Genomic DNA, 207,783 nt, shown 5'->3' with positions numbered 1-207,783 from the left:
ATAATAGAGAAATTAATCTATTAAAAATCTAAGGAAGCACTTAATATAATCTCTAATATAAGGAGAAAGGTATTATTATAGAATAAGGGCCCGTAGATATTAAAAAGCCGATAGGTAATTAAGAGCGAGTAAGATAAAAAGTAGTAAACGTCGCTTTTAAAATAAGAGTAAGCGTTAACCTATTAAAGAGTTTATAGCCCGAAGCTATTTAAATAGCTACTAAGCTACTAAATATATATCCTGCTTAATTTTAATAATAGCGGAGCCCTAATAAAGTATTAAATTTATAGTTTACAAGCTATTTTAAATAATATAATCCTGCGTAAATTAAAGCCTTTTAAATAGATTTAAAGCTTAATTAAAGCGGCGTATAAACGTTTAAATATAGAGCTTATATATTTAATCGTAATAAAGTTAAAAGTTAACTACGTAAAAAATTTAAAGTATCTTTAAAGGGTTATATAAGATATTTAATAAACTATAAAATTATTAATATTTATTATATATAAATTCCTAAACTAACGAGAATTATTATTTCGCGTAATATTAAGTTTAATAAAGACCTCTTTTATCGAAAAAGGGAAAAAAGGGAGCCGAACCGGAATAGGGAGCTCGTTAAAAAAGTCGAGGAAATTACGCTCTCTCCGAGCTTTAAACTATTACCGTATATTACTTTTACTCTTTAAACCTTAGTATTATAAAAAGAATTAAATAACTTTACCGATCTTATCTCTCCTCTCGGAAAGCTTAAAAGGCTAATCCCTTTAAACTTAAAGGGTACGGCAGCTTTTAATACGCTTATTAACGAGGCTTTAAAAGTAAGCTTAATACTTAAATTACGTTCGGAAAATTATAAAGCCGAGTATAATAATATAAATAGCACGGGATTCTTATCGTTAAGCTGTATATTTAAACTAGAAAAAAAGTTTAAAGCGAAAGAGTTAATTAAAAACTCGGAGAAAAAAACCGAGGTAAATAAATTACCGCTAACGTAGTTTACCACTACGCGACGCATATTACTTAGCGACGCACTTTAATTTAATTCTAATATAATTAAAGTTTAACGCGTAATACTTTTATAACTATAATACTTAATTAATTTTAAAAAGATCGAATAGTTTTAATAATTTAAGCGACACGAAATAAACCGAATTAAATAAATTAAAAAGTAGTAATAAAAACTTATAATATACCCGAATTAACTTTACGTTATCGAATTTACGGCTAAACTTTAAAACGCGAAATCCGACCGAAACAACGTAAAATAAATCTAATTAAAAAAAAGTACTTCGTAAATATATAATTAATCTAAATATTTAAAAAATACCTCCCGATTTCGCTAATATAAAAAATATAGCTAATTTCTTTACCGCGTCGCGCGGCGGCGACCACGTCGATAAACACTAAGTTAAACGCTTTATTAACCGTAACCCGGACTTAAAAACTAAAATAAATCGTCGATATAATTATTAAAAAGCTTTTTACGAGGATTTTAAAGTTATTTCTACTTAGTTTACGCTAATCGCGAATATAAAAACGAAATACGAAATTATTAACGAAAATATTTAAAATTTTAACGAGACCGGCTTTATAATAAATATAATCGGGTTAATATTTATTATAATACGCGCCGAGCGGCGTAAAAAGGCGAAATCGGTTTAGTTTAATAATTAAAAATAAGCAACGGCGATTAAATATATTAATTCGTAGGGTTAATATATTCCGCCGTTTTTAATCGTTTAAAGTTAATATTACCTCGCGAACTAATTCCGCGAAACTAATTTACCAGGTAATTAAGTAATTAGGCCGATTTTTAATAGTTAAATTAATAACGAAATAAGCTTAAACTAAATTAAATACTTCGATAAATATATTAAATCGTAAACGAAAACTCGCTACCGCCTCTTAATTCTTAACGGCCACGAAAGCTATATTTCGGCCGAATTCGAGGTATACTATTAAAATAATAATATTATTATTATTAATATACCTCCTTATTTATCGCACTTGCTTTAACTTTTCGATATAACACTTTATTCGCCTTTAAAACATGCTTATTCGAAAAAAATCGAGTTATTTATTAAAGCTTTTATAAATTATATTACTAAGCTTAAATTCTTTATCGCTTTTAAAGCCGCGTATTTTACTGTTTTTATAGAAGTTAACATTAAATTTAAATTTAATACATTTAGTTTAATACCTTATAACCTTAACGAAATAATTAATAAACTAAAAATACGTCTTTAAACGCTTATACTTAACTTATCCCGTTTAAGAACGGTTAATACTTATAACCCTTAAACGCCGTTTAACCCTTAATAAATAACTAAGCACTCTATTTATATTAAAAAGAGGGTGTTTATTTATTAAGGAAGCTCTCCGACACTAATTTTAAATACGATAAACTAAATAGCGAAAAATATAACTAAAATAGCCTATAAATTAACCTTTATACGTAATAAAATATATATATTAAAAAAAACTAATTTAATACTTTTTAAACGCCGAAAAACTAAAAAGTCGCGAGTTTAGTTTAAAAGAGCCCTTACTATTAAAAAATCTCAGTAGCTATAGAATAAAAAAACAAAAAGGAAGCGTTCAACGCCTAATAAAAGTAAAAATAGGGGTTCGTCGAAACGGAGGGCAACCGGTAGAAGGCGTTATGGTGTCTACGGCGAAATAGGTTATAATACGCGAACATGTAAAAAAAGATATAAAATTAAATAAGGAATCGGATAACGAATAGTTTTAATTAATTTTAAGCGTTGTAATTAAATTAATTTATATAAAAAGGTCGAGAAATAAAAAAGGTGCGTCGCTAAGTAATATACGTCACGTAGTAGTAAACCACGTTACCTATCTTTAAAAAACATTAAACGAGCGAGCTTATTAATATAAAAAGCCTTAGAAATCCAGAAGCTTTTAAAGGACGAGAAACAGTGTAATCCGGTGAAGAAAAAGAGTCATAAGTTTTTAAAAATATTTTTTTTACGATAAAAAAGATTTAAAATAAAATTATTATAATTATATTATTAAAAGTAATAGAAACGTTTATACTTAAACGTAAACCGTATACGCGTTATTAAAGGCGTATAAAAAAATTATAGGAGCTTAATTAAAAACGATTATATTTATTATAATTAAAGAAATAAAAGGGTAATAATACCGAAAGCACGTTTTTTATATTAAATAACGAAATAAAACCGAATAACCTATAAAAGTTAAAAAATTATAATAAATTAACTCTCCGTATAGTTCTTATAGTAGCCTCGTATACGTTTTTTATTATTTACTTTCCTAATATTAATAAGGCGCTACTATTAAGAGATAGAGAGCACCGTACTACTTATACTACCGTTATAAAAGTATATTTACTAAAAAAAGTAGTTAAAAAGGTAGCATTTAAGCCTTATTTAAAACCACCTCCACGCTTTTAAAATAAAGTAATTACTTATCTTAAAAAGGAGTAATTTATAATTATTACTAAACGAAAAATTAATAACCTAATAAAAATAGGGGCTTAGGAAATTATTAAGCGCCCTTACGATAATACCCTATTACCGTTAAAATAAATATTTATCGATAAATTCGATAAAAACAACGTTTATATATTATATAAAACTTAGATTTATATACGAGGTAATAAGTAAAATATAAATTAACTCGCGAATATATATATTATAATATTAACCGTATAATCCTTTCGAATTATAATAGCTTTAATTACGAAATTTAATTTAAAAACGAAATAATTTAATATAATTAATGCATTCCTTAATATAACTTTCACTAAGGAATCCCTACCGATATACTTGTAACGAACGGCTATCGGGGTCCAAAAGAAACCTCGTAGACGTGCTGGGTTTATGTTGGCTAAGACGAGAGAGTACTTGAACGTGCAGACGAGTGCGTCCGTTTAATATAATGAACAATATCCCGAACTGATCGTAGAACTTGGCTAAAGGTATAATAGGTTCGTTAAGGTAATGTGCCTCACCAATGTGTTAGATTGATGCTTAGATTGATCGCTAAAGTAGAGAGTGTCTATATGAAATACATAGGAAAGGTTCATCGTTATATATTCAATCTCTCCTTCACCGATTGCCTTGGATCACTTCTGTAGTCGTGATCCCGCAGCTCCAAGATCACTGGGAGCGTCGTGATCCTGTAGATCCAAGATCACTGGGAGCGTCGTGATCCCGTAGCTCCCTTATCTTATCTCCACGTGACCTTGATGACTGTCTTGTCCTGGATGTCCATTTCATCCCAGCCATTCTGTTCCAGCCAGCCGGTGCTGTCATCGAGGTTCTGTCCTGGTCGTGCTGGTTGATGACTGACCTGTTTCGGTGGGCCTGTCATCGTGATGGGCCGTAAGCGCTGACCGATGGGTCCCTGGCTGGTACTGAGGCTTGGTGCATTCGGGGCTTTGTAGGGCCGTGCCGGGAGTGGGGTCTGGTCGCGTAGTTGGGCCAGGTTGTAACAATACTATAAACTCCCTCTAAAGTATAAACAGGCCGGGATATATATTAAGCTTTATAAAGCCCTTTATAAATTAAAAAAATCTCCGCTATTATAATATAATAACTTCTTTAATACTCTTTATAAACTAGGCTTTATCGGCTTAAAAAAACCCTACTTATTTTATAATAAAAAGCGTATAATATTTATAGTTTTTTATATAAATAACTTCCTAATTTATTACTAAAAATTAAAGTAAAATAGAATTAATAAACTAATAATTAATATTAAATAAGTATACGAAGTAAAAAGAATAAAGTAATATAACCTATTACTTTAACGTACGCATAATTAAAAATAAAGTTAATAAATATCTCTAATTATTCTATAATACTTACTTAAAGAAAATAATAACTAAATATAATCTAAAAATATCACGGGCTACGGCAATACCTTTATTAACCGAGGAACTATTAAAATATATTAACGAAGCATTAAAATTATAGATTAAAACCTATTAAAAGCGAGTTAAATTATTGCTTTACAGCTTTATTATAATTTACCTTAATATTTATAGTTATTAAAATTCTTAATAAACCTTAACGAAAAACACTTTAAAACCGTTAACTAATATATTCGGTACGTTTATAATATTAAATTCGTAATAATCTCTTTTAAAGAATAGGAAAACGGCGTTTAAACGTTAATTATAATAAGTAACACCTTTTTCATAATAACTTAAAAACGCGTAAATCGCTTCACGGGTATATTATTATACTATTTAATAATTTAATCGTATAAAAAGCAACTCGGTAAAACACGGTTATTATATCGATTATAAAGGTAAAGTTACTAGCTTTATAGTAAGTAATAAAAGAATTAATTACACTTAAGCGTTTATTTAAAAATTTAAAGCTAATATTTAATACCTCGTTCTCGATATATTACGATAATTAATAAATTATTAAACTAATTATAAGTTAAAAAAAAGGATCTCTACGAAACTAAAGGACGTAAATATTTAAAACCTTTAACTATAATAAGAGTATTAAAAACGAGCTTTTTAAATAACTATTATAGTTATAGTAATTCGAGAGGCAAGGCTATAAATTATTACTTTATTATAGAAAACCGAAAAAGATAGGGAAAAAAAAAAAGGTCTAGCTTTACCGGGACGATTTCCTTATTTAAATAAGTGGGGAAAAGTTAGGTAGCGCTCAGGCTATTTCTCGTATACTCTTGCCCTATTCTAGTTAGCAAAATTATTAAAGGCTTATTTTAAGGTGCGCCGTAGCATTACCCCCTGTTTACTAATAAGAAGGACTTTAAAGTCAAGTTCGACTACTAGTTTATAACCTTAAAAGGTAAGTTAAAAACGAATATTAACTATTACTTTACCGATAAGAATAAATATACTTATATTATTAGCCGGGTTAACGGTAAAACCGCTAAAAACTTACACCCCTTCGTTATTAACGAGTGAAATAACCCCTTAATTAAAACTTTTAAAAACCTCTTAAATTACTTATACGAATAATATTATAACCTTAACGCTTACGAAAAAGCTTATAAAGCCTTTCGAAACTTAATTATAAAGCTTAATAATAGCTTTTAAACTTTTCGACTCGAGTTTATTAAATTAACCGGACACGCCCGCGTTAAAAAAAACGACTATAAACGAAAACTTAATAATAAATTACCCGCTCGATTAAACAAAAAAGTAGTTATTAATTATTATAATAACGATATTTCGTTTAATAAATTCTATTCTATTATCTTTCGATAAAATTATTAATAAAATCGTAATTACGTTTAACGTAATAGCGTAAAAAAAAGGATAACGTTAAACCTATTAAAAAAATACTAAATAAAGTATTACTTTTAAAACTAGTTCCGCCGGTAGCTCCGCTATCGGATCGTTTAAATAGACCGACATTTCCCGTCGCATCCCTACCGTTGAAATAAAAAAGCTTTTAACTAAAAAAGTATACTTTAATTATAAAAAAACCGGATATTTCTCCCGGAACTATCTTAATAAAAAAACCTTCGACTAGTAGCGTATTAAGCGAGTTAACGGATTAATAGCTTTAATAAGATATAATTTTATTAATTTTAAATTAACCGTTTTATTTAGCTCTACTCGTTTAAAAAAGACTCCGATAACTCGGAAAACTAAGTACCTTAAAGAATTTTAACTTTTTTCTAAGGATATTATCCGAGTTAAGTATATAAAATATACTTTTTAATTTCTTATAAACTTACCTTAAAGGGGACCCTTTTACCCTTACTTATACTATAATAAACAATAAATTATTTATTACCACCACTAATATACTCGCGAACACGGGAGTTAACGAAAAACTATTTATAAGCGTAAAATTAGCCCGTAAAGTAATAAAACGATTAAACCCTCGATAATTAATTAAGTTTTAACTTAAAATTATCGGAGAATATAACGGTAAATCCCTTTAATTAATTAATATCGCCCTTTTTTTAAACTTTAAGATATAAAGATATAAAACATTTCTTATACCTTTCTTTATAATTAATATAAAGTACGACCTTATTATTAAACGAAAATAGTTTAAAGAATACGACGTTATAATAAACTATCGAAGGAAACGGCTAATTTTTTTAAAGGACTAATAAAAAGCCTAAACTCGAAACATCGATATTATAAAGGTAAAACAGTTTTTAAAAAAACCCGAGTATAATTAAAACGTTACTTAGAAATAAAAAAAATATCTATTAAAAATAAACGAAGGCGGAATAAAACTTTTTTTCCGAAGCCTTAATTTAATTACCGATAGCTTATTATAATAAATAAACCGGAAACCCTAAACGATAGCCCGTCCCTAGGTTAACTTAAAAAACCGGAGGTAATTCTTTAGGCTACTATAAAAGCAGTCCGACAGCATATCGAACAGTTTACTAAAAAATAAAAAATAAACAGCTAAAACTAAATAATAAAAGGACCGATACTACCCCGCTACGTTATATTAAAACCGCTTTCGAAAAACCGGTTTAAAAATCCCGAAATCTTTAAAATAAACCGTTAACTTAATAAATTACTACCCCCGCGCTTAATTAAAAAACCTTTACTTAAAAGGGGTCGTTCCCCGAAAAACCCCCTTACGGGTTAAAACGAAACGGCGTAGGATAGTATAAATTAAGGCCCGTTAAAGTATAAACCTTAAACGTAAACGGATTTTTTAGCGATATCGGTTCCGACGTTACAAAAATCGTATACTTAAGTAATATTAACCGAGTTATTAACCTTAAAAGCGATTTTTTACTAAATAACGAAAAAACCTTAAAATAAAAAGTTAAAAAAGTTATGCCCTTTAATTATTATAAATACCACGATATTTTTAATAAAACCTAATTTAATATTATCGCGCCGTACCGAGGAAACGTAAATAATTACCGAATAAACTTAAAAAAAAAAAAGCCCCGAGGACTTAAAATTTAGCTTACTTTATAAAATATTCCTCGAGGAACTTAAAACTTATAAAAAATACGTTACCGCCGCCTTAAAAAAAGTTTTATCGTTAATAATATTATTCCGTAAATAGCGCCTATTTTATTTACACGAAAGGTTAATAGAGGACTCTATTTTTACGTTAATTATTATAAATTAAATATATTTATTAAGAAGGACCGGTATTCGCTATTATTAATTAACGAGACCCTTAATAAGATAACTAAAGTTAAAATATATATTAAGATCGATATTCGCTAAGTATTTTATAAAATTCGTATAAAACTCTAGGATTAAAATTTAACGATATTTCGAACTAAGTATAAATCCTTTAAATATTAAGTTTTTCTTTTTAGATTTACTAATAGCCTCGCAACGTTCTAGCGGTTTATTAACGAAATCTTAATAAAGTATTTAAATTTATTTTATAGCGCTTACCTCGATAATATTTTAATTTACTCGGAAAGCGAGGAAGAGTATATAGAATATATTAAAAAAGTATTATAAAAATTAAAGGAAGTAGGTCTCTAAGTTAATATAAAGAAATACGAATTTCACGTTACTAAGATTAAATATTTCGGCTTTATAGTAAATATAAACGGCGTAAAAGTCGACCCTGAAAAAATTAAAGCCGTTAAGGATTAGAACGCTTTTATTAATATTAAAGCCGTTTAGTTTTTTCTTAAATTTTATAATTACTATCGACGCTTCGTATATAAATATAGCCGCATCGCTAAGCCTTTAATAAACCTAATTAAAAAAGTTTTACTTTTACGTGGACCGACGAATATTAAAAAGTATTTAAAAAGCTAAAAAAATTACTCTTAAAAGCGCCCGTGTTAATATACTTTTTTTACGATAAAAAAACCCGAGTCGAAACCGATATATCGAATAATATCTTAATTAGCGTCCTGCTCTAAAAAAAAAACCCAACGATAAATAGCATCCCGTATATTTTTACTCCGAAACGATATAAGGAGCCGAGTATAACTATCCTATTTAAAATAAAGAAATATTAATAGTAATAAAAACGCTTAAATACTAAAAAGCGGAATTAATAGGATTATAACGATTTTAACTATTTTTCGTAATTATTAATTACGAAATACTTTAATATTTCGGCACTAAACGATTATTTAACGTAAAATAAACGGTTTAGGCCGACACGTTATTATAATATAATTTTATAATTACTTATAGGCCGAGGAAAAAAAACATCCTTACTAATACACTTTTTAAAAAAACGGGTAATCTTAAAACTCAAAAAGATAAAAAGGACGCCTAATAAACTATAGCCCTATTTAAACTAGCCTTTTTAAACGTTATTTAAGCTTTAAAAGAAACGCGTTGCTTAATTAAAAAAAAAGCGAGCTCTTAATTATACCTAGTCGAGAAGCTACCTAAATATTTTAAATATAAACTTATCGATACCCTCTTATACGAGAATATTATATATTCGGGGTTAAAAATATATAAATAAAGAGCCCGAGAAAATAAAATATAAAAATAGACTATTAATAAACAGTTTATTTTATTTTAAAGCCGCCTTATTATGCCCGATAAAAGTAATTTTCGGACCCGTATAATCGATAAAGTTTACTCTCGGACCTTTATAGTATACCTAGGAAAAAATAAAACTAGGCGGCTGGTATAAATAAAATATTAGTGGCTAGGATTAAGTAAAGATTACGATATGTTTATAATTAACTGTATAAAATATAAGCCGAGTAAAGTTCCCCGCGATAAAACACTAAGCTTTTTATACTCATTATTAATTCTATTATAACCTTAGGACACTATCGCGGTAAACTTTAAAATAATACCTAAAAACAAAAAAAGGAACGATAATATTATACTAATAATCGATAAATTAAAGAAATAAATATAAAGTATTACTTACCGGATAATTGTCACCGTAACCGAAATAGCCCGATTATATTACGAAGGATTATACCGGATATATAGTTACCTTTTAATAATAACCTTAAACCGAAAACCGTAATTTATTTCCGCTTTTATAAATAAAGTATTAAAAATCCTAAAAATTAAGTAAAAGCTATCCTTAGCAGGTTACTCTTAAACGGTAAAATAAGCTAAGGTAGCGATTTAATACCTCGAATAAAAACTACGAGTATTTATTAATTATTTTTAAAACGATTAAAACGAAACCTTACCGGTTATAAATATCGCCTAGGCTGCGTTACCCTAAAATTTAATAAGGTACTCCCTTTACGAAATCGAAATAGGGTTCTTTATAAAATTTATTTAGGATTAAAAAGCTAGGATTAAAAATATAACGAACTTAGAAAAACGCGAAAAGCTTAGCCGAATAACCGTATAAAATTAGATAAAGCGAATCGTTAACTATTATAAAGTAGTTAAAAGAAATATAATTAAAGCTTAATAAAGAATGTGTAATTAAAAAAATAAGTACCGATAGTAACTAGATTTCGATGTCGAGGATCGGGTATTTATTATTAAAAAAACCTAGTCTTTTATAAAGCCTATTAATAAGCTCTATTATCCTTTAACTTAATAGCACTATAAAATCGAACGAAAAATCGGTTACTTATATTTACTAAAAGTTTTAGAAAAATAAATAGGTTCTAAGGTTTTCTATATAAATCGATTTAAGAAATACTTAAATAACCTTTTAATTAAATAAACGGTACGAAACTTTAACGGCGAAATAATTAAATTAAGCGAAGAAGAAGAATAAGAGGTATACCGTATTACTAGCTTAAAGATTTATTATCGGAAGTTATAATATTAAGTTAAATAAAAAGGATAGGATCTCGATTTAACTTAGTATCCCGTAAAAAACTTTAAAAATACGGCTAAATAATTATAAACTTACTACGAATAAAATCCCGAAGCCTTTAATCCCTTAATACGTTTATAATACTAGTTATAAACGATTAAAAACGACACGTTTAACGAGCTATACGAAAATAATAATAAACCGGCCGCCCTCGAAAAAAAAACGGTATAACGAAAGGGTTAAAAAAGATAATAATTTAAATAAAAGAATAAGTTTAAGTAGTTATAATACTAATTTTTTATTTAATATATCTCGAAACGAGCTATTTTAAAGGGGGGTAATATTACGGCGTACTTTAAAATAAGCCTTTAGTAGTTTTACTAACTAGAGTAGGGTAAGGGTATACGAGAAATAGCCCGAGCGCTACTTAACTTTTTCCCCACTTATTTAAATAAGGAAATCGTCCCGGTAAGGCTGAACTTTTTCCTTTTTTCCCTATTTTTTCGGTAATATTACAGTTGTAGTAATTCGAGAGGCAAAGCTATAAATTATTACTTTATTATAGAAAACCGAAAAAATAAGGAAAGAAGGAAAATATTTAGCCTTACCGGAACGATTTCTTTATTTAAATAAGTAGGGAAAAATTAAATAGCGCTCGGGCTATCTCTCGTATACCCTTGCCCCACTCTAGTTAATAAGGCTATTAAAGGCTTATTTTAAAGTGCGCCGTAGTAATAACTTACCTTATTATAAAAAATATACTAATAAATAAATTAATAAAGAACCTTTTACGTATTAAGTTCGAATATTAAAAAGGATTCTTAAACTTATAAAATATTTAATAGTTTAATTATATATTATAAAGAGGTAAACACGAAGCGATAACGAAATAATTATTATAACCACCGAATTTCTATTAAATTAAGAAATCGAACCTTAAGAGGATAAAACTATTAAGGTATAAAGGCCCGCGAGAGGTTTTAATAAACACGCCGGCTTAATTAATTTACGTATTTTAAACATAAAAAAATAAAGAACGCTATAAAATACTTATTACTATTAACGATAACACGTTAACGATAATAATATAAGGGTTAACTATTTAATTTAACTCGAAGTTAATACTAGTAAAAGGATCTTTAAAGTTAAATTTTACCGGAGTAAGCGAAAAGCTCTTAGGGGTAAAACGCTTTTTAACTAAGCGATTACGTATATTAAAATTAATATTATATAAGGGCGTATATAAAGGGCTTAAAATAGGTAAGGCGCTTAGCGGGTTATTAATTTTACGCTAAATATTAACGATAATAAGCTCGTTAATATTATTATAAAAATAGTGAGCTTAACTTATAACTTTAACGTTTATAAACGTACGAAAAGTATAACGATATTTCTTAAACTACTTTTATAAACGTTATTAATAAACGAGATTAAATTATTAAGTATTTTAATAAACTTATATTAATCTTACTTTTATTTTAAATAGCGTAGTTAATAGCCTCCTTAATAAAATAACGAGCGATACGATATATAATTATAAGGGTAAAGTTCTCGTAATTAAATTACATTAATATATTAAAAGCACGTTAAATAGTTTATAAGGATATGTATATATAATTATATTTATAATAATTAAAGTATTTAATAATATTAAAACTAAAGGTTTTACGGTAATAAAAAGCTTTTATAATATTAAAAAGCACCGAGCGTAAATAATTTATATACGTATCGCGGTGTACTTTATTGGGTTAAATAAATTTCTAGCTCTTACTCGAGGAACCGCGAGGGGCTCGACGGTTAAAAGAAATCGAGGTACTTAACTATATTAATAAACTAACGCTAGTAAGCAGCTTATTACGCGAAACGATATTATTTAAAAAGGTTATAATAACTTAGCGCTAATCCTTAATTATAACTATAAACTCGGCACGCGTCTTAAAGGGTTTAACGGGCTTAATAATAAGCTTAGCGGGCTTAATAACGGGTTTAATAATAGGCTTAATAAGTATAATAACGGGTTTTTTAATAATAATAATAAGTAAAACGATAAGCTACTTAATATATTTAATATACTTAACGGAGAATTAATTAAACTACGAAGCACGCTTAATACGCTTAGCTTTATACCGAACCTTCTTTTTAATATCCTTTTTACGCTAAGCGCGATTTATAATAATAGTTTATTTAAAATCCTTTAAAGGCGGAAATATCTTATTATTATCCTTATACTTATAAAGTAGCTTAACTAAGCCGCGAGGAGGTTTATTACCGCCTTCTCTTTCGTTAACACTAATAGTATATAAATTAAGGGTAAAATCTATAACTTTATATACTAAAATTAATATTATAAAGCTATCTAAGCGTATAATATTAACTTACCGGCGAATATAATATATTAAGCGTTATAAAAATACTTATAAAATAAATTTAAAGTAATAATTATAAACTATCTCGTAATTAATAAACGTTCGTAAGCGAGGCGTAATATAAAGATTTATATATATAATAATAAAAATATAAAAAAAAAAAAAAGCTAAGCTAGCTAGTTATACTTAAAAATACTTTATAGTACGCTACGAGGCAATTAATTATTTACTTAAAACTACATTTATTATTTATATTAATAATTATTATAAGCGAATTACATTATATTTACTTTAATAAACTAAGGCTTTTATTTTTTAAGCAATAATTACTAAGGTACCTTTACCTTATAATTATTAACTTATAATAGCTTTAATTTTACTTATATAAATAATTAACCTACTTAGTAAGTTAAATAAGGGGTATATCGTAAGAGGATAAAAATAAAAGGTCGCCCCTTAACGCGCCTAACGCGCTACGCTAAATATTTCATTTATATATTTATTAGCACGGTAGCACCTTTCTCTTTTATCCTTTTCTTCCTTTTCTTTAGATAGCACTTTAGCACTTAATATACCATCGGAACGCTCTCTGCCGTGCGATAGAAACTAATATCAAAAATATCTCCAATTCTAAGTCCGTCAAAAGAGGTATAATACAAAATAATTTTTGGGTGAAGTCCACACAATGGGTGCCTATATCCCTTTTCACACCTCGGTCTTGCGCTTCGGACCTATGCCGCTGCTGGAGCTATTCGAGCCCTGGATCGGCCTCAGTCCTGGCGACCGGCCCTCAATGTCCACCACGGTGGCCTGGAAGTACGTGTGCCGGCCCTTGAGGAACCAGAAGCTCAGGGCGACGCACATCATGATGCCGAACACGGCGATGGCGTAGTTCATGTCGCTCGGGGCCGGGTGGGGCAGGCTCGGGAAGAAGAAGAAGACGGTGGTGATGCAGCAGTAGACGATGGAGACCCAGTTGGCCGCGGGCCCGATGACGCGGCCGAGCCGGAAGGGCCCCGCGGGCAGCTGGTCGCGGCCCACGCACAGGAGCGTCAGGATGGGCATGGCGTACGAGATGGTGAGGGCGATGGTGCTGACGCTCAGGATGGCCTCGAGCACCGTGTTGGCGAAGATGTAGAGCACGCCGATCAGGCCGATGACGATGCCCTGCGCCCAGGTCGCGCGCGCCGGCACCTTCCACGTCTCGTCGACGCGGGACAGGTAGCGGCTCCAGGGCAGCCCGCCGTCGCGGGCGAAGCTCCACGTAAGCCGCGAGGCCGAGGTCACGATGCTGGTGCCCTGGCCGAACCCGTTGAAGATGAAGAGGGCGAGCAGCACGCAGGCGGCGTCGAGGCCCGTCGACTTCCAGAGCAGGTCGATGAAGGGCAGGCTGCTCATGGGGCTCAGGATGTCGTCGAGGGACTGGACGGAGAAGAGGCAGACGACGATGAAGAGGAAGCCCGTGACGGCGCCGCTGACCACGGACAGCCACATGACCTTGGGCACGTTGACGCGCGGGTTCGGGATCTCCTCGATCATGTGGATGGCCGAGTCGTAGGCCGTGAGACCGTACGCGGCCTGGACGAGGCCGATGAACCAGACGATGCCGTCGCTCCAGCCCGTCTCATTGACCCACGCCCCGAAGACGAAGGAGGGCGACTGGAAGTGCAGGTCTGGCTTTATGCCGACCGAGATGAGCAAGGCGAGCGACACGACGAAGAAGAGGCCAGCGAACGTGATGCCGACCACGTTATTGAAGAGCGGTAATACCTTGTCGTGCCGGCACGAAACCAGGTTGATGACGGTCATGGCCAAGGTGAGGCCGAGGTAGACGACGAACTGGACCCAGCCGATGCTGCCGCCCTCCCAGTCCGGGTCGAAGAGGAGCTTCATGCTCAGCATGAAGTTGGTCATGAAGGCGATCTGGGAGGCGGACAGGGCCCACCAGCCGAAGGTGTTGATCCAGGCGCACATGTAGCTCAGGAAGCGGCCGGCCGGCGCGGGCCAGAGGCGGGAGATCCAGTAGGCCTGGCCGAGGGTGGTGGGCATGGCGCTGCAGAGCTCGCCGAGGGAGACGGCGACGGCGACGTTGCAGGCGAGGACCAGGACCATGCCCCAGAGGATGGAGACGGGCCCGCCGTTGGACAGGCCGCTGGCGAGGTTCTGGGCCATGGTGGCCCACGTGCCGAGCACGCTGAAGGTCAGGGCCAGCATGCTCCACAGGCTGAACTTCCGGGTCAGGGCCTGCTCGTGGCCCAGGTCGGCGAGATCCTGGCCATCTTGGTCGAAGGATGCTGTGTCGGCTGGCCGGGTGCGGTGGTGGGTCTTGGCGTGGTCGTGGGGGATGTCGGTGTCCATGACGGGAAGCTCGTTTCTGGAGTCGGCAGATCCACAGCCAGGAGTAATGCGTCTTTCCTTCCGGGCAAGGTTGTGGTGACGAAGAAACAAGAAACCCTTCGGCGAGGACCTATGGCAGGAAACGTGACGCTTTTAACGTGGTCGCGTGCCACTGATCCGAAAGCAGCCTTTCTAGTGAACAGCGGGGGGCCCCGATAAGGTGTCTACGGGACACACCGAAAAGGCAGGACGACTATCCATTTAGCCAAGGAATATCTCATCTGCTGCAATTCCCCGTCTCGATGCTGGCGGTTCAGGAGTGGCGTGACACTGTGACTTCGGTCAGCAAGCGCCGCCAAATATTTCCCCGGACTGTGATTTTTCATCTAAACTCGTTCTAGGGCGGAAGAGGGGGCTCAACCCGGCGGATCAGATAAGAAAAATGCGACAGCGACGTGGGAGGTGGAACCTCGGTTTCGGGCTCTGACTGGGCTCTGCTGGGCCCTGACTGGGGCTCTTATCACGGCAATTCGGCTCCATAGTACTGTGCAAGACTGCAGAGGAGTTGCATAGAAGTGCATAGAGGTGCATGGGAGCTGCAAACCACTGCATACCACTGCACGCGTTGCATGCGCCGCATGCGTTATCTGAAGCATGTTGGTCATACAGGGGACTAATATGCGCCGCATGAGTATAAATATATTGCTCCGAGTTGCTTAGCATTCCGTCTGATCTTATCTTGGAGTATACCCGCCGGTACAGTATATATTGCCGGACTATACACACTGTATTTTGGCCGTATCCAATGACGCACACAGATTTAAGTGGGCGGCTGCGGGAGAGCATCCCTGACTCGAGACCCGCAACTAGCTACTAAGGTTAAGATGTGTTTACTCCGTATTAGTGCCCCGTCTTGGATATATCCCTGGCTCCGGGCGCCGGATGCTCTGGGCACCGACGCGGCCAGAACCCAGCCACCACCCAGCGTTGGGCTGCAGACTTGACTTTGTAGCAGCCCGGCAGGAGATCGACTGCTGACCCGGCCTAGACCTGGGCACTTCCGGCGGCACGGCACGGTTCTTCGGTAAATCCAAGCGACTTGCCTTAACCCCGACACTCTGGTCGTATCGTGGAACCAACCGAGCTTAGCGCCGTACGGGACGACTAACAGCTGTTCCACTATAAATCCGATTCCAGCTATCGCTTTCTCCTTACCCTGAGAACCTATTCAGCTCCTTACAGCTTCCTGCAAACGAGACTACACCTACTCTACCCACCAACGCTTCACCAGAAGCCACTGGCTAGCAGCCCCGAGGACTGAACGGTCCAAGAATCGCAACCCCGTGCTCCGCACTCAACACGTATGGCACATTCATGCCGCCAAAATGACGCCCGACACCTCAACCATTCCCGGTTACATAATCTATCGGGACGATGCCAATGGTTCCTCTCAAAGCGAAATCGTAATCCCAGAGCCACCTCCTCACCCATTGGGTATGTAGTGATCCCCTCCCAATGACTAACGGAGGTAAAGAGCGATACTAACAGGTCTATAGACCAGCTCACGGTTGAGGAGATCACGGTGGCAGCAAAGCTGATCCGCAAGCATGCTCATCCCCAGACCGTCAAGTTCAACTGCATCACTCTCCGAGAGCCGCGCAAGGATGAGTACCAAGCCTTCCAGGCCGGCAGCGGCCCGCGCCCGAAACGCCGGGCCTTCGCCATCGTCATCGAGCGCGGCAGCGGGCAGGTGTCCGAGGTCCTGGTCGACCTGGCCCGGGGCGCGGTCGAGGCCCGGAAGAGCGTGACCGACGTGGGCCCGATGCTGACGCTCGAGGACCTCGACATCTGCGAGCGCGTGGCCCGGGCCGACCCGCAGGTGGCGCGGGCGTGCCGCGAGATCGGCATCGCCGACATGTCGCGCGTCTTCTTCGACGGCTGGGCCATCGGCCACGACGACCGCTGGGGCTTCGAGCGCCGCCTGCAGCAGGGGCTGGCCTACTACCGCACCGCCGCCCTCGACAACCAGTACGCCCACCCGCTCGACTTCACCGTCATCATCGACACCGAGCGCGAGGAGGTCCTGGCCGTCGACGTCCGGCGCGTCAACGGCGAGCGCGTCCCGCCCCCGCTCGAGGAGCACAACTACCTGCCCCAGTACGTCGGCGACCAGTACGACCAGCACCGCCTCAAGCCCATCGACATCGTCCAGCCCCAGGGCGTCTCCTTCCAGATGCGCGGCAACGAGCTGTCCTGGGCCGGGTACAAGATGCACGTCGGCTTCAACTACCGCGAGGGAATCGTGCTCTCCGACGTGCGCATGCACGACATGCACGAGCAGAAGGAGCGTTCGCTCTTCAACCGCATCAGCATCGTGGAGATGGTGGTGCCGTACGGCAACCCCACTGCTCCCCACCAGAAGAAGCACGCCTTCGACGTGGGTGAGTACGGCACCGGCCTGATGACCAACAGTCTCAAGCTCGGCTGCGACTGCAAGGGCGCCATCCACTACCTGGATGCCGTCATGTCGATCTCGGACGGCTCCCCGGCCGTCCTGAAGAACGCCGTGTGCATCCACGAGGAGGACAACGGCCTGCTGTACAAGCACACCGACTACCGAGACGGCACCGTGATTTCGGCCCGGGACCGCCGCCTCATCGTCTCGCAGATCATCACGGCGGCCAACTACGAGTACGGCTTCTACCACAGCTTCAGCCTCGACGGCACCTACAAGCTCGAGGTCAAGCTGACGGGCATGCTCAACACCTACTGCCTGCACCCGTCGGAGGCGGCGGCGCCGTACGGCACCGAGGTGGCGCGCGGCCTCGACGCCCACAACCACCAGCACATCTTCTCGCTGCGCGTGGACCCGGCCCTCGACGGCCCGCGCAACAGCGTCCTCGAGTGCGACGCCGTGCCCTCCGAGCACCCCGTCGGGTCCGCCGAGAACCCGTTCGGCAACGGCTTCTACAGCCGGGCGACCCTGCTGCGGGACGCGCGCGAGGGCATGCGCGACTACAAGCACGAGACGAGCCGGTCCTGGACCATCGTGAACCCCCACCGGCTGAACCCGTCCTCGCACAAGCCCGTGGGGTACAAGGTCCTCAACAACAACAGCCCGCCCTTGCTGGCGCAGCCGGGCGGCGTCGTCCACGCCCGCGCCGCCTTCGCCCGCCACGCGCTCTGGGTCCTGCCCTACCGCGACGACGAGCTGTTCCCGGCGGGCGACTACGTCTGCCAGAGCACCGGCGTGCCGGGCCACGTCGACAACCCGACCATCGAGGACTGGGCCGCGCGCGGCGGGTCCATTGCGGACGCGGACATTGTGTGCTACGTCCAGTTCGGCCTCACGCATTTCCCGCGCACCGAGGATTTCCCCGTCATGCCGGCCGAGCCCGTCAGCGTGATGCTGCGGGCGTCCAACTTCTTTGTCAAGAATCCGGCGCTGTGGGTTCCGCCTACGACCGTCTTCAAGGACACGACGTCTCGGGACGCCTTTCCGGCTTCGGGTGTGGCTGCGAAGAGCGGCGGGGATTCTTGCTGCAGCAGTGGTCCTATCTCCAGCAAGCTCTGAGCGTAACATCAGAAAGAGCCATTGTTGGAACATGTTGAAATACACAAGTAAGTAGGAAGACCCGACTTTGCAATTCTCCTTTTTGGACTAATGGTGGATGCTGTGTTTAAAGACTTGACAGCGACGTCAGTCTTTGCGACTAGATTCACTCCTTATTAGCTATAGAATCATGAAAACTTGAATCAACATCATTGATTTGCATACTGTCTCAACACTGTCCTACGTTGTCACATCTGAACCCAAGTCTTAAATTGGTATTATGTTGTCACCTCTTCAGTTCGTATCCTATCATTAGGCCTAGACTAAATCAAAGCCAAGATCGTGCGAGAAACTACCCGATACCTCCTCCTATTTCATGCTGCCGATCCAAGCCTCTAGCGACGGAGCCTGCGCATCATCATGGCCTCGCCGCGGGCCCAGAGGTTGGCCGACTTGCCCTCGGCGCACTTGGTGCCGCCGGGCATCTGCTCGAGCGCGGTCCACTTGCCCCGAGGCGCAGCGCTGGTACGCGCTGCCGCCGATGCAGTTGAAGATGCCCTCTTCGGTGCAGGCGCCGGTCTCGTCGCCGGACGGAGGAGGCGGAGAAGAGCTGCCACTACCACCAGAGGAGCCGGTGGCGGCGGCAGAAGGAGTCTCGGCGGCTGGTGGTGCGGAAGAAGAGGCTGCGGAGGCGATGCTGGTCATGAAGCCGGAGGGGGTCACGCCGGCGGGGGGCGCTTGGCTGGACGCGGCGGCGGGGGAGCTGGCGGGCGCAGACGCGGAACCTCCAGAGCCAGAACCAGAACCTGAGCCGGAGCCAGAGCCGCCACTGCTACCTTCACCATGATATTGGCCATCATTTCCACCACTGCCAGGGCTACCACCACCACCGCCACCGCCACCAGAAGAGGAACCGCCGCCGGAAGAACCTCCCGCGGCGCCGCCCCAAGATCCACCCGAAGAAGAGCCGCCCCCCTTCGGCCGGGCCTCCCCCTTACCGCCGGGCGAGCAATCGCCACTGATCTGAGCGTAGTTGGGATTCGCGCCCGGGCGGATGACGTTGGGGCCCGGGTCCGGGAACTTGGGGTCGGTGCTGGTCTGGGTGCGACAGTTGTTGATGCCCGCGAGGTTGGCGACGAAGAGGTCCGGCAACGTGTCGGCGCGGGCGAAGAGCTCCGTGCCCGCGAGCGTCTCGTTGCTGTGGCGTTCGTGTTCGTGGTCGTATCCGTCGTCTTCGTCGTCGTCTCGCTTCTTCTTGCCGCCCGTGACCGTCAGCGCGGCGCAGTTCATGTAGAACTCGGGCTGCCCCGCCTGCTTGGAGATCCAGCTCCACTGGAAGACGTAGTCGCCCGGCGCGACGGCGTCGGGGACCGACCACTCGTACGTGCTGGCCCCGACGCCGGACTTGGACGGGCAGCCGCCCTCGATGGACAGGATGACCTGCCAGTGGGAGCTCGCCGTGGGCACGAGGTCCTTGGTGACGGCGAGCTGGCAGGAGCCGCCGCCGTGGACGGCCTCGCCCGTGAACGAGAGCTCCTGCTTCTCGCCCACCGCGACCGTCGTCACCTTGTCGCGCTTGAAGAAGGCCGCCGGGTCGCCCTTGACTTTGCACGGGTAGTCCTTGGGCCCCAAGGGACTGTTGTCGAGGCCGGAGCCGCCGAAGGGCGGGGGTTCTTCATGATCATGTGGGCGAGGGTGGCGTGGGGGGGCGCCGAGCAGCGCCAGCGCGGCTGCGACGAGGGTTTTGGATGTTGCTGTGTACATGGTTGCGTGTTTTGTCGCCGTTGTATATGCCGAAGACAAGTTTGGGTTTGGTAAGTGTTGATATGTGGTGTTACGAAAGGGAGGGAAGATCCAGCAACCTAATGCCAAGGAGCAAGGGGGCCCATTTATAGACGACTTCGAGTCAATGAGGTCATTCCGGTTTCTTTAAGGCAGTCATAGATACTGAATGGCATTGTTCTTGAGTCTTCCATTGTCTAGAGAGAAAGGCAAACACCATCCTTAGTCTGCGTTATGAGGCTGCCTATCCTGTCAGACAAACAGAAACAAAAAGAAAGGGGCCACATTAACTGATCTACCCTTGTCTATAATGATTATCAAAGCGCGGGTTGGTCAACAAAGAGCGGGCGGTATACTATTCCATATTCGCTAGAAACCACCGTGGGGATCGTTGATGTTACAAAGACCAGCAGCACCCATGACTCTTTATCTAGCCGTCCATGGAACAAGTAAATGGCCTTTCAAAGGCAGACAGGTTCGAAAATGCCTGTTCACTCCAAACAAAGTCAATGCAAGTACAAGTGACTCGGATTACCAAAGCTGTCTCTTGGCTTTGCCGGCGCATTTCGAGATTACCTAGGTAGTCATGCCAGTAGTAAATTGGAACAGCCGAGATCCTGCCTATCGTAAATATTAGATACTCACTCTTGAATATCATGCTCTATTGTTTGCCATGCCGGGAGATGTTGGTTATCTTCGTATCATGAATTATACGTCACATATACCCATTCACTATGTCCAAAGCTTCTTCTGGAAGTACTCAAACTGCTCCTTCCGGAAATCATCCCCCTGAACATAAGCCAGCGCCGTAACATTCGCATCAAACGCCAAATTCTGCGCCTTCTCCAGCCCGTACGCGGGCCACGCCACCTCATCATGCCCCGGCGTCTCGTGCCGGTTCGGATCGAGCGTCGTGACGAAGCTCACCCACATCCGCGACATGAGGTCGGCCAGCTCGAAGTAGGCCTCGGGCTTGCCCCCGAACGGGTTCACGGCGACGGCGGTGTCGTACCCGAGTCCCGCCGTGTTGTCGAAGACGTACGCGACCTCCTGGAAGTGCGTCGAGCCCACGACCGGCTCGATGCCGGTCGACAGCACGTTGAATGCGTACGTGTACGTCGGCAGGCCCGCGGCGGCCCAGGCCTGCGCCCAGACGCGCCGGGGTGCTTGGTACCCCCGGTCGCCCGCGAAGGCCGCGACGCGCTTCCACATGGCGCCGTAGCTGGCCAGCTCGCCCTCGGGCCGGCCCTCGAAGGTCGCGGGGATGCCGACCGCGGGGTCATCCGGGTACAGGGCGGACAGCTCCGCGATGGTCGCGTTGTTCGCGCTGGCGGAGGAGCGCAGGTAGGCCTCCCACTGCGCCGTCGTGTTGATGCCCTTCTGGCCAAAGGAGGTGCCCTCGTCGAAGTTGGTGCCGATGATGAGGGGCACGTGGACGAATTTGCCGTCGCGGACCAGCTGCCAGCGAGGGGCCTGGATGAAGTCGCCGTCGATGGTGGGGCTCGAAAACGTCGGGGAGGCGGTGCTGTTGAGGATGTTGCTCAAGTCCCAGGTGGGGACATTTCGAAGACACTGCAGGGTGTCGGCGGCGCCGGCGCAGTTCGTTTTGTTGACGAGGGTGTTGTAGTAGTCTTGCCAGGTGAGTGCGCCCGTGTCTACCTCCCCGAAGTCGGTCTCGTAGCCGGTGCCGCTCTGCATGATGGCTGCGCGGTAGAGTCCCTCGTCGCGTCCGCCAAATGCGACCAGCTGGGCGGCGACACTGCGTGCTCCGGCGCTCTCGCCCCAGATAGTGACCTGCTTGGGGTCGCCTCCGAAAGCAGCAATGTTGTCATGCACCCACTGTATGGCGAGGTGCTGGTCGCGGAAGCCCAGGTTGCCGGCGCCGGCCGCCTTGATCTCGTCGCTGAAGAGGAAGCCCCAGGCGTGCAGACGGTAGTTCATGCTGACCGCAACCATCGGCTTGCCCATCTTGACGGACTGGTCGACGATGCGGGAGAGATTGTAGCGCGGGTCACTGGAGCCGCCATTCGTGAGGCCGCCGCCGTGGATCCAGAGCGCAACGGGCAGTTTGGTATCGTCGTTCCCGACGCCATGAGGGCGGACCACGTTGATGGTCAAGCAGTCCTCCGAGACGTAGTTGCCCAGAACCCAGGTGTCGCTACCGTAACCAAAGCATTGCGGCGAGTACTCCGTCGCGTTGCGCACCCCGTCCCAACTTTCATTGAGTGGCTGAGGGGCGCGAAACCGGAGATCCCCAGTAGGCGACTGGGCATACGGCATCCCTAGGAAGTTGTCCTGGCTGTAAGTTGGACTGAGGACGCCAAAGTACGATCCATTCTGAACTGTCGCGACGGGTGTTGAGTCATATGCTGGGAGAGCCCATGCTAAGCCCGCCAAGACGGAAATACGGATCAAGCTGAGCCCCGGCATGTTTCGATATTGACTGGCGGTGACGTGACGGAGAGCGAGTCCTTGGTCGGCGAGTCCAGTTGTCCTCGGACTGTTTGCCGACGGGAGATGAGGCCTTTATATTGAGACACCGCTCGGACGAGGCGTATCCATCACCATCGTACCAGCAGGCACCGGCATCGTGTGCCTTGCCCTCTCCCCCACAAAACTCCTCATGGTCATATGGTCATTGCCGAACTGCCATGGGGTCGTATCGGCCCTTTTCGCAAAAACAAAACCTGGCAGTCCGGCGGACGAGCCCGGAGCGCGAACGTGTTTGCGGGGAAGTTCAATGCCTGGGGGGCTTGGGGGGGCTGTTGGGGCCCCAGAGAATCCCCACCAAACTTCCCGGCAGGGTGGTTAAGAAATTGGTAGCGCCCAGGCCTTGTGCCGTAGGGGGCTTAGCGAGGTTACAGTGAGCTCGGGTGCCATGACTCAAGAGAATCCACCGGCAATTACAGTGCCTGAATTTCAGCGGCATTGATTGCTAATAGCGTCGGGAATTCCCCGACACGTGGCTCGTGGGATCTTGGAAGGAAGCTGGATTACAACTTGGATCCATTCTAGAAAAGAGCGAGCCACCATGCGACATACAGGTCAGTATTGGGTGGTATCGTGCAATACATACTTAGCCTCAGGGCTTGGAGAAGCACAGAAAAATATGTACCTAGGTATCCAGTGGAGGTCACGCGAGTTAGTTTTTGCAGTGCCTCGGCATATTTCAAGCCTGCAACGGTTCTGTCATGGTACATCCGGAATACATCCGCGTACATGTAGATAGAATTGGCGATGGTTTTGCAGGAAAGACCGAGGTCTTCGGCTCTTTATTTTTTGTCCTTGTCCAGTGTCTTAGAGCGAGGCACAGTTGCTGTAGTGTTTGCTGCAACCTCGCCGCATCTTTGAACTGCTGGCCAACAAGCAACGGCGGACTAACAATGATCAGAGCCAACTGCCTACGGTGACATTGCGATTATCCTACAGATGCCTGCTACATAATCATATAGCTCATAAACAATATAATCGTCTGATCGTTGCGGTCGGAAATGATTGATACAATGCTACCGCTACTCTACGTCGGATGTCTCTTTGTTTCTTTGTTGGTTTTTTCCTTGCGGGGTTTGCTGAAAACGATAACGTCCAAAACCCGCTCTGTACCGGGTCCCCGGATCGCTCGGTTCACCAGACTCTGGTACTTCAAGAGGGTCTGGCACGGCTCTTGGCACCGCGACAACATCGCGCTGCACCAGAGTTATGGCCCCATCGTCCGCGTCGCACCGGGCTGGTTCTCGCTATCAGCGCCGGATAAGGAGGTGTACGGCATCGCGTCGCGCTTCCCCAAGAGCGACTGGTACCAGGACTGGAAGCACCCGGACCCTGAGCGCTGGGCCATGTTCCCGGACCAAGATATTCGGCGCCATGCCGAGACGCGCCGGCGCTTCCAGTCGCTCTACAGCATGAGCGCGCTGCTCTCGTACGAGCCTTACGTCGATAACTGCATCGACATTTTCCTGGAGCGCATGGCCGAGTTTGCCCGCTCGGGTGAGACTGTCGACATGGTGCACTGGTTCCAGTGCTTCGCGTTTGACGTCCTGGGGGACATGACTTACTCCCAGCGCTTCGGCTTCCTGGACCGGGGCGAGGATATCGCCGGCACCCTACGGGCACTGCACAGCTCCATGTCGTACTCGACACTGGTCGGCATCTACCCTTGGCTGCATCCTTACTTGTATCCATTATTGGAGAAGGTCCCCAGCAGCGGCGCAGCGGGTAGGACCTATCTCACGGGGTTTGTTGGGAAGAGGATTGCGGCTCGGAATGAGGCAAGAGCCAACCTTTCTAAGAGCGGTGTCAAACCGCCTACCAGCGAAGATAGCAATGCACCGCGAGACTTCCTGGATAAGCTGATGGATACTCACGACGAACACCCAGGGAGAGTTACGCCCCACCACATTTTCATGATGGGCTTGAGCAACATCATTGCCGGGTCCGACACCACCGCCATCTCGCTCTCCAGTATCCTCTGGCACCTAACCACGACGCCAGAAGCCATGACGAAGCTGAGAACAGAGGTTGAATTGCAGCCAAGAACACAAGGCAGGACCACGTTCAAGACGGCCAACGCCAGCATGCCGTACCTGCAAGCGGTTATCAAGGAGGCGTTACGACTACACCCAGCCCCGGGCCTGCCGCTGTGGAGAGTCGTTCCCGAAGGTGGCGCCACCATATCCAACCAGTATTTCGAGGCTGGATCCGTGGTCGGTATTAACCTGTGGGTGGCTCACTATGACAGGAGCGTATACGGAGATGACGCAGACATGTTCCGCCCTGAGCGGTGGATCGAGGCGGAAAAGGGGAACCCGAATCACTTACAGCAAATGGAGGCTAATTACATGCCTGTTAGTTGAAAATAAACGAAATAACAGCCATCAGAAGTGGCACACAAACACTTTATGGGAAAGTTGCTAACCCTTTGTATCGCAGTTTGGGTTAGGATCGAGAACCTGCATTGGCCGTCACATCTCGACCTTGGAGATGTACAAACTCATCCCCGAGCTCGTTTCCAGATATGACTTCGAGCTGGCTATGCCTCGCTCAGATTGGAAGTCAAAGGACTATTGGTTTGTCCAGCCCGAGAAGCTCTCGATAAGGGTGTCCCCTAGAACATGAGTTCACAGCAGTCTAACGTCTAATATTATATCACATCCTTTCTACGCATGACTTATAAGCCCGATCTCTCCACATGATGTAGCGCCTCTGAACCCATTTCAAGCCTTTTCTTGTGACCCTTTATCCTGGTTGACAATGTCGCTCGCCGACCCAGCATGGGCCGGCGCCCGCCCCATGACCGTCTGGGGGTGCATACCTAATCCCTGCGCCTGATGAAAAAGTCCCCAGTCGCCTATTTGCTCATCGAAGAATTGATCCATATCGAGACCGCCCTCTTCCGCCTCCTCCGATATGCGTAGGCGCAAGCCGGGGATGTACTTCATGATGAGTAATAGCGCGCACGACACCACAAAGGAGTACGCGGAGATGGCGGTGATCTCGGCGAACTGGCGCCCGACCTGGATCCCCTCGCCGTTGATGGCACCCTTTGCCACAGTAACTCCATCCAGGGACGAAACTGCGCGGCTTATATTAGCACTGATGACATTTGGCCCTATGCATGTACTTGGAGGCGAGGAAGGAAACCAACTTACTGGATTGGTCCGCAAAGATACCCGTCAAGAACGCGCCCACCATGCCACCAACACCGTGCAGCTTGAAGACGTCCATGCCCTCGTCGATGTGCAGCCACTCGTTGATGTCCTCGATAAGGCAGCAGACCACACCGGTGATGAGGCCGATGACGGCGGCGAGCCAGAGGCTCACGTAGCCAGCGGCGGGGGTGATGCCGACGAGGCCCGCGATGGCGCCCTCGCACGCGCCCACGACGCTGAAGCGGCGCTTGTGCTTGAAGTAGTCTACGAGGACCTATTGAACCACAATTTGATGTTAGCTTCGACCCCTTGCATATCTAAAGCTTAGATGGACACTGAGAATGTGCAGGTTCACACGTACCCAGCCGAGCACCCCCGTACACGCAGCGGTGTTGGTATTGAAGACAGCAACCATGGAGCGAATAGATGCATTGAGCGCGGATCCGCCGTTGAACCCGAACCACCCGAACCAGATCAGGACCGTGCCCAGGAAGACGAGGGTCGTGTTGTGCGGCTTGCCGTGGCTGTGGTCCTCCGGGTTCCTCCTGCGCTTGCCGAGGACGAGGGCGTAGGCTAGCGCCGACCAGCCCGAGGCGATGTGGACGGGACCGCCGCCGGCGAAGTCGAGGGAAGGCAGCTAGATCGTCATCGTCAGCTGCGTGCTTTCTATGGCGTCCGTCTGGCAACTGTTGGCTGGGATGTGGTTTCGTTGACTCACGTTGTACAGCCATCCCTTCGAGTTCCAGGTCCAGCAGGCGATGGGGCAGTAGACGACAGTAGCCCACCAAAACCCGAACACGAGCGAGGGGATAATGCGACCGCGCTCGAACGCGCCACCGACCACGATCTGGACCGTGCAAGCGCAGAACAGGAGCTGGTAAAAGCAAAACACGATCTCGGGGATGGCCGGGTTCCCCGGCGACGGGGCCGCCATGACGTTGCGCAGCCCGAAGTTGGCCAAGTCGCCGATGAAGGGCCCCGCGGTGCGGCTGTAGGTCAGCGAGTAGCCCCAGAACATCCACTGGAAGGCGACGACGGCGCCGACCATGAAGGACTGGAAGAGCAGCGAGAGCGCCGAGTGGCGCCGCGCGAGGCCGCCGTAGAGCAGGCCGATGCCGGGCAGGATGGGCCAGACGACGAAGGCGCAGACGACGAGGTAGGTGTAGTTCCACTCGAGGCCGGCGTACTGGGCGTTGACGTCGACCTCGAGCGGGTTTCCGCCCGTGGGCATGGACTCGTTGAAACTGGGCTTTCGGGGGTGACGTCGCGTGTCAGTTTCTCATCCCACGCATTCATCAGATGATGGGTTCAACTTACAGGGCTAGCCATGGTGTTGGATATCACTCGGAAGGTATTCGGGGGACTGCTCCGAGGGGTTGCAAAAGGAATGGAAGAAGAACCGGTTAACCTATCCACCACCCACCACGGTGAATCGGCGAGTGATCAACAGTTTAAGTCACCTTCTATGTGAATGCGCGGTGAAGGTCTTGAATGATGCATGTTGGGTATTGACGCGAGCTGGTGACGACAGCTTAGCCAGCATGTCCGAGGTTCTTGGTACAGCAATTGCTGGATCCTTATCAGTGCCAAAAAACTGTGTCCAAGGTCCTAAAACATATCCTTATACCCGATATCAAACAGCATTGTTGATATTGGCAGAGGTTAATTATGCGGTCTGATACGGCCGAGAGATAACCAAAAGGGCGCTAAACGTTAAGGGGCAAAATTACCCGCCAGACCCCCGAAGCGATCTTCAGCCCCAGCATTTCTTATCTCTTGGCACTGCGGGAGATAGAGCTGATTCTCAAGTGCGAGGCTTTGAGTTATCGCACTGCGTCATTACTGCGAGGCTGCATCATCCTGCATTTTTGTGAAGCCACTCAGGTAGGATACCATTATGTCGGGTTTCATGGCATGCTCGGAAATTGTCTGCACGACTTCGACAGGCACCCTTCCCACCTCAGAGCGTTTCAATCACTGGGCTATAGTAGGTATGTCATGTCTTGAACCAAACTTGGAGTGGCACAAGAAATAACATACATCATCCAATATCAACTCATGCTTACTCATGCGTGGACCGTAGCTGAAAACCCCCGCAACCGGTGAAAGAGACTAGACAAGGGCCAAGTCAACGACGTTTGGTGTTTGAAGCCGAGGTTCGACAGCCGCGTGCTACCAATGGCGTCGACCCTGTCGATCTGATACCAGGTTGGGATGGATGGTAAGATCAAAGAGACTGTCATAGGTCCTGCGAACAGCATTTGCAGTCTGAACATATCTTCGCGAGCCTTTGGGAGGTTTACCATCCTGAGTCGCGCAGACCAAGTGAACAGTGGCTCAAGTGGGAGCGAGGTGAATTCAACCTCTACATCGTGACATCAAGGGTGCAATTTGGGCTGCTGGCACTTTCGATGGCGCTCAAATGAGGTCAAGTTGAGATAATCAGGAATGCGACTTTGCCAAAACACCCATTTGATATGTAGGTATCCCCAGTGAGCCAGCTAGCTAGGGAGGGTTTCCCGCGCGCATCACCCAAATAGGGGCACTGGGCGGTGTTCTGGCTGGAGCACAGGATCTTCATGATTGGTGGAACGAGACACCTCTGTTCCGATGCACACTGCCAAGGTAAACCCCCTTACCTGCTACTCCACCAGTGTTGGTAAGAAACCCGCCAGTCTGTCCCGTCTGGCCTTTTCCCACCCATTCGCACAAGCCGATTTCCCGCGCGCCACGACCAACGCCGCCTAGATACCTCATAGCCCGATCCGACTCCGGCGTGAGCCAGCGCGATGGCACCTGGCAGGAAGCAAGGGGCCGGGTGCTGGACATGCCGCCTGCGCCGCAAGCGCTGCGACTCGGTCCGCCCCGGGCGCGGGAGCTGCCACAGCCTTGACATCCCCTGCCACACGGGTGAGTCGAGACCACTGTGCCTGGAAGCGTGACGCCAAGCAGAGCGGCAAGCTTTCCGTATTCGATTTCGTGAGCCTCGCAAGGCCCATCTCACAAGCTCTCGACAGTGGTCTCGCTAGCTTGGATGCCAGCTCGCCGGATCAACGCCTGACAGTCGGCAGCCGGCGGAAGGACTACTATAGGCGTCACGATCGAGCCGCCAATGGGACATCTCTGGAGACTGTCACTCGAATCAGGGCGCACGCAGCAAAGGTGTACCTCTCAGTCACCCTTTCAGGGTGGCAGCCAAACAGTACCGAGATACAATATAGCGTTGCTGAGGTCCTGAGCCTATTGAAGTCCATCGAGTCTCCAGCACAGTTACAAAGCCTTACATGGCCGGTGTGTATAGCAGGTTGCCTCGCAATCCCACACCAAAGACAAGACGTCCGTACAATTGCCAAGGATCTATGTGAGTTGGCCGAATTTGGCACTATCCTTAGCGCCATGCGCACCATGGGGGCCGTCTGGAGATCCAGGGGCAACATTGATAGAGATGCTTGGGATGTCGCTTCGTCCTTGAACATACTTGGGTCCCCACCACTCCTTGTATAAAGGCAGGAAAGAAGCGTGTCCCTGAGCGGAGTCAGGAATCCGCATTGGTGTATGAAATCGTCCATCCATGTTCAGTGAAGTAGTCTGCACGGCCGGGAAAATGTTGTTCTTACATATCATACAGCTATAATTTTGCTACTTAGGCATTAACCTGCTATGATTCTGCAAGTCTGCCTGAAATCCTAAGGCACAAAAAGATCTCTACATTGTTACACAGGGGCTTTGCGAAGATCGTCCGATTGGTGTTGCGCCACCAAGCACCCAGGACCAATCCAAGGCAACTCGTCCCCCGTCTGACATCTACCCCTCATTCATGATTTGAACATTGCGTGTTCTTGTGCTTGGAAGTTCTCGAACTTCCCACCCTTCGCAGAACTCCGTCGCCAACCAGAAATGGATCCAGTCAGTGCCATCGGAGTCGTCTCCGCGGCCGTGACGTTTGTTGACACCACGGCAAAGGTTCTGAAAACAGCATGGAAGATCTACAACTCGATCGAGGGTTCCACGGAAGAGACGGAGCTGCGGTTGAAGTTGTCGCAGTACGTGAGCGATGCGACGCAGCGATTGATCCCAGCGCCTAGTCAAGCCGCAGTGACCGGCGAAGATAAGACTCTAGTCCATCTGGCTCAAGACTGCGACAGACTGTCCAAGAATATCGCGACGGAGCTGAGCAAGCTTAAGCCCAAGCGGCGTAGGTCCAAGATCTAAAGCGGATTCGCAGCTTTGAAAACACTATCATCGAAGTCCAAGATAGAGGATTTGGAAAAGCAACTTTCGCTGTGTCGCGATCAGCTTCATTTACAGATTTCGTGTTTGATAGGGTCAGTAGGCATTTCCAAACTTTTAGATGTTCTAGGGACTAACTGATTGATACAGCCAAAATCTGAAACTCTTGGTTTCTAAGTCAGAAGAAGATAGGACCAGATTAATACAACTTAATATCTCCATCACCCAGCTCTAACAAACGTTGCAAGGTATGGACAGTACGAAAGTTCATTCAATAGGCGATCAAGCCTTAGAGCAGCTTAAAGAGCTCCTCATAACCGGACAGGACGCGCTGGGTAGCGTTATCCATAATAGACTCTTACGCGGAGTTAAGGCGGGGTTTAACGATATACACTACCGGTATCAAACCATAGACAAGCCCTATCGAGATATATTCGAATAGGTCTTTAATCTCAATAACCGGTCCCCGGAAGCAACCAAACTCACTTATTAGCTATCATCCGGGGATGGAATCTTTTACATTTATGGCAAGCTAGGCTCAGGGAAGTCTACACTAATGAAAAGACTATATAACCATCGACAAACCAGAGTTAAGCTGGAAAAATAGGCCCGTAAGCTTTTTATATCGTGTTATGTAAGCCTAGCTGACGTGATTGACAAGGGCCAAAGGAAATAAAAGACTTATCATGGCCAGCTTCTTCTTCTACGCTCTTAGTTCGGATCCACGCCAAACGTCTCTAATTAGACTACTGCGGACATTGCTTTACTATATGTTGTCGGAGAGTGCAGCCCTCGCGAAGATCCTTTTCCTAAGCCAGTGGACCAAAGCCCTCTCACAGCCGAAGGTAAACTCGACATACGAGATTCTCGATGATAATGTTAGGACAGCTTATAAGCTTCTTGCCAATCATCATTCGAGTGATGTCGCTAACGAGTACTGTTTCTGTTTCTTCATCGATGGTCTAGATGAATATCAGGTCACCATATCAGTCGACCATCGCGAGTTGGTACGCTACCTTATAGGCTTGTCTAATAGCACCTCATGCAACTTCAAGATATATGCCTCGAGTCGCATTGAAAATCCGTTCATGGACATATTCTCCGAGGACACTAGGCTCTATCTCCACCTGCTCACACAGACCGATATGAATAAATATATTGAGGGAAATCTAGATTTCGCCGGGTCTGCCAAGGAGCGCCAGCGCCTAGCTTCCGCGATCACTGAGAAGGCACAAGGTGTTTTCTTATAGGTCGTTCTGGTTACCCAGGAAATTCGCAAACAGTCAGACAATGGAGCCAGGTTTTCCAGGCTGCTTCGCGAGATAGAGTCGCTTCCAAGTGAGATAAATAAACTGTTCCAGAGAACCCTAGGCACCCTGACGCCAAGTGATCGGGTGCAGTTCAACCATCTGGTATTTATACTTTGTTTCCTGGAATCCTTGCCCTCGGAAGCTAAGAAATGTCTTTGGATTGAGCTTCGTGACTTCTACTTCCTTGGTGATTACGAAGCCGACCAAACATTCGCCGAGGACGGCAGATTCTTTGAAAGGCAACCCGAGCCCGCGCACCAAAGAAGAATCCGTGCCCAAAAGCAACTTCGGGCAATCAGCAAGGGCTTGATCGAAATAATTGGCCTGGAACCTCATGGGCTCCATTACGCCTGGGACCGCCTAAGCTTTATCCACCGTTCAGTGAGGGATTATCTCAAGCAGATAGATGTGTGGACGGCGATGTATGACAACCAGTGCAACGAGGTGGAACTAATCTCCCAACTCAAGTTGGCGGGGTTGAAACAATACTGGTGGGACGCAACTGGAGTTGAGATGCACAAGACCTCTGAGCGGATGATTGAAGAGTTGAATATTCAACATCAATCGGAGATGATCGCTTGCTTGCTCCACCAACGTCGCATGAAAAACCTCGACGTTCCCCCATATGGTTTCCTTCACAGCCTCGACTCGATTCCTGGCCTATCTGTTGGGAACTCAATCAAACGAGCTGGCCCCTATTCTACTTTTCATGTCAGCGTTTGGGAGGGTCGCGTTATCGACTATGAAGTTTCTCACCTCTCGCGCGTTCAAGAGAAAGAATACCCCCCTATATCCAGTCCTTCACTGGTTTTGGTGGATATCGACGAAGAATCAGACCCAGGCTTTCAATATTCAGCCCATTCTGAGGCTCTTATCTCACCCCTGTTATCCGAGGTCTACCTCGGAAGGCTTGAGTACCCTCTTTGGAGGGTCAATGGCAATTGCGGCACACCACTAGAAACAGACAAGCTTGCCACGCTTGTGTACTGTGCCATAGGACAAATTTTGGGTCGGACCGCCGCAATTTCCAACGTTAAGGATGGACGCAGAACAGAAGAGGATACGGAACTGTTATCCTCCACTGCTGTCCTTTTCCTACATGAACTGTTCCAACACCAAGCCATACCCACATCTCTACACGTGCAGATGGCGTTTGGTGCTGAACATGGTTTCATACGTATCGCCGCTGAGGAACAGTTATTGTCAATATGGCAACACTTTCTATGTTGGTGGATCACTGCGGCAGCAGCTTGTGGCGACTTCCACGGGCTGCAAGGCGGGAGTCACGGTTGCAGGGAGCCTCATTGCAAGTATAGTCACTGGTCTTTGCGTAACTCCCGAGCTTCGCGTCTCAGATTAGGTTCTGTACTGCAAGCCTTCATATGTGGCGGCGCGGATCTCCTGCAGTTCGTGAAGATTGAATGGCTCCATGCGTCTCTCTCACTCTCCGAGGATTGGTGGCATGCTTATGGGTTGGAGATTATCACGAATGACGGAAAGGTCCTGAGGGCTAAAGTCAACATAAAGATAATGACCCATCTCGGGCGACAGGGAAAGTATAGCTGGCAATATCCCGCCACTGCAAACCCGAAAGAGTGGGAATCCATCGGTGGCTACCCATATTTGCAGCCAGATCAATGGTGGTCTCACCTTTACGAACATTCGCCCACAGGTCAGAGGGCTGGCGCCAAACCCAAAGAAGATGAGGACCCATCTGAGCTCTTCAAATTCCCGGAAACGCATATGTCGATAAGGGACTGGATAGCAAGCTCTCACCAACCGGATAAGGAGGACCTACTGAGACTGATAGATGAGAAGTTGCAAGATTCTGCAGAGGTCAGCACATGACCCAGGGACAATGGGGGGTGTTGTAGGGCTTCTATTAAACTATCGCTTTGAGTCTTCACCCAGACATCATATTATTTAGGGAACGAGGTGTGGATGTAGATATGGATATATCTGGCAAAGAATCCGTGGATGGCGTCTTAGTTGCCACTGTTTCCATGATGAAGGGGGCCGTATCATCCGGGGTAGGGGGTTTGGCTGAGTACGTTGCACATCCCGTGTGATGGGCGCCGTATCAACCGACCGCTGGCCGAACATGTACCGCAATTGCAGGAAAGACACCAATCGAGCCCCTTCAGTTTAAGAATGACTGAGGGGAACATGGAAGGAGTATACCAAACTTTTGAATGTTCTGGCGAGACAAATCGTGCTCCTGAGTGTGTAAAAAGAGAATCCGGGGCGTGTATGTAGGTGAGGCGATCATGAATTACTACTCCAGTGCCCGCAGAAGCTGTCGACCCCATTCAGTGGGCCACCGCCCCTGTCCCTGTCGGACAATCCGTACTCGCAGACCGAGAGTCTCGATGCGGCGCAGTTCACCCCTCACCTCCTACACCTTGCCGCTAATTGCCGCGAGGCACAGTCGCCATCACCAGTTCCATGGGAATCATACTATACCGACAATTCACTTTCCCATGGCTTCGTTTAATGCGTTCGTGCCTGTCTTCGCAGACGAGGAGTTAGTTCGTATCCCCACGGGCGCCTCGATTTTTGAGCCCGAGTCCGTAGTGGGGGAATCAGGAAGATCCTATCACGGCTACAAAGAGGGCAGGTACTTACTGCCCAACGATGCGGTACAGGAAGCCAAAGCTCTCCGTGGTAACCAGATTGAAAACTGATGAGGAACTCAATCTAGGCAGAGCAGGACCGGCTGGACTTCCAGCACGCCATGGTCACTCTCTTACTGGGCGGGAAGTTGGTACTGGCCCCACTGGCCCATGTCCCCCGACGCGTGATAGATGTCGCGACAGGGACAGGTATATGGGCCCTGGAATTCGGTATACTCTCCACAGGATCCTAGCTAGGCTTATGGCCTCATTGATTTCTTTACCTGGCTAACATTCTTAGCTCGCTCAAACCCGACCTCCCAGGTCATAGGTACGGACCTCAGCAAGATCCAGCCGAACCCCGACGTCCCCAACTGCCTCTTCGAGAAGGTGGACTGCGAGGATCCCTGGCTGTACACGGACAAGTTCGACTACATCCACATGCGATTCCTCACCACCGGAATCCAAGACCCCCAATGCTAATCCGCGAGGCGTATAAGAACCTCGAGCCCGGAGGTTGGCTGGAGATGCAGGACTGCCACATGCAGTACGTCAGCGACGACCCAGACTCGCAAGGATCAGCACTCGAACGGTTCTCAGACCATATCGCCCGCGGAGCTGCGGCACGCGGGTATGACTTGCGCAAGGCGCAATACTACAAGCAGTGGCTTATAGACGCAGGCTGTATGTCTCACAAACTGGAACTTTGGTATCTTGTCTCGACAGAGCGATGCTAACTCGTGTGACTAGTTACGGAGGTCCGAGAGATCTTCTACAAGATCCCCTGCAGCCAATGGCCGACGGACCCGAAAGACCACCGCATCGGGGAGTACCAGCAGCGCAACGGCCTCGACGGCTTGCGTGGAAGCAGCTACTTGATGCTGCGAAACGCCGGGCTATCTCCCGAGGAAGTGGAGGCCTTGATTTCGGATGCAAAGCACGAGCTGAGAGCACAGACTGTGAAAGCCTACTCACCTTTGTAAGTAGCATCCCACCCACACACGGGATGGAGCCATTGCTGATCACCGTTTCCCGTCGTTGTAAAGCTACGTGGTCTTTGGTAAGAAACCGCTCTAGACTGATTGCTGTGATTTGTGTAGCCAGAGGGTAGCGGTACGGAGGTCAAGAATAATCGTTTCAGAGGTTCGGTTACTGCGAACATGCATTTTAAGGCAGCGCTAGACATACCTACGTGAAAGAAGGGGCATAGAAGTAGGCGAATCAGATCACATGCAGTAAAAACGAGTCAATATCTTAATAACTCTACGTGTCCGAATCAAATCAGTCGCCGGCTGGTTAAGGCTAGGGGCTATCTCCTGGCGTCCTGAATGCCGTAATTCTTGTGCTTCATTCCGCCTTTTCCTATCCTTGCTTTCTCATGATTGCGACATCAGCAACCATGCGGATCTTGTGCACACCATCCTCCACTTTGTGCCAAGCGCCCTGGCCCAGCTCCTCGACAATCGAGTCGACGGCCTCGTCCCATCGGTCTTCGTCCCGCTGCTGCCAGCCACCGGCTGGCTTGGCCAAGAAGCTCCAGGCGATGGTAGCCCATCGCTTCAGGTCGGGTCCGAGGTTCAGCCACTCGGCCTTCTCTACGAACTCCAACTCGTCCGGGCGCCAACCCCCGGCTTCGGCGTCCTTTGCGACCTCGTTCTTCTTGTACCAGGTCATGCTGAGGAACGGCGCCATCGGATCGTCCGCGCCCCGTATCTTGTAGTGTGCCTTCTCGAGAGCCGCGTGCCACGGCATATCCTTCCACACGGCAATGACGCCAGTTCGGCCGGGCTTCAGGGTCCGGCGTACATGAGACGCGGCCGCGACGTCGTCGGCTAAACCGGCAAACACGAAGGTCGCGACCGAGAGGTCAAAGGTGTTGTCCGGAAACGTGAGGGCGCAGGCGTCCATGGTTTCGACTTTGACCGGCCACGTAGGGTTCTTAGCTAGAGTGGCTTTGAGCTCGGCTAGGTACATCTCGTTGATGTCGGTGGCGTGGATCTGGACACCAGCGGGCGGCTCGGCCGCCATGACGGCCATGGTGACGGCGCCGTAGCCGCATCCGTTGTCATGGATTACGGATGACGGTGGCATGCGCGATAACCCCAGTTCCTTGAGGAGCGTCAGGGCGATCTTGTCGCTGACATCGCCTTGGAGCTCTTTGAGGAGTGCTGCCATCGAACTCAATAGCTTGCTTGGGGGTGAAGGAGCTGGCCATGGTAGCGAGATTCAGTGTAGAGACCCAGACTGGGAAGAAGCTGTCGATGATTGATATTCTGATAACGAGCAGGTTGGCGCAACGAGAATAGATTTGATCCTAGCTGAAGCCCAAGAAAGCTTGATCATTAATCTAGAGAGTGAAATAGTGAAGAAAGGTTCTAGCCCGGGTCCCGAATTAAAAGGCCGGAAGTTGAAATACGAGCAAGTGTTACACCGGAGTCCTTCAGTGGTGCCTCCCTGGCTGCCCTGAGGAGGCACTGCGCCGGAACAACTTACTTACCCGGACAGTACAGGTGCAGGGAAGGGACGTGAGGGGTACCTAGCACTGGGCTGCTGCATTTAAGTGATACCTATTGATGGCATCGTCGCCGTGAAAGCTGGCCTTGAAGGTGATCAGCATACGATGGTACGATGCTAAGATTCGAGGATCCGCTTACCAGACGACAGTCGCACCGGGAAGTCCAGGGACGCATGCATCTTGAGGATTCACTTCTACCTCTCCGAAGTAGGCACCCAGCTCCAGCTGCTTCTGGGGGCTCAGGTCTTGGTCCCGGAAGAAGACCACGCCTCGCTCCGCAATCAGGAGGCAGAGCTCATCCTATTTTCATTAACAGCTATCTTTTGGGTGTATCAAAGCTGGAGCAGTCAAACATACCCACCCGAAGATCTAATGGCCCCGCCGGGCCTCGAGGATCTGCCTAGTCTCGCTAAGAACGTGGTCGACATATACTGCTTTCATAGGCCCTGATTTGGGGCATATCGGGACCTTACTTACGTCAGGGGCTAGCGACGCATAGACGAACCCGAGTGGGATGGTCTTGGTTTACACGATGTCGGCCAGACCCGAGCATCCAAAGGGGCTGCGTTTCAAAGTCGAGTGTAAAGACATAAGAAGGCACTGGCCAATTTGCTGTATTTCAAGTGTGGAAGGTCAGTATAGATTCAATTATATCATCTTGTTCGATTCTGCCATTTGCTGTTGGGTTCGGGCCAAAGACATCAACGACATTTTCACGTCAACATGGCCACCACCAAGACCTTCGAGGAACTTGCCGCGTCCATTTCCAAAAATGCAGCCATAGCCGGAGGCTACCTGCGCCAACATGACATCCCAACGCCTTCGCTCACAGGTGGCTCAGCTCTCGACACCAGTGCCCTCCCCGCACATATCCAAGCTGCATGCCTTTCGCTGCAAGATGTCTCACTGGAGCTACACGAGTTAGTCCAAGGCCCGCGAGCCATTCTCATGGACTTCTCCACCAACGCCAAAGCCGACGCCGCAACAGTCTTCCAGTTCGGACTTCCGCAGAAGATCCTGTTGGATGATGCCGAGGACATCACGTACGCCGAGCTGGCGCAGCAGACGGGCCTCGCGCAGTCCGCCCTGGGGACGATCCTGCGCGCCGCGATAGTGTACCGAGTCTTCCGCGACCCAATCCAGGGACGCATTGCGCACTCGGCGGCGAGCCGTCTGTGGGCGACGGACCCGGCCATCCACGACCTGATGGGTCTTAATATCCTGGACAATGGCATACACGTCGGTTTTATTTCACAGGCGCTGGAACGCCACCCAAAGGCTGACGAGCCGACGGACTCGGCGGCAGCCGTGTTGCACGCCGCGCTCAATGGCAAGCAGCCACATGAGCAGAGGTCGACGTGTTTTGAGATCCTGGAACGCGAGTCCGCGAGGTCCGGACGGGCGCGGACAGCTATGAATATGATGGATAAGCGCGATGGCGTGTCTCTCAGGCACTTGGTGAACGGGTACGACTGGGCCTCGCTCCCCAAGGATAGCCTAGTGGTCGATCTGGGCGGCGGTCATGGCGATGCGGTGGTGGCGGTCGCGAGCAAGTTCCCGCATCTGAAATTCATGGCGCAGGACCTCCCGCAGACCATTTCCACGGCACCGAAAATCACCCATCTCCCCGTCGAGTTTCTTGCGCACTCGTTCCTGGATCCTCAGCCTATCAAGGGCGCCAAGGTGTACTTCTTCCGCTGGGTATTCCACAACTGGCCAGACAAGTACTGCATACGCATCCTGCAGACGCTGATTCCGGCCCTTGAGAAGGGCTCTCGGGTTTTGCTCATGGATAGTGTGATGCCCTCTGTGGGAGGGGTGCCATTGGCTCGGGAGAGGGAAAAGAGGTATATGGATTTGGTCATGCTGGCCAATTTCGATGCTAGAGATCGGCCAGCCGAGGCATACGAAGGTATTTTCGCCAAGGCGGATAACCGCTTTCAGGTCTTGGGCATCAAGAGCATAGAATGCAGCGAGTTGTGCCTGATGGAGGCCGAGTGGGCGGGCTAATGAAAAAGCCGTGTCGGACGCCCTGATGGTTGAGAACGCATATATAGTACGATTTATTGGCTCCATGATCTCACTTGCACATAAGTATAACATGGTAAAACCTATAAAAACAACATTTGTGTATACTCTTATAATTTGACCAAGCCTTTAATACTACCATCGCAGACTACTCTAGGAAGCTTATAAGCCGTTATACTTCATTCCTGTTGTACTTCGACTGTGGAAACTGTACGATGAGACCCGCCTTTGCGCTGCGAGAGCACGTCGTCACCGCAGTGGACATGACTCCCTGGAAAATTGCAGACTGTAGAGACATAACCTAACACCGGCTCTGACACTAATAAGAAGAGGCTGATGGGCATGAGCTATGCATCATTCAACTCCTTTATTGAGTTCTAGACCTGGCTGCCACCATGGAGTCGTTACTGGCGCTCGAGCGCACCCATGCCATTCTCATCACTATTGCTATCGTAGTATCTGCATATTTCTTCTTCTGCCCAGGCCCCGACCTCTTGCTGACATACCATGGGTGGGCAAATCGTCGAGACTGCCCGGCGCCGACACGTGGGCGACACTTGCAAGTTTCATCAGCAGGCACAAATGGTTTGCCGAAGGCTATGAGAAGGTGAGTTCAGTCTGGCGGTGACAAGACAAGTTTCTACATGGATCTCGCCAGGGTAGAGAATGCTCATACTATATCTACATCATGTCTATGGACAACATCAATGTTACCGAGGCATCTATCCTTGCTTGATCGTCGCCATCTTCCCCCTTTGAAACGGTGAGCTCTTCGGAAGCTGATATGATGATAGATTGAAGACAGTCATTCATATGTTGGGAGAAAGGAATGAATATGCCAGAGGCACGACTGAAGCAGATGAAGGAGATACTAAAGGCGGACGGATACAGTGTCCTTTGCGATAAAGAAACCCCGGACTTCCCAAGGAAACTGGGAAAAGTCTCAATAGTTGTGGCAGGTCAACGCCAAAAATGTGATTTTGTTTTGTTGAGAAAGAAGTTTTTCACATAGCATGAATAACTCTACCAGGTTCGTATCTACAGGTTCAGCGCTCATGCCTGCATGAATTTATACAGTCTCAGCATGTCGCATGTAAACCGAGGTAGTAATTCGATCCCTGGTGACAACTCAGAGAAAGCACCGAAGGCAATCATCTACCCACTTCTTGGGACATTCTTTTCTAGATGTCAGGCGCAACACTTGCCCGAATTTGCTGTATGCATATGATGAGCCGGCTTGAATAGGAAGTCGACTACTAGCTGGTAAAAGCCAGCTATTTTTAGGATATAATATCATTTGATGGCATCCATCCGCCTAGACTCGAAGCTGTGAGGGTGGATGCTGGCTGTGGCCTAGATGGCTGGAAGAAATCTTGTCTCTCCAGTTATGGACCCACAATCTCACGATCTCCAGGGGTCGTCAAGGAATAGCCTGCTAACCACATCGGGTTGAGCTGATGGAAAAACAACTTGTAGCATACCTCGAGCCCACGAGGATGTCGTAGTAAGCATTCGGGTAAGCCGGAAATAACAAATAAGGAGGAAACAATTGCGGCTCGCGGGAAGCACCGAATGGCGCCGCAGAGTCTCGACCCGGACGAACAGACCATATCCGGCAACCTGTAAGCGCATTGGAGGGTGCATAGGATCCAGAAGAGATCAGGTCCTGATGATATAAGCCTGACTATACCGCATCCAGGAACTTTGATCATAAATGGGTTTTCAGCTCCGACCATTCAGCATACTGAGGTCCACGTCGCCATCATTCGCCAGGGGTAAGTAGACCTCAGACTGGCAAGGCATCTTATCACGCTGGAAACGGCTTGGGCGGCAGTACACCCGACTGCTCCAACAGCATCTGCTAGATCGGTGGTCAATATTTGCAAGGGGAATGGACATGTAAGCTGGAAGACATCCCAGTATCCAGAGCGGATGATGCGGAGGAACATGGATTGTATCACCGAGGACAAGACAGTCGTTCGTGAAGGCACCACCGTAGATGCAATCCAGCATAGCATGACGCTCTAGACCGTACGATATTGGTTTCTCGGCAGGATTTCAAAGAAGGAAATGGGCCTCAGGGATTATACGATGGCTGACAAGGCCCAGAACCTCACGATGCACGACGGGACCGGCGCGCCAGCCTTTCAATGATGTATAAATAGTGACGAGCTGCCTCGAGACAACTGGTATTTTTTTCCTTTCACAGATCATCGAGTGTCCAGAGTATTCTATTTTGACTTCCATCCTTCACAGGACAAGCATCCGCACCCAACACAATTCAGCCATCGTTGTTGATCCCGAACCATCATCCAGCTCAATATGCTCTACCGGTTCTCTTCTCTGGCCTTGCTGGCACTGGGGGTATCGGCACTGCCCAACCCTCAGGTCGAAGGCCCTCCGGCAAACCCTCACCCACCACCCTCTGCCCCCCATCCCAACATTGATGCCATCAAGGCCGTGGACCCAAACTCCTTCCCCTCGTACCACACCGGCAACCTGAGCCGCGACAACGTGACCTCCCCTACCCCCACGGGCCCCCAGAAGCGCTGGACCTGCAGCCAGAGCCCCATCCTGACCTGGGGCGACAGCGACAACGGCGGCAAGGGCGTGACCATCACCAACGCCGACAACGGCGGCTGGCGCGGCTTCTACATCTACCACAACAGCTGCGACTCGGTCCCGTGGAAGTACATCTGGATCGACGCGGGCGCGACGCAGTTCGTCAGTCTGCCCGACGGCTTCGAGGGCCGCATCCAGCGCGGCGTCGACTCGACCATGCTGTCCGGCTCGCCGCAGAACCTGGGCACCTGGTTCGAGATCAGCTTCGACGGCGCGGGCGTCGGCTGGGGCGACACGAGCCTGATCCGCGGCTGCGACGGTGCCGCGCTGCTCTGGAGCCTTGACGGCTCGGGCGCCTGGAAGGGGTTCACGCAGTACGTGCTCGAGGGCGCGCCCGAGGGGGCCTACGACATGAAGAACAACGGGCAGTGGGTCATCAAGTACACCGAGAACGGCGACGGCAGCGTCAACACCATCCCGCGCGACTGGCTCATCTCCCAGATCGGCACCGACCTCGCCTACGTCGACGACTACCATGGCAACCCCGTCATCGCCTCGGGCAACGGTCGCTTCGGTACCTACTGGCCTGCTGGCCGCCCTTAGTTGGAGAGTTTTGAGGGTATTGGCTACGATTCCTCTTTTTTTCGAGTACATATGTTTGTTGGTTATTTGCTCCCTTTTGAATCTTGTTCTTCTTCTTATTTGCCGGTATGAGTCGAATATGTTAAAAAAGAGAAAAGGTGGTGGACTTCGTGTCCGAAAGGCATTTTATCCATGCTCTTTGGATTTGTTGAAATTTCAGTTCATGTACATAGTTGCATTCTATTTAGTCATATACTGCTTGTGAGGTGAGGATGTCACATCTTCATGTGCCATTGTTATATAACGCAGTTTCAATATAACAATACAGCTTTAGTCAAATTCTTAGCCCATATCTGAATCATTGATACAAACACCCATCCAAACACAAACCCCTAAACATCCAACCTCCTCAAAGCTTTCACAGGCTCAAATAGCACTGCCTTGGGACGCGGGCTACCGCCTCGACCCCAGCATAGGACGACAGGCCCGGCGGACACCTCTGCAGCTCAGACTCCCACGCCAGCATAGCGATGATGACCCTCATCATGATCACAGCCATCCTCTTGTTCAAACAGGGGCGTGGATTTGCAGTTCCATCAAACTTGAAATCCTCGTCCAGCAGCCCTTCGCCGTCTCTCTTGCGCACCAGCCACCGACTCGGCTCGGAGGGCGCGAGGTCCGGTGGGGTCCCTTCGCAGTCCTTGTTGCTTCTATGCCTTACGGCACTGCCTTGACCTCATCCAGAATGGCCGGCGTGTCCCCCAGAAGTCGACAAGTCACCTCGGGGTTGATGGAAACGCCGGGGATAGACTTAGGCAGAATCAAGAGATACACGGCACACATGAAGAGGAAAAGAGGCAAGATAATTCCCGTCGTAACCTCCAACCCGTGTGCGGCGGGATAATTCAGAGGTAGGTGCATGGATACAGTGTGGCTACACATATTGACAGAGTGATATTGGGATCGTTTCCTTGAGAAGACCGTCTGGTGGATGTCGGCGGGAATTCCATCCTCTTATGGTACGGAACATGGCTTACGGCAAAGCCCGTACGACGATACGAGGTCCCAGTTGAACAACCCCCCATTCCCCCCAAAGACGAATCATGAAGCGACCGTCTCCATGAACTTCAGGAGTCCTCAATATATAAAGTTGATGAAAACCCATCATAATATTTCTGAAGTTGTCTAGTAGTTTTTGGCTCATGCGGCATAACTTGCGGTCGGGGTAGGTTCGAGCTCTGGATATTGGGGACCAAGCCTCCCAACGTAGCGGTTCTGGCTGTGTAGATTCTGGCGACTGGAAATAAAGGCAAACGATTACTGTCTCACCTTTTCTCGTAACACAGATGTGGACCCACTCGTAACTTGTGTAGAGAGAACAAAGAAAAGCTGAGTTGTGGCTGTCTAGCTGGCACGTTGCGTGGACAAAGAAAGAGGTAACATAAAGAAATGGCTGAAAGGTGCTGCTTATCGTATTGAAAGCTTCATCCAGTCTGATTTCCACCGATGACCAAAACCTTTTGTCACAGCTTCATTCATCCCATACCAGATCAAAATGGATCAAGGGCTTCCAGCAGTTCCGGGCCCGAAGTTGTATCCTTTCAAGGATGGTGGTGGCCCGCTGGAAATCAAGTTCGTCCAGTACATCGGGGAAGGGTTGCACGCGTATACTTGGACAGTGTTGATCAATGGAAAATTATATGCGCTCAAGGTCGTATGTATCAAATGCTTCATCATGCACTTGCCCGATATCTATTCCATATCTCTTGTTGCTGACCATAATGGTTAGTTTAATTTCTACGAGCGATATACCATCCGGAAGAGGTGGAAGGTCAAAGTGAGCAAGGAAGAGGAGGTTGCCTACTTCGATCCCTTCAACTGCGAGTGCCGGGCGTATGGCCGGATCCGGGAGAAACGGCTAGAGCAGTACATTGCGAAATGCTATGGCTACATCATGCTAGCTCGCAACGACTTTGAACCTCTGTGGAAGAATCCAAAGTTATGGGAGGAATACTTAGGATACCGGGAGGAACACAAGGGCAGACCGTTTCCCGCTCTGGTCAAGGAATATATCGAGACCGACCCGGACAGATACCCCGTTTTACCTGGCCGTTTCATCTACAACGTGCGTCCCACCAACAGGTTCTTTCGGGACGCGAAGGATGCCAAACACCTGATCCGAGGCTTAAAACAGATCCAGAAGTCCGGGATACTGATTCGAGACATTAACGATGGCAACGTCTGTAAGTGCTAACTCATGGCCGCCTCTTGACTGAAAATATTGAATCTGTGGTACTGACAGTCCCAGTGAATGGACATCTGATCGATTTCAGTCAGGCGTGGACAGTCCCTCACCCTGTTCTAGTCAAAGAGAAGATGGAGAATGACAAGATAGTTGATGTTTTTGACGGTGGATACCTGGATGCGCACCCTGTGGATAGGCTGATTGACAAATGGAATCACGAGCACGATCCTCGCCTCAGGATATGGGACCGATGCCTCCCTAATCATGACTACTGCGACGAGATCAGACATCGTAACGACCGAATGAATGGGAAGCTCGGTGCAAAGTGGAAGTTCAGCCGAAAGACATGCGGGTGGTATATCCGCCCAGAGCTTTATAGATGGAAAGATGATGATGAGCTATGAGGTTGGCAGCGGAGGGTACAATGTCATTAATATATAAGATCCTGTTTGAATCAGATGTTACAAGTAATCAAGAATGTGCGGTTACGAGCTACTATCCTTACCATCACTACTTAGATTCCTCGTCAGTTTTATCAATATAAACCCTTCGCCATATTTCCTATAGCATTAACAATATGAGCTTGAAATCTGGGAATCATGTATGTATTATTAAGTTGCACATCGTCTTCTTTAATCCCGCCCTTTAAACACTGCTCATTTTCGAATGCTTCTACCTGTCTGCAGATAAATAAACAGTATCTCTCGCTATTCTTCCTAGACTAAACACCCCCAACAACCTTTCTAGGGGCACGCCGACGGATAGCTCGTTTAATGAGCGAGGGTGCAGTTTGCTTCTTGTTGAACTGATCTAGTTCTTCGGCGAATCGTTTCCTACTAGCCTTCGCATTTTTTATATTCGTGGCCCAAGGGCCATCTCTCAGTACAATCTTAGATAAATGATTTACCCAGAGGGTCTCATTGTTTTCGGTGAACCTTGACCAAGTACTGAGGTCGGCAATATCGCCTTTCAAGGGGATTTTCCTATGTTCATCATGTAAACTCAGCATAGCCAAGGCCCATAATCCTTTCCACGCTGACATCTTCCCATGTTCTCTCTTCCATGGGAGTATGGCGTAGTGTACCCCATATTGGTCATCATCTGACTTTAGCCGATAAAAGCGGAAGAAGGTTACCTCCTCGCTCGTAAAAACAAACGCATAGCGTGTGTTTGACCAGCGGCAATACATCATCACTTGGCCAAGTGTAGTTCGAACGTCATCAAACCTGTGCGTTTGTGCCAAGTAGGCAGGATTGAACACATGCTTCCGCTTGGCCTCACCGACAACAGATATGCCACACCCTTCCAATTCAAACTGGGCTATGACCTCTGGGAGAGTAGGTCCTTCCCGGTCAGGGCTTGCCAGGCCAATCCCAGCTGACAGCTTAAGTAAAGTTTTGAGTAAGCTGCGCCGTAACTGAGTCACTTGCTGTTTGGTTACTGAATCCGGCACGAAGAAAAAGGCCAGTCTGGCCTTTTTTGTGTCGGGGTATCAGGACACTTGTCGCCAGAAACAAGGATCGTCATTCCCTCACATTTAGTGCGTAGTCTTACTGGCGCACGTGAGTTGACTCTTTCTTGAAATGTTTTCGCAGTTATTGCAAGAGCATCCTCGACGACGTCTACAATACATTTGCCGAACATAATATCAAGATGGTGTTCAATCTCAATGACATACTCGGACCTCTTATCTGCTGCGATATCTTTTCTTGCGCTATTGCCATAAATAGCGCATAGATTCCCCATAGGAATATTGGGGTCTTTCTTGAGAAAGTCTCCAAACATGATGTCAATGTTCTTCTCATCCTCGAAGTCTTTCCATGCACCGATATGGTCCTTCGAGACCTCCACGAAGTCTGGATGCCAAGTTGTGCTATCTCCAGTGGATTCTTTGTTGATGATAATAGGATCGGGGAGACTAAGGAGATCATTGACGGTCAACTTAGGTTCTACCTCGCCTTTAGCAAGCTGTTTGAGTATAGCAGCCCAGACAGGATTGGTAGCAGTATATATAGCTTGGGCGCTTTTGGGTTGGGATTTGCGGTTGCTTTTTTTGGCTTCAACACGAGAGTACCCTATGATTCGACCGTGTGGTTATCCTGTAATCCTCGACTATAGTAGATTTGGAAATGTTACGAGTGGTTAGAAACCTGGTGGCTTTGACTTTTTTTTTGCTTTTATTGTCTATTCTTCTTCAACCAGAATCTACGCAGGGGTTGGGCGACCTTATATGCCGTAGTCCTCGAGTCTAGAGCCCTTGACTGTTATGCTAACATAAAATATCGTCTGGAGACATACAATGAGACAAGGACATTATATATGTGTATTTTCTTTGTATTAGTTAGCTAGATGCTCTACAAATAAAGCACTTGCATTTTCACAAAGGAAACATAGCTATGGTCTTCAAGATAAAGGATACCTCCCTTGACTACAATACGACTCAGCATCGGCCCTTTGAGATCTGCTATTATTTTGTGTGGAACTCGATGGATTTACTCCCTCGGCTGAATTGATGGATTTCGTTTTGTTTACGGTTGCTGGAATTTATTATCAATGAAAGAAAGCTCCCTGGTTGACTCTCTCTTTCCCTTTCTCTAAATACAACCGCCAAACTTATGTCAACTTGAATCGAGCAGATGGAAAATATAAACCTGAGAGGGGAAGACTCGCCGTTGGTTGGTCGAAATGGTGACAGGTTCAAGTCAGGTGTCCAGCCGGAGCCCACCGGCAACGTCACATAAAAGACAAGGTTGACTAGCAATAGAGCTATTGACCAAATTATCATCGAGTTGACACTTAACATTTTCAGGAAGTCAGGGTAGATCAGATATTGGTAACTTATACAGCAAGGGTCGTATACAATTCTCTACACTCTGCGCAAAGCGTTGTTCAACTAGGGAATATGCAAATCAAGCTTTCTATTGGTATCTGAACAAACAAAAATCCCCCAAAACGTCCAAACCCAACATTACCAACTGGAAGATATAACTGTCAGCATAAAAGAGTCTTCGTCAGATACTGGAAGGATGTGGGCAATACTCACGAAAAGTGCTCAGTGTGCAAGTAAACCTCCCGCGCACCCTCATTCCCCGACCCCAATATCCTAAGCTGCGCCTCCGCCGCCGCCGCCTGGACCTCCTCCACGACGCCGCCGGGCCCGCAGGCCACAAGTGCCAGAGACACATTCGGCCGCCGCGTGGCCTGGCGCACCGTAGCCCCGATGTCCGGCCGCCCCGACCGGATCTCGAGTTGTAAGGACTTGTTGCTGCTGTTGGCGCTGTGGTTACTGGACGACGATACCTTGGTGTCGGACACAGCCGACTTCTCCCTGTTCTCGGCATCGTTATCCGGCGCGGTCGAGGTCGTAAACAAAGCTGTGGGATTTCTGCTAGTACTGCTGCCGCCCGTCTGGAAGACGGAGATGCGGATCCCTTGCAGGTCGATCGGCAGCCCGTTGAACACCATGAAGTCAGTAAGGGCCTCGCAGTACCACTGCACGAACTGCGGGTCCCGCGTCGCGATGAGGACCTCGACACGAGGCAACGTAACCACCCCAGCCTCGGCCTTCGCCGCGAAGGCCCGCCGTAACAGCAACGCATCCATGACCAAGCCAAGCGAGAACGGCGCGCCGGCGCCGCAGGCGACGACGAGGTTGTCATCGTACGAGCTCAGGGGCTTCCCCTTGATCCCGCCGTAGGGCCCGTCGATCAGGACCGGGACCGTGCACCCGCCGCGGGCCGCCGCCATCGTGGCGAGGCGGCCCGTGACGCCCTGGCGGGCCTGGACGTAGAAGACGAGGTTCGACTTCTCGTCGGTGAGCGGCGACGTCGCGGCCGGGACGCTGCAGATGGTGAAGGGGTGCGACGTCAGGGCGTGCGCCTGCAGCGCCACGAAGCGGAGGAACATGTGCTGCGTCGGCTGCCACGTCGTCCGCGCCGGCACGGTGATGCGCATCGTCGTGTCCGAGACCATGTCCAAGGTCGCGCGCAGGCCGAAGCCGAACTCGCTGTAGGTTCGGATCTGGGAGTACAGGAAGGACAGGGTGTAGAGGACGCCGGCGGCGATGAAGTAGTGCCTATGGGGAAGGTTTGTTTAGTACCTAGGATCCACCCCGAAAGGCTTGGCAGTAGTCGACTCAGGGGTAAACTTACCAGGACGTAAGTGTGTAGTCGCAGTGGAAGAACAGGAACAGCACGAATATCAGGGCAGCCAGCATATGCGTCGCTTTGAAGAATTCGTAGAAGCGGTTGCTAGGGATATGTCAGCGAGAGCAGCGATGTCTTTAGGGGATAAGACCCACCGAATAAAGGAGAGAGACATGAACTGTAGATAAGCCTGGGCTACCAGAGCCACGACCCCCGACCAATAGAAGATGGACATGTTCCATTGCATCACCATGTCACCCTGCTGGATGTGGACAACGATGAAGGGGAAGGTGTGTACTAGTGACAGGACGAACATGGCCCATCCTGTCCAGTTATGGAAGATGATGAGTTTTTCGTGGGAGACTCCTGTCAGCGTGGCGATCATGTTGGCTTTCGTAGAGAGGATACTGGGGGTTCATCCATGTCAGTGTCGGCCTCTTGTTGTTAACATCGGATTTATACTTACAGAATGAATGGCAAGCATGCCAGAGCCATCCAGCCCGCTCGGGTGGCGATGGGCGGAGAGCTTCCGTACATAATGTCGGGCCAGTAGTAAGGCCCCGGTCCCAAGGTCATGGCTGCGCCCCGTTAGTTAGTCTTCTGTTTCTCGCTTCTCGGGGGCTTGGTTGGTAGTGTGGCATACCCAAGAAGAACAGCGCACCGCTCGCCAGGAGAAGCACGACTCCGACAGATGGAGTCAGGTATCCGGCCACATTGTATCTTCGATATGCCAGATATCGGAAGGCGCCCAGGAGTTTTCGCCATGACGACCGCTTGCTCGACGATCCGACGACCAGCCGGGAGGCCCAGAAGCTGATCATGCATGCCGCAATGACACCAATGAAGAAGTAAAGAGCCCCGAGACCATATACGAGATCGGCAATGTACCTGCAGAGAAGCGACCCAACTGTTAGCTGTCTGCAAGTCGTTTGACTATCAGTCTATAGGGGGTGATCAATCGTACCAGTTCCGGAACCGCGATCTACTCCATGTGCACTGCTCGGGGGTCAGCTCGCACATGTCCATGCGGGACGACTCCAGCATGATGGGCTGGTCCAGCCATGGCAACGGCATCTTGTCTGTCGCTGTCGGTCCCCTGTAGATCGATTTGGGGGTTGAGGTTGCACGACGATCAAGTGAGAAAGATCAATCAGCGAAGCGCGAGTAAGTTGGCATCAGTCGAGTGATTGCTTTCGGTCAGCTCGGGGTGATGTAAGTGTAAATAGAGCAGCAAGCCGGACCGCGCCCTCCAGCATCTAGGAGTTAAGGTAGGAAAGATGTGTAACAAGAATGAGGCCTTTTCGATTGGTGCACTTTTACCAGATTTCGCCAACGCCAACGCCAACGCCAACACCTAAACACCAAGACCTCTCTTACACAGTGCATCTATGACAGGGCCGCCGATAAATCATCATCACTAATGTGTGCATGCAACGTGTATCAATTGATGTATCTGTTAGGGCGTGTAGGTTGCGATTAGGTGTTACGGTAGCTGCAAAAAGGGGGGCCCGTGTGGAGGGTGGGGTCAGCAGCTGGCGCTGGCTGGCCACTGATTGGGCGAATAACTTGCTCAAACCATCTCAACTTACAGGGCCCCCCGGCTCCAATCAGGGGGGCTTCTTTCTCACCACCACCACTACTCCAAACTTCATGGCCCAGACAACGTTATCTTCGGAATTAATCAATCTGCGCACACTGAGCCGGGTCCGTGGGATCAATTCATATGAACTGCGGGTGATGGAATCGAGTCTGCAGTGAAGGAAACCATCTCGCATCAACTGGCTGGTTTTGTCCTGCTGCATGTTGTTAGTCAGTCGGCGTGGCATCAGTGAGACACGACTCGCCTCCAAACCAGGCAGTCCCCATCAGCCGTTGCAGAAGCTTCTTAGTCGGAACCCTAAGCAACTGCGGGAGCTTAGGAAACGGCGGCTGGACCACTGGAACTAACAAACTGGAGCTCGGAAACGAAAATGTCGATCCGACGGGAAACCTGGCGTCCCAACGACATGGATCTGGGTTGCTGGCGCATGCAATGCACCCGTTGCTGGCTGCCCTCCACCGCCACCGCTGCGAGGTCAGCATGGCTTGCGCGGGATTGAGCACGTTTTTTATCGGGTTTGGTCTCTGCATCCAACCTACAGAAGACCTTCTGGATTTGGCACACAGTATGCGCGCTAGGCTCACCGGCTGGCCGTCATCCTCTGCCTCCCAGCCAGGGCCTCCCCTACTACAAGACCCAAGACTTCTGCGCTTGCGCTCGGAACACATGGCGACCGGCCGGAAACTCGTCCCTTTTCGCAGCTGACGGGGAAACGCCTTCTTTCTTTTTTGTTTTCGTACCCCATGTCCGAGAGCATTGCTTGGCTTTGAAACGTGCTCGGGTTGACCTGCCACCGCCTTGATCAGATATCCGGCGCAAACTTGCTCACTTTCCGGCATACAAATCTCGGCCCAACTACGCTTTTCTGACACCGAGCCTTGACCTAGAAAGCAATTTCGGGTGGAAAGCTGCTCATTCCAAAGCATATAATTCTGACGAAAGCGGACGAGACGAAACGAGCCGACACCTTGCCACACTCAACAAAGCAACAAGACAAGATGGATATGTCCATGACTATGCCCACGGCCACGGCCACGGCCACGGCCACGGGCGCGACTCCCTCCTCGACCATGGACATGAGCGGCATGTCCGGCATGTCCGGCCACGATCCCGCGATGCCTATGACCATGGACATGAGCCAGATGGCCATGGTCTTCTTCCAGTCCGTCACCTCACCGCTCTTCGCCAAGGCCTGGACGCCCGCCGGCCCGGGCGCCTACGCGGGCACCTGCATCTTCCTCATCGTCCTGGCCACGCTGCATCGCGTCCTCATCGCGGTCCGCAACCTCGTCTTCGAGACCGGCCCGCACGGGCACCGGAAGCTCGACCCGGATGAGGAGGAGGCCGCGTACATGCGGCGCTACGGCCGCAGCGCCGGCGTGCTGGCACGCATCCGTCGCGCGCTGCACGATAATCCCTTCCGGATCGCCACGGAGACGGCGCGGGCGTTTTCGGAGGTTGTTGTCGGTGGCATAGGATACCTACTGTAAGTCGCATCATCATCTGTTCATGTTCGAGCACCTTCCTTCTCTTGATGGGGCAAGCGAATAGCAATCATCTTCCTCTCTTTCTCTCTCTCTCTCTCTCTCTCTCTCTCTCTCTCTCTCTGGAACCACGAAGCTGATTAGGCACACGTGAACAGGATGCTTGCGGTTATGACAATGAATGTTGGATACTTCCTCTCGGTACTGGGTGGCATTTTCCTTGGCGCGTTCTTGGCAGGGAGGTTCGGGACTTCCGACCACTAATGAGGCGCCAGCGACTTTATGTTTTGATTCTTCGGAGACGATTGTCTTGAGTTTTGTTCACAGCTCGAATTGATACCAGCTTAGAATGAACCGTTACGAATGACGAATTTACTTTCTCAACCCCTCCAGTCTACACGCGTATCGTTGAAATGTTATTTACTCCAACAGCCAGCCCCGTGAATGCAACCTTCTCCCTGTCTCACTGCAGCCCGGACGGGCTGCATGATGGCTATTCCTCTTTCGGCTGCGCCGTGCATGAGGGAATCTCCATGGGCCACAAGGCGGAGGAGAAGCTCTTTGATCAGTAAGCTGAGTGTTTTCGCAAAATACCGCATGCTCCAACTAAAGTTTATCACCTTTACGACCCCGTCGGCTTACAGCAACGTCATGGATGTCGATACTGAAGACAGCATTCGCACCGCCGGGATGGGCCGTATCACACTAAAGGGGAGAGAACGCAATTTCAGGGGCCAGGAATTCGACCGATACTTCTTCAACAGGAAGTTTGAAGAGATGCAGGTCGTCAAGGAAGCGACCACATACCTGGAGATTCTGAATTACACCGTTCGCAATATTTGTTTCTGTTCGCTTCCGTGTACCCTATGGAGCCGTCCATGCTAATGTATCTGCTCTACTGTTAGGATGGGCGCAGCCTGGTTGAGTCACAGGCCCTGGCACTAGGTGATGACTTCTACAACTTTCTGACCCAAGAGGTGTGTTTGGGCATCAATGTCAAATACCCAGTGAACACAATCTAAAACCCACCGGCTAAGTACTCTAGGGGGTATTCGCAGCTCCTCAAGTCACAACAGATGTTGAGCTTATCGATGGGATCCGGCTCATGTATGTATCCATCTTCTCTTTCCCTTTCTCTATATTGCTGCAGGTACTTAACCCAAACCATCTAGTATACAGCAAGACGCAAAGGACGAAAAGACGTTCTCGCCGGACCACATTTCACTGCCAAAGGACAGCTACAAGACCATGATGGAGACGTTTCGGTTGCCGCTTCAAGCTCTGGAGACAAGTACAGTGGTCGGACCGTTCTTCTGGTGGGCTCAACACGAGGATTCCGAAGGGAAACACTTACGTAACTTGCTACCTTCTTTACGTAACATTTCGTGTCGAGTACTAGCTGATTTGATGGTCCAGAAATCGTGTTTCGCAAGTCCGACGTACAGTGGGTAGGCAACCCACGCGGCTGGCAGATGATCCTGTCGTACTCGTTCAAGACCAGGATCACGTCGGGATTCGTCAAGGGCACAGCGAACGCCGAGCTGGGCGAGATCATGTCCCAGCTGCAAGGCTGCGGTAGCCCCGTGCACCACCCCTTGCTCCTGCCCATCATCATGCTCTGCCAGGACCTGGGGGCCAGCAACGACGAGCAGCAGAAGGACATCCGCAGGGGAATCCGGGACCTTGACAGGGTGCTCACTGGCAACTACCGCAACGTCACGGCGGCCGCGAGCCACATCAGCCCTGGCGATCTCACCCTGGAAAAGATCAGCCAGAAGATCGCGGGCTACCAGTCCAAGGTGAACTGGAAGCGACCTCAAGCGTGGAAGAGTGTGCTCGGAAAGATACGCGACACGGCTGAATGGTGGTGGGATAACGCCGAGAACCCACTGCCTGCACTCGACAGACTGCACCGGTCACTTTTGGACCGTCTGCTTTTCTACAACGTCAAACTAGATGGGCTGGAGAACTACGCCCATGTATCTCTGGCAAGACTTGATAACTTGCGTCAGGTGGTTCGTATAGCCGATATCGGAAAGGAGTGCCTACGAAGTGTGCTGACCTAAATACCTCTTCTCACGTCAAGACGAATGTCTTGATATCCCAGGTCGAGTCCCGTCTAAACGCCGAAGTATCGATCCAGCAACACCTCCTCGCGAACGCGAGCAAACGCGACAGCGCTTCGATGAAAACCTTGACCATCCTGGGTGCCGTGTTCTTACCCGGGACATTCCTCTCGTCCATGTTCAGCATGCCCTTTTTCGATTTCCAAGGTGAGTCACCCACAACCCCTTCTTACAAAATTCGTAACCGGGAAGCAAATCTGACCCAGGCAAAAAACCAGATATGAACGGCCCCGTCTCGAAAAGCCTCTGGATCTACTTCGCGCTGCTGGTCCCCCTGACCGTCCTCGTCGTCTGGATATGGTGGGGGGGTGGACCAGCGCATGGTCCTGCACGCCGGGACCCGCATGGGCGCCGACGAGGACTACGAGGGCGCCGAGGCGCACCTGAACCGGCTGGAAGGGCAGATCCTGGAGAAGATCCGGGACCGGACGGGGGCGAACCTCACGTGGACGGTCGCGCCTTCGCGGAGACTGCAGTCCAGGTTGACGAGGTCCACGGGAGGGGAGGCAGACGGTACGGTAGCTTCTGGTGCTGCTGCTGCTGCGAACACGCCTCCGCGATGGACGAGCTCGAGGATTTTGACGGACATCTCGCGTATTGTGCCAGGGAGTCGTCACGTGCGATCGGCTCAAGACGTCGAACTTCGACAATCATCTGCTATTTAGGGTAGTCACAACGGAGGACCACTCCCGGCGAAATCAATAAGATATTGGTAGAAAACTTCCTATTCGATGTCGTTATGGAAAGTACATGAAAAGGACGCTATAATAGAACACGTATCAGTGGAGATCCTTCCATCCCGTAATCAACGGTGTAGACGCGTCGTTTGATTACAACTGATATGAATGCCACTTTACCTTACAACCACCTGGGCCTGTGTTAACCAATACATAAGGAGAGCGATGGTGTTTCCTTATGCCGGCGCTTGTGTACGATAGATAAACGCCCACAATATTTGGCTGCAGATAAGAGAGAACATACGAGGACAAGAACACAGCTGATTTGTAGATCCCCGCCTCCACGGCCACAACATTCCAGACCGCCAACATGGCCCGAAGTATGAGATACACAAGAACAAACGATGTGTACGGTGCCGCGCCGTCCTTGGCCCAGGAGATCGTCGGATTCCATCGCCAGTGTTTCTCGTGTAGTAGTGTTGGGCCTCTATGGGGTTCAGTCAACGCAGGGTGACGTTGGGCCTCACGTAGTCGGTCATGATGTAGAATTGTCTGTATAGCAAGATGGCTATAAGGGAAAAAATGATACCCATCAAAGTTGGTTATATGAGATATATATTCAGAGATCCCAAAACCTCGCGAGCCAGGTGTGGTTATTATACCAGTCGTAGCAATGGCCCCTGTGTATGCGATAGGCCCTTTCTGGCCCCGGATGTGGTATACGGTATCCAGTGATGCAGGCTGGCAAACATAAGAACATCTCCAATCAACGTATGGCGAGCTGGTCCGTAACATGGCTCGTGGCCGGAAGCGAATGTCTGAAAGACGAGAGACTTGCCCCAGATTGTATACTCGTCCCGCACCCGCATTCCGTGGACAGGATCACTATCTGAAACGAGTGGGTATGTATTGAGAACAATATAAGAACCATTCTCATCCAGGCTTAGTGGCTTGCTGTCAAGGGCCACAATGTCGTTGGCCATCATGCCGAGTGGACCAACTCCCACGCCGAACAGAGACGTGGGCGGCTTGTCGTTCAAGTCGGGCTGGAGAGAAGAGCTGACCGGATCTTGTGACTGCAGGCAAGTACTTGTGTAAGCAAAAAGCGTGCGGTTCTTCATAGAGCTGGTGTCTGCAAAGGGCGCTTCCGAAACATCATCCAAGATTCCGTACCGTGATCCATCGGGTGCTGTTAGTGTATGCCCAATCCACCGCCTAAGCTTACTGAATTTACTACGGTCACGGATGTCAAGAACTGTAGCCAGTGCGGACGCCAACATTTCTGCAACCCACAACGCCCTAAAATCATAATGGTCGAGATCCGGCCTTCCAAAACCCCTTGAGGGCAGTTTCAGCTCGGTTACGAATCTGAGAACTAGGTATCTTATCCAAATTGCGATCGATCGTTGTGTTGGAGCTTTGGGGAATGGATCCCCTACCCACCGAAGCCTCGCCAGTTCTACGCTCCCTCGAAGGACGACCGAAACGGCAGCCCCCGCGCGACCTTCGCAAGCGCAGCGTGGCGTGCTGCGGTATTTGTTGTTCTCGGATGGAGATGAGCCCAGGTACGTCAAGTATTGTATCACCCGAAGTTCGCCGCTTTTGACAAACGGCGTTCGGAGTGGCGGAAGTCGCCAGTCTGGTGCCCACGAGGGAAAGGGGTGAGATGACGATTATCCTCTGGATCGGATGCTTGCATAAACGAGCAACATGCGTTGGCTCTCCGAACGCATCATCATCGCCTTCCTTGTGAGCTCCAGGTAAAGTTGGGTCGCGCCCATACTGTAATCGACCTTCAAACACGGCTTTTGGCTCTCGTCAGTTATGTCCCCCTCTGGTTTTCCAATCACGAGATCCGTTGCTATTGCCAACATGGCCCATACTCGATCCCGATCATCGGAGCACCTGGCAAAGGATAGGTCTTGCAGGAGTCTGACGGTATCAAGCCTAAGGGTCATGTTTCCACCAAAGACCCGGAGCATCCAGAGTTCGCAGACGGTCGAGGTGAGTAATGACCACGATGGTTGATTCTTGATCAAACGCACGGCCTGGACAAACCGCGTCCACGAGAGCATGGCACTCCCGCAGTACAGCGTGACATCGGGGTTCAGCACGACCTCCTGTATGACCCAGAGCCTGCTGAACCAAGGCAGCTCGACCACACGTTGGAGCCAGCGAGTAGCCCTCTCCTCCAACCCCAATGGAGCTTGCACCGCGGCCCCCTGCCTCTTGTTCGCGTGCCTCTGAGAACGTCTTGCCAACTGATCCAGCTCCCACATCGAGTCTGCCGCCCTGGGATAGTCGCCCAACCAGACCAGAACGCGCGTCGCGCCATTGTAGATCATCGACATGAACGGAATCTGGCGGCCCTTCTCTTTTTCGTCTTTCTGGTTGATGCAAACAGCATCCACCCAAAGCCGCCGGATTCGGTCGGGCAGTCGGAACCGCAGAAGCGCGTCGCGGAAGTTGGGCGTGGTCATCAGGTAGTAGTCGTCGTCGACGACGAGCGGCTCCGTGAAGCGCGGCTCGCCCCACGCGTACGAGACGGCTTAGTATTCGGTGTCGCCGTAGACGTCAAAGTTCAGCAGGCGGCAGCAGAGCTGGGCAGCCGCGCCGCCGGTCGAGGCCTGCAGCTCCATGATGCGCGTTTGCGCATCGTCGGGGAGGGGTTGGTATTCGTAGGACAGGAGAGGAGCTGATGCCATGGTCGCCGAAGCTGGTCAATCAGGCTTGATAACAGGCACTGCCTGCAAGTGTTCTTTGAATATAAGATGTTGTTTTGTGCCGTCAGTAGGGTTAGAAATGATCAAGTGTAAGGCAATGAACCGTCAAGAACACAGGCGTAAGCTTGACCGACTGTCATCGCTTTATGCCAAGGTATGCATGCATCCCATATCCGGCAGATGAGGGGTATCCAATGATGTATATAGCGTAGCATAGGCCCTGGCGGTATAGACACACATAAGCTGAGCGAAGCAGAACACTCTTGATACGAAAGGATTGGTGGGGATGTGCCCCCGGAGAGTAACTGAAACCGCTAAGGGGTAATGATAAACGAATCTACAGCATGACTATATGTACAAATTCGCTGTCCTGTCGTAACCAAGCACCGTAAGCTCCAGTACTCCAGGCTCCATGAAGATGCTGATGGTAACCCAAAACAAAGAAACACCTCCCAAACCCGCCAAGGAACAGTATACCCGTTGTAATGTTCTATGCAAAAATTCATGGCTGCCGCTGTTCCCCCACGAAAGCCTCAGTACGTGATAGGCAATAATGATATTTCAGATCGCTCAGTGAGCCACACTGACGAACATGTTGAGAACTAAGCAGGTTCCCATGACGATGAAACCATAGATGGCCAGCGCCAAAGCTGCTCTCCGCAGATGGACAGGGTTGATATGCTCCATGTCCCAACGGAACTTCTTGCGCCACTGCCACAGCATCTGCGATGCTTTGTTTCCAGTCGGGGCGCCATGCAGGCTGCCCATGCTCTGGCTCAGCACGTTCTCCTCGTCATCCGAATCGTCATCCAGGACTGGCGTGTCAGCATCGTCGTCTTCCTTAGCCAGGCGCTGATGGTGGATCGACTCGGGATCAGAGATCTTGTAGTAGAAGAGTCCGGGCAGGATGAATGATATGCTCGTACTTCCGGTACTGCCAACATATGCAAGCACCCGTTCCAAACTCATGTGGGTAAGCGCCACGCAATAACTGAGAACCAGAATAGCCGTCGTAAGCAGTGCGAAGCGAAGATCAGACATAGGCGCGCTAGGTCCATGGTCCGATCGCTGAATTGTAGGTAATAAGGGTCGTCCACCAGGGGAAGCTGCGCGATTGGATTTCGAGACCGAGTTGGGTCGCCACTTCAGCACAGCATCCACAGACGCACGGCAAGGGTGAACTTGGAGAGGGATGGAAAACGTGACAAGAACCACGATGGCAGCCTTGGCAATAGTCGAGGCGACAGATGGAGCATCTAGAAGCTGTTAGTATCTGAATATTCTGGCGGATGGAAAAGGATGACCTACACATGGATACGATGTTGCCCTTGATGTTGTCTCCAAAGGTGAAATAACCAGTTACAGCAACTAGTACGTAGATGCTGGCTGCTGAGCCAATGCTGGAGGAAATTACGCCCATAATACTTTTGCCTACGTCAGCTCCTGCGAGATGAGATTGATATCAGCGTACTTACCTTCTCGGCGAGTTATCCTTTAGCTCGTTCAGGATGGAGAACATGTTCTGGTGGCAGGTATACGCAAAAATGACAACCGGGAGGCTGCTCAAGGCGGTAATGGGCCCTCCCCATGTAATGATCCGAACAGGGCCGCGGTCAGTCACGGTATCGGACGCAAAATGGTAAACTACCAAGATGATCAGGTAACCGATAGACACCAACGCCACCACACTCGTGTATTTTAGACTGTCCAGCCTACGCAAGAAGGCAAGCGGAATGATCACCAGCATGAATGCAGTGATCCAGAAGTTTCTATCCACGAGAAAAGATACGCTGTCGGCCCTGGAATCCAACCCCCGCACCACTCCTGGCATCAAGTCGCCGATGATGATTATGTATGATATACCGACGCCAAAGCACTTAATGGCAATGGCGGCATCGAATATGACGGCGGCGTTCGGGTATGTTAATTGCGACAGCGCAAAGAAGGAGGCGCTGCCGCGTTCGAGGTAGCGAGCGCATCGCGATTGGAGGTAGAGGCCGAAGGCAGATGTAAAGCCCGACCACACGATGACTATCACACCCAGCACGATGCCGAAATGCGAAAGGGCCGAGGGCATTGCCAGAGTGCCTGCGCCGACAACTGCGAAGGAGAGGAGGTTAGCTTCGTTCTCGAGACGGCGCATCGTGTTGGACGGGGTGCACGCGTACTGGTGTTGAGCAGGTTGATGACACTGCTGACGGTGGTGGCCTGCCCGTTGTGACCGGCATCTTTCTGGTTGCCTCGACGGCTGCGTGTCCTGGACATCGTCATGTCGCCCGAAATCGAACTTGCTGTCGTAGAGGAAGCGGCGGCGCGGCCATCAGAAATGGACGAGTAATTCGGCATAGGGCGTGGCTAGGCCAGAGTCTGGCGAGAGAGGGATCCCGGGTGGTCGTTCTATTAAGAAGGTCTGTCGCTGCTAGCAAATGCAGGGTAAGGCGGTCTGTTCGTCAGGGTGGACCGCAGACTCGCACGATTTTCCGGACGATGAAAGATGGAGGGACCGTTTTTGCGCTGCTGGGCCCTTGGATCTCGAATCAATGGTCGTCCCTTTGGCCGGTTTTCCGATCTCGTTGGCTATCAAGTCGTATTTCGTTGCAGGTCGGGCCAGGGCGGTTATGTAAACTGGAGAAGAGCAGGAAGGGAGGCATGAAAGCTCCACAAGTGATCTGCGCGACAAAAGCGCTGGCAGATACTACTACTTATTAGCCGGCACGACTCAAGACGAGGCGAGGCGAAAGAGCAGAAACGAGAGAATAACTAATGCTGCACGATGTATCCGAAGCCGGTCGCAAAGGACAAACATACACACGACGTAGGCCAGGCCCGGCGATGCAGCGCGGCGAGCGGAATGATCTCTAATGATCTGATCGTGACAGTAACTTCCAACCAGGCAACTCTAATTGCGAGCACAAGATGACAGGTGTGTCTCGTCAGTTGTCCTTCTGCCATGTGGAACATGCCTGAGATGACGGCTTTACAGTGGGGGCTGGGCCTAGGGTGTCGCTACTGTAATTGAAAGCAGCTTTCGCAGCTGGAGCTGGTTACGGGCCTACGGCCAGAGGCTAGAGGCTAGGTGATGCCCCTAAAAAGAAAGCCAATCGCGGCTTTTAGCGCCCCCGTACTCCAGCGCGCTGCTGCCCCTGGAAATTCGCAGCTAACCTTAGTGGCTCCCGAGGTTGCAATCGTCCTTCAGCCTTATCCCTGGCAATCCGTCCGCAGCTTGGCCCGTTTGTTGACATTTCTTCCAATCTTCCTACCAGATTGTCAATTTGCGAGCAATATCATGATTTTTATGCCTATTGTAATGTAACAGCGACACAACTCCTCCTCGCAGCGCCTTGACCACGAACGATCATCTACCCCGCCACCCAAGATGTCGCTCGACGATACCACCCTCGAGACGCTCTCCTACCTCGAGGCCCGCCTCCTGCGGATAGAGTACGTCCTCTACGGCCACACAACGCCTCAAGCCAAGGCACCTGCCATCACGAGCCTACATCAACTCGAGCACCGCTTCGCAACCCTGCTGCAACGCGTCAGCACCTACAAGGATCTGCTGAAAATCTGTTCGTCACCCCGATTGTGGCCTCTTTCCGGGCTTGGCCAAACGTAACACTTAGCTAACCCGCTTATGCACGCGCGCGCCGATAGATCACGCCCACCCGGACCTCTTCGACCCACCGCGCTCCTCGTCCGGCCAGGCCCCGTCCGAGTCGCTGCTCCCGCCCGACGCCCTCGAGCAGATCGTCCTGGCCGCGGCCCCGTCCTACCCGGCCACGGCCTCGGCCCTGACCTCGATCGCCGACACGCCCCTGCCCGAGCCGGCGCTGAGCGCGTCGCTGGCCGCGCTGCTGCCCCGCATGAAGGGCATCGAGGCCACGCAGGCGGCGCAGCGGGCCGAGATGGCGGAGCTTCGGGCGCGCAGCGAGGTCTGCGTCCGCCAGTGGTACGAGCAGAGCGTCGTGGGCTACGCGGACTTCGTCGCCAACGCCGAGGGGCGCGTCGAGCGGGTCGAGCGCGGCGTCCGGAGGGTGGAGAAGGCGCGGGAGGAGGTATGATTTTATGATAAGCAGAGAGGAAAAACTTATCTGGTTCCGAGCCAAGGTCCGCGAAACGACGTCTACGAAAGAGAAATACTTGGAGTGAACAGGGGCTAGGGTCCGCGCAACGACGCACTTCTGTCTACTCGACACCGATTGTCTGGATAGATGGCACGGTCCTAATGGAGGCCAGGAAGGCCAGGCTTATACTACCCCCGGCTGTTGGTTCCCTCAAGGGTATGCCGCAAATTCTGCAGAGGTGCGGTTCGCATATGCTGCCCAAGCATTGGGAGGTCGCGTCATCTTGTATGCAAATGACCACAGCTCGCCAGGCTGAACGCTGTTCACTATGGCGCATGCAGAGAGTCTGTGACGAGAATTTCCTCGGAAGCTGTAGTTAAGAGCTGACTGAGGGGCCAGCATCACGTCATGCGTCTGCGAATTCTCTTGATGAAGGTGTTCTTCTAGTCATGGGAACTGCGACCAAGGAATATACTGCAACTCAGGAATTTCCTGACGCGACAGGAGTGTGATCACATCGATTCAGCTAGGAATTGGGTTACAGGAAACACTGACTGCCAACAATTCCACAACAGGCACCCCACAGATAGCTCATAAGTTCTCATCAAGTCTTGGTAATCGGGCCATGGAAAGCAAATATAGCATGTCTGTCATCATAGTGCATCCCCTGGATTCTTTACGTCCCGTGTTTCATGCCATGTGTTCTTAGGGATCCGCCGTGATCTGACGATGCAGTTCTTTCAAACTGGCAGACGGACGTACCGATTGCGGACGGGTGTTTCAGGTATAAAAAGTCTCGGTAACTTGCATCTTCCAATGCCTGTTCTATGTCCAGGAGCCAATCGCCGAGATATGTTGAATCATTATATCAAGCGGCTTATCATATACCTAAGAAAACAGAAACGACCTCGTTTCAAACCCACCAATGCAGTAGTATAGATGGGCGATTCGTATACTTGTACGAAGGATTCCAAGATGCGAACATGAATAGCTCAATCCAATTTGGAGGTGTGAACGCCACATCAGGTATTTCGACACCGCCACAAGTGGCTGTAGCAAATTGATTGACAAATGGGGAATGCTCCGGCATTGCAAGACCGTACCGGGTCACGCCTGCAGCAGGTGATCGGTGATCGCCGTTGAACCTCCCTGCCTCCCCTTGTCGCCGCGTTGAAGAAAGTTGGCAGCTGTGCTGGTTGAGCCAGCCTACCTCTACAGGGTGATGGGCAGATGGGCAGATGGCGATGTACAGTAAGGAAAGCAGGTGAACTATAATTAATGCAGACCATGATGATGTGTACGTTTTAGATTTTACGTGCTCTTTGTAAAGGAAATACCAAGCCGATCAGATGGGCGGGTGGATAAGGATAACCGGTGTCCTCCGTCTTCTGCTCATCCGTTGATGGCGAAGGGAGGGAAGGACGCGACATCGTTCGTTTCCCGTTTGTTAGATCCTGAAGGTGTCATAGCTTGGTATGTAGGTCAGTCGGTTATGTAATCTGACCAGACCGAGAGGCCACCTAGCTGAGCCTAGAGAGAGGTGTGGTAAAGTGATGAAACGTTATTCCAGATTCCAGAGCGAATATGATATCCACCAATTCCTTCCATCGTGGGTTTTCAGCTCCATACGAAACCTTACTAGCCACGCCCTCTGGCTGAGCGAGATTGTAACATTATCCATAAGGCAAAAAGGCCGGAGATTGTGCCACGGTTCGAAAATGCTTGAAAGAAAACGTTTCGTTTTAGCGCGTCGACTTATCACAAAATGCCAGAAAGCATTATTGTGTGGCCTTGGAGCCATCCAAGGCCGCTCATGGCACACTAGCCAGGGGTCCACGGTGCTGGTGTTGGGACGTTTCAGCAGTGCCGGACAAGCGTCATTCGAGCCCGGCACCTGGCTCCGAGGATGGACCTCGAAATGCTGAACAAATCAAAAGCCCGAACGTTTGGGAATGTGGAAGAGACAAGTCACAAAAAGAGAACACGCCTGAAACACAGCAAACGTGGTGGAATCCGATCGCATTGGATCTGATGATGATGATGATGATGAGGGAGGGCCCACGAGCACCCAGGTGAGTGCGACAGCACACCTCTTTTCGCATCCTTCCTTCCGGGCTGCTGGGGACGTCTGTTGTGACACAGTTCTGGATTCAGTATGCAGGCTGATAATGCTCATCGCGATTCTAGGCCTACAACTTTATTTCGAGCTGACAGATGAAAGCGAGACACTCAAGCTCAATCGGTTTGGGTGATGGGCCGGAGGAAGTCTGCTGCCACTGTTCCTCGGGAACCGTGACGTGAGCATTCCCAAACACCAATCGCTGTCATGACTTTCTCTGTATGCCCCCCCTGCATGATATCGAAAACGGATTGCGGCGTGGCATATGTAAGTAGGTATTGTGTGTGAACGTTTCGGCGAGACACAAGTCAGTCAGTCAGCGTTTGGATTTCCCCTCCATTCAAGCCGACAAGTCGGTATGGAGACGCACGAGATGGTGGGCAAGTGTGACAGCGGCGAGGTTAATGTCGATGTATTGGCGTGCAGTGGCTCACACACCCGAAAACCCAGCCTCGAGCCAAACCCCGCCCCTCGCAGCCTATCACAGCATCGGTAGCAATCTCACGCAACGCCCCCTTTCCCCTCTCTCCCTCACCTTCGCCGCGTGCTTTGCAGGTTTCTAAATGTTGGTATGTATTGTATCCTGGTTGAACATCAAACAAGCCCACGGACTGGACCAAACAAACTTGCCAGAAAATCAGCCACCTGCTACAGCTTGAGCGTGCGAAAAGCAGCCACCCGACCCTGTGCTGCCGATACAGACAAAAACAAAACAAAAAAGAATAATATAGCCTCCAACAATTGCTATTAATTGCCGGGCCAATTTTCGTCGGATCGGTTAGACTCGAGCGGACGCGACGGATTAGACGGAGATACGACCCATTCTTTTGCCCTGAAAGGATTCTTGTTCCTGCCTTAGCGTTTGTGCTGATTGGAAGCCGTCTCGAGCCGTCTGGCCGTGTCGTTCCACTCAACTCACCCGCTAAGTGTGTAGCTTACCTAATCACACACATGAACATGGGGTGTGAGGTCTCATCAAGTGGCATCGGATCGAGACTGTTCGTTGGCTGCTTGATAGGGGATAGACAGGTTGCAACAGACACAGACAGGAGCACGGGGAGCTCGGGGCAGCAGCTCGGGGAAGATGCAGGAGACTGACCGACAAAAAGACGGGCAGACAAGGGCCCGCGTTGCATTTACACTTTGAACGCATGGTTAAACAATCAAACGACTCATTTTGCTCTGCTCGCTTGACAGCGGGAGCCCGGGGTCGAGGAGGGCAGGGCACTGCCTCGTCGGTTGGCTGAGATTTGTGCCTTCTTCTTTTTTCGCTGACAATGCTGCTGCTCTTTGGTACTTGGTGCTTGGGGAGCACTGCATTAGCACAGGGAACATGGACCACCATCCACTCGCCATGCAAGGTATAGCGTTTATTATCTAGCAGCTCATTTCAGCCACTCAGCGCTATTCATTACCCATCTCCCTGTCTTTGATCAATCAACCGATGGGAGAGCCCCTTGCTCTAAGTCGTGTGCCGCGTTTGCGTACTGTGTTTTGCGCGCCAATTTGGTAGGAAACGGCATGTGTTTTGCTGCATAAACACACTGTCTGTGACTTGTACCATGGGATCTTTTTTCTTTTTTTCGTTCGCTCATCTCTTCCGTAGGTGTGCTGGTGCTGGTGCTGGTGCTGGCTGGTGCTGGCTGCTCAGTGCTGAATGGATTTCATTCAGGTCCTCGCTTTTTCCTCGTCTCCCCCCTACCCAGCCTAATGCCCCCTCCCCTTGTACCCTTCCGTGTTGCAAATCTCCACCCTGTCTCCAGTGCTCCAGTTGTGTCCCCATCTCGTCCTATCCCTTCATCAATCCCATCCATCTCGGCCCTCTGTCCACCTTTTCCTAAATATACCATCAATCTTCCCGCTCGCGACCGTTAATCGCTTGTGCCGAGTAGAGAAGTCTCGACTTCACGTTAGGTCATTTGTTCCTCACGGCCAACTCCTACACACGGCGCGACAGTCGGCACTCGCTCATTATAATTCTCTTCTCTTCTCTCCCGATACCTACTTTACTGCAAAAGACGACGACGACGACGACGACGACGACGACGAACGACCACCCGACCCCGGCGTGACTTGCTTGGTACAATCGGCGCGCTGCCCAATTCTCCAGATCTCACGACCAAGAATAAAAAGTGTGCTAGATTGGAGACTCAATCAACTAGAGGCGGAAAGAGTAGCAAGCAGCCTCCACCAACGACGGCAGCTCGTAAACAAAGGGAATACATCCGACCCGGCCATCTATCTATTTCGACCTCCAATCGCCCAAGCGCGCAAAACCCGATCCGAGAATCTCCCTCTAGTATCCGCTTACGAGGCCCCCAGGATACTCCAGCAAACATTCGACCGTGACAAACCACAATTCCAGTACCAAGGAGACTCGCTTTCTGGGTTCGTCTGGTCCTTTATTCATTCGTCTCAACACCACCACAGCACGCCCACCTGTATCAACAGAGTTCAACAAAAGGCTGTTTTTCTCCCTCCCTAAATTCCTCCACTACTGCTAGTAGTCTGCCCTTCACCTGAAGCTTGTGATAGTTCAGTAGGGATCTGACGAGCCGACCACTTCTTCCCTTCTCATCCTGGACCGAGACTGTAATTTTTTCTTCGTTGCCCGATTCACACCGGTGCCTTTCTTATTCCATTCTGTCTCCGGTCTTGATTTCCACCGCATCGAGTTATGCGCAATCAGACCACCTTGTTTGCAACACAACAGCACACCATCGATTGATCCACCTCCCCGCGGCCTATCTTGCTGCTGCCATCACATCATTGTGAAAGCTCCTAAACTCGATCCTGCAGTCTAACTTCGCATCTACTCAGCCGCAACCTTTGGCCGACTCCATCCCGAGGACATCGCGACTCGTACCTCCGACCCATCATCAAGCTCTGGACCAGCTTCCCAGTCACTCCTTTGAATCCTTCGCTAGCCGCCTTCTGTTAATTGCAACTCTCTTCACTCACCAACACCCCAACCATTCTTCCCTTGCGACGGAAGAATAGCCGGGAACCTCCCATTGCCTACAGTCTTTTTATTGAGGCTGCCGGACCTATCGCACTTCTTCTTCTCACACCCCTCTCCGCACGTCCAATTCTCGGCAAATCTACCACGCCTACAATCACCAGGGTACCGGGTCCTTTGTCCTGTTCAACTGGACACCGCCACACTTGATCGCTGCACCTTTGCCAGCCGATTCTACATCGAGACCAACGGGAATCGGCATCTTGAATTGCAGTTGGCCATCCTCGCTAGTGAACTGCCATCCAAGTGATCGGCGCACTCAGCCCTACCTTCTTATCGACGACACTGGCTGGTGTTGTCCGGTTGGAAGCTTTCCGACGCAACCTACTAGTTAGTGACGTGCGTGTTCGCGTCGCCACCTTCTTCTTCTTCTTCTTCTTCTTCACGAGCCTTGAAACCGACCAGGCTTGATCAGCCCGTCCTTTCAACTTAAAACCAGCAAGCGGCCACCTTATCTTGGATTTCTCTATGCCCGGATACGGATCTCTACACTCGCCATCACTGCGGAAAATGGAACATACAAGGGCTTCGTACGGCGGTCGCCGCGGTCTCAGCATGGGTAACATCGTCGGTGACCCTTTCGCGCTGGCCACCACCTCAATTGCCATGCTTGCATGGTTCATTGGCTTCGTTGGCTGTGTCATCGGACAAATCCAACAAAACTCCCAAGTCGGATCCTTCCCACCATTCCCTTGGTGGGCCATCGTCTACTCACTGTTCATTGTGCTGGGCGTCTTCTTTGTAATCGCCGCTGATTCGATTCAGACATACCATGTTGCTGTTGTGGGTTATTTGGGTGCCGGCCTTGTCTTGACGTCTTCCTCGGTCAACGCTCTGGTGTACTCGGCAAGCGGCGCCCGTCAGGCTGCCGCCGCCGGTTTCATCCTGCTATCCATGGTCCAAGTATGCTCCCTGTTGCGCAAGAGATAACCATGGTTTCGCGACTAACAAACCTCTCCAGATCGTGTGGATCTTCTACTTTGGATCCGCCCCGTCAGCCACCCCGCGTGCCTACCTCGACTCGTTCGCCTTGACCAAGGAGTCAACTATGCACCGCCAGACTATGATGAACGGTGGCTATGGCGGCCGTCCCGAGACGTCGGTATCCCACCAGCCGCAGATGTATACTTCTGCCCAATTGAACGGCTTCGAGAACCCGTCGCCTGCGCCTGGCTTCTCGCAACAGGGCGCTCGCAACTCCGGCCCGATTGCCGGGCCTTCTTCCCTGTCAACAAACCCCCGGCTCCTCAACAGGACGAGAGCGAGATTGCGCAGCCCACCGAGTACCCCTATCGCGCGAAGGCCATCTATAGTTACGAGGCCAACCCCGAAGACCAAAACGAGATCTCCTTCTCGAAGCATGAGATTCTGGAAGTCTCGGATGTCAGCGGACGATGGTGGCAAGCGCGGAAAGAAAATGGCGATACTGGTATTGCGCCCAGCAACTATCTGATTCTATTATGAGCACGGAAATACCTGCTATTTGATTTTCTTGCATTGCGCCGCGACTACCCTTCCTCACGGCCATTGGTATTTCTCCCGCAAATGCGGCTATGAACTGGTCGCCTACTTTGCTTGGCACGGCATCTTGAGTGTTGCTACATGGACACCGGAAATTGGTGTTAAGGTCGGATCCGAGGCGGGGCTTCTCTTGATGAACTTCAGGAATCTTCGCGCACACATACCCATACCCATGGTCGGAGGCTCCTCTAGACATTTCCTTTCCTGGAGGCTTTATACTGAACCTAGCGAGCAGCTAGTGAGGAAGTCCGATGCCCTTATTTTGACACATATTCTTCAACCACTCACGGACTTCTTCTGGTCCCAACCTCTTCTTTTCTTGACATCTACTCCTCAAAACAAAAACCTCCTCCACCCCTTCTACCACTACGATGCCGCGTTTACTTGTCTTTTTGTATTTTCTCCCCGTTGCGAAGCAAAAGGCCCCTGTCCTGTATTGTCTATATATGAGATTCTGCGTCCTGGGTACGTATCTCTTGTGGCCCACGGGCACAGGGCGATCCAGTAAGCAAGTCTCCACGATGAGTGTTGTTGTTAGTTCATAAAAGCCATGGGGCCATATGGTGATGGTTGCGAGTCAGAATGTGGGAGGTTCGGTGTGGTGGGAAACCTCATTGGCCACAGCATGGAAAGGGCGGAAAAGGGAAGTGTGGGTGCCAATCTTCGCAACGAGGGATTTCACGATGTCACGCTATTGGGCGAGCCGGCGATCAGAGCAGACTCCATTGGGACTTGTATAAACGGTTTAAGTCAATGAAAAATACCTTGAACAAAGACCTAAGCTACAGCATATTCACCGTGCCTTACCTTGTGATCTGTTCTGTGCTACTCAGAGTGCAGTCGACACCCGAGCCCTCAAAGATTGTCATCCGATGCGAAACAGGAACGGAAGTCCCACTAATAGGAAGTCCGGCTCGAGTGCGTGACATCTACACATGTTCGAGGTGTTTACTTGGATGGCAATGAACCGAAATCGAGGTGTGACCAGTTCGGAATATCCGTATCCTCTGCCCAACAAATTTAACATGTTCCCTTGACTAGAAGATATCTGCCTGCCTTTCTATGTGGTGACACGTTCACCCCTTTTAACAAGAATCAACTACATGCATCTCTCAGCTTTCGTCGCTATTACCAGGCAGGATGTACAACCACGACAGAGCGTCAAGACCCCGGCCATGCTTCATACAGTGGTATGTCAATGTTCAAATCAGTGGAAGAAGCCTCGTCACATTGCGCACGATGATGAGTGTCAGGGATACGCCTCTATGGAAGCCATGATGCTGTCGTCATCTGACAACGAGGACTCTCCCAGAGGGGGCAAGGTTTCATAGGCATGATCATCCTCTAACAACTGCACGGAAAGAGAATCAAATCCTGCAACCTCTTTCCGTTCGCAAGTCGAAGAGGATGAGGATGTTGCTGGCTCATTCGTGTGTAGCGCACCCACTTGCGCAGCTGGACTGCCCGCCGCCATAGGGGTATCTAGTCCGGCAATCCCTTTCACTTTGGGCTTGGGAGAGAACGGTCCTGTTTTATTCGCTCCTTGCTTCATCGTGGGGGTTTCCGGAGCAGCACTTGGCACCCGACGCCGAACACCGCATGCTCAGAACATGGTGGTTCCGTGCTGGTTCTTCAGAACCGGCGTCGCTGGCGTGGTTGGTCGCGGAATCATCGTCGCCCGTCAGAACATCACCCTTAAGCCAACGGAGGGGGTCACGTGCAGCCGCCTCGATACACTCCTGTTCGGCCGCTTGCAAGTACTCCGCGGTCTCCTCCTTGTCGGAATACTTGGTCACAACGGCAAAGGTGCGCTGCACATTTTTTCGAATGCCGTCCTTGGTAGGCGGGGACAAGACCCGCCAGACGCGGTGGAAGACGGCGGTCTGGGTCTTTTCTCAGCGCGGATCTTCCGTTCGGGGCCGAGATCTGGATCGTTGGGGCCGTCCGATGATCGCCGGCGTTTCATCGCGCTATTGCAAATTAGTATTTCACATAAGATACACATGTTAACAATTTAAAGGGAATACACTTTAATTTAGTTTAAAGGATTATTTTTTATTTATTTAATTTTAATTAAACTTTATTTTTTAAGTTATAATTATCTTTTTTAATTATTACGAGTATATTTTTAATTAATATTTTTTATCGCTTTTAATTTATATAATAATTATTAAAGTTATATATTATATTATTATATAAGTATAACGTAGTTTATTATTAAATTGATTATATTACTTCGCCGGTTATTTTTTTTTATTTTTCGATTTTTTTTATATAAATTAATTTAATTATAACGTTTAAAATTAATTAAAATTATTCGCTATTCGATTTTTCGTTTAATTTTATATTTGTTTTATATATTCGCGTATTATAACTTATTTCGCCGTAAATTTTATAGCGCTTATCGCTCGTCGCGCGTCTTTTTAACGAACCCTTATTTTCGCTTTTATTAAGCGTTAAACGCCTCCCTTTTATTTTTTCGTTTTATAGTTATTAAGATTTTTTAATAGTAAAGGCTTTTTTAAATTAAACTTACGACTTTTTAGTTTTTCGGCGCTTAAAAAATATTAAATTAGCTTTTTTTAATATATATATTTTATTACCTATAAGGGTTATTTTATAAGCTATTTTAATTAGTTATACTTTTTATTATTTAGTTTATCGTATTTAAAATAACGTCGGAGAGTTTCTTTTTAATAAGTAAACACTTTTTTTAATATAAATAAAGTCTTTAATTATTTATTAACAGTTAAACGGCGTTTAAGGGTTATAAATATTAGCCGTTCTTAAACGGGATAAATTAAGTATAAACATCCGAAAACGTATATTTAATCTATTAATTACCTCGTCGAAATTATAAAAAATTAAACTAAAAACGTTAAATCCGGATTTAATATTATTTTTTATAAATATAGCGAAATACGCGGTTTTAAAGGTAGTAAAGAATTCGAGCTTTATAATATAATTTATTAAGGCCTTTATAAACAGCTCGATTTTTTTTGGAATATATACATTTTAATGGCGAATAAAGTATTATATTTAAAAATTAAAATAAATAAAAAAAAAGTAGAGAGGTATATTAAACGTAATAATATTATTGTTTTTATAATATTTTTCGAATTCGGTTAAAATATAGCTTTTATAATTATTTAAAATTAAAAAGCGATACGTATTTTTTATTCGTTTTTTTATATATTTATCGAAATACTGAATTTAGTTTAAGCCCGTTTCGTTATCGGTTTAATCGTTAAGAGTTAATTTAATTATTTAATTACCCGGTAAATCGTATTCGCGAAATTAATTTACGAAGTAATATTAATTTTAAACGATTAAAAACGGCGGAATATATTAATTTTACGAATTAATATATTTAATTATCGTCGCTTATTCCCGATTATTTAATTAAACCGATTTTGCTTTTTTATATTAATCGGCGTGTTGTTACGACCTGGCCCAACCATGCGGCCCAGGACCCACCTTACGGCACGGCCCTACGATACCCCGAACCTCTGCACAAGAAACCCAGCATAACTCCAAGCCACACCCGTTAGCGGAACTCCACCAGTCAGCAAAGCCCCACTAGTTATCACAACCCCACTAGTCAGCAAGACCTACGACGACCAAGCTACGACGATGACCAGCACTACGACGACAGGCAGCACCCGATACAGCCACTCCAGGACAGGCAGGAATGGACAGGCAGGAATGGACAGACAGGAATGGGCAGACAGGAATGAACAGACAAGAGGATCACGTAGTAGTGGCTCAGGAGGAATCACTGAGCAACACTAAGCATGATCAGCAGTGATCACTGAGTAACACCAAGCGTAATCAATGGTAATCGCTGACCAGGCGCGATCAGTAAAGGAGGGATTGGATATATAACGATGGACGTTCCCTATGTATTTCATATAGACACTCTCTACTTCAATAATCAATCTAAGCATCAATCTAACTCATTAGTAAGGCAAACAGCCTTAACGACTCTATTGTAAATACCCTCAAGTCTACGCACCTCAGTCATCTTTATTCCTACGGCTATTGCACATTGTATCGATAGAAGTGGACTTCTATCGCACGTTCAGATACTCTCTCGTATTGCCAAGCATAAACCCCAAGTACGTCTTACTAGGTTTCCTTTGGAACCCAGATAGCGTTCGTTACACGTGTATTACGACGAATATTAACCCGATTATATTTATTATAAAGCCGGTTTCGTTAAAATTTTATATATTTTCGTTTATAATGCCGTATTTAATTTTAATATTCGCGATTAACGCGAATTAGTCGAAAATAATACTTAAATTTTTATAAAAAGCTTTTTAATAATCGTATTAACGGTTTATTCGGGTTTTAAAGTCCGGGTTATAATTAATAAAGCGGCTAATTTAATATTTATTAACGCGCTTATTATTACGTAATACAAAAAAATTAGCTATATTTTTTATATTAATTATATAATTTCGAAGGATTTTTTTTAATTAACGTTAATTTTCGTTATAAATATCGAATTTCGCGTTTTAAAATTCGGCCGTTTAATCGGTTATTAATCGTTAATTATAAAACGCCGAAAGCTTTTATAATAGCTTTTTAATTAATAAGTCTTATAAGGTTTTGCGTTACTTAAATTATTAGTTCGAACTTATTCACTAATAAAAAATTAAGTATTATAATTATAAAAATAAAACGTATTAAAGTTTAATAAGGAATATTAATTAAATTAATAACCGGCGAAGTAATATAACTAATATAGTGGTAAATTACGTTATATAAATTATTTAAGTAATAAAATATATAGATAAATTTATAATTTAAAATTAATTATAATTTTTTTTCAAAAAACTAATATAAATTAATAAAATTAAATTAATATAATAAGAATTTCAAGGAAAAAACATATAACGTGGTTTACTATTACGCGACGTATATCACTTAGCGACGCACCTTAATTTAATTCTAATATAATTAAACTTTAACGCGTAATACCTCTATAATTATAATGCTTAATTAATCCTAAAAAGATCGGATAGTTTTAATAATTTAAGCGATACGAAACGGATTAAATTAAATAAACTAAAGAGTAGTAGTAAAATCTTATAATATACCCGAATTAACTTTACGCCATCGAATTTACGGCCGAACTTTAAAACGCGGAATCCGATCGAAACGACGTAAAATAAATCTAATTAAAAAGAGGTATTTCGTAAATATATAATTAATTTAAATATCCGAGGAATACCTCTCGATTTTATTAATATAAAAAATATAACTAATCTTTTTACCGCGTTACGCGGCGGTAACCGCGTCGGTAAATACTAGGTTAAGCGTTTTATCGATCGTAACCTGAATTTAAAAATTAAAATAAATCGTCGGTACGATTATTAAAAGGCTTTTTACGAGGATTTTAAAGTTATTTCTGCTTAGTTTACGCTGATCGCGAATATAAAGGCGAAATACGGGATCGTTAATAAAAATATTTAGAATTTCGACGAAATCGGCTTTATAATAAATATAATCGGGTTAATACTCGTTATAATACGCGCCGAGCGGCGTAAAAAGGCGAAATCGGTTTAGTTTAATAATTAAAAATAAGTAACTGCGATTAAATATATTAATTCGTAAAGCTAATATATTTCGCCGTTTTTAATCGTTTAAAGTTAATATTACCTCGTAAATTAGTCCCGCGAAACCGATTTACCGGGTAATTAAATAATTAAGCCGATTTTTAATAGTTGGATTAATAACGAAATAAGCTTAAATTAAATTAAACACTTCGATAAACATACTAAATCGTAAACGAAAAGTCGTTACCGCCTCTTAATTCTCGACGGCTACGAGAGCTATATTTCGGCCGAATTCGAGGTATATTATTAAAATAACGATATTATTATTATTAATATACCTCCCTATTTATCGTATTTACTTTAACCTTTCGATATAATACTTTATTCGTTTTTAAAACGTGCTTATTCGAAAGAAATCGAGCTATTTATTAAGGTTTTTATAAACTATATTACTAAACTCGAGTTTTTTATCGCTTTTAAAGCCGCGTATTTTACTGTTATTACGAAAGCTAATATTAAATCTAGATTTAACGTATTTAGTTTAATACCTTATAACCTTAACGAAGTAATTAATAAGCTGAATATGCGTCTCTAAACGCTTATACTTAACCTATCCCGTCTAAGGACGGCTAGTACCTACGACCTTTAAACGTTATTTAACCCCTAATAAATAACTAAGCACTCTATTTATATTAAAAAAGGGTGTTTACCTATTAAAAAGCTCTTTAACGCCGATTTTAAATACGATAAACTAAATAGCGAAGGGTATAATTAAAATAGCCTATAAAATAACTTTTATGCGCGATAAGATATATATATTAAAAAGGCTAATTTAATACTTTCTAAGCGCCGGAAAACTAAAAAATCGCGAGTTTAGCTTAAAAAAAGCCTTTATTATTAAAGAATCTTAGTAACTATAAAACGAAAAAGTAAAAAAGAAACGTTTAGCGCCCGATAAAAATAAAAATAAGGGTTCGTCGAAATAGAGGGCGACCGGTAAAAGGCGTTATAATATTTACGGCGAAATAGGTCACAATACGCGAACATATAAAAAAATATAAAATTAAGCGAGGAATTAAATAGCGAGTAATTTTAATTAATTTTAAGCGTTATAGTTAAATTAATTTATATAAAAAAGTCGAGAAGTGAAAAAAGTGCGTCGCTAAGTGATATACGTCGCGTAGTGGTAAACCACGTTACTAATTTTAATAAATAACTTATTAAATAATAAATCATTAAATATAATACCATAAAGTGTTATATTTATCTATATCTCTTTACACTATTTCTCGTTTCCTATAGTGGTCCGAGCTCTATAGATTCTAAATGGTCACTACGCTCGTGTGGCTAATCCACTCAGCTACCGCACCAGCCACTTCTACCTTCTGACACAGCCCGCCCCCTTTACTGTGATGGATTCGAGAAATACCTCCCAAAACCAACACCACCACCTCCTCGTCTCTTCATTGCTTATCGTTCAGGCGCAGACTCCCGAAACCTCGGGAGCCCGACCCAAGGTTTGGCGGTTCCGAATCGGCCGGGGGTTTAGGCGACACCACGGCGGGCGACGCCAGTCATGGGCTTGGAAGACTCCTCCTTGGTCGTACCGGTGCAGGCCAGCAGGTCGTTGTCGTCGCTGGTGGTGGTTTGGCACTGACCGATGCACTGGGCGCGGTCGTTATAGCACTCCTGGTTGCGCTCGGTATCGAAACCGGCCTGGGCCATGCAGACGGAGAAAGTCTTAGTGCACGAGTCGTCACGGCGGGCGACAGCGCTCTGGGGGGCCTTGGACTCCTCCTTAGTCGTGCCGGTGCAGGCCAGCAGGTCGTTGTCGTCGCTGGTGGTGGTTTGGCACTGGCCGATGCACTGGGCGCGGTCGTTATAGCACTCCTGGTTGCGCTCGGTATCGAAACCGGCCTGGGCCATGCAGACGGAGAAAGTCTTAGTGCACGAGTCGTCGCGGCGGGCGACAGCGCTCTGGGGGGCCTTGGACTCCTCCTTGGTCGTGCCGGTGCAGGCCAGCAGGTCGTTGTCGTCGCTGGTGGTGGTTTGGCACTGGCCGATGCACTGGGCGCGGTCGTTATAGCACTCCTGGTTGCGCTCGGTATCGAAACCGGCCTGGGCCATGCAGACGGAGAAAGTCTTAGTGCACGAGTCGTCGCGGCGGGCGACAGCGCTCTGGGGGGCCTTGGACGTCTCGAGGTCGGTGCCGGTGCAGGCCAGCAGGTCGTTGTCGTTGCTGGTGGTGGTCTGGCACTGGCCGATGCACTGGGCGCGCTTGACGTCGCAGGCGGCGTTGCGCTCGGCGTCGAAGCCGGACTGGGCCTTGCAGACCGAGAAGCTCTTGGTGCACGAGTCTGCGGCCGGGGCGGCCTGGGCGACGTAGGCCAGGATGGCAGTAGCGATAGCCAGGTTGAACTGCATTTTGTCGGTAGGTGTTGGACGGTTGTGGAGATTCAAAAGAATGGCTCGGGTCGATTGATTAGGAAGTTTATTATTAATGTGTAGAAGTGGTAGTGAACGGTGATGGTGGTGATGATGGTGAGGAGCCAAAGAAACAAAAGAGCTCTATTCGGAGGAACGACGTCTCTCTTATATAACCTGGACCTCTCTCCACGTCGTGGGCTGAACCGTTATAGCGTGGTTGCAGGTGTTGAGGCATTGCGAGTCTCGCGCCTGACACTTCGCGATCGACACGTCACGGTCCCTGATAGCTGGTCGAGCGGTCAAAAAGCAGGGGCGTCTTGCTCGTATCGCGAGAGTACGTAGGTAAATTGATGGGACTCGATTGTTCACATACCCCACAGAGTCAATACGGGAAGCTGTGGGTACTGCGGGAACCGGATCGTCGGTAGTCCAATGCCAGCGGCACTTGGCGGGCGGCTCTCGCTGGCAGGGCTGGTGGCTGGGGCGATAGTCCTCAGTCTCGGGGCAAGGCGGGCGGTGTGCTGTGTATACGAGGCACAAGGGGTGAAGAGGGTTGAGGTTTGGTACTGGAGCCCTACGGGGTTAATTGAAGATTAAGATCGGCAGACCGCTAAGCCCGCTGATGCCGGGGCCCGCGTTACATAAGTATAAAATCGTATACGAGCTTGGTGGTGGGTAGTGTCAGAAGGTAGAGGTGGCTGGTGCGGTGGCTGAGTGGATCAGCCACATGGGTGCATTGACTACCTAGAACCGATGACTATCAGAGGAAATGAGATGTAGGTTAGTGGCAGAACCGAACCTAGCCGAAGGAAGGGAAGGAAGAGGAATATTTAAATTAATTTAAATTATAACTTAATAATTATTAGTAACTTTTTATAAATCTCTTTATTTAATAATTTAATAAAATCGTTTAGTTAACTTTTTTAATTATTAAAAAAATATCGGTTTTAAAATATAACTTTATTTTAAATTAATTAATAATAAAACTAAATTCTTTATAATTTTTGAAACTTCTTTTACTTATTTTTATATTACTTTAAAAATTTAATACTAATTTATTTAAGTTTAATAATTCTTATAAATATTTTATTTTCGATTTTTATTTATATTCGCTTCGTTTCGCTTTTTATAGTAAAACGCGTTATTTTTTTTAAAAAAAACATTAACGGTTTAAATAAACTTAACGTAGTTTATTACTACGCGACGTATATTACTTAGCGACGCACTTTTTTTATTTCTCGACTTTTTTATATAAATTAATTTAATTATAACGTTTAAAATTAATTAAAACTATTCGTTATTTAATTCCTCGTTTAATTTTATATTTCTTTTATATATTTACGTATTATAGCTTATTTCGCCGTAGATTTTATAACCCTTGCCGCCCGTTGCGCGCCTTTTCGACGAACCTTTATTTTCGCCTTTATTAAGTATTAAACGCTTTCTTTTTTACCTTTTTATTTTATAGTTATTAAAATTCTTTAATAGTAAAGGTTTTTAAGCTAGACTCGTTTTTTTAACTCTTCGGCGCTTTAAAAGGGTTATATTAATTACTTTTAATATATATACTTTTTTATATAAAATAATAGTATTATACGTTAATTTTTTATATACTTAATTAGTTTATTTATAATATCATAAATTAACGTTAAAAAGCTTTTTTAATAGCTAGAGATTTTACTTTTAATAAAAATAAAGTGTTTTTTATATATATTAAAGGTTAAAAGGCCTTTTAAGGTTATAGTTATCGAAAAAACTTAAATATAATAAAAAAGGTGTAAGCGTACGAAAATATATATTTAGCTTATTAATTACCTCGTTAAAATTATAAAGAATTAATTTAAAAGCGTTAAATCCGGATTTGATATTATTTCCTGTAAGAATAGCGAAATACGCGGCCTTAAAAACGATAAAAAACTCGAGTTTCGTAATATAATTTATTAAAGCTTTAATAAATAACTCGGTTTTTTTTTTAAATAAACACGCTTTAAAACCGAATAAAGTGCTATATTAAGTAATTAAAATAAGTAAAATAAATAGGAAAGTATATAGAATATAATAATATTATTATTTTAATAATATACCTCGAATTTAGCCGAAATATAGCTTTCGTAACTATTAATAATTAAGAGGCGGTAGGAACTTTTCGTTTATACTTTAATATATTTATTAAAGTATTTAATTTAATTTAACTATATCTCGTTATTAGTTTAATTATTAAAAATTAGTTTAATTACTTAATCGCTTAGTAAATCGGTTTTATAGGATTAATTTGTAAAGTAATATTAACCTTAAATAATTAAAACGGCGAAATATATTAACCTTATAAATTAATATATTTATTCGCCGTTACTTATACCTAATTTTTAAATTAAACCGATTTCGTTTTTTTACGCCGCTTAACGCGTATTACGACGAGTATTAACCCGATTATATTTATTATAAAACTAGTTTCGTCGAAATTTTAAATATTTTTATTAACGATCTTATATTTCGCTTTTATATTCGTAATTAACGTAAACTAGCCGGAAATAACTTTAAAATCTTTGTAAAAGCTTTTTAATAATCGTACTAACGATTTATTTTAATCTTTAAATTTAAATTATAGTTAATAAAACGTTTAACTTAATATTTATCGATACGGTCGCCGCTATATAACGCGATAAAAGAATTAGTTATATTTTCTATATTAATAAAATCGGGAAGTATCCTTTAAATATTTAAATTAATTATATATTTATAAAGTACATCTTTTTTAATTAAATTTAATTTATATCGTTTTGGTCGAATTTCGCGTTTTAAAATTCGGCCGTAAATTTAATAATATAAAATTAACTCGAGTATATTATAAACTTTTATTACTGCTTTTTAATTTATTTAATTCGGTCTATTTCGTATCACTTAAATTATTAAAACTATCCGATCTTTTTAAAAATAATTAAATATTATAGTTATAAAGGTATTATACGTTAAAATTTAATTATATTAAGATTAAATTTAAATACATTATTAAATAATATACCTCGCGTAGTAGTAAACTACGTTAATTAATAAAAAAGTATTTCTAGCTTTAATATTATCGAAAAAAATATTTTCGAAAAAGTTATATAGCGCCATCGGTAGTGTATACGAAATGAACTAATTAAGTGAAATTAGAATATATTAAGCTAGAGAAAAAAGGAAGGAAGAAAGAAACATAAAACTGGCAATACTTCCGTCTCATCCTGACCGACGGGTGACTGGTAGCCCCGGGCCTCAACCCCTGGACAGTAAGTGCAATCGATCAAGAATAATGTCCCAGACATTTAACTCGCGGAGAGGGTTTTGCTGACATGTAGTTCAGGTCGTCTTTCTACTCGAAGAGCCTGGGGTCCCGTACGAGGTCAAATCTATCAGATTTCGCCGACGTCAAGAAACGTCCCATGATCGATGTCAACCCCAACGGCCGCATCCCGGCGATAGAAGACCCGAACACCAATCTAACCCTTTGGGAGTCGGGTGCTATCATCACATATCTCATCGAGCAGTACGACACGAAACATACTTTGACCTACACATCCCTCGCAGAAAGACACCATCTGAACCAGTGGCTGCATTTTCAGATGAGTGGACAGGGTCCTCCTTGTTATGGGATATCGGGCTGGTGAGGCAAAACCTATCTTCTTTCCCCCTCGAGCAGCACAGATAGGCTCCTTGTCTCATTGCTGGCTGACATACCCCTTTCGATCTTCGACGCTAGGTTCATCCACCTCCACCCCGAAAGCCTCCCCTCCGCGGTCGATCGCTACACGAAGCAAGTCACGCGCGTGCTCGGCGTCCTCGAGGGCTGGCTGGCGGAAGAAGGCAGGGAGTGGCTGGTGGGCGACAAGATGACGTATGCGGACCTGGCCTGGGTCCCCTGGAACGACCGGGTGGATACCGTGCTCGTCGGGGTCCCGGAGCCGGAGAAGCTCGACGCCTTCCCGAACGCCAAGGCCTGGCACGAGCGCATGACTTCGAGGGTTTCGTGGCGGCGCTGCATGGAGCTGCGCGCGAAACTCATGGATGAGCAGGGGCTGATGCCGAACGGCATGCTTAAGGGGACCATGCCCGAAGGTGTTACGTCCTACAGTGATTATGTGGCCAAAGTCGATGCTGGGGAAGATCCGGTCTTTTGAGCAGTAGTCAATGACACATGTCACTAACCGCATCAGTACCGCTGGTTGCGAAGAGGCAATTCAGCCAGCCGCTCAGAGTTACCCTGAAGTCCTCTCTAAACGGAGGTTGACGATAGAATAAGAAGTTCTCAACGGACAATTCCGGCTTTGATATTCGGAGCTAGGCACCTTTTTCCGTGGGTAGGTTCGAAGATTTGACATAAAGTGCGGGCGGAAATCTACGACGACACACTAGTCAACAAGTTCGTCTGAACTGGACAACCTTGCGGCAATCTGACCCGGCGCCTTGGGATGCGACGAAGCTATCATCCCGCCTAGCGGGCGGGGATGTCAAAACGACAACATGGCAGACACGCGACACTGCTTGGTAACAGGTGATGGCCGCAAACAAGGCAGGTCTCAAGGAATGTTTCATAATAGCTATCTAATCTCCGTCGCCTACTTGACCACAAATAAACTGTTTGCGGCCTCGATGATGCCATTTGCCAGATTCCTGTAGATAATGACAGCATAGTATTTCAATGTACCAGCCAGATCAGGGGACTGGCTCCAGTATGCATGGGTTGGTAAAGATGAAAAAAAAGAAACCGAAGCCGAGACAAGGAAGCGTATCTTCAGGTAACGAAAATAGAAAGAAGAAAAATACGAAAAGGACATAAGAGGTATAATAACTCGTGAACCATGAGCGCGTATTCAACCCAGAACAAGGCACCATCCACCATATCGATTACATCATGGCCACAACAAGACCAGCTGCCACGAGTCCGCCAACGCCGACAGCCGTGGCGCGCGGGGCGCCTGCTGGTGAAGTGGTTGTCGTAGCAGATGCCATATCGGTCGTGGTGGTCAGGGCAGGGCCGCCGCTCGAGGACACGATGATGACGGTAGCGGTCGCCGTCGGGGTGCCGCCGCTGGTGGGGATGGCGGCGTAGTCCCAGCCGCAGTCCTTCATGAGTTTGGCAGCATCTGTAGATGTAGTAATCATGTCAGTCAATAGTACGCGGTCACCTATTTCTATACGGAGTCTGAAGAAATGTGGGCAGCGTACCGTTGTCGTCATCACCCTGTCTCGTGTTGCTCTTGACGCAGCTTGCGCACTTGTTCATGGGCTGCTGGGCGCCATTGGCGAGACAGTAGCATTTCCGATAGTCGCTGTCATTGTCCGTTTGTTGGTCACAGCGCTGGGAAAGGTCGACGGTAGACTGGCAGGGGGCCACACAAACGCCGGGAATATCGTCGAAATCGACAGTATTCTCAGCCAAGGCGACAGGGGCCAGGGCGAGGATATTCAAGACAGTGTGGTACTGCATGTTGGCGGTTGGAGTTTGATGTATCCGTGGAACTTTCGTTCTTTGCTACGAGTAACGGAGGTTAAAGTGTTTGTACCGAATATTTTCTGGGCGAGGATCGGAGCGAAAGTGTTTGCCTAAAAGCAGTGGTCTTAATAATATAGTCAGGCAAGTAGTCCGATGATGCAGCAATGCTAGAGATCAGATTGCAATGGTGATGGGCATCGCCATATTAAATACTTAATCAGAATTTCTTCCATCTTGGCGCATGATGGCGATGCGGTCATCGGCGGAGCGAGGAACAGCCCGTCTGTTCATCCCATGTACATGACTAGCAAGGTTTTCTACTACAATACGAATGAGATTATACTTACGCTCAAGGTTGTTCATTTTCGCCACATGTGGTAAAGTCCATCGGGAATGCCACACTTGATACAGCCTCTCCAGAGCCAGTAATAATAGTGCTCGATCCTGCATTGGCGCGTTGTCGACTATTTTGTACCTGCGGTCTGACGAGCCATGGCAACAGTGGATCAGACAGCACACTTGTGAAAGGTGTATGCAGCCAAGAATGGCTGCGACAGAGACATAAGGAAACATAGCCATGTTGGACCAGCTGAATCCCATATGTCGACGACCTTGTCCGCCAAGGGCACTTTGCATAGTCCCCATCGTGGCCTATTGGCTCCGGGGCTGTTGTGGTGGGGGCCCTCCAACATCTAAGCCTCGACTCCACGCAACTTGATCCACCAAGCCGAATTCTGTTGTCAAAATAAGGAAAGAGGGTAATTAAGCGTACGTTTCATGGTGATGTGGTCTTGAATTCCAAGGTTTGTGACTGGTTGTTGGGATGTCTTGGGGGGGGGGCATCGCCCCCTGAGCAGACCGCACCGCCAACACTTCCTACATGCACGTGCGTCCAAGTATGTGCGCCTTAAGCGTTGTTTTTAAGATGATTGGATAATACCTCACGCAATGATTTCTTAAGATCCGGTTTTGGAATCATATTCACACACTGACGACGACGTATCGTCAGAGCCAAGGTGCGGTGACGTGTCAAACAGCTGGCACGATAAAGAGAGCCTTGCCTAGCATGTATATTCGCAGGGCTATTATATCCATCAGGTACTTGAGAAATGTGTGAAATGATTGACGTTACGAACATTTGCTTCTAGGGTAACGACGTCAAATCACTCCCTGGCGTGAGGGTTACAGGCAACGACTTTCTACCACGCAGCAGACAAATAGCCCACGTCATATACTAACATACCCAAGTCCACTGTACGCGCCACTACGAGGGGGAAAGTCCCCTTGAAGCCTTTGAGAGTCGGGGACTCAGAACTCTGGCGTTTCATGTACTTAGCATACATATACACATAATCACACACCCATATTAGGGACTGAATACTAGGGACTGATGTGGGCATTATGTGACGGTAGGAGAGTTGTGTTAACGACTTACCTTGATATACCTAATTAAAACGTACGACAGCTACTATTTGGGGTTGTGCTTCTCCCTACCAGGAACATGGAAAAAGACCGAGTCGGTTCCCGCTACTTGCAGCGACGTTGCGGCTTAATTCCATGAGCATTTAACCCTCCAACCGTCGAAGATATGCAGACGTGTTCCAGTTGAGAAACTCCTCTAAGCACGAGATGTCATCAGAAACCCGGGGGTGCACCTTTTTGCCCTCCAGCACGGCCCCTGGCTCGAGCCGCTCCGCCTCCTCAAAGTCGATGATGACGGCCCATCCGTCGCTGCGGAGGAGGAAGTTCCCGGGATGGACGTCGTTGTGGACGAAGCCGGCCCGATGGAGACGCCGGAGCGCGTAGCGGAAGGCCTCGCCCTCCGCCTCGCTGGGCGCCCATTTCATGTCCTTCCGCGCGGCGGCCGCTTTGAACAGGTCGTCGAAGCTCTTCGAGCCCGCGATGAATTCGGACAGGAACCCGGCGACGCCGCGGCCCAGCTCCGTCACGACACCGTGGAACTTGGGGACGAGCCCCGTCTCGCTGAGGGCCGCGGCCACTTCGTGATGCATCTTGATCTCGTGCCCGATGATTCTCTCGATGTGTGCGGGGTCTCGGTCCGACTCGATGGAGAGCAGCTGGGCTTTCATCTTTTTCCACCGGGCCTTGGCCCGGGCCACCAGGTCGTCGGGGATGGGGATCGGCCACGTGTCTATTGCGGGGAACTCAGCAAGCTTCATGAGCAACGGCCCTCCGCCGCTGGGTGCGGACGTCTTCGGCTGCACACGGCACAGACGATCCGTAGTGAGGCGATTCTCGAAGCCAGGGGACGGGACCTTTTGCAACTGGATCAAACTGTCGTAGTCGAATTCCGGCAAGCCCTTGGGATTGCCAATACCCGTCAGTTTATGGCCCATCAGGGGTTCGGCTATGGGGTAATCAGTTTCATCCTCCGGGTTAATGTTATCTCGGTGGTCCGGTCGCCTGAGGTGAATACATTTCAGATCGGGCGGGTAGGCACTGACCGGTATCAGGGGGCCGCTGCCGCCATTCTTATTCCAGCCCGCTGGGAACTTTGAGGCCGCCTCAAAAGTTACGGAGAAGTACCTGATGAGACCATCAACCCTGGCTCGGACGATATATCCGTCGAGAGCTCCAGCTTCTTGTATGGCCAGAACTTTCATGTTACCTCCGGTAGCCATTATGAAGAATGGTATCAATGCCAAGCCGTGTGTCTTTCTTAAGACATTAGGGGATGCCAGCCGACCTCGTGCCTTTTCTTATATGGCGGAGCCCTGGGCTGTTTCGCAACACACAAAATTCATATCCTTATAATTAGTGTTGCGCATATTACACTAAGCAGCCGCCTCTGTTCGTAACATAGCCATTGTTTTTAGTCGGCGTTAATATATCATCCAAGTACTGATCGCTCCATTGTCACCCAGTCCTTTGATACCCCTGAGCAGTCTTCTTTGATGCATCCTGTTACACATCGGAAGTTGACCCCAAATCCATTCTACGATCAATAATCGCTTCTTTCATGAAAGGGCTGCGAGCTCTGATCTCTTTGCCCCATTTGATAACGACAAAGGGCGTCGCGACAAGCACCAAAGAGACCAACCCCAGCAGTGTGCTGGCCCACTGAAACCCAAGACCCGTGTACAGCGCCGACGAAGCCAGAGGGAGGAACGCGATCGACAAGTTCTCGGCCAGGCCGACGGCAGCAAGCGCGCTCGCCGCGTACTTGCTGTACGCATCGATGAGATAGTTGGCGATGCTGATCACCACAGCGGTCGTGCCGAGGCCTACCATCGTCAGGCCCAGGGTGATCACCATCCAGTGCACAGTGGCATACGCTGCCCATGCGTAGACCATCATGCCGCCGGTAGCTCCAACGAAACCGCCGATGATGGCGGCGTACAGCCTCGCTTCGGGAATTGGGGTGCCCGGTACCTCGGTGTTCCGGACCGCGGAGGCCTCGTACCAGTGGTTTGTTGATAGGGAGAGGATAGTCCCCAAGACCTCGCCGAAGACGATGGCGCTTTGGACGTAGCCTGCCTGTATAGGGGTCCAGCCGTAGAGCTCCCCGTACACCTGATCCACCGAATGCGTGAATAGGTAGATGGTTCCGAGACTGAATGCAGCCCAGAGGGCGGCGACGAAGACCACCCCCTCCGTGAAAAACATATACAAGGGCCGCGTCAAGCTTTTGATCATGAGTTGGCGTAATGGCGTGGGGTCAACCTCCTCGGCTGTAAAAGCGACTTTTCCCTCACCTCGCAATCGCTTGGCCTTTGCTCGCAAGATCGCCGCGCCCCGGCTTTCAGGGAGGCCTATGAACAAGACGGGGAACAGGGCGCCCGTCACGATCAACTCGATATGCCCAATCCAGCGCCAAGAAAGGTGCTGAAGCACGGCGGCGCCGACCACTGGACCCAGGCTCGTGGCGCCGAGGTACACCAACACGTACAGAGCTATGGGTATGCTCCGTGCCCGCTCGCCGTGAAAGACGTTCGAAGCGATGCTCGCGACGGCATCGCTCATGAGCGGGACGCAGCCGCCACTAAAAACCCGCACCGCGACGAGCGCGGCGAAGCTGCGGGCGAAGCCGACGGGGACCAGGAGACAGACGAAGATGAAGTAGGTGCCGAGGAGGACGGACCGGATGCCCCAGTCCTCCAGGGCGGGGAAGAGGAGCAGCGGGAACAGGGCGGCGCCGACGCCCCACGACGTCGTGGTCCAGTAGGAGGCGTGCGGGAAGGAGGACGACGGCGCGTCGGGGAGGCCGAACTCGTCGGAGAGGGCGGCGTGGGCGGGGGGCGAGGATGCTGCCGTTCATGGAGCAGACGAAGCTGGCGAGGAGGCCGAGGGCGACGGCGCACCACTTCTTCCGGAGGGGCCAGTTAAAGGGGTCTTGCGGATCGTCCGGGCCATCCCATGTGACGACTAGGGCATCGTCTGGGCTCGCATCTGTTGCATGAATGGTCAGGAGGAACCTTCCATCCTGGAGGACGGTGATGGACTAACCTTTTGGGTCGGCCGACGACGTTTCATGTCCATCGGGCTTCAGTTCACGCAGTGGGAACGATGCATTGACATGATCATTGACTGAGGCGTCCGTTCTAGGTGCCTCCGAAGATTGTGGGCTTGGAGCAGTGGCCGTCGCGGATATAGAGTTGCCCATAATACAGTCGAAGCTCGGCAGAGATTGGTCGCGGGCAAAGGGGAACAGAAGTAACAAATCCTGGCTGATTCCAGATGTAGGTCACCTGCTGGGTAACCGATGGTAATACCGTAGGACATTTCCTGATGTCAATAGATGATAGTTATTAGACATATTTCTATTGAAAGATCCTACAAGCAAAGCCTTTGGTCTGCACGTGTAATCATTGAGTTTGTACAAATACCGCCACTATTGTCCTTGGCTATGTTGGTGCAAGCTACCAAAAGAGGTAACTGTCCTGATTAGGTAGGAGGCCGAAGATAGTAAGACCACTCTAAGGCCTAGATGTATAGATCCACCGGAGATCTTCAGGTACTTCCTCGAACAAGAGCAGGGGTCTGATCACAGAATCTGTCGCCATCCGCCTGAACAGTAGCCACATAGTCTGCATGACTCAAGACTACGACCGAACACGTACTTCGAAGTCCATTTCCTTAAAAATCATGTCTATATTAACCAAAGCATAGTCGCACTTGCAATACACCACCGTGGGACTCCTCCGCCGCATACATCCTATCCACAACTTCACCCCACCACACGTTATCAAACCCCCTTTCTTCCTGCTCAGCCCAGACCTCTTTCAGCAGGGGCACAGTACTGTTGATCATGTGGTATCTAGTCACTTCATCCCAGAGCGAGCAAAGCCGGAGTATCTTCCGTCGCGTCGACTCGTCCATCAGTTCGCAGCCCGCGAAGAACAGGGGCAGCAGGGCCTGCTTGGCCACCAGACTGTTGTCTTCGCGACACGCGAAGACGTGGTCGGCCGTCGCCCGGGCGAGCCGCGTCACTCTCACCGGGATGTTGTGTCCGGGTTCCCACCGGAACGCCCTGTATACGTACAGGAGCAGCCCGTTCCTCCACGCCTCGGAGCAGTGCTTGCTGTCCATGTCCTGATGCATGGAGCTTTCTTCCTGGTCGGCCGTCGGCGGTGACACATGTTGCCAGGACTCGAGTGACTTCTCGATATCTGAGATGACGTGGTCATCAAACTTGACATACTGCATCGACGACGACTTCCTCTTCTCCGCGCTGAGCCTTGCCAGGCGCATGACTGTCTCCACCAGAGGCAGCGGGCATCCGCATAGGCGAAAGTAATCCCACTCTTGTTCGCCGTGGTTCGATGAGACGGCGGCTTCAAAGTAAGAGTATGGGAACACGCAGTCCTCTCTAGCTACCAAGCTCGTAATGGCGTCCCACCTGTGGAGGTCAGCCTGGTGCCGGAGACGAACAGCAAGCAGAGGAAGGCTTCACATACCACACCATCAAGCCCACCTGGACAACAGCTCGGGGCGATTTGGTCCAGACTTGTATCCCGCCGCATGCTTCAAGGAGGGCGAAGGCGCCCGCGAGATGGATGCACCAGTTTCCCCAAGCTGACTGCGTTTCCTGGTATCCGACATGAGTGAGCTAGGGGTCGTTTGGGATCGTTTGCGGAATCCGGTATGGTGAACTGACATCTAGCGAAAATAGGATTACGATTGTATCCAGCATATAATACACTTGTGCGAAATTGCTTGGTATACCAAGACTACCACGTAGTAATTGAAGTGCTGTACCCCGGTGATGCTCGGTTGCGGAACTTCTGACATGGTGGCCAGCCAAAGCCATGGCAGCATGAACCAAAAAGAGGGGCTCAGGGTCGACGTCCCTACAGTACTTGAACGGGTTGAGCTGCAAGTCCAATGTCAACGGGATCTTGCAAAACTCTTGATTATCTACAACTGTCAGCTGACATGACCCTTGAGAAGGGAAAAAGGGATTTGGTAGCCATACATTGGCGGAGGATAGACTCAAAGCGATGCGCGATGCTGTTGTACAGTATGCTAGATGGTGCCCACGTGGACTCATAGACCTGGGCATCGTCTATGTTGGGCGTGATAGGTTGCCCGGCCTTTGGCGAAACGCCCATTCGTGCACCGTTTCCTCCATCCCAGATGAGCGCATGCTCATTGCTGCTCCCGGGCAGTGAGGTGCCAGTCGAAACCCCGGACGACCGATCCGGCCCATCAACATATGGGCTCAGCTGGCTGTCGGAACTCGTCCGACCGTCTGCGACGGAATCAATTGGCGCTTCTGGAGCGGTGGTGATGGCGATGCTGCCTCCTCTGGACCGCCTAGACTCGTGGCTGGGTGGTTCCACGAGGTGCTCGCAGACGAACTCGTACTGCACTGGCGCGTCTGCACTTTGTTTTCGCCTTCTTCTCCGCGCTATCGACTTCTTAGCAGGCTTTCGAGACAGAGAAAACCCCGGCTGCCAATGCAGTAACTGTTGCTTCGTAGGCATATCTCCCTGATGGGGACCCAAATCGGAAGATTGCTGAATTGGTCAACTACTAGAAGAAGATTGCTAGTAATTGAGGACATCACATCACACATCTCCGACTTACAAAAAGACGAAGTGCTGAAGGGATCGACCCACTGCATGCGACAGTGGGCTACTTACGCTTACTTCTTAGCTGCACCCACTGCATCTTGCCCTATTGGGACAGTTACCGCATTGGGACAGTTGCCTTTTCGGGCTTGGGACGCCCACCAAACGACCAAGGCTTGATACCTCTCAAAACGGCGCAATATGCCTACGAAATAAGGACAACAAGCGCACACCGATAACTGTGATAGAAACTTTTAAGCGACGGCTCGCCTACACGTGGTGCACGGGCGCTTTCACTGGAGGCGTGCAGCAGCTGAGGCGTCAAGGCGTACGGTCCACTGACTGAACGGTGGCCAGCGAGGCACGTATGCGGGCATCGTAGTCGCTGGAATAGGGGTAGCTCGTACATTCCGGAGTTGAGGCGCAGTCATCCAGATTCACATTGTCGTTTAGAAGCCGAATGTTCGACAAGGCATAGCCAAAGTCTCAATCAAGGTGTGTATTGTTTCAGAACCTATCTTTTGAGATCATCAAAATTCAATCCTTCCCGCTCACCGGGACCGATATATGAGTATATATAATACGCCTTACTCCTCTCGTGGGTATCCTAGAAGTACGTCGCTGTTTACACCGTTTCAATGTAGCGCTTGATCTCCCATTCCGTAACCGCCTCATCCCACACCTATGATAATCGTGTTAGTACTCTGCCTGCAGCCAAGTTTGATGATAGAGTTAAGACTTACCCGAATCTCGTGGCGTCGTGTACCACCGAAGTGCTCCACAAAGTCATCTCCGAAGACTTCGCGAGCAATGCTGTCTTTGGACATGAACATGTCCGTCGCCTCCTTCAAGCTCTTCGCAAGTCTGATGCCTTGATCGCTGCCACCGCCGACGTCCTCGCCCTTGCCCAGCGGAGGAGTCGTCAGCTCCAGCTTCTTCTCGATACCCCGCCATCCGAGACCCATAAGCGCGGCCATGACGAAGTGAGGGTTGGCGTCAGCTCCAGGAACGCGCAGCTCAAACCGTGTTGCGCCTGGCTTCGCGGTGGGGGGCGAAATCAACCTGATGGAGGCAGCACGGTGTTCCAGGCCCCACGAGACCGTCACTGGCGCCCAGAAGTTCTCCACCAGACGCTTGTAGGAGTTGATGGTGGGCGCGAGCATCGGCATGACGTAGGGTAAGCCCTCAATCAAACCAGCGAGGAATTGCCGTCCCATATCGCTCAGGTATGCGGCGTCGGGGTACGGAGCGTTCTCGTCCTTGGTCTCCCGGTAGAAGAGGTTCTTGCCGTCCTTGTCCACAATGGAGAAATGGCAGTGACCACTGTTGCCAGGCAGCCCGGATCTCGGCTTGGCCATGAAACACGGCGCAATGTTGTACTTGGTCGCAACCGACTTCACGACGTACTTGAACATGCTGACGCGATCCGCCATTTCGCTGACCTGTCCGAATTCCAGCGCAGCCTCGAACACTCCCGGGCCACTCTCGGTATGCCATCCTTCGATATCACAGTTGAACTTTGCGCATGTGTCATAAATATCATAGTAGTAGTCTTGGTTGTGTACAGGCCGAGTAATGCTGTAACCGAACATGCCTTCGGTCAGCGAGGAGAGGGCATGAGCGGGGTTGTTTTGCAAGAATGCGGCAGGGCTCGTCTCGTTCGGGGCTAGCTTGAACTGGAAGAACTCCAGCTCGCCTACAGTGGTCAAGAAGTCAGCACAGTCACTTGGTGGCATTGGGGGGACAAGAAGGGCAGATACGAACCTCCAGCCATGCCATCCAAGCCCTTGGCCTTCAACTTGGCCAATTGGACCTTGAGGAGACCTCTGGGGTCGGCACATATGGGTTCCTGGGTATTGGGATCCAAGAAGTTGAGCAGGAAGAAGGGCACATTGTTCTCCCAAGGGATGCGGCGGAAGCTCTTGAGGTCGACCTCGGCAAGAATGTCGTGGTAGCCGTTCTCCTTGTTGCTGACCTTGAGCTCCTCTATGTAGAGCAGATCATGCATGTCCCAGCCGAAGATGACCGAGCAGAAGCCCAGGCCGGACTTGGCGACGGACAGGAACTTTTTCTTAGAGACAATCTTGCCCCGAAGCTGGCCATCGACATCAATGCCGGCCAACTTCACCTTGTTGTCATCTTTCAGCAGTTCCGACAGGGACTCTAACGTGACTTCTTCTTGCGGCGCAGACATTTTGGCTCGGTTTCGGGGGCGTAATTCTTAGAGAGCGATTCGGGGTGTTTATAAAGTTTCGATCAACTCGAGGTCTGAATGCGATCGCAATAGACGGTATGTCGCATCAATGTCGAAAGAGGGGAATGCAGAAGAAGGGAGCAACTCTTTTGCAGCGAAGCAGCAGCAGATCTATGTGTATATTGATACTGGCAAGAATAACAAGGGAGAATCAATCAACCACCAAACCAAAGCCAATTGCAGCGAAAGAATGTACTGAAAGAGGGTGGGAGACTGGTCGAGGGAATCCGGTTAGTGTTTGCAGTGTAGCGGTACAGCCCGCCAGCCTCAAAAACCAAGTGATGACGTGGGGCAGCCATCGTGATAAGCCATGCTACCCCGTAGACGGATGCACGCTTTATCGCCAAGGCATCCCTGGTCATCCGGGTCATGCTCCCGCATTTCTTTTTCTTTTCCCGCCCGTTGTCGCTGGTCTCTCCGCCAGCCGATATGCGCTCAGAGACTTGGGCTTAAGAGAAAGAGATTCCAGAAGAACAAACATCCATGATGCTATCACCAGACGAAGCTCTGGAAGCAACATCCAGGCCTACTCGGATTTGAGACGAACATTCAGTTGAGACACAATCTGACAATGGCATTTTGGGACGATAAGACACTAAAAGTGGCCCAATCTTATCCAGATGCAGGGGCTCGCGGGGCTGGTTTTGGGGGCATTGGCATACATGGCGGGGTACAACGTCACTGCCAGACTTGCCCACTGCTGCCAGCTTCAACACGCCGGACGGGAGTCTTGTCGTGTCCGGCTTCCTCAGTCACTTCGCCTGTAGTATCCCACGACCAAAAAGCTGCAACTGGCATATCGCTAATATTAAAATGTCCTCTTTCTATCCCTACCGACCAAAGTGGCTTACGCGTGCAACTGGACACGAGACCCCAGATAGCTGATAATCTTCGTGATAGCTTATCTATTACCTAAGGAACCAAGGTTTGAATTAAGGTAGCGAGTCAAGCTGTCGCAATCCCTGTAGGTGCAGTCCATTGCCTGCTTCGGGATGTACAACCCAGGAAGCTCACGTTGTCGCAAGGTTAAAAGAAGTGCGTGATGTGCTCTTCCAAGACGCCGGGATCGCCGGCGCGTAATAGGCTTAGCTGTCTACGTCTTCGTACATGCAGATATATCCGAGCGAGAGATTTTACGGATTTCGAGCATTCATCGAGTGAAATTCGACCTCAAAGACTGTCACCGCCAACGCAACCGTCCAGCCGGCCTACTGTGCTTGATTCGACTCGACTCGAGACTGGTGCCAATCCCAAGATAAGGAACGGCACGTTATCATGGCCAATCCAAAAATGTCTCCGCTCTTTCTGGGTTTCCCGTAGTCACGGAAATGGCACCACCCCGCCAAGCGAAGCTCCTATATCGCAGCGAGGCGAGTCAAACAACACCTGGCAAGCATCCAACATCTACCACCCACCGCCTGGTTGAGTAGCGACTTGCCTCTCCCTCGATTCGTCTTGTCTTCCACCTTGCAAGAAACCACTCCTTCTCTTCAGCATTTGACGTTGCGTATACCCTCTCTTTCCCATCTGCCATACACAAGGACTCGAAGAAACAATGAGCTCCGCTGGACGTCTCGCTGGCAAGAATGCCTTGATCACTGGTGCCGCCGGGTAGGTCTCCGTCCCCCAATCACAAAAGCCACCAAAGCTCCCCCAGCCCGACGATAGCTGCGCCATCTAGACGCAGCATGTTGTGTTTCCCTACAAAATACAGGAATTACAGACATGCTGACTCAACGAGCAGTGGCATTGGTCTCGAGACCTCCATTCTTTTCGCCAAGGAGGGGGCCAGCGTCCTGATGACCGACATCTCAGAGCCTGCCCTGGCGAAGGCCAAGGCCAAAGTCGTACAGCTGGTGCCCAACGCCAAGCGCGTTGAGACATTGGTAAGTTTTCGCAGCCAATTGCCGATTCCAACACCCAAAGAGTACCGGATTCTAACAGCTCGCGCAATGCGACCCCGCAGGTCTGCGATGTGTCCAAGGAAGCCTCCGTCCAAGCCGCGGTCGAGTCCCTCGACGCCTGGGGCGGCCTCGACGTCATCTTCAACAACGCCGGCATCATGCACGCCAAGGACGACGACGCGATCGGCACCCCCGAGGCCATCTGGGACCTGACCATGAACATCAATGTCAAGGGCGTCTGGTTCGGCTGCAAGCACGCCGTGCAGGCCCTGCGCCGCAACAAGAAGACCAAGGGCAGCGTCATCAACACGGCCTCGGTCGTCGCCCTCGCCGGCGCCGCGACCCCGCAGCTCGCCTACACGGCGTCCAAGGGCGCGGTGCTGGCCCTGACGCGCGAGCTCGCCATGGTGCACGCGCGCGAGGGCTTCCGCTTCAACTCGCTCTGCCCTGCGCCCCTCAACACCCCGCTCCTCCAGGACTGGCTTGGCGACGACCAGGCCAAGCGCCTGCGCCGCGAGATCCACTTCCCCACCGGCCGCTTCGGCGAGGCCGTCGAGCAGGCCCACGCCGTCGTCTTCCTCGCCTCCGACGAGGCCAGCTTCGTCAACGGCCACGACATGGTCGTCGACGGCGGCATGACCAAGGCCTACGTCACCCCCGAGGGGCCCCCGGCCCCGGCTCCCACCAACAACGCCTCCAAGGATTCGCTCGATTGAAGGTTCGGCCGGATCAAGCCGGCACTGTGATTGAATGAAAAGACCCTAAAAACCGGGCATGATATAGACTTTTTACGAGGCGGTTCGAGACTTCTCGTTCCGTCCTCCTCACACTTTGATGACCATAGAACGCTGGGAATGACGGCTTGGTGGGAACCAGGCGGCTGGTTGTTTTTCCTGGAGATATGGAGCACGGCGTTTGTCTTTTCGCTGAAGTCCATTGGATTTGGCTGGGTTGTAACGAGAGCTTCGATCTGTTCAGCTGATGAGAACACAATCTCTGTAGCCAGATGGTAGAATGCTTTAAGCTCGCATGAAATGCTTACTCCTAAACTGTGCCCTGTTACTTATTCACTCGATGTGCCCGTGTTAGGTAAGTTGGTAATGATTAACCATTCATAATGATAGATATCAGATATGTATGCTGCCAGAAACGCCGCCCAATGCTGCTGCTAACCACCACTTATATCGTTCCCACCATGTTTTTCCCTTTTCCCAGGCTTCAGTGGAACTGCCCCTCGGTGTTCCCGTCTCCCATCCCTTTAGTCCCGCTGCTGCCGCTCTGGATGGCGCCGAGGATGCCATCGATGTACGAAGCCCCGCTCCACTTCTGGTGCGTCAGCACGTCGCAGCCGAGCTCCTTCTCGCGGCGCTGCACAAGATTCACGTAGGCGAGCATGCCGTCGTCCTTGTAGGACTTGGCCAGCTCGTTGGTGATGGTGGCGGTGCTGTGCAGGCCCGCGAGGGAAATGAGCTGTAGCACGAACCCTTCGCGCGCAATGTCCCAGATGAACGACTTCAGCGTCGCGTCCGTGAAGCCGTGCGCCATCCAGTTGAACGAGGGGCTCAGGTTGTACACGAACCCTTTGCCCGGCAGGACGGCGCGGACGGCGCGGGCGAGGTCTGTCGCCACTTGGACGTTGGGGTCGCCCGTCTCGACCCAGAGGAGGTCGGCGTAGGGCCCGAAGGCGATGGCGCGCTTCGTCGCGGCGGGCATGCCGGCGCGGAAGTGGTAGAAGCCCTCGCGCGTGCGCGGGACGTCCCAGTCGAAGTAGACGGGCTTGTCGCTGCCGGTCAGCAGGCCGTTGGCGAGCTCGCGGCGCTTGTTGATGCCCATGTCGCGGTTCGCCGCGACGACGGCCGTGTAGCCGCTGTCGATCTGGGTCTGCGGCACGCCCTGCTGCGAGAGCTGGGCGACGGCGGCCTCGTCGAAGGTGACGAGCTTGGTGCTCTTGACCCACTCGGCCTCGAAGGCGTCGATCTCGGCGCCCGACGCGCCGGCGGCTTCCATCTCCTGCAGCGTCTCGGCGAGGGGCGCGATGCCCTCTTCCGCGACACCCAAGATGAACTCGTGGTCGCGCACGTCGATGGCGCTCGAGATGAGCCGACCGCTCTCGGAGTCGGTGCGGGCGAGGATCAGGTTCTCGGAGCCCATGACGTCCCACTGAAAGCGCGCCGCGAGCAGACGGTTAATGTGCTCGCCCGTGGGCACCAGGACCTTGCCCGCCAGGTGCCCGCACTTCTTGCCGCCGTGCAGTTGGTCCTCGAAGTGGACGGCCGCGGCGCCGTTCTCGGCGAACAGCTTGGCGAGCTTGAGGACGGCGCTCAGGCCGCCGTGGCCCGTGTCGCCGTCCGCGATGATGGGGCGGAGGTAGTCGACGTAGGGCGTGCTCGCGCGCTCTTGCACCGTCATCTTGCGCCGCAGGTCCCACTGCTTGCGGTCGTGCATCGACTGGGCCTTGGCCATGCGCTGGACCTGGTTGGGCACCGTGTTGTAGGGGTAGTCGCCGAAGTCGGGCGAGACCTCGTTGGTCGAGGTCAGGACCGAGGAGCAGGCCCAGCCGGACAAATACAACACCTCCTGGTGAGGGGCCTGCTGCGTCATCTGCACGGGGTCGATGGCGCCCATGGTGTGGATGGGCTCCCCCTTGGCCGCGCGTTCCTGGATGAGGTTGAACAGCTTGCGGGCCATGACCGAGCTCGGGTAGGTTTGGGTCTGCGAGCCGCGCTTCGACACGACGTCGGCAGCGGTGTAGGGCCGCCGGATGCCCGCGTACCGCGGCGTCGCCCACCAGGCCTCCACGTCCTTGATCTGCTGCTCGTACAGGGCGTCTTCGGCGGCGCCGGCTTTCGAGGCCTCGGGCAGGAGCTGGAAGGAGTCGGACGGGAGGCCGGCGGATAGCGGCGGCTCTACGGGCGGCAGAGACATGTTGCGTGTGGTTATCGAGAAGGCGCGCGTGGCGGCCAATATTGTCGGCGTGCGTAACGTTAGGGCGAGCCGACGGGGAGCTCTGAACACAGCTCTTCGAAGCATCGTGCTGTGCTGTTGTCGCTGGGTCACGACTTGTTCGGGTATATGGGTTGTTGGGAAGGAAATTAGGTCGCTAAAATCCAAGCCAAAGATGTAACCAGCACCTGCGGGAATAAAGCAGTCTGGAATAGGTTGCCACAGAGTCAGGAAAAGCCGTGGTTGCTCGGCCGAGGTTCGGTATTACGACATAACGGAGATGCAAGTTCCAATGCTGAGTGGAAATGTACAGCAGCTGAGCTGCCCACTGCCGACGAGAAGCGCTAAGCCGAGCCCCTAGAGCCCCCCCCAATGGTCCCCTTACTCACGTAAGCTCCCCAGTGGAAGTGGGCAGGTTGGGGTGATACCCGCTAGATTACCCCGTCCTTAGCGCCCAGCTATTGGCCAATTGGCCCCTGATTAGCCCCCAGTCTATCCTCGGCTCACCGCGGGGTAACGCGGACCCTTCCCGCTCCTCGACGGTGCACTGCGTTGTTTGTCCGTCTGGTTGCTGGCTGTGTCACCCATCTTCTGTGAAATGACCGACCCCTTTCACCTGGATCAATGTCAGATGTGTCTGTCTTCCCGTTCGTCCTTGAAGCTCTCCCAACCCCGTACCACTACACCAAAATATGCCTGGACTGGTACTTGTTTCAACCCCACACCGCTGCGTATAGTACGTCAGGACCAGCCTCCGTCCAGGCCAGCAGCGAGCATCCAATTGGACGTGCCAAACAGCTCGGTTAACTCGATGAAGTGCTCTTCCGGTGGTTCGATTTGAAATGCAGGTCGATGTTTTTGTTTGCTGCCTGTCCGATTTTCTGAGCAAGTTGTCCTTCCAAGTAATTCTCTCATCTTGACTCTTGCTTGGTCATAGAAGGCCTGGTCCCCGTCAACGAAGCAGGTGGTTGATAATAAATACATTTTTGGTGTTTCTGCTCTCTTCTCCTCCATCAACCCGTACACCCATCCTCTTCACCCTAGGATAGCCGAGGTCCCTCAACCAGTCCGACAGTCAAGATGGCCATGAACATACGAACAACGACGAGGGCTCTGGGCGCTATTCGCGTAAGTAATACGGATGCATTATTTTCGTTCTGTTCCAGATTGGGATCTTTTATTGCACTATTTGCTCGGTAATTGAGTTTGTGTACTGTGAACTAAGACCGTCTCATTCCAGCCCAGAGCTGTTTCCGCGGTCGCGATACCATCCGCGCGATGCTACTCCACATCCGAACCCGACCTGAAGACGACGCTCAAGGAGGTCATCCCTGCAAAGCGGGAGCTCCTGAAGAAGGTCAAGGCCAATGGCAACAAGGTCATTGGTGAAGTCAAGATTGAGAATACCATTGGCGGCATGAGGTATATCCGGGTCCCGTCTAAACTCCCCCGATGTGGCGTGTGCTAATGACCCGTGTCGCGCAGAGGCCTGAAAGCTATGGTCTGGGAAGGTTCCGTTCTTGATGCTAATGAGGGCATTCGTTTCCATGGCCGGACCATCAAGGACTGTCAGAAAGAGCTCCCGAAAGGACGCTCAGGCACAGAGATGCTGCCCGAAGCCATGTTCTGGCTGCTCCTCACAGGTCAAGTCCCCTCGGTGAACCAAACCCGCCAGTTCTCCAAGCAACTCGCCGGACAGGCGGCCCTGCCCGACTTCGTCAACAAGATCCTGGACGGCTTCCCCACAGACCTGCACCCCATGACTCAGTTCGCCATCGCCGTCAGCGCCCTGAACTACACCTCCAAGTTCGCCAAGGCGTACGAGGTGGGCATCAACAAGGCCGACTACTGGGAGCCCACGTTTGACGACGTCATCAGCCTGCTGGCGAAGCTGCCCACCATCGCCGCCAAGATCTACCAGAACTCGTACCGCGGCGGCGGCGCCCTTCCCGCCGACGTCGACATCAACGAGGACTGGTCCTACAACTTCGCCGCCATGCTCGGCAAGGGCGGCAAGGAGAACGAGAACTTCCAGGACCTCCTGAGACTGTACCTCGCGCTCCACGGTGACCACGAGGGCGGAAACGTTTCCGCGCACGCCACTCACTTGGTCGGAAGCGCCCTCAGCGATCCTTTCCTTTCCTACAGTGCCGGTCTGCAAGGCCTTGCTGGACCATTACACGGGTAAGCTAATTGTCCCTAAGCTATTTATCTGCTTTTGGAAAAAAAAAAAGAAAAAAAAAAACTTACTGACATGCCCTACTAGCCTTGCCGCGCAAGAAGTGCTTCGATGGATCCTCCAGATGCAGAAGTCGATACCGTCGAGCTACTCCAAGCAGGATGTTCACGACTACCTCTGGACGACGCTCAACTCGGGCCGCGTCGTTCCCGGCTACGGCCACGCCGTACTCCGCAAGCCCGACCCCCGCTTCGAGGCCCTGATGGACTACGCCTCGTCGCGGCCGGAGATCGCCAAGGACCCCGTCTTCCAGCTGGTCAAGCTGAACAGCGAGGTCGCGCCCGAGGTGCTTATGAAGCACGGCAAGACCAAGAACCCGTACCCCAACGTCGACTCGAGCTCGGGCGTGCTCTTCCACCACTACGGCTTCCACGAGACCCTGTACTACACCGCGACGTTCGGCGTCAGCCGCGGGCTGGGCCCGCTGGCGCAGCTGATCTGGGATCGTGCCCTCGGTCTGCCCATCGAACGCCCGAAGAGCATCAACCTGGCAGGCCTGCTGAAGGCGGCTGAGTCGGCTTGAGGGAAAGGAAAGGATTCTTGTCGCATATCGTGCTTTGCCGGCGTTTCTGGCCCTAATGTTGGAATGCATTGGATCTTTTAGCTTTAGCCTCTAGCCATATTTTCAAAAAATCACTTTTTCAATCTGCCTTGCCTGGTTGCCTCTTTTTCTCCGTCCGTGTCGCCATGGGCAAAAGCCGCCAAGCCACGCAACTCCCTATTGAGGGTTGATCCACGTCGAGAACCCCCATCTTCTCAGCTGTGTAAACGACATCTATCGATCGGCGTGCCCCGCGACTCTGGACAACTGCTGGGTGATTGAACATGCCATTCAACGAATCGCATCCTGTAAGGTGATATTTCGTCCCAGTCGGTATGAGGGGCATTGTCAGCACACTTCCCCATCTGCGCTGTTACCCTGGAAGGACCCTATGTGCTGCTTCCATTTTTGGCCCGTTCGTCAGCCTGGGGTAGTATCGGCTCCATATAACTCCACACCTGGTCGCATCTCTATGTATGTATGTAGAGGGCTGGGTTCTTTGCCAATTTGGAATCGCATACGGAGGTGGGTTACCATGTCATGGCAGGTTACGTCTCGTGTAGTTTGGCGTCAGAACGTTCTGGCCATTCTACCCGCATGCGCACCATTCAGCCGGGTATTACCAAGGTGTTTTCTCAAGCAGTACTGGGGCTATGGCGCGACCCTTTTAGCTTGTGCTTTTCCCTCTCATCCTTCTTGAAGGCTGCGGTGGAACACGATGGTGTACCGTTGCGCCATGCGAGTGAGTGCTTACGAGCCAGTCATCCTTGCATGCCATGTAGATTACCCCTGAACTTCGGCAAAGAGGCTAAAATGGCCTCTAGGGCCAGCGATTGGCTAGAGCGGACATTTACCAAATCCAGCTTACACTTGCTCTCCGTAACATGGCGGGAACCCCAACGATACACGGCGGCGATCCTGGGCCGAACTCACCCAGTCTCCGCTGTCCCACCTAACATTTACCATTGCGGTGTTGATGCGGAAAGAACCGCACTCTTCCTCTGTTGAAACTTCTGGCTTACTGCCCAAGCCGAATATCATAGCAGCACCGATTGTTCCCACTATCGACGCTCTATAGCGAGTCTCAGCTCGTATGGCTCGCTTAATGCCGAGGAGACACGAAACCTGACTCAACTCAGCTCGCCTCAACACACCCGGGCCCGAGCCGAACCACGCCAGTTCAATTCGATGCCCCCTGTTGAACGCAGGCTAGCCCAGGCCAGAGGTTCCGAGTATGCCTCACTGCTACCCTCCGGCAACCCTCTGATGAGCCCAGCTGGCCGTCACATGGCCCATGCAAGAGCAATTAAGCTTAATCTACCAGAACCCCTAATCCGAGGCAAAAATAGCATCAAATGCCACCTTGCAGACCCAGACTCATGGCAATCTGACCCACAGGCCGGACCTAGATCTCTCCCCCCGGGGCGGTGTGGAAACAATCGTGTCCCGTCGAATCCCGTGTTAGGTCCTTGGAGCAACGTTTCCATTGCGATATTGAGCCACATCTCACTTACTCACACACAAAGATATTATCAATTTTTTTTTTCTCTCACTGTTGTTCCTTCTTCTCACCGTACCACCTTTTCTCGGTCCAGTCGTTGAACGGCCAACCATAGACCATCTAACAACATATCTCACACTACTCTCTCCCTCTTACCACAGGTTCAGCTTGTCATGAGCTTTCGGTTTCTATTTAAAGAATACGTCTCCACAGGCCAGGTTCGAGCCAGGTTCTCGTCGTTCTATACCTCCTTGTTTAATATGTTTTTCATCTAAAGCTGCTCGCTTCCCACTTCAACCGCAAAGTCCACGGCAGCTGCTGGGACGCCGCCAGGCAAGTGGAACCCGCCTCTTTGCGTTGTGCAGGGAGCAATCTAATTCCTTGTTCGTTATCGTGGCTAGCGCCGCCTCCCTTTCCATCTCCAGTTGGCTATCGAATCGCTTGCATCACGACATGTCACGATGGACGTCGAGCAGCCACGCTCTAGATACGAATTTTCCTCAGCTCCTGTCAGCATCGAAATTATGCATGCGCTCGTTGTGCGGAACAGGGAACATGGTGCTTACCGCCTTACGAGCAGGGCAAGTAGACGCGGAGGAGTGATGGAAAGACACTGTACAAGGCCTTGGAACGTAACACCATGTTTACAACAAGAGACATCCTATCTAAGAACCGAGACGAGTATAAATACAACTCCGATGTCACCCATCGTGGTCGATCGTTTCCCGTTCAGCAAGCCTAACACCCAGTAACCTGACAGATCAGCATAGTGACACCGCATCTTCCACTCTCCCGAACATACACATCAATACCGCTACCCCCAACCCCTATTCCTATTCTTTCCAAGATGCGATCTTACGCCGCTGTCCTTCTGCCCTTCCTCGCGGCCGCCAACCCCATTGGCATCATCGGCGATGGAGACCTTCCCTCGCCCGACAGCATCCAGATCATCAGCTCTTCATCCTCCGGTAACGGCTGTCCCCAAGGGACGGTGACCACCGACATCTCCCCTGACCGAACCGTAAGCCTCTCAACATCTAGCCTCCCTCCCCCTTTTCAACCCCATCCGATCCTCCCACGGCTCTTCCGGGGTGAAGCGCCCAGCACCTGGCTGACACCTGCCCACTCAAACTTGCAAAGGTCATCACCTTCGGCTTCGACGGCTTCCAGACCTACATCGGGCCCGGCACCCAGGTCGGGGACCGCACCAAGAACTGCCAGCTCCACCTCAACCTCAAGTACCCCGGCGGCTTCCAGTACGCCTTGGTCGACTCGACCTACCACGGCTACGCCCAGCTCGAGAAGGGCGTGACGGGCACCTTCCTGTCGACGTACTACTTTTCGCAGGATGCTTCGGCCACGGTACGTGGACCTTTACCTTTTCTTTTTTTTCTTTTTCTTTTTTTTTTTTTTCTGTTTTTCCCTCTTCCTTCCATTCTCGCCATTCTTCCTTGCAGTAGACGGATCTTCGCCTTCTGTCTTCCTGTCATCTTCTCGCCTCACCGGGAGACATCAAAACTTCCTATTCTGCTGCCAACATCCCCACGACCCTCTTCCCCAATTCCTTCCATACCGTTCACCATCATCTCTCCTCCCACCCCTACCAGGGACGAAGGCGACGACTCCTTTGCTAACCATTGCTATGGCCGCAGACCACGACCCGCACCTCCATCTCGGGCGGCGGCGTCTGGGAGAGCGGCCAGGTGTACACCAAGGAGGACAAGATCCCGACGACGTCGGTCATCTGGTCCCCTTGCGGCCAGACCGGCCTGCTCAACATCAACAACCGCATCGCCCTGACCAGCACCAACTCGAGCGCCTTCGGCCAGATCTCCGACGACGACGCCACCGTCGCCTTCACCCAGCAGCTGCACGTCAACTGGCAGACTTGCAAGCAGTAAGTCGAATGCACCAGAATTGGTTCGTTTGGTCTTGCTGGGTGAGTGGTTCTCGCAGGGGGGCGTTGGTGATTGGGGGTTGACGCCGAAGGGAGGGAAAGTGGGGGAGAGTTGGGCAAAAAGGGGGTGTTTGCCTAGCTCTCCCGACAGCCGTTCATTTTGTCTGGATTTGCATCGCGACGCAGCGCTTCGCACTGAGGGTTAAACTGCGAATTTGCCAACGCCTGTTGCTGTGTTCTTTCTCGGTCTTGGGGGCTGACTCATTTTTCCCAACATATGGGTTGTTTGGGAATGGTGAAACGACAAGCAACCGAGATAGAGCACGCTGCATTGAATGATGGAAAGGTCTCATATTCATCTGTTCCTCTACTTGTCTCTTTACGTAAGGTAACTCAAGCATAACTCAATCAAGCCTTGTTCAATTGGATGCTTCCGGAACATCCAGCATTGTATACATCTGCGATTGATCCCGGACAGCCTTATTATGGCGTATTTTCGAATCAGATGTTCTCTTCAACAACTGAGACCTCAGTTACCACCTCCCGAGCCACCTCTCTCCACATCCGGGCCCGGTTGCGGGAAGTTACTAGGTTCCTCCGCCTGCACCGTTGTCGTCGAAGAAGTAGACGGCGCCGTCGGCGTCGGTTGCACCGTGATGGTCGTCGTGCGATGCTTCGTCACTGTAATATGTACCGTCGAGCGCGTGTCCGGCGGCGAAGTAGACGGCGAGGAGGCGGCCATGGTGCTGCTGGGCTCCTCCGACGCTTCGGGCGACGTCGTCGACGTCTCAGCCGGCGTGGCAACGGTGGCAGTGGTGGCAGTGGTACCCGGTTGCGCCGAAGATTGCTCGGTGTCAGAGAGAGTGACTGTAGCGGATCCGGTGCTCGGCTCCCCCTGCGTGCTGCTACTTCCGCACGTCGAGCACTTCTCGTGCGTCTCGGAGACGGTGGCGTAGACCTTTACGGTGGCGGTGGAGTGCGGAGATTGCGGATACCCCTGCTTCCCGCCGCTTGAAGTACTCTCGGGCTGCTCTCCCGCGATCGTCGTCGTCGTCGTCGTCGAGGGCTGCGGCTTCGGCGGGGGCATCACCGGGTATGTCTCGTACTGCTTGGGCTTCGTGTTGGTAGGGTACACGCCGACTGACGAGGTCTGTTGCGGCCGGTCCTCGCTCGTCTCGCTGCTCTTCGGCTGCACGCCCCGTGCAAATTTCCAGGGGGCCAAGCCCAGCCGCCGGCAGCGCTGGTTGTGGAGGACAGTAGGGCGAGATTGAGGAGGTGCGAGAGCTGCATGGCGTGGAGAGTCTATCGATGAGTATGAATAGAAAGTTTTCCGCACCCAGATCAGATTAGGAGGAAATTGGGCATGCGATATATTCTAGATTGCCGAAACGAATAATGATAGATACTCAAGCATGTGTGTATTCAGCAGTCCAAAGTCCACTTCTATTAGTATATAAAGCTTGAAACAGCGCCAAATAGGCCCATGGTCCCCCATAATTATTTAAGGAACTGGTACTGTCCATGATGATTTCTTTGCCAATCCTTGAGGGCTTGATTCCATCATTGTTGTGACAAGACTGTTATACATGAATCAGTTGCACATCACCCAACAGCTTCAACACTAGCCAGGCCGCTAGTACAAGCCCGTGGCGTGTACCCCGGCAAGCTAGCAGGACGGCTTCCGACTAGAAAGTCGCCGGCTCCGACTAGGCCCGAAGATGACATATGCTTCAATTGCTGGCAGGCGCCAGGAGGCCCTAAATTCAGCCTCAGCTAGAGATATCGATACAGTACAGTACGGTGACAGAAAGATTAACACCCCTCCTGCTAGATCCCGAAAAAGTCAAATATAGACAGTGAATTTATACCTACCAAGGTCAAGTTTCGCCGTCTAGTATTTGACTTTTCGGGATCTAGCAGAGGGGGGTGTTAATCTTTCTGTCACCGTACTGTATATCCTGTAGATCAAAATCTCAGGTTTCGTTACAGACGAGAGCCCCAGCAGAGCTGCTAGGAATGCTTCCGTACCGAGATATGGCTCAAGCGGAGTTCCTTGCAAGTGTAGTGGCGCGTCAAGGCGACTGCAGTGGCAGTCAAATAAGAGTTCTCATCGCAGGGGCTTGGCAAGGACGGGCGAATCAGATAAACCGATATCACTGCTGGTTTCCGCGAGCTACATAACCTAAGCAGAAAGCCCTGGCTACAATCAGGTAATATGACAAATGCCCAAGATTCTGAAGGCATCCCGCCCGGCGGCCAGCCTTCGGTCAGATTGCCCTATCTAGGATCTGTGGGATACAGATTCAACCCTAAGGGTGGGCGATGCCACCAAGTAAACTCAGTTTACAGCCATCCCAGGATGCTCTTATCCCAGCTGCGGGCAAGGTTATTACGAACACGAACAAAGTTGATTAAAGCTCCAGTCCCTTACTCGAGACCCGAAAGTCTATGTTGTGGGTAGCTTTTCCAATTCAATCATGTCTCTCCATTCTCCAACATCCTGGTATGCGCCCAGCTAATGTTGAGAAGCAACAAGAGAAGGGGCACGTTATCGTTTAGGCAATCTTTTAGTACCTCGAAGCCACCCGTAATGCTTGAAGTAACCGTGAAGTAGCCAAGGTAAGTCCACGCAAACGCGTTGGATATCGTCCTTCTCTATGTCAGGCAGATTTCTCATCGCACATACTGGCGCTACACCCACGCCATGGTCAACTCTGTGTGCGAGATATCACCTACCGCAAGTTTCGGATGGAACTCCGGTCCAACTACACAGCAGCTCTACATGCAAGGTAGATATATGCGCGGCAGACGTATGCAGTCATCCAGGCCCCGCCGATGCTCGGGAATATTGTCGGATGTTGGAAAGCTTTGGTAGCGCTGGTTGAATACCGCGTGCAGTACGAACGTCGAAATAAACTTCGGCGCCTCAATAGTAGCGCCGTGTGGGACTTCGGGCAGATGCATCAAAATTGATCTTCAGCTGGGGCAGCCTCCGATCGGACGCGTAATACACAATGCGGCTGGAGGAGGAGGTGGTGGGGGCCCGGCTCCTTCGCATCGTTCGCTGTATGACAGCCCTGCCCTCATTTCGTCCAATAGTCGAGACAAGCGGAAGGGCCCGCCTGTTGATCAGTATCAGTCATCGCATATCTCGGCCTGATCCGACGACTCGGTTTTCTTACTAACAGTGCGTCCCTTATGGAGGTAGTCATGACGGAGGCGACTCTGACGACTCCTCATCCACCTGTCGGCGACGGACTGAAATAACTGCAAACACACACAGGGGATTCTACCGAAAATAAGGACCGAAAGTGAACGACGTCAAGAGATAACGCAGTTAGCTGGTCACTTCTATCTTGGCGCGAGATCACAAACCACATGACTTCTCAAAGGAATCCCAACTCCCAGTTCCCAAATCAGGCCGTTCTATGTACGTAGGACAGAGGGGCGGGTATATGGCCCATATATGATTCGAGATGATTTTGTTGTTGTTGTTGTTTTTTTTGGAAAAGGAAAGAGACCGGGCAAATCCTACTACCACAGACCACATAGATATATATACACAAGCAAAATGACGAGCCCGCTCTTCCTCCCGGACGCACTGTCTATTACATGGGGAGAACGAGATTTACTCCGCCCCGGCGACAAAGAGAAAAACCTTCGTATATCATCGTGACAAGAGAACACTTTTGCTTTTAATATACCGGACATCAAGCAGCAGAGATCCATCACACACAGAAGCCTGGGGAAAGAAACCCCAGGCTCCGACTGGCTCACGCGCCTCAGTGCTGTGTCAAGCTCCGAGGAGGCTCATGGCCGTACTGGGAGGGGCTCTGGGGCGCGTGCCCGTCAAAGGTGTTGCTACGGGCAGGGCCGTTGGCACCATCTTGGTCGTGAGCGAGAAGAGGCACAGCGCCAGTAGGGCCGCCGCTGGCGCTGGTAGGGTCCCAGGCGGCAGTCTGGCCGGGCGCGCCAGTAAGACTGCTCAAGGAGTTGCTCCGGTCATGGTCGTTGGGCACAGCGGTGTAGGCCGTGACGGAAGAACCCTTGCCCATGGCGGCGGGGTTGTACTCGGTGGCTTCGTAGTCCAGGGCGTCGGGGTCTCGGCCCTCCTTGCGGAATTGCTCGAGTTCCAGGCGCTCCGCCTCCTGCGCCGCGGCATAGGCAGCGGCCTCCTTCTGGCCCTTGCTTCTCTGCTTCAAGTAGTAAACCAGAAGGGCGATAACGCCCAGGGCGAAGACACCACCTGCCGCAGCATAAACGCCGTTCTTGGTGCTGGATGGCAGCTCATCCCACTTCTCCGAGGCGGACTTCTCAGGCTCGGGCGGGGGTCGGTTAATGTTCTCCACGGCTGTTGATTCCTTCTCAGGTCTGTGTAACAAGGTTAGTCAAGTTATTTCAGATAGTCGATAAAAATTGGGCGTTACTTACTCCTTGATCTGGATGCTGTCCCACTTGCCAGACTTGTCGCCGTAGACGTACTGGGTGCCCTTGGAGAAATCTTCCACGCGGGCACTCTTGACATACATGGTGTAAGGGCCCTTGTCGAACTGGGTAGGACCGCCGGCCCAGTCAATGGTTCCCTGGGGCAGGCTGGGATCGCCACCGGCCCAAATACCAATACTCAGCATCATGGGGGTTTGAGGATAGTTGTCGGTCTTGTTGGCCTGGTCGGGGAGCAGAGTTCGGATCAGCTTTCCGTCGATGTACCATTCAAGCTTTTCCTTGGTCCAGATGGAGGTGTAGTTGTGGTAATCAGCCTGGACACCACCGTCGACCTTGTGGTAGCCGGCATTGGTGTTGTCGCGGCGATCCTTTCCGAAGTAGTTGCTCGAAGCTTCTTCAGGCTTGGTTCCGAGGAATTCCCAATCGACCTCATCCAGCACGTCACTCTTCCAGACGATAGAGCTGATAATACCTTGGCCGGGCGCAGCCTTCATGACAACCTCGGTTCTTCCAAAGAAGAAGTAGAAGTTGGAAGTCAGAGTCGGAGACTCGCCCTGCTTGTTGATAGTGAAAGCGGCGCCAGTGTCCTTGTCGTATTTGACTGTGCCGGCGGTCGTGTTGAACACGCCCATGGGTGGTGTCGAGTTGAAATTGAAGGTGTGTGCCGCACCCAGAGCTGGATCCGGAGGGCAGTCCTCCTTCATGGGATTACAGTCGGAGTGTAATTGGGCGGAAACGGGGGTGAGAAGAAGCGAAGCCAGCAGCGCAGAGGCTGAGACGATCGAATATGGCGACATCATCTTGCCGGTGTTCGATCGTAGAATAGTGATTCGAAGGAGCGAATGGCGAGCACTTCAGTAAGCTATGAAGTCTCGACGGCAGATCTGTAATGAGCGACTGCGCGGGTAGCACCGCAGGTGCTATGGATACGATATTATGTTGGATATCTATTGCGAAAACGGCATGTTTCTCGATCGCGGTGCTTGTCGTGGTCGGAATGAGTTGACGACTCGTCTAGCCTAGTCAATAACCAAGAAACCACTTCTTTCGAGAAAAAGAGCGACTGGAGCAAAGGGCGTCGTCTGTCTACACAATGGGTGAAGCGAGAGCCCGATAACAAAGGAGTGTGGCGTTGCTGTAGGTCGTCGAAATCGAAAATGGATGCTGCACGCAGGAAAAAAGGAAAGGCAGACAGAAGATCCGTCCGAGGGAGGCCTGTCTGATGTAATAGGACAGGACAGGGGACACAGGGCGACTGAGTCGGGAGTTGGTGTGATGTTTCAGATGGAGAAAACAACACGGCAGGCCAAGGAACGGTTGTACCTGCTCTGGATCTCGGGTGGAGATGTCGCAAATGAGCGTCGATGGAGTTCAAAGGAGGAGCAGCTAATCAATCGCCTTCGAGCACAGGGCAGCGGGCAGTGGGCAGTACAGTAATTTCTCCTTCCTCAATTGAACAACGGGTTGGCTTGTGCGAGCATGCAAGTGTCAAATGAGCGTGTACGCAGAAAGATGCAACTGGACGGGCGTCCTCGTATCGGTCAATTGCGCAGTGGCATGGCAATGCATGGCATTGGATCGTGAACCCAGGAGAGAGAGGAGCAAATGTTGGAGTTGGAAAGGGGTGTCTGGGTGTCGGCCGTCGGCTTCTGACAAGCGCATCGATCCGTGGCGGCTTATCTCACTGCTCAGGGGGCTTGTACCTGCTGCAGTGCAACATTACCTGCAGTAGAAGTACCGAAGATAAGGCATGTTAGGCGGTGTTGGCCAGGGGCATTCGGTCCAGAAACTGGGGAAAACCAGGGCCAACGCAGTTTTGCAGCGGACTTGGCCTCCCCTGTTCCTTGTGTTCCTTGCATGAATGCCCTAAACCGGCCGTGTGATTCGCTCTCTCTGCGACGGTCAACGTTTTATCCCTGGGACTCTTGCTCAGAACTTGCTGGGCCTCAGCGCCAATTTGACCTAGCCCAGCCTAGCGTGCTGCTTGGCCCAGAACTTGGCCCGCCTATGCAAAGCCTAACCCACTGGCAGCCTGGCCGATCTACACTCAAATTTTTGGCGTCCGCAGCTGGCCGCCGTATCCGTTCCCAATCTTCAATTGGACTTCGCTGTGACCAATCACCCATCAATCAATCAATAATGTGCGACTTGGCGGAGACTCTGTTCAAAATGAGATGCATACAGCTATTTTTGACTTTTCGGTGATATCGCAATACGAGGCGGCGATGGTGGAACGCACAGCAACACCCACCACGGCGGCAATTTCTTCTGGAGCGCTTCCACTTCACTGTTATGACTGAATGATTGACCCTCGAGCTCTCAGAACACCTGCCAAGCTGCATGCTCCGTTGGCAGTTGGCGTTGGCGGCGGCTACCTAATCTGCCAACCTGCCAGCCTGCCAGCTCCCGCGACAAACGCCGATCTTGTCTTTTCCCGCCTTGACAGATGATCGCCTATGTTTTAGCAGCGACTCGACAGCTTTTCCCGTCCTCGTCATCCGACTCAGGGCAAAGTTTCGCCCAGACGTCGTCAACTGGACAAAAGTCGCAGGATGGCCCTTGGCCGTCGTGAACGGGGCTGTGTCTTCTTATTGGCTCCAAACATTCCGGGACGTCTAGGACGCCATACTCCGGACATAGGAAATCAATTGACCAAGCTTGCGCCACGCTTGCACTCGGTGCGGTTCGGTACGATGCTGCACATCCGCGCTTGGATGGCGCGGTAGATTTGGTCGTCTAATTGCATCCGTGTGTAAGCAGCGCTTGTCTGTCCTACTCCATTGTTAAGGTGAGTATGCCGCCACTCCTGCCCGATATTTGATGGCCACAGCCACAGCTCCAATTGACAAGGCCGTGAAAACCCAGGGCTTGATCGCAGTCCACCTTTTCATCAAGGTGACTTGATACTCCTTGTCGCTGGTCTTGCGAAACTCCTCGCCCTCGTTAACCTACGGAAGCGGCACGTTCAGGACCTCCTTGCCCAGGCACGCACAGAACGGCTCCCATCCGGATCCCATGGTCTACTCGAGCCGGCGCTCCGCGGGCACCAGCTCCCGCACCCTCCGGAAGTGCCGCTCGTACGCCTCCCGGGCCTTGCGCTCGTCGATCTCGCCGGGGTGACGCACCTCGAAGTACCCCAGCATCTGCTTGCGCGTCGACGTGACTGGCGGGATCGCCGTCACCTGCAGGACGAGGTCCAGCGACCTGCGGAAGATCGCGTTCAGCACCCCAGAACGAACGCTGGGCCACCAGGTGTCGAATTTGCGCTGTACGACGACCACCTTGGCGTCCGGGTAGGCCTGGACGGGGTCGTCGGCAAAGGGCGACCCGAGGTCCGTGATCGCGTCGTAGGAGCTCCAGAGCTCGTCCCACTGTTCTCTCGTAAATGGTTTCGGTGGTGGTGTTGAGTCGGCTGCTGCCGAGCTCGCGTTGGGACCAGCCAAGACAGGCCATTTGGCCTCGGCGGCTTTCTCAAGCTTCTCCCACGGGTTGCCCCAGAGGTCGTCCATGCCATGGTGAGCGTGGTAGCCCAGGATCTTGTACGCTTCGGCCATAGACCTGGTGCCCATCTTGAAGAGCGCGGCGTGGATGACCTTGGGCGGCCCGGTAGTTGGGGTGGTTCCACCCATGGCCACGAATAGCCGTGTATTGATCTTTCGACTTTTCAGCAAGGTAAGCGAGGAGCACCAGTAGACCGGTCTCGACAGGGACTCAAGGCGCTTCTATCGTGCATGATAGGGTTGTGATCACAGCTTCGCCCGTAGGTAGTATATGGTTGCCAAATCGGATCTGATGCATCTAACAGCACTTGTTGAGCGAAGAGAGTGAGTGGAAGAAGATTTGAGACGCACACAGTGGAACAGACGCCACATCGTGCTTTTATTGGCTTCCAAGTATACGGATTACGCAGGGAGCTTGACAGTACAGCTAAGATGGGATCGCATCTGCCAAGGCCATGCATGCCGTGTAGGGCTGAAGAAACGGGCTTACTACGTTCCACTTAATAATGCTGAAAGTCTGCTACGGATGTAAGGGGGTTAGGGCCGCGATCTCGTTGTACCACAACTGGATTGGTGCGGCGGACGAGGTCGTACTTTGCTACGATAAGAAAACAGAACCGACGCATGACGATCCAACTGCATGAACCCTAAAGAAACGGTGAACTGGGAAAAGAAGACGTTGTGGGCAGGACCATATTTAGGTCATGGGGTGATGTTCGCTGACAGCGAATATACTGCAGTGAACTCATGTAATATTACCTACTTTCGGTGCCAGCAATTGGGATGTTCTATGCTCAGGATACCGCCTTGGAAGACAGGGCAGGAGTTTTTGGCGGATGTTACAATACACCCGAGAATCATCACATCGCGGTTTCGATGATACAACTTGAGAGAGAAGTACGTCATGTATTCGGTGGTGTTATAAGGATCATTATTGCTGTAATTTTGTGAAATATCTATTCCTCCCTACATATGCATTTTCAAGCCATCTGAAACGGTGAAGCAAAGTAGGCCTCTGAATTACGAGCCAGGGGCACATGTCGTCTGAGCAGCACCACAGATGTGTAGCCTTTGTTAAAAGACTTACGATGATGTCGTAAGCAAGGGAGACTGTATACTCGTCTGATGCTGACAAATAATTAAGGCCCTGATTAGAGGATTTGAGTACCAGGATTTCTCATGGATATGTCTGCGTGGACCATGCTTTAGCATGGCATTTGAATAGAAGAAAACTATCAAAAGGTTTTCCTAGTTATCTTCAATCCCACTGGTGAGTGGAACCAACAGAAACGATGACAGTTGGAAACACATGAATATTAAATGTAGTTGTTAATAAGGTGGCTATTGACTGACCGTTTTCTCAGAAACCAGGGAACGCCAAATATCTGTCAGAAACATTCTTTCGTTATACAAACAACTAACAACGGCGAGGATCGTACCAACCGCTGATGGGGTAATTCATCTCAGAAAGCACATTGGTATGTGAGCTTGACACTGACCAGGCACCATGAACCAGACTGAGAAGTAACGAAAAAAGTAAATGATGGTGAGTTCCAAGAGCAAAGCGAGATGCCTTCTCGCTTTCAGAAACATACGGCTGTGCCAAGGCAACGGGAACCTCAAAAGGGGATCACATACAGTATTGACACTTCTCATTCTAGAACCCTCTGAGAAGGTCATTGCAGCGGTAGCCTTGTATTTCAGTCACGCTCTTGTCAAGTGCTCATGTAGCTTTGAAGTTCAGAAAGGCGGTAGGTAATAGGTAAATATCGTAATCCTGTGGCGATGACAGAGATAGTGGGTACTCTGGTTTTCGTTTTAAGAACGGTGTTAATGAAAAATGAAGTAAAAATACGAGAAGACCTTGGTCTTGGATTCATTGTAGGAATGATGTGTAGAATGCAGATGAGTGACACACCCAAGATGGATTGCCAACTAACAGGAAACCACACAGGCACCTGGCAGGGCGTTTCTTTGATTGTCAAATCAGTTAGGCTTCTGAAATTGCTGAGCAGTTATCAACGCCGAAACTTGATTGTTATCAATCGCCAGGAAGCTGGGCCAGCTTTTGAACGGAGCTGCTGTTTATTTGGGACCAAAACATGAACACTACCGTGTTTATGTGATCCGGTCGCACTTGACCAGCAACCATAGGTAAGTAACTGTTGATGGATGTTCCTCCCAGTCCAATGCTTATTCCTCATCTGTCATCATCTCAATTAACCTACCAGTTTTGTTCATTTGCTTCTGGGACATCTTGGTGGTTCCTAGAAGAGCAAGACTAACGCTGAGAGTTGGCAGGCCATCAGTCGCTCTCGCATATTTTGACAGGCATCCATCACCATGGCCTTGTTCAGTATCCAGCGTGTCCCGGGCAAAGGCAATGGTGTAATTGCGGCATCCAAAATCACCAAAGGCACCAGAATCCATGCCGAGTCGCCCTTCATCACCCTACCAAAGCTGGATGAAGCCCCCAACGCCAAGGCTCTCAATGATGCTGTCCTCAAGCAGCTACGAAGCGCGTCACGAGGTGACCAGCGAGCCTTCTTCTCCCTCGGCAACATACATGGCAAGACCCTTCCCATCCCGCTTGGAATCGTCCAGACCAACGCCCTGGCATATGGCCCCGGAGGCGAAGGTGGTGTCTTCCTTATGGGGTCACAGTTCAATCACGATTGTCTTCCCTCTGCTCGCACCAAATGGAATGACCATCTTCACAAGATGACGGTCTACGCTCTCCGCGACATTGAACCGGGCGAAGAGATCACCATCACTTACATCAATCTGGAGACCTGCGACGTACGTCAGAAGACCCTCCAGGACGGATTCCAGTTCACCTGCAGCTGCAAGGCGTGCACACTCCCGGAGGATATCTGTAAAGAAATGGATGCCGACATCATGGAGATCAAAACCATCGAGGGCTTCCTCAAGTCAACCACCGAGCCGCTTGAGGTATGCCTCCGTTTCGCCTACCGACAGCGATATCTGATCGAATCCAACGCCCTCGACTTCGCCCATGCGCCCGACACCTACGAGCTCGCCTCGACGCTCGCAGCTATACACAAGGACTACATCCGAGCGAAGATCTTTTCAGAGCGTCATCTGGATATCGTGACAACCGAGGGTGGTTTAGACCACCCTGATACCCGAAAACAACGGGACATGGACGATTATCTTGGAAGCCTCCTTGAGCAGCATCATGGACCTTCTGTCCCGTATCATTTCTCAGTCCTCGGTTTGGAGGATTGGCTTTGGATGCAGCACTTGCCCGAGGTTAAGGATTTGGAAGAAGAGTCCAGCGAAGACGTCGAGTCGAGCGATGAGGCACGCGAGGTCTGGAGTGAAGACGAGGATGGCGACATGCCCGCTTTTGATGTCGAGACACTCGACTAATTGATGGAGTGGCTGATGGGCTCCATGCATCTTCCACTGAGGTAGCGGTCAAGTGCCTGAGTTGGGCTTTCAAGAGCACAATTCAGGGTATGACACAGGCACTCAGCAAATGCAGTTTTGACAAGGAGAATCCTGAAATCTTGGTTGGACTGCACGATGGAACCTTGTGAGATTCCCTGGCCGTTCTCGCAATGCTCGCATTGGTCTAGACTCTACGTAGACTCCCCCGGGAAATAGAATGGAACAGCGAATGCATGACTGTCTCAGATCCCGATCTTCTTATTGACGGCGGTTTGTATCCGACAGCAATGGAGTGGGCGTTGTTTGTTGGCTGGTCGTTGCATGTGGGGCTGTCTTGGATGAATGATTGGTTCGGTGGCAGGAGAGAAAGCGCAACGCAAAGTCTTGCTGTTGGCGCATGTGGTTTACTGCACTGCTGACACCACGATTGAATTAAACGGAAGCTACTACCCCGCCTTCTGTGCTGCTGCCCTCTGGGCGCCCGCCTAACCGCCTGTTTCAGTGGCTGACCACCGCCCGAACTGCCCGACAAAACCCCACCTTCCACATCCTGATGCACCCAAGCACCTTATTCATGTGGGCGAGGGGCAGGTACGACTTGCGATGCGCAATTCAATTGGCGATGGCTGGAAGCAGTTGCTTTTTGGAAAGTCGGGTGTCTCGCCGGGTGGGCGATTGCTGAGGAATTCAACAAACTGGAAAGTTGTCAGACACCGGCTGGCCCTGTGCTTCAACTGGCCCGGCCATGCATTCCCCCTCCTCTCCCATTCAATGCTCATTCGATCGATCGTATTTAATCGAACAACAATCCTCACACATCCTCTTCTTGCGACTTGGCTTGACTTGAACTCGACTTGACCCATTTCGTGAGCTACCCTTGACGATCCTCAGCCACCCCAGTTTCGTTTCTTTCCCTCTAACAACCGTCTGTCACAAGCAGAAGTGCATCTCGAGAAAGAAAGCAAACACAACAAACCCATACCCCACACACCAAGACCCATTACATCACTCGCCCAAAATGCCTCGTGTAAGCTTCATCCCAGACACCGTTCAGACTGACTGCCGCAGCAACATTGGAAATTTTTGTGGTGTCTTCGGAAAATGGTGTACTGACTGATGTGGTTCGGTGCTTTTCTAGTGCAAGTACATCCTTCTCGACTGCGACAACACCCTCTGCTTGTCGGAGCATCTAGCCTTCGAGGCCTGCACTGACCTGACCAATGAGGTCCTCGAGAAGTACGGCAAGTCCGACCGCTACACCGTCAAGCAGCTCCTCGAGGACTTTGTCGGCCACAACTTCCGTGGCATGCTCGTTGGCCTCCAGAAGAAGCATGGCTTCACCATGACCGACAAGGAGGTTGATGCCTACGTCGACCGTGAGCTCGGTGCCGTCACCGCCAAGCTCAGCGAGAAGTGCGAACCTTGCCCCGGCGTTCTCGAGCAGCTCGCCTGGGCCAAGAAGGAGGGCTACCCCATGTCCGTCGTCAGCACCTCGGCCAAGCCCCGTGTCGTCGCCTCCATCAAGAAGGTCGGCATTGACCACTACTTCCCCGACGAGCACGTCTACAGCGCCGCCACCAGCATGGAGAAGCCTTCCTCCAAGCCCGACCCCGCCATCTACAACTTCGCCTGTGAGAAGCTTGGTGTGTCCCAGAAGGAGTGCTTGACTGTCGAGGACAGCAAGAGCGGTGCCACCGCTGCCATGCGTGCCGGTATCCCCCTCATTGGATACGTCGGCGTGTACGGTATCGAGGAGGGCCAGGAGAAGATGGAGCAAATGGCCAAGGTCCTCAAGGAACAGTGCAATGCCGCCGTCATCATGTACGACTGGAAGGAATTCCCCGACTGCGTCAAGAAGATCGAGTCGATGATATAAGTCGAGCACAGGACCATGGCATCCTTGAAGTCTCTCGCATCACATCCCGATGCTCTGTGCGCACCTGCAACAATTTCCATCATCAGTGCCGGTCAAGCTCTAGACATCTAGAAGCAGACACATCTGGACTTGAGAGGGTTCAAGCAGACTTAGACTCATCTTCCTTGGGCCAACATGCCTCATGAGATCACGACCATTTATTCTGCCAATGAGGCTTAATCAAATTCCTTGCCTGGGACCTCGTAACTTTCCCTCTTGGTGACTATTCGTGTAAGCGTGCATCACTACCAGTGTTTAAACGGTCGTCAATCGCTCTGCCCTATAAGGGAGATTAGTGTTGAAGTGAGAAAGACAATCGCACTTGAGGACATGCCAAATGATTTATTATCGCAAATCCCAACCAGGCCGTTCCGTTTGACTTTTTCAAGTTAGTATTCGTGACGCTGCCTTTACGCCATTGGTATGGGCTAGGGGCCATTCAGCGCACGTCCAATGCAGGCTGTTAAGGGACGACAAGTGCTGGTCGCAATGCATCCCCTCGTTTCCACAATTTGTCACAGCTATACAGCTATCCGCACGAAATACCGCAACCACATAATAACAGGTCAAATGAAGTTGGTGATACAGTTTCGAATTTCGAAACTGAAAAGAAAATCGCATTATAATCCAGATTCTGCTCTACAAGGTATACCTGAACCCCTTGTTCTCCAGCTCGGTCGTGTCGTGCATGCCCGCTTCGATGGCCGCCTTCTCGTCCGTCAGGCCCGCGCGGTCCCGCCGGCGGTTCTCCCTCCACATGTATGCGAGCAACGCGACGACGGAGAACAGCTTGACCGCGTACCCGACGAGCATGGCGATGTAAGCGCTTTGGTAGTGGGCTAGAAGAAAAACACTTGTTAGCGCAAATCCGACAATGAAGGGAAAGCAGATGGAGGGATGCAAAGGAGCTGACTTACGGGCTTCGCTGTCGCGGAAGGTCTGGGGGCCGATGATGTTGCCGACGCAGTACCCGGTGAAGAGGATGGCGGACGTGAGCTGCTTCTTGGTGGAGCCGGCGATGTTGGACGAGATCATGGTGAGGGCCATGCTGAAGCCGAGACCCTGGAAGTAGCACAGCCAGAGGGCGACGAGGCGGGCCCACTTGGCGTCGTTGGGCAGGCCGACGAGCAGGGCGGCGCCGATGATACAGATCAGGTTGGCGACGATCATGGTGAGGCAGCGCGTGTTGTTGGGCCAGCGCGAGCAGATGAAGCCGCCCGCGAGCAGGGCGACGAACTGGACGGCGCCGCCGGGGATCTGGAGGTACTGGGTGCCGAGGGTGTCGAAACCGAAGCTGCCGACGATGATGGAGGTGAAACTGGTGATGGCGGCGTTGGGGACCTGGGCGCCGACGGACATGAAGAAGAGGATCCAGGTCTTGGGGTCCTTGACGCACTGCCAGGCCTGGTCCATCTTGAAGTGCTTGTTCTTGACGCCCTGCCGGTTGGTGGCGACGCGGGCGACGGCGATGGCGCGCTCGCGTTCGTCGAGGAACTTGCAGTTCTCGGGGGAGTCGGGCAGGACCCAAAGGCTGACGCAGCCCCAGGCGGTGCTGATGGCGCCGAAGATGACGAAGACGTACATCCAGCGGGGGAGGCCGGTGGTGATGTGGCCGACGGCGTAGCCGATGAGGCCGCCGAACATGGTGGCGATGCCGTTGGTGCAGTAGTAGGCCTCGAGCCGGAGGGGCTGCTCGGCGCTGGTGTACCAGGTCGACATGATGAGGACGAAGGCCGGGTTGACGGTGGACTCGAAGGCGCCGAGCAGGAAGCGGTTGACCGCGAGCCCGGCGAAGGAGGTGCAGGCGGGCGTGGTGATGAGGATGACGCCCCAGGCGATGGTGGTGAGGGAGACGAGCTTGCCGATGGGGAAGCGCTGCAGCAGGTAGCCCGAGGGGAAGTTGGCGACGAGGTAGCCGAAGTAGAAGATGGAGCCGAGCCACTGGTACTCGTTCTTGCCGAGGTGGGTGCCCTCCTTCAGGCCGAAGGCCGAGGCGAAGTTGATCGAGTTCTTGTCGAGGTACTGCAGCAGGTAGGTCGTGAAGAGGATGGTGACGATGCGGTAGTCGACCTTGCGCAGCACCCGCTTCATCTCGGTCGGCGAGGCGTCCAGGTGCTCGTTGGCGGCGTACACGGCGTAGGCCTCGTCGAGGTCCTTGCCGCCGTGGGCGCTGTTGGCGCTGTCCGAGGTCGCGGACGAGGAGTAGCCCGCAGCCGCCGTCTTGGTCGGGGGCGAGGGGGCGCGCGGGGGCACGACGCCCTCCTCGACTTCCGAGGGTTGCTTATTCATCGGCATCTTGACGGCTGATGAGTTCCAACGAGACGTCTGGCTTCTCGTAACCGCTCCGGCGCGATCTAGCTCCTGCTCAACCGACTACTGACTTCTCTCTCGCACTCTGAGCCGTTACGATGAACGCTGAAATCAGAAGTGACAGGGGGCAGGGAGGTAGTGAGAAAGGGAGTAAGACTCGCGAGGGACTCTTATCAGACTGCACAGGCTGAGACGTCGAAGGGAGCTGCGGCTACTTTTATTATGTCCCAGATTGATCTACTACGTAAAGGATCTGACCCCCCACACCGGCTGAGCGAGCAGGCATTGATTGCACTTGCAGAGAATGCCATCGCAGTCTGCTTGCTGCCAGATCCAGGACTACGGGTCTTGGCCCGCTCTATAACTGGGTTCTTGAAAAACGGACGGTGCTAGGAAGAAGCACGTAAGGGGAGCCGTGGGAGCTTCTAGCTGTATAAGCATTGCTTAAGCACCGTCCTAGCGAAAAAGGCCGAGTCAGGAAGGGGGAATAAAACAGGAGCAGCAGCGGAGGGAATGGCCGAATTGAGGTGTGAGAGCGTGAGGTGTGCTCGACGACACTACGAGTGGCATAGTGGACGGTCCCCCGGGCCATGGCACAACAGATGGCATTATTGTCGGGGCCGTTGACGTGATCGAGCACCGGCACACCTCTTACTCGTCCAAATCTGCCTGGCGCAGGGTTTCCCGTCAGTAGGGCAGGGTTGATTGAAGTTGCTGCTACTCTGATACGCTGGGTTTGGTTTGCTAGTTGTCTTTCAGCCCTTCGTCTGTCGGGCAATTGGGTTAGCATCATGTTCCTGAACCTGAGCCGGTCGCCTCCGTGACGTTATTTTCTGCAGAAGCTGCTGCTGGTCGTTGGAATAGCGGGCGGCTCTCGGATGAGATCAGTATTTATGCCAACCTATGCATGCATAAAGTGCGAGAATCACAGCGCTCCGTTTAAATCCCCATAGCGGCTTTTTAGTGGGCTCGCCCGCAGGCGTACCACCGCTAACCTCTGAAGCAAGTGGCAGAGTGGCCCAATGGCTGGGCAGCGTAGCAGGTCGTGGTGGGCAATCCGCGTGTCTCGAGGAAATCCATGTGTCACGATTTATGGCCCTAGACAGATTCTGCCGGGCTTGCTGCTTGCTGCTTGCAAGAAATCTCTTCAGCAAGCAGGCAAGCCTCCAGGAACCCTTCTTTCTGCCAGGCTACTACAAGGAAGCGCCATTGTAAGTACCCATTATCCTCTGCAAGGGGAGGGGAGGGGCTACACCACTGAAGGTCGCAGCGGTGGTGGTTTTGCAATTCTTGTTCTACTAGTAAAGGGAAAAACGTCCCGATTGAGGTCGGGATCGTCATTGGAGATGTTGGGTCGCGACACTTTGCCATCCCGAACAACCTGATGGTCATGTCGGTGAGGTGAAAATGCCAAACAAATCGCCTCCCCGTTATCCTCTTATAATTTCAGCATACAAGATTCCCCAATACTATGCCTCGACTAGGCACTTTCGCCGACTTTCCTCAAAGGGTCGCCAAGTGTATTTCTGCTTACCTGTGGATGATGCGAACCCCGCACCATTGGCCGCACGGCACTGCTTCACCTCCATGTCCAGGTACTCCACCGTAAAAGGCCGGGTTACGATCCCCGCCGTCGCCGTCGCGCTTTCAACCGAGGTAGTAATAATGGTGGTGATATCTGCCGTGTTTGCCTAGTGTACTACTCAGATCAGAAGGCACTTTACCAATCCCTCTTTCAGGATCCAGGACGGTGAGCGAGTAACAAGCCATGTCGTCGTCGACGAATCCCGAGAAGACGCCGGTCCCACGGCCCAGCGCCCCCTCCATCGTCGTCTCTCCGACCCTAACGCTGCAGCCTCCACTGACGCGGCGCGGCCACGGCCCGGGGCTGGTCCTCCTGGTCGACCCCAGCCTTGATTTGTCCAGCCGCCACGACAAGACCCTGGACCCTCCGCCGCTGCAGAAGTGGGCGGAGGAGGGCTACGCCGTCGCGCAGCTGGAGCTGGTACCGAATGAGGTCGTCTCGGCGGGCGGGCTGCTGGACGAGGAGGAGCTCCACCAGGCAATCCAGGAACTGGAAAAGCTGCCTTCTTGCGATGGGGCGAGGGAGCTCGGGTTCATCGGTAAGTAATGTAAGGGCGGCGGCACTTGGCACTCGGCCACGTGGTCTAGACACTTGTTGGAAGTGTAATCGTGTGTGGTGCTCGTTCTAACTTTATCTGAAACCTTTCCCCAGTCTATTCGGCAACGGCAATCTGTCCCATTACCGCGACGGCCATCGAAGCCGCCTGCGACCAGGCCCTCGCCGTGGTCTACTACGGCGCGGAGCCAGCCTCCTACACCGCCAGCCAGCTTCCCGCCCTGGCTCACTTGCCAGGCCCGAGCCCGAGCCCGAACCCCGCGGGCGGTGTCGACGATGCGGCGGCGGCGGCGCCGGACAACGTGAAACAGCACTACTACGGGGCCGCGGCCAAGGCGCCGTCCTTCGCCATCCCCGCCGACGGGCACTTCCACGCCGGCTCCGCGTCCGTGGCGCACACGCGCACCTTGTCCTTCCTCAAGCCGCTCGTCGGCGGGCCCTTCTTCGATCTCGAGAAGATCTGGGACGAGCACACCTACTGGGAGTTCGAGGCCCGCGATGTCGAGCAGACCATGGCGACCATGGTCGAGGAGCCCTATGGTGAGTTTTGGCCCGGGGTTTCTTATTATTGTGACTCAATTGTGAGATTTCCTTTCGGGCAACTGACTGACCGAAAACCATTTAGTAAATCATATCCCGACTTTGACGGGCGGCATAGGTAGGGAGAAGTTGACGGAGTTCTACACGAACCACTTCGTCTTTGCGAACCCGCCGGATACGGAGCTGGAGCTTGTCAGCCGGACCGTGGGCATCGACAGGGTCATTGATGAGTTTGTGACCAAGATGACGCATGACCGTGTTGTTGACTGGCTGTAAGTTGTTTCTCCTCGAACGCTCTCCTTTGTCTCTTGAGTCTGCCAGTTACAAGATAGCGCGTCAGCTGACGAAGAAAACTTATGAAACAGCGTCCCAGGTGTTCCGCCCACCGGCAAGTATCTCCAAGTGCCATTCACCAGCGTCGTGAACATCCGCGGGGACCGGCTGTACCATGAACACATCAGCTGGGACCAGGGGACGTTGCTGAGGCAGCTCAGCCTCCTGCCTGAGTACTTGCCGTTTCCACATGCTGTGGCATCTGCGCAACCAGGCAAAAGGTTCGAGTATCGAGTTCCCGTAGCTGGCGTGGAAAGTGCGTCGAAGCTAAAAGACGAGAGTGCGGTGGACTCAAATGCCATGTTGGGATTTGGCCCTCGTGAGAGACCTGGGCAGTCATGAAGAAATAACACTACACTTCTATACCACGGAAGACCTAAGGAATACCTAAGGTACCTTCTATACCAGTACCACTGCATCTAAGAACTGAACTGCCCGATGTAGTCACCATTGTGTGAAAGGCTAGTAAATGCCCAACATGTACCTAAAGACAGGCAGCTATCCCAGTTGAGGCATTGGTAAGTAAAAATTCAATGTACCTGCTTTCTTAAATCCAATGGCAAGACCCTCCAGCCCAAACCCTCACCATATAAATTTCGGCTCTTTCCACATTCCCATCACCATCGTACCTTTTTCCGTTCCATCTTCCATCCGACAACTTGACCTCCCAACCCATTATTGTTCATTGAAACAGCCACCAACAGCCCAAGATGCCTGACGCAGCGATCGGTTCAACCGCGCTATTGGCGTCTGACGATAGTCGCAGAATTATCGATCTTATCGACTCACTGAGCTCACACGGCGTCAACCATTATCTTGACCTACCACAGATCATCGTCTGCGGTGATCAGTCATCCGGAAAAAGCTCAGTGTTGGAGGCTATATCACGAGTCCCTTTCGAAGCCCAGGATGGGCTTTGCACCCCATTTGCCACCGAGCTCGTCCTTCGCCGCCAGGAAGAGGCCGAGTTCAAAGTCTTTGTTACCAGGCATGGCGTTGCTGAGGAGGCAACGCTCGAAGGTGAGTCTACTGACCTGGCCATCGAGAAGGCCATAGAGGCAGCCAAGGAGCGGCTCATTCTCTCGGATGGTAAAGCTTTCAGCCGCGATATCCTACGTATTGAGGTTTCAGGTCCAAACCAGCCTCATTTGACCCTGGTCGACTTGCCCGGTCTCTTCCAGTCGTCGACCATAACCCAATCTGCCGAAGATGCTCAGACGGTTGAGGAACTGGTGATATCATATATGAAGAAGCCTCGAATCATCATCCTGGCGGTTGTATCGGCAGCAAATGAGTTCGCGCTCCAGCAGGTCACCCAAAGGGCTCGAGAAATCGACCCTAACGGTACGAGAACGCCGGGTAGGTTTCCTTTCAATATCTTTCGTGCCCGCGAGAGGGGTACTCAGCCCAATATGTTTATCTTGTTGGGATGTTTCTGGCAACATCTCCGACGCTACCTCCACCTTCAGGTTTCATCACTAAGCCGGACAAGCTGGATCGATATTCGAATACCGAGAAGTTCTACGTCAATCTGTCCAATACCAAGGAAGTCCCGCTTAGTCTAGGCTGGCATGTCTTACGCAACAGAGGCTTTGGTGAGACGACTGTAGCCAGCGATGTTCGAGATCAGCTAGAGCCAAAGTTCTTTGCCAAATCTCCCTGGAACAAACTTACAGATTCGCAACTTGGAGTGGAGTCTCTCAAGTCTCGTCTGAGCCGCGTGCTCCACAATCACGTCTTGAAGCACATCCCCAACGTCCTGGAAGAAATCCAGAGCAGCCTAAAAGAGTGCAAAATCGCACTGGAACATCTAGGCCGGGAGCGAAGAAGTCAGAAAGAACAGCGAGCCTAACTCGTCGAAATCAGCCAACGATTCACCAATCTCCTTCGGGATGCAGTCAGAGGTGACTATTCCAATACGTTCTTCACCAAATCCGACCCGAACGAGTACAATGAGCGCCCACTGCGTGCTATAGTCAGAAAGGATCTAGTTTGTTTCTCCGAGGCGATGCATGGCCGGGGCTGCGCCCAGACGATCGTCACGGGTAACGGTCGATGCGGCCACTGTAATATTATGTCATGTAACTAATGAAGACGTTGCAAGCCGAATTCGGTCCAAGATCACCGAGCCAGCTACCCGTGAGCTTGGGCACATGCGAAGGAAATGGGTCAACAACTGCTTCTACCACTCGAGGAGTTCCATCCCATGACCCAGAATCACTATCTCACGGAGAACGTGCAAAAGGCACAAGCAAAGCGTCAGTCGTCGGTCATTCGGAAACGTGTGACCGAGTTTCTAGGAGAAGACCAGATTGCTCAAGGCAACTACCAAGGCAATTTCCAGGTGGACAAGCTCATCGATTGCCTACTGAGTAGTACTGGCTTGATGGAACCGAACATGGACAAATATGCGGCAAGTCTTGCGACAGACACGGTGGAAGCCTACTACAAGGTAAATACATAAATCTCTCATCTGCATCGCAATATCATTCTTCTTTTTTTTTCACCCCAGCAACTAACAGTTTTTGAATAACAGGTGGCCCTTAAGAAGTTCATTGATGACTTTGAAGTCAATGCGGTTGAGGTGTACTTGATGCAGAAACTGCCTGACATATTCAGTCCACTGGTGGTCATGGGCCTAACCGATGAGATAGTCAGTGACATTGCAGGAGAGAGTGAAGAGGGAAAGCAGGAACGGCGAAAGCTCGAAGCGAAAATGGCTGCTCTAACCAAAGGCGAGGAACTCATGATCCTGTTTCTCACCGAGAAGTGAGCTTTCTGGCGCCTGATGATCCGACGCGTCATGAGGAATACTCGAAAGCTCCGCAAGATGACGGGGCTGGATGTATAGATAGGTAGCTAGGAAATGATTGATTGACCATCTTGATAAGTGGCGGAGCGCCACAACTAACCTGACCACAGATCCCAATCTGTGTTGTTTCAACTACTGGCGTCGCTGAAATTTCTAGAGTTCCTTAGACCTCTCTTCCTCTTCCCAGGTGGGGGAGAGGGTGGGATAGCGCGGGAGGTTCCGTCCAATGAACTCCCCCAGAGCGCTTGTGCGAGTTTTGACAAGGCGCATTGCTGGGGGTAGAAGGTGATGCAAGGACGGGATGGCTTGCGGCCGTAAACTGACTGGGTGGTGGTGTCACTCTCGCCCTGCGTCGACGGCCCCTTTTAGCATTCTTCAGTCCTAACAAAACCTGTGAATGTCAACCCCAACAAGTGTGCAGTTGGACTGTTAAAATTGGACATCTGAAACTCCCGTCCAACGCCCCTTGCTTATGCCCAACACCCGATAGGCTGCATAATTAACCTGCCGCCTTGACAGGGCCGAGGTGTTCGTAGCATGCAGGTCATGTTATATAAGAGATGGCGTAGGCAGTGGGATCCTTTGAGTTTTGAAACCTCCGGGAAGACTAGCCTCAGCGCACGGTCGACTCAATGCTCCCACGTATCTCATCCAGCAAAGACTCGAATTAGCCCAAATCAACCATGTCCTCCCTTCACCCCGTACCAGATGCTATCCAAAGTATCATGTTGGCCATGGCCATACTGTTCAGTCTACTTCCAACCAGTGCCGTTGCTCTCCGTATCTGGGCAAGAAGGATATCTGGGCAACGACCCCAATGGAGTGACGGCTTGATACTCCTGGACAATGCTACCTTGCTGGCGTACTGGTCGGTAGTCATACTCAGTAAGCAGCCTCCATCCTCCTTTCGGTGCTTAGGGCTCTGACCAAGCCTTGTCCGACCAGCCGTCTTCGCAACCGGCGTGGAGAAAGACAGCGAGTACGACAAAATAACCGTTCCCGAGATGTGGCAGCTCTGTAGGGTACGTACAGGATCATTCTCTCCCCTTCCTCCGTCCCAAATTCCCAGACTACTTGGTGACTAACGCGCACACCAGGGCTTGGCGGCAATCGAGCTGCTGTTCGGCGCCGCCGTCTATCTTCTCAAATTCTCCACGCTGGCCCTACTCCGTGAGACCTTTTCCAGCACTACGAGGCCTGCCAAAATCGTCATCGGCGCTTTGACGTACCTGAGCGTTGTCTGCGCTACTGCGTCCCTCACGGGAACGCTCTATATCGCTCTACCGGCGGACCCCAATATCGATTGGGATGCCGACCTATACTACAAGGACTCCGTCAACGGGTTCCTCAACTTCTCGGCGGATGTGGTGCTTGACTTTGCCATTTTCCTGATACCCATCTGGCAATTATTTCACTTGAGGCTCGACAGTCGGAAGAAAAGGGGTATCATGCTAGCGTTTGGCCTAGGCTTCCTGTGAGAAACCCCTGCCCCTATCAGTTGCTTTGTCTTTATCGCTACCTGAGAAATTGCACCAGCTGACTGTCTTAAGCACTTGCTTGGTGGCCCTGGTGCGCACCATACTTTGGTATCAGGACTGGTTCCACGGAAGTATGGTGCTGGAATGGTTCTTGTTGGGCTTGGAACCGAGCGTAGGAATTGTTGCAGTTTGCATACCACTCCTACGGCCAGTATCCCAGGACCACCAAACCCGCACCGCAGAAGGGGTCAAAATGCATAGGCTTCCGTCGAGAGTCAAGGTTGGTCAGCCTGAAGAGGGCATCAAATCTACCTCTACTATTATGGTGTCTTCCCAAAGATCCCAGCCTTATTAAATGCCACTTGTAAGTTACATGCTATCTTTTCATGAGCAGCCCTAACCATCATCATCGATCAGCTGCTAATGAGAGTCAGTGAGTCAGGGGCTGCTTGTCCCAGACGTATTCTATGTTTCGACATTTGACGTGCTGATCTTCTCCGGTGTTTCTATCGCTCTTTTACAGAGTCCTATTTCGGTGAGGCAAGACAAGGAACGGATTGTGCCGGGTCCCTGGGTGGTTGATAATCTTTAAATACTTGGATATGTATGTTAAGGCGGTACTTGTTTCTGTGGGAATCTACCAGATTGGAGTCGATGAAAAATAGTTGAATATAAGGCTGTAATGAGCTTCGCGAACAGGTGCGCAGTCAGTTAGCCATCTAGACTGAAGAGCCTGATGACGAATTGCGACCAAGGACTTCTGCCACGCGTGCTTTGCTTGCCTCAAGTAGGGCACCCTGGGCGACATGGCAGCAAATGCGGGATTAGATAGCTTGCTTCAGGCAAGGGGTAACGAGCAACATGGCCACTCAAGGGTAGATGCAGGCATATAATCATCTTGAAACATGCTCTGAGCGAATCAAGTCGAAATCTTAACGCCTCCTTGCATGAAAAAATCAATCGACGGACAACAGCTCGACCATCTCTAGTTGATAAAGCTACTGTGGACCTTGTGAAACACCGTACACCAAAATGTTTCAATCTTTCGTTTGGCTGAACCTTTACTCCAAACTCAACATCGCCGACATACCAACCCTTAAGCAGCCATGACCCTCATCCAAAACGAAAAGCAAACCGTCCTCGTCGCCCTCGCTCTACTGTTTAGCATACTCCCCACCGGGGCTGTTGCGCTCCGCATCTGGGCAAGAAGGACCTCAGGGAAGCGATTGCAGCTGAGTGATGACTTGATAATTCTAGATAATGTCGCGATGCTGGCGTATTGGGTACTTGTTATTTACGGTGGGTGATGGCCCAAGCCATCGTCACAGACTCTTCGTATCTAACTGGCACTTGTCTACCTAGTCACTCTCGTAGCTGGCACGAAAGAGGGCGATATGCGAACCAACGCTGAGCTCGCCAAGACGAACATGGACTTCTGTCTCTCATATCATCGCGTGAGAAATCAATCCCGTCTCGCTTCCTGTGCGATGAATTGTAGCATGTATGGAAGCTAACCAGGCGATTCACGCATCCTAGGTCGAGATGACCATCAAGCTGATCTGGGCCATCCTTGTATATCTCCTCAAGTTCTCCACACTCGCGCTGCTCCGAGAGATCTTCTACTCGTCTTCGAAGACAGTCAGGCTGACGATACGCATCCTTACATACGCCAGTGTCATCTCGGCGTCGGCGTCCATCACGGCTACCTTGTACATCGACTCTCCCACGGAGCGCTGGTGCAACCTCGCGAACCCCCGACGGATATGCGACACATGAACAAGGTCAACGGCATATTTAACGCGGTGTCGGCTGTGGTACTCGACTTCGCTATCTTCTGTGTGCCCATCTGGCAGCTGGTGTCCGTCCGGCTAAAGAGCAAGAAGAAAATATCGGTCATGATTTCGTTTGGTCTGGGCTTCTTGTGGGTTCACCCTTTATTCACTCAGTGTTTAGTTTCGAGCCACATCGTCTCGAGTAGCATATCTTAGGACTCCGGAATTGGGATGGGGCAATAACACTAACTTCTCGGTTGACGCGTTCTAGAACTTGTGTGGTGGCGTTGGTCCGCACCATCATAGTGTACCAGACAAAACCCCTCAACGCACTGGTCCAGGAGTTCCTGCTGGGCTTGGAACCGAGCGTGGGAATCATCGCCGTCTGCATCCCGCTATTCCGCCGCCTGTTCCACGGTCGAGGTCGCCAAGCGGAAAGGGTGAAGATGCACAGACTTCCTTCGAGGGCCGGTGCTGGTGACCCCGAGGACGGGATCAAATCTACTACTACCATCGTTGCGTCCTCCCAAGCCTCTCGACCTCGTTGAGTGCCCTTCCTTGTATGTTTTGGACGTTCCTTACGTACACACGATAAATGGCCGCTAATGAGTTGGAATACTTAGAGGTCTGACAAATACGTAATCTCATAATAGATGAAGTGTTATGTGTCTCGATGCATGCAGCTTTGGGTCCTAAGAAATATCTCAACGACTTTTCTTGTGTAAAGGCGGGCAATGGATAAATTAAGGAACACAGACAGAATCGGACAGAATTGATACGGGATCTTCAATTCTTCGACTTCATTCGTTAAGTCATAGTATCTGACAGTAATACCACATTTTTTCCAATCTACAGGTTGGCTTCCTCACCGGCTCCTGCTTTGCTGACCAGCGAGCTCATCTCTTCTGCGAAGCTGAAAGACGACGAGTCAGCCAGACGGCCACCGCTACAGGATCTCTCTGCACTCACATTGCGCGAAATCTCGTGTCCTTGGAGTACATGATAGACAGCAGAGCATAGTACTTCATAGCGTACACATGATTTCGCCCGTCAAAATCCGCCGTGGGCTCTGACATGGGCACGTGCTGGAAGTACTCGCGGAGAGCGGCTGGGCCAAGCTTGTATCTCGGGTTTCGACAGATACCCAAGTCAGCTGCTCAATAGCTGTCAGTGACCACCTGGTCTCGAAGGAGAATCGAGCTGGGATAATGAACCGTACCTTCGTTATGGCCCCAGTAGGCGCAAGAGTCGAACATGACGAGCTCATTCGTAGCAGCGGCAGGCTTGATGTTTCCGGGCCAGAGGTCCGAGTGGATCAGGCACGGCTTTATGGTTCTCCCGTTGGACTCCAAGGGTCCAAGGAACCTCGGGATCGCCCGTTTGAGGTAGAGCTCATTCAGCCGCGTCATCTTCTCGTCCCGTCCATGTAGGATCTCGTCCTGGTCAAACAGACTCTCCATCTGCTGCCCCCAAAACGCCTGCCACGAAGACTTCCAGGTGTTGTTGATCGGCACGTTGGCCAGATGGGTGGTCACGTGGAACCCGAATTGTCCAGTAGGTGACTTGCCCATACTGTTGAGATGCAGGCGGGAGACTGTGGCGGCCCAGTCGTGCGCAGTTGGGATGATGTCGTACATTTCGATGAACTCGCACATGTAGAAATGTGTATCGGGATCGTCCTTGTACGTCCCCCAGCCCACGGGCCGAGTTGTTTGCTCAGGTAGGGTCTCGTAAATCGCCTGCTCTGCTTCGAACGTTCCCCTCATCATTCGCACCCCTGTGTCCCCTGACGCGCCCTAAGCTCGGATCAGTGTATAGGATCTCAGTGGCCTGGGGGCAGAGCACGATATACTTTTTTGGAAGAAGACTGCTACTGAGCCATTCTATAATTGGACCTCGATCTTGACAGTTCCAACCCAAAGACTTCTTCCCGAGGGCGTCACAGCCAAAACGATGCATCTTTTCGGAAGCTCTGGTGTTATCAGTAAACACGATTGGAAACGGGCCATATGCCAACTTACTCTCGAACACTGCTGCATCAAGGTTGGCATTTTGATCAATCAAGTCCACGGATTGAGTTCGTTTCGTTTCCATGGCGGCGTGGGAGGACTGTGAGTTGATCTGCGCCGTAAGGTAAAAAATTAGGGGAATGTTGTCACTTTATGTGTTCATAGCTAAGCGCCGCCTTTCCTGCTCGGGTCATCACTCACATGATCGACAGCCAAGATTGGAGATGTACCCGGCTGTTTGGGTCGTAGAAGCCTACAAGCGCAGACATCTCCGCGTCACATCGCAGGGGTGCCTGTTGGTTCGATCCCCAACAAACAACACGCCCAAGGAATGCACGGCGTGGAATGCACTTTGAACCAAACACCGAGGTTCTAAGGTCTTCATGTCACTTGAAAAACTCCCTCCTTCCCACAGGACGTAGGCGATTTCAACTTGCTGCTTCTATGAACCGAGTCGGTATCCCCAAAGAGCGATGTACGGCCAAAACAAAGATGCGGGGGCTACACCCCCTATTGTCCATCAGCCAGTTAGACTGGCCGAGGAGAGCAAAACGAAAGACGCAAGCGATGAGACCGCATCGGAGCCGCCTTACTCGATCTTCACCCGCGGCGAGAAAATATGGATCAGCTCCCTGGCCTCCTTCGGCGCCATGTTCTCCACGCTCAGCAGCTACATCTACTTCCCCGCTCTGGTGCCCATGGCGAGCGACTTCGGAGTCTCTCTCACCCTCATCAACCTCACGGTGACCTCATACCTAGTGGTGGCCGGGATCGCACGGGCGTTCATGGGCGACCTTGCCGACCAAGGGGGTCGGAGGCTGGCCTATATGGTCATGTTCATTCTGTTCTTCGCGTCCAATATTGGCATCGCCTTACAGACGTCCTACGCCGGCCTCCTCGTTCTGCGTATGGTCCAGAGCGCTGGCTCATCTGGTACGATTTCTCATTCCTAAGCTTACTAATATCAGTCTGAGTTTCATCATAGGTACTTACGGCGCCTCATATGGGGTCTTGGCTGATATCACTACGGTTGGCGAAAGGGGGGTCGTATGTGGGAACGTTATTGATATTGTGCGTACTCACTTCACCATTCTATCAGAAAGGCCTGTTGATGACTGAGCAGCAGCAATGCAGCACCGAGCTTCGGACCTGTCGTAGCGGGCGTGCTTACCCAGAAGCTGGGCTGGAGGTGGATCTTCTGGTTCCTATCTATACTCACGGGGGTATACCTCCTAGTCATTATGATGTTTCTTCCAGAGACCCAACGAAAGATCGTGGGTAATGGCAGCACCAGAACTTCCGGCATTAGGCGAAGCCTTTTCGGGTTGGTAGTAAAAGACCGAACCCGAGACGAGGAAGAAAAAGGGGCCCGCAAGCGACAGTACCGTATTCCGAATCCATTTGTATGCATCAGATTACTGTGCAACAGGGCGAACTTCTCAATTATCTGCATCGGATCGATCACATACACCGTCAAAATGACCCTCCAGACGTCTTTGGCAGCCCAGTGCGTGGACTTATACCAACTGGACTACCTACAGGCCGGGTTAGTCTATATCCCTTCAGGGGTTGGGGGAGCTATGGGCTCTTACAGTACTGGTAATAAACCTGCCTAGCTACTTTGGCCAAACATCAGGATGTTGACAAGTGAACAGGAAAGATCCTGAATAGGAATATTACGAAATTCGTGGCAAAGCACGGGCTTGAAAACGGCCAGTACCAAAAGGGCAACGACATATCAGGATTCCCTATCGAGAAGGCCCGTTTGCAGGGGTTCCATCCGATGGTGGTCATTAGTGCGTTAGGGACAATGGCCTATGGGATAAGTCTGATGGAAGAGACAGTACGTCACGCTGCATCCTTCCTTCAACACCTAGATAAGCTTTGCACTGATTAGACTGACGACCTGCCATCAGCATATCTCAGTCCCCCTCATTATGCAGTTCTTGACGGGAGCTACAACCTCCTGCATCGTCACAGTAAGTCTTCTGTCTCGTACTAGTGCGCGTTGAAGGGGCTTGACTGATGCTGCTTTCGCCAAATTCAGATGTGCGGGACCCTACTGACCGACTTGAACCCAACGGCATCGGCTACCGTTCAGGCATCTTACAACCTGGTGAGGTGCATAGGCGCGGGTGTGGGCATTGCGATACAGCAACCACTGGACGATACGGTGGGTCTTGGCTGGTGCTTTGGCATCTACGCCATCGTTTTACTTTTCGAAATACCATTTGGCTATGTGCTGCTGAAGCATGGCCAGAGATGGAGGCAGCCAAGGCCTTAGAGTACCTACTAGCCGAACCGGGAAACATTAAATCATTGGATGATCCAAAAGGCTCGCCCATGGCCAAGTTGAAGGAAGCCTAGCTTGTTTAGGTCATGGCTTTCCCAGTAATATAACGAGATGTAGCGAGATTATATGTCTTTCATTCAATATATGACGTCGACAATGTGACGGTAGCAGCAATAAATACAAGAAGTTGTTAAAGAAAACAATTCGACGAGTCTCCAAACTCCAGGTCGTCATGGCTGTAATCTGAAGTGCCAGATAGGTATTGGCATTGGTCTGGAGGTCGGTAAGTGTGTTGGTCATGGCCGTGATGACGGTCGGCGAGTGGGTAAGCGCGGCCACAGGACTGGCCCAGTACAGGAGCTCCTCGCTGACGTACGTCCCGAACGTGTCGCGGATCCTGTCCGCCTGCCACGCGAAGTAGTCCGGCATGATCTGCTCCCAGGCGTCCTGGAAGTCGTAGGTGATGCCCTGGGTCGCGGCGTAGCGGGTGAGGTCGCCGACCATGGTCGCGATGTTGTTGAAGGTGGACGAGAAGGCCGTCACGACGAGGCTCTCGCCCCAGTAGTTGTGCATGTCGACGATGTCGAGCAGGATCCCGACCCGGTCCTGCGCGTTGTAGCCGTTCCAGTTGGACCGCGACACGAAGTCCAGCCCCGCCACCATGTACTCCTTGTACACGTTGAAGTCGGGGTCGCAGACCTGCAGGTTCTCGATGAAGCGGTTCTGCAGGCCGGCGTCGGCGGTGCGGCCCAGCAGGCCGGTGAAGAAGTCGTTGATGTTGCCGACCCAGGTGTGCGTGAACTGCAGGTTGGTGTAGGTGGCGCTCGGCCAGTTCTGCTGGAAGATGCCGTTGGCGCCGAAGACCTGGGCGAACGGGACGGCGCCGGCCCGGAGCGCGGTGCCCCCGGGCGTCTGCCCGGCCGCCACGTACTCGAGCGCGTTGCGGAACTCCTGCTTCTCCAGCACGTGCTCCGTCACCCAGTCCGTCGAGGGCGCCAGCGTGCTCAGGCCCGTCAGGCCCACCGCCGCGCAGAGGCCCTGCTGCGCCACCGTCCACGCCTTGCCCGTCGTCCGGATGATGCTCGACGCGCCCGGGTGCGTCTGCACCCAGGTGCTCGACTTCTGGCCCCGGGGGCCGCACAGCGCCATGGCGACTCGCTCCCGGGCGCCGCGTTTGGCCAGATCGCGGGTGCCGAGGAGCTCGGATGTCTCCATGTAGGCCAGCTCTTCGCTGGTCGCTCCTCTCGCGAGGAATACCATAGACGAGTTGGAAGAACCAACGTCCTGGTCTCGGCCGCGGAGGAGCCTGGTCGTGTCTGCGGTCCCGCATTGTCCGTCGAATTTGTGTTCCTCCTCGAAAACGTTGGGAAGGTTGCTCTCTGCCTCTGGGCCGCTCTCGAGCTGATCGAGGTGGCTGGGCCCGTAGCAGAGCTTGACGTCAGGCACTTCCGGCACGGGTGGCTTGTTTGGATCCGAACAGCAGAAGTAGGAGTAGGTGCCCGACCGGCAGCCCCAGCCGTCGGTGGCTACGGTCGTCTCCCCCGGGCTCGCAGCCGGTCTTGCATTCCGTCGAGAAGTCAAAGAAGAGGTTTCCAATGGGCCCGACGAGGAGCTTTTCCCATTGCACCCATGTGGTGCTTCCAGCCCGCCTAATACGGAGAGGTTGAGTCAGTATGTGGTGACGGAGGAGCCGAAAAGGGTTGGTAATTTGGTTTTGGGAAAACTCACCATTTGCAACCCGTCCAGGGAATGGGGTCTTCGCAACATAAACTTTTGAACCCTCCGTTGTAGGAGCAGCTTTGCTGGCCTCCTTGGCCCTGCTTTGCCTTGGTGAGCTCCTTGGGCTTGCTGCTGTCGTCGCCGCAGCCGTACGACTGGAACGAGAAGGCTCCCCCAAGCGGCCCGAACAGGGAGGGGACGAAAGACTTGAGGGTGCAGATGGGCGCGGCGCCGAACTACTTGCAGGCGTCGAGGACGTCGGTCGCGGCCGTCTTGGTGCAGCAGAGCGACTTGTGGCCGGTCCAGCAGCCGTCGGTGCTGGCCGAGACCTCGATCTCGGAGTCGCCGCACGCGTTGCTGGGCAGCATGCCGCAGAACTTGGGGCTGCCCTTCCACTTGCAAGTGGGCGGGTCCTTGGACGGGCAGCAGAAGTTGCGCTTGCCCTCGGTGCAGCCGAGCTCGATGCCGAGCGGGTTCTTGTTGCCCGACGACTCGGACACGGGGATCAGCCCGGACGGGCAGTTGGCCCCGCACTCGCCCCAGACGCACTGGCTCGGGTCGTTCTTGCGCGTCGCCGCCAGCGCCGACACCGACAGGTCCGTCTTGCCCGCCGCCTTGGCCAGGGCCCGGATCGCCGTGCCCTGGTTGTCGTCGGTCGACGCGGCCCAGACCATGACGCCGCCGAGGCACAGCTCGTTGGCAAAGTCCATCTTGGCCTGCAGCGTCTCGTCGTCGTCGTACGAGACCCACTGGTTCGTGTCCCACGTCACCATCTTGACCCCGGCCTTCTCGTCGTGCACCACGTCCGCGCCCGCGTCGACGATCTCCTTGATCTCGGAGAACATCAGGCTGCCGGCCGACGCCGAGCACTTGCCCGGGTTGCCGCCCGCCGAGAAGCCGCAGCCGGGCGTCTCGCAGGCGGGGTCCGACAGGGTGAAGCTGCGGCCGTAGAAACCCATGCCCATGACCACCTTCTTGGGGTCGATGTCGTTGCGCCAGAGCAGGTCCATGGCCAGGTCGACCTCGGACAGGTTGGTGTGCGAGTTGATGTACGGCCCCAAGTACGGGTTCGTCCCGTCCCAGGTTCCGTGCAGGTCGTAGCTCATGATGTTGAACCAGTCCAGGATAGGCTCCATGTTCTTGATGTCGAAGTGCTGCAGGTACCAGAACGAGGCCGGCAGGGTGATGGTGAGACCCCGGTTCCCCAGCATGCCGCGGAGGTTCTTGAGGAAGGTCACGTAATTATCAAAATCCTCCGGCCGCCCAGAACGCTCTTCGGCCACACTAGCGCGGCGCGTACGAATTAGCATCAACACTGAACCATGACGCAACAGCAGGAAAGGTTGATTCATAACTCACGGGTATTCCTAGTCGATGTCGACGCCGTCGAAACCATACTTGTCCATGAAGGACAAAAGGGACTCAAAGAAAGCGTCCTGGTGGGACTGCGATGCCGCCAGCTCGGAGAATGTCCGCGCTGTGGGCTGATCAGGGTCGTTCATGCTCCATCCTCCAATGGCAATCTGTCGACAGCAGCTGTTAGCCATCAGGGCCGTCGGGTATGCGCATTGGCTACGGGTTCTTACCCAAACTTCAAGCCCGGGGTTGTAGTCCTTCAGGCCCGTGAGACGTGGCATGTATCTCTCATCGGAATCTTGCATATTGGCGATCTTGTAAGTGGTAGTGTCAATGAAGGCAAAAGCGTAGTTCAGATGGGTGTATGCCCCGGACAAAAAATCCTCTGGGTTGACTGCAGCAAATCAAAAGGTCAGTAGTGTACGAAGCCAAAGCATTTCTGCTTCCTCTTGGGGGATGTTTCTGGCTGGAATCACCAAGGTCACTTACGTCCTTTGCAGCCCTTGCTGGTTGACCAGCCTTCGTAGTACCCGATCACTTTGCTGGCGGCGCTGGCGGCGCCCTTGCAGCTCGGCTTCTTGACCCTCTTGTCGCCACAGAAGTCCTCGGTCGTCCCACAGAAGCCGAACTCGGAACAGCACACGTTAAGCGGGCACTTCCCCCGGGTGCTCCATTGGGAGCCCCATCCCGGGTCGCACTCGCTCTTTGCGTCACAGCCGGACGTACAGTTCGCGGGGGCGCAGTATGAAGGGCCCATGCTGCATACCTGTTTAGATGTTGAGTAAGGCTCCCGCATGGTAAGGAAGAAGAACGGGCAGACGACTCACATTGTTCTTGCCGCAGCATCCCAGCTTGCAAGGCCTCTCTGGAGAACAGGAATAGTCTTGCTGTCTCTCCACCAAGTAAATCAAGCCGGCCGCTACCAGCAGGAAGCAGAGGCAGTGATACAGCAGTCTGCTCGGTCCTGCCATGTTGCTTCTTGTCTACTGAGCTAAGCAACGAAGTATAGGTATAGAGTCGAAATTCCCACGATTCGCTCAGGGGACACGCTCGACTTTCATTATATTCCGACAGGACCAACAGACCGAGTTACTATTCCTTAATAGGCTGATACATTTTGCCCCATCTCACGGGATCTGCCGCACATGACGGCCGAGACTTGACTTCCCACCACGCGAGTCGCAGAAAACAAACCCGCTTGGGTGCGCCTATACATCAGTGTATATCAGCAGGTGCACCGATCAGGGTATAGGTCCGTCCAATAGTACGCCCGAGTGGGGGTGTGCCTGACATAAGTTGCATGCTGATTGGCGAGTTTATTCCTTGGCTCTACTGTAGATGGTATACCATAAGCTGACCGCATATACCCCGGCAAGTTAAGGACGTGTTTGCATTTCGCTAGCCAGCTTAATTTTTTGCCGCGTACGTTTTTTTAAAGGGGCTAGAAGTATATGTTCGGTGACGGCCCTTTTTTTATATATTAACCGAAAATTTAGTAGTATATTTATTTTATGGGAAGGCTAGTAAGGCAGGAAAGGGAAAAGATCGATAACTCGGTCGAACCATCGAATAATCGAAAACAAACTTTATTATTTAAATCTACGAGGTCGAATTGACCTAGCCGAACCTTTATCGAGGGGACGCAGCCAAGGCGCTACGGTATGGATGATCCGATGGATGATCCGATGGTTGTTGACACCGGTCGCGCCGGACTCGCGCAGAGCCAGCACCACCCGCGAAGTAACGTTACGGTGTACAATTAAGGACCTTAAACGCCTTAAACGCGTCCTAGCAGCGAAAATAGCTCGAAAAGAGGTATCGAAGAAGGATTAAAGTATTTAGAGAAACTAATCGCTAATTTAGTAGCCCTTAACAGTAGGCGTAAAGAGATTTTTTAAGTAATTAGGGAATTTCGTATCGAAGCGACCGAATTACGACCGTACCTCGACGACGACGATAACGCGCTAATAACCCGCGGGAAATTGTGAAAAATAATTAAAAAAGCTATCGCTTAAGCTACGCAGGATCTTAAAGCTATATAAACTAAGTCTTAGGCTTAAGTTATATCTACGCCGCGTAGTAGTAATCCTATTACCTAGCAACCGAAAATTATCGTCCCAGCCCGCCGAAACCGCGAAATAGTAATTAAAAGCGTAAATTAATTTAACGATATTTAAAAAAGAAGGCTAATAAATATCGTATAAAGCGTTAATATAGTAATCGGGCATAACGAAGCTATCGTAATAAAGAAACTATTTAGCAGCGATATCGTCCTTACCTTTAAAAACGAGGCGAAAAAATATATAGAAAATAATAGATAGGTTTTAAACGTTTTCGGGATTAATGCGCAGCTTACTTACAAAAAACTCGCAGTTATCGCGAAAAGGGTCCCAGCGAAAAAGCTACGGGATACCCACGACGAAGCCGCGTTATTACGTAATTTACTCGTAAATAAATATAACCCGAAAAAGATCTCGAAATATAAACGTAGCTTGCCGAAAAATCCCGAAATACGCTACGCCTCCCTTATTTTATATGCGAGCTCCGTTTAAACTACGAAGGATTTGTGCGACAACGGCTTAATATAGGATTCCGAGATTTTCGACTGCGAACCGTATAACGCCAGCCTCCGCATCTAATAGTGTTACCACTACTACGGCTACGGCCACGTAGCTAAGTATTATCGAAAACAGCAGCGATATAGCTACTGTTTTATAGTAATACACCTTAAGGGAGACTAAGAATGCTCCCAAAGAGGACTACGAGGTAGGAAACGTTGTATTAATTACGGCAGGGAATATACGACGTGAAATCGCGGCTACCCCGTAACGATTTAGTAGAGAAAACGCGTAAGAAAAGCTTATGCCCACCGGCTTCGCTAGTTCGAAGTCCGTAGTACCGGCGACAGCTCGGTAAGAATAGGGCGTTTATTACTATCGACAACGCTCTCTATTAGCGATAAAAAAGGTATATAATAATTTCGCGGAAAAAAGGCCGCCCGCGATTCGATTCGATAACGAACAGCCAAGGCAAAAAGACACGCTCGTAAAGCCGGCGCGGCACCGTCGCTCCCCTATTAACGTAAAACACTATTATAATCTTATAATTATAAGCTTACGAATAGTATATTAAAACGTCGCAGTATTAAAAGTAATAACGGTACTTACCTTAATTAATTAAAAGGAGTATAATATATTAACACTATAAAAAATATAAACGAACCCCCGTATACAAACCGCGTACTACCTAGAAACAGTTAGGTATCGAGTAATTTACGGCGAGGGCCGAGCGGCTATTTATATATATAAACGCCTCAATATCGCTAAACTAAAAACTAAAGCAGGCCCCGATTAGGCTGCCGTTACGATACCGAGGGAAAAAAGTAGCCGCTTTATTATATAATTTATATATTCGCTAATTTAAAAAACTTTTTGATAGCGAAGCCCCTTAAGCGATTTCGATACGACTTCGTACCCCGAGCGATACTTACTCGTCGGAGACTTTAATATATACTATCCGCTTTAGAACGTATATAGCAGGAAATCGTACGAAGCAAACAACTTTTTTGCCTTTACGGACTAATAAAACTTAAAGCTAGCTACGCTATATAAAAAAAATTACGAAACGACGCCACGGACAAAGAGATTTCACGTTAAACCTAGCTTGGATAACACGAGGAACGATAATTTTATATAAAAAAACCCTAGCTTAAAAAGTTTTAATTATAGGGCATAGGTCGTTCGCGTTAAATTAAAAGCTAACTCGTTACGAGGTAATAAAACGAAAGCAAAGGGATAAAACTAAACGATATTAAATAAAGGGCTAGTACGGGCGGAAACCGGAGCACGTTTAATCGATATCGCCGAGTTAATAAGCCCGGAAAAGCTGAATTAAACTATCGATAACTTTATAAGCGACCTACGAAAAATTATTGACATAGCAGCCCTAAAAAAAACCCCCTATACTAGTAAAAGTACGCCCTGGTGGTCACCGAAGGTCTAAAAAGCGTAAACTATAACGAAACAACGATACCGAGCTTATTTCGCGGTACCCTCGCAATATACTTAAAACCAATACACCGAGTCGAAAACGGACCTAGAGAGAATCGTTCAAATAGCGAAAACGAAAAGCTGGCGCTACGTAATCGCCGCTGCCTCCCACGATTCTAAGACACTTTGATCGCTCGAACGATGGGCCCGACTACGGAGCTAAACGCCATTACAAACAGCGGGAATCCTAGAATTACGACGTAGCGAAGGAGCTGCTAACGAAGCGCGAAGCCACGACGAAAAAGCTACGCTTTTTTCGGAAAGGTTTTTCCCTAACCCAAAAGCCGACCTTACAGACTTAAATACCGTACCGAACCACGCCCCTAGCTTTACCCCTGTCGAGGCAGAGATAACGGCTAAGGAGATAAGAGATATTATTAAGTAAACGGGACCCTGGAAAGCTCTAGGGGAAAACTTTTTACCTCCTGGTTTCCTTAAAGCGTATGGGGAACCCCTTTTCCGAACGTTAACCGGCTTAGCGACAGCGAGCTTCCGGCTTGCCTACTTCCCCAAACGTTTCCGTACGGCAAAAGTTATCGTAATCCTAAAGCCAAATAAAACAGCAACCGAAAAGTAGACACCTAGTAAATAAAAACCTATTTTATTACTTAGTACGGTCGGGAAGGTAATAAAAATAATTATAAACCGGCGAATTACCGGAATAGCCGAGGAGTACTCGCTTTTATTTAAAGGCTAAATAGGGAACCGAACGCAGCGGTCTACCGAGCTAGCTATTCGACTAGTTACCGACGTCGTCCGTACAACGTGGCAATAAAAGGGCGTCGCTTCCCTCCTTTAACTTAATATTAAAGGCGCTTTCGATATAATTAACCATAAAAAACTAATTGCTACACTCCGCGAGAAAAGACTGCCGAATTAGGTTTACCGATAGGTCGAGAGCTTTATTACGAACAGATCGGTTTACCTTTATTTCGACGGTAAGTCGTTAAGAAGAATCTAGCTCCGCGCTAGTGTTCCGCAAAGCTCCCCGCTATTACCGATCCTCTTTATTCTCTATATCGCTACACTATACGAGGAGCTAAAAACGCACGAACAGCTTATTATCGTTAGATTCGCGGATGATACGAATCTTATTACCGTAGGGCCAGACCACGTTACGAATTACCGAAACCTAGAAAGAGCCTAGGAGACTTATAGCCGCTGGGCACGCACGAAAAGGATAGAGTTCGAACCTAAAAAGAGCGAGCTTATCTATTTTATTAAAGCGCGAAAAGCTTATACGCTATAAATACGCCTCGAAAACGCTACTATAACGCCGGTAACTTCTACGAGATTCCTCGGCGTTTAGCTCTATCGGAAGCTATAATAAAAGGACCATATCTTAAAAATTAAAGCGAAAATAGCAACTTAAATATTAACTCTCACTAGGCTCGCAGCGTTAGCTTAGGGATGTTCGGTACGAAGGGCAAAGGAGCTTTATACGAAAGTAATACGTAGCGTACTCGCGTACGGAGCGTCGGCTTAGCATAAAATAGGCGATACCGAAAAAAGGCCAGCCTTTAGCCTTATAATAGTCCAAAACTCCTATCTCCGGACCGTAATAAGGGCATATAAAGCGACCCCCTAATACTACTTAAAAACTAAAGCGGCAGTTCCCCCCCTTAACCTCTATTTAAATACGAGGGCAGCTAGCTTCGAAATACGCACAGAAACTACCGGGAAGCTATAATTTCTACGCGGCGCCTATATAAAAGCGGCAGAGATCATTAATAAAAAACGTAGCGCAAGGAGAAAGAGACAAAAAAAACCCTAAAAGGCTACTAGCGAAGCCCCCACGACTCTATAGCCAAGCGACGCTCAACTAACGTTAGCCAAACAATAGCTAAATAATTAAACAGTCGAATAAACGCTCAAAGAGAAATGGGAACAAAGATAGTTCTATACCGTCACTCCGACGCGAAGCCGCCGCGAACTAGCTATAGAATCGCCGCTAAACTAGGAAGCGTGCCGTCGTTACGACGATATATTTAAGCACGAAGTATCGGTTTTAATATAAGTACGCATTAAAAAAATAGGGCTTAAATCGTTCCTATTCACTTATCGGGTTTTAGACGTCCCGACGCCGCTATATAACTACGGTAAAGAACGGGAGACAGCCGAATACCTAATCCTATACTGCAAAGACTTCGAGGGAAGACAAGAGCAGCTAACAAAACAGTTAACACTTAGTCCGCTGCGAACTCGTCGCGATCTAGCGGCGCTTACTGTAAAAAAAGATACGGCGAAAGTTATCACAAAATGGCTTCTACAGACCGGTCGACTGCCGCTGTATAAATTGGCAATAGAGATTGGGGGACCACCCGAACCTAAATAATCTCTCTTTAAGCCCTAAAGCAAGGGTCACTAGGCTGGTGGGTGAGAACCAGCATGGTAACGTCGAGCACGTGAGGTAGATTTTACGATATTGGCAGCGTGTATTTTTAGTCCAGCTTCGGCACGGTTTATTACACGAGGAACTAGGTAGATGTACCGAAGGCCTTCGGCATACGGCGTACTATTAATAATAATATAATATTATTCGCGCTTAATCCTCGAACCGACGTGCGTTAAAATTAATAAATATAATATTGCTTACCCTTAGCCTTTAACGTACGCTCGATTTCCCGAAACGTTATTTCTTATTTCGAATAAAATTCGAATAAGCCGGCTGGTAAAATATAAACACGTCCTATATTAAGTGTTGAGGCGGCGCTCATGTAAGACGAAAGCAGGTACGGCTGATAAGCGCATCACCCGACGGTATACAGAGACTAGTGCGGTACCATCTGATCAGTGTGAGTCTCACGGTTGGTGCCGATCACATTACTGAACTTCCTATTTCGTCTGCATCTAGGTCGAATTAGAACACCACATGGAGGTCTATGGACCCTTGATGAAGATTTCGACTTGAAAAAAAAAAGCAGACAATGCTGACTGTATCTTACGACCGTGAGATGAACCAGCGTAGTATATCCCAATATCCCGTATTAACTGCCGCTTCTGGTCTGAGCACCGGCAAGGTTGCATAGTGGCAAGATCCGATGACCAGGCTTGGCCATTTGCGCTGAACAGTCGACAGAGAGCAGCGAAAAGATCCGGTCATATCTGCATCTTTGGTTCCATCGCACACTCGGCTCTTTGGTTCGACCTGGTTGACCACTCCTAGACTTTGAAGCCTGGATCAGTGAAATATCTTCATGCTGTAAAGGCTGCTCAATATCTCGCAGCCTCAGCCGACCTACAACAGAAGGGCCATTGCGATTTACAATGGAGATTCTTTGGTTCTTAAGCGTGCTCGGCATGCTCCTGCCGCAGACGCTGGGAGCCGACCCAAGCGTGAGTTCGATAGTCCTACCGCTATCATACCGAGTGCAGACTTGCTAACGAGATGACCCTCAGTTCTTCTTCTTCATCAACCAGACAGACACCCTCTTTGACGGTGTGTCGGCGCAGTGCAATACGGCACTGTCATCTCCAATTCCGGAATGCCCTCAGGAGCTGCTGACCCTGTTGGGCGGCAGCCAGTTCTACACGGTCCAGAACGAGACCATGATGGACATCCTGTGCCGGAAGGAGTGCCCGCCCGCCTTTGAGACTTACCGCGCCAACGTGGAAGAGGCCTGCGCCAATGACCCCCAGCCAAGGGCCGGGTATCCTTCCACGTACTGGGTAGACGCTGTTTCGTCCGTCCAAGCGCAGATGTGTCTCAAGGACTCTGCCTCTGGCGAATACTGCACAGGTTGGTTAACACAGCATGCCTAGGGTCCTTGGTGCCGGTGTGTTATCCTCAAAGCTGACAATCCGCCCGCAGAATTTCTGGAGAAGACTCTGGGGGACGCCAGCGACCCGGCCGAGCTGCTCGGGGGCTACACCACGGAGCAGCTGTGCTCCGAGTGCATCGTGAACCTCTTCCGGCACCAGCAGTCGACCGCCTACTCCAACTACGACGCCGAGATGGCGCGGGCTTGGGCCGAGATCCAGGGCCGCTGCGGCCTCGACTACCCGACGGCCACGCCGACGCTCAAGACCAACGTGACGAGCCTGGGCAACTACGCGCCCCCGGGCTACGCCACGGCCACGTGCGTCGGGGGCCGGACCTACGAGGTCGCCGGCGGCGATAACTGCGTCGCCATCTCCAAGGCCAACCATGTGTCCACCGGCGCGCTGATCACGATGAACAGCCTCCGCCTGGACTGCACGAATCTGCAGCTCGGACAGGTACGTCGTTCTTTTTAACCATATCTGATGCATGCCTCTCTCGTGTTCGGGGTCGTCTCTAACGCAGAACTGCCAACAGAAACTCTGCCTGCCCGCAGCCTGCGATGACTACGTCGTCAAGAGCGGCGACACCTGCGTTGGAATCGCGAAGCAGTTCTCCGTCCCGTTCCATCAGCTTACCACTTGGAACCCGAGTACGTCCCTACCCCGTCCCCGTGCACACACTGACAGAGATGGTTCTACGATACTGGCAGCTTTAGTTCAGAGCTGACAAAGATATCGTAAACCGCAACAGCAATCAACCCGCACTGCACCAACCTCCTCATCGACCAGAACCTCTGCATCGGGCCTCCCGGTGGGGAGGCCACGTTCACGACCGTGCCCGGCGCCACGGCTACGCAGACGGCCATCTACACCACCGCTACGGCGGCGAGGCCGAGTCCCGTGGCGGAGGGCACCACGACCAGGTGCGGGAAGTACTACCTTGTGCAGCCGGTAAGTGGCACCTGATTTCCGCCATGTCGCCCCAGGCATAGACCGTTAGCAACTGGGAGAGGTCTTGGAATGGCTCCACTGCTGACATGCGAGGATGAATGTGTTTAGGGAGACTATTGCGAGATCGTAGCGCTGAACCAGACGGTTCCTCTCAACTGGTTCCTCGGCATGAACCCGCAAGTGAGTACCAGTCAATCATTTCCCGTTGGATCTCGAGGAGCAAAGGTTTCTTACCAAGCCGGATGACGCTACAGATTGACGACGCGTGCGGTAACCTTCTCTCGGGCTTCAACTACTGCGTGCAGCCGACGAGCGACTGGAACACGACCGAAACGTCCGAGCCCGTTCCGGCCCCGACGTCTACGCCTCCCGGCACTATCAGTGAATGCTACGAGTAAGTGCATTCTCCAAGGCCTCATCGGTGCATGCCTCGCATACCTAGGCCTGGATTCTAACTCGTCGTCTCAGATGGTATGTCATCCAATCGGGAGACTACTGTGGAAAGGTCCAAGACCAATTCGGCATCACCTTCGCGCAGTTCCAAACATGGAACCCGGTACGTCGATTTTTCATTTTCCCTCCACCAAAGTGAAGTTCGAGAGCTAATATATGACCCTCCCCCGCGTCTGGCAGGCTCTGGAGGACGACTGCTCCAACCTTCTGCTCGACGTCGCGTACTGCGTGAACGGGGGCGCCATAGCCAGTGGCGCGTTCGCCGCCCGCCCGACCCCGGCGCCCAGCAGCAGCGACGACGACGATACGCGCGCTTCGTCGCCGGCTCCGTTGCGACCCCGAGGCCCGGTCCAGACGCGGGCGCCTGCTGCGGACGACGGGCTGGGTGGCGTGCCGGTGGGATGGCCTGGGGTGAACTCGCCTAGGCTGCGAGCACAGATGGGACTGGGATCACCTCGAAAGTAAGAAGACGGAAAGTCAGCAGTGCCTGTATATACTCTTTATTGCTTTCATTCTTGTAATGGGCCGTTCGACGGCTTTGCCTTGCTTGAGCGGACTACATGCAATTGGCCCTGGCCTATTCAGTGCCTTCAATGCAAGCCATCGTAAAATCCAGCGACACCGTCAATTGCAGCTTAATGACACAGGTGGACCAACTGTTTTTCTCACTGAATACTCTTCTTCTTCTTCTTTTTTGTTTCTTTTTTTCTCTCTATTTTGCTTTTTCTCCTTGATGCGTGACCGTTTGATCTCTGTGGAGGATCTCGATGACATCTGGACGTTTAATGGCAGCCGTCAGCACTAACACCATCAAGGCCTGGACTGCCTGGAGTCGCTGTAGGTTTGCTGCATGTCTCCCCCTGCAGGAGAAAAAAGGCACCCGCTTACGCTGTGCATACCAAGCGCTGGAAGATGCCGTATCACTAAAATGCCTCCCTAAATGAGCCACCTCCCCGGAGACTTTAGGTACTAAAACCCGTTGACACCACCGCACTCACTCATCAATCCCGCCTTCGTCTGCACACTACCTACAAACCCACCCCGCCTCGCAATGTCAAACCCGTCCAGCCTATTCACCTCCTACACCGACGCCGCAAGCACCTACTGGCCGCCCGGCTGGAACTTCCAGCGCTATGCCCACGCCACGCCCGCGGACAACGCCGCGCTGTCGGACGAGGAGCGCGCCAAGATGCAGGCCGGCTTCCGCGCAGCGCTCGGCGAGGACGGCGTCATGGAGATGGCCCGCGTCGTGTGGCAGGAGCAGCTGCGCCGCATGAAAGTCGAGAAAGAGTCTTCTTCTTCTTCTTCTTCTGCCGCCACCGCCGCCGCCGCCATGTCGTCGCAGCAGAAGCAACAGCGGCCTCCGCTACCTCCCCCGACTGGCTCAAGACTCGGCGCAAACGGGCGGGCGGCGGCGCCTGGGGCTTCGTGGCGTTCTGTGCTTCCAGAGCCGCCGCCGCCATGTCCCAGTCGGACTTAGCTGAGTTCCGCGCACGCGCACGCGAGATGGCCGAGATCCCGATGCGGGCGGCGCTGGAGGAGGAAGGGCAGTCGGCCGGCGAGATCGCAGCGGCGCGACGCTCGTTCGAGATCCGCTGGGTCGAGGTGGACGACGACGACGACGAATTTGCTAAGGGCAAGGGAAAAGGAGACTGAGTGGAGAAGGCGCGCGCCCGTTATTGCGCCATGCGCGAGTCTGGCGACGTCCCGTTCCTGCTGGTCGCGGCCGTGGAGACGGAGCAGGGGATTGTCGAGGACAGAGACGACGAAGAAGGAAAAGAAGAAACCAACGTTGGTGGTGGGGAAAGGAGTTGGTTCAAGCCCGTGTTCAAAGCGGCCGCCGAGGTGCTGGTGGACGAGCTCTGGTGGGTCGTCGCGGAGCAGATGACGACGCTGGGCCGGATGACGAGGTTCGTTCGGGGCGCGACGGTGGATGGGGAGCATGTCACGACGACGGAAGAAGAGAGGCAAGGAGCGGGAGGAGAGGCGGTCGATGTTGGTGGTGGACGGGCCGACGAGCCGGGCCATGACAACGACGGACTGGATGACATATGGTGGACAGTTCACATGCCGCCGCGTCAGATGAGGAAGAGGCGGAGGGTATGAGCGAGATATGAATAATGAGTCCGACGAGCTAGCCCAAAATACGTTTCTCTTCGAGGTACTTCGTCCGGTTGGTGCCGGGGATGGGGATCTAGTAATCAAGAGAAGTTGGGACCTGGACGGTTCGGGGCACCAGGTGTGCATGTACTATATCGAGAAGCAAAAGGAGCGACTCTAATAACTGGGTAAACCGGGGCGGTTTATCTTATTGTATTCAATTGGAATTCTACTGAAAGGGGGCCGTATGAAGGTCGCCTGTCTCAGGGAGTACTACGACACCAACGACAATCCACGTTCCTGTATGATCGACAGCGCGAAGATGTCCCCGCTAGATATCTAGTAGACAACCTTGCCGGACGCATCAGTGACTTTCATGCCGCCAGGCAACTCATCAAGCCCTGTACATCGAATGTCAGTAAGTGCTTGCACATAAGTTTGGTCAAGGGTGGGGGCAGAGGATCATTAACTCACAACCATCAATATTCTCATCCACGGTCGTCTTGACCGTGCACTTGTTCCCCTGCTGAAGCGACTGGGACCCCAGCCCGTTGCACTTGTCGTTCTGGCAGTTCTGGTCCATGGCGCGCTGCAGCGCGTCGCCCTTCCACCCGAAGACGTAGTCGCCGTGGGTGCCGTAGCCGGTCGCGTCGCCGTAGCTCCAGACGAACGGCTGCGACCCGTCGGCGGGCCAGTCGGCCGCGTTGTTGAACTGGGACGTGTCCCAGATGACCTCGTAGAAGAGCTGCGGGATCTTGACGGGATGGGTCGAAGGGCAGGGCCCGCTGCTCTCGAAGGTGCCGCTGGTCGGGTAGGCGACGTGGCTCGCGTGGTCGGGGCTGTCGAGGTTGACGCCGTCCCAGCAGCTGTTATGGGGGGCAAAGGAGCCAGCGCATTGGTTAGCAAGAGTCCGATTTATGATAGCGGATGCGGAAGGGGGTCAGTAGCTGGGAACACATACGTGGGGAATCGGATGTTGGCCATGATGCCGGCGGGGCATGGCTTCGGCGGCAGGTTCTTGGTCTCGCCCGTTCGCGTCATGGAGTTTTGCAGGCAGGTGTAGGTCAACTGTCGGTACTTTGCCGCGCCCGCGGCGGTGCGCTCCATGGGATCCCCGACAATCATGCGGAAGCCCTGTTCACGTTCGAGTTCAGCATGCCAGCCACTTCGCTAAGTGATACCAAAAGGTGGTTGATTAATGGGAAGTTCTCTTACCGGCTTGAACGCCGTCACCTTGCCTCTACCGTTTATGGTAGGCGTGTAGTAGACCGTCATACCGCCATTCGCTTGCTCGAAGAAGACGTTGCCCTTCTGGGGGACTCGGTGGTAGGTGCCGTTGCGGGCGCGGAAGAAGAGCACCGCCGTCCAGTAGTTGGAGAAGTCGTCGGCAAACTGGCATGTCGTGCACGTCGCCGTCCCGGGGATGTCGAGCTTGGCGGGATCCATGCTCGCGTTGAAGGCATTCTATATTTCATTGAGGTCAGGGACGATGTGGTCGAATAGTCATATACTATGGCTTCATGGAACTTACGCCACCGACGATCTGGTGAAGATGGGGGGGATCCCACCACTCCGGGGTTCACCAGGGGGTCGAGGCGCTCGACCACGAGCTGGGAACAGGAGAAACGAAGCAGAGCCTGGGCACCGGGCAGGGCTGACAGCAGCCCTGCGGCAACTTGAGTACCGTGAAATCGCATTTTCTCTTTACTGGATGCTGTGCCCGGTGGGAAGAAAGAAAAAAGAACCCGTATTTTGGGAACGCTGATCTTCTGTGACTGGCGTCGATCAGACAGCATCAAGCTCTCCCATGGGTCTATAAATACCCTCCGCTGGGTAAGGGGAACAGACTCGCAACATCTCACATTACACACCAGCGTCGCAAACAGGTATTTCAGCTACGTGGATGCAACCGATAGCGTTGCATCCTAAGGGTCCACCTGGCGGTTATATTCGGATGCATAACCCCATTGTCGTATGTTGGGTGCTGATCTCAAAATGCGCACAGCCAATAGGGTAATTAGGATCCTGGTGTCGGAACATTTCTGTTTATTTCGTGCAGACTGCACACCGGAGTGTCAGGACCGAGGACCTGGATGTAGCAAATCAAGGGGCTCCTTCTCATGCCACCATGCACAACCAACCTGTGTGAAGACATAGTCACCTAGGATATTAATATAGATATGTTTCCTATTCGAGAAAATGGGGGCGTCGGTCGACCTTGATCCTAGTGCGTGCCCAGCAGATTGTGCATTGCGGCATCTGTCTCGGATGCCGGCAGCTTGAGGTGGAAGTAAATAAGCAGCTATATCGCAGTATCACTCACATTCGCTCTCCTAATCGACCAGCCAACCATTAATTGTGGTCTCTTCAGTTATCTAATACTTTTTCACATAATTTGATCACTTGTTACTCGTTTCACCGTCAGCAGAAATTTTCCTTTATTCACACTCTTAAAAACCCCAGAGCAGAAGTTGCGATGAATAGTTTCGCGAGCCCCCGATTACTTCCACCCCTATTTGTGGACGCACAAGGAGGAGGACACGCGCGTCACCGCGCACCTCTCGGGCGTGCTCCGGGATATCAAGGACGAGGCGCTACAGCGCGGCGTATTTACTGACTATGTGTACATGAACTACGCCAGCGAGTATCAGGATGTCATCAGTCGCTACGGAATCGCCAACAAGGACAAGCTCAAGAAATTGCCATGAAGTACGACCCCACCCAGGTATTCCAGAAGATGCAGCCTAGTTACTTCCAGTGAGACCGCGCGCCTACTCCTGGTACGGCATACTATAATATCTGAGTGGTGGAACTGGTCATATACTGGGCTCCGAGCTGGTTTCACCCGGACAATTCAACAACAATTCATAAGACGCTGTAGCAAGTGTTTCTCCAACATACGACCATATCCTGCTGAATACTAGGGATCCCGTCCGCTCTCCCATATATAAGCAGCAGAGAGCCGAATTAGTACTAGGGTCGGTGACGACCTGGGAATCCTCGGTGTTGTATGTTTTGCTTTTCTTTATATTTTTGTTAGTTTTCTTTCCCTTTCTCAGATGTCTCCCACAATAGGTTAATGTCCGGCTGTAATTGAGAAGTCGTTGATTATTGCCAGGTTGTGGAGCCTGATGGGCTCAGTCGATGTGGCCCACTGGCAGATAGGGCAAGAAAAGCTCTCCGATATGTCAATTTAAATGGGGTTTAATCCCTCATTGAAGAGAGGAAGTTCAAGTGTCAGCTTGGTGTATGTGTGTGTGTGCGTGTGTGCGTGTAACCATGAGTGTAGATGCGAGGTAGATTGACCTGCCCTGGTTTGATTTGGACAAGAAGTACTCTGATCGGCAACAAACAGAAATCTGACTTGGCTTGTAGCATGCAATACCTGCACTGCAGTTGTAGGTAGTTGCTGTGGCGGCGCACTTGTGTCCCTGCGATGTTCCGATCAGGACGAGCAAAACGATTATAGCCGAAAGGAGAATAAGCAGGTCAAGGTCTCAGACAGGAATAATATTTGACTTTGAGGCACTAGAGTAAGCGCTCTTATTAAACCAGAGTGGGATCTGGCGAATCAAGTCATCACGGATCTGACTTTTGTTACGACTCAACTTTTGGGACAAGGACTTTCCTGTACCTTGTTACGTCCTGATGAGAACCATTCGTGGAAAGAAGAAAAGAAAACCGAAAGCCCAGACCATATGGGCAATTTACTTGTATGTATCTCCTTGGGAAAAGTTTCAAGCTTCCAACAATCTAGTAACCTTTTAACGCCTCCAGCACAAACCCTGACAGGTCACCCACAATCTTCAAGGTTTGGCTTGAGCAATTATTCAAAGTAATAACTATGCTACTTTAACGCCCTTCACCTTGGATGTTCAGGCTGCTCTGGGCATCTAGCTGACGCCATGCTCAGGCGCTCCGCCAGCAGGGCCCCAGACGGATCTCTCGACCAACCACTCCAACTTCCCGCTCTCCTTGTCTACCTTGGCAAACATGAAGCTCTCAAAGTCGGTAGCTGCGCCTTCGACCTTAATAGTTCCCGCCATGCGAGCCGCCAGCTGATCACCATCGCGGAGAAACTCGTGCCTTTCGAAAGACATGAGAACAAGCAGGGAAGAAACATGGCAGGGCGGCGACTCACACAACAGGCTTGTATTCGCTGATCTTGCCGCGCGACACGGCGATGCCTTTGACATAGTCGTCGTAGGCTATACGCTGGCCGTTCATGACTTGGTAAAAGGTCGGCAGGGTGGTGTCTTCGACGTATTGAGCGGTATCCTCGGGCCGGCCGGTGAGACTCCACTCCATGGCCCGTTGGAAGCCTTCGCGCGTGGATGTGTATTCGGACATCGTATCAGATTCAGTTTCGTCAGAAGGACGTACCGAAAACGAAGAGCTCAAGAAGCAGAGGCAATAGATGACAAACAGAAATGTTCTCAATTCTTCCAGTCGGAGGAACTGGGGAAAGTCAGCTAGGTGGTGACTACGTCACATCTGTAGGGATGTGGCTAGTCAGCACTAGGCCAAACGGCGCGAGACGAAGAACCAACCCCACGAACTGATTGGATAGCAAAGTGGGATGTACTCATGTAAGGGGTCAAAAGGTTACCTATGAGGACAGGAAGTAATTCAATGAGATGCTTGTTTCAGTACACTGGTATTGTGGTGGATGATAAGATAGGGGCTATAGGGACTCACAAAATACGAAACGGAGAGAACTTCACAACTGTCCACTGACCAGTTCTATCGTCGAATCAAACCTAACAGCTTCGAAGCCAGTGACACTCACGGGTGTAGCCCCTTTTCGGGAGCCCTATGTCCCGAAAGCCGGTAACGCGGTGACCAATGAATGGCATGCAGTGGCAAAGTTAATTACTATGTATAACAACTGAAATATACTAGAAGACCTATAATGTGAAGTCGCTGGAGTTGCTCATAACGGCTGTCAACTTGCTCGTCTACTTGTCTAAGTTCCTCGGCGTAAATACGTGCAAACTCCGAGACGCAAACTCCGTGGCTGGCTACCAAATGCGCATACACCATAACCAGTAAGCGAAGAACTTGGATTAATCTGCCAGTTATGAGGTTTATATTCCGCAGAGCATAAATAGGCAGTTCAGGTGCACTTATTTTGTCCTTTGGTATGATAGGCCCTCACCAAACTTCATCACCAATCCGTATTATAATAACACACTTCTCACGCACACCAAGTCTTCGTCTTATTGCTTTTCAAGCAAAAATGGTTGCTGTTAACAGCGTCCTCTGGCAAGATGAAGTCGGGGTCCCTGGCGTTATCCGCGAGAGGGCGCTCCCCACGGCCAACGAACTTGGTAACCGCAGCGTCTTGGTCAAGGTCCACGCCTGGGCCATGAACCCCTGCGACAGCATGCTCCAGACGACGGCCCTCCCTTTCGTGAAGTATCCCGTCATCCTGGGTCAGGACGTCGCGGGCACGGTCGAAGCCGTCGCCCCGGGCTCTGCGGCGGCCTCCAAGTTTAGCGTCGGTGACCGCGTCTTCGGATTCACCGCCAACAACGGCTTCCAGGACTACGTGCCCCTCGACTATACTCTGATGGCCAAGATCCCGTCCGAGGACATCCCGTACCGCGATGCCGTCGTCTTCGGCCTCTGCATTACCACGAGCTCCTTCTCCCTCTTCGGCAAGGACTATCTGCACCTCGAATACCCCAAGCTGAGCGCGCCCAAGACGGGCAAGTCGGTCCTCGTCTGGGGCGGCAGCTCGGGCGCTGGCAGCAATGCTATCCAGACGGCTACCGGGGCGGGCTACGATGTGATCACTACCTGCTCGCCGCGCAACTTCGATTACGTCAAGGGTCTCGGCGCGGTCAAGGCATTTGACTATAACAGCCCGACCGTCGTCCAAGACGTCGCCGCCGAGCTCGACAAGGGCGATTGCGCGGGCATCTACATGGCGGCCGGAAGCAACGCCATGGCGTGCCAAGTCTCGGCCGCGTCGAAGCAAAAGGTAAGTAACCACGTCCTTCCCTCTTCGCGCTCACCTACGGTGTGATATAGAGCAACTAAAGCATCCTGGTCAGCTCTTCGTTGCCTCGTCGAACCCAATCGCGCCAGCAGATACCCCTGAGGGCGTCGAGAGGCGAAGTTCACTTTCGGCGCCGGTATTGGTCCCGAGGCCTTTGCGGAGACGCTGCCTGCCACTTTTGGGGGTACCTGCCCGAGGCATTGAGGAAGGGGGTGTACAAGATCGCTCCCCCGCCAGAGGTTGTGAGCAGGAAAGGTCTGGATGGTGTTCAGGAGGCCTTGGATATCATGAAAAGCAGGGTATCGGCAGTGAAGCTGGTCGTTGAACGCAATTGGGGGTTTTCTTCTCCTCTTGGTGACTTGCATGCACTTCTGCAATAGATACTTCAGCATGAAGCCAGCAGTAAGCAAGATGCATGCCGGGCGTTGGTATGCTGGAGGACCCATGGCTAGCTTGTGTTTCATCGAATTGATTGATGGGCCTGTTAAGCGCTCCGATTCGCCAGGATCCTAGCGCTTTATGTGGCAAATGTCCAATCAGGTGCGGCGTGGCAGTGCAGCCCGTGGCTTATGCGACCCCTTTTCTGGGGCAAAAACAGGGCCCCCCTGTTGGCGGCCCGTTTCTTCGCCCTATTAGCTAGTTGGAAACACCACAAGCTGTCCATACAGCATGAATAGCCGGGTTCCAAGAGAAACGCGGCCGTTGTAGGTTGCAGCCGGCCTATCTTGGCGTGCTTAATACATGCCATTGGCCGGACCATCACACGGTTCAGGAACCAGTGAGACCTTTGCATCGTCCTGCGTGTTGGTTGTTGGCAGTTGGGATGCAGGAGGAGATAAAATGCCAAGACCCATTCAAGTCTATATTAAAACACACATAGCCGCCCATCAATGTCAATCCGGGGGAGAGGGTTTGTCGCAGGTTCATCCCGACCCGACCTTCCTTACACGCAACCCAGCCCACCCCATTCACTCATTTCGCGTGTGTCCTGTCGCACGACCCTCTCACAATACACCATGAGGTCTTCATTCATCACCGCCATCGCAGCCAGTCTGCTGATGAGCCTCTCACCGGCTCTGGCCCTTCCAAGTCCGCAGCCGGGCCGGGGTCTTCTTGCCAGCCGGAATGCGAGCCCGGAGCCGCTCGACCTCGGCAAAGTGGGCGATGCGTTCAAGGACGGCTGGGGCAAGGTCGAAGACGGCTTTGACAAGGCCGGCGATTGGTTCAAGGGCCTGCCCCAGGAGATCAAGGACCTCAACGACACAGTCGGCGACGACATCAAGAAGGCCGCCAAGGACGCCTGGACGCTTGATGTACACGGCTGCCTCATCGTGCAGTGCGCCACCGCCCTGGCACCCACGGCGCTGACCTGCGTCGTGAGCTCGATCGACGGGAACCCCATGACTTGTATTGGTGCGGTAAGTTTAGCCCACGCTATCATCCTAATTCCCCCAAATCGATAATAGCATATCTCGTTTCTGGTTCGGCTGACTGACTGGATGATTGAAATACAGCTCACTTCTCTGGCCGTGAAGGCGCCACAGGTCTGCGACACATGTCGGGATGCGGTGACGAAGGATATTGGGCTCAAGAGCATGGGCTCTACATGTAGTAGGTAGTCATGAGCTCGGCAGTTAGGCTATAGCGATAGCAAAGTTGATACCCCGGAACATTCGTCGACATGATGATTTACACCAATATATACGACTCCAACCAAAAATGGCCGTGAACCCCTGATGCAAATGGGCACCACCAACGCAATGACAGACATGTGGGCAGTGGCTAATCGGACCATCTTGCCGGCAAAAGGTGATATATCAAAAGGGGCGCTCTTTTCTCATACATTTTTACTGCAATATACCCGCTTGCAGGATGAGTAAGATACTGAAGGAGACAGCCAGCCACTGTTGCACTTTGTTTTCGTACGGCATAATGTGATGTGGCGGTAGAAGTAATGTTCTATGCACTTCAACCGCTACTTTCTTCGTCCAGAAATATCACGGTCAAGCCGTTGTGCCTCATCCATGTCTGGTAGTTGTGGTTGTGTATGGCGTGGGTTGCAGTATCTCTAGTGAACAACGATCAATACCAGATCAACAGCAGCATGCCGGGTCGCTGTTGGGCTTTTCGTTGCCTGGTTGTCTTGCAGCGGCTGCAGCCCGCAACCACAGCACGCTTAAGTCCTCTCGATTCTCCGGGTACCTTAGTATTACTGGAATTGAGTTAACCAACGATGAAAGATCAGGTTGGGGTTGATTCACCGGGCGTTTGGAAGAGCGATGTTGCCAGGTAGACTTGAGTCGCCTCACCCACTGAACTCCGCCAATTCGATCCGGGGCGCTGCTTAGTGGACCTGCACTCCGAGCCTGGGGTGCCGCGGCACCAGTGAAATCAATAATTACAGAACTATCTGGCTACACTGAGTCGGATTAGACACCTAGGAAGCATTTCGGGTCACTTTCTACGACCATATCAGGAAATGTAATAAATTATAAGCGTATCCTTAGGTCCTGGCCCTCGTTTAAGTATATATAGTCAGTCATTGGCGCCCTTTAAGATGCAACCCCTATCGGCTGCCCCCCCTCAAATGACCCCTCCAGATTTCAAATGATTTTAGAGCCCTTGAGCAATAATAACAGTATATAAAGGGGTTAAATCTTACTCGTTTATTAATTAAAGTAGATTAATCTCTTCCTCTTTTTTTCCTCTTTTTACCACCATTAATATAACTAAAAAAGCTCGCATTACCTAAGCGGTCTAGGCTATATTAGCCGGCGGAAGCATTAATTATGCGATTAAAAACTATAACATTAATAGGGGCACCCTTCGCAACCGACTCAGGGGTTAATATTTAAAAAAAAAAAGCAGGATAAAACTCGGTAGTTATTCACCCCTACGGAAGAGACTTTTTTAATTAAATAGGCCCTTTTTTAAGCTAGCCTAGGCTACGCACCTACGCATTAACTCTTTTATATATATACTTAACGTATCCTTTTTATAAAAAGGGTCGATTACTTTATCGGTAAGCGATAAGTGCACCGTTTTTTAAAACGTTATCCGACCTTTAAGACTATACGTACTAAAGCGATAAATTTCCGGCGCCTCGTATACATATTAAACGGGGCCGTGCGAGGGTTTTTTAATCGGCTTAATATTACTATTATCGTAAGTATACCCCCTCGATTTAAATTTAACGCCGATAAAATAAGAATTACGATAACGATAAGAAAAGGTATTATAGTAATCGGCCCTGCCGCCTATTAAAGTCTAATACGAAACGACTCGGCTAATCGTGAGTAAATAATTATTTTAAAATATATTAATATTATTAATAATATCCTACCGCCTTTAATTATATTTAAAAACTAATCGGTTTAATAATAATAGTTCCTTTAAAAAAAATAAAGTTAATTATAAATATAAAGACTAAGCTTTTAAAACGTTATTAAAAGGATAAATTTTTAATCTTATAGCCTTAAAATAGCTAAGAAAAATCTTTATCCCTTTAATTAAACCTAATAATTTTAACTAATAAAGGCTTTTAATTTTAAATGAATATAAAAGTTATATCGATAATAACTTTATATTAACGGCGTTAAAGGCTAAAGTATAGCTCCTTTACTTATTATTACATAGCTTTTATATACTTTAACCCTTAAATATTAACTGTTTTAAGGTCTTAAAAAAAAGGTTTCGAAGGGAGCTTAACTTAGTATACGCCGTTACTAATAACAGCTACGTTAAAAAAAGGGACTTCTTTTAAGCTTAGGCTAAAGCATATAAAGTAGCCTTTACCCTTAAGGTTATCGCTAGTAAATAAGCAGTAACTAGTATTTACCCCCTTAATATCGATAAACTAATAAATAATAGGCTTTATTATATTAATATAGTGTAAGCTATTAATAAAGCTATCGCCGCCGAGGATACGCGTTAACTAGCTAAATTAAAGGCTAAAAAGATCGAAACGCTTAAAAATAGCCGGTAAGTTAAAAATTTAGGGGCTGCGATACTTAATATTAATATTACTACCGGTGATTTAATTAAGAGGTTATTATAGAAAAAGCTCGGTAAGAGTATTAATAATTTAACGGCCCGAATCGGCCGGTTAAAGTAGAAAAAAGCCGGTTTAAAGGTAAATCTAAAGAAAATAAGATTTTAAAAAAAAAAGGAAGGTCGACGAGGACTTTAATAAAGGCTTTATATATATAATAAACATTAAAGAGGTTCAAAAGAACGTTAAAAAAAGAAGGCTAAAGAAGAGGCCGAAAAGGCCGAAAAGGCGCGCCGATAAAGTAGTGGAAAGTAATATAAATCGAGCTAATAGTAAGGGTAATTCTATTATAATGCGCACTAGCCGAAATAGGCCTTAAAATACAGTGTGCGTTATTTAATTAACCTATCTATTACTGATGTTATTAATTTTTACATCTATTTTAAGTATATTATTTAAGGGGGGCAGCCGATAGGGGTTACATCTTAGTGCAGGTCTAGCAGAGGTTTGTCTTCCCGACGTTACTTTTCCCCCACTGTTTCTTCGAATCGTCTTGGGGTATTTATGCTAATAAAACAAAACAAGAAAGACTTACACAGAATAAAGAAGACCAGGTTAGCGGATAGGTGAAATTTCAGCTGACCAAAAAGCAATAAAAACAGGTTGTGTCGCTCTTCCTACATGAGCTGGGTTGGCATTCGGCGTATGCTCCAGGGCATATTACAGGCCAAATTAGACTGGGTCTCCAATCGTGTGCTCTGCTAGGTACCTAATGCTTTGTGGGGGGGGGCATGACTTCAGTGGGAGATGACGAGAAGCTGCTGCGCAGCGGCTTGCAGTCCTGCGCACTATGGAGCTGACGTTTCCCACCGTCCAACGCCCAGAGCACTTCGGGGAATTTGGCATGCTTTCTTTTCCCGTACAGAAACCTGGATACGTACATGGGTATAAAAGGATGTGGCCTGGAAGAAAAGCCAAAGAGCTCGAGTGATTTGGATTAACTACCTACTTTACCCCTTACCCAGACCCTTAATCAACAGCAAATTAGATCCTTGCGTTATGGCATCTAAACCTAACCCTTATGCATTCCCTCTTGAGGTCAGTAACTATGTCTCTGCGCCGGTTCCCTCTGTGGGAGAGTGGGAGATCCTGTGGAAGGCATGGGACCTGGTCACCACCCAAATGATACCAGCAGATGCACTCATGGAACAACCCATTCCTCTGAGAAACCCTCTCAAGTTCTACCTGGGCCACATACCAACATTGCAGGTTTCCGTTTTCTCGTATGTACTATAATAAGACGCAAGCTAATATAGGAAACCGTTCAACAGCGAGGATATTCACCTCTCTAGGGCCACAGGCAAGCCCTTGACTGAGCCCGCCGCGTATGCCAAATACTTTGAGCGCGGCATTGGCCCGGACGTGGATGACCTGGCGCAATGCCACGACCACAGCGAACTTCCTACGGCATGGCCAGAACTGTCCGAAATGCTCGAATATCGGGAAAAAGTAAAGAGGCGTATAAAGGTTCAGTACGACACTGGCCGAGCTTACAGCGACAGGACTATCGGGAGGGCTCTCTGGATTGGATACAAGCACGAAGGCAAGTAACTAGAAGATATTGTCTCTCCTCGTCCCTTTCTCGATGAAGCTGATCGTCTCTTGTGTGAGGAAAGTAGGCCTTCACCTTGAGACGTTTTTATACATGGCTATACTGAGCCCCAACATCCGGCCGCCGCCAGGCATACCGCGCCCAGACTCCGCGGGAATGGCGCGAGATGCAGCTTCTCGAAGAATCGAAAACCAGTGGTTCCGCATCCCCGAGCAAGAGCTTACCATCGGCCACGAGGACCCCGAGAGCGACGATGGACCGGATCGCTACTTTGCCTGGGACAACGAGCGCGAGCCATACGACGTCAAGACGCCCGCATTCGAGGCCCAGGCCCGGCCTGTCAGCGTGGGCGAGTTCGCGGCGTTCCTGGTCGACACGGGCAAGACCGACGCCATCCCAGCGACGTGGGTCAAATTGAGAAACACTCAAGGGGGCGAGACGACAACGAGCAGGCTCAGCAGCACCGAAAGCGACGTCCATGGTCGCGCCAAAGGCCATACCAAAAATAAAAATGGCGATCCTGATGGAGATACGGCACTCCAGGTGTTCATCGCCCAGCACGGTATCCGGACCGTGTGGGGCCCCATCCCCCTATCCCAAGCGGCGGACTGGCCAGCCACCGCCTCCTGGAACGAGGTGACTAGCTACGCCGAATGGAGGGGCGGGGGTGCCCGTCTCCCTACTCTTCACGAAGTGAGGAGCATCCACGAGCACGCCGCCCGGCTGAAGAAGAGCCAGCAGCCGCCAACTACTACTGCAACTGAATCACAATCACCTCTTCCGGGCCCGCCAACCAACAGCCGCCAAAACAAGACGATGCACACAGATCCCGGATCCATCTTCGTCGATCTCAGCGGCGCCAACGTGGGGCTGCAGAACTTCCACCCAGTGCCCGTCACGCACAGGGGAGACCATCTTTGTGGCCTCGGCGATCTCGGGGGTGCTTGGGAGTGGACCAGCACGGTGTTCGCGCCTCAGCCCAAGTTCAGACCTATGAACATTTACCCTGGCTACAGCGGTAAGTTGCACTTACGCAGCGCCCAAACGCTTTTCAAACTAGAGCCTGTTGTGTCTTCGTGGGCGTCGGAAGTGAGGTGTTTGTTGGCTGACGTTAGACTACGCACCCCGCAGCTGACTTCATGGACGGGAAACACATGGCCATCACGGGTGGTAGTTGGGCATTGCCTCCACGCATCGCAGGCAGAAAGTCCTTGTAGGTTACTGGCTGCTGTTCATTCTCTTCTATGCCTTTTTTTCGTATGGCCAGAGCAAGCTAACGGCCGTTAATCTCAAAACATAGTCTGAATTGGTGGCAAAAGGGCTACCAGTACCCTTGGGTCGCCGTTAGGCTCGTCCGAGACTTGCATAGGTAGGCGGCGGAGAAGGCAGCCTCGGGTATGGAAACGGCGCTTGGAGTGTTAGGTTCATGGTTAGGCAGAATTACTAAGTCCTCGGCACCGAACCCTGAGTCCCCTCTTGATGGGTATGAGCTCTGTAAGTCCTAATTGAATGCCACCATCAACAAGAACAGCGGGCTCTTTGGGTCAGCGAGCAGTCATTCTAGGGTAGTGCAGACAGCGTCGTTACGCAAGGGCGTATGTGGCGGTTGCGGGGTGATTCGCAGAGTATTTGGCGCCTCCTTGGCACTCCGATACTCAATATACGCGCACATACACATACATACATGCATTTGACGTGGACGGGGCCAATCAGGTATGAGAAACAGAAGTTTCACAGGCCGGCGGGACGTTCGATACGCATCCGCTGTGCAGAAGGCACCCCAACCGAAGAGACCTTCAAATACATAGCCACTTTGGGATCGGAATACACGGGAAAATGGGAGAAATAGATTTGGTCTCTTTTTGGTCAGTCCGAGGCTGGCGGAGGGGCTTACGCCCGTATTATCTTTTAGTCGGAGTTGAGGGACTTGACATTCCCTCCTCGCCTTGCAGAAGAGTTTCTGCTGTATGGTGTGTATCACGAAAGGCCTCACCGGCTTTTCAGCTGACGCCAAGCTAAGGCTTCGGGGCTTTTAGGCCAGTCGGGGACTGTTCCGTGGTGTTACAACGCTTACATGGTCTTATATCCAGCCTCGTCTTCCCCCACGTTATCCGGGGCCGTCTCTACACTTGGCGGTTTGCAAAGATCGGCTAAGATCCATGGTGTCATGTGCAACATATATCTCACCGAAGTGAGACATTGTATCATTTATGCTAGTTACCAATCCTTTCCCTTTTCCCGCCTGACACTTCCTGTCCCACCCTCCGAACCTGTTGTGATGATCTACTCAGGTAGTCCTACTATTGCCTGCTTACATCTGTTTCAGTGTTGGAGGTGCTTGCAGCAAGCCCGTAGTTCATGCATTAGTCTACCACGGAGTTGCAGTGGGTGGTCTCGTTGGAACTACTCTTGAGTTCTGTACATGTTGAGCCTCGAGATGTTGAAAGCCATTTGGATACCTTTCATCGGCTGAACAAAGGGCTTTTGTCAAAGCAGCTCACTTAGCCTAACGCAATATACGCAGATGGGCCAAGATTATCACAGTCTCATGAACCCGTATTTTCCTTTTATTTCTGTCGTTTACTTTGATTCGATGTCAAGCCTCCCCAGCAGGAACAGGGGACTCACACAAAACAGGGTAACCTATAGTTTCGTAGCCGTTCGTCTTCGTTCGTTACACAGACGAGCTTCGTGTGCGGCAGTATCAATAAATATCTGTTACGCGTAGATAGCTACGTGGGCTTTGACTTCTTAAAGGGTCAGTTGCCCCTCTCGCCATGTATATTCTCTTAATGATAACGACCAACACTGAAGCAAACCATACGCATAAGTAAACGTCATCCTCGATACTGTTACCTACTTCCTTAATCATGGCCACCGCAGGATTGCCACCGGCGACTCAGAAGAACAAGAAGTTGCACTCTTTTGCCCAGCACCCTGCTATGAGCAAGCATGTCCCAAACGAGGACGCAGCTGCTCGCCTCCCTGCCTGGGTGAACCCCGATCTCGACCGCCTCATGGTGGTCAGAACGGCCGGGGGTACGTTCCGATCGTGGGCAGAATCGCTAGTCGACCTGCCTGCTGGCACGCTTTTTGCTCGCATCACCGGAGTGACATCTGTTTCGACACCGTCGTATAGCACGACGCAGGCCGGGCGGAACCTGCACCTCGAGCTCAACTCGAACATCCACTTTGTCAACCACTCGTGCGCGTGAGTCTCCAACCCCACGGCCCTTGTAGGGCTATGGGGAATGCGTTTTCCTCATCATTTCTGGACCGATCGACTGACTGACTGCTTCGTACAAGGCCAACTCTGGAGTGGGACATGGAGCATATGGAGATGCGGGTCAACCGTCAGCGCGATCTGAAGAAAGGCGACATGCTCTCCTTCTTCTATCCCAGCACGGAGTGGATCCTGGCACAGCCGTTTGATTGCTGGTGCGGCGCCGGTGAGGGCAAGTGCTTCGGACGGGTCAAAGGGGCCGCCAGCATGGACCCTACGAGGCTGAAGGGGCATTGGCTAAACGGGTACATCAAGGAGATGTTGGAAGAGGAGGCCCAGGTCGACGCCGGCACCAAATAACTTTTGCGCTGTTGGGTTACAATTCAGGCCTGATGTACCGCTGAATCAATCTTGATGATTATCTCAAGTAATCTTCGGTTCGTTGTATTCTGCAGGGGGAGAACTTGTACACATATCGTGGCCTGTTATTTGGATGATAGCCTTTGCCTTCCAATCACGATTATCATGAGATGAGCGCGCCTGTATTATGCTTGCGCACTTACTTACCTTTCTAAACATGAAGCCAAGGTTCTCGGAAAATTTACCCTAGGCTCTCATGGGAAGACGCCTTTTACTTCGCAACTCGTACTACGGCCAACCACAACTGACTCTGTGTAGCATGAATTCGATTGGGCGCTCTTTGACCCCTGTTGACAGTCACTGCATCCCACATGCCAGCGCCAGCGCCGTCTTAGGGCGAGGTGTGGGTGGTTAAGACAGTCGGGTTCTACACGAGAGGGGCTCTGTACCACGACATAGAGTTGGTTGTCCTGCGTTTTGTACTTGCTACAACAACCTTGCAGTAAGGGAGGGCAGCGCAACGAATCAAGTGACTATCAACCAATACGTACTTTGCCTGAAGTAGTGCTGACCTCAAGTCAGCCGCTTTCCTCTGCTACGGTCAGCACCTGGTCAATCCATCCCTTTAGTCGTATAGATGTAATGGTATTTTGCGATCGTCAAAGCCTTACTTACTCGCAATCTTGCCGGCAACCTCTCGACTCGTGTGATAATACTGCAAAGCTCCACGTGCCCCCCCTTACATCCCCAGGTCCTCGAAATTCCCCGAAAGACTTGATGCTCAAGCCCAAGACTTGTGTATGATGAATTCAACGTCCAGCCAACGACCCAGCACCTCTGCGCCAAGCGTGGCCACTCTTTGCAAGACGCGTGCTTCCGAAGATGAGACCCCGCGCAGCTCACAGCACCATGAAGAAGATCATGACCAGCAACCTTTGACCCGTCCCGGGCCAGGAGTTGTCGCCGGGCGTAGCCAGTCCACGGAGCCGTGAGCTTTCTCCGCCATGTCCATGGGCTCCAACCATCTCCACACGGGTTACGTGAAGCCGGCCAAGGCGTATATCATCATATTCTATCTGACGCTCGTTACCTTCATGACCAGCATTACCACGGGCCTCATCACGACTGGCATCCCCACCATGGCCGTCGATCTCGACATCGGCCCCCAGACCATGTACCGGCCTCTTTCGGTCTACAGCCTCACCACCGGCACCTGCCTGATCGTAGCGGGCACCGTGGCCGATGTCGTGGGCAGCAGACGGACCTTTCTGAGCGGCACCCTCCTCCTCAGCCTCTTCACGCTGGGCTGCGGCCTCGCTAGGACCGGCATCCAGCTCAACATGTTCCGCGCCATGCAGGGCATCGCCGTGGCCATGTGCCTCCCCACCTCGGTCGGGATCCTCTGCAGCGCGATCGCTCCGGGGCGCCTGCGCAACATCGCATTCGCCTGCACCGGTCTCGGCCAGCCGTTGGGGTTCTCCGCCGGTCTCGTGCTCGGCGGCGTCTTCATCAAGGCCGTCGGCTGGCGGCCTGGTTGGTACTTCGCCGCCGCGACCATCTTTGTCTGCTTCTTCGTAGGGTTCTTCCTGCTGCCGCGGGACACACTGGCTATCCAGCCCTCGTTTAAGCGCCTGCTGACCGTCGTCGACTGGCCCGGCGCCATCATCGAGTCGACCTGCTTCGCCATGCTCGCCTTCGTCCTCGTGCAGCTCTCCGAGGACCGCGACCAGATCCGCTCACCGCCCGTCGCCGCCTTCCTCGCCCTCAGCGTCGCTCTCCTGCCCCTGTTCGTGTGGTGGATGTGGTTCGCCGCGAAGCATCGACTGCCCGTGCTCATCCCCAACGCGCTCTGGCGGCGCAAGACGTTTTCCAGCGTCTGCGTCATGGTCATGATGTCGTACGCCGTCATGCAGATGCTCGAGCTGTACGCGACCCTCTTCTTCCGGAAGGTGCAGCGGCTCGACTCGCTCCAGTCGTCGCTGCGGCTGTTGCCCTCCATGATCGTCGGCGCGGCGCTCAACCTGGCGACGGGGCTGTTCATCGACCGCGTGCCCGCCGTGTGGCTCGTGTTCTCGACGTCGCTTGCTTGCGCGGGTTCGCCACTGCTCATGGCGTTGATCAGGCCCGAGTGGCCTTATTGGTATGCTGCCTTTCCGGCCCAGCTTCTGCATCCTGTGAGTAGACTCGGTTCGTTGTTAGCTATATGGTCTTCTTCTTCTCCCCTTTGCGCCGAAGCATGCAGCTAGCTCATAATACACTCGTACCATACAACAGCTTTCCGCCGACGTCCTATTCTGCGCCGGTCTCATCGTCATCAGCCAGGTATTCCCCGAGGACACCCGAGCCCTCGCCGGCGCCGTGTTTAACACCGTAGCCCAGTTCGGGACGGCGCTGGGACTCGCCATGATCGGCATCATCGCCGACAGCGTCACAGAAGCGTCGCGATACGAAGACAAGGTCGGCCCCGAGGCGCTGTTCCAGGGCTACAAGGCGGCTTTCTGGGCGGCTTTCGGGCTGACGCTGGCGATCGCCGTGATTTCAGTAATGGGCCTGCGAAAGACGGGAACCGCGAGTAGTGTCACGGAAGAGTAGTTGCTAAGGATCTCGCAACGGGGATCGCCGCCCGACGACGACTGGTCCGTGAAGGGTGAGGTCTGGACGCGCGCGACGCGTACCTGGTGGTGGCGTGCGAAGCCATGGGTGGATGAGGTGAGGTGGCGTGTGCCTCGGCGGCGGAGGTGGGGGTAATAGCATCAACGACCAGCACAATAATAGTGCGGCTGGCTGCTGGACGCCGGTTTCGAGAACGCGATGCCAAAGTTAGACGTGCGGCCAAACGCCCTCGCGAGATCGGAGAGGAGGAACGCAAACAAAGTGCTTAAATATGCATGGGCTTTCCCACGTCAGAACTTTGTCGCCCTGGACCAACCAAACCCGTACTAAATCTGCCATGCTATTAGCAAGCGATCGCATAGAACCCAGCTTGTATACAATGCACCACGGTTACAGCCGGGCGTTCCCTCTTTCAGTAGAATGCAGCGCGTAGGAGGTCTATGATTGCTGTGCGCGCAAGTATTGACGTTAGGTAACTGTTCGTCGAGGGGTTGCTCTGAATTTAGTCTTAGGTAATGGTATGCGAGAGGGACTCCACAAATCCGAAGCTCTGCTTTCACAACATCACCAATCCTTGTGTATTAAAGGAGACTCGAGACTCTCGCTCTCCCAGGCCAAATTCGATGCTATAAACTTGCATTTCTTATTTTGCTGAAGTAGGTATAGGTATTGTTAAAAAAAAATGATCATGGCGCCCATCCGATAACTCCAAAAATCGTTTCAAAAGCACGCGTTCGTCGTCCAGTGTTCGTCCAGATTGATTGTTTGCCCCACGGCCGCCGGGGGGTTCGTTCGTTCCCGCGACAACAGCAACAAACAGCACCAACACTGACCGCCAGATGAAAGGCTTCACCGATTTAAGCCCCACCCTCGCGCTTGGCGTACTCCTCCTCCATGGCCTCGGCGTACTTGTCCTCGGGCGATCGGGGGTCGTCGTGCAGGACGCCGTTCTTGAGGACCTGCTCGGGCGTGGGCCGGTGCAGGATCTTCTCGTTGAGGCTGTCGGCGCGCATGTGCTTCTCGAGCTGTGTGGCAGATAATCATGTTAGGAGGACATGTGTGCGAGCTTGGGCGAGCAAAATAGCTTTGGGGGCGGGGGCAACCGTGCGTGGTCAAGGCGCACGCAGCAATTGAGTTCACTGTTGATGACTTACCTCCTTCTGCTTCTCGATCAGGCTGGGCGCGGCGTTGGAGGCGGGCAGGATGTTCTCTACAACAAAAGAATGACGTCAGTTTAGGTCATGGGCTGATATGACGGCGCGGTTTGCTCATGGCGGGCGCGTCGCATAGACATCATAGAGAGAGAAGATGCCAAGATGCGATGTAACATACTCTCGACAAGCTCGGAGCGCTCGGGGCGGTGGCGGAGGTGCTCCTCGAGGGAGTTCTTGCGGCGGGCATCGGGACGGCTGGGCGAGATGGGGGTCTCGTCGATGCTCACGGTCTGGGGCTCTTCGCTGGCCATGGTGAATGACTACTGGTGAGGTGTGTAGGTAGGTAGGTACAGATAGATGGTTCAATAGCTAGATGGGATAGATCTGGGGATGAGGTTGCGAGGAGAGGAGGCGATGATGGTTGGTCTTTATGTAACTGAGACTGAGATTGGAGGGGGATCAAGATTCCAAGACTGGAGATTTGGGATGCAAGTCGTACTTAAAGTATGCGGGGGAAGAAGCAGGTGGCAGTGGCAGGTAGCAGTAGACCCTGAAGCTCGAGGACTAAAGAAACAAAGTGGTGCTATTGTTTATGCAAGATGGGCATTGCTACGGTGTAGGGGCTGGAGGGGGGACAGAATGGGGGGCCGTTGGCGTTGGCGGGCAACCGTCTCACCACCTTTTTGCCTGCATCCGGTCTGATTGATTCATTCCCATGGGCGATTGATGTCAGCGGGGACTTGCGACTCGAGACCAGGCCGAGTTGGCCATTGACGTGTTGCTGTGGCCCCCGCCTTTGCCCGCAAACAGCTCGACCTTTGACCTTCAATTGCCCCTTCAATTGCCTGCTAGGTTGCAAGGTTAGAGCTACAGGCCAGTACCGACCTCCAAAAGGCCCAAACCTAGTCGCAGATCCCTGGCTCGCTGATGCAATGCTGGCGATCTCCCATTGGAATCTTTCATTGACAGGAGGGCCCCTTTTGGCGGGCACAGAGGCAAGAAGGGCAAGAAGGGGGGGGCATGGGGGGCTGCTGGGCTCGTGGCACAACGGCCAGGCACCAAAAGCGCATGATGGATAATGATCCTCAGACCACTCGAAGCTCCCACGAGACACTCCCATCTCCAGTTGGTACCAGGTCTCCCTACTAGGTCTCCCTTCTCCCTTCCTGCCCTCTGCCCCTCCGACCCCCTCAAATCAATGTGCTGCAGCGAGTCGCAGATGAGAATCTCCATTCTACAAATGCCATTTCTCTTGTTTCTCGTTTCAATGTTCTTGTTTCCCCCCCCTCAGCCCCTATTGCCGAAAAGCCAATGCTTTTACCATGGTACAGGACCCGATGCTGAAACGCGGTTTCATTGCGTGCAGCGCCCACTGCCCAGTACTGAAATGCCAGCTCTGTCAGCGCCCGCCTGCCCGCCTGCTGCCCTCAGCGGGGCGGGTTAGATTAGCAGCAAATGCCCACTAATGCAAGGGGGACAAGCAGCTTTTCTCCAGTCAATGGACAACGAATTGCTTAATGCAAGTACATGTCAAGACAATTGTCTCCAATCAATTGGATGCCATAGCTTTTTCGCAATCGACACCTCATGGCTTGAAATCAATGAAAGCATACCTGCCTCCCATTACCACATGACACGTGCAACAAAGATAAAGAAACCGAGCTCGCGAACAAAGGGCGGCAGCATGCTGCACCTTTCGGAAACGACGCGCTCCGTCTCCCGAGCTGGTTGCTAATGGGTGATGCATGCACTTGTCTTCTTCGAGGTCAGCAGTGCGAGAAGTGGCATGCCATTTCACTGGCGCCTCCACTTGCTTGGCGGCCGAACCCCGATGCCACTTACAACCAAACGACGTCTCGATTTGCATGCCCACTTACAGCGGTCGTTCTGATGCTCGTGAAGCCGTCCTTGAATCGTGAGTTGTCGGAGTATCCTGACTTGCAATATATCAAATGATACAGGCAGGCCCACTGCGTTCCATGATCTAGCTGAGCCAGTTCAGCATTTGAACGGCATCGGTGCGTACGGGCCGCAATGCGATTGGCTGTGCGACACAGAGAGTTGAAGATCTCACCCCTTGAAGAAGATGATAATCGCTCTGGGCCTGCCCTTTTCTTCTATTATGTATCCATGTCTCCTATAATCTCCTGGTACAGTTTTCTCTTCGTCCAAACATGCCAAGCCGAGGGTTTCGCCTTGCAGCAGGAGCAATAGCTCGAGTGAATGGATCACCAGCCCAGTGGGTGGCGGCGTCGGCGCTGGTTGTGGCGAAGACACCGCCATTGCTTTGAATGCGCAAGGCTGGTGGCGCACTGCTAGGACGACACCTGCCGAACAGCAATACGGGCGATACTCTGTTGATATCGAGCATAAGGTTCGCCCCGTTGCTCGCTTGTTGATTTCGAGCGCGACCAGAATGCATCTAGGCCCGCCCTTTGTTTATCCTGGCGTCGGCCGTATGATGAGGCGGTCGTACATATCTCACCGCATAACGCCGTGCCATCTATATCGCAAATCGCAGCTCGTAGGTCGCGATGTATTAAAGACATCTCGTAGCCCATCAGGTCATGGGAGAAATACAGTCGCACCCCTCCTGAATCATCATCGCCGACTTAGTCTTGGCTTAATCGAGGATGAAAGGATCTGATATTCTATCGGCAGTGCTCCTGGCCAGCCGGGCTCTTCTGGCCAACTCATTACCAGTCGAAAGCGAGAACGAGAAGCGCCAGCTGGGTGGCTCGTACGACTATGTCATCGTCGGCGGGGGCACGGCGGGCCTGGTCCTGGCGGAGCGGCTGAGCGAAGATGCCAACGTCAAGGTGGCCGTCATTGAGGCCGGCACCTAATATCAGATCACCAACCCCATATTGTCCACTACCCCGGCCGGGGACTCATTCTTCGCCGGAGCTAGCCCGTCGGACACGAACCCGCTCGTGGACTGGAACATCGTCACCACCCCCCCAAGCAGGCGCAAACGGGCGTCGAATCCACTATGCTCGCGGCAAATGCTTGGGCGGCAGCTCAGGTAAGCAGGCGATACGTCGGGGGATGGATCAAGAACAACTTGAATCTAGAATTCAAAGACCAAAAGCAGGTGATAAAGGAGTCCATGGCGCAAGCTAACCAAGCCTCGCAGCGAGGAACTTCATGCTCTACCAGAGAGGCAGCGCCCAGTCGTACGACCAGTGGGCCGACGCCGTCGGGGACAGCAGCTACAGCTGGGCCAACCTGCAGCCGTACTTCAAGAAGAGCGTGGCCTTCCGGCCGCCCTCGAGCTCGCGCGCGCCCAACGCGACGACCGAATACAACCCGGCCGCCTTCAGCGCCGGCGGCGGGCCCCTCGAGGTCGGCTACCCCAACTACGCGCAGCCGTTCGCGAGCTGGCTGCAGCCGGCCCTGAACGAGATCGGCATCCCCACGACGCAGGACTTCAACAGCGGCCAGCTGCTGGGCTGCCAGTACGCCGCGACGACCATCGACGGCAGCATGAAGCGGGAGACGTCGGAGAGCTCGTTCCTGAAGATGGCCGCGGGGCGCCCCAATCTCACGGTCACCCAGCTCGCGCTGGCCAAGAAGATCCTCTTCGACACCAACAAACGCGCGACGGGCGTGGTCTACCAGATCGGGCCCTCACCTTCACCGCGCGGGCCGCGCGCGAGGTCCTCGTGAGCGCCGGCGCGTTCCAGTCGCCGCAGCTGCTGATGGTATCCGGCATCGGCCCCGCCGCGGCGCTGGCCAAGTTCAACATCCCCGTGGTCGCGGACCGGCGCGGCGTCGGGCAGGGCCTGCAGGACCACGTCTTCTTCGGCCCCTCGTGGCGCGTGAAGGTCCAGACCCTGACCCGCATCGCCAACGACCCGCTCTACGTCGCGGCGCAGCTGCTGGGGCCCTACGCCGCGGCCGGGCAGGGCCCGCTCACCAGCAACGGCTGCGACTTTCTCGGGTGGGAAAAGGTGCGCCGGGAGCTGCTGCCGCCGCGGGCCGCGGCCGAGCTGGCGGCGCGGTTCCCGGACGACTGGCCCGAGCTCGAGTACATCTCGGGCCCCGGCTACATTGGCGATTTCGCCAACATCGTGGCGAACCAGCCAAAGGACGGGTACCAGTACGCCACCATCCTCGGCGCGCTCGTCGCGCCCCTGTCGCGGGGGAGCGTGACGCTCGCGTCGACGGATACGGCGGATCTGCCCCTCGTCGACCCGAACTGGCTCACGCAACCGACCGACGTCGCGGTGGCGATCGCGGCGTACAAGCGCATGCGCGCTGCGTTCGCCGCCAAGGCGATGCAGGGCGTTCTTGCGGACTCGGTCGAGTACTACCCGGGCCCAAAAGTGCAGAGCGACGCGGAGATCTTGGCGACGATTCGGAAGGACGTCATGACGGTGGTAAGTCCTTGTTCTTCTTCTTCCGTCCCTGTTCCTGCAGCTACGACACAGATGCTGACTCGTTTACGTAGTGGCACGCCAGCTGCACCTGCCGCATGGGCAAGGCGGACAACCCCGACGCCGTCGTCGACTCGAACGCCAGGGTCATTGGCGTCACGGGCCTGCGGGTCGTGGATGCCAGCGCCTTCGCCTTGCTGCCGCCCGGGCACCCCCAGAGCACGGTGTACGCGTTGGCGGAGAAGATCGCGGCGCAGATCCGGGCTGGTGGTGGTTATTGAGCATGGAGACGATGCGACACGATGCGATGCGACATGACACCAGTGACACCAGCTGCCCATGCCCATTACGACTTGAAATGACTCGCGCGGGCTCATCCGAGTGAATCCTTGGTTTTTAGCGCTCCAGAGGTTGCGGCTTCCTGTTTCGATAGACAGAGTGATGCAATGATGTTGTTCACGACCAAGTAATGTAATTCAATAGATCTGAAATTCTTGCCGAATGTCAATCCGCAATTCACCCGTGTCTGCAATGCTAACTTTTAGTAAAAGAAGAAATGTAATTCGCTCTATTTCATAAATCGTTATACTTAATGCAGTCTTTTTTCTTTTTGATGAACGCCAGAATTCCCGTCGATGCCCCATGCTTCCCAAAATGCAACACGCCGCTTTTTCTTTTTCTTTTTCCCCAGTCGTGGTCGTCGGGTGGAGTTTCTGCCCCACGCGCGTGCTTCACTCCGACGTATCCATCCATTCTGGGGAAGGATACCCCGACCCCGTGTCGTGCCCACGCAGCCTCTTGCTGCTGCTCGTCTTGCTGTGCCTACCGCCACCACCCCCAACCACCACGTCCTCGACATCCCGCCTCTTCTTCTGCTTCTGCTTCTTCTCCGACGCGACGTCCCGCGTCCCGCCGAAACAGTGCGGCAGCAGCCCCCGGTACTCCTGGCCGAACTGCAGCTGCCGGCCCAGCGCGTCCTGCTCGGCCCGGCTGGCCTTGCGGGGGCGGATGTAGGGCGCCTCGTCGTCGACCAGGCCCGCGCGCGCGTTGAGCAGGACGGCCTGCCGGGCGCGCGCGTGCGGCTCGGCGAGGGCGTCGGAGGCGGCGGGGCCGAAGAGGAGGTGCAGGTTGGGGAGGCTGTCTTTGCCGGTGATGACGAGGCGGTGGAGGGGGTACCTGTGCGTCGTTGATTGGTCTCGGTAATTAGCGAGCGGGTGCGCACCTAGTAGGTTAGGCCTCTTTCGCCATTTCTTGCGTGCTGGAGCTTACATGATATCGCATTCGTTGCCTCCCGGGCTTCCGTTGGGTAATCCCAGGTTCAATTGCCGGGCTAGATCGCAGGCTTCCTCTTGCTTGTGTGCTTCGTAGACCCAGTACTGCTGTGCTTTGAAGGCGGATGCTCGTGAACGTGCCATGTTTGCTGTCTGCGGTGGTAGGTGAGTCGTAGTTGGGCTCTACACTTCTTCAAACGCGCAGGAAAGGGGCGTCTTTCAATATATGTCATGTATGAACCAAAAGAGAATGACAGGATGAACTACACGTTTCTCCCTCCTTTGCGGAAGGGAGTACCTGCCCTCTTTAAACAGGTCATTTCCCCCTCCAAGTCGCGGCACCCGTGGGCCAGCAGGGCCCGAAGCATGATGCATTCCGAAACCAAACAAGACGTGGAAGAACACCAAACGCCCCATGGTCCATGGAAACCCGAGTCGAAACGCCATGCCCGAAGTATGGGGTAATGGATACTGGGTTTTAGGTAATGATGGGGTAATACCGGGTCATGGGATCGCCCCGGGCACTTTATTTGTACGTTTTGCCAAGCGGTAGGCTGTAGCCAAGCCCATGCGTGGCCGTTTGGGAAGACGTGGTCGAGAGGCGGTCCAGAAGGTGAGACTTGTTGCTTGGCAATGCGGAGGGACGAGGGTTAAAATCCTTGGCTTTGCCAAGACTCGGATCAGCCACAGCATACGTAAGGGCCTTGGCCATGCAAGGGAACCTGGGGGCTCCAGAACATGAGAGAGATCCAATAGCGCTGTCAGGAATCGAACCTAACCTCTCTCATGTAGTACTCCCAGTGGGCTGGGGCTGGGGCTGATCGGATCACGCACGCAAGCTGAAAATCGAAGGCCTTGCTTGTCTGTCTGTCTGTCTGTCTGTCTGTCTGGCTGGCTGGCTGGCTGGCTGGCTGGCTGGCTACTTCCTTTTTCGATGCTAGGCCGATGGATCCGGCGACGGGACCAGGTAGGCTGTCACGGCGCCTTCCGCCTGGGAAACCTTAATTCGAATTCGGAGAATTTCTTCGTCTTGGAGATCCACCAAGGACGATCGATCCCTTGAACGACTGACTACGTCGAAGAGAACATTGCCTTGGCGTACGCGGGATTATGTAGGCCACCTGGCTGGAGTCCAGGGCTGATTCCGTACGTATATGGTTCTCGACATTCGTTCGCCAGCCTTGCGGCGGCTATTATTGGCTAACCATAGCAGGGCGAGTACTGGCGAGCTGATGTTGACCTCATCCCAATCAAACACCTTTTTCGTTTCAAGACATGCTGTAAACCAAAAACACATAGTTGGATGGAATTTCAGGGATGTATAGTTAGTTCTACCACTTGAGATCCGAGTGTCGACCGAGAGCAGTAGATATCTGGGCCGATGATGATCACTACCAGAGTAGCATTTATTATCTATCCTGCTTGTGGCTTTCGAGCTTGCGTGAGGAATTATTTGTTCAGTTCGGTTAGCATTATTACGCTCATCTATTGAGCATCATTGCCCATATTACATATGAAGTCTACTGCGGCCTGCTGATCACCACCTCGATCACCATCTCAGAGTTTCCGCTTCCATATACAAGTTTCCTCGGTGTTTGGCACATGCAACTGCCTCTATCATGTAACTACCTCTATACCGATATAGGCTATGCACACAATCATTGCAAGTGATCAAGGGCGCGGGGTGGGTTACCAGGCTGAAGGCTTCAGCTGGTGACCATATCAAACAGTGTCGTTATATAAATAACAGAGGTGGTATAGTAAAAGGGAATACGAGAGAAGTTGCAGCTTGGTGATTGAAGCAAACTACATGTGTATACTCGAGTTGACATGTCAAGGATACACGTGGACTGGTCCTTCTGATCTCCTTTCCTTTTTACCCTGCCACAGCATCGTAGGTCCAGATGCCAGAAACTTGAACTGTTCAGATTAACGTGAAGTCAAATGAGTGAGGACGGTTATGCACATGGTTAGTGTTTGGGAGCTGTAATACCTACTTCGCACACAAGACATGCGGTTGAGTTCTACTGAGGGTTTCTTGACCATAGAGCCGTCAACAAGGAGTAGAACTTACGAAGACGTCTTAAATAATCAATGGTATTCATTCCGTTGTTGAGCTCCTGTCCAAATCCCACGAAAGAACCATTTACACGTAATGATATAAGCAGCTGTGTCGTGACACCGAATGTCCCTTTTTTTCACGTCACAAATTCGGCTTCATAGCAAGTCAGTTCGGCAGGGGAGGGGCTCTTACAGCAAACAAGTTCTCCAGATATATCAACCTGGAGAGAAACGATACCTACAGAATATAAATGCAATTCGAAAGAGAATTGGCACATATACTTATAAACAACATGCCTTGTCCATATCTACTTGCGTATAGTAAGCCAGGCCTGGTAGTACAATCTGTCATCTTCCATGTCCTTGTCAAAGTCACGAGACCATACCGTGACACCAACCACCAATGGGGTGATTGATCAACGGCGGCCGAAGATCACTGGATCTTACCGCCAACCAGGGCCAAGACAAATAGTGTCAAGCCAAGAGGAGATAGACTCGCCAAGACCAGATAGCTTCTACCATGTGTTCCCCAAGTCTGTATTCAGGGGACGGGTGGCGAGAGCGGCCAGGAATAGGATCACTCAGGAAGGCAGGGTCCTGTGTTGCACATACTGTACTGTACTGCATTGGGAAGTGTAAAGATGCCTAGTCCGGCATTAGCGGCGGCGGCGGCTTCCGATTGACCAAGACCAAGAACCCAGGGTCTCACGCAGCAGCGGTGTATGTGTATACATGCAGGTGCATGGGGGTTGCAGGTCGTGGTGGTTGGTCAGTCTGCTCCAAGTACCGCGCCGTACTGTACCCGAGGCAGACGGGGCCAACACAAACTACCTTGCAGCATCAGGTGCCTGGCCTGGCCTGATCTGTCGTGCCGTACTCGACCCCAACCGGGGCAGCACGGGGTACGAAAAGGCGAAATGCGGACTAAACCCATCTGGGTATTGAACAGCAGGAGAGGGAGGAAAGAGGGAGTGTGACCGGGAGTGGAGTGATCTAAACAGGTCTAGATCATGCCAGTGCCGAAGGCCGAAGCGAAAGCAGCACAGCTTTTGCTGCACAAGGATGGATGGCAACTCCGACTATGTATTCCTTCTCCCTGAACTCCGCTACCCGTCCGCGTGCATTAAGTATTGCTTGTTGCATGCGATGGGCGTTGCTAGGTTGATTGGTATTTTTGCAACTGGGTTAGGTGAGTTCCGTGTTCATTGGCCAGCCAGCACACCTGGTAATTCCGCGGACCCTGGCAATCAACGAGCTCAACGGTTGGGTAGGGACGTGTTTTCCTTAGGCAGCCACGCCGGATATAGCAACCGGGTGTAAAATACGTTAGGCATTGGTCATTCTACGAAAAGGGGCTGCCTCACTTCAGCGTGCCCCTTTCAGCGAGTCCTTCCCATTTGGATTGGTACGCAAAGCAAAGTGGTGCGGAAAACAAACCAAGCATTCTCAAGCACTCTGCGCATAAGCGAGGCGAGAGCATTGAGAGCGAATGATTATAGAGTCACGGCGGTTACACAAGCCACGCAAGGCGGTTTAGAGAGCCGCAAGTTGTTACCAGAATAGCCGACAACATCCGCTTCGTCCGACTCCCGGGGTATCACAAGGCCCGGCACATCCATCCCAAGACTCGGAGCATCTCCAGATCCGATGCAATACCACGACGCATCTCAGATCCGATGCAATACAGGGACGAAATACCCTCAGCAGAGGTAAGGATTGGACATGAGTTGTCGTCGTACGGCATCGGTCACACGTTTCTGCAAGACCGTTGTCGATCTAGGTACTCGTGCCCCTTGGCCCCTTAACGTCAAGTTGCAGTTACATTTTGCCCACAGTCACTCTATTGAAGATGTGGGAGGGGGACGGAACACACACCTGGTCGCACATGGCCCACTCCATATGAGAGCTGTTAGGTAATGCATTCGAGATCCACCATTCGCAGGGCAGACGGTCATCACCGGGCTGGGGTTCGAAAGGCGCGCCAAGTCCGCAGTTCGACTCGGCTGCGCTCGCCTCACTATGGCGGTCCGCACGTGTGGAGAAAGGGGGAAGCAGCAAAGGCGCGCCATCTCACGGGAGACGGCAGGCAGGCTGCAGTAGGGCGGCTAGCGAGACCTGGGTCCTGAGCCTCACCGAGCTAAGTGCAAGAGAGAGCGTCCTTCGCAAGAAGCGCGACTCCGGAGCTGGACCGACTCGACGTGCTGCGGCCGCAGTCGCGTCGGTAGAGCGGGACACGCACGGCGCTGGGCAACGAGCGCATTGGTGAGGGTGAACGGTGAGCGTCGCCTCGTTTGATATTCCTGGTCGTCTTCCTGTTGCTGCCCAAGCTGGAGGCACACGGTGGACGAGTGCGGCACGAAAGCGAAACCCCGTGCAACCTGCGTTACCAGGGAGTCACACAACGTGGTCAACGTCGCGGAGCGGACGCGCCCGAGAGGATATTCAAGCGGCTGGACGACAGGAATAGGTGCCTCATGAACCTGTCCGAGCGTTACCCGACAGCTAAGTTGCTGTAGATCTTTCCTCGCGCACGCGCAATATCGCCGCAAACGCCTTCTCTCCGCCGACGAGAGCAGCAGAAAGCCCAAAATTGACGTCATCAGCGAAGACGACGGCGATAACGTCGGGGACAGCCCGACAATATTATCAACCAACTGCACGGGATCCAATGTCTGTGCAAGACCGTGCTGTCGCGTGGGTTGGGACAACGGGGGTGGACGTCGGTCCGCATGGTGAAAGGGCCTTTATTTGATCGTCAGGCTTGCAGAGCAAGGAGAGTCGCGGGATTTGATCGCAGGCGCGCAGCGCGGAGTCGAAACCCAACGGCCAGTAGTCGGCGCCGGGGGCGCGGAGGAGCAGAGGCGCCCCCTACATCGAACTTATGGGGAAGGGATAGACAAGTTGGACATCATCGTGCGTGCCGGGCGCGTCTGCAAATCTTGTGAGCGGTGAATTTCTCGCCTGTCATCTGTTACATCATCTTGTTCCACCGAGCAACGCTCCTCACCGTGTTCAAATTTGGGACGTTGTGTTGGACAATTAGATGTTTGGAAGTTCTTATGTAAAATCCAATCTTCTGATTTTCCACTCTGGATAGAAACTAGCCCCGGAATCCGGCACTAACATGTTCACAAGTCGTATTTTCTTTTGCCCTGCGTTCTTGGCGAGTGGCTCTCTCAATTTTGTTGACTAGGCCGGCCCAACGCGATCGTTGGAGTACGTAGACCTTGCTGTGAATGTGTCTCGCAACCGGCAAGTGGAGTGCGCGTGTGCCCCTTTTATGTGGTAGAGGACGGAATAAAATGAACAAAAGTCAAGAGGTCAATGCCACCACCACCACACTCAGTGCCACAAATAGGAGGCAGCGAGATCTCTTCCGGATCTCAGAAATCTGAAAAGCTTGCACCACCCAAGGCCTCTTGCTGCCAGATTGCATCGGACTGCGTGCTGTGTGCGTGTGGGTGAAGACCGGTAGGCCGCAAGGAAAGGTTCACAGCAAGCACGCGATCGTGGCTGCGTGCTCATGTTGTTTTGGGTCAAAATGGGTTTGTAAAATTGCCTACCGCCGGGGAGTGTGGCAGCTGGCTGGTGCATCTCTGGGGATGGCTTGCTTGCATAATAATAAGTCGGGTCTGGGAGATGAGTAATACGGCCGTGAATAACAATGCAGGCTTGCCCCAGTGTACCTGTGAACCTCCTCCACACGAGCTGCTGTGTGGTGGAGCAGGCAGCAGTATGCCCGGGGAGCAGCAGCAGCAGCGACGGGGAGCTAAATGACTGGGGGCGGAGTGTGCCCCTTCACGTGCCCGCCTTCAGTGCAATAGCAGCCGAGCTATAGATGTTCTAGAAAACAAGGGGCCGTCGTTCAGCTATTGGCAATGGTAGGACAGATCATACGGCAATGGTGCGTGAAGTTACCAACTGCTCGGATGATATGGCTTCCCCGAGGTTGGTGTCTCATGCACAACGGTCACGAGGGTTGTGAAAGGGGGGTGGCCGGGCGAGTCGATGGGAATCGAGAACGGCATGGACCACACCGGGCTTTAGTCATGATCGTACGGAGAATGGACCGACATTTTCGGCGGTCCGACGAGGCATCGTAACATTCAGCTCAGCTCCGTGGTTTTGGCCGCGGGCGTGCATGAAGGGGAGGAGAAAGGAGAGGAGAGATGCCGCCCGCTGTTTTGAGGTCGGGTGATGCCATAGAGTTTCACAGTGACGATGTCTCAAGGTGAGTTCCGTACAGTATGCTCTCTATCTCCGGCGTGACAGCGACACAACTTCGGGATAACCTCTTGCGGTCCGAAGGCGCACATAGATGCTACGCTGGATCGTTTCACGCAGCGAATAGCAGGCAGCCAGATCAGCCAGAGGGCGTCTCCAAAGAAGTTATTCTGGGGTGGCGCTGAGGAGAGGTGGGTAAGCGACCTGCACACTCTCCTCGTTGCATTCCGGGCTCGAAACAACAAGTTTGGGGAAAATCTGGCCGATTACGAATGGAGTCGCCGTGGAGCACTGGAGGATGTTGGCCAGATACATGTACACCAACGTGCAACCGTGGAAGCGAGGCCAGCTCCGCAAATCTGGAGACGATCAATGTACATTCTTCTGTTCCCAATCAATTATTTGGGGCGGAATTGTACATTACCTAGTAGTATTTGCTGCTACGGTGGTCAGTAGGTGATGTACTGCACTTCATTTGAAATGACTGCGCCGTCGGCCACAGTAGGGATTGATCTGCCATGCGCACTTTGCATGCACACTTGGCAGGCGGCCGGGAAAGAAAAAAAAAGCACAGAACGCTGGCACGGTTTCATCTGACTTGCTGGTCAGCGCCCATTTCGATTTCAGGGCCAACCTGCTTAGTAACGCGGGCTAATCGGGTCTCCCATGGACTCCCATGGAGCGCGTGCCTTGGTTCTAGTTGCATCTGACGGAGGCAAAACCACGGGTTTCAACGTCGTAGAGGGTTTGGGATTAACGGGAATGACGTCAAAGCGTGGATTTGCGCAGTAAAAATCTGATTTTATGCAAGGGAATGCAAAACAAATGCTCATAATTGTCGGGACTCGTGCGAAAAGGCGCGCGACGGGAAAAAGTGTGATGAGCAGAAGGGAGAAAAAAAAGTTTCTCTGGCAGGAGAGCCGCATTGAGCCCCATAACAGGACCGACCTCGGTTTTTTGCTCGGCGCGGCTAACCTGCGTTCTGGGAATTCTGGGTACATCGACCTGATTGAGTGCCTCGCACAATCCACCTCATCGGTCAAACCCTCACCCAAATGCCGCCGAAATTATCGTACGTGCTCATGCCTCGACTCGAATGGCTCCTTTGTATCTCGATTGAGCGAGGATAACTGGGACGAGCCACTCGACGATACCGTCGTCACACAGAGATCTACCAGCCAAAGCACACGGCGGCCAGCAATTGCAGATTCGAGATAATGCCGTCATCAGGCCCAACCGCGTCTCCAGCCTAGCCAGCGCCCGGTGCCAGACGCCAGACGCAGACGCAGGTGCAGGCGCAGGTGCCGTTGCCACTATCGCTGCCAAGCATGCCAGTACCGGTCGCCGGTTGCCGGTGGGGGCCCTCTGTGGCGACGCTTTTGCAGCGATCCGGACACTCCGGCCAGGCCGCTGACTCTCGCTGGCGCCCGCCCATGGTGCCCAGAGCAGGCCAGAGAGCCGCCTGATCGTAAGTCTGCGATCGCACGACATAACCACCCAGGTCCCACAAATCGCGGTGGGGCCAAGAGTTCCCGATGGCTCCCTATTTTGCCTCCAGACCTGTTCCTGTATTGCGGGCATCAGCATGTATCTGCCGTACCTGTTGTATACTCTGTACACTGTGGGCATGGCGGACCACACCCTCAACGGAGATTTACCCTGGGGCTCGGCGCTGCTCCTCGCGAGTCGCGTGGGGAGAACGCGGGTCTCACCATGGAAATTGCGGGTGTAGACGGAAACCTGCTCACGATGAGAAAACTTCCAGAGTCTTTCCACCTCGCCAGGTCTGCCCGACTCCTCGGGAGGTACCATGGGGGAATGAAGGTTTTGTGGGGTGACCACTTCTCCCACGATTTCTTTATATATCCCCAAACTCCTCCTTCTCCAGAGACGCCTTTCCCATCAGCTCAATCCACCACAGTGGCTTTGTTACTCCAGCTTCACTAGTAATACACTCTTCCAGAGTCAAGGCAAGAACGATGCCGTTCCTCAAGAAAAACGCCAGCCATGGCGAAAAGGCCCCCGTCGCCGGGTCCAGCACCGCCCACAGCAACCCGGCCGCCACCCAGAAGGTCACCTTCATCGCCGTCTTCCTGGGTGCCGTCGCCAGTATCGGTGGTTTCATGTTCGGATATGTCAGGTACGCACTCGCCAGCTCAATCCTATCACCACCAAGCAAGCGATATCACATACTAACAAAAATGTCTACAGTGGTCAGATTTCTGGTTTCTTCCAGATGCACGATTTCGCTCGCCGATTCGGTGAACTCCAGCCCAACGGAGAATATACCTTCAGCGCTGCCCGCCAGGGAACCATCACCGGTCTGTTGCCCGTCGGCTGCATGATCGGTGCCCTGATTGCCGGAAAGATTGCCGATTCCCTGGGTCGTCGCCTTGCCATCTCTGTCTCTTCTCTCTGGTCGTGTGTCGGTATCATCATCGAGATCTCTTCCCAGACTGCTTGGTACCAATTCGCTATCGGTCGTCTCGTCACCGGTATGTCGATTGGTGCCCTCAGTGTCGTCGTCCCCATGTACCAGTCCGAGTCTTCCCCGGCCATCATCCGTGGTGTCCTGGTCTCGACCTACCAGCTGTTCATCACCCTCGGTATCTGGGCCTCCAACATGGTCAACTGGGGCACCCACAAGAACCTCAACGACCAAGGCAGCGCCGCCTGGAGAATCACCAACGGCATTGGTTTCGCCTGGGCCCTCATCCTCGGTGTTGGTATCATGTTCCTGCCCGAGTCTCCTCGTTTCGCCTACCGTGCCGGCCGAGAGGAAGAGGCTCGTGCTACCATCGCTCGCCTCGCTGGTGTCGCCATCGACGACAAGTCTGTCAACGACCAGATCACCCAGATCCGTGTCAAGCTCGACGAGGAGAAGGCTGGTGCCGATACTAAGTGGTACGAGGCCTTCACCGGTCCCCGCATGGCCTACCGTACTGTTGTTGGTGTCATTCTCCAGGCTGGTCAGCAGCTTACCGGTGCCAACTTCTTCTTCTACTACGGAGTGACCGTCTTCGCCGCTACTGGTCTTAAAGATCCCTACGTCACCCAGATCGTTCTCGGTACCGTCAACGTTGTCTGCACCATCTTCGGTCTCTGGGTCATTCAGAAGTGTGGTCGCCGCCCTGCTCTGATGGTCGGCGCCGCCTGGATGGCCATCTGCTTCTTCATCTACGCCTTTGTCGGAACGTACTCCCTCGACCCCCACGACCCCTCCCTCACCCCTGAAGCTGGCTCTGCTCTCATCGTCTTCTCCTGCCTTGCCATCGCCGCCTTCGCCATCACCTGGGGACCTCTTGTCTGGGCCGTCGTTGCTGAGCTGTACCCTGCCAAGTACCGTGCCCCTTGCATGGCTCTTGCCACCATGAGCAACTGGTTCTGGAACTTCAGTAAGCTACCCCGTATCCTCTCAATCATTCATTTGAACAATTGCTAATTCTTTGCCTCTCAGTGATCTCCTTCTTCACCCGATTCATCACCGATTCCATCGACTACTGGTACGGTCTGGTCTTCGCCGGATGCTGTGTGGCCCTGGTCATCTTCGTCTTCTTCTTCGTGGTCGAGACCAAGGACCGCAGCTTGGAGGAGATTGACACCATGCACTTGCTGCACGTCAACCCCATCACCTCTGCCAAGTGGGACGGTAGCCAGGTCCCCGAGGGCGTCAAGGGCTCTGCTCACGAGGAGAGCGGCCACAACTCGGGCGCCGAGACTCACCACTCTGAGATCTGAGCCCCCAAACCCTCCACCAACCACCACATCCGATAATGATACCCTGAAAGAAAAGAAACATACAAAATCCTGTGTACATAAGCATAAACCGTGGCGTTTAGGGTAGGATGGAAGTATTCTGACGAGTTCTGACGTGTTCTGACGAGGGAAAGAAGGAAAAGGAAGTCTCGGGTTGTTCAAGTTAAGCATAGCGAGCGTTCAAGTGTTGTAATATCCGGTCAATTGAAGCCAACTCTTCGTTACATATATACCTTTCTCCCTTTTTCCCAGTGAATGAATAGTGATGCTACCTAGTGCCGGAATGATCAGACCATGCAAACTTCTGTACACGTACATCTGTGGACATTCTTGTTATCTGGAGTCCTTCCATGAAGGTCCTTGTGGATAGCCCCGGGCCAACGTAACCAATCCCCATCCGCCTAGGTAATGCACTAAGAAAGGCAGAGACCGTGTCGTGCGATAAGGAAACTCATGCGTAGATCGCATGAGATCAGATATATGATGCTACCCAACACCAAGATTATCTGTTTACCACGCCCGACATAGCCTGAGATTTGTCGTCTTCTCGTACGGGACGACGCGCTGCGATGCTGCTATACGTATGCAGGCCGCGTATATATTGCTCTGTCTAGCCAATGATGAGGGAGCGGTTACGTGTAATATACAAATATATTGGCGGTGTTGGGGATCTCATCATTTCGTACCGGAGGGAAAACTGCTCTTTAGCATTCTATAACATCGCCGTGTGCTGACAACTTCTACTTTTTTTTCTGTACCTACCTAGCTAGACACGACAGCCTGCAAGTTCATATTAAAAAGACTACATACTAACCATCCAAACAAAAAGTGAAATTTCCATTGTCTACTTGTATGCTTAGCCACAGTTGCATTCACCCAATTTTGCTCAATTTTGTTTCTGTTTTGAACCTTACTTCCAGACTTCTCTGGAAACCCTGGGGCCTCAGGATGAGCAGAGGCCAGAGAAAACGAGGAAAGAGCGGCTCCCGGCATTAGTCCGTGTCCAGCATACCTTGCTTGCTACCATAGGTGACCTCAGGGGCCGGCTCCAGCATCGCTCCAAAACACGCAATGGTCATTTGTTCACCGTCATCGGCCTTGCCATCCTCAGTCGAGATGGTCGTGGTGCTGGGATCATGGCCTTTGATAGGAGGCGGCCAGAGCCTCGGTGCTTGCAGGAGAACCCCCTGAAGCTCCATAGGTAGGTGCCGTAGCGTTTGCGGAAGAGTTGCTTGGGCAAAAAATAAAATCGTGGGGGGATGCTGTTTCGGTTTTTGTGAGGCTTTTCCATAGTGGATGAACTGAAAGGATACTATATACCAGCTGGAGGTGTAGAGTTGAAGCCGCCGGAGTACAGTAGTGAGTGGAAGAACCGAATACTTGTGGTTGGAACTATACTCCAGAAGAAGATTTTCAAGGGGTGCATGATAACATTCAGTGCTCGAAAGGGTGATATGGTAATGATAGCTCGCTAGACCTCAATTGTGAGCTACAGCGATGGAGAGCCGTCACCATGATATGCCTCACCTAGCTGACCTTAATTACCCATGACGGAAAGAACGGCCAAAGGTGTAGATTGTTCCACTTCCTCGAGGGAAGCTGCAGCCATTGCGGCGTTGGCACTACAGCAACTGTGTGTTCCACACCGAGGAAGTATAAGCCGGATAGAGCGTAGGTACTTAGAACCACCGTGGTAGTAGTTGAACACATTCCGCTGGATCGGACTACTTGGATCGTGCCTGGTAGGCGACATACTTTGATGTATACCAGTTCAATTCCCAAGAAACCAAGCCAAACCACGGACAATATAACGAAGGAAGTATCGCTGGCTAAGCATACGTTTCTATATATTTGCTATTAGCTGAAATACGCCCGAAAATATGTCATCATGTCGTGGAAATGCTGAAATGGAGATTGATCGTGGAGAAGGCATATTGTACGTGACGTCGTGAGTGAGGGAAGAACCACAACTTCGCATCATGAACTTCCATGTCGGAAGTTATTGGGAATCACATCATAGCGACGGCAACACTAGATACATGCATTGATGTATGTAAGTAATCATATAATCACTGGGCCGATTGAGGTTGAGATTGAAATAAGCAGTCTGTCGTCAACGAAACGAACCAGCCAAACAATTGCTTTGGGGATCTGCAGTGTCTGGGGGTGGGTGCATCACGTGCTCAGGCGACCTGCGCGCGCGATCCTCAGGCCTTCGGGCAGAGGCTCGACCGCCTGGAGCAGTGGAAGTGCTCCCCGCTTTTACTGGCCCCAACGTCATCTTCTCTCAATTAACCTTGCCCGACGCGACCGACGCGATCAACGGCGCGCGCGCATCGAGGAGACCAAAGAGTACCATCGCCATGTGGCTGCTGGAGAACGAAGGCGAGGCCTTGGAGGGTACGGGACCCATTCCTTTGTCACGATTACACATGGGTTGTACGAACGCACGCAGCTGACTGACCCGATGCAGGCAAGCGACTCTGGCTCAGACCAGGCAAACGCTACCTTTTTGGCCGCACCGTCGCAGAACGTAAGATTGCCAGATTGCCCCGAACCGAACGTGCGAACCCAGCATCTATACCTATGCTAACGACCAGGAAGCCGGGCAACTCGCGATCAAGGGACCAAGAGCCAACACGGTATCAAGGAAACATGTTACTATCCAGGTTGATCCTGTCAAGGAAGGCGACTCGGTAAGGCCTAAATTATTCAATCCGCACCAGACTTGAGCTAATATACCTGTCTCGGTTCCAGCAATCATTGTCCAGTCGCTCCAAGGTTACCGTCGAGGATCTCTGCTCCAAGCTTGGCACTACGATCAACGAACACAAGATCAAGGGCGAAACCCATGTCATCAACCAAGACAGCAACATACTGCAGATGGGAAGCTACCCCTACAAGTTCAAAATCACCTGGTTCCCAGTCGTCCTGAGCTATTCCTTCACCAAGAAGCAACTCCAAGACGACCCCCTGGGAAAGCTGCGGCAGAACCTGGAACAGCTCGACATCAAGTTCATCTCCGAGTACGACGTCCGACAGACCACTCATGTCGTGTCGAGAAAGCGCAATACGTCAAAGGGGCTACAAGCCCTCATTAACGGCCGGCATATTGTTGATTACACGTTCCCCGACGCCATCGTTGCCGCTGCGAGCCCTGAACGGTCCGAGGATGGCGTGGACAGGAGTATCTTGGAGTCTGACTTCGATGGTAATTGGCCTGTTGCTATGCAGCATTTGCCCGCCGCCGGCAACGAACCAACCTCCAGACCCCCTCAGGCATTTGCGCCAAGCTCGGCGAGGGCAGAGCTGTTTGAGGGGTACACGTTCCTCTTCTACGACAGAGGCCAGTATGACAGCTTGCTTGGTCCCATAACCAATGGCAAAGGCAAGGCTCTGTTTGAAGATGTGATCCCGCACGAAACAACACCCGATGAATTTTTGCGCCGCGTTAGGGGTCTTGCAGGCGAAAAGGGGGCAGGGGATAGTGGCAACGAGGGCAGAGGCGCAGTGGTCGTCAAATTCCTCCCACTTACTCCGACAAGCGACGACATACAGCAATGGTACTCCGACTTTCAGGCAGTCGTTGCCGTGGAGTTAGATTATCGCATGATTGACCAGAAGGAATTCCTCGATGCCATATTAGGCAGTGATGCCAGCGTTCTAAGGCGTCCCCCCGAGGTTGCTGCGCCAAAGCCACAACCACCACCTCCACAGCCAGCTGTGCAGAATCGACCAACTTCTCAAGCTCCCACGGATGCCGAGGCTGAAGGATCTGGTTCCGGTTCACAGCGAAGCATGACGCGCAGACGACCCATCCGTGCGGTTACCAGCCGCTTCAAAGGCTTTGTCAAAGATGACTCCAGTGATGACGAGATGCAGGACAGTGTCGCCGATACCACAACCGCATCAATTCCCGTCCCAGCAAGTGCCGCGGAATCACAAGAGGGTCTCTTCGTTTCACAAGAGGTGGCAGCTGATGAGCCAGAGCAACCGGCACCAATGCCCCTGCGCTCTCAACGCAAGCGGCCAGCGCCTCCGATGGACCCGCTGGAGGAATACGCACCCGCTGCTGCACAGTTGAAGCGCCGTCGCCTAGAGGCCGGCGAGGATCCCGCACCACGACCAAACCAGAACGCGAAGACTGCAACTGAGCAACCTGCAGCGAAGAGCAAAGCATTTTCGAAGCCTACCAAGAAGGTTCAAGAGATTGACATTCTTGAACTGGCAAGCAAGCACCGCGAAGAAGAGGACGCCCGCGCAGCTGCCGAGCGCGCAGAGTTGAAGCTGGCGCCCGAGGATTTGGATCTGGCGGAGATCCGTCGTCTACAGATCGAGGAGCCGATGGAGCTTCGACAAGCAGCGCCGCTCGTGCGATCAAGAGACCAGGACATCGCAGACGGGCGATGGGACCCCCGGTGGAACGGGCTGAGAAACTACAAGCGGTTCCAGCCGAAGGGCGCCGTTGGCGCTGCCCGGCCACCGCAACGCATCATTGTGGGATGTGATGAGGTGAAAGCCAAAACGGCCGGTATCGGAGACAACTACTGGCTCGAAGACAACGACACGCAAAGGCGGAGGGAGAAGGAAAGAGAGAAGCGAAGCCAGAACAGCAACATGAACACGATGACCACGTTCAGAGAGACGCAGAGCACGAGGCGCAATAACACGGTCAGCCCTACACCGCCTCCGCTAGGACATAGAAGCCGAAGCGGAAGTGGAAGGGGAGCGGAGGTCGAGGCAGATTCCGCCGATGTTATGGTAGATGAGGACGATGAGGATGATGATATTGTCTTTTCCACGTCATCGCGGAGCAGGAGCACGAGAGGTGCGGCGACGCAGAAGACCAGCTCTGATCAGCCCTCGCAGAGGTCGCAACGGACCACTCAGTCCTCGGTACGCGCTTCGACGAAGCGGCCAGCGGCCGCGCCGCCTCCAAAAGAGCAACCCGCCAAGCGGTCTAAAACCGCTGCTGATCCGGCCAGCGATGAGGATGACGAGAGCGAGGACGAGCTGCGGTTCCGGTTCCGGAAGCGATGATTCATTTTATGGGACACGTGGGAAAGGGCGGATGAGCAAACATAAACTCTGCTGTATCAAAACTAGATTGCCGATGGGTATCTATGTGTCTATAATAGTGCGGTAGCTTCCTTATCCCTCAATAACGATGCAATGCCACTGGCGATACCAATGCCTATCCTCTTTTCTATAACCATGATTCTTCCAAATGCAAAATCCGCCCTGTATCCGCTCAATAGAGAAACCATGACTACCTCAGGTTTGGACCCCATCCCCTTTATTTACAATATATGCCTAGCCTAGGCCACGAGGATAAGATACTCCCAGGGCCACTAGGATCTGATAGCGAGTCATCAGTTGGGGCTATATGGCCTCCTGAACACCTACGATGCCCCGCTGCGACCATGGGCCTTGGAGCGGCATGTTCCGACCCTTTGCGGGTTACCGCACAAGGGGACGACTACTTCTGCATGCTAGTGCAGGTAAGTAGGGTGGGCAGTTTGCGCCTTTTCTCTTTGCCTTCCCCCTGATGCTCGCTTCTCAGTCCATGTCGTCCATCTCGCTCTTCTTGTCCTCGCCCTCTTCGACCAGCATGCCGATCATGCAGCTCGCCAGCATGCCCTCGTAGTTGACCCAGGGGTGGATCTCGCCAAAGAGCCGGGTGCCGTCGCGGCCGGCGGCGCGCAGCAGCTCGGGGCCGCCGCCCGGGTGGAAGGCGACGTAGGGCGTGATGTTGTAGACGCGGCCGCCGAGGGCGGTCCAGGCGTCCTTGCCGCGCCGGCCCGTCATGGCCCGGAGCTGGGACGGGGTCACTTTCAGGTAGGGGGTCCCCGCCGGCAGGTTCCGCAGGTCAGACGTCGGGGACTGGGCTAGGCGCGCCCAGTCGAGAGGAGAGTGGCCCGGTTCGAGCATGACTTTGCGCGAGGGCTTGGCGGGCTTGCTGCTGTGCGAGGGCGGCGGGGCGAGGGTCGAGGTGCCGGGTTGGCGCGCGGAGCGGGCGAAGGTGTTGGGAGTTGACAGGTTGGCGGCGCGGGAGGTCGCGGCGGGGTTGAGGTTGTTCAGGGTCGGCGGGCGCGGGGGCGGCGGCATCATGGAGGAGGCGGAGGTCGCGGGCGAGGAGAAGGTTGGGTCCGGGATCACGGGGGCTGAGAAGGTTGGGGGCGCAGGAGGCGGCATGGAGGCGGCGCTGCTGCGCGCGACGGCGGCGGCCGAGGCTGGGGGTGCGACGAGTTTCGGGGCGGATGAGTCCGAGGAGGGCGTAGGGGAGAGCGAGAAGGAGGGGACGCTGCCATTGGGCGTGCGCTGCGAGGGGGGCTGCTTTCGGTGTCGTTTGCGAAGAGGAAGGCTCTTCGACTGTCGGCGGCGCCGGTGTTGGGTTCGCTGCTTTCCGTGTAGTCGCGCCGGAGTCGCCATCGTCGGGCGTGGAGGTGGTGGTCACCGGCGACTTGACTGCTTCACCACCTTCCTTTTGTTGACCAGCGCCGCGGGGCGCATGATCCTCATCTCGCGGGGAGGGCTGGTCGATCTGCGGAGGAGGACGGGGGAGGCGGCGGAGGAGGCCCAGAGGCTAGCGAACCACCGCTGGAGAAATGGAGGCCTGCTGAATACGACCCAGACGACGGACGCCAGGACGAGGGAGGAGAGGCCAACGAGAGCCATTGTCGCCGTTGCAGTGTGGTGGTTCTTCCTGTGCCTTCAACGTCGATAACCGAAGGAATTATGCATGGGCTGGGCTTAGCTTAGGGTGCACATGCTTGCAAGGCTTGTACTTTTCGCAGGGCCCAAAAGGGCTTGGGATGGGAATTTGTCTCCCCACTCTCGAATGATTGCGACCGGCGGAAGTCGGTATCTGCGATTTAGCGCCCTTTGCCAGTGGCAGGGTTAGGTCTGGGAAACAGGGCAATAGGGAATTCAGCCTGTTCCTCGTACAACCGTAATCACTGCTTACTTACCTACCTTACCTACATGTATGCATTCATAGCAGGTGAATTAATTTACAATTGATTTGAAAATGATAGTAATGCTAGGCATGCATGAACCTGCACTACATTGTACCTACCAGTAGTGCTACTGACATCCATATCGAAGACCGGTCGGGCTGACTAGCAGCGAGCCAATGTGTTCGTCGGGCCACCCATCAAATGACCCTCATTAGGTACGATTGCGAACGAATGAGCAAGCCTCCAACCCTTACAGTGCTTGGGGTTTTACAGGTGCCAGCGTCTCGGGTAGAAACATGCATCCGTCCATCTGTATGTACTGTAGTACCGTAGATGCAAGTGCACAGAGGCCGATATTGTTCAGCAGAGTTCGCGGTGCCTGCTTGGGGATTTTCGGGCCGGGCTTATATCCCATCTTCTTATGGCCCCCAAAGCGAGGAATGGCACGAGAACCATCCCATATCGAGACCCGAGAACCTGCATATGCTGCGCTAGGCGACCATTCCCCCCCATCGATCACTCGCTCCCGCATTCTCTTCCCTGTGCTGGGATTTCCCAGACTGCGGGGGACAGCCGGCCAGTCAGCCAGCCAGCCAGCACAAAATCTGATATGTGAAATACGCATGAATAAACAAATCTCGGTGCACCAGCCTGCCTGCGTAACCGCTGCGCAGCGGTATTGGCGGTGACTAAAAATAAGACATGGGCATAGCGGCCAGTCCAGGATGGCGTGCTGGTTGTTTGGGATTGGGCTGGTTGTTTACTGGCTTGGAGGAGCACTGGCTGTCTTGGATCAATCCGTCCGTCCAAGGTCTAACCGACACACACCTCCATTTACCCTTTCGCATACATCCATACATACCTACATGCGGTACATACACACACCGATTGATCAATTGTCGTGCGGTTTTGTTTCGAGACCATCGCAAACTCCTGAGCTCTCGCTCGCTCGTACAGGCAGAAAGATTGATCGATAATTATAATACTATTCTATCCTATTTATTAATTTCGGGTCATGTCAATCTCAGTGACAGGCCGCCTTGCCAGATTCAGGGACTGCCCCCGCTAAGCTCCAGCCCGGAAACCCTTTTGGAGAAGCAGCCAAAGTCCACCTGCAACATTCCCGCTCGTACAAAACCGGAAGTACTCGTCCACCAACTTTACTACTGGTTTGTACCTCTTTTGGGCTGTTTGGTTTGGCCTTGAGTTGAGACGACTTCGACTCGACTCGACTCGCCGGCCGACCGGGAAGAAAGATGCGCGCCCTCAACCCAAACGTCTCCAAACTCACGACCGTAAAAGAAGACGACTCCAGCAACCGCCTCGCCCAGCCCAAACTCCGGTCTGTCAACAGCAGGCGAACCATCCTCCCCTCGACCGCCTCCTCTGCTGCCCGCTCCTCCTCGGCTCCTATTGCCACTGCACCACCGACCTCCTCGACTTTGACGTCCAAGCCCCGCCCATCGTCGCGCCAATCTGCCGTCCCCAACTCGACGCTCACGCCCGCCAACAGCAGCAACAACAACAACAACAACAATAACACTACGACTACTAGCAGGAAGCCCGGCGCCCTAAAACAACCAGCCCCGTCGGCCGACTCGCAGCGTCAACAACGAGCCTCGACCCCTTCTACAACTTCACGACCTCCCGTAATTACCACCACCGTCACCAGAAACCCCCGTCTTGCTGCTGCAGCCGCGGCGGCGAAAGCAAAAGCCAATCGACCCGCGCCCCTGAATCTCAGCTCCGCCCCATCGAGACGAACCTCCGCATCGGAGAGCAGCCCTGCCGTCGTCCTCTCGCCAGCCTCGAGCGTCTCGACCAGCTCCCGCGCTTCCATCTCTTCGCATGCTACCACGACACCGGCGCTGAGATCGAGAGATCAACATGCTCCACAAATGACTCAACATTCTTCCATATCAAAACCAGGAAGGATGCCCCTCGACCGATCGTCGGGCACGAACAGCAATGGCACACCACGCATGCCTACTCTCAGTGCCACTGGTGTCCGAGGGTCGAGCAGCCGCACGCCCCTGACGCCCAAGATTGCCTCCAAAGCTTCGCCGGCAGCCCCGGCTCCTGCCAGCGCCCGTACACCGCTCGCGCGCACACAGGCACGTCCTACGATTGCCGGCTCCGTCGCCAATGGCTCGAGCCGAACGACTGCACAGCCAGATGATGATGTGCCGTCTCTCATCAGCAGTAACATTACACCACGATCCGGCAAGAGGCAGAATCGGGTAGACAGCACGAGTACTACTCCCAACGGTACCCCGAACCCTGAACGGAACTCCGATACGTGGGATCATGACGGGCGGTCTGGCCTGGGTCTTCCGTCCTCACCCTTGCATGGGGACTTTCCCAAAAGAGCCCAAGTCACGTTCAACTCAATACCAGCCGAGGCAAGAGGGCAACCGCGGCAAGCAGCTCAGAATGACCCCGACGCCAAGTTCTTCTACGCCAGTGACGCGAAAGGCACCCAGCACCACCAACAGGCTCCCTCTGTGTCAAGGCCGGTGTTGGCCAAAGCCCCGACTTTCTTCCATGCTAATGGCAGTGCTGTCGACAACAAAGCACACCAACAGCCACCTGCATCGCCTGCATCGCCTGCCATGACACACAATTCGTCGCAGGATAGTCTATCCGGCAAGTTCATGTATGCCAATGGCTTGCCCGAGATTCCTACGAGTCACCCGGGCCGTACTTCTCGGCCTGGCTCGATGGTTTCCACGACTTCAAGGACTGCACCGACGAGTAGGCCCAGACCCGGCTCGCAAGAAATCTCTATAGGCCAACGACCGATGTCTCCCGGTAAGCCTGGCCAGCAGCCCTCGTCGGCGCAAGCCAGAAGTAACAATCTCCCGTCGCTGGCGACCAACCGCCCGCAGGCGGCTTCACCGCCACAGCTTGGTCCCTCCCCGGCAATGCTACGACGGTCAAGTACCACTACATCCCGGAAAAGCCACTCGCGCTCCAGCAGCATGGTATCAGGAAGCTTGGTCAAGGGAGAACCGTCGAGAAACTCCTGGATTTCATCTGGGCCAGCGTCGCCTTCGATCGATGCGGCCTTGAACCCTCCCCCGTTGACGTTGGCCTCGATAATACAGGCTGCCGAGGACTTTGCAGACCCCGACGAATCCATGTCCACGGTAGACGATGACAAGTCAGAGACGAACTCGGGTGTCCAGAGTCCCACGAAATCTACTCACGAGGCGGAACCCGTGAATGACCTCGTCGCCAATGCCCGGCGCGAGCGTAAGGTGCAAGACCTTCAGATTACCAATGCCTCCCTGGAAGCTATCAACCGCACCTTGGAACGGCAGCTTCGGAAACAGACTGCCGAGTTGCGTCGGTTCAAGCGGTTGTCTCGTGCTGGACGACTGTCCATGATGCCGGTTGAAACCACCGAGGCGGCTTCGGAGACAGGATCGGCGAATGGCGGCGACGAACAGGAAGTGCTATCGGATTTGAGCGAGGGCGAAGAGCCGGCGGACGAACCGGTAGAGGACGATTCTCTGACGGATGACGACACGGAAGAGGACGATCAGGATCTCAGCGCTAGTATGCTGGAGGAGAAGGACGAAATGTACGGGAGAAAGGACGAAAAACGACTTCAAAACGACCTGACCAAGCACCAACAGCTCCTGATTGATTCCCAGAAGATCAACCAGAGCATCAAGCGATGTATGGACTGGACCGAAGAGTTGATCAAAGAGGGCAGAAGAGCGCTGGAGTACAACGTGAAGGCCAGCGAAGTCGAGATTCCCGGTCCTCGCGTCTTAATTCCGGACGACGAAGACGAGGATACCACGCAAACCAGCATCAGCTTCGACTTTGACCCGGATGACACCATCAACCTCGAAGAAGAAGCCATGGGTCCCAACGCCCCCATAACACCGAGGTTGGCAGGATGGAATCCAGATGCCGATCCGATGGAGCGCGCCTAAGAGACAGGACTCTCAACCAAACGGATGGCTGTTGGCTGGAACATCCGGAACGGCTCTGGAAGCTCTCGCCAGGCCGCTCATACGGAGCACATTTTCTGTTTCTCTTTTTCCCTTTTTTTTTAACGTTTGGACATGATTCGGTCAGCATATCGGTCAGCATATCAGCATAAGGCGGCGACCCTGGCGTTACTACTTTGCATTCAGTGTTGCGGTCATCGATGAGGCACACACTTTAGTTTTCTCGTTCTTTGGAGCTCTTGTTACTTCTTTGTCGCATCTTGTATCAGCAACTGGATACCCCTCATCTAGAAAAGATGAGACGGAAATGCGTTTTTCTGTTTTTATGCATACATACATATAGGTCGACGGACAAGCCCCTGGCCCAATCTCGACACAACGCAAGGAAGGAAGGAAGCGAGCAAGCAAGCAGCACAGCATCACATACACACACATACACACAAACCAAGATCGAATCAATTGCCTGGCATATAGCTACTACTACTACTACTACTATTTCTTAGTGTTTAGATACCCCCCTTTTTTATGCTACCCGTCGGAGAAAGAAGAGACGTGGTAAAGCGAGACAGCAAGATGAAGACAAAGGAATCAGCATAGAGCAGGGCCTGGGTTGTGCGTCAGGGGGTGAGCATGGATGAATGACACGAAGAAGGAAGGACCCTTTGCCAGGCCGCAAGGCGATTAGGTAGAGATATGAACGAGACTAGACAGTGTATAGACTCTCGGCTTGAAGAAGATATATATACTGCTTTACTCACTCGCCTGTCACTTGTCTCGAATACACACTCTAATAAAAAAAAAAAAGGCTCCACTAATATATGCTTTCAATTGTCAATGATGCGGTTGGCTGAGATTTGTCCAATGAGTCAACAGTCATTCTGGCGACTTAACCTGTGCGCAATTAAGACTCATTAATAGATCAGGACTGTCCGTTGCTCCATACTTGGTTGGGCACTGATTGAAATTTGTCGGTGAGACTGGAGCTAGAGAGGATACCGAACCGAATTCTAGTGTGGTCGAGACTCTGACTCTAACTGCCAACCTGAACTGACGAACGAGAAAGGGGGCTGTCTCTCTTACACGAAAAAAGGGGGTCCCGACTCCCCGACCCGCCCGAGAGAGACCCGTCGCCCACCCTTGGATTTCGCAACTCCAAATTTCCGATCAGCCAGCCAAACAGGCCCTCACCGCCACGTAGTATGAGTGTAATTAACAGCTGGTTTCTTCAACAAAGAACAAAGCAGTTCTAAGGGTTTCGGTCTTGTGGTTTAGTGGTATAATTCTCGCTTAGGGTTCACCCTGATGCTATCATGCGAGAGGTCCCGGGTTCGATCCCCGGCAAGACCCTTTCTTTTGCAGTTTTTGCAGATTTAATATATGCATTCTTTTTGGCGTTTGGTATTGTGAGAGATTTGCTGTAAGCAGCTGTTGATGAGGCTGCTGTGCCTTTTGCTCGATGCTGAAAAGCAACTGTCGGAGGGGTCGATATGGGACCCACCCACATTGCCTTACTTACATACGGGATGTTGCGTACATTCGGTGGCTGCATCTGCATCTTCTACCCCGGCCTTCAGGTTGCATTACAATGCCATGCGCAGCATGGCCAATCAGTATACACTTGTCTACAATGGCTGTGTTGGCAACCTCGCTTGAGGTTCGGGGGGTGGGCACATGCAGAACACATGTTGAGAACAGGGTAGGTAAGCAACAAGGTTGGTGCAAATTTCTCTTCGTCATTCAGTTTCGCATTTGCACCAACTTCAAGGCCACTGTGTGTGGTATCTGTCGTTTAAGGCGAAATACGACATAATGCGTCTTATCGCTGTTAAGTCATTTGCCATCAAGTACTTTGCCGGCGATGAGACCCCGCCATATGTTATCCTCTCCCACACCTGGGGCCCCAATGAGGTTACATTGCAGGATATGCAAGCCGAGTTCGGTGGAGAGGACGATGGCTATAACCACGCGCATGCGCGACCTACGAACAGAGCTTCGCGAAAGGAAGGCTTTCGGAAAATCAAGTATACATGCGAGCAAGCTGCCAAAGAAGGCCTCGAGTGGGCGTGGGTGGACACCTGCTGCATCGACAAGAGCAGCTCTGCCGAGCTGAGCGAGGCCATCAATTCCATGTATCGATGGTACAACAAGGCCAAGACTTGCTATGCATACCTGGCAGACGTGACGCTGGACGAGAGAGCGATGCGAGAGCCCGACTTGCCCACGACGGCAAATGAAAGGCCCACGGGCAAGGAGACTGCCATTTATCAAGCTATACGGCGATCGCGTTGGATTACACGGGGCTGGACGCTGCAAGAGCTGCTTGCGCCCAACGATATCGAGTTCTACAATGCGCGATGGTCGAGGATAGGCGACCGAAACTGGTCCTTGCGGTCGTCACTGGCCAGGGCCACCGGGATCGATCAAAAGTGCCTACAGACGGGCGACCATGCCAGATTGGCCGACTACAGCATCGCCACACGCATGTCTTGGGCGTCCCGTCGATCCTGCACGCGGACCGAGGATATCGCGTACTGTCTGATGGGGATTTTCGATATCAACATGCCCATGCTCTACGGCGAGGGCAAGAAGGCCTTTGTTCGGCTCCAGGAAGAAATCCTCAAGGAAACCGAGGACCACTCCCTGTTTGCCTGGGCGGTTGCAGAAGGCAGTGATCGAGCTTGGTGTCCGAGCAGCGTCTTTGCCGAATCCCCGGCCGACTTTGCTCAGTCTGGGAACATAGAACGCCCGGAAAGTTCTCTCTGGGGACTTTCAGCCATGACGAAGCTCGGACTATCGATAGAGCTCGGCGTCCCAATTCAATCGTCCACCGAAAAGGAGCCCCATTACTTGTGTGATGAGCCTTACAAGCTGCTCTATTTTACGCTCGACTGTCTGATGGATGGTCCCAGTGGGCGAGACGCGTACCGGGTCAAGATTGCTTTGCTGTCACTCTCCACAGGGGTCGTTCATGACTTGTCTCGGCCGAGCTTCTATCGCATGGCAATCCCTCGGATCGAAGTTGACCAGTGTCCCATCACAAGGTCGGATCCAGAGCCGAGACGCGTCTACATCCGCAAGAACCTATCGCCGCAAGAACTCGATATGTTCCACCATGGGACCATATGCTTTCAGGGGCTGCACCAGTGGGATCTGAACATGGACACCCGGGAGAAACACGGCTTTGATTTCCTGACGTACAGGAAGCTGGACGGGCGTGGCGGGATCATCAAGATCCTCATGGACCCCTCCGAAGACGTGGGCTGGAGCGCCACCCAGTTCAGCGACCGGGCGTCGGTCGACTACTTCAGCGTCGCCATCGGCGTGGGGCCCAACACGCTCTACTGCTACGTGGACCGGATGGACCTTTCCCTCACGTCGGCGGGGATGAAATACTTCAACCACCCTCGGAGCCCGACGACGGCCTGTGTCGACTACTGGAACAAGGACGGGCCGCTGGTGTTTGATGAGTTTACCTTGGGGGAGCGAACGTACAGGGTCGAAGTATTTCACGACCACCCGTCGACCGAGTATAACAGCCACGGGCGTTTGCATCTGCTGGTGATATTCTCGTTGATAAGGGTATGCCGCCTCCTTTACCGACGCCTTTACCGACGCCTTTGCAGGAGATCGCTAGTTCTGCAAAACGGAAACGGAGATCTATTTATAAAAGACTATTCGGTTTCAAATAGACGGAAAACAAAACCCCAAACAGATGATTCGCTCGAATCTGTCAAGCCACGTCTTAAATGTGTCCGGGACTTCCTAAGGTTGTTTACTGTGTGGGCTAAAATCAGCACATTGTTGTTCCAAGGTAGATGGTGCTGATTTGGACAGTATAAGTATATCCAAGCCTTTCCTCCTGTGGGGTATGCAGTCAAGGCAGTACGCAAGAACCAGACACACAGCCGGGATAAACCATGGTGTATGAGACCCAGCTTTTGGCGAAAGGGTTCAAGTCGCCGTTGGCATAATGTGGGTTCACCTTGCTACCTGACAGACTATATTTTCATCGGCAATAATGCGCTATCCTCGGTAGGTAACACCCCCTATCTCCAATGAGAGACCTGGCGGAAACCAAACCACTTGCGCCCCGGACACTCCACCATGTATACTCTCCCAGCCACGGTTGCCGCCCTCTCTAGCTTCCTGCTCGGACATGTCCTTGCAGTCGCGGCTTAGCCACCACTCGCTGCCTTTCACGACCTGGAACCCTAGGTCCTTGCTGGTGTAGAATCTCACTCCCCGCGTCTCGCCGGCCGTGAGCACGGGCACGTTTTCGGCAGCACCTTGCTCGAGCCCCCAGCGCACGAGCAGCCTCCCGATCCCGCGGTCCTGGTAGGAGGGATGGACGGCTAGCCCCTGCAGAGAGTAACGCGGGACCGACTGGAAGGGGCTGGTGCGGGACAGATGCTCCCGCACACGAGCGATGGCCTCTGCGCGGGCTTTGTCGGGCTCTATCGATGGCAGCCCCTCGCGGCTGTCGTGGTCCTCTTCTTCATCCAGTATCAGGGGCTCGGAAATCTTGATGCGGTGTAAGGAGTCCGGACCATCGGGGTTCGGTGCCCGTCGAGCCCAGCTGCTGAACCCTACGACGACATTGCCGTCGAGGACGGCGATTCGCGTCAGGCTGGTGGGGTCTTGCAGGAGTCCCCGGACCCAGGCCCGGTGCATCGGGCGGAGTGCTTCGGGATAATCCGAGAGTCTCGGGTATTGGTATACGGCGGCGTCGTCCGGGGCTGAATCGAGCAGTTCGACGATAGAAGTCATGTCGCTTGCCCGAGCCGGACGGATCTCGAGGCCCGGTGGTGGTGAAACGGGCATGTTGGAAAAGTTTGATCGCCACATAGTGTATCTCCGCTATGCCAAGTTACATCAACTCGGATGGATCTGGGTCAGCCCGAATAGTTGCATTTGAGGACTTTGTCGCTCTCTTGCTTCAGGCTGTTGCAATTTTGCTGTCGGTTGCGGGTACGGCTGTGATCATGTAAGCAGTTTAAACATATGCGACTCCAAACACTGCCGGGGATGCGTGCCGCATCGCCCCAGTCCTCTTACGTCAAAATGCGCATTCAAAGAATCAATCATTTGATTGGCTCGAGATATCCTAAGATGTTAAATCTCACGAATCTGCCTGTTCATCGACATATCTTCCCAATATTCAAAAAGAGGCTCCTAAGCTATCTTGGAATATGCCCATTGTCACCCCCCATTTAGTCAACTAATTATCTCTGCCTGCAATGCGCTTTTGGTTACTCACATCTCTCATCTTAGACTCAAGCTTAGCTAAATGGACCGAGTAATACCTAAGAAGGCGGTACGGGATTGCTTTTCGGCCAAGGCATATAAACGGCCCAGTTGTGACCCACGATGCCGAAAGTTTGCCCAACTCGGTGAAATCGTTTCCAAGGTTGAATCTGTAGTGGAAGTCAAATCGTCCTGTCACAAGCACGTTGGTAACACAACCAGCCAAGATGATGTCCTTTCACTCGCATCGCGTTCTTTCCGTTTTGCATTCTCAACGGAAGCGTAACAACTTCGACCCAAATCAACGACCTCCTCGTCTGCTTATACGTCGAATATGAGCTCCTGTGCGGCTGAAAATGATCTGATTTCTGGGGCGGAAAAGCCCCTGGCGGCCTTGAAGCGCCAACAGCCCCTGACAAGGGAGACTCGCACCGTTCTCCTGCGACAGATCGACAAGCTCCGATGCGGCCTGCAGGGGCCGGTTGATGCCATGCATTTCCAGGGCACTGTCGTAAGTCCCACCAAGCCCCATCTACTACGTATTGCCACCGAGTTGTGGAGAGGAGGCTCATACCCCACGATAGAACATGTTGACCCCAGTAATGAACGCCCTGGTGGAGCACCGAGCTTTTGATCATGTGCAGTTGGATGGGACCATCGGACTGGAAGACCTGGCGTCCAAGATGGGCTGGGAGCCCGCAGTCCTTGTACGATTCATCAATGTCGTGCTCATCCATGGGATATTCGAGGAACCGGAGCCCAGAGTCTATAAGCACAGCGCCTCGTCCACGGCGTTTCGCGAGGATGCCATACGGGCTTACTACCGACTCGGGTAAGCACACAGCATCCAACAGCGTTCTTTACCCGAGGTGCATTCCCATCTGATACTTCCCGCTTCTCAATAGTTCGTGGAGTGTCCCGTCCTGGTGGAAGGTATGTTTTCCTCACGGCCACCTACCACAAAGGTCGATTCATAAGTACTTAGCTAACACACCAACAAGGTATCCGACTATCTCAAAACCCACGCCCCAGAAGACGTGTACGACCCCCTCAAGTCGCCCTTCTCCTACTCGCGCGGCGGCGAGGGCCAGACGTACTACCAGCTGCTCGAGGCGGACCCCGCCTTCTCCACCGTCTGGCACAAGGGCATGGCGCAGGCCGCGCTGCTCAACCCGGTCCTGGGCATGTTCCCCTTCCGCGACATGCGGTCGGCCGTCGAGGCCGAGCCCGGCCGCGCTTTCGTCGTGGACGTGGGCGGGGGCCGCGGTAACGCGCTGGTGGACGTGATGAGAGAGTGCGGCGGCGGCGGTTTCGGGGCGCCTATGGTTTTGCAGGATTTGGAGGAGGTGCTGCTGGGCGAGGAACCGGTTCGGATTGATGGGGTACAAGTCATGCCGCATGACTTCTACAATGAGCAGCCCATCAAGAGTGAGTCTCGAACAAACCTACCCCCTTTTAGCCAACTGTTTTCGATCCAATTGGCTAAGAATAGTGATATGTATAGACGCGCATATCTACTACGTGCGCAAGGTCATGCACAACTACTACGACGACAAGTGCCGCACGATCTTGCATCCCATCGTCGAAGCGATGGGCCCGACGTCCTGGCTGCTGTTCGGCGACATGATTCTGCCCGAAACGGCCCGGCCAGGCGACGACGCGCTCCCCGTTCTACATGGATCTCCGAATGCTCATGATCGGCGGAACTGAGGACGTGTTTACTTTTTGTCAGCCAGCTTAATTTTCTACCGCGCACGTCCCCTTAAAGGGGCTAAAAATATATATTTGGTGACGGCCCCTTTTTTTTATATATTAGCTAATAGTTTACTAGTGTATTTACTCGATCTTTTAATTAAAAGAGAGAAAAAAGCCGGTTAACCGTTATCTCGTCTTTTTATTTTATTTTATTAACCGATTAATTTTATTAATTTATTTAACGTGGTTTACCACTACGCGACCTATATTACTTAGCGACGCACCTTTTTTATTTCTCGACCCTTTTATATAAATTAATTTAATTATAACGCTTAAAATTAATTAAAATTATTCGTTATCCGATTCTTCGCTTAATTTTATATTTTTTTTATATATTCGCGTATTATAACCTATTTCGCCGTAAACATTATAACGCTTTTTACCGGTCGCCTTTCGCTTCGACGAACCTTTATTTTTACTTTTATTAGGCGCTAAACGCTTTTTTTTTACCTTTTCGTCTTATAGCTATTAAAATTCCTTAATAGTAAAAGCTTTTTTAAGCTAAACTCGCGATTTTTTAATTCTTCGGCGTTTAAAAAGTATTAAATTAGCCTTTTTTAATATATATATTTTATTACGTATAAAGGTTATTTTATAAACTATTTTAATTATACTTTTCGCTATTTAGTCTACCGTATTTAAAATCGGCGTCGGAGAGCTTCTTTAATAAGTAAACACCCTTTTTTTAATATAAGTAAAATACTTAGTTATTTATTAGGGGTTAAACGGCGTTTAAAGGTTATAAGTACTAGCCGTCCTTAGACGGGATAGGTTAAATATAGGCGTCCGGAGACGTATATTTAACTTATTAATTACTTCGTTAAGGTTATAAAGTATTAAACTAAATACGTTAAATCTAGATTTAATATTAATTTCCGTAAAAACAATAAAATACGCGGCTTTAAAAGCGATAAAGAACTCGAGCTTAGTAATATAGTTTATAAAAGCCTTAATAAATAATTCAATTTCTTTCGAATAAGCACGCTTTAAAAACGAATAAAGTGTTATATCGAAAAGTTAGAGTAAATGCAATAAATAAAGAGGTATATTAATAGTAATAATATCGTTATTTTAGTAATATACCTCGAATTCGGCCGAAATATAGCTTTCGTGGCCGTCGAGAATTAAAAAGCGGTAGCGACCCTTTATTTACGATTTAATATATTTATTAAAATGCTTAATTTAGTTTAAGCCTATTTCGTTATTAGTTTAATTATTAGAAGTCGGCTTAATTATTTAATCGCCCGGTAAATCGGTTTCGCGGGATTAGTTCGCGAGGTAATATTAGTTTTAAATAATTAAAAACGGCGGAATATACTAGCCTTACGAATTAATATATTTAATCGCCGTTACTTATTCTCAATTACTAAGCTAAACCGATTTCGCCTTTCTACGCCGCTCGGCGCGTATTACGATAAGTATTAACCTAATTATGCCTATTATAAAACCGGTTTTATCGAAATTCTAAATATTTTCGTTAACGATTCCGTATTTCGCCTTTATATTCGCGACTAGCGTAAACTAAGTAAAAATAATTTTAGAATTTTCGTAAAAAGCCTTTTAATAATCGTACCGACGATTTATTTTAGTTTTTAAGTCCGGGTTACGGTTAATAAAACGCTTAACCTAGTATTTATTATCGCGGTCGCCGCCGCGCGACGCGGTAAAAAAATTAGCTATATTTTTTATATTAATAAAATCGGGAGGTATCCCTTAAATATTTAAATTAATTATATATTTATAAAGTACCTCTTTTTTAATTAAATTTATTTTATATCGTTTCGGTCGGATTTCGCATTTTAAAGTTCGGCCGTAAATTCGATAACGTAAAGTTAATTCGGGTATATTATAAGCTTTTACTATTACTTTTTAGCTTATTTAATTCGATCCGTTTCGTATCGCTTAAATTATTAAAACTATCCGATCTTTTTAAAATTAATTAAGCATTATAGTTATAAAGATATTACGCGTTAAAGTTTAATTATATTAAAATTAAATTAAGGTGCGTCGTTAAGTAATATACGTCGCGTAGTGGTAAACCACGTTATTATAATAATTAATAATTATCTTTTCGTTTAATTAAACGAATAATTTATTATTAAACTCCCGTTTATAATCGTTTTTTTAACGCGGATATATTCGGTAAGTTTAATAAACTTAAATCGGAAAGTTTAAAAACTATTATTAAGCTTTATAATTAAATCTCGAAAAGCTTTACGAGCTTTTTTATAAACGTTAAAATTATAATACTATTTATATAAATAATTTAAGAGGGTTTTAAAAGTTTTAATTAAAAAGTCGTTTTAATCGGTAATAACGAAAAGGTATAAGTTTTTAACGGCCTTACCGTTAACTTAATTAATAATATAAGTATACTTATTATTACCGGTAAAATAATAATTAATATTCGTTTTTAATTTACCCTTTAAAATTATAAACTAATAATTAAACTTAATTTTAAAGTTTTTTTTATTAATAAATAAAAAAGGGTCGAATATTTTAATACTTCGCTTAAAATTATTAAGTGACGTAACGTTAATACGAGTCGTTCTTTCTATTTAAACCGAAACTCCTCGGTTTCGAATTAAAAAATTAACGATATATTAATTTAATTACTAAATTTCCTCGTTTTTTTTATAACGATTAATATAAAATCCTTCTCTTTCTTAATAAACTTACCGTCTTTATTTAATCCTTTATTTTAATTATCCTTTTAATTAATGTTCGTTATTTAAATCTTTTTCGCCGAAAATAATAATCTATATATAACTTTCTTTTAAACTAATATTAAAATTCTTAAAAACCTTTATTAAATTAAGGGCTTAATTTTTAAAGTTTATTATAAAAAAGTTCGTAATTTAAACTCCTTTTAAATAACGATTAAATTTTCTTTATACATTTTATCGAAATATCCTTTAATAATTAAGCCTTCGTATTTAAACTATTATATTTTCGCGGTTTTAATAAAAACTACGAGAAATATCGCGGGAATATTATAATAAAAATTATATATAATAATTAATCGTTTAATTCTTTTCTCGATATTTTCGTTTATAACGTTAAAAGAATTATCGAAAAAAAAAAACGTTTATAATTTAAATTTAATTTCGATTTAATATAATTAATAAAATAATTCGAGGGCGATAATTTTTTATTCTAAGTCGCTTTTAATATTAAATAATAAGTCCTCGTTTTCGCGCTCGATAATTATACTTTAATTATTTACGTTTATTGGGTTTACGTTAAAATAAACGAAAAACGCGTGTTTAATTAATAAAAAATTTCGCGTGGTATATTTTTTTAAACTCGCGAAAAAGCGGTCGATATTATTAATATTAAAACGCATCGATTTACGGGCTTATTTTATGCGCGTATCGCGCTTTTTTAAGCCGGCGGATATTTTAATTAATTACTTTATTTAATCGAAATTAGTCTAGATTTTAATTTTTAAAAAGGTAAGATATTTATAAAGCTTTTCTAGGCTTAATAAATTAAATATTTCTCGGTAATATTATAATTATAATAATTTAAAAGGTAAAGCTATAAATTATTACTTTATTACGAAAAACTAAAAAAATAAGGAAAAAAAGAAAAGGTTTAACCTTACCGGGACGATTTCTTTATTTAAATAAGTGGAGAAAAATCAAGTGGCGCTCGGGCTATCTCTCGCACGCCCTGCTTTACTTTAATTAATAAGGCTATTAAAGGCTTATTCTTAAAGTGCGCCGTAGTATTTACGATATCGTATTTAACTTTAATATTCGCGATTAATGCGAATTAACTAGAAATAATATTTAAACTTTTATAAAACGCCTTTTAATAATCGTATTAACGGTTTATTCGAGTTTTAAAATCCGGGTTATAGTTAATAAAACGATTAATTTAATATTTATTAATATACTCGTTATTATATAATACGGTAAAAAAATCAATTATATTTTTTATATTAATAATATTAAAAAGTATTATAGTAGGGCTAAGGATTAAAAGACTTAGTATAGTTAAAGTAATTAGGCTACACGTGACTTTAAAGGGTATATTACTAAAACCCTAATGCCCGGTACTATAAAATAGCTAGATTAGAAATATACACTTTTTTCTCACTATTTATATTTACTTAATATTTTTATACTTAATTATAAAGATATAGTAAACCGCGTACTACTTTATACTCGATATAAAATTAACGAGTGCTAACTACGACTCCCTTATACGGGTTATATGTTTTCAGTATTTTTCGAATATTTAAGTTAATTATATAATTTCGAAGTACTTTTTTAATTAATATTAATTTTCGCTATAAATATTAAATTTCGCGTTATAAAATTCGGCCGTTTAATCGATTATTAATTATTAATTATAAAACGCCGAAAACTTTTATAATAACCTTTTAATTAATAAGTTTTATAAGGTTTCGCGTCGCTTAAATTATTAAATCGAGCTTATTTACTAATAAAAAATTAAGCATTATAATTATAAAAATAAAACGTATTAAAATTTAATAAAAAGTATTAATTAGACTAATAATCGGCGAAGTAATATAACCGACTTAATAATAAACCACGTTAACTTTTTTTCGATTAATAATATTAACTACGATTTTTTAATTAATTTAGCTTTTTAAGTACCTTATAAAGCTTTATAAAGTATAAAAAAAGCGCTATAAAAAGTGTTATAAAGAGTATTATAACTTATAAAAAGTATTATATAATATTATTCGCGCTTAATCCTCGAATCGATATACGCTTAGCTTTTAATATACGCTTAATTTTTCGAAATATTAATTCTTATTTCGAATAAAATTCGAATAAACCGGCTAAAGAAGTACGTACATCGATAGAAAATTAAGCTGGCTAACAAAAAGTAAACACGTCCTAAGAGGTCCGAAACCCAGTGGAAGCAGTTGGTGGAGAGCGTGGGGCTAGTCATCGTCAAGATCTGGAGATTGCCGGGGACGTCCCACCAGGCGACGATTGAGACTAGGCTCAGGGGTAAATAGCCCCTGAACTGTGTTCACTTCATAGGGTAGGGCGCGTTTCTTACAACAAGGAAAGAAATTGAAATTTTGATACTTATGAGAACTATACGCGTAGTACTCTGCTACCCGCGACTGTCCGCGAGCAGCAGCTCCGCGACAGGTCCGTAGAATGCCTCTTCTAGGCCAAGACTCAGCAATCTGCTTGCCTTCACACCAACGGGCTGCTTCGACTGGATAATCTCCCAAATCCTGTCCTTGGCGTGGAACCCGGTCTGAAAGTCACTGATCAGCTGCTCCAACGCAGGGCCCGGGTCAATGACGCTGAGTTGCGGGTCGGGACCGATATCGACCGTGATCTCGCTCGTCGGACTGAATGTGCCCGGCACCTCTACCACGGTGCTGCGGCGGTGACCCGTTCGCGAACTGGTACTGTAGCGGCGCGGCGCGGAGGAGGAGGAGGGACCCTCGCCGTCGATTTCGACCTGGACTTTGGCAATGTCCGTCGAGACGAACCGGAAGGTCCACTTCTTGCCCGCGCTCGGGACCATCAGCCGTCCGGTAGCTTGGTCCCACCGGATGGGGATGGTGCGCAAGGATGTGTTGCTGTTGATGTTGCCATCGGCTAGTGTTAGTGCCGCTCCTAGATCGCCGTCATCTCGCGCGTCTTCTACAATGTCGAACTGGCCGTCGCGACCTACGACGATGATGATTTCGAATCCGGAGGGGTTGCGGCATCCGTTGGCCGGCACTTTCGCCTGGTCCAGAGGGAGGATGGAGCCTTCTGGGGCTAGTACGGGGATGTGGTCCAGGGAGCGGTAGAGGTCGATCTCGCGGTCGCCATCGTAGGCAATCCCGGTGAAGATGTCGACGTGTCGGAGCGGAGGAATCCAGGCTTGCGTTTTGGCAAGGTTGGTGGCCTTGTCTCTCGGGGTCACCACGGGCGCGACGACGAGGGATTGCCCGAAGAAGTATTGGTTCGGATACCTGTATGCCTCAGCTCTTTGAGGGTATCTCCAATACAGTGGCTGGACCAGTGGCAAGGTAGACGAAGAAGCAGGAGACGAGGCGGCATTGGACGAGAAGATGTACGGCACCAGCCGATGACGCTGACGCATCGCCTCCTTCATGGCCACCATGCACTCATTGCGGTACAGCCACGGCTCCTTGGACATCCAACGACTGAGCGACGAATGCAGTCGCAGGATGGGCGAGAACGCGTCGTACTGCACCCACCGCGACGTCATCTCATCATCGCGATAGCCCGGCAGATGGCCTCCGATGTCGTGGCTCCACCATCCGTACCCGATGTTCGACGCGGTGGCCGTGAACTCGGGCTGGAACCGGAGGGAGTCCCAGGTCGCCTCGGTATCGCCCGAGAAGCCGACGGGGTACCGGTGGCTGCCCGGCCCGCCGTAGCGCGAGAAGATGATGGGGCTAGACTCGGCACCGTGGGCCTGCTGGGTGTCGAGGAACTGGAAGTGGTTCAGGAGCCAGAGGGGGTCGAAGCCCGGTGTGCGAGTATGGCTACCTTGTTGCCAGTCGATCCACCAGAAATCGCATGTGCCTTGGTCTTCTAATTTTCGGTGGACGACGTTGAAGAAGGTGTGCAAGAACTCGGCATTGGTGGGGTCGAATTGGATCGGGTCGCGGTGCGTAGTGTCATGGCCAAGGACCTTTGCCGCCTCCTCGTAGACGTCTTCGTGATGCGCGATTCCTGCGTGCGGATGATCATTCAGAGTCATCTTAAGACCCCGCTTGTGCAATTCTTTGCCAAACTCGGCTGGATCGGGAAAGAGATCAGTGTTCCAGGTGTAGCCAGTCCAACCCGTGTGGGGGACGTGGTCCTCTTTGACCCAGTGCCAGTCCATATCAATGACAGCCACCGACATGGGGATGTCGTTCTCCTGGAACTTGTCCATCAGGGCCAGATATTCCTTGTGGTCATACGCGTGATACCGGCTCCACCAGTTCCCGAGGCACCACCGGGGCACGGTTGGTTGGCGACCGGAGATGGCATAGAAGGATTCCATGGCACCTTTGAAATCGTAGGCGTAGCAGAACAAGTACCCATCAACGCGGTCGCCGGGCCGACGGGGGTCACAAACCCTTTGCCGCCGAACAGCATGCTTTCACTGTCATCCAGAACCGAGTACCCATCCTTGGAGATGATGCCAGATCCCATGTCGCACCGCCCATCCACATCGTCGAGGGTCCGGGCCGTGCCTCCCAGGTTGGAGCCTGGCTCCTCCCCGAAGCGCCACTCGGCCCCCCCAGTCCGTCATCTTGGCCGAAAAGGTCGCGCCCAGGCCATTGGGGCTGAACCGCTTCTTGTCGTAGGTCAGATGAAGGGACGGCGTGATGATGCTGAGCTCGGTCTCGCTGTCTCGGACCCGAAACTCAGGCTTGGGGAACTTGCGGTTGATGGCGAAGGTGGAGGCGCAGTCTTCGAAGACGCCATCCTCGGCCCACTCGTATCGGAGCACCTTGTCGTCGATGATGGTGAAGCGGTACTGGGGACCCCTTACCATCGATTCCTCGTTGGCTAGAGGTTCGCACGGAAACTTATATTGGTCCATTTTCCCAAGATAAACCGTCTTTCATAAGGAACAAGACGTGTTTGATGTGAAGAAGACGGGAAGATGCAAGACGGGCTGGAAGTACGTAGATATGGCATGGTACCTGGCCGGGCAGCTAGTCTATAGCTTGTACCAAGTGTCTCGCCAAAAGCGGGGTTGGCGCCCTGCTGGATAATGTAAGCCGGCTCACGGTACAGCGCGCCACCCCTATAACGCGCCAGGGTAAAAAATAAAACAATAATAATAATATAATATAGAAATAATTTAATTAAAAAACAATAATAAATTCTAATAATACCAAATTAATTATATAATACCCCGATAATATTTTCGGTATTACTTTTTAAATTAAATTTAATTATAATAGCGTTTTACGTTAATAATAAAAGAGTTACTATTAAACTATTTTAACCTTTTTTATTACCCCCTTTTATATACGATATATATTAATTATTCGAGTATGTTTTTAATTAAGATCGGGGAAAACTCTTTTCCTTTTTTACTTTTTTTACATTAGCCTTTAAAAGGGCTTTTTAATATTAAAGCTTACTGATTTAACTTATTAAATTATCGAGTCTCTTTTTAAGCTTTTTAAATAAATAACGCTAAATAGTACGATTAAACATAATAATATTATTAATAAAAATAATATTAAGCTTTTTAATTTAACGTAAACTTATAAATATATTAATAACCCTTATAGTAAATTAAGCGTTAAAATCGATTAAAAAAGGCTTCGAAAATCTTATTTAAGCTTACTAGTTTAAATCTCTTTTAAATTTATTATTTAAAAGCTTATTAATATTACGGGAAAAAATACTAATAACTTTTTAATTACTTAAAATATTACTCTTAATAAAAGCTATTTTTCGAGTCGAGTTTCAACATTAAAAAAAGTTTTTTTACTTATATTTATATTATTTACCCTTAAATATTATAAAGTTACTATTCGGCGAAACCTTTCTTTTAATATATAAAAAAGCTAAAGTTTAAAGGTTAAAATAAGTAAAAAGTATATTATCACGGGCGGTAGTTAAGTATTAAAATAAACAGGGCGATATCGGTTTCATTACTATAGTTTTTTAAGTAATAATAATTATATAACGAAAACTTAACTTAAGGAATTACGAAAATAAAGGATTAAAAACAGAGGTTTTTAAAAAAACGTTTTTTAAGCGTTTATATATAGCGTTAAATTAATTAGCCTATTAAAGGCCGAAGGTTTATTTTAATATTTAAATCTATAATAATATCCTTTTTTTAAAGCGAAGTACTATTAACGCGAAATAACGGGGTAAAATTTAAACGGTTTAAACGATTTAAACGATTTAAACGGTTTAAGCGGTATAATATTTAATTAATTTAAATAATTAATTTCCGGCGTAGTTTTTAATTAAGTAATACCTTTTTTAGGTTTAAATTTAAATAGGTTTAAGTTTATTTAAATAACGACGGTAATAATTCGTTATAGTTTCGGCGTAGTTTTTTAAGTACGTAATAAATTTTTTAATTAATTTATTATATCTCGTTTATTTAACGGTATACTTTAAACGAGGACGGCCGCCGCGGCCTCGGCGGTTTTAACGGGAGTTTAGAATTTTTTCGATATTTTATTTTTCGATACCCTGTATTTTTATAAAGAAGAGAAAGTTTTATTATTATTTAAGTAAAAAGTTTTCGGCGATAAGTTTTAATAAATTTACGTATAATACGGGGTAAATCCTTTTCGAAATAAGTAGTTTTAAACGGTAAGCGTATAAATTAACGACTTTTTTAATTTTAAAAAATCCTAGGTTTTTTAATTTAGTCTTTTTTATAAGCGAAGTATTCGTATATTACGGGTATTTAATTATATTTTTTATTCGGCTAAAACTCAGCGGGCGGGTTTACGTTTTCGGTTCGCGTATCTTTTTTATCGGTTTTAAATTAAGCGGATTTCGATTTAAAAATATTTATATATTTTTTATATTTAATGAATAAAATCTTTAAGGTTTCTAATAATAACTTTATTATTTAATATAATAAGTTTAAAATCGAAACGTAAATAAAATCCGTAATTCGCGAAAAAAAGCGTCGTACTTATATTTTTATTAATTATATTATTAATCGCGAACTCGGTTAACGGTAATTATTTTGTTTAATTATTTTATAAATATAATATTTAATTTCGTAAGTATTATTTTAAAAATACGTTAATAATTTCCGTTTATTTATCGGTTTTAAAATAATACGTAATAAATAAGCGGGACTTTATTTTTAAACGGCGGATTAAATATTTTTAAAAACCAGAAACGAATTAAAGTCCTCGGTTTAATATAATCGTTTTCGGGAGTTCGTAAAGCTTTTATACGTATTTCGTATAAAAACGGGCGATTTTTAAAATTAATGATTACTTTTATAATATATAAAATATTTTATTTTAATTAAACGATTAATTACGATTAAAATAATATCGTAATTTTCATTTTTTAATAAATAAATAATAAAGTTTATTAATAAGTTTTATTAAGTTTTTTAAAAGAACGAAAAAAGGTTTTATTACTTTTCAACGGGGCTTACGAAAACTAATAATTGTTTTCTA

At 50.6% G+C, this 207,783-nt stretch overlaps 75 protein-coding genes across 75 annotated transcripts; 41 read left to right on the top strand and 34 right to left on the bottom strand.

The window, feature by feature from the left end:
• Positions 1-13,771: 13,771 nt before the first annotated feature.
• PG986_002880 (uncharacterized protein) lies at positions 13,772-15,424 on the bottom strand (the record flags this gene model as incomplete). Its single annotated transcript, XM_066839102.1, has 1 exon — positions 13,772-15,424. The coding sequence occupies one exon, from the start codon at positions 15,422-15,424 to the stop codon at positions 13,772-13,774; it is 1,653 nt and encodes a 550-aa protein (XP_066704166.1).
• Positions 15,425-16,788: 1,364 nt separating this feature from the next.
• On the top strand, positions 16,789-18,977 carry PG986_002879 (uncharacterized protein; the record flags this gene model as incomplete). Its single annotated transcript, XM_066839101.1, has 2 exons — positions 16,789-16,897; positions 16,960-18,977. 2 exons carry the CDS (start codon positions 16,789-16,791, stop codon positions 18,975-18,977), a joined length of 2,127 nt encoding a protein of 708 aa, XP_066704165.1.
• Positions 18,978-19,325: 348 nt separating this feature from the next.
• PG986_002878 (uncharacterized protein) lies at positions 19,326-20,720 on the bottom strand (the record flags this gene model as incomplete). Its single annotated transcript, XM_066839100.1, has 1 exon — positions 19,326-20,720. The coding sequence occupies one exon, from the start codon at positions 20,718-20,720 to the stop codon at positions 19,326-19,328; it is 1,395 nt and encodes a 464-aa protein (XP_066704164.1).
• Positions 20,721-21,470: 750 nt separating this feature from the next.
• Positions 21,471-23,168, bottom strand: PG986_002877 (carboxylesterase family protein; the record flags this gene model as incomplete). The annotated part of the gene is made up of 1 exon (XM_066839099.1): positions 21,471-23,168. The coding sequence occupies one exon, from the start codon at positions 23,166-23,168 to the stop codon at positions 21,471-21,473; it is 1,698 nt and encodes a 565-aa protein (XP_066704163.1).
• A 1,073-nt stretch (positions 23,169-24,241) lies between these two features.
• On the top strand, positions 24,242-25,853 carry PG986_002876 (uncharacterized protein; the record flags this gene model as incomplete). Its single annotated transcript, XM_066839098.1, has 2 exons — positions 24,242-25,582; positions 25,668-25,853. 2 exons carry the CDS (start codon positions 24,242-24,244, stop codon positions 25,851-25,853), a joined length of 1,527 nt encoding a protein of 508 aa, XP_066704162.1.
• Positions 25,854-25,951: 98 nt separating this feature from the next.
• Positions 25,952-27,715, bottom strand: PG986_002875 (uncharacterized protein; the record flags this gene model as incomplete). Its single annotated transcript, XM_066839097.1, has 5 exons — positions 25,952-26,310; positions 26,387-26,660; positions 26,748-27,023; positions 27,105-27,635; positions 27,704-27,715. The coding sequence occupies 5 exons, from the start codon at positions 27,713-27,715 to the stop codon at positions 25,952-25,954; spliced, it is 1,452 nt and encodes a 483-aa protein (XP_066704161.1).
• A 1,119-nt stretch (positions 27,716-28,834) lies between these two features.
• PG986_002874 (uncharacterized protein) lies at positions 28,835-30,265 on the top strand (the record flags this gene model as incomplete). Its single annotated transcript, XM_066839096.1, has 4 exons — positions 28,835-28,865; positions 28,927-29,011; positions 29,146-29,747; positions 30,264-30,265. Coding segments are annotated over 4 exons (720 nt in total).
• Positions 30,266-30,283: 18 nt separating this feature from the next.
• Positions 30,284-30,598, top strand: PG986_002873 (uncharacterized protein; the record flags this gene model as incomplete). Its single annotated transcript, XM_066839095.1, has 1 exon — positions 30,284-30,598. The coding sequence occupies one exon, from the start codon at positions 30,284-30,286 to the stop codon at positions 30,596-30,598; it is 315 nt and encodes a 104-aa protein (XP_066704159.1).
• A 704-nt stretch (positions 30,599-31,302) lies between these two features.
• Positions 31,303-33,774, top strand: PG986_002872 (uncharacterized protein; the record flags this gene model as incomplete). Its single annotated transcript, XM_066839094.1, has 2 exons — positions 31,303-31,623; positions 31,978-33,774. 2 exons carry the CDS (start codon positions 31,303-31,305, stop codon positions 33,772-33,774), a joined length of 2,118 nt encoding a protein of 705 aa, XP_066704158.1.
• Positions 33,775-34,295: 521 nt separating this feature from the next.
• On the top strand, positions 34,296-35,515 carry PG986_002871 (uncharacterized protein; the record flags this gene model as incomplete). The annotated part of the gene is made up of 4 exons (XM_066839093.1): positions 34,296-34,590; positions 34,628-34,748; positions 34,840-35,222; positions 35,289-35,515. Coding segments are annotated over 4 exons (1,026 nt in total), but the record flags the coding sequence as incomplete, so codon positions are not given.
• A 385-nt stretch (positions 35,516-35,900) lies between these two features.
• PG986_002870 (s-adenosyl-l-methionine-dependent methyltransferase) lies at positions 35,901-36,713 on the bottom strand (the record flags this gene model as incomplete). Its single annotated transcript, XM_066839092.1, has 1 exon — positions 35,901-36,713. One exon carries the CDS (start codon positions 36,711-36,713, stop codon positions 35,901-35,903), a length of 813 nt encoding a protein of 270 aa, XP_066704156.1.
• A 1,063-nt stretch (positions 36,714-37,776) lies between these two features.
• PG986_002869 (uncharacterized protein) lies at positions 37,777-39,063 on the top strand (the record flags this gene model as incomplete). The annotated part of the gene is made up of 1 exon (XM_066839091.1): positions 37,777-39,063. The coding sequence occupies one exon, from the start codon at positions 37,777-37,779 to the stop codon at positions 39,061-39,063; it is 1,287 nt and encodes a 428-aa protein (XP_066704155.1).
• Positions 39,064-41,403: 2,340 nt separating this feature from the next.
• PG986_002868 (uncharacterized protein) lies at positions 41,404-42,246 on the top strand (the record flags this gene model as incomplete). Its single annotated transcript, XM_066839090.1, has 1 exon — positions 41,404-42,246. The coding sequence occupies one exon, from the start codon at positions 41,404-41,406 to the stop codon at positions 42,244-42,246; it is 843 nt and encodes a 280-aa protein (XP_066704154.1).
• A 397-nt stretch (positions 42,247-42,643) lies between these two features.
• On the bottom strand, positions 42,644-43,068 carry PG986_002867 (cytochrome P450; the record flags this gene model as incomplete). Its single annotated transcript, XM_066839089.1, is given in 2 exon segments — positions 42,644-42,935; positions 42,947-43,068. 2 exon segments carry the CDS (start codon positions 43,066-43,068, stop codon positions 42,644-42,646), a joined length of 414 nt encoding a protein of 137 aa, XP_066704153.1.
• Positions 43,069-43,780: 712 nt separating this feature from the next.
• Positions 43,781-44,874, top strand: PG986_002866 (uncharacterized protein; the record flags this gene model as incomplete). Its single annotated transcript, XM_066839088.1, has 3 exons — positions 43,781-43,939; positions 44,015-44,468; positions 44,528-44,874. The coding sequence occupies 3 exons, from the start codon at positions 43,781-43,783 to the stop codon at positions 44,872-44,874; spliced, it is 960 nt and encodes a 319-aa protein (XP_066704152.1).
• Positions 44,875-47,509: 2,635 nt separating this feature from the next.
• PG986_002865 (ferric-chelate reductase) lies at positions 47,510-49,689 on the bottom strand (the record flags this gene model as incomplete). Its single annotated transcript, XM_066839087.1, has 6 exons — positions 47,510-48,545; positions 48,622-48,720; positions 48,771-49,022; positions 49,082-49,193; positions 49,259-49,503; positions 49,580-49,689. 6 exons carry the CDS (start codon positions 49,687-49,689, stop codon positions 47,510-47,512), a joined length of 1,854 nt encoding a protein of 617 aa, XP_066704151.1.
• A 1,524-nt stretch (positions 49,690-51,213) lies between these two features.
• Positions 51,214-54,490, top strand: PG986_002864 (uncharacterized protein; the record flags this gene model as incomplete). The annotated part of the gene is made up of 10 exons (XM_066839086.1): positions 51,214-51,701; positions 52,172-52,267; positions 52,344-52,527; positions 52,605-52,676; positions 52,745-52,806; positions 52,872-53,053; positions 53,116-53,714; positions 53,786-53,972; positions 54,044-54,093; positions 54,143-54,490. The coding sequence occupies 10 exons, from the start codon at positions 51,214-51,216 to the stop codon at positions 54,488-54,490; spliced, it is 2,268 nt and encodes a 755-aa protein (XP_066704150.1).
• A 668-nt stretch (positions 54,491-55,158) lies between these two features.
• Positions 55,159-55,782, bottom strand: PG986_002863 (uncharacterized protein; the record flags this gene model as incomplete). Its single annotated transcript, XM_066839085.1, has 1 exon — positions 55,159-55,782. The coding sequence occupies one exon, from the start codon at positions 55,780-55,782 to the stop codon at positions 55,159-55,161; it is 624 nt and encodes a 207-aa protein (XP_066704149.1).
• A 393-nt stretch (positions 55,783-56,175) lies between these two features.
• PG986_002862 (uncharacterized protein) lies at positions 56,176-56,781 on the bottom strand (the record flags this gene model as incomplete). The annotated part of the gene is made up of 1 exon (XM_066839084.1): positions 56,176-56,781. The coding sequence occupies one exon, from the start codon at positions 56,779-56,781 to the stop codon at positions 56,176-56,178; it is 606 nt and encodes a 201-aa protein (XP_066704148.1).
• A 1,014-nt stretch (positions 56,782-57,795) lies between these two features.
• PG986_002861 (uncharacterized protein) lies at positions 57,796-59,571 on the bottom strand (the record flags this gene model as incomplete). The annotated part of the gene is made up of 4 exons (XM_066839083.1): positions 57,796-58,481; positions 58,534-58,649; positions 58,701-59,325; positions 59,394-59,571. 4 exons carry the CDS (start codon positions 59,569-59,571, stop codon positions 57,796-57,798), a joined length of 1,605 nt encoding a protein of 534 aa, XP_066704147.1.
• A 1,030-nt stretch (positions 59,572-60,601) lies between these two features.
• Positions 60,602-61,286, top strand: PG986_002860 (uncharacterized protein; the record flags this gene model as incomplete). The annotated part of the gene is made up of 2 exons (XM_066839082.1): positions 60,602-60,794; positions 60,880-61,286. The coding sequence occupies 2 exons, from the start codon at positions 60,602-60,604 to the stop codon at positions 61,284-61,286; spliced, it is 600 nt and encodes a 199-aa protein (XP_066704146.1).
• Positions 61,287-66,937: 5,651 nt separating this feature from the next.
• On the top strand, positions 66,938-67,891 carry PG986_002859 (SH3 domain-containing protein; the record flags this gene model as incomplete). The annotated part of the gene is made up of 3 exons (XM_066839081.1): positions 66,938-67,330; positions 67,389-67,500; positions 67,548-67,891. 3 exons carry the CDS (start codon positions 66,938-66,940, stop codon positions 67,889-67,891), a joined length of 849 nt encoding a protein of 282 aa, XP_066704145.1.
• A 7,166-nt stretch (positions 67,892-75,057) lies between these two features.
• PG986_002858 (uncharacterized protein) lies at positions 75,058-75,936 on the bottom strand (the record flags this gene model as incomplete). Its single annotated transcript, XM_066839080.1, has 1 exon — positions 75,058-75,936. The coding sequence occupies one exon, from the start codon at positions 75,934-75,936 to the stop codon at positions 75,058-75,060; it is 879 nt and encodes a 292-aa protein (XP_066704144.1).
• Positions 75,937-79,361: 3,425 nt separating this feature from the next.
• PG986_002857 (glutathione transferase 1) lies at positions 79,362-80,096 on the top strand (the record flags this gene model as incomplete). Its single annotated transcript, XM_066839079.1, has 2 exons — positions 79,362-79,465; positions 79,679-80,096. 2 exons carry the CDS (start codon positions 79,362-79,364, stop codon positions 80,094-80,096), a joined length of 522 nt encoding a protein of 173 aa, XP_066704143.1.
• Positions 80,097-80,823: 727 nt separating this feature from the next.
• Positions 80,824-81,406, bottom strand: PG986_002856 (Crotonase core; the record flags this gene model as incomplete). The annotated part of the gene is made up of 2 exons (XM_066839078.1): positions 80,824-81,062; positions 81,145-81,406. 2 exons carry the CDS (start codon positions 81,404-81,406, stop codon positions 80,824-80,826), a joined length of 501 nt encoding a protein of 166 aa, XP_066704142.1.
• Positions 81,407-82,977: 1,571 nt separating this feature from the next.
• PG986_002855 (uncharacterized protein) lies at positions 82,978-84,054 on the bottom strand (the record flags this gene model as incomplete). The annotated part of the gene is made up of 1 exon (XM_066839077.1): positions 82,978-84,054. The coding sequence occupies one exon, from the start codon at positions 84,052-84,054 to the stop codon at positions 82,978-82,980; it is 1,077 nt and encodes a 358-aa protein (XP_066704141.1).
• Positions 84,055-84,337: 283 nt separating this feature from the next.
• On the bottom strand, positions 84,338-85,912 carry PG986_002854 (uncharacterized protein; the record flags this gene model as incomplete). The annotated part of the gene is made up of 3 exons (XM_066839076.1): positions 84,338-85,642; positions 85,701-85,856; positions 85,880-85,912. The coding sequence occupies 3 exons, from the start codon at positions 85,910-85,912 to the stop codon at positions 84,338-84,340; spliced, it is 1,494 nt and encodes a 497-aa protein (XP_066704140.1).
• A 615-nt stretch (positions 85,913-86,527) lies between these two features.
• PG986_002853 (uncharacterized protein) lies at positions 86,528-87,124 on the bottom strand (the record flags this gene model as incomplete). The annotated part of the gene is made up of 1 exon (XM_066839075.1): positions 86,528-87,124. One exon carries the CDS (start codon positions 87,122-87,124, stop codon positions 86,528-86,530), a length of 597 nt encoding a protein of 198 aa, XP_066704139.1.
• Positions 87,125-89,071: 1,947 nt separating this feature from the next.
• PG986_002852 (uncharacterized protein) lies at positions 89,072-90,640 on the bottom strand (the record flags this gene model as incomplete). The annotated part of the gene is made up of 3 exons (XM_066839074.1): positions 89,072-89,128; positions 89,190-90,142; positions 90,211-90,640. 3 exons carry the CDS (start codon positions 90,638-90,640, stop codon positions 89,072-89,074), a joined length of 1,440 nt encoding a protein of 479 aa, XP_066704138.1.
• A 1,615-nt stretch (positions 90,641-92,255) lies between these two features.
• On the top strand, positions 92,256-93,320 carry PG986_002851 (NAD(P)-binding protein; the record flags this gene model as incomplete). The annotated part of the gene is made up of 3 exons (XM_066839073.1): positions 92,256-92,311; positions 92,424-92,586; positions 92,667-93,320. The coding sequence occupies 3 exons, from the start codon at positions 92,256-92,258 to the stop codon at positions 93,318-93,320; spliced, it is 873 nt and encodes a 290-aa protein (XP_066704137.1).
• A 502-nt stretch (positions 93,321-93,822) lies between these two features.
• On the bottom strand, positions 93,823-95,634 carry PG986_002850 (isocitrate lyase; the record flags this gene model as incomplete). The annotated part of the gene is made up of 1 exon (XM_066839072.1): positions 93,823-95,634. The coding sequence occupies one exon, from the start codon at positions 95,632-95,634 to the stop codon at positions 93,823-93,825; it is 1,812 nt and encodes a 603-aa protein (XP_066704136.1).
• A 993-nt stretch (positions 95,635-96,627) lies between these two features.
• PG986_002849 (2-methylcitrate synthase protein) lies at positions 96,628-98,309 on the top strand (the record flags this gene model as incomplete). Its single annotated transcript, XM_066839071.1, has 4 exons — positions 96,628-96,675; positions 96,788-96,969; positions 97,033-97,731; positions 97,814-98,309. 4 exons carry the CDS (start codon positions 96,628-96,630, stop codon positions 98,307-98,309), a joined length of 1,425 nt encoding a protein of 474 aa, XP_066704135.1.
• Positions 98,310-100,675: 2,366 nt separating this feature from the next.
• On the top strand, positions 100,676-101,723 carry PG986_002848 (uncharacterized protein; the record flags this gene model as incomplete). The annotated part of the gene is made up of 3 exons (XM_066839070.1): positions 100,676-100,849; positions 100,969-101,190; positions 101,481-101,723. Coding segments are annotated over 3 exons (639 nt in total), but the record flags the coding sequence as incomplete, so codon positions are not given.
• Positions 101,724-102,254: 531 nt separating this feature from the next.
• PG986_002847 (uncharacterized protein) lies at positions 102,255-103,248 on the bottom strand (the record flags this gene model as incomplete). The annotated part of the gene is made up of 2 exons (XM_066839069.1): positions 102,255-103,027; positions 103,242-103,248. 2 exons carry the CDS (start codon positions 103,246-103,248, stop codon positions 102,255-102,257), a joined length of 780 nt encoding a protein of 259 aa, XP_066704133.1.
• Positions 103,249-105,507: 2,259 nt separating this feature from the next.
• On the bottom strand, positions 105,508-106,971 carry PG986_002846 (uncharacterized protein; the record flags this gene model as incomplete). The annotated part of the gene is made up of 2 exons (XM_066839068.1): positions 105,508-106,096; positions 106,157-106,971. The coding sequence occupies 2 exons, from the start codon at positions 106,969-106,971 to the stop codon at positions 105,508-105,510; spliced, it is 1,404 nt and encodes a 467-aa protein (XP_066704132.1).
• Positions 106,972-109,191: 2,220 nt separating this feature from the next.
• On the bottom strand, positions 109,192-109,800 carry PG986_002845 (uncharacterized protein; the record flags this gene model as incomplete). Its single annotated transcript, XM_066839067.1, has 1 exon — positions 109,192-109,800. One exon carries the CDS (start codon positions 109,798-109,800, stop codon positions 109,192-109,194), a length of 609 nt encoding a protein of 202 aa, XP_066704131.1.
• A 2,214-nt stretch (positions 109,801-112,014) lies between these two features.
• Positions 112,015-113,064, top strand: PG986_002844 (uncharacterized protein; the record flags this gene model as incomplete). Its single annotated transcript, XM_066839066.1, has 1 exon — positions 112,015-113,064. The coding sequence occupies one exon, from the start codon at positions 112,015-112,017 to the stop codon at positions 113,062-113,064; it is 1,050 nt and encodes a 349-aa protein (XP_066704130.1).
• A 1,039-nt stretch (positions 113,065-114,103) lies between these two features.
• On the top strand, positions 114,104-114,961 carry PG986_002843 (uncharacterized protein; the record flags this gene model as incomplete). Its single annotated transcript, XM_066839065.1, has 2 exons — positions 114,104-114,112; positions 114,224-114,961. The coding sequence occupies 2 exons, from the start codon at positions 114,104-114,106 to the stop codon at positions 114,959-114,961; spliced, it is 747 nt and encodes a 248-aa protein (XP_066704129.1).
• Positions 114,962-115,570: 609 nt separating this feature from the next.
• PG986_002842 (uncharacterized protein) lies at positions 115,571-115,823 on the top strand (the record flags this gene model as incomplete). The annotated part of the gene is made up of 2 exons (XM_066839064.1): positions 115,571-115,579; positions 115,632-115,823. 2 exons carry the CDS (start codon positions 115,571-115,573, stop codon positions 115,821-115,823), a joined length of 201 nt encoding a protein of 66 aa, XP_066704128.1.
• Positions 115,824-119,078: 3,255 nt separating this feature from the next.
• Positions 119,079-120,665, top strand: PG986_002841 (uncharacterized protein; the record flags this gene model as incomplete). The annotated part of the gene is made up of 4 exons (XM_066839063.1): positions 119,079-119,433; positions 119,547-119,990; positions 120,109-120,262; positions 120,356-120,665. The coding sequence occupies 4 exons, from the start codon at positions 119,079-119,081 to the stop codon at positions 120,663-120,665; spliced, it is 1,263 nt and encodes a 420-aa protein (XP_066704127.1).
• A 368-nt stretch (positions 120,666-121,033) lies between these two features.
• On the top strand, positions 121,034-122,175 carry PG986_002840 (uncharacterized protein; the record flags this gene model as incomplete). Its single annotated transcript, XM_066839062.1, has 2 exons — positions 121,034-121,667; positions 121,793-122,175. The coding sequence occupies 2 exons, from the start codon at positions 121,034-121,036 to the stop codon at positions 122,173-122,175; spliced, it is 1,017 nt and encodes a 338-aa protein (XP_066704126.1).
• Positions 122,176-122,487: 312 nt separating this feature from the next.
• On the top strand, positions 122,488-123,096 carry PG986_002839 (uncharacterized protein; the record flags this gene model as incomplete). Its single annotated transcript, XM_066839061.1, has 2 exons — positions 122,488-122,775; positions 122,860-123,096. The coding sequence occupies 2 exons, from the start codon at positions 122,488-122,490 to the stop codon at positions 123,094-123,096; spliced, it is 525 nt and encodes a 174-aa protein (XP_066704125.1).
• Positions 123,097-123,818: 722 nt separating this feature from the next.
• PG986_002838 (uncharacterized protein) lies at positions 123,819-124,613 on the top strand (the record flags this gene model as incomplete). The annotated part of the gene is made up of 3 exons (XM_066839060.1): positions 123,819-124,020; positions 124,081-124,157; positions 124,233-124,613. 3 exons carry the CDS (start codon positions 123,819-123,821, stop codon positions 124,611-124,613), a joined length of 660 nt encoding a protein of 219 aa, XP_066704124.1.
• A 1,106-nt stretch (positions 124,614-125,719) lies between these two features.
• PG986_002837 (uncharacterized protein) lies at positions 125,720-126,933 on the top strand (the record flags this gene model as incomplete). The annotated part of the gene is made up of 4 exons (XM_066839059.1): positions 125,720-125,912; positions 125,976-126,095; positions 126,150-126,534; positions 126,657-126,933. The coding sequence occupies 4 exons, from the start codon at positions 125,720-125,722 to the stop codon at positions 126,931-126,933; spliced, it is 975 nt and encodes a 324-aa protein (XP_066704123.1).
• A 301-nt stretch (positions 126,934-127,234) lies between these two features.
• Positions 127,235-128,479, bottom strand: PG986_002836 (uncharacterized protein; the record flags this gene model as incomplete). Its single annotated transcript, XM_066839058.1, has 4 exons — positions 127,235-127,298; positions 127,355-127,538; positions 127,605-128,171; positions 128,407-128,479. The coding sequence occupies 4 exons, from the start codon at positions 128,477-128,479 to the stop codon at positions 127,235-127,237; spliced, it is 888 nt and encodes a 295-aa protein (XP_066704122.1).
• A 388-nt stretch (positions 128,480-128,867) lies between these two features.
• On the top strand, positions 128,868-130,010 carry PG986_002835 (uncharacterized protein; the record flags this gene model as incomplete). Its single annotated transcript, XM_066839057.1, has 2 exons — positions 128,868-129,327; positions 129,529-130,010. The coding sequence occupies 2 exons, from the start codon at positions 128,868-128,870 to the stop codon at positions 130,008-130,010; spliced, it is 942 nt and encodes a 313-aa protein (XP_066704121.1).
• On the bottom strand, positions 129,942-133,716 carry PG986_002834 (uncharacterized protein; the record flags this gene model as incomplete). Its single annotated transcript, XM_066839056.1, has 3 exons — positions 129,942-129,946; positions 130,897-132,245; positions 132,647-133,716. 3 exons carry the CDS (start codon positions 133,714-133,716, stop codon positions 129,942-129,944), a joined length of 2,424 nt encoding a protein of 807 aa, XP_066704120.1.
• A 57-nt stretch (positions 133,717-133,773) lies between these two features.
• Positions 133,774-134,519, bottom strand: PG986_002833 (glycoside hydrolase; the record flags this gene model as incomplete). The annotated part of the gene is made up of 3 exons (XM_066839055.1): positions 133,774-133,929; positions 133,993-134,156; positions 134,252-134,519. 3 exons carry the CDS (start codon positions 134,517-134,519, stop codon positions 133,774-133,776), a joined length of 588 nt encoding a protein of 195 aa, XP_066704119.1.
• A 6,559-nt stretch (positions 134,520-141,078) lies between these two features.
• On the top strand, positions 141,079-143,442 carry PG986_002832 (LysM domain-containing protein; the record flags this gene model as incomplete). Its single annotated transcript, XM_066839054.1, has 9 exons — positions 141,079-141,147; positions 141,211-141,550; positions 141,623-142,029; positions 142,109-142,223; positions 142,325-142,524; positions 142,633-142,704; positions 142,779-142,918; positions 142,993-143,080; positions 143,158-143,442. The coding sequence occupies 9 exons, from the start codon at positions 141,079-141,081 to the stop codon at positions 143,440-143,442; spliced, it is 1,716 nt and encodes a 571-aa protein (XP_066704118.1).
• A 586-nt stretch (positions 143,443-144,028) lies between these two features.
• On the top strand, positions 144,029-144,633 carry PG986_002831 (uncharacterized protein; the record flags this gene model as incomplete). The annotated part of the gene is made up of 2 exons (XM_066839053.1): positions 144,029-144,405; positions 144,426-144,633. The coding sequence occupies 2 exons, from the start codon at positions 144,029-144,031 to the stop codon at positions 144,631-144,633; spliced, it is 585 nt and encodes a 194-aa protein (XP_066704117.1).
• Positions 144,634-144,663: 30 nt separating this feature from the next.
• PG986_002830 (uncharacterized protein) lies at positions 144,664-145,083 on the top strand (the record flags this gene model as incomplete). The annotated part of the gene is made up of 1 exon (XM_066839052.1): positions 144,664-145,083. The coding sequence occupies one exon, from the start codon at positions 144,664-144,666 to the stop codon at positions 145,081-145,083; it is 420 nt and encodes a 139-aa protein (XP_066704116.1).
• Positions 145,084-145,416: 333 nt separating this feature from the next.
• PG986_002829 (uncharacterized protein) lies at positions 145,417-146,774 on the bottom strand (the record flags this gene model as incomplete). The annotated part of the gene is made up of 5 exons (XM_066839051.1): positions 145,417-145,478; positions 145,552-145,943; positions 146,039-146,211; positions 146,293-146,541; positions 146,589-146,774. 5 exons carry the CDS (start codon positions 146,772-146,774, stop codon positions 145,417-145,419), a joined length of 1,062 nt encoding a protein of 353 aa, XP_066704115.1.
• A 502-nt stretch (positions 146,775-147,276) lies between these two features.
• Positions 147,277-147,785, top strand: PG986_002828 (uncharacterized protein; the record flags this gene model as incomplete). Its single annotated transcript, XM_066839050.1, has 2 exons — positions 147,277-147,304; positions 147,562-147,785. The coding sequence occupies 2 exons, from the start codon at positions 147,277-147,279 to the stop codon at positions 147,783-147,785; spliced, it is 252 nt and encodes an 83-aa protein (XP_066704114.1).
• Positions 147,786-148,970: 1,185 nt separating this feature from the next.
• Positions 148,971-149,427, bottom strand: PG986_002827 (uncharacterized protein; the record flags this gene model as incomplete). Its single annotated transcript, XM_066839049.1, has 2 exons — positions 148,971-149,163; positions 149,219-149,427. 2 exons carry the CDS (start codon positions 149,425-149,427, stop codon positions 148,971-148,973), a joined length of 402 nt encoding a protein of 133 aa, XP_066704113.1.
• An 889-nt stretch (positions 149,428-150,316) lies between these two features.
• Positions 150,317-151,108, top strand: PG986_002826 (chaperonin 10-like protein; the record flags this gene model as incomplete). The annotated part of the gene is made up of 1 exon (XM_066839048.1): positions 150,317-151,108. The coding sequence occupies one exon, from the start codon at positions 150,317-150,319 to the stop codon at positions 151,106-151,108; it is 792 nt and encodes a 263-aa protein (XP_066704112.1).
• A 989-nt stretch (positions 151,109-152,097) lies between these two features.
• On the top strand, positions 152,098-152,700 carry PG986_002825 (uncharacterized protein; the record flags this gene model as incomplete). Its single annotated transcript, XM_066839047.1, has 2 exons — positions 152,098-152,499; positions 152,596-152,700. 2 exons carry the CDS (start codon positions 152,098-152,100, stop codon positions 152,698-152,700), a joined length of 507 nt encoding a protein of 168 aa, XP_066704111.1.
• Positions 152,701-156,131: 3,431 nt separating this feature from the next.
• PG986_002824 (uncharacterized protein) lies at positions 156,132-156,683 on the top strand (the record flags this gene model as incomplete). Its single annotated transcript, XM_066839046.1, has 2 exons — positions 156,132-156,355; positions 156,404-156,683. The coding sequence occupies 2 exons, from the start codon at positions 156,132-156,134 to the stop codon at positions 156,681-156,683; spliced, it is 504 nt and encodes a 167-aa protein (XP_066704110.1).
• A 94-nt stretch (positions 156,684-156,777) lies between these two features.
• On the top strand, positions 156,778-157,901 carry PG986_002823 (C-type lectin protein; the record flags this gene model as incomplete). The annotated part of the gene is made up of 2 exons (XM_066839045.1): positions 156,778-157,702; positions 157,816-157,901. The coding sequence occupies 2 exons, from the start codon at positions 156,778-156,780 to the stop codon at positions 157,899-157,901; spliced, it is 1,011 nt and encodes a 336-aa protein (XP_066704109.1).
• Positions 157,902-159,554: 1,653 nt separating this feature from the next.
• On the top strand, positions 159,555-160,267 carry PG986_002822 (uncharacterized protein; the record flags this gene model as incomplete). The annotated part of the gene is made up of 2 exons (XM_066839044.1): positions 159,555-159,895; positions 159,991-160,267. 2 exons carry the CDS (start codon positions 159,555-159,557, stop codon positions 160,265-160,267), a joined length of 618 nt encoding a protein of 205 aa, XP_066704108.1.
• A 1,004-nt stretch (positions 160,268-161,271) lies between these two features.
• PG986_002821 (uncharacterized protein) lies at positions 161,272-162,859 on the top strand (the record flags this gene model as incomplete). Its single annotated transcript, XM_066839043.1, has 2 exons — positions 161,272-162,441; positions 162,542-162,859. The coding sequence occupies 2 exons, from the start codon at positions 161,272-161,274 to the stop codon at positions 162,857-162,859; spliced, it is 1,488 nt and encodes a 495-aa protein (XP_066704107.1).
• An 878-nt stretch (positions 162,860-163,737) lies between these two features.
• PG986_002820 (uncharacterized protein) lies at positions 163,738-164,345 on the bottom strand (the record flags this gene model as incomplete). The annotated part of the gene is made up of 3 exons (XM_066839042.1): positions 163,738-163,905; positions 164,035-164,090; positions 164,213-164,345. The coding sequence occupies 3 exons, from the start codon at positions 164,343-164,345 to the stop codon at positions 163,738-163,740; spliced, it is 357 nt and encodes a 118-aa protein (XP_066704106.1).
• Positions 164,346-166,667: 2,322 nt separating this feature from the next.
• PG986_002819 (GMC oxidoreductase) lies at positions 166,668-168,694 on the top strand (the record flags this gene model as incomplete). The annotated part of the gene is made up of 5 exons (XM_066839041.1): positions 166,668-166,853; positions 166,887-167,059; positions 167,175-167,646; positions 167,694-168,416; positions 168,488-168,694. The coding sequence occupies 5 exons, from the start codon at positions 166,668-166,670 to the stop codon at positions 168,692-168,694; spliced, it is 1,761 nt and encodes a 586-aa protein (XP_066704105.1).
• A 450-nt stretch (positions 168,695-169,144) lies between these two features.
• PG986_002818 (uncharacterized protein) lies at positions 169,145-169,828 on the bottom strand (the record flags this gene model as incomplete). Its single annotated transcript, XM_066839040.1, has 2 exons — positions 169,145-169,589; positions 169,683-169,828. The coding sequence occupies 2 exons, from the start codon at positions 169,826-169,828 to the stop codon at positions 169,145-169,147; spliced, it is 591 nt and encodes a 196-aa protein (XP_066704104.1).
• A 7,390-nt stretch (positions 169,829-177,218) lies between these two features.
• Positions 177,219-177,781, bottom strand: PG986_002817 (uncharacterized protein; the record flags this gene model as incomplete). Its single annotated transcript, XM_066839039.1, has 2 exons — positions 177,219-177,512; positions 177,581-177,781. 2 exons carry the CDS (start codon positions 177,779-177,781, stop codon positions 177,219-177,221), a joined length of 495 nt encoding a protein of 164 aa, XP_066704103.1.
• A 167-nt stretch (positions 177,782-177,948) lies between these two features.
• PG986_002816 (Hexose transporter 2) lies at positions 177,949-179,707 on the top strand (the record flags this gene model as incomplete). The annotated part of the gene is made up of 3 exons (XM_066839038.1): positions 177,949-178,109; positions 178,181-179,364; positions 179,427-179,707. The coding sequence occupies 3 exons, from the start codon at positions 177,949-177,951 to the stop codon at positions 179,705-179,707; spliced, it is 1,626 nt and encodes a 541-aa protein (XP_066704102.1).
• Positions 179,708-180,717: 1,010 nt separating this feature from the next.
• On the bottom strand, positions 180,718-180,924 carry PG986_002815 (uncharacterized protein; the record flags this gene model as incomplete). The annotated part of the gene is made up of 1 exon (XM_066839037.1): positions 180,718-180,924. One exon carries the CDS (start codon positions 180,922-180,924, stop codon positions 180,718-180,720), a length of 207 nt encoding a protein of 68 aa, XP_066704101.1.
• A 790-nt stretch (positions 180,925-181,714) lies between these two features.
• Positions 181,715-184,765, top strand: PG986_002814 (uncharacterized protein; the record flags this gene model as incomplete). The annotated part of the gene is made up of 5 exons (XM_066839036.1): positions 181,715-181,778; positions 181,883-182,125; positions 182,199-182,288; positions 182,330-182,421; positions 182,483-184,765. The coding sequence occupies 5 exons, from the start codon at positions 181,715-181,717 to the stop codon at positions 184,763-184,765; spliced, it is 2,772 nt and encodes a 923-aa protein (XP_066704100.1).
• A 519-nt stretch (positions 184,766-185,284) lies between these two features.
• On the bottom strand, positions 185,285-186,157 carry PG986_002813 (Cytochrome b5 reductase 4; the record flags this gene model as incomplete). Its single annotated transcript, XM_066839035.1, has 1 exon — positions 185,285-186,157. One exon carries the CDS (start codon positions 186,155-186,157, stop codon positions 185,285-185,287), a length of 873 nt encoding a protein of 290 aa, XP_066704099.1.
• A 21-nt stretch (positions 186,158-186,178) lies between these two features.
• PG986_002812 (uncharacterized protein) lies at positions 186,179-186,403 on the bottom strand (the record flags this gene model as incomplete). Its single annotated transcript, XM_066839034.1, has 1 exon — positions 186,179-186,403. One exon carries the CDS (start codon positions 186,401-186,403, stop codon positions 186,179-186,181), a length of 225 nt encoding a protein of 74 aa, XP_066704098.1.
• Positions 186,404-187,940: 1,537 nt separating this feature from the next.
• Positions 187,941-190,631, top strand: PG986_002811 (uncharacterized protein; the record flags this gene model as incomplete). Its single annotated transcript, XM_066839033.1, has 1 exon — positions 187,941-190,631. The coding sequence occupies one exon, from the start codon at positions 187,941-187,943 to the stop codon at positions 190,629-190,631; it is 2,691 nt and encodes an 896-aa protein (XP_066704097.1).
• A 1,827-nt stretch (positions 190,632-192,458) lies between these two features.
• Positions 192,459-194,283, top strand: PG986_002810 (uncharacterized protein; the record flags this gene model as incomplete). The annotated part of the gene is made up of 2 exons (XM_066839032.1): positions 192,459-194,193; positions 194,273-194,283. The coding sequence occupies 2 exons, from the start codon at positions 192,459-192,461 to the stop codon at positions 194,281-194,283; spliced, it is 1,746 nt and encodes a 581-aa protein (XP_066704096.1).
• Positions 194,284-194,672: 389 nt separating this feature from the next.
• Positions 194,673-195,470, bottom strand: PG986_002809 (GNAT family acetyltransferase; the record flags this gene model as incomplete). The annotated part of the gene is made up of 1 exon (XM_066839031.1): positions 194,673-195,470. One exon carries the CDS (start codon positions 195,468-195,470, stop codon positions 194,673-194,675), a length of 798 nt encoding a protein of 265 aa, XP_066704095.1.
• Positions 195,471-196,227: 757 nt separating this feature from the next.
• On the top strand, positions 196,228-197,385 carry PG986_002808 (O-methyltransferase-like protein; the record flags this gene model as incomplete). The annotated part of the gene is made up of 5 exons (XM_066839030.1): positions 196,228-196,404; positions 196,538-196,725; positions 196,799-196,826; positions 196,895-197,321; positions 197,381-197,385. The coding sequence occupies 5 exons, from the start codon at positions 196,228-196,230 to the stop codon at positions 197,383-197,385; spliced, it is 825 nt and encodes a 274-aa protein (XP_066704094.1).
• A 5,363-nt stretch (positions 197,386-202,748) lies between these two features.
• PG986_002807 (uncharacterized protein) lies at positions 202,749-204,656 on the bottom strand (the record flags this gene model as incomplete). The annotated part of the gene is made up of 1 exon (XM_066839029.1): positions 202,749-204,656. One exon carries the CDS (start codon positions 204,654-204,656, stop codon positions 202,749-202,751), a length of 1,908 nt encoding a protein of 635 aa, XP_066704093.1.
• Positions 204,657-204,761: 105 nt separating this feature from the next.
• PG986_002806 (uncharacterized protein) lies at positions 204,762-205,202 on the bottom strand (the record flags this gene model as incomplete). Its single annotated transcript, XM_066839028.1, has 1 exon — positions 204,762-205,202. One exon carries the CDS (start codon positions 205,200-205,202, stop codon positions 204,762-204,764), a length of 441 nt encoding a protein of 146 aa, XP_066704092.1.
• Positions 205,203-207,783: the final 2,581 nt, after the last annotated feature.

This window comes from Apiospora aurea (assembly GCF_038362705.1).
Source record: "Apiospora aurea strain CBS 24483 chromosome Unknown utg000002l_segment0_segment0, whole genome shotgun sequence".
NCBI classification, from domain to species: domain Eukaryota; kingdom Fungi; phylum Ascomycota; class Sordariomycetes; order Amphisphaeriales; family Apiosporaceae; genus Apiospora; species Apiospora aurea.
Note: the sequence above shows the minus strand (reverse complement) of the source record. Positions and strands in the feature narration are given on the sequence as shown.